The sequence below is a fragment of the Bos javanicus genome, chromosome 1 (genome assembly GCF_032452875.1).
Source record: "Bos javanicus breed banteng chromosome 1, ARS-OSU_banteng_1.0, whole genome shotgun sequence".
Taxonomy (NCBI): domain Eukaryota; kingdom Metazoa; phylum Chordata; class Mammalia; order Artiodactyla; family Bovidae; genus Bos; species Bos javanicus.
In genome coordinates, this window is record NC_083868.1 from 1,158,430 (window position 1) to 1,446,189 (window position 287,760).

The following is a 287,760-nucleotide window of genomic DNA, read 5'->3' on the forward strand; positions in this document are numbered from 1 at the left end:
GGCTTTTAAGAAATTCCAACAGTGCTTTAAAAAAATAAAGAAAATAAAATGTTAGGAAGCCCCTGTGCCAGGCTCTAAGTCCTGGGTTCAGTTTCCTAACTCCCTGGAGTAGGTCTGCATAGGGGTGGGGTCAGCCCGTGCAGACTGGGTGATCCTGCACCCACCAGGGAGCCTAGTCTGATATATGAGAGGCTGATCCCTGGATCCAGGATGAAATGAGCTGATTGTGTGCTGACCAATGATGGCTGGTCAGCTTCAGCCCTTCCCCACTTCCCTTGCTCCATGAGTCTGGGATGGGAGATGAAGGCATCTGAGACGGGGATCTCTCATCTAACTCCCTTTCTCCCTCCAGGACCAGTGGTCCGCAAGATGGTAGGGTGTCTACACCCCAGAGACAAAGGAATAAATAAAAGCACATATTCAGAGTTTTTTGGTATTAACACTCTTAATACCTGCTTTTTGTGTATGTTTTAGAGTGTAATATTTTATAACTAATATATAAAATTTATTAGTAAAGCAAATATGCAAATACGTGGCTTATATCCAGAGAAAAACCATAATCAAAAACATAATTGTATCCCATTGTTCTTGGGCTCCCCTGGTGCCTCAGCTGGTAAAGAATCTGTCTGCAGTGCTGGAGACCTGGGTTTGATCCCTGGGTTGGGAAGATCCCCTGGAGGAGGGCTTGGCAACCCACTCCAGTATTCTGGTCTGGAGAATCCCCGTGGACAGAAGAGTCTGATGGGTTACTGTCCATGGGGTCACAAAGAATCAGAAATGGCAGAAGGACAAATATCGTATGATATTGCTTATACGTGGAATCTAAAAAAATGGGTTCAAATGAACTTATTTACAAAACAGACTCACAGACTTGGAAAACAAACTATAGTTACCAGAGGGTAAGGGGGGAGAAGGGATAAATTTGGAGATTGGGATTGACATAGAGACCCTACTATATACAAAACAGATAACTGATAAGGACCTACAGTACAGCACAGGTAATTTTACTCAATACTCTGAAATCACCTATATGGAAAATAATCTTAAAAAAAGAGTAGATATGTGGTGAAGGACAGGGAAGTCTGGCCTGCTGCAGTTCATGGGGTCGCAGAGTCAGACACGACTGAGCGACTGATTAACAACAAAATGTGTATGTATAACTGATCCACTTTTCTGTACAGCAGAAACTAACTCAACGTGGCATATTAACTATACTCCAATAAAAAGGAATTTTTTTAATAAAATAAATATGCAAATGCATGGCTATTTTTAAGTTAATATGCTTACATGAATTAGGATATTGGGAGTACAAAAGCTCATAAAATGTTTGAGGTGCATCATCGAACACTTTTGCTTTGGCTATGGTCTCTTTGTTAGCATGGACTCTGAAATGGGGTGACTTGGGAAGTTGCTCTTTTTCTTTCAATGTTTTAAAAGTTTTTTAATTAATTAATTTATTTTTAATTTTTAGCCATGCCTTGTAGCACATGGGATCTTAGTTCCCCAAACAGGGATTGAAACCATGCTCCCTGCACTGGAAGGCAATTTTTTTTTTCTTAACCTAAACAGAACACAAAATTTCATTCACATGGTTTCAGACTCCACCTTTAGAAAAACTACTTTCTGTCAAATTTGGGTTTAGTGTCAAAGAAGAATATCCACAGTAAAAAGGGTATGAAATTATTCCTCCCTTCTCTAACTATATAACTGTGGTGAGGCATGATTTCCTTCATAAACCTAAACAAAAATAGTATAGGGAGGCAGATTCTGAACTACTGGTCTGCCTGGGAAATCTTTAACATTTTTTTTAGACCAAAGGTTTCTACTCTCCCCAGATTGAAGTTCTTCTCTTGGGAACTTTTTCAGTAAAGAGGGTTCGAAGCGGCTGTGCATAGAAGGTAGGTTTCCAACAATCAGCCTGGGTCCGCCTCCATCACGGCCTTAGGGACTCACTCTACTTTGGCTGGAGTCTGCTCGGCAGACAGTGAGGGGAACCCTGTGCCCCCACCAGTGGAAGGGAGCCTGAGTTAAAGATGCTGTCTCCTGGCCAGAGATGGAAAGGATCGTTAGTTCATCAAGTTCTTCTCTTCTTTGCTTTCCCACATTCCCAGGGCTGGCTGGTGTCTCAGTGCAGGAAAAATAGCAATAGACAGTTACTAGATGAGAGCGTCAGGGTGGAAGTGAGTTGTTTCTCTGAATACTTGCTTGGTATGGCTTTGCCTGGACTTCCCAGTGGCTCAGTAGTTAAAGAACTTGCCTGCAATGCAGGAGACCCCGGAAATATGAGTTCGATTCCTGGGTTAGGAAGATTCCCTGGAGGGGGCATGGCAACCTACTCCAGTATTCTTTCCTGGAGAATCCGCATGGACAGAGGAGCCTGGCAGGCTACAGTCCACAGGGTCAGCAAAGAGTCAGACATGACTGAGCATGCACGCGTGGTTTTGACTATTGACTCCTCTATGTTCAATTTATTATGTTTAAAATTGAAAATATTAAAAATTATTGTTGCCAATTCAGAGATTTTAAATTAGTTTTTTAAATAGAGATAAGCAATTCAGATTGCCAAATTTCTATCCCTCTGGACTTTATTTGTAAAAGCCAGGTTTCTCTGAAGACCGTTTTTCTTTTAATAAATCGGTGGCATCTTTCTCAAAATATCACGCGGGCTGATATTCCCTCTCTGTGAAATTTACACAGTGCATGTGCTCCAAATTTCCTGTAAAAGACTCAACCTTTGGCTCAATCTTTCCTTAAGCCAAATAGTCTGGTTTCAGTGAATCTTCTTTTGTTTCAGGACTAACCTGTGAAACACATTTATTCTACAGGGAAGCTTTTAAATGAACCAATCACCGGATCCCTCCTGGGAAGCTTCTGAATGAATCAATCACCTGATCCCTCCTGGTACCCACAGGCGGCTGAGAGCTCAAGGCTCCCTGTTTTCCTCCACTGTTGCCTCTGTCCCTTCCTACGCCTTTTTAGAGGCCGCTGGCTCATTAGGAAGGTGGATCATGTATCTGAGCTGTGTAAGCCCTCCTTTCAGGACACATTTACCTGTAAAGGGGATTTTGGCAGGTGATCAACTCCCCAAAGGAATTTGAAGCCTCTACTTGCTATCCGAAGTCCCAGATCAAGGGGCCCAATTCCCTGATGTGGAGGGGCAGCCCATGGAACTTATGACGCACCAGTCTGTATCAGACAGGCAGGCATGCCTCCACCACACCCAGATAAAAGGAATCAAAACCCTTCCCACAGTTTCAGCTGGCTGGACCTCAGCTGGCTGTCTTTGGAGGTGATGTGATCGAGGAGGATTCAGCGTGCTGGCTGGACCCATGGAAATAAGCACAGAGGGGACCTGATGCAGAAGGGAGTTCAGTGTCCAGAGCAGGAGAGCATCTCCTTTTTGTGTAGGACCTGAGGGACACATAAGGTGACTAGGGGACACTCTAGCACCAGTATCCTTTCCCCTGAAGACAGCATGAACTTTTTTTGTTGAAATAATTTCAGAGTGTGATAGTTTTTATGATGCTGAGACTATCAGCCACTAATACTGGAGATATGGCATTAGGGCACCTTTGTAAGTACCTAACCAGGGAGTAGCCAAATTGGCTTGTTTTCATGCCTAGTAAAGACAATTCAAAGGGCTTCCCTGGTGGCTCAGTGGTAGACAGTCTGCCTGCCAATGCAGAAGATGCGGGTTCAATCCCTGGGTCAGAAAGATCCCCTGGAGAAGGAAATGGTAACTCACTCCAGTCCTATTGCCTGGAGAGTCCCATGGACAGAAGAGTCAGGTGGGCTACAGTCCATGGGATCGCCAAGAGTCGGACACGACTAAACAACAACAAAGACGATTCAATGGACATGAGTTTGAGCAAACTCCAGGAGATAGTGGAAGACCCAGGAGTCTGGTGTGCTGCAGTCCATGAGGTCGCAAAGAATCAGACACAACTGAGCAACTCAACGATAACAACCACAACAATTTCACAGACATGCTGAAAAAAACCTGTAATGGAAACTGAAAGCTTACTTCCATCGCGTAATTTTTTTTTTCATTAAAGGGTGTGAAATAATACAAAAATACTGGTCGTTCACCCTGGTTCCTGCCTCGGAGCTCCTGAAACCCTTGTAATTTCCTGGGTGCTAAAAGTGTCTTTTGTTCTAATGAAGCAACTCTAAGTGGGCTCCTGGAGGCTCCTGGGTGACTGATGGTCATCACACACACACAAAAAAACAAGCCATGATGAGAAGCTTGGAATTTTCAGCACCACTTTCCATTCTCTTTGGAAGGGAGAACGGCTGAAAGTGAAATTAATGATTAATCATCCCCATATGATGCAGCTTCATGAAATCCCAATAGTAGGAGGTTTAGAGAGCACCTGAGCTGGTGAGCACGTGGAGGTACTGGGAGAGGGCAGGGACCCCGAGACCCCCTCCCCTCACACAGCTTTCTCTATGAACCTCTTCCATCCGAATGCTCATCTATATCCCTTATCATATCCTTTTTATAATGAACCAGTGCATGTAAGTAAGGGCTTCCCAGGTGGCTCAGTGGTAAAGAATCTGCCTGCCAAGCAGGAGACTCAGGTTTGATCCCTGGGTGGGGAAGATCCCCTGGAGGAGGACATGGCAACCCACTCCAGGATTCTTGCCTGGGAAATCCCATGGACGGAGGAGCCTGGCGGGCTACAGTCCATGGGGTCACCAAAGAGTCTGACACAACTTATCGACTAAACAACAACAAATGTAAGTAGACTTTTCCTGAGTTCTGTGAGCAACTCTAACAAATTAACTGATAGTTCAGAGGCGCTGGTAACAACCTAGACTTGTTATTAGCATCTGAGCTAGGGCAGGGGGAGGGGAGTCTTGCAACACTGAGTCCTTAACCTGTGGGATTTTAAACTGTCTTTAGTAGATGGTGTCAGGACTGAGTTCAATGGTGGGACGCTCACCTCGTTGGGGACCCTTGGCATCAGAAACAATATTCTGTGTCTTATAATCATGGTACGTGGAAAAGAATATACATGTGCAGATAGAACTGAGTCACTTGGCTCTGCATCTGAAACATTTTAAGTCAACTATACGTCAATAGGAAAGTTTCTTCTTAAGTGATGGAGAAATTTGAGTCCTTCTGATGGTTAATCTTATGTGTGGGTTGACTCCCCATGGGGTGACCAGCTCAAACATTATTTCAGGGTGTGTCTGTGAAGGGGTTCCTGGATGAGATTAGCATTTCAGTGGGTGGACCTCACCCAGTCCCAGCAAACAGTCCTCCCCAGTGTGGGTGGACATCACCGGGTCCACTGAGTGCCTGAATAGAACAGAAGGTGGAGGAAGGAGCCAACATGCCTGGTTGCCTCAGCTGGGAGTATTGTGGAATTCCACCTATGTGAGGTACCGTGCATGTGTGAGTGCTAAATTGTTCAATTGTGTCTGACTCTTCACGACCCCATGGACTGTAGCCTGCCAGGCTCCTCTGTCCATGGGATTGTCCAGACAAGAATACTGGCGTGGGTTGCCATGCCCTTCTCCAGGGGATCTTCCCCACCTGGGATGAAATTGCATCTCTTCTTTTCTCCTGCTTTGGCAGGCAGGTTCTTAACCACTAGCACTACCTGGAAGCCCATGTGAAATACGTAGAATAGTCAAATTCACAGAGACAGAAAGGACAAGAAGGGTTACCGGGGTCTGGGGGGAGAGAGAGAGAGTGATTTGCTGTTTAATGAATACAGAGTTTATGTTGGGGTGATGAAAACGTTTAGGTGTAGACGATGCTGCTGGTGATACAACACTGTGCAATCACGTACTGCCAATGGGTTGTATAGTTGTTGCTGTTCAGTCACTAAGTCATGTCCAACTCTTTCCCCATGGACTGTAGCTCACCAGGCTCCTCTGTCCTCCACTATCTCCTGGAGTTTGCTCAGATTCATGTCCATTGAGTCGGTGATGCCATCCAATCAACTCGACCTCTGTTGTCGTCTTCTCCTTTCGCCTTCAGTCTTTCCCAGCATCAGGGTCTTTTCCATTGCTTACCTATCCATTGTTAAAGTGATAAATGCTACGGATATTTGACTGTAGTTATAAACACACAGAAATAGATTCTTTCACAATTCTGGAGGCTAGAAATCCAAAATGAAGGTATTGAGGGGGAAAAATAAGGGAAAAAAGTAGGTGAGAAATTTTACTTTTTTAGTGAAGTTTATATAATCTACTTCCCTGATGGCTCAGACAGTAAAGAATCTGCCTGCAATGAGAGAGGCCCAGGTTCGATCCCTGGATCAAGAAGATTCCCTGGAGAAGGGAATGGCTACCTACTTCAGTATTCTTGCCTGGAGAACTCTATGGATAGAGGAGCCTGGTGGGCTACTGTTCCTGGGGTCGCAAAGAGTCAGACACGACAGAGTGACTTACACTTTCACTTTTTTTTGTATACAATCTACTGTGATAGAGCCAACATCTTAAATCCCATTGGAAGAAAGTGGGGTGTAAATACATGCATATCACTTCCTCTAAGATATGGGATAGATAAGACGTTCTCTTCCACATGCCGCTGTCTTCCCTTCACTGACTCATGCTCTCTGCCACTGAGTCTTCAGGGACCACAGCACTGTGTAAACACGCCCCTCTGCTCCATCCTCCTCTCCTTCACTGGGCCATGCCCAGGTTAAGACACCCGGGGAAGGCCTTTGGGACCTCTAGGTCTTGGGTAGCTGTTCATCTTCCCAGATGTCTTTTGGGCAAGTGGTGTGAGAGTCCCCATCTGTTTCAGGCAGCGTCCCCTTGCAGTGGTAGGAACCAGGCTAGCTATTTTATGCAGAGATAGATCTATTAGCCGATTCATGTGCTTGTAGAACTTTCAGAATGGCTACAGAAGAGGCAGCAGGTGAGGTTCCCAGGAATGACTCAGAGAACTAACCCACCAAGGGAGCGGCCTCTTTGGCATCCAGCAGAAGTCCCAGAATCAGGAGGCTTCTCAGTATGGGAACCTCCGCCTCCAAGGACAGAGCACCCAATAGATAAATAAACAGGTGCACCCGACTGCTGCCTCTCTGTGCCTTTAGTCCTCTTCAAAATTCAACTCTCTCCCAGCCCCATCTAATCTGCACCTCACGAATCATGTTCATAGGCCTGTTGGCAAGGCAGGCTGGCAAAGGCAGCTTTAGCCTCTGCAGCCTCTGCAGAAAAGAAAAGCCCAGTGGAAGCAGGGTGGGATGAAAGAATAAGATCACACCTGCCACACCACTTCATGGAGGTGTTGGGGGCAGTCTAGCCAGCATATCCTGACATCCTCATCATTTCATTCATTATTTATTGCCATTTATTGTACCAAGGGAGGGCTTCCTAGGTGGTGCTAGTGGTAAAGAACTTGCCTGCCAATGCAGGAGCCATGGTTTTGATCCCTCAGTTGGGAAGATCCCCTGGAGGAGGGCATGGCAACCCACTCCAGTATTCTTGCCTAGAGAATCCCATGGACAGAGGAGCCTGGTGGGCTACAGTCCATAGATTGCAGAGTTGGACACAACTGAAGCAACTTTCACTCCAATCCTAAAGAAAGGCAATGCCAAAGAATGCTCAAACTACCACACAATTGCACTCACTTCACACACTAGTAAAGTAATGCTCAAAATTCTCCAAGCCAGGCTTCAGCAATATGTGAACCGTGAACTTCCAGATGTTCAAGCTGGTTTTAGAAAAGGCAGAGGAACCAGAGATCAAATTGCCAACATCCACTGGATCATTGAAAAAGCAAGAGAGTTCCAGAAAAACATCTATTTCTGCTTTATTGACTATGCCAAAGCCTTTGACTGTGTGGATCACAATAAACTGTGGAAAATTCTGGAAGAGATGGGAATGCCAGACCACCTGACCTGCCTCTTGAGAAACCTATATGCAGGTCAGGAAGCAACAGTTAGGACTGGACATGGAACAACAGATTGGTTCCAAATAGGAAAAGGAGTATGTCAAGGCTGTATACTGTCACCCTGCTTATTTAACTTCTATGCAGAGTACATCATGAGAAATGCTGGGCTGGAAGAAGCACAAGCTGGAATTGCCGGGAGCACAAGATTGCCGGGAGAAATATCAATAACCTCAGATATGCATATGACACCACCCTTATGGCAGAAAGTGAAGAGGAACTCAAAAGCCGCTTGATGAAAGTGAAAGAGGAGAGTGAAAAAGTTGGCTTAAAGCTCTACATTCAAAAAACAAAGATCATGGCATCTGGTCCCATCACTTCATGGGAAATAGATGGGGAAACAGTGGAAACAGTGACAGACTTTATTTTTGGGGGCTCCAAAATTACTGCAGATGGTGATTGCAGCCATGAAATTAAAAGACACTTATCCTTGGAAGGCAAGTTATGACCAACCTAGATAGCACATTAAAAAGCAGAGATATTACTTTGCCAAAAAAGGTCCGTCTAGTCAAGGCTATGGTTTTTCCAGTGGTCATGTATGGATATGAGAGTTGGACTGTGAAAAAATCCGAGCGCCAAAGAATTGATGCTTTTGAACTGTGGTGCTGGAGAAGACTCTTGAGAGTCCCTTGGACTGCAAGGAGTCCCAATCAGTCCATCCTAAAGGAAATCAGTCCTGGGTGTTCATTGGAAGGACTGATGCTGAGGCTGAAACTCCAATACTTGGCCACCTCATGGGAAGAGTTGACTCATTGGAAAAGACTCTGATGCTGGGAGGGATTGGGGGCAGGGGGAGAAGGGGACGACAGAGGATGAGATGGCTGGATGGCATCACTGACTCGATGGATGTGAGTCTGAGTGAACTCTGGGAGTTGGTGATGGACAGGGAGGCCTGGCATGCTGCGATTCATGGGGTCACAAAGAATCGGACACGACTGAGTGACTGATCTGATCTGATTGTAGAATATGAGCTTCCCAGGTGGCTCAGTGGTAAAGAATCCACCTGCTGATGCAGAAGACATAAGAAATGTAAGTTCGATCCCTGGGTCAAAGGAAATGGCAATCTGCTTCAGTATCTTTGCCTGGAAAAAACCATGGACAGAGGAGCCTGGCGGGCTACAGTCCCTGGGGCCTCAAAGAGTCGGACACGACTGAGCGACTGAGCACAAAGTAAAATGAGGTCATGAGAACAGAGCCCTAACTTTCCAGAGTCAGATAGCATGATCCAGCCACCTCTTTTTCCCCAGACTGAGGGGGACAACCATTCTGGTTATCAGTGATGTAACGGGAAAACTGTACAACAGGCTGCAGACAAGCAGACTTTCAGCAGCTGGCCCTTGATTGGGGCAGAAACAACTGAGCAGAGACCCTCCCTAACTTAATGGAGCCCAAAGTCACAGACACACTGGACCAAATGCAGCTCTAGTGCACAGGGCAAGGATGTCATTCCTGATGGACTGTTCTATAAAGCAACTCAGGCAGAGTGCTGTGGACTGAAAGATGACCTGTTCCCAAAAAGCGCAGGTTGAAGTTCTAAGTCTCCTTCCCTGTGAATGTGATCTTATATTCGGAAGTAGGGTCACATTTTGCAAGTGTAATCGAGTTAAGGCAAGGTCATATGGGATTAGGGGCTCCAAACGCAATGACTAGTCAAGGCTATGGTTTTTCCACTAGTCATGTATGGATGTGAGAGTTGGACTATAAAGAAAGCTGAGCACTGAAGAATTGATGCTTTTGAACTGTGATGTTGGAGAAGACTCTTGAGAGTCCCTTGGACTGCAAGGAGATCCACCCAGTCCATCCTAAAGGAAATAAATCCTGAATGTTCATTGGAAAGACTGATATTGAAGCTGAAACTCCAATGCTTTGGCCACCTGATGCGAAGAACTGACTCATTTGAAAATGCTGGGAAGATTGAAGGTGGGATAAGGGGACGACAAAGGATGAGATGGTTGGATGGCATCACCGACTCAATGGACATGAGTTTGAGCAAACTCCAGGAGTTGGTTATGGACAGGGAGGCCTGGCATGGTGCAGTCCATGGAGTCACAAAGAGTCAGACACGACTGAGTGACTGAACTGAACTGAATGCAATGACTGATGCTGAACTGAAGCTCCAATACTTGGGCCACCTGATGTGAAGAGCTGACTTACTGGGAAAGACCCTGATGCCAGGAAAGACCCTGATGCCAGGAAAGACGGAAGGCAAAAGGAGAAGGGGCAGCAGAGGATGAGACTGTTAGATAGCATCACCAACTCAGTGGACGTGAATCTGAACAAACTCTGAGAGAGAGTCAAGGACAGGGGAGCCTGGCACACATGGGGTCGGACATGACTTAGCAACTGTTGAACAGCAACAACAATGCAATGACATTTTTTTACAGTATTGTGTTGGTTTCCATCATACAGAACATGAATCAGCCACAGGTGTACATACATCCCCTCCCTGTTGAACCACCCTCCCACCTCCCAGTCCATCCCCCACCTCTAGGTTATCCCAGAGCCCCGCTGTGAGCTCCCTGCATCATACAGCAAACGCCCACTGGCTACTCTACACATGGGGCTGTATATGTTTCCATGCTGCTCCAAAAGGGAGATGCAGAGACAGACACTCAGAAGAGAAGGCCAGGTGAAGACGGAGGCAGAGGCTGGAGAGACACGGGCAGTCACCAAGGAGCGTCTGGAGTCACCGGTAGCTGGAAGAGGCAGGGAAGACTGTGCCCTTAGAGCTTTCAAAACAAACACGGTCCTACGACAGCCTGATTTCTGGCCTCCAGAATGGTGAGAAAGCACATTGCTGGTGTCATAAGCCTTCGTGTCAGCAGCCCTTGGAAATGGATACACAGGGCAACCTGGAAAAGAGCAACAAAAGATGACACTCTTCCTGCAGTCCCTTCATAACAGGAGTTTTCCTCCACTAAAAGCCAGGTTGCCTAGAATCAGCCTCCCATTCACCAGCTAAAACGTTTCACTGGGGCTGCTGAACTCTGCTGCCTGGAAGCAAAGCCAGGGAGTGGCTGACTCGTATTCGCACTGTCTTCCTGCTTCTTACTGTGTGGGTCTCCCCTGCCCCTGGTAACTGGGGTCCCTCTACACTTCCTCTTGGCCAGAAGTCCTGGTTCCCCTTCATCTAGCTTCAGAGTCTGGTCCAGGGGGTGCTCAGTCGTGTCTGACTCTTGGCAACCCCCTGGACTGTAGCCCACCAGGCTCCTCTGTCCATGGGATTCTCTAGGCAAGAATACTGGAGTTGGGTGGCCATTTTTTCCTCCATGGGAATCGTCCCGACCCAGGGATGGAACCTGGGTCTCCTGAGTCTTCTGCATTGCAGATGGCTTCCCACTGAGCCATCGGGAAGCCCAGCTCCAGAACATCCCACCAAAGTCTCCATTCCTACACCCCCTTTGGTAGTCAAAGGGACACATCTCTTGGCACCAGAAAGGTACCTGCTCTCAGATGACACGGGACATCTGAGTTTAACATCTCCACCCCCAACAAGCCCACAAGAGTACCTGGCCCAGAATAGGTGCTCTAGAGATGCAGGTTTGATCCCTGGGTTGGGAAGATCTGCTGGAGGAGGGCATGGCAACCCACTCCAGTATTCTTGCCTGGAGAACTCCATGGACAGAGGAGCCTGGTGGGCTACAGTCCATGGGGTTGCAAAGAGTCAGACACAACTGAAGCGACTTAGCACGCACACAGAGACCTACTGAATGAAGGGTAGCCCTGCCTCTTGGACTTCTGCACCCTGTGGGCATCAACATCAAGAGGTGCAGACAGCCAGGACTAAGTGGCAGAGATGTTTTTAAGCAAGCAGATCCTGCAGTGCCTTTTAAATCACTCTTATCTGTGTAGGGCTTCCCTGGTGGTTCAGATGGTAAAGACTCCGCACACAATGCAGGAGACCTGGGTTCGATCCCTGGGTCGGGAAGATCCCCTGGAGGAGGGCATGGCAACCTACTCCAGTATTCTTACCTGGAGAATCCCATGGACTGAAGAGCCTGGCGGGCTACGGTCCATGGGGTCATAAAGAGTTGGACACGGCTGACTAACACTTTCGATATCTGTGCAGGAGCCTCTGGGTTCCCCAGAACTGATCCTTCTGCCAGGCTTGATCAGTCTGATGGAAAACGCTAGGTACCTGACCAGGTGGGCAGCCCTGGAGGGCCTCTTTGTCCTTTACATTTGCTTTCTCCCTCACATTTGCACTCTCCCTTCCCCCATTTCTTCTCTCTCCCAGTTTTTATAAAGGGGTGTGGGCCCTTGCCCAGTCAATGTTAGTAATATCATGGCAGAATCTGACCTGTGCAAAGCCCTTGGCCACGTTTTTGCAAGTCCATAACATAACACTAGGTGGCAGTGTTTCCACGGCTTGCTGTCCCTTACCCAGCCAGGCTCCTCTGTCCGTGGGATTCCCTAGGCAAGAAGACTGGAGTGGGTTGCCATTCCCTTCTCCAAGGGATCTTCTTGACCCAGGGACTGAACCTAGGCCTCCCGCACTGCAGGCAGATTCTTTACCGTTTGAGACACCAGGGAAGCCCCCTTCACCTTGAAACTTGCTAGAAACGCTCCCCCAGACACAGGAGGTTGTTTTCAGGTATTTAAGGAGGGAGAGGACCCCCCCTCACAATTAGCTACTCTAAAACCAGATGATTCCTTTGACCTATGTTTTCCAATATTATCCCAGAGAAGTACAATTTGCAACTTGTGTTTTGGCAAGTTTACTTGACATTCTTGCTTTAAATCAGGTGCTTTGTGTCCATATTATTAGGCAATTAAAAAAAAATGTTATTTTAAGATCAGTTTTACCTTTATAGAAAAGCTGATCAGAAAGGACAGAGAGTTCTCTCTTATCACTTAAAATCACCTCCACACAGCCCAGTCCCCCTATTGCTAACATCTTGCGCTGGTGAGGTACATTTGCTGCTATTGACAAGTCAATATTGACACATTATTATTAACTAAATTTAATATGATGATTAACATTATATGTTAATTAATCAACATTATAAATTAATCAACATTAATATGATGATTAATTTAACATGATGATTTCAACAGGAAAAGCAGACAGGATTTGGTGATTGGTCATCTGGAGTGAGGGATGGGTTAGGGATGTGTGTGTGTGTGTGTGTGTGTGTAACACAGAGCAGGCAGCCTGTGGGATTCCTGACTTCCTCCCTGGTCACCAGGAAGATTGCATGCAGGATGCAAATTAGAGCAGAGTAGGATGATCATGTTCGATGAGAAAGGGGAGGACTTAAGTTTTGGCCTTTTGAATTTGAAGTGTTTTGAAGACTAGCCTGTTTCTGACCCTCGGTGATGAGCTGGGAGGAGGGGTGAGGGTGAAGGGAGCAGAACTCAGCAGTAAAGCCCAGTAAGCCCCATGATCAGAAGTCACAGGTCCTGGGTCACAGAGACAGGGAGACAGTCCAGGTGGAAGGGGTCTTGTCCATTGTGCTGACTTGCCCTGCTGGTTCAAGACAACTCCCAGGGCTGAATGAAAAGTGTTAGAACTTTTGTTCTGTTGGTTTCTATCTTGAAAGAAAAAGAAGGAAGGAGGAGAGAGAGGGAGGAAAGAGCAAGGAAGAAAGGAGAGAAAAAGAAAAGTGTGCTCTGTCCATCTGCCATGTGGGTTGACCGAGGCACACATTCTCACTGCAGGGGCCAGACTGGCAGGTGTCATGGGGTGCGCCAGGCACCTGGATGGGAGCTCCAGGTGGTGTGCATTGATGCCACTTCTCAAACCTTCCTTGTTCCAGAATTTTGCTGTTATTGAAGATTCCAAATTCCCATGAAGAGAATGTGCAGATTGTATTATCTAGCTTTTAACTAAATGAATCCTCATGAAAGTGGACAAAGATGTCCACTGAACAAGGGCGTGAAGGCATTGCTAAGGCAGCACGCAGAGGTGGACAAGAAGGGGGAGGGCTGGCACTTTTCTACTCCAGGGATGAGCCACCGCCAGCCAACTTAGAAAGTCTGATCCTTGACAGGAGTTTTAAATAAATGAACAGGTTTAACCCATACATTCAAGCTCAAGGTGACACTTCACTGTGAGTGAGAAAGTAACCACTGCCAGAAACACGTGCTAGGATGAGAATATTCTGAAAAATAAATTGGGAAAGGTTTCTATCATTAAGTGATTTTATTGCAGACAAACGAAGTGTGAATCTATAAAAGCTCTCATATCTCACATTTTAAAACTTGGAAACACGACTTTCTAATATGTTAAAAAGCTTCTGAGGGATTCTCTGGGTTTTAAAACCCATTTGTGAAACATATAAAAACAGAGTTTCCTATTAATTTGCAAGAACCATTCTCTGATAGCAAAGAGCATGGAAATATACTAACTGCACCTCAACAACAATAATAATAATAAACTTTTGCATACTTGGGAGATGGGGTTGAAAACTGAATATTCTGAGTTAACAAGCAGAGCACACAATACCCACTATGGTTTTCCAAAAGGATGAAGCATGTTCAATCACACTGAAATGAAGCAGGGCCCTGTGGTCCTTGACCCCAACCGTGTCTCCTGCCTGCCTTTTGTCTGTGCAAAGCTTTAGTCACAGAGCAAGTTTGATCAGAGGAGTGAGAAATGCAGAAACGAAACAGTCAAAAGAGACTAAATGATAACAATGTAGTCATTAAGCGCAGTCAAGGACCTTTAGTTCCCTCTCAAGGGCTGTAGATAATATTCTGCGCCACATCCTGGGAGCTGTCTTATAGACACCAAAACACCGGGTGGGGAAGCTAACTACGTGACAACCAGACGGTACCCAGGAGACGAGCTGCCGCAATTCCGAGAACTGATCGCATCGTAAAGAAATGGGGACAAGTGCACCCTGGAACTGAAGATTAGCTGTACCTGAAACGGGCTGATGCTGGTGAGACCACTGATGACCGATTTAAAGATGACTGCTAGAGACGACTGTGTGTTTCTGCACGTAGCCCCCTGCCCCCTCTGTCTATAGGAGCTCTCGCCTCCTGCTTGTCAGGATGGAGGAGTGGGCCTTTGGACAGACATCCCCCTGCCTCAGTTGCCAGCGTCTGAAATAAAGCAAACCTTCCTTTCCACCAACCTGGCCTCTTTATGGGCTTTTGAGCAGCAAGCAGCCTGACCCACACAATCCTTTTGGTAACAGATTTTGGTGCCCATCTCTTAGACATTATTAAAGGTAACTGAAAGTAATAGAAGATTTTTGAAAAAACAAAATCATTTTGATTGTTGGTAAAGGCTTTGCCTTCGTTTATCTTCCAAACTAGAGGAGATGAAGATGAAAAAAATATAATAGACATTTAAACCTGTGTTTATCACTCCTTTTTTCATACTTTTAAAATTTCTATTTCTGTGTATATTTTATGATATGCATAACATGTATCATGGATAGAGTTGGGGAGACAGATAATTCACAAATAAATGTTTTTAAATGTATATAACATACAGCTTTGTTGTTGTTTAGTTGCTATATCATGTCTGACTCTTGCGACCCCATGGACTGCAGCCCGCCAGGCTCCTCTGTCCATGAGGATTCTCCAGGCAACAATCCTGGAGTGGGTTTGCCATGCCCTCCTCCAGGGGATCTTCCTGACCCAGGGGATCAAATCTGCATCTCCTGCATCTCCTCTGTTGGCAGGTGGGTTCTTTACCACCAGCGCCACCTGGGAAGTCCATACACAGCTCAGTAACACATTATTATGCACATTATCTGCATGTGTTTCTATATGCATAGATGAAGAAGGAACATATATTCACATACAGTATTTCATATAATATATACTAGATATTGATTGTGATAATTTTATATTACATGTTACATTATATATTAGATATAAATACTACATTTCTTTATATTAACACATATTATAATTGTCCATATGTATTTACATACTGTAATTTACACATACTACATCTGTGTGTATGTGCAATCCTCCTACATTTTCCCAGTCCATTCATTCTCCCACCTAGAAGAATTCTCCACCTTTTCTTAACATGCCTTAAACTCTCCATGCCTCATCCTCATCCTCACTCTCAGCTGATGGCATTGCTTCCTATTTCACAGAGATCAAAGCATCCACAGAGAACCCTCACCATCCCCATCATCCTCACCATATCACATCACCAGCCACCAGCCACCAGGCATCTGTGCTGAGCTTGCTGCCTTCTTTCCACAACAGTGAACAGAAGCAAGTCTTCCATCCAGGGCCTGCCTCTACACTCCTGTTCCAGGTGCCCTCCCCTCCTATCTGCACAGAGAAAGCTTCAGAAACCCTCCCATCCCATGCCACCCAGTCAGTGTACAAACCTGGGGTTTCTTCTCCCATGTGTAAACGTACAACCAAAACCTCTTCCCCTCCTCCCACTTCTTCCAGCTTCTGTCCCATTTCTCTGTGCCCCTCAACAGCACAACCTCTTGAGTCACTTAAAGTCATTGCCTCCAACTCTTCTTCTCTAGGGCATTTGTGCATGCATGCTCGGTCGCTTCAGTCATGTCCAACTGTTTGTGACCCCATGGACTGTAGCCCGCCAGGCTCCTCTGTCCATGGAACTCTCCAGGCATGAATACTGGAGTGAGTTGCCATTTCCTTCTCCAGAGGATCTTCTAGACCCAGGGATCGAACCCTCTTCTCCTGCATCTCCTGCCTTGCAGGCGGATTCTTTACTGACTGAGCAACCAGGGAAGCCCATTTACTTTCCACTCTTTAGGGCATTTACTTCCCACTATTTTGCCAAAATTTCTCTTGCTGAGGTCAGTAATGACTTCCAAACTGTGAAATCCAAAGCTCACTCACTTCCCAGGGGTTCTCAAGGTCAGCCAGCAAGCCAGCTTTGGACACGGAGGACCTTTCTCTGCTTGAAGCCCTCTCTGGCTTGGTTGCCAGGACACCCCACCTGTGGGTGGTTCCTGTATCTCTGACCAGCCTCCCTGGGCACCTGCTGACTGATGACTGAGCTCTCACTTCTAGCCTCAATCTGAGGCAGTCTCTCTGGACAGCCTCATCCTTTTACCTTCCACCTAGAGTTGCATTCCCCAGTGCAAGACCTCAGCCTTTCCTGCTGAACTCCAGACTCACTACCCAACTGCCTCCTTGACAACCTTCCCTTTCAGGTCTAAGTGGTCTCTCAAGGTTAAGTTGCCCCATTGTGAGCTCCTGATAAATGTTTCCCTCCCTAAGGTTGGCTGGTTCACTGGTGGCTCAGATGGTAAAGAATCTGCCTGCAATGCAGGAGATCTGGGTTCAATCCCTGTGTTGGGAAGATCCCCTGAAGAAGGAAATAGCAACCCACTCCAGTATTCTTGAGCTTCCCTTGTGGCTCAGCTGGTAAAGAATCCACCTGCAATGTGGGAGATCTGGGTTCGATCCCTGGGTTGGGAAGATTCCCTGGAGGAAGGCATGGCAACCCACTCCAATATTCTTGACTGGGAAATCCCATGGACAGAGCAGCTTGATGGGCTACAGTCCATAGGGTTGCAAAGAGTTGGACAGGACTGAGAAACTAACACACTCGAGGGCTAGAGCTAGTTCCTTCCTGATGGTTGGGCAATCCACACCACAAGTCTTATGGTTGAACTTGACTCCCTCCTTTCTCCTAGTGTGGTAGATATAATAACGGTCCCCCAAAAAGATTTCCAGATGCACAAACCCAGAACCTGTGACTATGTTATCTTTCAGACAACAAGGACTTTGCAAATGCAATTAAAATTGGGAGAGGATCTGTATAGATAATTCAGGTGGACACCACAATGTTATCACAAGGGTCCTTGTAAGAGAGAGACCAAAGGGTGAAGGTCAGAGTGGGAGATGTGATGGTAGATACAGAACTTGGAGTGACACAGGGTCAGAAGCCAAAAAGTGTGGTCGCCTTTAGAACTGGGAAAAGATAAGAAAATGGATTTCCTTCTAGAACCTACAGAAGAAGCACTCATTTTAGAGGTCTGACCTCCAGAATGGTAAAATAATTTGGGGGTGTTGTTTAGCCACCAAGTTTGTGGTGTTTTGTTACAGCATCAATAGGGAAGGAATAAACTAAGGAAATTCTGTTGTGGTGTTGGAGAAGACTCTTGAGAGTCCCTTGGACTGCAAGGAGATCCAACCAGTCCATCCTAAAGGAAATCAGTCCTGAATGTTCATTGGAAGGACTGATGCTGAAGCTGAAACTCCAATACTTTGGACACCTGATGCGAAGAGCTGACTTATTTGAAAAGACCATGACGCTGGGAAAGATTGAGGGCAGGAGGAGAAGGGGACAACAGAGGATGAGATGGTTGGATGGCATCACTGACTCAATGGACATGAGTTTGAGTAAACTCTGGGAGTTGCTGATGTGTAGGGAAGCCTGGCGTGCTGCAATCCATAGGGTCTCAAAGAATCGGACATGACTGAGTGACTGAACTGAACTGAAGTTTTAAAATAAAGCAAGAATCTTACTACTTTTTCACCACTTCAGGTCTCCTACCCTTATCCAAATCCCTATCACTTCTCACCTGGATTATTGCCGTAGCCTCCTGACTAGTCCCCAGCTTCCACCATTCTCCCCACACAGGGAACTGGGTATGTAACTCCTGAGCGAGCCATTCTGACAGTCAAAAGAAAGTCAGATCACATTAGTTGTTTTCTGTTCAAACTCTTCACCAGCTCTCTCTCTCAATGGGAGTGAAAGCCAGAATCTTCACTGTGCCCAACAAAGCCCTTTAGAATCAGACCCTTCCACCTCTCTGACCTCAGTGTTACTCATGCCCCGACCACTCACTCCAGCCACACTGGCCTTTGAATGATCCCTTCAACAGCCTAAGCAGCCACTGCCCCAGGGCCTTTGCACTTGCCTCTCTGCCTGGCATGCTTTCTTCTAGAAGTGGGCATGGCATCTGTCGCAGTGAAAAGTAAAAAAAAAAGAATGAGTTTTTCTCTCTCCCTTTCCTAAGAACAAAGAAGACAAAGTGAACAGTGAATTGGCCTGAATATTACTAGTTTTTTTTTTACTTTCAGTTCAGTTCAGTCATTCAGTCGTGTCTGACTCTTTGCGACTCCATGAATTGCAGCATGCCAGGCCTCCCTGTCCATCACCAATTCCCGGAGTTCACCCAAACTCATGTGCATCGAGTCGGTGATGCCATTCAGCCATCTCATCCTCTGTCATCCCCTTCTCCTCCTGCCCCCAATCCCTCCCAGCATCAGAGTCTTTTCCAATGAGTCAACTCTTCGCATGAGGTGGCCAATGTATTGGAGTTTCAGCTTCAGCATCAGTCCTTCCAAAGAACACCCAGGACTGGTCTCCTTTAGAATGGACTGGTTGGATCTCCTTGCAGTCCAAGGGACTCTCAAGAGTCTTCTCCAACACCACAGTTCAAAAGCATCAATTCTTTGGTGCTCAGATTTCTTCACAGTCCAACTCTCACATCCATACATGACCACTGGAAAAACCATAGCCTTGACTAGACGGACCTTTGTTGGCAAAGTAATGTCTCTGCTTTTGAATATGCTATCTAGGTTGGTCATAACTTTCCTTCCAAGGAGTAAGCGTCTTTTAATTTCATGGCTGCAATCATCACCTGCAGTGATTTTGGAGCCCAGAAAAATAAAGTCTGACACTGTTTCCCCATCTATTTCCCATGAAGTGATGGGACCAGATGCCATGATCTTTGTTTTCTGAATGTTGAGCTTTAAGCCAACTTTTTCACTCTCCACTTCCACTTTCATCGAGAGGCTTTTGAGTTCCTCTTCATTTTCTGCCATAAGGGTGGTGTCATCTGCATATCTGAGATTCCAGCTTATGTTTCTTCCAGCCCAGCATTTCTCATGATGTATGTAGACATAGAAGTTAAATAAGCAGGTTGACAATATACAGCCTTGATGTACTCCTTTCTCAATTTGGAACCAGTCTGTTGTTCCATGTCCAGTTCTAACTGTTGCTTTCTGACCTGCATATAGGTTTCTCAAGAGGCAGGTCAGGTGGTCTGGTATTCCCATCTCTTTCAGAAGTTTCCACAGTTTATTGTGATTCACACAGTCAAAGGCTCTGACATAGTCAATAAAGCAGAAATAGATGTTTTTCTGGAACTCTCTTGCTTTTTCAATGATCCAGCAGATGTTGGCAATTTGATCTCTGGTTCCTCTGCCTTTTCTAAAACCAGCTTGAACATCTGGAAGTTCACGGTTCACATATTGCTGAAGCCTGGCTTGGAGACTTTTGAACTAGTAAATTTACTTTACTAGCGTGTGAGATGAGTGCAATTGTGTGATAGTTTGAGCATTCTTTGGCATTGCCTTTCTTTGGGCTTGGAATGAAAACTGACCTTTTCCAGTCCTGTGGCCACTGCTGAGTTTTCCAAATTTGCTGGCATATTGAGTGTGTCACTTTCACAGCATCATCTTCCAGGATTTGAAATAGCTCAACTGGAATTCCATCACCTCCACTAGCTTTGTTTGTAGTGATGCTTTTAAGGCCCACTTGACTTCACATTCCATGATGTCTGGCTCTAGGTGAGTGATCACACCATTGTGATTATCTTGGTCGTGAAGATCTTTTTTGTACTTTTTTTTACTTTAACTGCTCCTAACTCAGCATGTCTGTAATGAAGTTTACTTTTCTGCCGCCTAACTCTGCAGGAGCTACACTTCACACCTATTTTCCTTTGACTCTATGCTAAATACATCCCCTATCTGGTGTTTACCCTTACATTACCCTTCTCCTTGTAGTTACAGATCAGAAAGAAGGCTGCAGAGCCACTGAACTGCCAGACTCCATGACCGGGTTGCTGATGCCAGTCTATGACTGTCTTTGAAACTATGCAACAGGAAGAAATCAAGATCCTATCACCTTTGTTCCTCATCACCGACTCCTGACTGTGAGCCCTCTTTTTAAATAAGCCCGTAGACTCCTAATGGGCGGTGTGTGTGTGGCAGGGGGGCACAGTTCTTGAGGCATGAGCCTACTGTATTCCCCTCTCTGCTGGCTGAGAATTAAAGTCACCTTTCTATTTCCTCCAAACTCTCTCTGAATTTTTTATTCCTCTTCAGTAGGCAGAGAAAGCCAAGATTTCGGCCATCAACACACCCTCTCCCTTTCTTTACTCATGGTTTTCCCTGGCTGACCTAGCTGAGGTCCTTTCCTCCGTCCCCCATCTCTACACACAGTTTCTGATCCCTCTTCCTGCTGCATTGTTTGCTTCTTAGTACTTATCATTGGATGGCTTACATGTTATATTTATAACCAACAACTACATGTTTTCTCTACATATCTTCTTTACTGCCCACCCCTCCCCCTAAAAAAAAAAAAAAAAGATCACCACTAGAAAGTACATTTCATGAGGGCAGAGGGGTTTTTTGTCTGTGCTGTGTGCACCCCAATGAGAATGGGAGCCCCCAGAGTCAAAGTAAGGGTGGGACTGGGCCTGAACAAAGATGGCTTGGTGCTGTCCCTCTAGCCCTCCTCCTGGTGAGCTCCTGAATCCTGAACACTCAGTTGCTTTATGCTACACTCCAGGCACTGTTAGATGTCACAGGCAAATATCATATGGCTCCTACAGTACAGGGAACCCATCACAGTGGTTAAAACTGTTGGGGAAGTTTGTAATTTCCTTGGTTTTGTCCCATCACAACAAAAATTTGAAGTGATGGACGGAGCAGTGTTACAGCCCCGTGTTACAGCTCAGTTTTATTTAGAAAGTTAAGGAAAAATACTGTTGGTAGCTTGATAGGGATTGCACTGAATCTATAAATTGCTTTGGGTAGTATACTCATTTTCACTATATTGATTCTTCCAATCCATGAACATGGTATATTTCTCCATCTATTAGTGTCCTCTTTGATTTCTTTCACCCATGTTTTATAGTTTTCTATATATAGGTCTTTAGTTTCTTTAGGTAGATATATTCCTAAGTATTTAATTCTTTCCGTTGCAATGGTGAATGGAATTGTTTCCTTAATTTCTCTTTCCGTTTTCTCATTATTAGTGTATAGGAATGCAAGGGATTTCTGTGTGTTGATTTTATATCCTGCAACTTTACTATAGTCATTGATTAGTTCTAGTAATTTTCTGGGGGAATCTTTAGGGTTTTCTATGTAGAGGATCAATGTCATCTGCAAATAGTGAGAGTTGTACTTTTTCTTTTCCAATTTGGATTCCTTTTATTTCTTTTTCTGCTCTGATTGCTGTGGCCAAAACTTCCAAAACTATGTTGAATAGTAATGATGAAAGTGGGCACCCTTGTCTTGTTCCTGACTTTAGAGGAAATGCTTTCAATTTTTCACCATTGAGGATAATGTTTGCTGTGGGTTTGTCATATATAGCTTTTATTATGTTGAGGTATGTTCCTTCTATTCCTGCTTTCTGGAGAGTTTTTATCATAAATGGGTGTTGAATTTTGTCAAAGGCTTTCTCTGCATCTATTGAGATAATCATATGGTTTTTATTTTTCAATTTGTTAATGTGGTGTATTACATTGATTGATTTGCGGATATTGAAGAATACTTGCACCCCTGGGATAAAGCCCACTTGGTCATGGTGTATGATCTTTTTAATGTGTTGTTGGATTCTGATTGCTAGAATTTTGTTAAGGATTTTTGCATCTATGTTCATCAGTTCGAATAGCCAAAGCGATCCTGAGAAAGAAGAATGGAACTGGAGGAATCAACCTACCTGACTTCAGGCTCTACTACAAAGCCACAGTTATCAAGACAGTATGGTACTGGCACAAAGACAGAAATATAAATCAATGGAACAAAATTGAAAGCCCAGAGATAAATCCATGCACATATGGACACCTTATCTTTGACAAAGGAGGCAAGAATATACAATGGATTAAAGACAACCTCTTTAACAAGTGGTGCTGGGAAATCTGGTCAACCACTTGTAAAAGAATGAAACTAGAACAGTTTCTAACACCATACACAAAAATAAACTCAAAATGGATTAAAGATCTAAACGTAAGACCAGAAACTATAAAACTCCTAGAGGAGAACATAGGCAAAACACTCTGACATACATCACAGCAGGATCCTCTATGACCCACCTCCCAAAATATTGGAAATAAAAGCAAAAATAAACAAATGGGACCTAATTAACCTTAAAAGCTTCTGCACATCAAAGGAAACTATTAGCAAGGTGAAAAGACAGCCTTCAGAATGGGAGAAAATAATAGCAAATGAAGCAACTGACAAACAACTAATCTCAAAAATATACAAGCAACTCCTACAGCTCAACTCCAGAAAAATAAATGACCCAATCAAAAAATGGGCCAAAGAACTAAATAGACATTTCTCCAAAGAAGACATACAGATGGCTAACAAACACATGAAAAGATGCTCAACATCACTCATTATCAGAGAAATGCAAATCAAAACCACTATGAGGTACCATTTCACACCAGTCAGAATGGCTGCGATCCAAAAGTCTACAAATAATAAATGCTGGAGAGGGTGTGGAGAAAAGGGAACCCTCTTACACTGTTGGTGGGAATGCAAACTAGTACAGCCACTATGGAGAACAGTGTGGAGATTCCTTAAAAAACTGGAAATAGAACTGCCTTATGATCCAGCAATCCCACTGCTAGGCATACACACTGAGGAAACCAGAAGGGAAAGAGATACGTGTACCCCAATGTTCATCGCAGCACTGTTTATAATAGCCAGGACATGGAAGCAGCCTAGATGCCCATCAGCAGATGAATGGATAAGAAAGCTGTAGTACATATACACAATGGAGTATTACTCAGCCATTAAAAAGAATACATTTGAATCAGTTCTAATGAGGTGGATGAAACTGGAGCCTATTATACAGAGTGAAGTAAGCCAGAAGGAAAAACACCAATACAGTATACTAACGCATATATATGGAATTTAGAAAGATGGTAACAATAACCCTGTGAACGAGACAGCAAAAGGGACACTGATGTATAGAACAGTCTTATGGACTCTGTGGGAGAGGGAGAGGGTGGGAAGATTTGGGAGAATGGCATTGAAACATGTAAAATATCATGTATGAAACGAGATGCCAGTCCAGGTTCGATGCACGATACTGGACGCTTGGGGCTAGTGCACTGGGACGACCCAGAGGGATGGTATGGGGAGGGAGGAGGGAGGAGGGTTCAGGATGGGGAACACATGTATACCTGTGGTGGATTCATTTTGATATTTGGCAAAACTAATACAATTATGTAAAGTTTAAAAATAAAATAAAATTAAAAAAAAAAAAAGAAAGTAAAGGAAAATACATTTTCGTGGTGAGGGGAGAGGGGCTGACCCAAGAGCTGGGAAGAGAAGAGAAGCCCCCCAGCCCAATTTTGGCTCCTCTTCTTATATGTTCTTTTCTTCTCTCCCTGGGCCTGCCCTATGTAAATTGGGCTAGCCAGGAGGCTGTATGTTTTACCTGAGGTCCTCACTCCAGTCCTCGGACCTTCCTTTGTTCTATTCTCCCAGGCTTTTCCCTTCTTTGTCTTTTAGCCACAGCCATTCTGAACTTCTTTTTCTTATTCTAACTACCTAACAGACCAGCCCAGAGAAAGGGCACTGGGGAGAGACACCAGTGATGTCCTACCCCCACCACTAATACAAAAAATGATGATGCCAGCTAGATCTCAGGACAGGCTTGCGCACACAGGTGGCTTCCCAGTAAGGCAGGGGGCAGATGGGCTCCAGGCGAGGCATTTATAATCAGCCTCCTGTTTACATTTCCTGAGGAAGGAGGCAGGTGGGCTCGAGGCTGGGTGTTTACAATCAGCTACCTGTTTTGAACTTCAAAATAGAAATAACAACAGGAACAGGGTGAATAGCCAGGCTTTGTCTCCTGAGGACACTTGACGATAACAGTCTTAGCGGAGACAGAGAGGCTAAACCCTGTCTGAGTAGAAGATAAAGTGGTTACATATTTCCCCTCCTTGGGGCAAGGGAGACACTGCACAGGTACAGGAAAGGCTCCTTGGGGGTCAAAAAGGAGGGGGCACCATCCCATAATATGTGATGCTAGGGCCATCCCATAGGCCTCTAGGCTGGCATTCATCTCAGGAAAAAGTTGTACACACATGTTGGGGAGGGTCCTAGGGCCAGCAGGTATGGAAAAAGAAACCACAGAATTGGCCAAAGGTAAACAAAGAGCCAGAAAAACTGCCCTATATAAACGACTTAATCGCCTCTCTACTGCTCTCCTCATTAGCGGGGAGGCCCATACCCTTTCTCTCTGGGTGTGCATCTCTGTCTTGTTTCTGTCTTAACTGTTTCTCTGTGTGCTCTCCCACTTGTGCTGTGTCTCTAATAATAAACTTTGTACCTGCTTTTACAGTTTTTGCCTCCTTAAGAAATGCATTTTTCAATGAGGACAAGGGTCAGGGGGAGTTTGCTTCTAGCCTCTAACCCCTGGTGGTCTAGTGGCTAGGATTCCTGGTTTTCATCCAGGCTACCCAGGTTCAATTTCTAAGCAGGGAATTAAGATCTCACTTCAAGCCACGGCTCATAGCTGCCTCTCCAAGATCACCAGGACAGGCTCTCGATAGACTGGGCATGAAGTGGAACAAATCGTTAATGTACCATCCGGTTCCATCCAGTTCACGGTCTAAAGAAGGACTCATAACAATCATAACAGGTAACTTGTCCCTAGACCCAGCACCTGCCTTGATTTCATACCCTAGAAGCTGGCCAGAGGGGAAGAGTGATTTACCTGTTAGCCCTTTGTTAAAAGATTTTAACCCAGAAGAGAAAGGGGTCTCCAAGTGGGAGATAAAGGGTAAAACGATGATCTTTCCATGTGTCAGAAAGAGGCTGCACAAGATATCTAACCCATGCAACACTTCTGAAAGGAAGCAATTTCCATTGCTTTTCTATACCAGAGAATTCAGAGACTCCAACAAGTCAGGTGACTTCCCCAGCACCATGGAGATAATAAATAAAGGACAGAACTGGAATTTAGACCAGATCTACCTGGTGTCTGGAGCTATAGAGGAGACTGTGTGATATTATTACAGGAGTGGTCATTTTACATCAACACAAAGGGAGACATTTTGAACCATGAGTGCTCACTGAAAATACACAACATGTGAACTTTCAAAAGTGGACACACATTTGCTTAAGTGTCCATCCCCCATCTCTGATGGCCTCAAGATGACCCCCAATGGCAGCCTGGTTACTGGATAACCACTGAGGTCTGGTTTCCAGGACCTTCCCAGGGCCTGGCTGCATTCTTGCCTTTGGCTACCCTGAGATGCCCAACATCCTGAATTTAAACCAGCTCCATGGGTTTTGGTTAGTTGCAACCACAAGAATCCTAATTCACATAAAAGGCATACGAGTGTCAGTACTTCTAAAAGAGAACTTAGACTCTTGAGAGTCCCTTGGACTGCAAGGAGATCCAACCAGTCCATTCTGAAGGAGATCAGCCCTGGGATTTCTTTGGAAGGAATGATGCTGAAGCTGAAACTCCAATACTTTGGCCACCTCATGCGAAGAGTTGACTCATTGGAAAAGACTCTGATGCTGGGAGGGATTGGGGGCAGGGGGAGAAGGGGACAACAGAGGATGAGATGGCTGGATGGCATCACTGACTCGATGAACGTGAGTCTGGGTGAACTCCAGGAGTTGGTGATGGACAGGGAGGCTTGGCGTGCTGCGATTCATGGGGTCACAAAGAGTCAGACATGACTGAGCGACTGAACTGAACTGAACTGAAAGTCCACTGAAATTTCTTTCTAAGCTTGGAAAGGCAAAGTAACCAAATTCCTTTCTCCAAAACATGATTTATAACTCTGGCTTTCTGATTTAAAAGGCACTTAGAAGACCATTAAAAAAATAAGGATTTTTAAGGGATTAAGAAGTACAAACTATCTTGTACAAAATAAGCTACAAGGATATATTGTACAAACCAGGTGCACATAACCAATAATTTAAAAAATAACATATTTTTAAGAGGGGATTTTAAGAATGAACCTTGAGTAGGAAAAACATTCATTTCTCTAAAATAAACAACAACAACATATGTATTTTCATTCATTTGACAAGACATAATAATAAAACAGACACTTTCAGTTGGGTTATTTAAAGTGTTTACTCGTTTGAGCAGTCTTTGGAAAATTGTATTTTTTGTAAAAGCAAACACTCAGAAAGTCAGCTATTTGCCTTCTATCTTAAGTTTTGAAGGGCTTTCCTGGTGGCTCACATGGTAAAGAATCTGCCTGCAATGTGGGAGACCTGAATTCAATCCCTGAGTTGAGAAGATCCCTGGAGAAGGGAACAGCTACCCACTCCAGTATTCTGGCCTAGAGAATTCCATGGACAGAGGAGCCTGGCAGGCTATAGCCCATGGGGTCGCCAAGAGTCAGACATTATGGAGCAACTTTCACCTTTACTCTTTTAAGTACCTGTATGTAATTTCCCAGAATGTGCAGAAATGCCTTTGGTTCATTTAATAAGCATTCAGCAGGTGCCTCCTGCACAGAGCCCCCTTCAATTTCCAGAACAGTATAGAAACCATCTCAAGCAAGTGTCCTACAGCTAAACTTTCCCACATGGCAAATGAATAGGCTGCTCTATCTGCCTATAAACACAGGCATCTTTGTGTAACCAGTCTGCAATCAGAGATAAGAGACAGGTACTAAGAACACAAAGAACCAAAGGTGGATTTCTCAGCACCTCTTCATCTTCTCTGTGTTTTGTAATTGTGAAGGCTGACATGAAGGAAGTGTGAGGGGAGAAACATGAGTGAGAGGTGGTGGGATACACTCATTGAAACGTGCACCCATTTCAAAAAGACAAAAATCACTAAAAACAACTCTTTACTCATGTTGGTTCTCCTTGAGAAATGGAATATTGCCTGCCAGATCAGTAAACAAAGGATGTCACAGTTAGCAGTGATTGCAGCCACCCCTGGACGAGCTGGTGAGCCCTGAGGGAACTCAGGAAGGAAGGAATACCTGCCATCTAGCAGCCATCAGACTGCAGCCACTCCCAACGGTGAGCTCTGATGAAACTCAGGATGTAAAAACACAGGATGTTGGGCCCTAGAGAGCTGAAGTGCTTATCAAAGGGGATTTCAGTGAGCCCACACATAGAAAACTGCTCAATTTCTTAACTTGGGATATCTGGTTTTCTTTAACTCACAATCATCTTTTTGATGCTCAGACTACCTGCCATTTGTTGCAAAAATTCTATATAACCTGGCTCCTTCTCTCACATCCTCGGAGCAGTTCTCTCAGGGTTACTTGAGATGCTGCCTCCCAGGCTTGAAGTCCTAAAAATTCCTGCCAAATGAAACAGAACTCAACTTTTCGGTTGTGAAAATACTTTTTAGTCGACACCTTCCTCTCTGGGTATCTGAAGATTTGGATCAAATCTGCTCCTTCTGTTGCAGGAAAGGGGAACCTCTTCCAGGGCCCAAAGGGGGCCTCCTGATTAACACTCGGAAATGAACTGCCTGAGGAGACACACATGCTGACAAAGCAAGAGACATTGGGAAGGGGCAGGAGGGAGAGCAGGAGGGTCAGGGCATCCAGGAGGACTGCTGTGCCACGTGGCTCACAGTCTTGGCTTTTACGGTGACAGGATTAGTTTCTAGGCTGCCTCTGGCCAATCATTCTGACTCAGGGTCCCTCCTGGTGGTGTGTGTATTGCTCAGCCAAAATGGATGTCAGTGAGGAGGATTCTGAGAGGTGGTAGGACACTTGGTGTCTCCATTTGACGTTTTTTGAACTATTCCAGTTGATGGTGGCTTATTCATTCTGTTTTCATTATCAGGACCTCCTGATGTATAATAACTCATGGGAATGGTTACCATGGTACATGGTCAGGGTGGGTGGTTTCAGTCAGTGTTTGCCCTAACACTTTGAACCAATGAGGAGAGAAGTCTCCCTAGTTACAGTCCAAAGCAGGAGGCAAGGATAGATCCTAGGTTCCACTGCCACTGCTCAAAAAAGAGACACAGCAGTGAATTCCCAAAGGATACATTAGGAATTTCATACTGGCTTTATGGTGAAATAGCTTTTAAAAGATCACTCTCAAATTTAATTGATTTCATCCTTATAAACATCCACACTCATATGTAAGCAGCCTGTTTTGCTTAGTTTCTCCCTGTGCTGTTGGCAGCTCACGTTTTCTGTTTTTTTCCCTCCTTGGGAGAGACCATTGATCACTGTTAATTTTTAGAGTTGGTGGTGAAGGGACAGGCAGTGTCTACCTTTCTTAAAGATGTAAGATACTATAAATTTTTATTTTCTAGACAGAAAGAAGTATTTGACCTTTTATTACTAAAGATGTCACCTGCAAGAACCTTGGGTACCCAGATGTGGAAGGCATGACAGTAATCCTATTTGTGGAGAGTGTCAATGAAAAAAAGTTGCCTGTCATATCAGTAAACAAAGGATGCTGCAACCACCAAGCCACCAGCTGACACCCACCCCAAAGGTGAGCCCTGAGGAGACTCAGGATGAGAAAGCACAGTACACTGGCCCCAGATAGCTAAAGTGCATATCAAAGGTATGATTTTAGGGAGCCCCAGAGTCACTTGCATCTTCTCATACACAGAAAAATGCTCAGCTCATTAACTTAAGAGGTCTGGTTTTCTTTCTTCAACAGCAGTAATCTTTTGATGTTTCAACTGAGGAAGGAGGTAGATGCCCCCCACCCCCAACCCAGGGTAAAGCAATTGGAGAGTCATTCCCTGTGGATCAAAACTCCAAGATGAGAATAGTAGGACAGTTAAGGCGAGAAGGCTGGGCCCTACTCGGACCACTTATTTCTTGTTCTCGAAGTCAGGAGACCTCCCTGACCACACATGGGCAGAAAAGGCTCCTTGCAGGTCAAAGGGAAGTTATGTCAAGGGGTGTTCTATTCAGATGCCTTTTCGGTAAAATCCATCTTGGCTAAGAGACATGTGTGCACACATGGAAGGACCCTGAGACATACCAAATATGGACTGTGAACCAGGTTAATTATAATGATTGACCAAAGGAAAACTCAGAGGAAATGCCCCAAGAGAGTAACCCAAACTTCCACAAAGGCAAGACTCAGCAACTCAGAAACTCGCCCTCTGAGTCTGCCCATGTGTCTATCCACATGTACTGTACTCTTTTCCTCTTAATGAATACTTTACCTGCTTCACTACTTTCTGTCTTTGTGGAAACTCTTCTCTGTGGAAACTAGAAAATAAAAATTTAAAGTATCTTACATCTTTAAGAAAGGTAGACACTGTGCCTGTCCCTTCACCACCAACTCTAAAAATTAACAGTGATCAATGGTCTCTCCCAAGGAGGGAAAAAAACAGAAAACGTGAGCTGCCAACAGCACGGCTTACATAAGAGTGTGGAAGTTGAAGGCCAGAACCTGAATCTGTGCTTTCCCCACTGTGACCCAGCTCAATCTCTGGTTGGGAACCCAAGCCCTGCTCCAAGTCATTGCAAGTGGAGGCCACTTGAGATCATATCTCTCTGATCTTTTTTTTCAAAGACTCCTTTATATTCTGGCTCCTCCCTTATCTCTCATCAAAACAGTCTCTCAGAGCAATCTGAGAGGCTGTCTCCCTGGCTGAAATCCTTAGTATGTTCACTGAATAAAACATAATTCTCAAGTTTTAGGCTGTGCTTCCCTCCCGCCAGCCCCCTCCCGCCCCCTGCCCCGCCCAGTAACACAGAGCTTCCATTATTTCACTCTGATATATTGACAGCTCTCTCAATGGACATGAGTTTGAGCAAACTCCAGGAGATAGTGAAGGTCAGGGAAGCCTGGTGTGCTGCAGTCCATGGGATCACAAAGAGGTCAGACATGACTTAGCGACTGAAAAACAATAAGAACAACTTCTTGCCTCAACCAGCTCTCCCAATGCTGGCCCTGCATCTGTGAGAATGGGCCCTGCCTGGCCAGCTCTCTCTGGCATCATTACTTTGAACTGACACCACCTCTTACTTTCTATTCTCAACCTCCTTTCCTCTCTCTTTCCCCTTCTTTTTCTCTGTCCTTCTCTTTATTTTCCATGTCCTCTACTTTTCTCTGCCATGTTTCTTTGGTTCCTTTCCTTTTTCTGTAGTCCCTACAGCACAAGCTGAAATCAAGATTGCCGGGAGAAATATCAATAACTTCAGACATGCAGATGACGCCACCCTTATGGCAGAAAGAGAAGAAGAACTAAAGAGCCTTTTGATGAAAGTGAAAGAGGAGAGTGAAAAAGTTGGCTTAAAACTCAACATTTAGATAATTAAGATCATGGCATCTGATCCCATCACTTCATGGCAAATACACGGGGAAACAATAGAAACAATGACAGACTTTATTTTGGGGGGCTCCAAAATCACTGTAGATAGTGACCGCAGCCATGAAATTAAAAGACATTTCTTCTTGGAAGAACAGTTATGACCAACCTAGAAAGCATATTAAAAAGCAGAGACACTACTTTGCCAACAAAGGTCCATTTAGACAAAGCTTTGGTTTTTCCAGTAGTCATGTATAGATGTGAGAGTTCAACTATAAAGAAAGCTGAGTGCTGAAGAACTGATGCTTTTGAACTGTGGTGTTGGAGAAGACTCTTGAGAGTCCCTTGGACTGCAAGGAGATCCATCCTAAAGGAAATCAGTCCTGAATATTCATTGGAAGGACTGATGCTGAAGCTGAAACTCCAGTACTTTGGCCGCCTGATGGGAAGAAGTGACTCATTGGAAAAGACCCTGATGCTGGGAAAGATTGAAGGTGGGAGGAGAAGGGGACGACAGAGGATCAGATGGTTGGATGGCATCACTGACTCAAAGGGCATGAGTTTGAGCAAGCTCCGGGAGTTGGTGATGGACAGGGAGGCCTGGTGTGCTGCAGTCCATGGGGTCACAAAGAGTCAGACACAACTGAGCAACTGAACTGAACTGATAGTCCCAAAAGGCAGAGGCAGTGCTGGGATGGGAGAAAAGAAACTCGTGTCTTGATTTGCCATTTGCTGTGTGTTTGCTTGTGGGAAGGTCATTCCATTTCTTTGAGCCCCAGTTCTACGAACCTGGAGTAATAAAAACTGTTTGTGAGAACCTGGTGAACTGGCTTAGGTTCATCTCATTAACTATTTAAGATCCACCCAAATAAAATTGATGTCATTACTGGAGTCATATAAACAACTCCACAGTGATACCCTCTTTACAAGGGAGAGGAGAGAGACAAAGACAGGAATCTAAAATCACTGAAGGATTGGGTGACATCGTATCTTAGTGATGATTCACCACATTCCATAGTCAACTACAGGTAACTTTGTCTTCACCACTTGCCTGAGGTGGAACTTGCTCTTTTTGTAACAGGGAAGAGTGAAATCTGACTCCAGGTTGGTTCTATTTCTCTTACTTTAAACCTTGCTTTTCCTTGCTTTTATTATAATCAATGGAAGGATGCTGTCTATAGCTGCAAACACTCACAATGGCCTGTGTGGGTGGGAGGGAACCTGCCCACCTGTGAATGGCTACAGAAAAGAAGGAATTAACAGATCCTCATCCCAATGCTGGCCAAGCCAGGAGATATTTTGCAAGACTAATGGTCTTTTTACTTTACTTCCTCACCTCCTCCTGCTCTCTGTTCTATAAAAGAAACTGGTATCCAGACCCCAATAAGATGGTACTCTAGAGTGCCATCTTCTCAGACACCTGGCTTTCTAAATAAAGTGGCTTTTCCTTGCCTCAATATCTCATCTCTCGATTATTGTGTGGTAAGCTGTCAGAGCTTGAATTCAGTAATGTTTCCTCTTTTAGTTTCTTTCCTTTGCACTTGTTGTCCAGAAGGTCCAGTTTGCTTGCCGTCAGTGGTGCAGGTAAGGCAGGATTGAAGGAGCTTGCTGTCCTAAGGGTAATGACCACACAGACCTAACCACAACTTAGCTGGGTGTAATTTTTCAAAACTGGTGTCTCAGCCACTTTGTTACCTTTTTCCTCATATCTGGCTGAGTTTTCAGTGGGTTTTTCACTGTGATGTCACCCACTCTGTGACACTCCATCTCTTCCCTCATGGCCTTTATCACAGTCTCATTTTGTAAATATCAGCTTTATTGAAATATAATTTATGTACCATAAAATTCTCCCTTTCAAGTATAATTCAGTGATGGGTGGTATATTCATGAAGTTGTACACATATCATCACAATCCAACTCTAGAGCATTTTCTTCACCCCACAAAGAAAACTTGTGCCCTTTAGCAGACTTCTGTCGACTTAAAAAATATTCACAACTGAAAGTTATCCAAAGCCTAAAAGTTGAGAATCTTTATACAGCAGGAATTTTTACAACTTCAAGCCTGGGAGGCAGCACCTCATGTATTTCTTGGAGAACTCATCCAAGGAGGTGAAGTCAGGAAGCCAGAGTTTTGCAACAAAGGGTAGGTAGTCTAAACATCAAAACATTACTGCTAATTAAAGAAAAACAGATATATCAAGTTAAGGAATTTAGCATTTTTTAATATATGAGAAGACCAAGAGTCTGGGCTCACTGAAATCATTCCTTTGACATGCACTTCAATTCTCCGAGGCCAGCCCCTTGTGTTTTCACACCCTGAGTTTCCTCAGGGCTCCGTGTAGGGAGTGGCTGCAGTCTGGTGGCTGTTAGATGGCAGGTATTCTTTCTTTTCTGAGTTCCCTCAGTTCAGTTCAGTCACTCAGTTGTGTTCCACTCTTGGCGATCCCATGGCCTGCAGCACACCAGGCCTACCTCCATCACCAACTCCTGGAGCTTACTCAAACTCATGTCCTTTGAGTCAGTGATGCCATCCAACCATCTCATCCTTGTCATCCCCTTCTCCCACCTTCAATCTTTCCCAGCATCAGGGTCTTTTCCAGTGAGTCACTTCTTCCCATCAGGTGGCCAAAGTACTGGAGTTTCAGCTTCAGCATCAGTCCTTCCAATGAATATTCAGGACTGATTTCCTTTAGGATGGACTGGTTGGATCTCCTTGCAGTCCAAGGGACTCTCAAGAGTCTTCTCCAACACTACAGTTCAAAAGCATCAATTCTTTGGTGCTCAGCTTTCTTTATAGTCAAACTCTCACATCCATATATGACTACTGGAAAAAACCATAGCTTTGACTGGATGGACCTTCACTGGCAAAGTAATGTCTCTGCTTTTTAATATGCTTTCTAGGTTGGTCATAACTTTTCTTCCAAGGAGAAGTGTCTTTTAATTTCATGGCTGCAGTCACTATCTGCAGTGATTTTGGAGCCCAAGAAAATAAAGTCTGTCACTGTTTCCATTGTTTCTCCATCTATTTGCCATGAAGTGATGGGACCAGATGACATGATCTTAGTTTTCTGAATGTTGAGTTTTAAGCCAACTTTTTGACTCTCCTCTTTCACTTTCATCGAGAGGCTGTTAGTTCTTCTCTTTCTGCCATAAGGGTGGTGTCATCTGCATATCTGAGGTTATTGATATCTCTCCCAGCAATCTTGATTCCAGCTTGTGCTTCATCCAGTCCAGCATTTCTCATGATGTACTCTGCATAGAAGTTAAATAAGCAGGGTGACAATATACAGCCTTGATGTACTCCTTTCTCAATTTGGAACCAGTCTGTTGTTCCATGTCCAGTTCTAACTGTTGCTTCCTGACCTGCATATAGGTTTCTCAAAAGGCAGGTCAGGTGGTCTGGTATTCCCATCTCTTTCAGAATTTTCCACAGTTTGTTGTGATCCACACAGTCAAAGGCTTTGGCATAGTGAATAAATCAGAATCAGATGGTTTTCTGGAAATCTCTTGCTTTTTTGATGATCCAATGGATGTTGGCAATTTGATTTCTGGTTGCTCTGCCTTTTCTAAAACCAGCTTGAACATCTGGAATTTCACAGTTCATGTATTCCTGAAGCCTGGTTTGGAGAATTTTGAGCATTCCTTTGTTAGTGTGTGAGATGAGTGCAATTGTGTGATAGTTTGAGCAATCTTTGGCATTGCCTTTCTTTGGGATTGGAATGAAAACTGACCTTTTCCAGTCCTTTGGCCACTGCTGAGTTTTCCAAATTTGCTGGCATATTGAGTGCAGCATTTTCACAGCATCATCTTTTAGGATTTGAAATAGCTCCACTGGAATTCCATCACCTCCACTAGCTTTGTTCATAGTGATGCTCCCTAAGGTCCACTTGACTTTGCATTCCAGGATGTCTAGCTCTAGGTGAGTGATCACACCATTGTGATTATCTGGGTCATGAAGATCTTTTTTGTATTCTGGTTCATGAAGATCTTCTGTGTATTCTTGCTACTGTTGTTAATATCTTCTGCTTGTTAGGCTCATACCATTTCTGTCCTTTATTGTGCCCATCTTTGCATGAAAAGTTCCCTTGATCTCTCTAATTTTCTTGAAGAAATCTTTAGTTTTTCCCATTCTGTTGTTTTCCTCTATTTTGCTCAGGACTCACCAATTCACTGTCAGGTGGTGGTTGCATTCCTGATGACTGTGACATTCTTTGATTACTAATCTGGCAGGTAATATTCTATTTATCACTTCCCCTTCTTTATTCTCCCATTCCCTGGCAACTGCTACCTACTTTCTGTCTCTGTCAGTTAGGCTATTTTGGACATTTTATGGGCTTCCCTGGTGGTGCTAGTGGTAAAGAATCTGCCTGCCAATGCAGGAAACATGAGTTCAGTCCCTGGGTTGGGAAAATCCCCTGGAGAAGGAAATGGCAACCCATTCCAGTATTCTTGCCTGGAGAATCCCATGGACAGAGCAGCCTGGCGAGCCACAGTCCACAGGGTCACAAAGAGCTGGACACCACTGAAGTGACTTAGTACGCATGCATGGACACTTCATATTAAGGGAAACATAGAGTAGCTGGACTTTTGTGACTGGCTTCTTTCATTATCATGTTTCAATGTTCATTCATGTTGTACATGAATGTACATGAATCAGTACATCTCTTTTTATGGTTGAATAATATTCCATTGCATGGATCTACATCTGGTTTACCCATTCATCATTTGATGAACATTCGGGTTATTTCTACTTTTTTTGCTATTGTGAATAATAGGGCTATGAACCTTCCTGTGTAAACTTCTGTGTGGACACATACTCCCATTTTTCATGGGTCTATACACAAGAGAGCAACTACTCGGTCAGGTGACAACTGTGTGTTTAAGTTTTTGAGTAACTGCCAATTTTTTTTCTAAAATGGCTACATCATTTTACATTCTCACCAGCAATATGTGATCGGTCCAATTTCTCGAGACCTTCAAATGACATTCTATTTTATAAGCTGTCTCTGCATGTGTATCACTGTTCCTCTTGGATTTAAACTCCTAGAGGGCATGAACTGCACTGAGGCTGTAAAAATAGCAATCACAGCACAGGCCAGGTTCTGAACAAATCTCACTTGTCAGTTGGATGAACTTTTTTTATTATAATCACTTACAGTTTCAAACTAGAGGGTAGGCTTGCTTTAGGAGAAAGTACAGGTCTAATTTCACATCTTCCAAAGACGTCTACACAGAAACCCCACTTATTGCGCCCTTACAGGATACTTGCCATATATGATCTTATTTTTCAGATGAGGAAACTGAAATCCAGGCTACTCTTCCAAGTAATTAAGGGCAAAGCTAGACTTTGCTGCTGCTGCTGCTGCTGCCAAGTCGCTTCAGTCGTGTCCAACTCTGTGCAACCCCACAGAAGGCAGCCCACCAGGCTCCGCCGTCCCTGGGATTCTCCAGGCAAGAATACTGGAGTGGGTTGCCATTTCCTTCTCCAATGCATGAAAGTGAAAAGTCAAAGTGAAGTCGCTCAGTCGTGTCCGACTTTTAGCGACCTCATGGACTGCAGCCTCCCAGGCTCCTCCGTCCATGGGATTTTCTTTAGACCCAAATTTTCACTGAACCACATTGCCCTTTACGGTGAAGAAATTCTACCTATTTTGTAATAAAGGGGGAGGGGGCAGGGGGGAGAGGGAGAAAAAGACTTATTTAAAGACCTTTTTTTCCCGCGTCCATAAACTCCCCAAAGGCAAGGACCAAGATTTTGTTGCTTTTGTTATCTCCTACTGTACACCTGGCTTCTCAGGTGGCGCTAAAAGTAAAGAACCTGCCTGCCAATTCTGGAGACGCAAAGAGATTTGGGTTCCATCCCTGGTTGGGGAAGGTCCCCTGGAGGAGGGCAGGGCAACTCACTCCGGTATTCCCGGTATTCTTGCCTGGCCAATCCCTTGGACAGAGGAGGCTGGCAGTCCATAGGGATGCAGTCAGACACCACTGAAGCGACTTAGCACGCACGCAGGAACTCGGTTCATAGCAGTAATTCAAAGACTACTTCTGTGAACAATGATATAATGACTAATAAGCTAAAAATCTAAAAGGAGGGTATTGTTAATCGGGGTCTGGTTCAATACCTTATTGCGCCTATATCTGACAATATACGGTAAGCATTTAACCACTTGCCAACGGCAGCAGCCAGGGCTATATCTCGCTTAAATCCCCCAAAGTTGGCCTCTGAGCCTCAAAAACGTCACCAGATGGGACCCACAGAAGCGCTGCCGCTCTAGCTGTCATCCCTGTGCGCAAGACACTGCCCGGCGCCTTGGGCTGGCGTCCGCTGTCAGAAAAGCGGAACTGGGGAAGGAGCTCTTGGCCCCTAACCAACATGGCCTCTCTGAGGCTTCAGACTGAGGGCGGCAGCCTGCGGATCACGTGAGGGAAATCGCGCTCTTCTATTGGCTTCCTCTGCTGGACGGCCACCGGGACAATAACCCACGTGGGCCGGCCTTAAAGGGCCCGCGGCTGTCTCCGCCGTAGCTCTGCCCTGGGTGGCCGGGGCCCCCGAAAGGAAAGGCGGCGGGCGGGGCAGGGCGCTCTCCCGGAGCTGCGGTGAGCGCCGCCGGCTGCGACGCGAGCCCCGAGGCGGCGGACCAGAGAGGCGCGCGAGGATCCCGCGTGGGGCCGCGCGGGCGCGGGGTCATGGAGGACAGCTCCACCGGGCCCCGGCTCGGGGCGGCGGCCGAGGCGGCCGAGGCGCGAGCGCAACCAGGGTACACGCTGCGGCCCTTCGCGGCGTTCTCGGGGGCGGCCGGGCCCGACGAGGGCGGCAGCGACTGGAGCTTCATTGACTGCGAGATGATGGAGGAGGTGGACCTGCAAGACCTGCCCAGCGCCACCATCGCCTGCCACCTGGACCCGCGCGTGTTCGTGGACGGCCTGTGCCGGGTGAGGGCCGGGCGCGGCGGCCCGTCGGGCGGAGGGCGGACACTTGTTGCCGGGACGAGGCGGCGCCGAGGTCCGGGGCCGGCCCGGGGCAGCCTCTTCCAAGCCGGGTCGCCGGCGGAAGAACGCAGCGATGTCCCCGGCCACCCTGCCTCGGTCCCTCTCTGTCCCGGCTGGGGTGGGAGCGCCCTCCCCGAGATCCCGGGTCCCCTAGCACCTGCCGGGCCGCGCGCTGCCCGCCCAAGGTGGGGATCTTCATAGGGGTTTGCCTTTCACCTAGGCTGGCTGGTAACCACCTCCCAGCGACGCCCCTGCCCTTCGCCCCCGGGTGTGAACTGGGGTGAGTTAGAGGGGCGACATAGCAGGAGACGATCGGAGCATGAATTAGCTGCCCAGATGGCCGCGGATGCGCGTACCCTCACCCTGAGGCTGGGGTCGTTCCGGGCACTTTACTTAACTCCTTTGAGGAGGGGTCGCTTCATTCATAGGGAGGAGGAAACAGAGACATTTATCCGCGCGTCGTTGACTCACTATACATAAATAGGAAGGTGTCTCCGCATTCTCAATCTGTACGCCTAGGAAGGAAAGCCAATGTTTGGGTGAGGAGCCGCGGTGCCTCTTTATCCAGCGCTTGGCCAGTTTTGGTCGAATGGTGTTGGGGGGAAGGGGCCATTTGCTAGGCCTTGAGGATAGTTAGTCTGGAATCCCGCTCCCTGAAAGGGGGTGGGGGGCGGGCAGGGGACAGTCAGTAAAGGGGGAATTGGATTTTGTTCTCTGTTTTTATTTTCCCCTCCAGATCCCCACATTTTAGACAGGTTGGAGAGTGAGGGGGCAGGTATGAGTAACAGATGGTGGTAGGGAGGAGGGATTTATTTCTGATCTGCAATCAATGTGCAGAATAAATGTGTACCTCGGCCAGCGTTGCAGGATAAAGTCTGCCTTTGAGAGAGATGCCCCATTAGGGGAGCAGCTATCAAAGAAAGTGCTGCTTTCGGATGCTTGGCTCTGAGTCCGCAGTTAACTGTCAGTGAACTGGAGTTGAAGGCGGCTGCCAAGAGGGACACCATTGAAACAGAGAATGGTGCCCTTAAGACCCATGTGTTTATCAGGTACAGGCCCATCTACTCTCAGAAAGGATGTCCAGTGTTATGTGCTTAGATAAGGGTCCATGCATGGTTTCTAAAGCTACAGTTGGCACAAATACAGGGTCTAACTCCTTTTACTCTAAAACCTTTTCTCTTGAGGCTGAGGTCTGTCAGCATATGGAGTCTCTTTCTTACCGGTTCTAGGCTGTCATGCCAAAGGAGCAAGATTAGATCATACAAAATGCCGCTTGTGTGCCTAGCAGTCTCATAGTTTTGCAGTCTTCCCTGTGTCAGAGACCATCCTCAAATTGCTGCATCTGAAATGTTGCCCACCTTGCAAGCTCTTCACTTTAACAAATGGGTAGAGATTCTGCTTTGAGCCAGGCACTTACTGTTCTAGGCTCTGAGGGCACAGCAGTGAAGAAAAGAGCCTTCCTGCCTTCAGGACTGGCATTTTTGTTGGGAAAACAAGACAATAAACAAATATATATGAAATAGGTCAGGAGGTGATGGTACTATAGGAAAAAAATTGGCCTTAGGAGATGGGGAGGGGAGATCGTTTACCAGAAAACGATTGGAGAAAGGCTCACTCACAAGGTACTGTTTTGAGCAGAGACACCATTCATTTATTCTTTTACTGTTTAGCGAATGCTTCCTGTGCTTCAGGTGCTGTTTTAGGCCTAGTGTACAGAGTGGCAAACACGATGAGCTTTCTGCTTATGTTCTAGCAGAGGCTGAGGAAGGGGGAGACAGTTTTAAAAAGGGGGTGCACAGGTGGGAATCAAGCTGATGTGATAGGGAGTGGCCGAGGAGAGGACAGGGAGGCCGTGCCAACCAGAGCCTAGCAGGGACACTGCGGTGGTTCTGGAGGTGTAATGAAGAACCGGTTGGTGGGGGCAGGACTGAGGCAATCAGCAGAGAGTGTTGGATGGAGGGAAATCCTGTTGCTGGGACCTTAGGGGAGGAACCTTCTGGCAGGAGCTACAGACATAGAGGGATGGAACTGAGGTGGTGAAGCAGCGAGCTGTAGGTTAAGAAGTACCTCAGCTTGCCCCAGCTTTCTGATCTCATCATTGGCAGAACCAAGCTGGCAGCCAGGAGGCTGGGGACTCCAAGCAATGCAGCTGGTAGGTGGGGTCAGGCTCAGAGAAGGTAGAGGGGGCAGAACACAGCTCTGGGATCAGTGCCGGTAAAGAGGACCTGCAGAGAGAGTCAGCCTGCAGCCCATTTTACACCGAGTGGCCCCAGAAGGCCACTCTGCACTGCTTGGATGTGGCTGGCAGGAAGAAGCTCCTCATGTAGATGTTGTGTGGTGGGCATCCAGGCAGCGGGCATAGCAGATGTGAAAGTTCCAGTGCAGGGATGGATGAAGGCCTTTCCAGGGCCCAGTGAGGGTGGTGGTGGTGGCCGAGGTTGGATGCAGCCAGGGAACGGTTCTTTGGGAGCCTGGGAAGCCCTGGGAGGGTTTCGGGTCCTGTTCTAATTAAAAGCTAGCTGGAGAATGGCTTTGGGGAAGAAGGTTGGGTGGGCAGGAGAGGCAGCAAGGAGGCCCCTTGTGAGGATCTTAGCTTGGGTTGTCAGGGGAGCTGGCCAGGTGTTTGCACTAGGTTGGTGGGGTTGGAAACCTTGCTCTCTTCTCCATTCGGGGCTCAGGAGCCTCCGAATGTGGGCTGGGGGAGCTCTGTGCCTTGGTTGCCCATCTACAGGGTCCTTCAGTCCACTGGAGAGCCTTCCAGTAGAAAGCTAGTCTCTCATTTAGCCAACACCACCCCTCCAGGTGGGAAGATGCGGCTTCTGAGATTTCAGTTGGACAACTTTATCATTTTGGAATGTCACCTTGGGGTGCTGTAGTGAAAATGTGATTCTACTTGAGGTCGGCGGTGTCTGACCCTTGAGTAGGCAGACTGTTAACTGTGTTGCCCACAGAGGTCCCCTTTGTGCAGGTAGTCTGGCCACATGGGTATCTTTACCTAGTCTGTTGGAGGGTCACCTGGGTGAGTGACAGTGTCTTAACCCGTTAAAGCTACTGTAACAAACTACCACAGACTGGTGGCTTCTAAACAACAGGAACTTATTTCACACAGTTGTGGAGGCCAGCATGGCTGGCTGAGGGCCCTCTTGTGGGTTGTAGGCGCCTCGGTGCCCTCATGCGGTGGAAGGGAGGAGAGAGCTCTGTGGGGTCTCTTACAAGGGCACTAATCCCATTATGAGGGCCCCACCCTCATGATTCTTAATGACCTCTCAATAGCTGATACCATCATCTTCGAGGAGGAGGACATCAATCTATGAATTTGGGGGAAACAGGCATCCAGAGGGTGGCAGGTGATGTGAAGGAAAAAGGCTGTGTCAGTGTTTTTCCCATGTGTTCATGTCATTCTCTGACCTTCATCTTAAAGGAAAGAAAGAAATTGACCTGAACTATCAGTTCATTTCCTGGTGGCACAGACAGTAAAGAAACCACCTGCGATGCAGGAGATCCAGGGTTCAATCCCTGGGTCGGGAAGGTCCCCTGAAGAAGGGAATGGCAACCCACTGCAGTATTCTTGCCTGGAGAATTCCCTGGACTGAGGAGACTGGCAGGCGACAGTCCATGGGGTTGCAAATTGTCAGACAGGACTGAGCAACTAACATCATTTCATTAGCGAGTTAATATTGGAAGCCCATTTTCTAGCTATCACAGTTGGATCTGATGTGTAAAATGTATTTTTGTTAGCTGGATCATCATCCAGTATTGTAAATTATTTATAATCAACATGTTCATTAATTGTTTATCTAAAAAATGAAGCCATATCATCATTAATTTCAAATAATATTAGTCACTTCAAGTAATATACTAGAGAGATTCACACCATTACAAATAAATGAAAACTTTTATTAAAATAAGATTATTTTTCTGTTGTACAAATGTTTGCTTAGCATATTCCACTGCCGTATTCTTTTTGTGAACCTTTTTGCTTTTTACTGAGAAAGCAGAGCTGTGCTTTGCACCAGTAATTACCTGTGCTTTGGATTGTTGGCAGCGGTTGGCTGGTTCCCTGGAATAAGAGTTCAGTTAGTTGTTACCAAGCTAACCAGAGGTTTAGAGTTCTCACATAATATTGTTAGTTTCCAGGCAGTAGAGATGGTTCCATAGAGTAATGGAAACGAACACCATGTTGTCTGAGCCATGAATGTATATTTGATCGAAAGGCTAATTTGGATAATGCTAATCATAGAAAAATTCACTCTCCTAGTGAATAAACTCACCTTTCTTAAAACAAATGCCCATGTAAGATTTGTGACACTGCCATGCTGCTGCTGCTGCTGCTAAGTCACCTCAGTCATGTCTGACTCTGTGCGACCCCATAGATGGAAGCCCACCAGGCTGCTCTGTCCCTGGGATTCTCAAGGCAAGAACACTGGAGTGGGTTGCCATTTCCTTCTCCAATGCATGAAAGTGAAAAGTCAAAGTGAAGTCGCTCAGTCATGTCCGACTCCCAGCGACCCCATGGACTGTAGCCCACCAGGCTCCTCTGTCCATGGGATCTTCCAGGAAAGAGGACTGGACTGGGTTGCCATTGCCTTCTCCGGATACTGCCATAACTTTCCTTTAAAAACATGAAATATCCTGATGGTCATGAAAGGAGTTGGAGTGGTGTCCTTAAATTCTTTTTATTAGTGAAAGCCCCTGAGCAGCTCGCGAAACGCCTGTGCCCAAGCCCCTCCAGACCAACTCCAGTCTCATCCTGGGAGTCTTGGCCTGGGAGACTCCCCAAGGTGGTTCTAATTGGGAGACAAGATTGAGGATCATTGTCTAGCCAAAAGGGGTCTAGCCTGACCAGAATCGTTGTCATATCATGAACATATCCTTGAGTCATTGATCACTGGTTCCACTCTCAGCCAGATCTGTGCTTGGTCTCCTCCAGTCCAAAATGAGAGTCAGGGCCATGCTCTGGGGCCTCCCTTCTCCTAAGCGCCATTTGACCTCGTGGCTGTAAAGCAGGGTGACTGGTCATCAGCCCGAGAGCCCAGCCTTTGGGGCAAGGAGCCCAGCCTTTGGGACAAGAACAAGAACACCTCCTTGAACATGGGCTTGCCTTGCCTGGCCGCCGTCCTCATCCACTTGTGCTGCTCCTCGCTCTCCTGCTGCTGCTAAGTCACTTCAGTCGTGTCCGACTCCGTGCGACCCCATAGAGGGCAGCCCACCAGGCTCCTCTGTCCACAGGATTCTCTCCACCAGACATCAGATCCCAGACTTGTCCTCCCAAAGCCTGTAGTTTGGTAGTAAACAAGTTGTCACTCAGCAGTGATCTGATGATTGAAACGTTGGGGAGATCCCAAGTGGCACAGCTGAAGTGCGTGGTTTCCACTTGTGCGGCTGTTATGTGCTTGGCCATGTAGCTGTCTGTGCCTGTCCCGAGTCAGTTTGTGGCAGCGTGCTGTCAAATGTGACACTCCGGAAGCAGAGTTGACAGTTGGGCTCCGTTGCAGTGTGGCACCCCCACCTGCACAGACCATTGGCACTTCTCAGCCTAGTGTCATCGGCTTTCTCAGACTTGAACCGACCTCACCTTTCCCCGTAAACCTCCTCAAGTGTGGAGAGATCTTAAGCCAATATGGTGTGCTTTAGTTTATTTGTGAAAGTTCAGAATGTTCTAAGTTTAAGAAAAGCCCGCCTATTACATACGTGCAAAGTTTACAGTTATCCACCGTTTCCCTAATTTCAGAATTTCTGGCTCATGTATAAACAAACAGAGAGTATATTAACATCCACAAGGTTCTTTTGATCTCTCCTCCCTGTTCCCCTCCCTCGCAAGCATTCGATCCCCTTTTCAGCTCAACCCGTCAGCACCCTTCATTCAGTGCTCAAAGCACGTCTTCTTCAGTGCAGTCGTTTTCAGGACTCTTGTCAGCAACTACAGACATTTCAAGCCCCAAGACAATTACGTAAGAGAACCGGGAAAAAAAAAAAGGCTTTGTGATAGAACAGCTAAAGCAGAGGCTGTTTGATTCCAGTGTTTATATTTCAGGCTCTACTCCTTTTAAAAAGGCCAGCAGATGACACGGTCCATTCTTTTTGCCTACAGGCCACCCCCTGTTCTGTGCTGGCCCCTCTCCTGTCACGGTGATGGTGCTTGTGCACGTCAGTGTGTGTTGGGGGTGGGCTGGGGAGTCGCCTCCTCGGTGTATGTTTTCTGTACACAATTGTTAGGACCCGTTTCAAGGGCTGAGGAGTGCTAGTCATTCAAAATACAATTCAGTTGCGACAGAGAATTTTGTCCTTTGTAAATACTAATCAGCACATGGAGACGCTGGCACTTAATGAAACTGTAAGTGACTCTGCTCTGTCCTCTGAGCTGCTGCTGCTGCTGCTAAGTTACTTCAGTCGTGTCCAACTCTGTGTGACCCCATAGACAGTAGCCCACCAGGCTCCCCTGTCCCTGGGATTCTCCAGGCAAGAACACTGGAGTGGGTTGCCATTTCCTTCTCCAGTGCATGAAAGTGAAAAGTGAAAGGGAAGTCGCTCTGAGCAGTGATGGGCTCTACCATGGCCATACCGGAGTGGGTTGCCATTCCCTTCTTCAGGGGAATCTTCCTGATCCAGGGATCGAACCTATAATACTATAAAAGAATGCGATTTTAGACTCCACTACTTAATGTAAGTAAAATACCTGATTGATAGGTTTACAGCAACAGCTGTCAGTCCATATACTTCTGAACTGAATGTTCAGGAAACTAAAGCTTTTTTTTTTTAAACATTGGGAAGGCTCAGTACTTTTCCTTTCATTACTGATTTCAGCAGGTGCAATATGTAGTTCCCATGTGTAATCATAATTAACACCAGAGAACAAGGTGTTTGAGGTTGGCCTGAATTCAGAATTAAAAGACAAAAATGTTATTGGATTCAGAAAGCTAATATTGGAGTTTTTTTTTTTTATTCAACAATAGCTTGTTTTACTTTGTCACCTTTATCATTTTTGTTAAATTTTCTGCTTTACCTTACTGATAATAAAATAGTTTCTGTTCATTTATGTGAATTGCTTTCTGTGTAATATATACCATTTCATCATTTTACAAGAACTCTGTGAAATTGGTACTATTATTCCCATTCTACAGATGTGAAAACTGAGGCCAGGAGAGGCCAAGTAACCTGTCCCAGGTCACATAGTAAGTGCTGGCCCTGTGATGCAAACCTGCTTTCGTGTTAATTGCTCAATCATTTCAGTCTCTTTGTGACCCCATGGACTGTAGCTCACCAAACTCCTGTCCATGGAATTCTCCAGGCAAGAATATTGGAATAGATCCCCTTTTTCAGGGGATCTTCCTGGCCCAGGGATCAAATCCCAGTCTCCTACATTGCACAAAACTGGTTTTAGCCAACTCCAAAGCCTGTTCTGGAATCATCTTACAGTATGCAGTAATGCACGTGAATTTTTCATATCTTTCACATCTTATTTCATCCCTAGGATAGCTCTATGAGTAAAGTTCTTTTATCCACAGGAAACTGAGGTTCCGATGAATTACAACTCTATTATTCTCTCAGCCATTTATGTTTAACAGATATATTTGAGTGCTTTTGGTACATCAGTTGCAGCCCTGATGACATTCATGGGTTCAAGCAGAAGGCAGTACCTGGGTGCTGGAGCCAGACAGACCTGGATTTAAATCCTGGCTCCATCACTTCACTCATTTATTCATTCATTCAACTCATTCACTCCTTCCTTCAGTCATTCATTCATTCACTCGTTCAACAAGTATTTTTTTAGGTAATATATTGTTTGAATTTTATTTTTATTATTGTCATTGAGTTTATACATTTTAATACATTAAAAAAATTTTTTTGAATGTAGTAATACATTCACATTGTTCAAAACCCAGAAAGTATTAAAAGGTATATAGTGAAAAGTCTTTCTCCAATCTTGATAGCCAGTCCTCTAAAAATTAACTATGATTTTTGGTAAATTTTCTGCTTCCAGAGTTTCTATATGCATATTTGAATATAACATAGGTATTTCACTAGACTTTCATCTCTTTCCCCTTGACACACTAAAGTTGCATATTTGCTTAGTGTTCTGTATCTTTATGTTTTCCCCACATAACGGTATAGCTCGGAGATGTTTCTATAATGGTACACAGAAAGGTCTCATTTTTTCCTGCTGCATAGTATTCCATTGCACACATACTATACTTTGTTTAACCAGCCCCTATTGGTAGATATTTGGTTTGTTTCCTTATTTTTCCTGTTACACATGACTTTTCCATGAGTCACTTCAGATGGGTGGCAGAGAATTCGTCTAGTCAAAGGGCATATTCATTTTAACACGTGTTTCTCAGGTCCTGCTGTGTTCTGAGCACTGTGCTGGTGGCAGGGCCCTGTATAGGACCCTAGATGAGTCAGTCAACCTCCCCAGGCCCCCAGTCTGCCCAGTTGCAGAAGGAGGACAGTAACCCCACCCCCATAGTCTCGGTGAGGTCAGTGTGAGAGGTCACAGCCCTCGGTGAATGACAGACAGCAGCCTTCCTCCTGGTGCTCACAGGCCAGCAAGGGAGGACACGTGATTGTTTTTTTTAATTGTATATGCTATGTAAGTCGGAGAAGGTGATGGCACCCCTCTCCAGTGCTCTTGCCTGGAAAACCCCATGGACGGAGGGGCCTGGTAGGCTGCAGTCCATGGGGTCGCTAAGAGTCAGACACGACTGAGCTACTTCACTTTCATTTTTTCACTTTCACGCATCGGAGAAGGAAATGGCAACCCACTCCAGTGTTCTTGCCTGGAGAATCCCAGGGGTAGGAGAGCCTTGTGGGCTGACGTCTATGGGGTCACACAGAGTCGGACATGACTGAAGTGACTTAGCAGCAGCAGCATGCTATGTAAATACAGCCTAAGGGCTTCATGGGCTTCCCAGATGACTCAGTAGTAAAGAACCTGCCTTCCAGTGCAGGAGATGTCGGTTCGATCCCTGGGTCAGGAAGATCCCCTGGAGAAGGAAATGGCAACCCACTCCATTTTCCTTGCCTGGAGAATCCCATGGAGAGACGAGCGTGGCGGGCTACCGCCCATGTGCTCGCAAAGAGCTGGGCACAACTGAGCACACATACACACACACACATGCAAGGGCTTAACAGATCCATAACAAACCACCTGCCCTTGGGCAAGATGTCCACCCAGACCTCCGCCGCTTCATCTATGAAGTGAGCAGGTTGAGCTGGATCAGCTCAGTGAGGTTGCTTCCAGCTCTTCCGTTGGTGGAGTGCGGCCCCTTTGCCCCTTGCTGCCCCATAGGATTTCCCCAGCAGGAACTGGCTCAGCAACAGAATGTTCCCTAGTGTGACTGTGACTCTACTTCTCTTCCATCTGGCTTTCCAGCCTCGCGCCTGTAGGGGAGACAGAACCCTGCCTCTGCCTGTCCTAGGTTTTCAGCTGTGACTCTTTAAGAAAAAGATGGATTTCAAGAGAAAAACAGTTATTAATGAGTGCAGCATGCATCACGGGGGAGAACCCTCAGCACGACAACGTAGAGACTTAGAACTCGGCTTGTACAGCCTCTTCAACAAAGAATAAATTGATAAGAGAAACGGTAGGAGGGAGGGAAGCCGTTTCAGGCTTCCAGCTCACTGCAGGGAAGTCAGTTCATGGGAGGAAGCTGATGGGCACGTTGGCACACTCCTCAATGAGAGTCTGGAACATCTCCATTAAGAGGGTCATTTATGTCCTACCTTCAGGCAGGAAAGAGAGGGAAGATGGAGGTTTCCGGCATATGTGTTTCGTAACTGCCTTCAGCTCCAAATAACTTTTATGTTGAAGAGGCATACTTAGGGGGTGACATTCTGGCTTCCCCATCCCCACACTCCTGCCTTACCCTGCAGTGGTCCCTGGGAAGCCTGTCTGCCGGTTTGTGGAAGAGAGAAGGTCAATTTCAGTCACTTAAGGCTTGTGTCTGTAATTGGTCTTGGAAATTTCATTGCTCCAAGAGGAACCTGTGTCAGAGACACTCTACTTGACCCCACAGCCAATTCTGTCCAGTTGCCATTTGAGAGTTTGCCAAAGGTTTATCCTTACAAAGCCAGAACACTTGAGTGGAACTTTTCTTTTTTTAAAAGTTTATCCATTACTAGGGGCTTTTCCAGATCCCCTGATAGTCATTTATTATTGACAGGGTGACCGTATGCTCCAGTTTGCCCATCTCATCCCAGGAAGGTTACTAGTAGTCCCTTCTTTCATCTGAAGTTTGAGTGATCTATTATATACGTACTTAGTAATTATACAGTTTGTGATAAACACCCTGTTAGTGCTTACTGTTGGCCAAATATTTTATGTACATCGTTAAATTTCATCCTTCTTGAGCCTAGTTGCTCAGTTGTGTCTGACTCTTTGCAGCCCTATGTCCTGTAGCCTTCCAGGCTTCTCTGTTTGTGGGATTCTCCAGGCAAGAATACTGGAGTGGATAGCCATCCCTTTCTCCAGGGGAATCTTCCCAACCCAACATTGCAGGTGGATTCTTTACTGTCTGAGCCACCAGGGAAGCCTACTCATCCTTCTTACAACCTTCTGTGATAGATACTGTATTTGCCCATTTTATAGATGACAACATCTTTCTGCTGCCTTTGTGAAGCTAATCAGCACATAGAATCCTGTGGCAACTGGGTATCAGATTCTGGGCACAGCTACAGAACCATGGCAGAAAGAACCTTGGGCTCAAGCTTTCTTCATTTCTGCAGGGAGGAATCAAGGCTCAGAGAGGTGCTGAGGTTTCCTAAGGGGGAACTCACTACATACTGGCAGAACTAGAATTTTCTCCCAGCCTGCCAGTTACAACGCTTGTCTGATTTCCTGTGCAGTGATGTCCTCCCCTGCTCCATCCCCCAGCTCTCACTGAGCACGCAGAGCTGTTGTTTAGTCGGCTGAGTCGTGTCAGAATCTTTTGTGACCCCCTGGACTGTAGCCCGCCAGGCTCCTCTGTTCCATGGGATTTTCCAGGCACAAATATGGGAGTGGGTTGCCATCTCCTGCTCCAGGGGGCACCCAGGGCATGTGGATAATGAGGTGGACATCCAGAGTCTCATCAGCAGGAACAAGAAGAACTGTCACCGCGCCACCGTTAGGGGCCCCCAAAGAGCAAGGTATCTGTGGCCGGTCCTGGTGGAGGGACAGAGGAGACGGTGTCCTGAGAACTAGTCCCTGGGCTGTTCGAACACCAGCGCCCACCACCAGGGGGAGGTCACCTCACATAAGTTCTGCCATAGAGACTGGTAGCCTTAGACTTAGCCTTAGACTTTATTTCTGGCATCAAAGATTGAAAGTGCATTTTCAGAGGGGGAACTCCCTCCTTGTGCTGCAGAAGAAGCTATCGTAATCATCGGTGTGTAATTGAAAGCTGGCCAGGGGAGGGGACCCTCCCTGCTGCTGGGCAATGGGACCCCCTTTGGTTCCAACAGGGAACAAGGATGCTGTGCCTCAAGGAGTGACCCTCCTCTTCCAGCTGCCCCGAGTACACGCTGTGACGTCCTCCGCCCCTTCCTCTGATCTGTGGTTACTTGTTCAGACGGTGACTCAAACTATCAGCGTAAAGAAATACAAAGAGAGCTCACTTAGATGAAGCAGGCACTTCACTGCAAAGATAAGGGCAATTTTCTGAGCTGGCTTCTGCCATTAGGTTGCTACAGAGATTCATTTTCAAAGCAAAGCTCGAGCTGCTGCATAGGTTGCCAGACCCCTGTGGTGACCCCTGTCCTCCGAGGAATTATCTGCTGCCCAGGCGACAGGGTGACAGTATTGTTCTGGGCTGAAGTCAGGATTTGGGACAGTTTGGGTAGATCTCAGCTCTGCTCACTCAACCACCTTTCCATCCTAAGGTGCAGATCTCAGATGGTGATGGAGAACCCTCAGGTCGGAGTCAGCTGTTGTTGTTCAGTCGCTAAGTCGTGTCCAACTCTTTGTGACCCCATGGACTGCAGCATGCCATGTTTCCCTGTCTTTCACTGTCTCCAAGAGTTTGCTCAGACTCACGGCCATTGCGTCTGTGATGCCATCCAACCATCTCATCCTCTATCACCCGGTTCTCCTGCCCTCAATCTTTCCCAGCATCAGGGTCTTTTCCAGTGCGTCGGCTCTTCCCATCAGGTGGCCAGAGTATTGGAGTTCAGTTTCAGCATCAATCCTTCCAGTGAGTATTCAGGGTTGATTTCCCTTTGGGTTGACTGGTTTGATCTCCTTGCTGTTCAAGGGACTCTCAAGAAGTGTTCTGTTACTTGTAATTTCCTTGATATAACTTGGGAAATACCATCATTGAATGGTCAGGAAGTCTGTAACCTCCACGTTCAGAGTAGTCCCGTTATTTGGAACACATTTAAGATAATGACCTAGTTCTCACTACTGTGAACATGCCTGAGACAGTGGCATAGATGAGTTGGCTGGGCGTAGAGAGGTTATATGTTTGGGGGGTGACTTCCTACATTTATTGGAGGGTAGCTAGCTATGCAGAGGACCAAATAGAGTCCAATGTGCGTATATCCGTGGCTTGGAATGAAGCAGTAACAGCCAGCCTGTGGCTGAGATTGTGAGCACATTCTTTATCTTATATCGTAAAACAAGGGCTGGGTGATCCTTTACCCTACTAGGATACGGTGAGAATGAAACACAGCAAGGCCATGTTTGTGATAATACTTGAAGGCAGAACATACCCTGAAATGATCTGTTTAGTCTTTATCAAGGACTTTATTACTTACTTTATGATAGAGGTTTTGTATTGAATCAGTTCAGTTCAGTTCAGTTGGTCAGTCGTGTGCGACTCTTTGCGACCCCATGGACTGCAGCACGCCAGGCCTCCCTGTCCATCACCAATTCCCGGAGCTTACTCAAACTCATGTCCATTGAGTCGGTGATGCCAATGTATTGAATAGCCATTTCATTTTTATTTCATTTTCCTTTCTTTTCCTCCTCTGTTTTCTCTCCTAGACAGCACAGGGACCACACTGGCAGGATCACCTACTTGCAGGCTTTCTTCTTGCCTGTTGTTCACTTTATTTTAATGGCTTAGCCCAGAGTGAAAGTGTGTAAAAGAGAATGCACGCATTACCCCGAGAATGCCCACCTTCTTTATGGACAAATGCCTATGTTCCTTTAGGGCTTCTCTGGTAGCTCAGTGGTAAAGAATCCTCCTGCCAATGCAGGAGACACAGGTTCAATCCCTGGGTCGGGAAGATCCCCTGGAGAAAGAAATGGCACCCCACTCCAATATTCTTGCCCGGGAAATCCCATGGACAGAAGAGCCTGCTGGGCTGCAGTCCACAGGGTCGCAAAAGAGTCGGGCATGACAACAACCTACTTTACTTTGGTGTTGTGTGTGTTAAAAAAAAACACGAAGAGTCAGACACAATTGAGCAACTGAGCACAGCACAGACATGTTACAGAAGCAGTAAGATTCAGTAGTTACAAGGGTGGACTCCAGAGTAAGTAGGTCTGAATTGTGAGAACTTGGTCAAGGAAGTTATCTTCCCCGTGCTTCAGTCCCTTTGTGAAATGGGATAATAAAAATATAAGATGAAAAGAGCATATAAATAAAGGGCTAAGAATAATACCTTCTAACTGTTAGCAGTTTTATTTCAATGATTACTAAAATGCAAAGACTATTGTATCTGAGATTGCTCACTGCTGTAACCCTGTGCCCAGGACAGTGTCTGCCACCAGGTCTCCTGCATTGCAGGCAGACGCTTTACCCTCTGAGCCACCAGGGAAGCCCCAATAAATATTTGTGCAGCAGTGAAAATAAGACATTAACATTATAAGGAAAGTATTGCTCTTTTAAGTTCATTAAATGTTAAGCCTTATTTTCCGAGGAGTAATTTTAGGCACCTCCAGATGCCGCCTACATTATCTTAGCCCAGTAGACTCTGCTGGGCTTCCCAGGTAGCTCAGTGGTAAAGAATCTGCCTTCCATGCAGGAGACTCAAGTTCGATCCCTGGGTCAGGAAGATCCCCTGGAGTAGGAAATAGCAACCCACTCCAGTATTCTTGCCCGGAAAATTCCATGGATCGAGGAGCCTGGCAGGCTACAGTCCACGGGGTCTCAGAGAGTCAGACATGACTGAGCAGACTGAGCACAGAGGCTCTGCAGCTTTAAAATTGTTGCACGCGCACGTGTGCATGTGCTTGTGTGTGTGCACACACACCCACGCCTGTATGAAATTGACAAGCTTAGATTTTCCTCAACATTTAGGCTACTGTTCTGAAATGTATTACACCAGAAGACTACCCTGGCTTGTTATCACTTGTAATGCTTAGGAAACTATGTTTTAACGTGAATGAGTGTCGCCACAATGTTGAAAACAAAGAAAACTATAAACACTTAAAAAAATAAGTCAGTAAGATACTGGACATAAAAACCATCAATTTTATCTGAAACAAAATCATTGATGATGAAAAGAAATCCTAGGCTTCTCCACACACACACATACAATCCTGTAATTGAAAAATATATTGTCATCTTTGCTGGTGAGGTTTTCCCCCCTCCCACCATCCCTCCCTTCTTCTTTCTCTCTTTCTCTCTGCTTCCCTCCCCTCCCTTCTCTCTCCTTGTTCATAGAATGCCTTTTTGAGGACACATAGATCTTTTCAGAAATTCATTGTCATCTGCTGAATCCCATGTGCTAGCCAGCCTCTGGCCTCCTTGATAGAAGGGAGCAGGTCATTCTTTGCCAAATCTCGTCCGAAGGGGGCAAAGTCAACTTGTGAGCTTCTTATCTCTGAACGCTGCTGCCCTGGTTTCCATCAGATTGTGCCAGGAAAGATGACCTTCCTTAATGAAATGCATGCTGTCTGCTTAGTACTCAGTAGCCTGCTGTGCTTTTAATTAAATGAACCAGTCTTTAAAAACTTGAGTCTTATCCCCGGAGCAGCATGGCACCCACAGTCTGTCCCCAGGTCAGCCGTTCCAGATGGTTACATCAGAGAGCGGCACCCGTGGGGACTGAAGATTGGATCGAAGGGCTGTAGCATGGTGTGATTTGGGCTCATAGTTCTTGGAGCGCTTTCTTTGTGCTTTCAGTCCAGGATAACTCAGCCTTCATCCAGCCTTCCAGTCAGACTTTAGCAAGAAGTTACTCACCATTGTATTTACGTCTACACCTGTGCCCGGGTGTTGTTGTTCAGTTGCTAAGGCGTGTCTCACTCTTTGCCCCTGCCCCCTGCCCCCGTGGACTGCAGAATGTCAGGCTTCCCTGTCCTTTACCATCTCCTGGAGTTTGCTTAGACTCATGTCCATCGAGTCAGTGATGCCATCCAACCATCTCATCCTCTGTCATCCCCTTCTCTTCCCACCTTCAATCTTTCCCAGCATCAGGGTCTTTTCCAATGAGTCAGTTCTTTGCATCAGTTCTTCTTTGTGCTTTGAAGACTGCTGCTGCTAAGTCACTTCAGTCGTGTCCGACTCTGTGTGACCCCATAGACGGCAGCCCACCAGGCTCCCCCGTCCCTAGGATTCTCAAGGCAAGAACACTGGACTGGGTTGCCATTTCCTTCTCCAATGCATGAAAGTGAAAAGTGAAAGTGAAGTCGCTCAGTCATGTCTGACCCTCAGCGACCCCATGGACTGCAGCCTTCCAGGCTCCTCCTTCCATGGGATTTTCCAGGCAATAGTACTGGAGTGGGGTGCCAGATTAATTCTTTATAAAATTTACATTTGGTCATTAAAAGCATTAATTGAAAATATCTCATCCTTTTCTCTCATTCTCTTTCTTAGAAATAACCTCTAGGTTTTATTGTACTCTTTCATATATAGTCTATATACACCATGTGCCTGTATTTATAAATATCATATTATATACACTCTTTTGCTACTTGCTTTCTTAAAATATTGGACATCTTTCAATAGACTCAATGCATTTCTTTTGATAACTGCCATTTCTTAGTAAGAATGCAATGTAATTTAACCAGCAATTCTTTTTTCTTTTTTTGTTAGACTTTTGGCCATGCCATGTGGCCTGACCAAGGATCAAACCCATGCCCCCTGCAGTGAGAGTTCAGAGTCTTAGCCGCTAGAGCCCTCAGGAAGTCCCAGCAGTTCCTACTGATAGACATTTAGTTTGTTTCTAGGTTGGATGTTTTGTTTTTGTTTTTTCTTATTATGAGGAGCATCCTTACACAGACCTCCCTGAGTGTCCAAGGGGGACCCATTCCAGGACGTATGGTTACCAAAATCTACAGAAGCTCGAGTCTCTTATGGTAAATGACATCATATTTGCACGTAACCTTCGCAGTTTACATGCTCTGTGCATGCGTGCATACTTAGTCGCTCAGTTGTGTCCAACTCTTTGCAACCCTTTGGACTGTAGCTCGCCAGGCTCCTCATTCCATGAGATTCTGATGACAATAAGGAGAGTACTGGGGTGGGTTGCTCTTTTCTTCTTCAGGGGATCTTCCAACCCAGGGGTCGAACCTGGGTCTCCTGCACTGGCAGGAGGATTCTTTACCCTCTGAGCCACCAGGAAAGCCCCTATAAAGAATGAAACCAAAACGCAACGACCAAACCTTGTTGGTATTTTGAGTGATTCCTTTGGGTTGATAGTTACTTTGGGATAATTGACATCTTTATATATTATGTTGTTATAATGTTGTACTGGGCTTCACGGATGGCTCAGATGGTAAAGAATCTGTCTGCAATGCGGGAGACCCAGGTTCGATCCCTGGGTTGGGAAGATCCCCTGGAGGACGAAATGGCACCCCACTCCACTATTCTTGCCTAAGAATTCCATGGACAGGAAGCCTGGCAGGCTACAGTCCACGGGGTTGACAGAGTGACTGACACACAGTGTGGTTCTACTTCCCGAAGCCGTCTTTTATGCCATACGTGCAGGTTTGGCATTTTCCATATGCATGTATATGTTCTTCACATAGAGCGCCTATATATTTCTTCAGTTTGTTTTTATGTTTTAGGTTTTTCAGTGTAAATATTTTCATGTAAGCTTAAGAAATATATTAAAATATGAGATCTCCTTTTCCATTATACTTCCTTTTCCTTTCATGTAAAGGGATTGTTGTTTCCTGCATATTGATTTTGTAACCATCTGCCATACTAAAGCCTCTTATGGTTTCTTCTGCATTTTGCAGGTGTTAAATCACATCATCTGCAAATAGTGACAGTCTTGCCATCCTCTTCATAATACTTGTGTTTTATTCTCTTATCCACACGGCACTTAGACACTAGATTACAGGAGCAGCAGGTGTCATCTTTGTCTTGTGGCCAGCCCTTGTGGGAAATGTGCTGGTGTTCCACCATTGACCTTAACCTTGGCCAGGCAGTGTGGTATTTTAACTCACCTCTGGAATCTCTGACAAATACTTGCCTGTCCTAGACCTGGTTACACGCAACAGACACACCCAGCTGTCTCATTGCTTTTCTCTTACCTAGCACTCAGTTCTCCTTCTAAAGAAGTGACTTCAGCCTTTTGGCCAAAGTCAACATCTTCCAGTAGTTCACCAGACTGACCAACAATGCAAAGGAGAGGAGGAAAGGCACCAGCTTTGTGTTCTCTAGGTCTCTTAGAAAACATGGATCCGTTCCTTTGGCCACACATGTGCCAGTTTACAAAAAAGGTAATATTGTAGACATCAGGGAACTTGATACTTGTGGGCACTGTTGACAATGGAGTGCCCCCAACTGTTCCCACGGCAAGACTGGAAGAGCCCACAGTGTGACCTGGCGCACTGTTGGGATCGTGGCAAACAAGCAAGCTATGGGTATGGTTCCTACCAGGACAATTTATGCCCACACTGAGCATATTAGGCTTCCTAAGAGTCTAGACAGCTTCCTGAAACATGGGAAGGGAAATGACTGGAAAAAGAAGAAAGCCAAAGGGGAAGGTACTTGGGTTCAACTGAAGCTCCAGCTGGTTCCACCCGGAGAAACACACTTTGTAGAAACCTGCAAAAAAGGAGCTTGAGCTGCAGGAACCTATTTGCTATGAATTCATGGCTTAATAGGTGTAAAAAAATAAAGGTCTCTGAAATATAAAAAACAAAGAAAAAGAAGTGACTTCAAGAACATTAAAAGCATTTTTATTGTAGTATTGTTGATGTACAATATTATGTAAGTGTACAATGTAGTGATTCACAATTTTTGATGATTATACTCCAGTTGTACTTACTATAAAATATTGTAATTTTTCATGTTGTATTCCTATATTTCTATATTCCTCATGTTGTCCAATATATCCTCATAGCTTGTTACTTTTATACACAATAGTTTGTACCTTTTAATCCCCTATACCTTTATTGCTTCTGCCTCTGTCCCTCTCCCCGCTGTAACCACTAGTTTGTTCTCTATCTGGGATCGGTTTCCGTTCTGTTACATTCACTAGTTTAACTTTCAGATTCCACATGTAAGTGATACACAAGTATTTCTGTCTGACTTAATTCACTTAGTGCTAAGTGACTTACCCTGCGAGTTCATCTGTGTTGTTGCAGATGGCAAAAATTTCCTTCCTTTTTATGGCTGAGTAGTATTCTGTTGTATACACACGCACCACATCTTTCAAGAACACTCTCTGAACCCTGTGTCTCTGTCTGCACAGTCTGGATGCTGCTGATGGAGCGCCCTGTGTTGATGGAAATCTTCCGTGTCTGCTCTGTCCCACGTGATAGCCGCTGAGCATTTGAGACGTGGGTGTGCCTGTGAAGCTAAATTTTATTTCATTTAAATTAATTTAATTAAAATTAATTTAAATCATGATCAACTATTGAGCACTTAAAATGCAGCTAGTGCTGCTAAGGAACTGAGTTCTTAATTTTGCATAAGTTTATTTTTTTATTTTTTTTATGTTAAGACTATGCTGCATGGCACATGGGTTCCTAGTTCCTCGACCGGAGATTGAACCTGTGCTCCTTGCAGTGGAAGCACAGGGTCTTAATGACGGGACCACCAGGGAAGTCCCTTAGTTGAGTTGAAATAGCCACATGTAGCTATTAGCTCCAGCACTGGGCAGCACTGGCTCTTCAGCCCTAAATAACATGAAAGCCTAGGACGTGAACACAGAAAGGACCTGGCGGCTCCCGCTGTGCCCAGAGAGGTGGAGGCTGGCCTCACATCCTCGCACGGCAAGTTCATGATTAAACAGAAGAAGCCAGGCTCCCTCTTCTTGTCTCTGGCTTTTCTCACTGTGCTTGACCCTCCTCTTAACTCCTCACTTCCCACGTCCCTTCTTCAAATGACAGCCGAAGTCCAGGTGTGTACCAACTTACGCACCTTTGATAAACACGTCTTAACCCACTGACTTCTCCACTAAGTCTGGAGAAGTCTGGCTTTGGGGCTGGTGCAGATGTAGAATTTTCAGCTGTGTGGTCTTGCCCTGCAGGGCCAAGGCTCTCTTGTGAGAAGGGCAGGTGCAGTGGGTCAAGGCGTTGTGTCTGGCCTCTCTGCCAGTGGGATCAGAACATCCTTAAACACCTGAGGATGTCTAAGATGCTCCAGCATCCTCAGGAACACTCGTTCTGTGCCCTTTCAGTTCACGTTGTCTTCTGGTCCCATCCTTAAACGACTGTAAACATGGGTGCTTCCAGCATGACAGCAGGGCATTGCTTCTTGCCCCTTGGCTAATATAAACCTTAAGAGAACTCAGGTCCTGCAAGTCAGGGAGGGGGATAAAGAAAGCAGAGCCTTAGAGAAGGCCCTCAACTGGGGACTCCAGGGTAGAGGGAGGACCCTGAGTCTTGAAGGACCCCACGGCCTTGCTCTTGAGGCCCTTGGAATTCTTCCCGCCTCTGCCAGCCTTTTCTTTTCCCTGGGGGTTCCTGGTCAGTCACTCAGGCTCACTTCTGGGGTCCTCCTTAGATGGCCCCTCTAGCCACTCTTCAACAGAGGCAGGAGGGACCCACCCAGGAAGGAACTCTTTAAAAAAAAAAAAATTGTTGACATAGTTGATTTACAGTGATGTGTTAGTTTCAGGTATATAGCAAAGCGAATCATATTATATTATATACAAAGCTATATATATTATATACATACATGGAAGTGGCAGTTTAGTCACTAAGTCATGTCTGACTCTTGCAACCCCATGGACTGTAGCCCACCACACTCCTCTGTCCATGGAATTTCCCAGGCAAGAATCTTGGAGTGGGTTGCCATTTCCTCCTCCAGGCGATCTTCCCGACCCAGAGATCAAACCCCATGTGTCCTATATTACAGGCAGATTCTTTTCTTTTTTTCAGAAAAGTTGGTTCACTCATTTATTCCTGTAGATCGTAAACTGCCAATATTTTAAAACTATCTGATTAGGTTTCCAAGAACAAATCTGAGACATCCCATGTATCACAACCTTTCCTAAATATAGCACAGAGACTTCAGTTTCTTGTAAAACAATGGTTCACCAAAAGGAGCCATCAAGTGTCCATTTAACTAAATTTTGCTTTGCTATATTAAAACATACCAGAATTTTTCTACTTTTTTCATTTGGTTGGGAAGGTTGTTGATAGTGATAAAAATTTCCCTTCCAGGGTTTCTGCATATAAAACTGCATTTATATGCAGATATGGATGCAGATTCTGATAGGGATGCTTTAAAAAATTACCCAATTTAAACTCCTTAATTTGTCTAATTAATTACAAAATTATTTAACTTGAAAGGTTAAGACTTAAATTTTCAATCTAAGTTGAAGTTATTTCTTATATTGCTCAAAATGATGTAATTCCAGAACATGGGCTTATCCATGGTTATGAAAGGCTGTTGTTTAAATATATTTACCAAAACAAAAACCACAACAAAAAATTAACTCCCAAACCATTTACATATGTCTTTTATGTATACACATATAAAAAACTTAGAATGGTCCTCAGGCATATGTGAGTTAAATGCAAATTCTAAATTCTGATTGAGTAATGACTATGGAGATTTCCTCCAACATTTGGAAAAACTGTTCTGTAATGCTGAGGAAATAATATACCATGGTATCAAATTCTTTCCTACTGAAGGAGGCAACTACAGAAAGCTTTTATTTGTTCAAAGTAACCAGTGCTACAGATGGAAAAAACAAAAAACCCAATGTAACTTCCCCAATATTACTTCAAAGCAAACATATCAAACCTGATTTTCATTCAGTTCAGTTCAGTTCAGTCGCTCAGCAGTGTCCGACTCTGCGACCCCATGAATCGCATTAGAATGTAGTTATTTCTTCACACTAATAAATAAAAAAACCAAGACCCACATTTTATACATATATATATATATATATATATATATATATATATATATAAAAGGCAATGCAGACAATTATTGAGCCTCATCTTCTGGACAAGAATGCCAAGTTAGTCTCTCTTCATAAAAAGCAATTACAATTTGAGGACACTTCACATTTGCCTCTTTTGCCAGTACCAAGTCTGCCTCATCAGAATCTTTCCATTTCATGAGGAACATTAATTCTCCATTGCCGTCTGTGGCACCAATTATTCGTTCTGGATCAAGACCTCTGACAAAACCTCTCGGTTTATCAGCAGCATTTCTTTTCTTTGATTTGCTATCATGAGATTCACTGTCAGACAAAGATTTTCTTTTTGTTCCATCTTTTTCTTTACCAGCTTTTTGAGGATTAAATGCTTCAGTTAACTCTGGACAATCTAAATTTTCTTCAGGTTCCCGAATACTGTCTGCATCTGTAAACCCTTCCACTTAAGGAAATACTCCGCCTTCCCGTTCACGACACGGTGGTCCAGTGCTTTTTCTACTACAAATTCTTCAGGTTCTGCCTCTTCAACTATTTTACTCTTTCCATTTTGCTTCTTTCCCATTTTTTGCAATGTAGTTTTGTTGGAGGCCATTTTTTAAATTGCAGACTTGAAGAGCTATTATTCACTGCCTCTGAGCTGCTCCAGGTCCCGGGTCTGCGGTGTCTCCGGCCCTGCGAGCCTCAAGCTCCAATCACACCCGAGGGGCTACAGGTGGATTCTTTACCGCTGAGCCCCCGGGGAAGCCCATACATACACATATATCTACTCTTTTTTTTTTTTTCTTAGATTCTTTTCTCATATAGGCCATTACAGAGTATTGAGTAGCGTTCCCTGTGCTCTACAGCAGGTCCTTATTAGGTACCTCCTTTATTTGTAGTAGTGTGTACGTGTTGATCCCAAATGTTCCAATTTATTTCTCCCTGCCCCTTTACTGGGCTTCCCCCTGGTGGCTCAGACAGTAAAGAGTCGCCTGCAATGTGGGAGACCTGGGTTCGATCTCTGGGTTGGGAAGATCCCCTGGAGAAGGGAAAGGCTACCCACTCCAGTATTCTGACCTGGAGAATTTCATGAACTGTGTATAGTCCATGGGGTCGCAAAGAGTCAGACACAACTGAGCGACTTTCCCTTCACATGTATATATATTATCATCTTAGAAAGGCTTCCCTGGTGGCTCAGCTGGTAAAGAATCCTCCTGCAAATGTGGGAGACCTGGGTTCGATCCCTGGGTTGGGAAGATCCCCCGGAGAAGGGAAAGGCCACCCACTCCAATATTCTGGCCTGGAGAGTTCCATGGACTGTATAGTCTTGGGGTCACTGGAAGGAATTCTCCCCTTTCTCTGGTCATGGTCAGCTTAGCTGTTAAGAGTGCAGGACTGCCTGGGGTCCAGCCCAGCTCTGCCCCTCCTTCCACGAGGCCGGGTCACGCTCCACCCGGTCTGTGCCTCGACTTGCCTGCCTGGAAAATGGGGGTGGTCACCCTCAGGGCCCCTCCCAGGGATCCCAATGAGGAGCGTGTGAGTCCCTAGATGGAGCGAACTCAGAGGGCCTGCCTTGCCAGGACACCCTCCACAGAAAGACATGACAGCTGTCCCCATCCTGAGGGCAGGTGACACCCCCCCAGGCCCGGTCCTCCTCTGCCCCTCAGGGAAGCTCTAGATGCCGACAGATTTGGGGAGCGCTGCCTGGATGTACATGGATGGCTGAACCCCGTGGCTCCTTTCCTGGTTGCATCACACATACAACCCGGCTTGGCAGAGGGGTTGGCTGGTGTATTTGACCGTGGGTCCCAGGCCCCTTGGCGTGGTTTGTCCTGCCCCCATGACCCCCGTTGGAGTTGTTGGGGTGTCAGCTCCTCAGGCGGGAGGAGGGCCTGCCTCCCGGAAGCCTGATCACACCCCCCCCACCATGTTTCTCTTTCTTGGCCCAGGCTTCCATGGTGGCTCCGATGACGGCACCGACCCGCAGAGCCTGGCCCCCACATGCTGGAATTTGTGATGAATACATGGCTTGTGTACACTCATCGCAGAGTCAGTAATTTGCTAAAAGGTCAAACTCAGCTTGATCAGAACACAGCGTATCTAGGATTCTAGTCCTTCTGTGGATGTTGCTACATTTTTTTCCCCCCATGATCAGGGAAAAATCTTGGAGAACTCTCTTAAAATCTGGGTAACTTTTCCTCCCTCTGGGATGATCTTTTCCCCTGCCTCTCAGCACCATCCAGAGAAGGGAAATGGAGCTCCAGTGACTTGAGCTCCACTGTCTATGCAGCACCTACTCTATGCCAATGCCCAGGGCAAGGGGCACACCTGGGGGCGCTGAAGCAAATGCTTGTGTGGTGTGTATTCCATGCCAGGCGCTGTCGTACATGCTTAGCAACATGGATGGATTTCATCCTCACACAGACCCAGGCGGGAGATGCTGTTCTTGTTCCCATTTGATGGATGCAGTTGCTGAGGCCAAGGAGCCTGCTCATCACTGCACAGCTAAGTTGGGGTGGGGGCAGGACTTGAACCCAGAGTCTGGGTTCTTAACCACTCCCCCTTACCCTGACTGCCTGTCCGCTCTGGTTCCTCACTTTGGCTGAAGCCAGCATCCCTGGGTAGTACTCACTTGCTGTGAGTACTTTTTTTGTGTGAAGATGCTGAGGCCTGGAGAGTCAGTGTACAGGCCAGTAGCCTGCCTGGGGTTCGGACACCACACCCAAGGCCCTGACTGCAAAGCCCACTCCTCCCTGGCGCCTAGAGGCTTTGCCAGTCCCAGCCCCTGGACCCTGCCCTCCTGCCCCTTCACATCACCCATCAAGCTGGGTGACTTCAAGGGGCTCCAGGCTCTCCTAAAGGGAGTGCCTCTCTGCTCCTCTATCCCACAGAACATTCTCATATTCTTTCTTTTTTTCTTTAGCCGCATCTCTGACTACAAAATTGTTCTGTCTCCCACACGTGTGTTGGCTGGTCATGTTTCCTCTAGCTTATTTCCTCTGGACAGCTCTTATCGTTTGCCTGTTCAGCTGCTGGACTGTTTGTTTTAGGCAGGCCCACTGTCCGACTCAAGGGTCAGGACCGAAATTCACCTGAGTCCATCAGTTGATACATAACATCTCTGCCCCTCTTCTGGCCTGCAGTGACTCTGAAAACAATCACGTGTCCTTGGCGCTGAGTAAGGGGATGAGAAGGTAGACCATGTCCATCCCCCAGCCATCCAGCCTCAATCAAAAACCAAGGGTAGGAACTTCCCTGGTGGTGCAGTGGTTAAGACTCCATGCTTCTACTGCAGGGAGTGCAGGTTCAATCGCTGGTTGGGGAGCTAAGATTCTGTATTCCACGTGGTGCAGCCAAAAAAAAGGCAACAACAAACAAAAAAACAAGAGTAGAGTGGCAGTGTTTTCCTTGCATGGAGGGCGAGGCTGCACCTGGTTCCTCCTGTCTGGGGCCTGGCATGCAGGAACCTTCCACAGGCATCCATCAAGGGGACAACTGGGCAGCTCCCATGTATTAGATGGGAAGACCCAGGAAAACAGAAACTTCCCAGAACTTCCACAAGAGAGAACACCCACAGCAGTTTTCTTCACGGTTTCCCAGACATTTCCCCATTTCTGTATTCACCGAACCCTATCTCCTGTTCTGAAAACCATGCACACCTGTTCTCTGGGTACATCTCACTGAGGCCCAGTTCCTCCAGTCTCTGGGAGGCTCTGTGTCCATGCCTACAAAACCCACACAGTTATTCCAGTTCAGGCCGCCTCTCCCCGCATCCCTTGTCTAAGAGAAAAGCCAAGTGGGTTCACACACAAGGACCTTCCCATCTATACAAGAGAGCAGTAACACCAGCTTGCTTAGCATCCCTTCAGAACTTCCCTGAAAGGAAGCTCGTGATTTGAGGTTGCTCCTCAGCCCATGTCACCAGCTGAATATTATTCGTAATAAGTGTTTTATAATCTGTGATGATGCATCCAGGGATCTGTCCAGCGAGGGTGAGCTTTGCATGTGGTAAACACAGGTTGTGCCTTGTCCAATAGCCATAGGCACTCTGCAAGCACACAGTTGACGGGTGGAGGGTTCATTCGCTTTCTGTCGAAACACACGAAATCGCCAGTATCTGAGCATTTTTTTTAAATCTAAAATTGTTGATGTCACACCTCCCTCTAGGATCAGGTTTCTCGTATGAAACCGTCTCAGTGACCTTCTCTGAAACTGGAGCAGGATCGAGGTCCTCATATGAAGACCCGGTCCATATAAACTCGAGTTACATTTTATTGAAATCTAGGTGAGGGAAAATTTAGCTCATTTTGGAGAGAAGGCCAGCGCATCCAGCCCTGTCACGTGACTGTGCTTGTGGGCCCCCTGTGTGCCGAAGGCCCCTCTGCTTAGAACCCAGGGCTCGATCCTGTCTTCATGCTCCTGTAAAGTGTGTGCTCAGTCCCTCAGTCTGTCTGACTCTTTCCAGCCCCATGGACGGTAGCCCACCAGGCTCCTCTGTCCACGGGATTCTCCAGGCAAGAATACTGGAGTGGGTTGTCATTTCCTCCTCCAGGGGATCTTACTGGCCCAGAGATCGAACCTGCATCTCCTGCGTTGGCAGGCGGGTTCTTTAACCACTAGGGCCACCAGGGAAGCCGCTCTTCATGCTCCCAGATGCCCTTAAAAGGAGCAGCACCACGGCCCCTTCCCAGGTCTTCCTGGCTCCCAGTCAAGTCAGGCTGGTGAAGTTTTCCTGCGATTAAGACTGACGTTGCCTAGTGATCGCTAAGTGCATAGAAGTCACATAGGAAAAATTGGTCAGGGACAAGACAGCCTCAGCCCAGAGAACGTTCCTACTTGGGATCAGGAAACACAAGGACGAGACGATTGGGTTGGGTTCTGTTCACTTTTTAAGGCTCTGGATGGCCCCAGAAAGACAGCTCAGATAGAAAAAGCTGGTTGGGGATCTGGTGGATGGGTGTGGGAACAAACTGTCCCACTGTGTTGAAAGTGAAGTCGCTCAGTCGTGTCTGACTCTTTGCGACCCCACAGACTGCATCCCATGGGATTCTCCAGACAAGAGTACTGGAGTAGGTTGCAATTTCCTTCTCCAGGGGATCTTCCTGACCCCGGTCTCCTGCACTGCAGGCAGATTCTTTACCATCTGTGCCACCCGCACCCCCCCCAGCATTGTGTTGACCTGCCAACTAATCCTGGAGCTGGGAAAATGGGACTTACCCCTCTCCTACCCCCCACCCCAAATGTTCATCACCTTCTAATGCGGTGTTGCATGCAGAAGAACAGCAGCCTAAAGACTGATCCTTGGGTTTTATCAAATCTTTTTTTAGCCCCTCAATTGGGGGACAGTGCCAGCTGGGTGTGGCCATGTGCTTGGGTATTATCAGTTCAGTTCAGTCACTCAGTTGCAACCCCATGGACTGCAGCACACCAGGCCTCCCTGTCCTTCACCAACTCCTGGAGCTTACTTAAACTCATGTCCATTGAGTCAGTGATGTCATCTAACCATCTCATCCTCTGTCATCCCCTTCTCCTCCCACCTTTAATCTTTCCCTGCATCAGGGTCTTTTCAAATGAGTCAGCTCTTCCTATCAGGTGGCCAAAGTACTGGAATTTCAGCTTCAGCATCAGTCCTTCCAATGAATATTTAGAACTGATCTCCTTTAGGATGGACTGGTTGGATCTCCTTGCTGTCCAAGGGACTCTCAAGAGTCTTTTCCAACACCACAGTTCAAAAGCATCAATTCTTCAGCGCTCAGCTTTCTCTATAGTCCAACTCTCGTATCCATACATGACTACTGGAAAAATCATAGCCTGACTAGATGGACCTTTGTTGGCAAAGCAATGTCTCTGCTTTTTAATATGCTGTCTAGGCTGGTCATAAATTTCCTGCCAAGGAGTAAGTGTCTTAATTTCATGGCTGCAATCAGTATCTGCAGTGATTTGGGAGCCCAAAAAAATAAAGTCAGCCACTGTTTCCCCATCTATTTGCCATGAAGTGATGGGACCGGATGCCATGATCTTAGTTTTCTGAATGTTGAGCTTTAAGCCATCACCCTGCACTAATGAAGGTGGGGCTTCTTGGGGAGGGAAGCCTGTGCTGAGTGGCTGAGCGGGAGAGAGCTACCTGCAGATGGGGCTGGCAGGGGTGGGGTCCTGGCTCCTCCTGACACCCAGGTGCCATGCCAGCCTGGCATTTCGTCCCACCTCCCTCCGTGCCCACCCCGCTCCCTGGCCCCGATAAGCAGCACTTCTCTTCTGGATGAAAGTTGAGACATTTGGGTGAACTGGGTTGTTTTTCTTGGGTTTCCCGACTCCCCATCATTTTTCTTTCATCTGTTGACACAGGAAGATTAGGTCAAGATGATGAGCTCTGAAAGCCTGGCAGAGGGAGCAAGGGGGTCAGAGAGAGGGTTCCCCACTCTTGATGGTATTTTTACATCTAGAATCCTGGTCTGCTGCAGCTTGCTGTGTAAACCACCTGTGTTGTAGTGGGGATGAAGGGGAGCAGGTGGGTTAGATGAGATGGTGGCTTTTTCTACCAACTTGTGTCCACTGAGGGCCATTTGGGTTTTCATTAAAGACCCTGATGCTGGGAAAGATTGAGGGCAGGAGGAGAAGGGGACAACAGAGGATAAGATGGTTGGACGGCATCACCGAGTCAACGGACATGAGTTTGAGTAACTGGGAGTTTGTGATGGACAGGGAGGCCTGGCATGCTGTGCTCCATGGGGTTGTGAAGAGTCGGACACGACTGAGCGAGTGAACTGAACTGACCTGACCTGACCATCGTTAAGATCCAAGTTGTGGGATCTTGAACCCTTTAAGTAGATTAATTAACTGAATTGGAATTCAGCAGCATTTAAATGACTTAAAACTCTGTTTGGTCTCCAAGTAGTTTGTGTTTGAAGCTCAACTTTGATTTCCATCCCTTTCTTCACACCCTCCAGGGTTCCCCTTGTCCCCAGCGTCCAGGGGTGTCCCTGCGTTGACCGGTCCATCTCTGCTGCTCCATGGGTCACCAGGTCTTTGCTCTCGCTCTTCCCTCCTCTTGGAGGAGTTTTCTTCCAGAAAGCACAGCTGGCTTCTCACGTCCTCTGGGTCTTGGCTTACCTGTCATCATCTCAGAGAGCAGGTCCCTGTCCATCCTATTTCAACTGCACAACCCCCGGCCCTGCACATCTTCTGTTCCCCTCACTTGGTTTTCTTTTGTCCTGCTTCTCACACGCCATGTGTCTTGCTTATTATTTATCATCTACTTCTTCCTACCTGCCTGTGAACTGCGCGTGGATGGAGGTTTGTTTCAGGTGGTTCACCACTATGTCTGTGTCCCTTGCTCCTAGAGAGCTGTGCAAGGTACACTGTAGGTGCCTACATCAGTCCATATCAAATGAGGAAAGGAATCCTCCAGACAGATTTCCTCTGCCTGGTGTCGGCTGGGCAGCGTCCAGGAGGTAAGCCCTGGGCTCGACTCACTATTGATACCCTGCGCATCGTAAGGAGCTTCCCTGGTGGCTCAGATGGTGAAAGGTCTTCCTGAAATGCAGGAGACCTGGGTTCAATCCCTTGGTTGGTAAGATCCCCTGGAGGAGGGAATGGCAGCCCACTCCAGTATTCTTGCCTGGAAAATCCCATGGACAGAGGAGCCTGATGGGCTACAGTCCATGGGGTCGCAAAGAGTCGGACACGACTGAGCAACTTCACTTTCACTTGTTCATAAGGAGATAGCTTCTGTGTGTCCTGGTTTCTTCTTCTGAGCCTGCACAGGTGTCACCTGGACACACATTGTAAGCATGTAGCTTGATGAGTTTTTTACTAAATAAGCAAATCTTTATCATCACCTCCCACCCAGATCATAAGAAAGAATATTATTGTGCCCAGAAATTTCTAGACCATCCAAATCCAATGGTCCTGATCACTGTATTACACAGCTGTAATTGGCTAGATAGGCTTTATGTCCTCATGAGGACTCAGTTTTTCTTATCCATGAGGTTCCTAGCTTCTCAAGTGTAGGAGATGAGGCCTCTGGTCCTTTTGTAACCCTCCTCGAGGACTTGCCCACAGGGACAGACCAGCCTTAGGCCCTGGCTCTGCCATTGGAGGAAGCGTTGGCTAAAATCCTGTGGTCCTGGCACACCAGAATGCTTTCGGGTACTAGGTACTGGTCAGATGCTGGGTAGGAGGAGGTTTGTTAACCTGATAAAGCATGTGTCAGGAAAATGTGGAGAAAAGACTCCGTTGAAGGGTACAGTTTAGAAAGGGAATTGAGAACATTTTTCCTGGGTTTGAGTTCTCAGCCTCTTTTAGATCAGAGTCCTCAGGTTGCTCTCCTGTGTGGCGTGCTCATCAGACATTCATTTATTCATTCGCCCAGCCAATATTTTCTCAACTCTTCTGGCCATGTCCTCAGACCCAAGGGAAAACTGAGCCATGCTTTGGCCATCAGGGGATGGACCTTTGCATGGCAGAGACAGCTCATCTTTTTTATTTATTAAGTATTCTAAAAGTCATTTATTTGGCTGTATCAGTTCTCAGTTGCATCATGCAGGATCGTTCATTGTAGCGCACGGGTTCTCTCACTGTGGCTGGAGGCTTCAGAGCACGCAGGCACAGTAGTTGTGGCGCATGGGCTTAGTTGCTCCACTGCATGTAGGATCTTAGTTCCCTGACCAGGGGTCGAACCTGCGTCCTCTGCATCTCAAGGCGGATTCTTAACCATTGGACTACCAGGGGAAGTCCTCAGATAATTTTAAAATGTCTTGGTTATAGATTATGAATTCTGCTACAAGTAAAGCAAATGGGGAGCTGTGAGGAGCAGGGACAGGAAGGATTTAATGGGGGCCCAGAAAGTTCTCTGAGGAGATGACGTCTAAACTGAGGTCTGAGGGTGCAAATAGTTCCAGGCAGGGGGGTGGCCGGTGTGGAGGCCTCAGCAGAAAGAACAGGGGACCTTCACACAGGAAGCGGGTGTGAACAGAAAGTGGTAAGCAAAGGAAAATGGTTAAGTATTGAAATCCTGAATACTCATTGGAAGGACTGATGCTGAAGCTGAATCTCCAATACTTTGGCCACTTGATGAAAAGAGCCAACTCATTAAAAAAGGCCCTGATGCTGGAGGATTGAAGGTGGGAGGAGAAGGGGACGACAGAGGATGAGATGGTTGGGTGGATCACCGACTCAATTTACATGAGTTTAAGCAAGCTCTGGGAGTTGGTGATGGACAGGGAAGCCTGGCTTGCTGCAATCCATGGGGTCGCAAATAGTCGGACACAACTGAGCCATTGAACAACAGAGTATTGAAAAGTGTTTGCTGGACTTCTGTATTATTTAGGGCTCTGCAGAGAAGCAGAACTCAGAGGAGAGATCAGTATCTATAGGAAGACCTCAGACAGTGTGGGTCCCATTCCAGACCCTTAGATGTAAAGTGAATTATTGCAGTAAAGCAAGTCACATGAATGTTTTGGTTTCCTGGAGCATGTAAAAGTAATGTTCACATTTCTTTGTAGTGGTAATAATGGTAATAACCGTGCAATACCATTATATCTAAAAAAAAATCATACCCTAATGAAAAAATACTTTTTTGCTAAAAAATGCTAACCATCATCTGAGCCTTTGGTAAATCATAGTTGTAACAATGCAGGTCACCCATCACAGATACTATAACAAACATAATAATAATGAAAAGTTGGCAATATTTCAAGAATTCCCAAAATGTGACACAGAGACACAAAGTGGGCAAATGCTGTTGGAAAAATGGCACCAGTAGCTTGCTGAAGGCAGGGCTGCCACAAACCTGCCATTTCTGAAAAAGTGCTGTGCTGTGCTGAGGAGCTCAGTCTTGTCCCGTTCTTTGTGACCCTGTGGACTGTAGCCCGCCAGGCTCCTCTGTCCACCGGATTCTCCAGGCAAGCATACTGGAGTGAATTGCCATGCCCTCCTCCAGGGGACCTTCGTGACCCAGGGATCAAACCCAGGTCTCCTGCATTGCAGGCGGATTCTTTACCATCTTAGCCACCAGAGAAGCCCTCCCCCCACAAAAAAAAAAGTGCAGTCGCTTCAACGTGAAGTAAAATGAGGTCTCCCTGCTCCTGTATGTAGCTTATGTCTGTATGTGAATAGAAGCAAACTAATTTGCATATTCATAGTTATAGCTACTGCTGCTGCAAAGTCGCTTCAGTCGTGTCCGACTCTGTGCGACCCCATAGACTGCAGCCCACCAGGCTCCCCCATCCCTGGGATTCTCCAGGCAAGAACACTGGAGTAGGTTGCCATTTCCTTCTCCAATGCATGAAACTGAAAAGTGAAAGTGAAGCCACTCAGTCATGTCCAACTCTTAGCAACCCCATGGACTGCAGCCTACTAGGCTCCTCTGTCCATGGGATTTTCAAGGCAAGAGTACTGTAGTGCATTGCCATTGCCTTCTCCATAGTTATAGCTAGCCATGCCCAGATGTCAACTCCACAGAGAGCTTCCTTGAATCTCTAGGTAAAGCAGCACACAGTCCCCCTGCCCCTTCCCATCTGTCCTCACAGTTGTCTTCAAACAACTGTATAAGAGTCTAAACCATTGCCCTTTCAGCTCACACCACTGGTATTCACTAAAGGCATATCAAAGCATGACCCTCAGATAAGACCTAATGTCACATATCTACACGAGGCTCTGGGGACTCATGCTTGGTGTGTGTTTGATTTTTGTCATTGGCATTCCGGATGCTCTTATGAAGTCTCTGGTGAAAGTTGGGCTTAGAAATCATAGAGGTTTCTTTTCAAAACAGACTATCCCCAGGCAGGCAGGTACTTGCTTCTGCAGTGGTTTGAGGAAGCTTGGCCTATGAGCATTTTTAAAAATTTCTAAGCACATGATCCAAAGCTAAAAACAACTTATGATCTTTTCAGTATTTACCTCCTCTGGGCTGATGTCCTCTGCATCCTTTGTAATTTTCCCCCTGCCTGTCCCTAATTACGCCAGCTCACCTAGCAATTTGATGAACATCTTAACGGGTGTTCATATCAACGGGATTATATTTCGTAGGGGAATGTAATTTTCCACTGCAGTCAGTGATGAAAGAAGAGGAGGTCAGTAAAAGAAAACCTTTTACAAGAAGGATGTATTTGAGGAGTTTTTCAGAAGAACACACTATAATTATGAAGTTTTATTTTTACTGAGTATAATTTTTTTAAAAAAACAATGTCTGTTTTCTTAGATTTGGTAGAAGCATCAGGAAAGAGAAATACTTTTGGTATTGAAAGGCTTGTTTTTCATCATTATTTTGCTGTGAGGTTTTTTTGGTGCATTCATCCTGAACAAGAGAGACATTTGGGATATTTCAGGCTAACTGAGTTTCTGATTTCTCTTTAGGTTCTTAATGTCCTCTGAGAGCCCAGCAGGGATATAAATTGAGATTTCTTGAAATAAGGTATGACTTTTCTATGTCTAGAATTTGTGCAAAGGTGATGTTGCTCAGTTGCTGAGTCATGTCTGACTCTTTTCGACCCCATGGACTGTAGCATGCCAGCCTTCCCTGTCCTTCACCCACTCCCAGAGTTTACTCAAACTCATGTCCATTCAGTCGGTGACACCATCCAACCATCTCATCCTGTCGTCCCCTTCTCCTCCTGCTCTCAATCTTTCCCAGCATCAGGGTCTTTTCCAATGAGTCGGCTCTTCACATCAGGTGGCCCAAGTGTTGGAGCTTCAGCTTCAGCATCAGTCCTTCCAATGAATATTCAGGACTGATTTCCTTTAGGATTCACTGGTTTGATCTCCTTGCAGTCCAAGGGACTCTCAAGGGTCTTCTCCAACACCACAATTGAATAACATCAATTCTTCGGTGCTCAGCCTCCTTTACAGTCCAACTCTCACATCCATAAGTGACTACTGGAAAAACCATAACTTTGACTAGACGGACCTTTGTCGGCAAAGTGATGTGCCTGCTTTCTAACATACTGTCTAGGTTTGTCATAGCTTTTCTTCCAAGGAGCATGTGTCTTTTTTCATGGCTGCAGTCACCATCTGCAGTGATTTTGGAGCCCAAATATAGTCTGTAACTGTTTCCATGTTTTCCCCATCTATTTGCCATGAAGTCATGGGACTGGATACCATGATCTTCGTTTTTTGAATGTTGAGTTTTAAGCCAGCTTTTTCACTTGGCAAAGGTGAAACTCAATAAACTGTTGCCTGGGGGTGGGCAGCAGGCTGGGCATTCCAGAGGATTCTTGCAAGCTGTCTCAGAGCAGCCCTGTCCTTGGGAATCCATACAGGAGCTGGGGCCACTGCCCCCCTCAGCAGGAAGTTCAAAGAAAAGTTGTCCTGAGGTAATTGGGAATAAACAGGTAGCTCTTGGTTAGACTTCTTAATCTATTTAGCTTTGTGTGTGTATGTGTACTTGTTTTGTTTGTTTGTTTGCACCAAGCCCCATGCAAGATCTTAGTTCCCCGACCAGGGATCGAACCTGTGACCCCCGCAGTAGAAGTTCAGAGTCTTAACTCCTAGTTAAGTCCCTGGGAAGTCCCTGTAGTTTGGTTTTTTAATAGTCAGCCTTCAGGTCTCCACAGTGGCTGACCCGGTCACTGTCTATAAAGTGTGGTTAAGTTTATCAACCTACAGAGATTCAAACAACACAGAGGCTCTGGGTATTTGCCAGGGCTGCTGTATCCAAGTGCCACAGACTAGGCAGCTTAAACAATAGGCGCTTACTGTCTCACAGCTCTGGAAGCCGGAAGTCCAAGCTCAAGGTGCCAGCAGCTTTGGTTTCTCCCGAGGACGCTCTCCGTGGCTTGTAGATGGCTGTACCTTCACATGGCTTGGCCTTGTGCATGGTCTGTGTCCTAATTTCCTCTTCTGATAAGGACACCAGTCAGATTGGGTTAGGGCCCACCCCAAAGGTCTCATTTTACCATAATTACCTCTTTAAAGGCCCTATCTCCAAAGATAGTTACATTCAGAGGTACTGGGAGTTAAGATTTCAACATATGAATCTGGGAGGTAAGTCACAGTTGAGCCAATAACGCTATTAGTGTGTGTGTGTGTGTGTGTGTGTATGTATATTTCCCCGATGACTAAGTGGTAAAGAATCAGCCGGCAACGCAGGAGACACAAGAGATGAGGGTTCGCTCCCTGGGTCAGGAAGATCCTCTGGAGAAGGAAATGGCAACCTGCTCCAGTATTCTTGCCTGGAAAATTCCATGGGCAGAGGAGCTTGGTGGGCTACTGTCCATGGGGTCGCAAAGACTTGGACACGACTGAGCAACTAAGCACCCACACACACTGTTATTGTAATCTTCAGTCTCCAGCTGAAACAGAGAGTAGGATGGTGGTTGGAGGCTGTGGAAGAAATGGGGAGATGTTGGTCAAATGTACACACTTTCAGTTATGAGATGAGTGAGTTCTGGGGACCTAACGCACAGGATGGTGACTGTGGTTGATACTCCTGTATTTTTTGAAATGTGCTAAGAAAGTAGACCTTAAGTGTTCTCATCAAACACATGAAAGGGGAGAGGGTAACTCTGTGACGTGATGGATGTGTTAACAGACTTCATTTTCAGTGATCTTTGTCACGTGTAACGGGATTGCCATCTGGGAACGACTGCTCATTTTCTTTGGGGCTCTTGGCTTCTAGGTTCAGAATTTAGCAACTGGCGAGAATCGGGGGAGAAGCAGGGACTGGCAGGGGAGGGAATTTCCTCTTTCCTCCTCTTCCTGATTGTTCCTCTTATTTTTCTTTTTCCTTTTGAGGAAACTTTTCAAGTAAGAGAGAAGAAGGGGGTATCCTTTCTCAGATTGACAAGATCTTTTAAGGGGTGATACCAATGCATCTTTTGACTTTCCGAGATATTCATTTTTATTTCGTTCTGTTTTTAAGAAGTCTTTATTCCCTGCCTCCCTTGCTCCACCCCAGTCCCGAGCTCTCCGAGCAGAGGCAGTTGGGATCCTAGAAACAGCACCCTGATTTGAGTGGGACGTTAAAACCACCGGCACCTTTCAGTTCTAAGATGCTCTGACGAAATGGTGAAAGTGTTAGTCGCTCAGTCGTGTCCGACTCTTTGCAACCCTGTGGACTGTAGCCCACCAGGCTTCTCTGTCCATGGAATTCTCCAGGCAAGAATACTGGAGTGGATTGCCATTTCCTCCTCCAGGGGACCTTCCAGGCCCAGGGATCGAACTTGGGTTCTCCTGCACTGCAGGCAGATTCTTTACCGTCTGAGCCACCAGGGCAGCCTGACAAAATGACATGGGAGGCACAAACACACTGGTTCCTTAGACTCTCCAGCCCGGGTGCATGTCTAGTTGCTGTTTCCCACAGAGACCGAGACAACTCTGGGAGAGCTCTAGGACAAGATGTCTCTAGAAGGGTCGAGAACTCCAGACTCACTGCTCAGCGTTTTTTTTTTTTTTTTCCTCTGTCCTTCTAGTACTGGCTTAAAAGCTGTATTTGAAGTTCTAGCCTAACACTCCCCTCCGTCCTCCTTCCCTGTCCTGTTCACAAATGTCCCCTGTGTCGCTGGCCTTTCTCTGCTCTTCCATGGCTCACAGTGATGTTTTAGACCCGGGTAAAGGTGATGCTAGCAGGGTGGTGGGAAGCTCCCAGGTCTCAGGCTTCAGACCCAAAAGGTCAAGGCTTGGGGGTCTCTGCTCTGTACAACCTCAGTCAAGACATTTAGTCTCTGTGCGGTTGGATTCTCTCATCTGTTGTTCAGTTGCTCAGTCGTGTCCGACTCTTTGCAGCACCATGGACTTGCAGCATGCCAGGTTTCCCTGTCCTTCACCATCTCCCAGAGTTTGCTCAAACTCATATCCATCGAGTTGGTGATGCCATCCAACCATCTCATCCTGTCATCTGCTTCTCCTCCCACCTTCAATCTTTCCCAGCATCAGGGTCTTTTCCAATGAGTCGGCTCTTCCCATCAGGTGGCCAGAGTGTTGGAGCTTCAGTTTCAGCACCAGTTCTTCCAATGAATATTCAGTGAAAGTGAAAGTCATTCAGTGGTGTCCGACTCTTTGCGACCCCATGGACTATATAGTCTATGGAATTCTCCAGGCCACAATACTGGAGTGGGTAGCCTTTCCCTTCTCCAGTAAATATTCAGGGAGTGGGGCAAATACATTACATCTCTTAGGATCACAGTGAGGCTCTCACAATGGTGAGCGGCCTTAGAGAAGACTCCAGAGCCTAGCTGGGTGCTTGGGACCATGAGGAGCACAGGCGGTCACCCTCATCCCCACCCTGCACCCCTCACCTCCCCGACCTCAGTTGTTGGGAGCTCGCCCCCTGCCCCCGCTGCCTGCCTTTGCAAGCGCTGTCCCTCCAGCTGCCTCGAGCCGCAGCCCATAATTCCTGCAGCCCAGGAGGACGTGTCTGGATGGGAGCCCGTCAAGTGAGCTGCAGTGATATTTGAACATGAGCCCCGATCTGATTATTCCTCAGTCATTCAACCCCAGGCAAGAATGGATTCATACTTTCCACTGCCGCCTGCGCCAGCCGGTTTCCATATCAGCTGGAGCCTCAAGAAGACGGAAGGACACGCTGTCATTCTTTCCATCCCCGCTGACCCGGCCTGCTGTCGGGGCGAATGCCAGCACGTTTGGCCAGAGGAAGTTGCATCTGCTGACCCGGGTCGGGCTGACCGGCCCCCACCGTGTCCAGCACACTTAAAGAGAGATAAGCTATCTCTGGTTGTTCTAAAGCTGGACTCTGCCTTACCTGGGAAATGATCAAGGCCTTCTCCTTGCTCCTTGGGAATTCTCAGTCAGGAGCTTTCATTTTGAGCCATCGACACTTTGGGTCTGACAATAATGCAATGTGACATTTCACCCTATGTCCTGTGGTGTTAGTTGTAAAGAATGAGCTTGATAGCAAATTCCATATGGATTCTTCCCAAGAGCCCTGGGAGATAGATGGATGACTGTTATTTCTATCTTACAGAGTAGAAAGGCAGTTTAAAAGGAAAAAAAAAAAGGGAAAAAACATTCTCCTGCTTGCTCGGGGTCATCACTGCAAACCAGTAGGCCCGAGTGGAATTAGAGTTTACAGCCCTGGACTTGCCAAACCCTCACCTTCCTGCTCCGAGCCCAGGGACATTCATTGCGGACATTCTATTTCAGTTTTAGAAAATTTCTTCAAGGGAAATGAGAGATGGGTCTATTTTAGGACCCCTGATTAAATTTCATTTCATTCCATTTTCTGAAAAGCAAAGAGTTATTCATCGGCAAGCATTAAGCGACATCTGAGTAATGCAAGACCACTGTTAGGCCTGGGGTCACGGTTGTTGAATTGGTCATGAGCATTTGTTAAATATATGCATTGAGTCATATGTTTTAAGAGCTGGGAGGGACTTGGTAATCATCTAATCCACTGGCTTCCAAATCAGGCTGCTTGCTAGAATCATCTAGAGGGCTTATCAAACATAGAGATGCCCCAGAACTACTCAGGGCCTGGGTCAGTAACTTGCCCTCTGTCTTTAGCACTGAATTTCTTATGCTTGTCTATTTTTTTCTTTTCTTTTTTTTTTTTACTTTTTTGCTGCACCTTGAGGCATACAGGATCTTAATTCCTCAACCAGGGATCCACCCTGAGCCCTCCTGGACCCCCAGCGAAGTCCCAGCACTGCGTTTCTAACAAACTCCCCAAGTGCTTCCTAAACAGCCAGCCTGAAAGTCACTAAAGAACCCACCTTTGAGAATCACTGAGTACAAATCTTTCTTTTTCGCATTTGCCTGTTTATTTTTCTGCTCATCTGTTTTTGCTGTCCTTCAGGTAAGGAATCCAGGGCCCAAAAGCTAAGCAACCTTGCTTGGGGTCACACGACTAGGCAACTGTCAGAGTTGGGACTGGAAACCCTGTTGTGTCATCCCCAGGGCATGAGCATAAACGTGGCCCGACAGCATGGCTTGCCCAGGGCAGGTGGCCAGGGTACTGTCTGCAGAGCCACCCGGACCTCTTCTGGTGACATGTGCCCAGGCTCCTGCAGAGTCACTCTGGCCAGGACAGGCCTCTCAGAGGACTCAGTGGGTTCAGGAGATTCCTCCCCATCCCTCTAGGAGCGTTGCTTGTGGGGCTGTCCAGAAAGCCTTCTCTGTCTCCTGGCAAGCCCACCTCCCTACGGCTCAGACGGGACCCACCAAGACCAGAGCAGGTGCCGGGGCTTCGCCTGGAAACAGAGCTGGTCTGCCCAGTTCACCTGCTGCCCTGTGATAGCAGCCTGCCTGGGAACCCTCCTGTTACACAGTCCGTTCACCTGTCATAGACCATGAGTATCACTTTTTGGTGGCTTCCATTATATGGCCCATTTTATTTTATTAAAAACTTTTTTTCTTCCAATTTTTTTAAAATAGATAGATCTACATTTTTATTTTCTCATGGTGTTTAATTCTACCAAAGCCCATTTCCATAAATAATTAAGACCTAGCTGTCTATGATGGTGAGATTATTAAAAATCATCAATATACATTATTAGGTTGTCTTTCCCACACTTTTTAAAAATAATTAAATGCATTTATTTTAAACTGAAGGATAATTGCTTTACAATATTGTGTTGGTGTCTGCCAAACATCAACATCAATCAGCCACAGGTATATACCTATGTCCCCTCCCTCCCACCTCCCTCACCATCCCACCCCTCTAGGTTGTTCCAGAGCCCTGGTTTGAGTTCCCTCTCTATTTTGTTGAGATGTAATTGGCACACAGCACTGTCTTAAGTTTCAGCTGTACAGCATCATGATTTGACTTAATACATCATGACATGATCACCAGAATGTTTAGTGACCATCCATCATCTCATACAGATACAAAATAAAAGAAAAAAAAATATTTTTTCCCCCTTGTGATGAGAACTCTTAGGATTTACTCTTCATATATAACACGAGACAGTATGGATTATATTAATCATGTTGTGCATTGCATTGTACTTGAAATGGCCCACGTGTAAATGATTGTCCAGGAGACTTCAGATAGGGCGCTGGCTATCTAATTGCTTTTTTGGCTCAGTGGAGAGGTGATAAGAATACATAGTGTGGTCTGTCTCAGATTTCTAGGGGGTCTGGCTAATTGTTACTCACAGCAGGAGACCTCCTAACCTATGATGTAATACATTTCTTAATTTCCTCCTGCAAGAGAATTCTGATGTCTTTCTCCCATCCCTCTTCCTTCCTGGAGTTTCTCAATCTAATATTCTAACTTATTTCCAGATCAAATCAGTGCAGTTCAGTTCAGTTGCTCAGTTGTGTCCGACTCTTTGAGACCCCATGGACTGCAGCACACCAGGCTTCCCTGTCCATCACCAACTCCTGAGGTTGACTCGAACTCATGTCCATTGAGTCGGTGATGCCATCCAACCATCTCATCCTCTGTCATCCCCTTCTCCCTCCTTCAATCTTTCCCAGCATCAGGGTCTTTTCAGATGAGTCAGTTCTTCGCATCAGGTGGCCAAAGTATTGGAGTTTCAGCTTCAGCATCAGTCCTTCCAATGAGTATTCAGGACTGATTTCCTTTAGGATGGACTGGTTGGGTCTCCTTATAGTCCAAGGGACTCTCAAGAGTCTTCTCCAACACCACAGTTCAAAAGCATCAATTCTTTGGTGCTCAGCTTTCTTTGTAGTCCAACTCTCACGTTCATATATGACTACTGGAAAAACCATAGCTCTGACTAGATGGACCTTTGTTGGTAAAGTAATGTCTCTGCTTTTGAATATGCTGTCTAGGTTGGTCATAACTTTTCTTCCAAGGAGCAAGTGTCTTAATTTCATGGCTGCAGTTACCATCTGCAGTGATTTTGGAGCCAAAAATATAAAGTCCGTCACTGTTTCCATTGCTTCCCCATCTATTTGCCATGAAGTGATGGGACCGCATGCCGTGATCTTAGTTTTCTGAATGTTGAGTGTTAAGCCAACTTTTTCACTCTCCTCTTTCACTTTCATCAAGAGGCTCTTTAGTTCTTGTTCACTTTCTGCCATAAGGGTGGTGTCATCTGCGTATCTGAGGTTATTGATATTTCTCCCGGCAAACTTGATTCCAGCTTGTGCTTCATCCAACCCAGTGTTTCTCATGATATAAGTTAAATAAGCAGGGTGACAATATACAGCCTTGACGTACTCCTTTCCCTATTAGGGGGAAATTTATTTTCCAGATGGTACTCATTTAACATGGATTCCAGTATGATGTCCATATTGAGCTTACCTAAATTATATATATATTGAGGAGGGAGGATCATGAGGTAAGTAGACAGAGAGATACAGGGTCAAGGGCAATGTGAAATTGTCTGTTTCCACCGCACACATCTTTTTTTTATTTTTGGTGTCTCTTTATTCCCATCCAGATATAAATGCATTTTTTCTGTTTAATTAAGAGGAAACATGTCAGTATATGTTCATAACAAAAGAGTCCAAGGTGTAGGAACCATGTGACCTGAACTCTATCCTTACCACTGTGTGAGCTTAGTGCCAACTCTCAGTTAGCCTTTGCCCCTGCCCTTCTCTGGATTTTAAATTCTCCATATGTGGCATGAATGGCTAACTAAGCAACTGCTAAGATTTCCTTCTACTCTAGCATTTGATAGTTGCATCTCTCTAATGATGCAGACAACACTGCAAAAAGAAAACCACACACACTTTCAATTCCCATTCAATTGTAAAAAGAAAATTGCCCATTCCAGTAATAAGACAATGAAATCAAATCCAGAGATATGTTTACAATTGTCTGTTGGAAATTGCCAACTCAAATGTCTACAGGTGACAAGCTTGCATATAAATAGGTGAAGCCAACCATGAACAAGCATTTTTAGGGACCAAGGAGCACATGCCCTGTCTAAAGAAGGCGACTTAGCTCTGGTCTCCTGCAGGAATGCAAGTCGCTTTGTCATCCAAGAGAAGTCAGAAATCCAGACTTTTCTGTTCAGTTTCCTGATATTTAAATCTCCACAGCATACATCTTACTCTTCTGCCTCTTTGAATCCTCAGCTCCATGTTGGTTGTCCTCAGCACTCTGACCTTAGCTGGCTCAGCTTCCTTACCCTACTTGCCACTCCTGGTGGTCTGCTCATTGGTATGTCTGGACCTGTCTGGAGGGCTGCAGACCAGGCTTGCCACCTTCCTAGGGGACCTTCCACTCCAACACTCCCAGACATTTCAAGCTCTATGGGTCCGAACCTTGTTCACGGTCTTTACTCCTGAACTTACCACCTCTCCTTGGTTCCCTCCCAACCACTCAGTTGTTTGAGCCAGCAACAGGAAAAATGCTTCCGCCTTTTCTTTCATCGTCGTTTATTCAGCCAGAAGGTTTGTAGATTTCACATCTCAACATGCTTTCCATCTGTTTCCACTTTCCCATTCTACCTGCAAACTGTCTTGGTTTTCAGAACACCTCTTGCCTTAGTTACTGCATCAGCCTCCTACCTGGGTTGGCACTACCAGGTGGCACTAGTGGTAAAGAACCCACCTGCCAATGCAGGAGACATAAGATATGTGGGTTTGATCCCTGGGTCAGGAAGATTTCCTGGAGAAGGGAATGGCTACCCACTCCAGCATTCTTGCCTGGAGAATCCCATGGACAGAGGAGCTTGGCAGACAACAGTCCATGGGCTCACACAGAGTTGGGTATGACAGAGTGACTTAGCATGCACACACAACCTCCTATCTAGCCTTCCTGTCCTGCTCCAGCAACCTCCAGTCTACCTCTGGTCTGTTTCCCAAGGGCTTGTTCTAAGACCCATTCCATCATCTCTTTTTTTTTTTTTTTCATCTGCTTTTACCAACTCTTCTACACTTACTGGGCTTCCCTGGTAGCTCAAATGGTAAAGAATCTGCTTGCAATGCGGGAGACCTGGGTTCGATCCCTGGGGTCGGAAAGATCCCCTGGAGAAGGAAAATGGCAGCCCACTCCAGTATTCTTGCCTGGAGAATCCCCATGGACAGAGGAGCCTGGTGGCTACAGACCATGGAGATCGCAAAGAGTCAGACACGACTGAGCAACTAAGCACAGCACAGCACATTTTGTTGTCGGTCAGTTGCTCAGTCATGTCCAACTCTTTGGGACCCCATGGATATATATATTGTTTATATATATATATTGTTTTTCAGATTCTTTTCCCATATATGATATTACAGATCATTGAGTAGCATTTCCTGTGCTATACAGTAGATTCTTGTTGATTATCTAATTTCTATATAGTAGTTAATGTTAATCTCAACCTCCTAATTTATCCCTCCTCCCCCCACCTTCCGCCGCCTTTCCCGTTTGGTAACCATAGGTTTGTTTTCTAAACCTGAGTTGTTTCTCTTTTGTAAATAAGATAATTTGTATCATTTTTTAAGATTACACATAAAAGTGATATCATGTGATATTTGTCTTTGTCTGTCTGACTGCAGGGTTCACTCTTGGTGTTGTACACTCTATTGTTCGGTTGCTAAGACATGTCCAGCTGTTTGCAACCCCATGGGACTGCAGCACTCCAGGATCCTCTGTCCTTCACCATCTCCTGGAGTTTGCTCAGATTCATGTCCATTGGGTCAGTGATGCTGTCTAACCATCTCATTCTCTATAGCCCCCTTCTCCTCCTGCCCTCAATCTTTCCCATCATCAGGATCTTTTCCAATGAGCTGACTCTTTGCATCAGGTGGCCAAAGTATTGGAGATTCAGCTTCAGCATCAGTCCTTCCAGTGAATATTCAGTGTTGATTTCCTTTATGATTGCCTGGTGTGATCTCCTTGCAGTCCAAGGGACTCTCAAGAGTCTTCTCCAGCACCACAATTCGAAAGCATCACTTCTTCAGCGTTTGGTGTTCTTTACAGTCCAACTCTCAGATCTGTACGAAACTACTGGAAAAACCATAGCTTTACTATGTGGACTTTTGTCGGCAAAGTGATGTCTGTGCTTTTTAATATGCTGTCTAGGTTTGCCATAGCTTTCCTTCCAAAGAGCAAACGTCTTTTAGTTTCATGGCTGCAGTCATTCTATGAATTTGGACAAATGGATAATGATGTGTATCCACCATGATGGTATCATATAGAGTAGTCTCACTCCCTAAAAATCCTCTGTGCTCTGCTTATTCCTCCCAAATAGGCTTTCTCCTCCCAAGTAACCTCTGATCTTCTTAACAAAGAAACTGCCTAGCATTGCCAGTGCCTAGCACAGTTTCCTGCCATGTTGTGTATTATTAACAAGTATTTGACAAATGAATGAGTGTTAACAAGTCACTTAAAAACTGAGTCATAGAAGTGACCCAAAAGGGAAAGCATGGTTCATTAAGTATCTCTGCATTGTCTTCTCCCACGATGCTCTTGAGTATGATAAAAAATCATCCAACTGCAGTAGATTTCCTGCCGAGCAGCAATTAGACTTCATGGAAATCTGCCCAGTTTAAATTTTAAAACATTCATGTGCATTTACCAAAACATGCAGATTTCTTTAGTGTTTCTGCATTATTCTCAAGCTGCCCTAATGTCTTTCTTCTAAAGATGATACTTGCTGGCTGGTTTGGGTTTTGTTTGTAATAAAATGTATTATTCTTCCTTTAAAAGGAAGGCTCAGTTTAAGAGCACAAAAGGCAGTCAGAGACAGAGTTAAAGTAAGAAGACTGAACCCCTAACAGCCGCCCACCCGCTGCCACTCTCTGATTTGGAACTGGATGGTGGCCCAGGGGCTCTTTTTCTCCTTGTCACGGGCTTGTCTGGAAGGTGGCCAGACCCCTGCCCTTGGAGAGGCCCTGTTGCTGGAAAGAACAGGTCAGGGAGAGGGCACGGTTGAGGCTAGGGGTGCACATGTGAGCCTGCGGAGCTTGTGGTCTTGGGCATCATCCTTCTCGGACAAAAGTGGTGCAGAAGGAGGAACACTGAGCAACAGAAGGAAGAACCTGGGGCCATGTACTCGAAATCATGTTTTTTATCTTTGGGTGATTCCTAGGGATGTCTGGGCTTCCCTTGTGGCTCAGCTGGTAAAGAATCCTCCTTCAACGCAGGACACCTGGGTTCGATCCCTGGGCTGGGAAGATCCCCTGGAGAAGGGAAAGGCTGCCCACTCCAGTATTCTGGCCTGGAGAATTCCATGTACTGTATAGTCCATGGAGTCGCAAAGAGCTGGACACGACTGAGCGACTTTCACTTTCCCTGTGGATGTCTACGCTGCTGAGTTCATGGACATGAATCAAAGTCTTCCTCAAGCTCTCCTACACATTCTGTTTTTTCTCCTCTAGTCATCCCATCTGGGATGCAGGATTGTGGAAATGTCTGGAGGGCCTTGGCTCACTCACTCACCCAAAATAACCAAGACTTAACCATCGCCAAGAGCGCCGTGGAGAAAACCGCAGCTCAGGTGCTATACAAGCCTTGTAGGGCCAATTCAAGTCCTCTGAGCTTGTTTCTTCACCAGTAAAGCAGACCTCAGAGAACTGTCCCAAGGATGAGTGAGCTGGCTCATTTGAGGGTCACATAGTGGCTGCTGTCTCATCTACTCTTCTGGGTCTCAGTTAGTGATTTTGGGGGGCATGTCCTGGGTTCATGGAGTTATGCTTTGTTGTTTTTCAGTCACTCAGCTGTGTCTGACTGTTTGCAACCCCATGGACTGCAGCACGCCGGGCTTCCCTGTCCTTCATTATCTCCTGGAGATTGCTCAAACTCCTGTCCATCAAGTCGGTGATGCATCCAACCATCTCATCCTTTGTTTCCCCCTTCTCCTGCCCTCAGTCTTTCCCATCATCAGGGTCTTTTCCAATGAGTTGACTCTTTGCATCAGATGGCCAAAGTATTGGAGCTTCAGCTTCAGCGTCAGTCCTTCCAATGAATATTCAGGACTGATTTCCTTTAGGATTGACTGGTTTGATCTCCTTGCAGTCCAAGGGACTCTCAAGAGTCTTCTCCAGCACCACATTCTGAAAGCATCAATTCTTTTGTGTTTAGCCTTCTTTATGGTCCAACTCTCATATCCATAAATGACTACTGGAAAGACCATAGTTCATATGTTTATCTGTGTGTGTGTGTGTGTGTGTGTGTGTGTGTGTTTGTCTTAGCACACACCAAGTCCATCCATGTTGTTGCAGATGGCAAATTTTCATTCTGTTTATGGATGATATCTTTATATGTTTTTATGACATAGGTAATTTTGGCAATTTTCTATTAGTTGGAGAATTATAATATACAATGTCTGTCATAACAGGAACAAAGAAAATTACAAGCAGCAGAAGTTATAAGATGTACTCAGGCCTCAGAGGAGACAGGAGGGGACAAAATTGAGGGAATGAATGAAGGCTTTCTGTTTGGGAAGAAGGAAGGATGCTTCTTATTGACATGATAGCAAAGGAGCCAAGTCAAGACACAGAAAAATGTTACAGTACAGAGGGGAGAAGTTGATCCAAGTGTCTTGGGCTTGATAAGCATATGAAGTGGAAGTGGAGGGTATCTACTTAGACGGAACACTCAAGAGTACAAAAAGGGATGAGACATCAGCGGAGGCAACATCCAGTGAAGTTTGACCTAGAGGCCTTGAAGATCCAGCTGAGGTACACAGGATGTATTTGTGGTGGGACCGGTTGGCCAGGTTTTGTAACATCCAGGGCTGTGAGCAGGAGGGAGACATGTTTGGTGGCAAGCATGGTAACAGGACTTTGATGAGAGAACTTGATTGAGGCAAAATATTTTCATCAGTGCTGTTAATCAAGAGATGAGCTCAGTAATCCTGACTTTATCTGAGTCCCAGTGTTCTCTGTGTCCCTCCCCCAATCCCCATCCCCATCACCATGCCAGAGTTCGTCCCAGGAAGAACAGAGACCCAGAGGAAGCTGGGAACTTTCAGTCCCCAAATCTGAGGGTCTCTGCTACCATCTTTCCATTTGTATCAAGTTCAAACATTATCCTTGGATCCCCATCATAAGACCAGCCATTTCTGTTTGCCCACAGAATTTTCAGCTTGGATATAGGGGTGGAGTCCAGATAAGCCAAATGCACCCACTTTCATGGACTTTATTTATTTTAAAAAAACTTTTTTTTTTTAAATTATGTTTTTGGCCGTGCTGGGTCTTCGTTTGACGCGTGGACTTTTCTCTGTTGCAGCAAGTGGGAGCTACTCTCCAGTTGCCGTGCACAAGCTTCTCATTGCAGTGGCTTCTCTTGATAGGGAGCACAGGCTCTGGGTGTTGGAGCATCAGCAGTTGCGGCCCCTGGGTTCTAGAGCACAGGCTCAGTATTGTGGTGCACAGACTTAGTTGCTCCCAGCATGTGGGATCCTCCCAGATCAGAGAGTGAAAACACCTTTGTCCTGCATTGGCAGGCAGATTCTTTACCACTGAGCCACCAAGAAAGCTCTTTCATGGCCTTTAGAATGTTGAAGCAGGGAAAAACCTTAGAGATCAAGTGTGTTAGTCACTCTGTCGTGTCTGACTCCTTGGGACCCTGGGGACTGTAGCCCACCAGACTCCTCTGTCCGTGGAATTTTCCAGGCAAGAATACTGTATCGGGTTGCCATTTCCTCCTCCAAGAAGAAAAATGACTCTTTGCGACTCCATGGACTATACAGTCCATGGAGTTCTCCGGGCCAGAATACTGGAGTGGGTAGCTTTGTCCCTTCTCCAGCAGATCTTCCCAACCTAGGAATTGAACTGGGATCACCCTCATTGCAGGCGGATTCTTTACCAACTGAGCTATCAGGGAAGCCCAAGAACACTGGTGTGGGTAGTCTATCCCTTCTCCAGGGGATCTTCCCCACCCAGGAATCGAACCAGGGTCTCCTGCCTTGCAGGCAGATTCAAGAGATCAAGCTCAGTGGTTTTATACTTGTCTCATTTTTGCGGGGGTGGTGTTGTTTTTAATGAAATGTTTTCTTAAGATGGACTCTTCCACTGAACACAGAGCGAAGTGCAGCTGCCCCCCTCGTGGGGCACTGTGGCCACAGACCCGCTGGATTTCCCCTTATATTATAATTGATGAAAGGGCAGGCAAGGTCAGAGCTTGCCCGCGGGCCCCCTGTGTTCTCTTCTCTGGGCTGTCTTCCTGCCACCGAGAAGCAGCAGGTTCTGGACCTGAAAGGGCCGTGGACAGATCCAGATCTTTGACATTCTAGCCTCACAGGGATGAAAGGAGATAGATATCTCAGGAGACTTTTAATCCGAGGTTCTTTTACTGCAGCCTCTTATGAAATCCCTTGGTTAGAGGGGTGTTAACTGCTCGTGTTCTGGCCCCACAGATGCCTATATGCCCTTCAGATAAAGGGCAAGCTCACCCTGAAGATTTTCCAGCCTCTCATCCACAGCAACATGGGGTGCCATATTCCCCTTATGATAACGAGAGCTCTTCTTGCAATAGGGTGATGGTTCTCTGCCTTTCCTTGGTCACCAATTGTGTTAATGATCATTAAATTAGGTCTTTGATAGGCCTGCCAGTAAAAGCAGTTTGTTGTAATTTACCAAATTAAATAAAGTGTCTTAATGATTAACCATAAAGTCATTTAAAAATTGTATCAGCCGGGACTTCCCTGGTGGTCCGGTGGGTCAGACTCCGGCTCGGACTCCACACCCCCAACGTGGAGGACCCAGTTTCCATCTGTGGTCAGGGAACTAGACCCCACATCCCTCAACTAAAGATCCTGTGTGCCGCAGCTAAGACCTGGTGCAGTCAAATAAATAAATTAAAATAATAAATGTTAAAAATTTTATCTGTATTCTCTGTTGCTCTCATTGTTCAGTCACTCAGTCATGTCCGACTCTTTGCAACCCCATGGACTGTAGCACACCAGCCTTCCCTGTCCTTCACTATCTCCCAGAGTCTGCTCAAACTCATGTCCATTGAGTTGGTGATGCTCTGTGTAGTTTTAACTTAAAATGAATTGGGTGGCAACATTTGATTTCATAAATTAAAAGTGCATTTGAGTTTGACATAATACTTATTGTTAAGTAGATGTATGCTTAATTTTTATAGAATACATTAATCACTTTTTAAGTGGTGATTTATTTTTATTTTTTGAGGAGAATTTTGTCAGAAAATCAAACTATGTTTTAGCATAGTTTTAATGAAATGTTTAAACACATTTCAGTCATTTATAAAGCAACTTCCCTCTGAGAACACTTCAAAATCATGGTTAATTTTTGTGGGTCTCTGTCAAAGTTTGCAACTTGCTTGAGTCTGTGATGGGGAAAAGGATTTTTGAAAATATACATAGTTTTATATAAACCCATGTAAATCTCTATAAACAGGCATTTTCTAGTGCTTTGCTAAAAGTAATTTGTAGGTCTTCTTTTCAAATTGTGTTTGGAGCAAGTGCACTGAGTACATGAGAAAATTAGAGAGGATTGTGATCACATTCTAAGGGTGTCCCTGGTTGCTCAGACAGTAAAGAATCTGCCTGCAATGCAGGAGATCTGGGTTCGATCTCTGGGTAGGAAAGATCCCCTGGAGAAGGAAATGGCCACCCACTCCTATATTCTTGCCTGGAGAATCCCATGGGCCGAGAAGCCTGGAGGGCTACAGTCCATGGGGTTGCAAAGGGTTGCACAGGACTGAGCGAGTAACATACACACCCGCAATCACATTCTATTTTGGGGTTATAATAGTGTTATTAGGTTGATAATGTACTTCACCATACCAAATTTCGGTTTCAAGTGTTCAAAAACAGAAAGAAAAGAAACCAAATCCACTACCCTTAAAGGGTAGAGATGTGTCATCAGAAAGATGTGTTACAGATGATGCAGAAAATGTGTTATGGATGATACAAGCAATATGGAAAGTGATTTCCAAAAGAGTTTTGAGCCATAAAGCACGAAGTACGTGGACAATGTGCTTTACATATTTCAGTAGCAGAGTGTTGATTCAAGATCCAAGCCAGCCAGGCTGCTCTGCAGTCTAAACTTATTGTTTGAGAAGTTGTCATTTGCATCCTTCTCATCCTGTTCTTAGAATATTTTTGTCTATTTTCACAAGGGCTCTTACACCACTGGTACTTAAATTAATGGAAATTATGTGTGGAATGGAATGTAGTTAATGGAAGAAGCAAATCACCTAGTCTTTTGGAGAATTCTTGAGCCCAAGAAGAGCTGGCTGGATTTCCCTCCCTCCCTCCCCCAACTTCCTCTCTCCCGAACCTCTTACTTTCTTTCCTTCTTCCTTTCTTTGTTCTTTGTTTATTCCTTCTTTTTCCTTCTTTAAATTATTATTTCTTTACTTGATTTATTGTCATTTATCTTCTCCAGAGCATAATTTACCTATACCACCTTTTTCTTTTTTTTTAACTCTTCATGTTTAGAAAGGAAGAGGTCTTTTTCATGGTCTGGGATCCTCTAGCTTGATGGGTTTTCTTTAAAATCTCCTCAGTCACCTGAGATGAAGAGCTGACTCCTTGGAAAAGACCCTGGGAAAGATGGAGGGCAAAAGGAGAAGGGGACGACAGAGGATGAGATGGTTGGATGGCATCACCGACTCCATGGACCTGAGTTTGAGAAAACTCCAGGAGACAGTGGAGGACAGGGGAGCCTGGCCTGCTGCGGTCCATGGGATCGCAAAGAGTCAGACACGACTCAGCGACGGAACAGCAAGAACAGGCAGCACACTTCCTGAAATTCCACTCAGATGGGGGCACGTGGTTCTCCTGGTGGGGCCTGGAGGACACAGGCCCTCCCTGCCCTGTGTCCTCTCCCCCAGGCTCGGTCTGTGGTTGGACCATGCTGTGCGGTCCCGGAGAAGCAGTGGGGACCTGCCTCCCATCTCCTCCACGCCCTCAAACTCCCTTAGAGAATGTGCCCTGAGCCCAGTGACCTTTGGCTCCAGAAAGGAACTAACTGATGAACCCAGACAAGGCTGTCACCTCTCTGAGATTGTTTCTTCCCATGTAAATGGAATTAACATGTACCCAGATAAGAAGTTTTAAAAGATAATATGTACGAGCACTGACATACCGTTGCCAGCACATAGGATGTGCTTACATTGTTGGTTGCTTTCCCTTCCTTTTCTTTCCTTTTCCCTCCAGCTAACCCCTCCACTCCCGTGCCTTCGTGTTCCATCCCGGAGGCTCGGCCTTGAGACGCCCCTGCTCCAAGCAGTGCCCAGAGGGCACACAGCAGGAGGCGCTCTGGGGTGGGGAGCAAAGGGGGGTCCCTGCCTTCTGTCTGCAGCCCAGGAAGTTCTTTCCCCCCAGATCATGGTCAGATTGGGTTTCTAATCCAAGATATATTAGTGTGCACAGAGTCACCACAAAATAAAGGCAACAGTCATTTTTTTTACCGAGTCAATGGATGTGAGTTTGAGTAAACTCTGGGAGATGGTGAAGGACAGGGAAGTCTGGTGTACTGCTGTCCATGGGGTCGCAAACAGACATGACTTAGTGACTGAACAACTACAACATTTAAAACGATGACTTCAGGGAAATGGGCTCTCTTTTTTGACTGGGCACTCAGTCTTTCAGGATTAAGGGAAATTCTTACACAGCAATTCTCCCAGCTTCAAAAATCAGTTTTATTCCAGAAGATTATAAGTCCCGTTTGGGATTTGGAAGGTATTTTCCCATGTGCCCCTGAAAAGGCAGGTGCAAACATGTTCTATTCTGTGGGTTCCATTCCAGCTGTCCATGAGCATAGTAACTTAGAGAAGGAAAGCTCCCTTCTGCCTAGACCCCCTCATCCTTAACAGGCCATCAGTATGGGATTCCTCCCATTAAGGTGAAAAGTGAAAGTCGCTCAGTCGTGTCCGACTCTTAATGACTCCATGGACTATGCAGCCCATGGAATTCCCCAGGCCAGAATACTGGAGTGGGTAGCCAGCCGTTCCCTTCTCCAGGGGATCTTCCCAATCCACAGAGCGAACCCAGATCTCCCACATTGCAGGCGGATTCTTTACCAGCTGAGCCACCAGGGAAGCCTAAGAATACTGGAGTGGGTAGCCTATCCCTTCTCCAAAGGATCTTCCCAACCCATGAATCGAATCAGGGTCTCCTGCATTGCAGGCGTATTCTTTACCAACTGAGCGATCAGGGAAGCCCACCTCCCACCCCTCACCCCATTAAGGTAAGGAGATCCATCTAAGGAGCTCCGTGTACCGTAAACATCAAGGAACTAAGATGGCACCAACACACCTTTGCTCCCTGGCATTCCTGCCATTTTCCACCATCAGATGCACATTTTAGACTCAATTGCAACTTCACATCATTGTAAAGATGGAAAACAGAATTCTCAAAATTAACCTTAAGGCTAAAACACACTCTACTCAAGGTCAACCTTTTAACAGCCAATCGGATTATGTTGGCAAGGTCTCTCCATGGATTTGGTGTCGGGGAGGAAGTGCATCCAGTCTAGAGTGCCTTTCTCCTGCCTAACAGAAGCACAGAAAAGTGTCTAGGTTTCAAGACAGAATTCGGACTTTGGGGGTGGGGGTAGGGGGACGATGAGGCATTAGATAAGGCGTCAGCAGCCAGCGGATGTGCTGAAGCAGGAGTCAGCTTTCAGTGTGCATCTCAGACTTCCAACAATAGGACCTCGGTGTGCTTGCAAAGCTGGGGCTCTGGTCCTGAGTGGAAAGCTCACGTCCGCGTGGACGCTGCATAAGAGCACGGCCACACAAATCGGCAACCCCTCTCCTGTTTTCAGAGCCAAGCCCCTTTTATCCATCATGAGAAATTTGGTCCTGACCGTGAGACCAACCGAATGCACGCGAGACAGGCCAGTATCTAGTTCACTCTGATTATCTTCTGCCCAGTAGCAGACGGAAGTCTGGAATCTAGACAAAAGAGAGAGCTGCTTTCCCTCCCCTCCCCCTTTTCCTGTTACGTTACTATTCCATTACACCAGCAAGAGCAGCAAGAAGTAGGAAATTCCAGTGGAGCCCATACTTGCTAGACATGTCTCTGGTTGTTAAGTTTATATCCTGCAATGATTTCCCTAAGCATTTTCTCTGTCAGTAACTGGGCTGAAGTTTTCCATTTCAAAGTTGATTTAAAATTAGTCCGAATGGCTGGTTACCTTTATCGAAGAGAGGGATACCTCCTAGAGCTTGTGTTCTCCATCTTTCAAGTATTCAGGGTTTCCTTTTGCTTTAAAGCCCTTGGTTTGTGCCCACACAGCCTCAAATTGCAGAAACAGGCAGAACCATAACGGGGCTTGGGGGTTGCACGGGAGTGGGAAGATGGCAAAGCTATACCGTTTATCAGATTTTTAGTTTAAAGCCTTCAAGTCAAAGAACACTGACGTGAGGGTGCCTGGTGTGACTCTGACCTCTCCTCAGCTCCCCTTCCAGGTGAGGACGAGGCTCAATGGTCCTGGATATCTCCTCGGGGCCTGATGCACTCTTGCCTCTTGGCCCAGATCTGTGTGCGTGCCCTCATGCACATGAGTGCCTGGCATGTGCACATGTGCAAGGTGTCTGTGTGTGCCTTGTACACATGTGTGCACACACTGGGAAGGGAAAAAGGAAAAGGAACAGGGAAGAAGAGGCAGGGAGGGTTTGGTTCCTTGTAACTGAGAAGCTAGAGGACAAAGGAACCGTGTTGGTTTGGGAGTGGGGTGCGGAGGCAACCTGGCACTGCTTGTCTCGTAATCAGGACCTCCGCAGACCCCGGCAGTGGGCACTGGCCCTGGGCCCAGGGCTTTCCCACAGTAGCTCTCCTTCATCCACATCCACACGCCTCGCAAGGGGACATGTCACCCAGACCCTCCACCCCTCCATTAATGCCACATTCTGGGTACTCGGTTCAGTTCAGTCGCTCAGTCGTGTCCAACTCTTTGCAACCCCATGGACTGCAGCATGCCAGGCTTCCCTGTCCATCACCAGCTCCCAGAGTTTACTCAAACTAATGTCCACTGAGTCGGTGATGCCATCTAACCATCTCATCCTCTCTCATTCCCTTCTCCTCCCATCTTCAATCTTTCCCAGCATCAGGGTCTTTTCCAATGAGTCAGCTGTTTGCATCAGGTGGCCAAAGTATTGGAGTTTCAGCTTCAGCATCAGTCCTTCCAGTGAATATTCAGGACTGATCTCCTTTAGGATGGACTGGTTGGATCTCCTTGCAGTCCAAGGGACTTTCAAGAGTCTTCTCCAACACCACAGTTCAAAAGGGAACTCAGGACCCTGCAGTTCCCTCCCCAAGTGACCCAAATCCACTTCCAAGCTCTGTGTGAGCCTCTTTCCCCAGACCGTGGACTGAGCCACAGGTGATGCCCTGCTGGGCCGGAGGGTGGCTGGGAGACCCAGTCTCCAGGGCTGTGGACAGAGCTTCACCACGTCATCTTCAATTCCCAACTGGCATGGGGAAGTCCCCTTGAGGTGTCACCCCAGGGTGTGGGGAGCAGGCAATGGTAGGAGAGGTCAATATTCTGTCAGACTCCAGTGAGGGACACCAAGGAGTCTGAGATCTTAAATTTGAGCCAAGTACTCCTGAACTCTGTGACTCTCTCTGTCGACTCAAGTTGCAATAACACAACCCCATAGGCTGGGTATCTTATAAACATCAGAGAGGTATTTCTCACAGCCCCAGAGGATAGACGTATGAGATCAGAGTGCCAGAAAGGTTAGGTTCTGGTGAGGGCCCTCTTGTGGGTTGCTGGCTGTTATCCTTACGTGGTAGAAAGACTGAGTGACCTCTTACCTCTTCTCATGAGTGCACTAACCCTATGATGAGGGTTCCACCCTCTTGACTTAATCACTTCCTTAAGGCCCCACCTCCAAATACCATCACACTGGGATTAGGGCTTCCACATCTGAATTTCAGGAAGAACATTCTGTGCATTGCAATTTTTTTTTTCAAGGCAGTGATAGCTTATTGTGAATGATGTCGGATTCCTAATCTCCAAAGAAGATTTAGCTTCAGGACCAGGGACCAGGTTTGATCCCTCAAGAGTGTTTGTGTAGCAGAGTTTTATTAAAGTATAAAAAGGGACAGAGCAAGCTTCTGACACAGACATCAGAAGGGGGATGGAGACTGCCCCCTCACTAGTCTTAGCAAGGGAGCTATATGCAGTTGGTTATTAAGTGAAAGTGAAGTTGCTGAGTCATGTCTGACTCTTTGTGACCCCATGGACTGTAGCCCACCAGGCTCCTCTGTCCATGGGATTTTCCAGACAACAGTACTGGAGTGTGCTGTTGTTTCCTTCTCCAGGGTTGGGTCCTTCTCAGTTGGTTATTACAGTAAATCAGAAGAATGTCTCAAGGTTGTAAATGAAACCTTAGCTCATTGAAACTAAGCCATGCCATGTAGGGCCACCCAAGACAGATGGGTCATGGTGGAGAGGTCTGACAGAATGTGGTCCACTGGAGAAGGGAATGGCAAACCACTTCAGTATTCTTGCCTTGAGAACCCCATGAACAGTATGAAAAGGCAAAATGATAGGATACTGAAAGAGGAGCTCCCCAGGTTGGTAAGTGCCCAATATGCTACTGGAGATCAGTGGAGAAATAACTCCAGAAAGAATGAAGGGAGGGAGCCAAAGCAAAAACAATATCCAGTTGTGGATGTGACTGGTGATAGAAGCAAGGTCCGATGCTGTAAAGAGCAATATTGCATAGGAACCTGGAATGTTAGGTCCATGAATCAAGGCAAATTGGAAGTGGTCAAACAGGAGATGGCAAGAGTGAACGTTGACATTCTAGGAATCAGCGAACTAAAATGGACTGGAATGGGTGAATTTAACTCAGATGACCATTATATCTACTGCTGTGGGCAGGAATCCCTTAGAAGAAATGGAGTAGCCATCATGGTCAACAAAAGAGTCTGAAATGCAGTACTTGGATGCAATCTCAAAAACAACAGAATGATCTCTGTTCATTTCCAAGGCAAACCATTCAATGTCATGGTAATCCAAGCCTATGCCCCAATCAGTAACATTGAATAAGCTGAAGTTGAACAGTTCTATGAAGACCTACAAGATCTTTTAGAACTAACGCCCCCAAAAGATGTCTTTTTCACTATAGGGGACTGGAATGCAAAAGTAGGAAGTCAAGAAACACCTGGAGTAACAGGCAAATTTGGCCTTGGAATACGGAATGAAGCAGGGCAAAGGCTAATAGAGTTTTGCCAGGAGAATGCACTGGTCATAGCAAACACCCTCTTCCAACAACACAAGAGAAGACTCTACATATGGACATCACCAGATGGTCAACACAGAAATCAGATTGATTATATTCTTTGCAGCCAAAGATGGAGAAGCTGTATACAGTCAGCAAAAACAAGACCAGGAGCTGACTGTGGCTCAGATCATGAACTCCTTATTGCCAAATTCAGACTTAAATTGAAGAAAGTAGGGAAAACCACTAGACCATTCAGGTATGACCTAAATCAAATCCCTTATGATTATACAGTGGAAGTGAGGAATAGATTTAAGGGACTAGATCTGATTGAGTGCCTGATGAACTATAGACAGGGGTTCGTGACAGTGTACAGGAGACAGGGATCAAGACCATCCCCATGTAAAAGAAATGCAAAAAAGCAAAATGGTGGTCTGGGGAAGCCTTACAGATAGCTGAGAAAAGAGAAGTGAAAAGCAAAGGAGAAAAGGAAAGATATAAGCTTCTGAATGCAGAGTTCCAAAGAATAGCAAGAAGAGATAAGAAAGCCTTCCTCAGTGATCAGTGCAAAGAAATAGAGGAAAACAATAGAATGGGAAAGACTAGAGATCTCTTCAAGAAAATTAGAGATACCAAGGGAATATTTCATGCAAAGATGGGCTCGATAAAGGACAGAAATGGTATGGACCTAACAGAAGCAGAAGATATTAAGAAGAGGTGGCAAGAATACACAGAAGAACTGTACTAAAAAGATCTTCACGACCCAGATAATCACGATGGTGTGATCACTCACCTAGAGCCAGACATCCTGGAGTGTGAAGTCAAGTGGGCCTTAGAAAGCATCACTACGAACAAAGCTAGTGGAGGTGATGGAATTCCAGTTGAGCTATTCCAAATCCTGAAAGATGATGCTGTGAAAGTGCTGCACTCAATATGCCAGCCAATTTGGAAAACTCAGCAGTGTCCACAGGACTGGAAAAGGACAGTTTTCATTCCAATCCCAAAGAAAAACAATGCCAAAGAATGCTCAAACTACCACACAATTGCACTTATCTCACACACTAGTAAAGTATTGCTCAAAATTCTCCAAGCCAGGCTTCAGCAATACGTGAACTGTGAACTTCCAGATGTTCAAGCTGGTTTTAGAAAAGGCAGAGCAACCAGAGATCAAATTGCCAACATCCGCTGGATCATGGAAAAAGCAAGAGAGTTCCAGAAAAACATCTATTTCTGTTTTATTGACTATGTCAAAGCCTTTGACTGTGTGGATCACAATAAACTGTGGAAAATTCTGAAAGAGATAGGAATATCAGACCACCTGACCTGCCTCTTGAGAAACCTATATAGAGGTTAGGAAGCAACAGTTAGAACTGGACATGGAACAACAGACCGGTTCCAAATAGGAAAAGGAGTACGTCAAGGCTGTATATTGTCACCCTGCTTATTTAACTTATATACAGAGTACATCATGAGAAACGCTGGGCTGGAAGAAGCACAAGCTGGAATCAAGATTGCCAGGAGAAATATCAGTAACCTCAGATATGCAGATGACACCACCCTTATGGCAGAAAGTGAAGAGGAACTCAAAAGCCTCTTGATGAAAGTGAAAGAGGAGAGTGAAAAAGTTGGCTTAAAGCTCAACATTCGGAAAACTAAGATCATGGCATCTGTTCCCATCACTTCTTGGCAAATAGATGGGGAAACAGTCTAAACAGTGAGAGACTTTATTTTGGGGGGCTCCAAAATCACTGCAGATGGTGATTGCAGCCATGAAATTAAAAGGCACTTACTCCTTGGAAGGAAAGCTATGACCAACCTATATAGCATATTAAAAAGCAGAGATATTACTTTGCCAACAAAGGTCTGTCTAGCCAAGGCTATGGTTTTTCCACTGGTCATGTATGGATGTGAGATGTAGACTGTGAAGAAAGCTGAATGCAGAAGAATTGATGCTTTTGAACTGTGGTGTTGGAGAAGACTCTTGAGAGTCCCTTGGACTGCAAGGAGATCCAACCAGTCCATTCTAAAGGAGACCAGTGCTGGGTGCTCATTGGAAGGACTGATGCTGAGGCTGAAACTCCAGTATTCTGGCCACCTCATACGAAGTGTTGACTCATCTGAAAAGACCCTGATGCTGGGAGGGATTGGGGGCAGGAGGAGAAGGGGACGACAGAGGATGAGATGGCTGGATGGCATCATCAACTCGATGGACATGAGTTTGAGTGAACTCCACGAGTTGGTGATGGACAGGGAGGCTTGATGTGCTGCAATTCATAGGTTTGCAAAGAGTCTGACATGTCTGAGCGACTGAACTGAACTGAACTACCAGACCCACTCCCACAACATACATTTTAAGATCATAGGATTAGAACTAGCAATAGCAAGATCTTACCGGACCCACTCCCACAAAATACACTTTAAGATGGCAGGATTAGTCTGAAGATTCTTAAGGTTCATGTCCTGGAGCAGGATACAGTGTTGTTACATAATCATTGGTTCAGAGTTTAAGGAAAATCATATCCTGGAGTAAGATGAGTTGTTTTGTTGTGTAATCATTAGCTCTGCTTAAAGAAAATGATGTTGCATATGACTGAGATGTGGGAATGTAGAAAAAAAAAGTTTGTCCCTTTCTCCTCTTTGAGAGCCCCAGACCCCTTTCTCCTCCTCCTCAGGGGCACTGGATTTCTCATCAACCTACCTAAGAATTAACTCTCTCAGTGAGAAGATGGAAAGTATTTAAAATTTATTATTGATGTATAATTTCTAGCCGTGTAGATACATGGTATGTGGGCCAGCATTTATTCATGGAAGCAGCCTGCTTCAAACCCCTGCACTGTTAATCTTGGGCTGCTCTGGAATTCACACAGGATTTGGAGGCTAGGGTCTGGGAAGGACTTTCCGTGTCCAGGAGCCATCTGTGCGTGCCACCTTGCTGTGCCCAGGCCCACCCATGTCTATGCCACATGGCTGCCCGGCCTCTGCACCTGGGAAAGGGCAGCTTCCTCTGTCCCCAGGCTTCTCGTTTCATCTTTACACAGCTCTGAAAGTTTCCCCATCTTTGAAGCCAGCTCTCCCCATTTACACTGTGGAATTATCTAGAACATTCCAGAAAGGTGGAAGGTTAGGCAAGAAACGGAAAGCTCCCCAATGAATGCAGTAATCAGCCTTCGCTGCCCAGGAGACAGGTTGCAGCTCCCCTGAGACAATAAGCTTGGAAAGCCTTAAAAATAAATTGCTAGGAGAATGAAGTGGAACATGAAGACATACAAAACATAAGCTTTAACGTTTTGTTGTTAGATGCAGCATGCAATTTTTCTGATAAATTGCTTTAAAAGTTTGTGAACGCTCTCAGTTTCTGTTGTGACCTCATTGCAGACGTGCGCTGTCCACAGACCACACATGCCAGTCAACATGAGGTTGTGTCACTCACTCTGTGGTCCTGATCAGTGCCATGCATGCATGTACAACAGTAAGCAAAAATCTAGACACGAGCCCGCCCTTACGGAGCATCAGTCGCATGCGAGTACACAGGCATTGTGGAGGGAGACACAGTGAAGCCCTTGGAGTAAAAAGTCCTGTCATCTCTCTGCGGCTAAGATTTATTAAACATAAGTGGCAAAACTTTCAGAGAGCACGTAGAGGAAAGACCATCGGATTCATCTAGCGGTGCCCTTTCTTCAAATGGCAAAAGTTAAGGTGTCAGCCAGGAAGAGGTCCTAGTGCTATGTGATGGGGTCCTTTCTAGTGCAGGCAGTGTTTTCTTTTTTTAAAATTAATTTATTTGGCTGCATCAGGTCCTAGTCGCAGTTGGTAGGCTTTGTTGCCCTGAGACATGTGGAATCTTAAGGACTAGGGAAGTCTTAGGCAGTGTTTTCTGATCTGTTGTAATATGTGACACACACACACACTCATGTAAGTGATCACTATCAGAGTGTCTTTCCCCAACTATGACTGTCTAACTGGATAATATGGCTGTTTCCCAGCTGCTAAGCCCCAGCATCCCAGTCACCATGTAAATGGCACATCCGTACAGATTTGGGGCGGGGGCTAGGCCGAGAGGCACTGCTAGCCGCCTCTGGGAGACCCCAGCTGTGCAGTGTTTTTCAATCAGCGTTTCTCAAACTGTCTCTGAGGATGACCTGCTTTGTTTCAACCTTTTGCCAACTAATAAATAGAATATAATAAAAATGAATTACTAGAAGTATGCATGGGAAGATAGACAAAACACAAGCCGTAATGTTTTATTGGTAGATGCAACAGATGGGCAGTTTTTCTGATAAGTTGCTTTAAAAGTTTCTAAACACTCTCAGTTTCTATTCTGACCTCATGGCAGACGGGTGCTGACCACACTTGGGTTGCACTATCCTAAATGGCAAGCAGGGGTCAAAGCTTGGACTCAAAATTGTAAACGTGTATTTATCATTACAAGGTTTTCATAAGCTTCTCAGAAAAAAGAAAATCAATGAGTATCATATTCAATTTGCATTACTCTATAAATTTCTTTGAAAATCTTTTCCGATGAAAAAAGGCAGCGTTTTACATAGTTGTGATCCTTAACTGGGTTTTTGTTCTGCTTTTATTCACTGGCCATTTTCTCACGTGTGTGTGCCCGGCACTGCTGCTTGGGTCCTGGCCCTCCTCGCCTCCCACCTGGTGGCTGTCCTAACCTCCACGCGGCTCTCCCCTCTGACCCCTGTTCCCTGTTCAGGTCAAGCTCTGCGAGGTGCCTGGAGTGGTCTTCCCAAGGCTCAGGCCTCATCTTGTTCCTTCTAGTGGCCTCCCAGGTCTTTTAGGATGGTGTCTATGTCCCTCCAAGGCCTGATCTGGCCCCCGCTTGCCTCTCCAGCTTCATTTCCTTAGACATTTCTCTATCATGAACAGCTCTGACCTAAACATCTTCATACCATTTGTCTTTTTTTTTTAAATACACTAATTGTGCGTAGTTGTGTCTGATGCTTTGAGAGCCCATGGGCTGTAGCCCACCAGGCTCCTCTGTCCATGGGATTCTCTAGGCAAGAATACCGGAGTGGGTTGCCATTCTCTTCTCCAGGGGATCTTCCCAACCCAGGGACTGAACCTGGGTCTCCCTCATTAAAGGCGAATTCTTAACCATCTGAGCCACCAGGGAAGCCCAATATACTAATTATTTCTCCCAAATGAAACCATAGAGTCCAAGATCATGGACCTTATAAACACAGTTGGTTTCATATTGCCAACTTGTTTTCCAGAAAGGCTGAGCCCCTTTTCAGCGAAAACACCATGCATCCTGAATTTCAACTCAAAAAGGTGGGGCCAATATTGGCACCAAATTAAGTTTCACACCAGAGCGTATAGTGTGTTCTTAGGTTTCTAGTGAAGTGTGAAGTGTTAGTCGCTCAGTTGTGTCCGACTGTTGGTGTGTGTGTTTGTCACTCAGTCGTGTCTGACTCTCTGTGACCCCATGGACTACAGTCTGCCAGGCTTCTCTGTCCATGGAATTCTCCAGGCAAGAACACTGGAGTGGGTTGTCACTCCCTTCTCCAGGGATTAGCCTGGGTCTCCTGCGTTGCAGGCAGATTCTTTACCATTTGAGCCACAGAGAAGTCTTAGGTTTCTAGTAGCTCATGTCAAATGAAGTGCCTTTCTGCTTTGGCTGTTAGTTCTGAAAAGGCAGGAGCCTGTACTCCAGCTTTCTTTTCCCCTGAAAACAGTGGACACCCAGTCAATACATGATGGCAGTGGTGATGACCGAGTCTGAGGCTGAAGTGAGTAGAAGTTAAGATAAAGGGTTTGTTGAAGAAAAATGCCCTTCCCTATGTGTCCAACAGAGGTGAAGCTGGAAAGTAACAAAGGTAGCCGGGCATGCTGGTGCCAGAAGGTTGACAAGGATGCGCCATCAACAGCATCTTTGATTGTTTGGGTTAAGAATATCAGATTAATGTGTATGCTCGTGATAATAGTTCCAGCACTGTGAGCACTTTACACATCTCCTATTGAATCCCCACAACAACTGTGTGAACTAGCATACCTTTTTATCAATGAGAAACTCAAGCCCATAGAGGTGAACCCGCTTGCCTGAGGTGGCAGGTGCACAGTCCCGAGAGTGAAGCTGGGGTTCAATCCTGGGTGGCCCCAACACTACCCTGAGACAACGCTGTGTTGAACTTCTCCATATGTCTGCCTTGTCATTCTTTTTTGTGTTTATTATTGTTGTTGCTGTTATTCTTATAGGAAAGTCACAAATTCAATACAGGCAGCTTTTTTTTCTGAGCCATTTGAAAATAGTTGCCAACCACGTCCACCATCCCTGCCTACAGTAGAATATCCCCTAAAACAAGGACATGCTGCCAAATTATCACAATGAAACTGTAGGGATCAGGACATAAACACTGATATATTGCTGCCGTGTAATCCTGAGACTCTGTTCAGAGTTCTGCACTGGTCCCCCGTGGCAGCCTTTGGATCCTGGTGGAGCTCACATGTGCCCAGTTGGTTGTCTGAAGTCTTGAGTCCACTTCGGTTTAGAACGGCTGTCCCATCTTTCCTGGACTCTCAGGACCTGGACACTTTTGATTTGTCATTTCATTGAATTGCCATCAGTGTCATGTTTCCTCATGATTAGATTTCAGGTCTCATATCTCTGTTTTGGGTTTTCTTTTAAGTACAGCTCAGCAGTGTTCAATATACTGACGTCGCTGTGCAGAGACACTGCTGTCCTAGACATTTCGGGTGTAAGAACCCTGCAGGAGGGTGCGGGCTGTGCTGGCACCGCTGTCCCCCCGGCCTGCTCTCCCAAAGATGCGCTCCCTCTGAGCTCCGTGGGCCTCCCCAGGGCCTACCCTGGGCCTTTCTTCCTGTGCCACCCGGTTGTCTAGCCTCCCCTAGAAAGTATGCTTTCCTAGGAATGCCTGGCCCATAGTAAGCATTCGTTCAGTGATGGCCAAATATTCAGAATGCTCGGGGGTAATTATGGCGTATAGAGCCATTGGATTGTTCAGAAGCACGAGCGTGTTCCCAGACTGCTGTCGCTGCGGACGTGGTCAGGGCTCCAGGAAGTCTTTATTGATTTACAGCTAACATGTGACCTTCAGAGGTTACCCCAGTGGGAAACAGAGCAAGACGGTTGTTTTATGTGACTTCATAATGGAATTCACAGAGCGCTCAAGATTTTCCTGAAGCGCTGGTTCTGCCTGACATCACAGAAAATATGAGGCCAATCTGGGAGTGGCCCGCTTTGGTTAATGCAGTCACATTTAAGAGGATGTAATGGAGTGTAACACTAGTGTACTGGAATGACACACGGTGTGGAATTTTCTGGGTAGATCCTTGAATTGAAGAAGATAGGATCTTGAGCCTGTGAAGGAACCAAACCCTGAGCCTGTGGAAAATTCAGTGGGCCAGGAGCCAGTCCGGTGTGCCCCAGCTAGTTTGAACAGTAAGACCATTGTACCCCTCCCCACCCACCACCAACGTGGGGCCAATGTTGACAGAATAGTTCCGAGTTAAAATTCAGCTTTTATTGGTGTCGACACTGTATGAATTCCTGTTTAGCTTCTTTTCATAAATAGATGACTCAAGTAACTAACTTTTATGTAACCTAATCCAGGAAGAGGTAAACATTTTCCAGAGAGAGCTCATTCTTGAAGTTCTGCTGTCAAATATTCAAACTAGCCACGAAGCACTAGCAACAGTATTTTATTATACTCCTAGAGGAAAGGAAAACTAGTCCAATGCATTTTTGTTTACATACAGAGCATCAGAATGGTACTCAAATAGGATACACAGGCAGATCACTGTTTTCTTTCTTTCTTCTTTTTGTAACTTTTTTAGTTTTTTTTTTTTTCTTACTGAGTGGCATGTGGGATCTTAGTTCCCTGATGAGGGATCAAATCCATGCCCCCTGCATTGGAAATATAAAGCCTTAACCGGAGTGCCAGGGTAGTCCCTAGATCATTATTGTTGACATCAAAAATAGTCCAGCCATGACTTACAAATACACTTTAGGGATTTTTTTTTTTTTTTGGTACTAAAAATAAAAGTTTTAAAGTAACCAAGAAGAGTTTCTTGGTGCTGGAGAAAATGGCATACGTTTTATCCCATATTTACACCGATCATGATTTCAGCACAGCATTCATTTAGAAGTATCCTCAGAGAGGCTTTGCTGGATATTACTCTTTTTTGTTTCATCATTTCACCATTCTTATTCTCCATGTAACTTCACCCAGGCTCTCCCTGTGCTCCCTAAACAGATGTATCCTTCTGATGTCTTTGGGAAGTGATGTCAGTTTTTCTGATTTTTCGGACATCTTGTTTTTGTTGTCACTTCAACCAGATTTTCTTCTGGTACATTTCAAATTATTACATTAAGTATTAAAATTATTAAGGAATTGCAAAATAGTTTCCATTATAGAACCTTGTTTTCATTATTTAAAACTATTCGACAACCTTCCTTATGGAAAGATGGTTTTTAGTAAGTGTATGTCCTGTGAAAATCAACAGCCTTGAGATGAATATCAATATGGACCTTGTCTGCCTGCAGCTGTTCTTGCTCATCAGTTTTTATTCTTATTCACTATTACGTGTCTCTTCTAAGTACAAAAGATGGAGAAATGGTAAGGACTTTTTGAATTCCTACATAATTCTAGGTTGTAATCCTTATATCAAGTAGTTCACAGAGGTTTTTTAAATTTTTATTTAAATTTTTATTTTTATAAAGGAATATATATATATTCCTTTTTAGATTCTTTTCCATTGTAGGTTATTACAAGATGTTGAGTATCATTTCCTATACTCTACAGTAGTTGGTTATCTATTTTCTGTGTAGTAGTATGTGTATTTTAATCACAAACTCCTAATTTATCCTCTTTCGTAATTGTAAATTTGTTTTCTATGTCTCTGAGTCTACTTCTCTTTTGTAAATAAGTTCATTTATGTAATTTTTTTTAGATTCCATATATAAGTGATACCATGTATTTGTCTTTCTCTCTGACTTAATTCACTTAGTATGGTCATCTCTAGGTCCATCCATGTGCTACAAATGGCATTATTTCATTCTTTTTTGTGGCCAAAGAACATTCCTTTGTGCATGTACACCACATCCTTATCCATACATCTACCAGTGGACGCTTAGGTTGCTCATGTGTCTTGGCTATTGTAATTAGTGCTGCTACGAACGTTGGGGTCATGTGTATCTTTTCGAATTAGAGTTTTCTCGGGCTTTATGCCCAGAAGTGGGATCACTGGATCACATGGTATCTCTATTTTCAGTTTTGAAGGAACCTCCACTGTTCTTCACAGTGGCTGCACCAAATTACATTCCCACCAACAGTGTAGGGAGGGTTCCCTTTTCTGCACACCCTCTCCAGCATGTATTGTTTGTAGCCTTTCTGATGATGCTGTGAGATCTCACTGTCTGGTGTGAGGTGATACCATGTTGTAGTTTTGATTTGCATTTCTCCATAGAGGAGTTGTTTTGTTTTTAATTAATTTATTTATTTTAATTGGAGGCTAATTACTTTACAATATTGTGGTGGTTTTTGCCATACATTGACATGAATCAGAGACACACATGTCCACAGAGGAGTTTTAAAACCAGCCTTCATCACAGAAACTTCCAGCCCCTTCCAGTGTGGGTGCTTCCTCACTAGCCCCTTCATGGGCAGCTTGCATCTGTGTTGACATGTGCCTTTGATGAGCCAACACCTTCAGACTAAAGCATGCTTGTCAGGATCACAAATCACGCACCTCTGTTAACAGTTTAGGCTGATTTGGGGTTTGTGCTAGAGTGCTCAGAATGCCTAGAACCTGACATCTTGGATTCTAAAATAAATTTAAGGAAAATGTTTTAACGGTCTTAACTCTTACCTCAGTTCAGAACCTGACATGAATGAGCTCACCAACCAACGTCACCTTTAAGACATGTTTACTGACTCACCACAGAAATCTGAGGACATGTGTATATACCTCAACTAGGCCTTTTTTGGTACTGTCTTAAGGATTTACAAGAACGTGTCTTTGGTTACAGCCATCCTGGGTAATAACAGTCAGAGGGCATGAACGTGCATGTTACACGTTGCCAGTAGGAGCTTCATGACCTTAGGCAACCGATCTGAGCTCACTGAGCCTCGTTTCTGCAAAAGCAAGAATAATAAAATCCTCCTCTGTATCACTGGAGGATTTCAGGCAACTCAGATGAGTTGGTACCTGTGGCGAGGCTTGTGAAACGCCAAGCGTGGGTTGAATGTAACTTAAAATTGTTATTATTCAGAGCTGGCATAATAAACCGGAAGTGGGGAACTGTGTTCTCAGAAGGTGGTCAGGCCCTTCTATGGGACCCGGTTCTGGATGTTTCAACTGGCTTAATCCGTGGAACAAGGGAATATTTGACAGAGTGGCATCTGAAGCATTAAGCTAACTAGACCATTACCAGCAGGACCTTTGTGCACCTTACAAACAAGTTCTTTATCTTCTCCCTGCCTACGGAAGTTATAGAACCACGTACATAATAGGATTCAGTGTGGAGCTTATTAGCTTGAACTTGTCTGAACTTATGTTCACAAGCCTACCCACCCCTATCTAGATCAAACAGGGTCAGATAAAGAGTTCTTACGAAAGAATCCTGTGCTGTGAATCAAACACAGATCACGTTAAACTTCCTGACACTACTTAATTTTTCAGGCAAGTTTTCTTTCTTCTTCCCCCACCCCCTTATCCTGACCTTGGATGAATTTTCCAATGGTTCCTGGAATAAGAAGGCTACATTCATCCATCTTTGCATCCTCACAATTTCCAGTGACTCTCAATAGAAATTTCATGCAGCTAGGCTGACAGTAACTTATGTTCTTTTTTTAAAAAAACAATGATGATTACTCGGAAGCCTATTTTTAGTATTCAGGTGAAATGGTTTTACAGTGCTCCATTAGCATAGCTATTAATACACTTGAGTGTTAATGTCTCTGCTTCACTTCCCCACAGTTTGTCCTGTTCTATAAGCTGAATTATGTTCCAGGTGATGGATGATCTTTCCTGTCCCTGCTATCATCCCCCTGGAGCTCCTTTACCATTGATTTTGCAACAGGTGGGCCAGATCCAAGGAGGTGAAATGTGCTCCCCAGCGTGGCATAGCTTGTTTTTGCCAAAGCTGGGGCCAGAGACTGAAAGTGACTCCTGGACCAGTGTCCTAAGATGCCATCAGTTCAGTTCAGTGTCCAACTCTTTGCAACCCCATGGACTGCAGCACACCAGGCCTCCCTGTCCATCACCAACTCCTGGAGCTTACTCAAACTCATGTCCGTACAGTCAGTGATGCCATACAACCATCTCATCCTCTGTCATCCCCTTCTCCTCCTGCCCTCAGTCTTTCCCAGCATCAGGGTCTTTTCAAATGAGTCAGTTCTTTGCATTAGGTGGCCAAAGTATTGGAGTTTCAGCTTCAACATCAGTCCTTCCAATGAATATTCAGGGCCGTTTTCCTTTAGGATGGACTGGTTTGATCTCCTTGTTGTCCAAGGGACTCTCAAGAGTCTTCACAGCTCCCTGGAAAACCAGAATAAGACCTCGGCTCTTCAAAATCCTTACAACAGCCAGGTTTTCTGTAGGAAAAGGATATAACATTCTGATTGTTAGAAGTTTGATGTTTAACTATTTGGAGATCCTAAAGGAAAGCAACCCTGAAGGATTGATGGCATCAGTGGCTATGAGTTTGAGCAAACTCCAGGTGAAGTTTGCTTCAATGTTTGCTTCAAGTTCACCTATTCATGGTGAAGGATAGGAAGCCTGGCTCGGCGCAGTCTATGGTGTTGCAAAGAGTTGGGTACGACTGAGTGACTAAGCGACAGCCATTTGAAGATTAGTGTCTAATGTTTCACAGTCCGTCCTGCCTTAATCTTAAATAGAGATGAAAGGATTTTTTTTGTTTGTTTGTTTTTGAGAATTTCCTTTCTTGGTAATTCTTCTTTTTAAAAAAAAAATATATTTGTTTTTTGGCTGAGCTGGTCTTCGTTGCTACCGTGCAGGCTTTCTTGAGTTGCGCAGAGTGGAGGCTGCTCCCTGGTTGCAGCATGCAGGCTTTCATCGTGGCTTCTCTTGCTATGGAGCTTGAGCTCTAGGGTGTGCAGGCTATAGCAGCTTCGGTTCCTAGGCTCTACAGTGCAGGCTTAGTCTGTGGCACGTGGGCTTAATTGCTCCGCGGCATGTGGGATCTTCCCAGACCAGGGATGGAACTCATGTCTCCTGTATTTGTAGGTGAATTATTTGCCACTGAGCCACCAGGGAAGCCCCTTTTCTCAACAATTCTTGATAATGCCTTTCCTAGCTGACTCCAGCTCATCAATCAGTCTGAGATTTATTTACTGTGTGTTGCCATAGGTGGAGGTGATAAGATATAAAATTTTATATAAGATATATAAATTTTATCTTTTATAAGATAAAAAATAGCAAGCCCGAGGCCTGCTTTCTTATAGAAGGTCACTGGCCTTGCAAACTTTTTGATGATTTTTTTTTTTTTTGAGCATGTTCCTTTGTTATTCTGTCAGGGCAGGGAGCCAGCATGGGATAACATCTGCCCTGGAGTGGCCAGGTGTCTTGGTGAACTGTCAGTGGCATTAAGAGAATTAGGCTTTTTCCGTCAGTAGTTAGTGGGGCCACAGGCATCTCCTTGATGGCTTGATCTTGTCAACATGGTCTGCCGCCGGGTATAATGGATCAGTCTCCACTATTTTAAGAATTCGTGTCAGGCCGGGTAAGATTTCATTGTCACTTTGCTTCGGATCCTGATTCCAAGTCAAATACCCAAGAGAATTACGCCTGACGTTGTAGCCTCGGTTCCTCATCTGTGAGAAAGCAATCTCGCTTTCTGTCCTGGAGAAGCCTGAGGAGAGCAGGGGCCAAGTACCTGCCCACTAAATCTGGTCGGTAGGAAGCTGCAACTTACAGGAGCTGCTGTTTTCCCGCCTCTTCATCATCACCACGGTCGCTGATGGGTGCCAAGGTGATCAGCATCATCTTCTCCTGTGAAAACCAGACACCGCCTTTCTCACCTTTTAAGTACATCCAAGTGTCAGTCGCTCAGTCATGTCCCACTCTCTTCGACCCCATGGACTGTAGCCCAACAGGCTCCTCTGTCCCTGGGATTCTCCAAGCAAGAATACTTTAGTACCCAGTATTCTTTGTCAACGTGGTTTGCCGTGTTGACAAGAAGTACCCAGTTCCCTTCTCCAGGGGATCGTCCCAACCCAGGGATTGAACCCAGGTCTCCTGCATTACAGGTAGATTCTTTACTGTCTGAGCCCCCAGGGAATCCAGTGTGAAAATACATCCAACGTGAAAGTTGTTTTAGTGTTTTTTCTTTTAAAAAATTATTCCGGAAATTAAAAAACTCACCACTTGATCCATTCTAATACGCATCTTAATATGTCGCTCAGTTCAGTATCTTCTCCAAGCTTGGAACAAAATTTATTGTGACTTTTAAAGCTGTGTGCCGGGCTTTCCAAGTGTTGGGTTGGGTTTGTTTGTTTTTTTTTTAATAGTTATTTGTTTATCTCTTTGGCTGTGCCAGTCTTAGTTGTGGCACTCGGGATCTTCAGTCTTTTTTGTAGCATGTGGCGAGTGCGGTCTTGTTCCCTGATCCGTCCCGGGGATCGAACCCAGGGCCCCTGCATTTGGGGTTCAGAATCCTAGCCAGTGGACCACCAGGGAAGTCCCTGGGTTGGGTTTTGTTTCCAGGTCTCTTCGTGAGTCTCTCTCTGACTTGGGCAATCACATGATCTGCATCAGTCTTTCCATAGGTGATATAAAAGCAGGTTGCCCCTGCTTACCTCAGTGGATTGTTGTGGAGGTTATGAGTTAATGTCTTTGAAGTGGGTGGCTGGAATGAGCCATGCAGGTATGAGGTGTCCACGTGGCTTGATGGTCAAAGGGATGTCGCCCTTACCCGTGGCTCTGGTTTGGTCCTCACAGCTTTGAAGTACCATAAAGCATCCAGTGTTTGACCAACTGTGCAGTAATAGCATCCTTCTCAGCATTGACCTGAGACCTTTTGGGTCACATGGCTGACCTGACCCAGTTCTGATTGAACCCAGTTCCTACACAGTAAGAAACAAAAACTTTGGTTCTGTTATGTCCTACTTCAAAAAATGGGCTGAGATATTCCCAGGTGCCTATTTTCCAGCATTTTGAAAATTGCTCTAAATCTTCACCCTATTGTCTGTTTGGGGCTGCTAGGTCAAGTTGTGTCCAAGAAAGTTCTGTTGTATACTTTGTGTCAGAGTCTGAAAGTTTTCACTGGAGACCTCACTATCTTGAAAAATTGCTAAAAATGTAAAATTATGTATTTTCAATTTGTATGAATTATACATTTTATTACGAAAGCCATCTTATACCATGTCAGTTTACAATGAGTGCATGCGTGCTTAATCGCTCAGTCCTGCCCGACTCTTTGCAACACCCTGGACTGTAGCCCACCAGGCCCCTCTGTCCTTGGCATTCTCCACACAAGAGTACTGAAATGGGTTGTCATGCCCTCCTCCAGGGGATCTTCCTGACCCAGGGATCGAATCTGCATTGACTGGCAGGTTCTTTACCATCTGAGCCACCAGGGAAGCCCCAGGTAATGTGTCCTTATCTTAAATCTCTTATCAATTCTTTGCTACTTTCTAAAAATAACTTTGTATTTATGAAGATTTTCAAACACGTGCAGAAACAGAGTAAATAGTCTAATGAACCCCAAGGACTCAACTCATCACCCAGTTTCAGCACTGATCAACACATGGAATCCCCCCTTCCCATCCTTACACCTCGGGGTAGTTTTAAACACACCCCCTAGTGTCTATCATTTCAAGGATATGCATCTCTAAGACATAAGAAGTCATAAAAGTTCTTTCTTAATATCAAATATCGATTCTGTATTTGAATTTCCCAAACTGCCTCAAGAATCTGTTTTTGTACTTATCGTGTTTGGATCACAATTCAGATAAGACAGACCCATTCACTTGGTTGATACTTCGTAACATCTGTTAATATCTGGGTTGTTTGTCTGGTAGAAAGTCCCTTTTTAGACACTTCTTGGCAATAGCACACTGTCAGCACATCCCTTTATACACCTATTTATCGTGAACTCATAGATCTGAAAAGTGGTCAAGTTAGAGTGTTTTGTTAGTTCCACTTTCATTTACGTGAGCTGTCCTGTTACTGCTGCCCGTCAAGAGGCGCGCACTGTCTTGCTGTCTCCCCTTTTGTGTGTCAGATCAGTCCATCCCTGAATCGCTGTGTGGTCAGTCTGATCCAGCTTCTAAAATTCCCCGTCAGCTTTTCACCTCCTGGTTTTAGCTGCCATTCTTGACCCTGGCCTCCTGAGTCATCGTTTCATTAGCGCTTCAGCACCCAGTACATAACTTTGAAAGATTTTTCCAAATGTGTCCTTCAGTGGGTATTAGACACATTGAATGATTGTCAACATGATTTTTTTAAAGAAAAAGTGATTGCCTGATTCAAAATGTTTTCACATCTTTATATAGAAACACACATATTTTTCGGGTTGTTAGCTAGAAAAATAAAAATAATTCTAAGTCTCAAAGATAGGAGATGAGTATGGGCTTCCCCAGTGGCTCAGTGGTAAAGATTCCCACCTGCATATGCAGGAAACGCAAGAGACTTGGGTTCAATCCCTGGGTCGGGAAGATCCCCTGGAGAAGGAAATGGTAACTCACTCGTGTATTCTTGCTGGGAAAATCCCATGGACAGAGGAGCCTGGTGGGCTACAGGGATCGCAAAGAGTCAAATGTGACTGAAGCAACTGAGCACAGCATGGGACCTGAGAAATAATTAGTAAAGAGTTGGCTTATGTAGTACAAGCCATAAACTCCAATTAAAGAGTTGAAATGTCCATTGTTTCTGAGGGTTTTGGTTTGTTTTTTTTTTTTTTAGAGAACGCAAATGATTTTAAAGCATTTATCTTCCTTAAAACACAAGGAAATCAATTTAAAGTACTCCACATTCATGTTGATGTATGGCAAACACCAACACAGTATTGTAATTATCCTTAAAAAAGTTCTAAGTGCCAAAAAAAATAAAATAAAAAATAAAGTTCTCCACACTAAAGGAATAAAAAATAAAGTACCCCATGTTCCTTCTGTTAATAATGTAAAAAAAAAAAATTAATGATTAAATAGTGAAGTTTTCTTTAAACAAAGCATAATGGTGATCCAATTTTACAAAACATAAGGGTCTATACTCCTTCTAAGAGCTGACTCATTGGAAAAGACCCTGTTACTGGGAAGGATTGAAGGCAGAAGAAGGGGCGACAGAGGATGAGATGGTTGGATGGCATCACTGACTCAATGGACATGAGTTTGAGCAAACTCTGGGAGATACTGAAGGACAGGGAAGCCTGGCATGCTGCAGTCCATGGGGTCACAAAGAGTCAGACACAACTTAGTGACTGAAAAACATGGGCTTCCCAGGTGGGTCAGATGGTAAAGGATCTACTTGCAGTGCAGGAGACCCGGCTTCAATCCTTGGGTCAGGACAATGCCCTGGAGGAGGGAATGGCTACCCACTCCAGTATTCTTGCCTGGAGAATTCCATGGACAGAGGGGCCTGGTGGGCTGCAGTCCATAAGGTTGCAGAGTCGGACACAACTGAGCAACTAACACTATACTCCTTCTCATTCTTTTACATCTTCATCTTGATTTCAGACCTCTTTTTGGTGTGAAAATATTTCTGCTTTATAGCTTACTTGTTTCATAGAAAGTAGATCCGATTCTAAATTGAATTCAGGAACTTTTGATCACGAGCCCAGGACTGTGTTACAGCCTCATCTCCTGGAGTGTGTGGTGTCCTTGTGAAGCCCAGAAACATGGGTCCATCTGATGAATTTATGACCAGAAGTTCATCTGGGTCTTAGACTTAAGATTATTAAGTTGTACCTAGGTCTCTGGATTTTATATATTATTCCACTTTTTATGTGGAATAACCTTCATCAGAATCATTTCAGGAAATGAGAAAAGTAGGATATGGTTATGAGTCAACCTTGGAAAACTACAGCATGGAATGAATTAGTCAGAAGAAGGGTTTCAGTGGCCAACATGAGCTGTGTGCTATCAGGAAGTGGCGTGACTTTCCATGATTTTATGTTCTGCAAATCACGTGGCATAATGCTCCAGACACCTGGAATCTTTTTTTTTTTTTTTAAGCCATAAGTTTTGAGATAAAATTGAAAAATACCCTGGAGTGAAAGCACAGCCCTTCAGTAATTGGGCCTCCCTACTGACAGCTCGAATGGGTTTCCACCCCAGTCCCACTCCGTGGGGGATACAGACATCCACCTGGAAGCCCTTTGGGTGAAGCCCTTTTGGGTCAAGTCAGAAAAGCAGTCAGTCTTGACAGAGTCACTGCTACTGAGGGGTGACCTCTGTCCTTTTGTCTCTGATACTTTTTTTCATACTTAGTGTAGCTGGTTATTAAGCAACGTCATTCATGGTCAGCAGGAGAGTTGCTCTCCCGGTGCTGTTCTGTGTTTTGGAAGGGTGCTCTGAGGTTCAGAACCAGGCGGTGTGATCTGGCCTTCGGTCATCCTATTTAAGGGCAAAGGGAACCTTGAGGAAATGGAGTGGATTAAAAGTTTGGATCTTGTAAGTTTCGTAAAACTACCTCGCTAGAGGAAACTGTTGAAAACGGAGTCAACCAGTAAAACTAAACACAGAGAGAAGTCAGTTTGTGGTTTTATTGGCAATCAGATCAGATCAGTCGCTCAGTCGTGTCCGACTAGAAGTCAGTTAAAGACAGTCGAGAGTAATCAAGTCACCTCTGTCCTCTCTGTTAGGCTTGGTAGGTACAAATAACATTCAGTAATTACAGCTTGGGAGATAGATATATGGAGAGATAGAGATTCAGAGAGAAATAGAGATATCTGTATCCTCCATTAGTTGCTCATTCATATTCGACTCTTGCGACCCCGTGGATTGTAGCCCGCCAGGCTCCTCTGTCCATGGGTTCTCCAGGCAAGAATACTGCAGTGAGCTGCCATTTCCTTCTCCAGATATATGTACATATATTTTAATCAGCTGATCTAGTGGAACAATTCACTAAGAATAGAGCCTACGCCTGACTGCTCAGCTCCCATTGAACATCAGTGAGAGTCCAGTTGACTCTGTCGCCCTTGGCAACCTGAATGATAAACATTCCTCTGGACAAACCCTGTTAACCAGGTTTGCCTTGTTTGCCATGCGTGGCCACCTGGCAAGATTCCTGTGGAGAATCACCTGATCCACGTTAACTCCAGGACGGCTCCATGTCCCTGTCATGTGGTATCGCTGGTAACAATCAAACCCTCTCCCTCCCCTTCCAGCCTGGACCTTGCTGTGTGCCACAGATGGATACTGAACAATCTCCCCTGAAATTCACACTTGAAAATCCTAGACCCCACCCCCATGTGACAGGATTAGGAAGGGGGGCCCTTGACGAGGTGGTCAGGTCAGAAGGCAGAGCCCCCATGAATGGGATTAAGTATTGTTGCTGCTCAGTCATGTCTGACTCTTTGGGACCCCATGGACTCTCACCCCTCAGGCTCCTCTGTCCATGGGGTTCTCCAGGCAAGAAAGCTGGAGTGGTTTGCCATTTCCTTCTCCAGGGGATCTTCCGGACCCCAAGGATCAAGCTCACATCTCCCTCCATTGGCAGGCATGGGCAAGCAGATTCTTTACCACCCTGAGCTACCAGGGCAGCACAAATGGGATTAGTGCCCTTATAAGAGAGACCCCAGAAGAGCTCCCTGCCCCGTCTACCACGAGGACACACTGACAAGATAGCCCTCTATGAACCAAGAATTGGGCTGCCACCAGACACCAAACCTGCCAGCACCTCGATCTTGGACTTCCCAGTCTCCAGAACTGTCAGAAAATAAATTTCTGCAATTTCCAAGCCATCTAGTCTATGGTATTCTGTTTTAGCAACGGAACAGACTAAGTCAGCAGGTGTGGGTGTCACCCGGGGACCTTGTGAACAGGCAGACTCTGCTTTGCTGGGTCTCAGGTGGGGCCTGGTGTTCTGCATGTCTCATGGGTCACAGCTGAGGCCAGTGCTGCCCACTCGGGGCCATCCCGTGAGTATCCAGGCCATCCAGGGCAGCATTGCATAAATGAACTCTGTCTGCAGAGTTAGCAAGAAGCCCAGCCCCGAAGGGTGTCATACCCTGATGCTAATACCTACAGAGCCCTGTGTGTCCACGACCTCAAGTCTCTTGACATGACATTCATACCTCCCCCTGCAGGACTGGGAAACACCCCAGGATGGAGGAACTTCACAGGCACGTGGCGGGCGTTTCCTGCTGGCCCTTCAGCCAGCATCACGTACTGCGCGCCATCCTCTGAGCCACACGCATGGTTGTCTGCCCCAGACTCTGCCTGTAAAGGCCTGATAATTCCTTCCCTTTCTCCAGTGACCATACTCTTTCTTAGTATGAAGAAGATTTCTAGAACAATTGGTCGTCTAAGTCTTCTCATGGGACCCATGAGCCCTACTCTTTTTTTTTTTTTTTTAATCTATTTTTAATTGGAGGATGCTTTACAGTGTTGTGTTGGTTTCTGGCGCACATCAGCATGAATGCTGCTGCTGCTAAGTCGCTTCAGTCGTGTCCGACTCTGTGCAACCCCATAGACGGCAGCCCACCAGGCTCCCCCGTCCCTGGGATTCTCCAGGCAAGAACACTGGAGTGGGCTGCCCTTTCCTTCTCCAATGCATGAAAGTGAAAAGCATGAATGAGCCATGTATATATGTATATGTATACATATGGTATACCTATGTCCCCTCCCTCTTGAGCCTGCCTCCCACCCACCCTGTCCCACACCTTTAGGTTGTCACAGAGCACCAGGTGGAACTCCTTGCGTCATATAGCAAATTCCCACTGGCTGTTTTACACATGGTAATATACATGTTTCAGTGCTCCTCTTTCGATTCATCTCACCCTCTCCTTCCCCCACTGTGCCCACGAGTCTGTTCCCTGTGTCTGTGTCTCCTTTGCTGCCCTGCAAAATAGGTTCATCAGTACCATTTTTCTAGATTCCATATATATGCGTTAATATACAGTATTTTTCTGACTTCTCTCTGTATAACACAAGCTCTACTCTTAATCTTCATTCTAAGATTTTTTTTTTTTTATTACACCCGCCTTGTCTTCATCCACCAATGTGCAGGGCTCAGAAAGTTCAGAAGGACGAGAAAGCATTTCAACTTTAGTGGCCAAGGGAGAAACGCTGGACATTCTACCAGTGACGATTTGAGAGGTGTAAGAATTCCTTAAGGCTGATTTAAGAAAGAAAGAAGAAAGAATGGTCTCCAGGGAGGCCCCCACCCTAGGCCCTGAAGCGCTTGCTGTATTTCAGAGCCACCCATTGTCAGAAGGTGGGTTTTGTGTTTTGGACTTGCTGAGGAATCGTTAAATCAAAGCATCAGAGCTGCTTTCAGCTGCCTCTTTCTCCCTTGATTGCTCCGATGGAAATAGATTGAATCTTTCATTGGTTATTTTATGACCATGGAATTTTCAAATAAACCAGCAAATCGACATCATTATTTTAAGATCCTGGGAAATATGATTCAGGGTTTGTTATTTTTTTCCAAGGAAGAAACTGTTATATTTTCTGCAAGGGTAAATTTCTGTGACTTTTCCAGTTAGAAGCCGGCCAGCAACCTTTCACACAGCCCGTTTGAAAAGAAACAGTGTTCAGAATGTAGGAGTAAAAATAGTTACTCTTGGCTTGCTCGCACCCTCATGGATGGCTTCCCTTGGTGTTGTGGGTGCCTTTGAAAGCCATGCCTCTGTTTTCCTTGGATCTTTGTTTAGGAAAGAAAAAAAAAAAAGCCCCATTCCAAATGATTGCCAAAAATGTGGCATTTGAAAAGGCAAGTGTAATCACTGTCATCAAGTTGCCTGTCTTACTTTATCAACATCACAGAGTTCTATGGTTTTGCATGTATGAATGTCTTGACTTAGGGCTTGGTCCTGGATGATGGCACGATGTGAGTCCATCAGATACACAGCAGAGCTTTGCACACACCACTGAGTGTGTCAGAAGAGAGCTGGCTGTACATTCCAGTGGTGACATTCCTGTCCAAATGGTTTTCTTCCAGTGCCTTTTCCTTGAAAACATTCAGGCAAACTGTAGATAGGAATTTGTGCTTCTAAAGAGACTTTATATGAGGATTTTTGGTAAGAGTGGTTATATGGTTGTGTGTGCACGCTCAGTCATGTCTGACTCTTTGCAATCCCCTGGAACTGGAGACCACCCGGCTCCTCTGTCCTTGGAACTTCCCAGGCAAGAATACTGAAGTGGGTTGCCATTTCCTCCTCCAGGGGATCGTCCTGTCCCAGGGATCGAACCACATTTCCTGAGTCTCCTGGGCGGATTCTTTACCACTGGCCTGGGTGACTCAGACAGTAAAGAATCTGCCTGCAATGTGGGAGACCAGGGATCAATCCCTGGGTCAGGAAGATCCCCTGGAGAAGGGAATGGCTACCCACTCCAGTATTCTTGCCTAGGAAATCTCATGGAGAGAGGAATATGGAGGTCCTACAGTCCATGGGGTCGCAGAGTCAGACATGACTGAGCATACATACAAACACACACACACATACACACACACACACTCACACCATATCCCTAGCTCCCTGAAGGCCCCATCTCCAAATACAGACACATTCTGTAGGTTCTGGGGGGTTAGGACATCAACACAGGGATTTGGGAGGGAATCCAACTCAGCCCATAACTAAGGTCTTTGAAACTGCAAAATTATTTCTTAAACTTGGATTCTTTTGTATTCTGTCCACTCCTTTTCAAGAATGGTCCTATCAGCATCTCAGCAGGGGGACGGCAGATCTGGGATTTTACCATGGAAGTAAGAATTGCAACAGCAACCTCGTTCTCCAAGTGGTACTTCTGGTCCCTGAGGAGGGCTCTACTCTGGAGAAATGGATCAGGAGAGACGTCCTGAATGCCCCTTGGGTAACAGCATGGGCCTCTGCCGTGTCGGAGTCCCAGCTGTGCTTCCTCCCTGCTCCCTGGCCCACCTCGCCATGGAGGCTGCAGGACTTCTGGGGGTCAGCCCTCAGATGAACCCCTGGCTTCTGTGCCCAGGAGCTCTTGGGGTCAGTGCGGGGGGTCAAGTCTACCCTGGGGGCCCTGCCAGCTCCTCCAAGAACCACAGGAGAGTCATATCTGGGCCCCCGGCAGTGCCTGGCCTGTGGCAGATATTCCCCAAATGGGTGAATTTGAGAAACATGTCAGCCATGGGGGCTACTGACCTCCTTGTCCTCCGTCACGCCCTCCACGCCGCCCAGTCTGTTTAGCGGCAGAGGATCCCACTCGTGGAGTTAACCATCACCCTTTGCTTTGGGTAAGTTGGGAGCAAGGCGGTATGGAGCAGTCCTGTTTCAACCTGGGCTAGAGGAGAGAGTATTCATTTTCCAAATCTACCTCCACAATTGGTCCTCTGGGGGTTTAGCTGCCCACCACTAACACTGATTTTTAGCAACCACAGCCCGTCCTGTAACAGTTACATCTTTAAACCACCTAAACCACCAGGTGCCAAAATGAACACTGTTTTGAAGAAATGAAGATAATAATTACACTGAGTTATAGGCTGTCCGAGAAAGTGCCCTAGGGGCAGATTTCGCCGTTTTGAACATAGGCTACCAAAACCATGACTGCTGGGCACCTGACTCTAGCCTTTTGCCCAGAACCTTCAACAGCCACTGACAGCCTGAGTCAGAAAACGCCAGGACCCAAACAGGGCAGGCATGAACACGGCGCATTAGTCACTGGCCAACACGGCTTCCTTTCATTACATAGGATGGTTACCGTAACGCGCATGCGTAACAGAAGAGATGCGTCAGACACACCTAGTGGGTCATATCACCGCATCCGGCAAACGAAATCTCACAGTCCCCCTCCCGGCTGTTGACAACAGGGCAGTTCATTTGGCAGTGCCTGTCAGCAAAATCACCGAACCTAGACGAAATAAGAAACAAGCTCACAGAATAAGCACAGGGAGGAAAAAACATGCATTTCTTTGCAATCGCTTTATCCTGTGATAGTCCTTTGCTTGAATTTACAATATAAAACTTGGAAGAAAGTTTTCTTTAGATGACACCTAGACAGAATTTGGGGCTTCCCAGGTGGCGCTAGTAAAGAACCCGCCCGCTAATGCAGGAGACCTAAGAGATGTGGGTTCGATCCCTGGGTCAGGAAGATCCCCTGGAAGAGGGCATGGCAACCCACTCCAGTATTCTTGTCTGGAAATCCCATGGACAGAGGAGCCTGTCTGGCCACAGTCTATAGGGCTGCAAAGAGTCGAATAGGACTGAGGCGACTTAGCACACACACGAGACAGAATTTAACTTTCTTCTGCCAGCCCACAGCATTAGTAGATTTACTAAAAGATACAGACGTTCATAACAGCTTTTTAAATTATTATGAGTAATATTTTTCAGTGAAAACTTTTATTTCTCATCATGTTTAGCAAAATATCAATTGTATCACACTGTAGTTAAAGACAAAGATTTTGATGCCGTAATAGTAATTAAATTATAAATACATAAGTGTTGTGTTCAAATGTACTGTGCTTGATTCGCTGATGTAGAGCGTGAGCTAGTGGTAACCGGGGGGAGCGGGAAGGGGAAGCGGAATATAAAGGTAGGGGAGTAAGAGGTACAAACTATTAGGTATAAAGTAAGCTACAAGGATATATTGTATAACACAGGAAACAGCCAATATCTTATAACAACTATAAATGGGATATAAGCTTTAGAATTGTGAATCACTATCTTATACACCTGTAACATATAATATTGTACAGCAACTATAATTCAGTTTAAAAAAAAATACTATGCTCCTATTTCAAACGTTTCAATAGTGCATAAAATGTAAATCCTGAGCACGTACTGACTTAACCTGTTTGACCACTTTTATCCTTTTGAAGTCTGCACTTTCCAAAGTTTACATTTGAAATCTCAGCTTTCCCAGTCTTAAGAGGTCATTTCAGAGCTTTTGCAGGAATCAGATGTCATTTTATTAAGAGAACTGACTTGACTATTGTATGTTTTTTCAGAAATCTGAATCATCCAGCTCACATCTAACCTTGCAAAACAAGTTTCCTATGTAGTTTTGAAAGCAAACAGTACCCTGTAATTAAAACACATTGAATGTCTTAATCCAGTGTTTCTCACAAAGTGGTAAAGTGTAGTTCTTAGGAACGTGAGCTTACAACTCATAGACTTCGGTTCACAATCCTGGTTCCAAAGCTGACAGATAGGGAGTCTTCTTAGCTCAGTTGATAAAGAATCTGCCTGCAATACAGGAGACCCAGGTTTGATCCCTGGGTTGGGAAGATCCCCTGGAGAAGGAAAAGGCTACCCACTCCAGTATTCTCGCCTCGAGAATTCCATGGACTGTATGGACCATGAGGTTGCAAAGAGTCAGACATGACTGAGCGACTTTCACACTTCACATAAATTAATCACCTGAAGTTTCTCACAAATATGACTGACTTAAACTAGACACCATGAAAATGCTACCGAGTCCACTCCAAATAATTAGCTCATCTCCCCAAGTAAAGAACTTCTACAGGAATATGGTAGTGAACTGTACGTACTAATTTGCTTCAGTCGTGTTCAAGTCTTTACAACCCTATGGACTGTGGCCCTCCAGGCTCCTCTGTCCATGGGATTCTCCAGGCAAGAATACTGGAGTAGGTTGCCATGCCCTCCTCCAGGGGATCATCCTGACGCAGGGATTGAACCTGTGTCTTTCATGTCTCCAGCACTGGCAGATCATACTGCTGAAATGAAATTCCACAGTCTGGATGCCTTAAATAACAGACATGTATTTCTCACAGTTCTGAATTCTGGGGAGTCTGGGGTCAGGTGCACACATGGTGCAGGTTCTGGTGAGAACTCCCGAAAGCCTGCTGGTGAGGCTTGAAGGTGATTATCTTCTTGCCATGTCCTCACGTGGCAAAGAGACAGCAAACTCTGGTCTTTGTTCCTCTTGATAGCTTTTTTTTTTTTTTCTTTTTTGGCTGCACCACATATATTGTCACTGTGCTTATTTAACTTACATGCAGAGTACATCATGCAAAATACAAGGCTGATGAATCCCAAGCTGGAATCAAGATTGCCAGGAGAAATATCAATAACCTCAGATATGCAGATGACACCACCCATATGGCAGAAAGCAAAGAGGAACTAAAGGGCCTCTTGATGAAGGTGGAAGAGGAGAGTGACAAAACTGGCTTAAAGCTCAACATTCAAAAAACTAAGATCATGACTTCCGGTCCCATCACTTCATGGCAAATAGATGGGGGAAAATTGGAAACAGTGGCAGATTTTATTTTCCTGGGCTCCACAATCACTGTGGATGGTGACTGCAGCCACAAAATTAAAATATGCTTACCCCTTGGAAGAAAAGTTATGACCAACCTAGACAGAGTATTAAAGAGCAGAGACATCACTTTACCAACAGAGGTCAGATCAGATCAGTCGCTTAGTCGTGTCCGACTCTTTGCAACCCCATGAATTGCAGCATGCCAGGCCTCCCTGTCCATCACCAATTCCCGGAGTTCACTCAGACTCACGTCCATCGAGTCAGTGATGCCATCCAGCCATCTCATCCTCTGTCGTCCCCTTCTCCTCCTGCCCCCAATCCCTCCCAGCATCAGAGTGTTTTCCAATGAGTCAACTCTTTGCATGAGGTGGCCAAAGTACTGGAGTTTCAGCTTTAGCATCATTCCTTCCAAAGAAATCCCAGGGCTGATGTCCTTCAGAATGGACTGGTTGGATCTCCTTGCAGTCCAAGGGACTCTCAAGAGTCTTCTCCAACACCACAGTTCAAAAGCATCAATTCTTCGGCGCTCAGCCTTCTTCACAGTCCAACTCTCACATCCATACATGACCACAGGAAAAACCATAGCCTTGACTAGACGAACCTTTGTTGGCAAAGTAATGTCTCTGCTTTTGAATATGCTATCTAGGTTGGTCATAACTTTCCTTCCAAGGAGTAAGCGTCTTTTAATTTCATGGCTGCAGTCACCATCTGTAGTAATTTTGGAGCCCAGAAAAATAAATTCTGACACTATTTCCATGGTTTCCCCATCTATTTCCCATGAAGTGGTGGGACCAGATGCCATGATCTTCGTTTCTGAATGTTGAGCTTTAAGCCAACTTTTTCACTCTCCACTTTCACTTTCATCAAGAGGCTTTTGAGTTCCTCTTCACTTTCTGCCATAAGGGTGGTGTCATCTGCATATCTGAGGTTATTGATATTTCTCCCGGCAATCTTGATTCCAGCTTGCGCTTCTTCCAGTCCAGCGTTTCTCATGATGTACTCTGCATAGAAGTTAAATAAGCAGGGTGACAATATACAGCCTTGACGTACTCCTTTTCCTATTTGGAACCGGTCTGTTGTTCCATGTCCAGTTCTAACTGTTGCTTCCTGACCTGCATACAAATTTCTCAAGAGGCAGATCAGGTGTTCTGGTATTCCCATCTCTTTCAGAAGTTTCCACAGTTTATTGTGATTCACACAGTCAAAGGCTTTGGCATAGTCAATAAAGCAGAAATAGATGTTTTTCTGGAACTCTCTTGCTTTTTCCATGATCCAGTGGATGTTGGCAATTTGATCTCTGGTTCCTCTGCCTTTTCTAAAACCAGCTTGAACATCAGGAAGTTCATGGTTCACATATTGCTGAAGCCTGGCTTGGAGAATTTTGAGCATTACTTTACTAGCGTGTGAGATGAGTGCAATTGTGCGGTAGTTTGAGCACTCTTTGGCATTGCCTTTCTTTGGGATTGGAATGAAAACTGACCTTTTACAGTCCTGTGGACACTGCTGAGTTTTCCAAATTTGCTGGCATATTGAGTGCAGCACTTTCACAGCATCATCTTTCAGGATTTGGAATAGCTCAACTGGAATTCCATCGCCTCCACTAGCTTTGTTCGTAGTGATGCTTTCTAAGGCCCACTTGAGTTCACATTCCAGAATGTCTGGCTCTAGGTCAGTGATCACACCATCGTGATTATCTGGGTCGTGAAGATCTTTTTTGTACAGTTCTTCTGTGTATTCTTGCCATCTCTTCTTAATATCTTCTGCTTCTGTTAGGTCCATACCATTTCTGTCCTTTATCGAGCTCATCTTTGCATGAAATGTTCCTTTGGTATCTCTGATTTTCTTGAAGAGATCCCGAGTCTTTCCCATTCTGTTGTTTTCCTCTATTTCGTACATCTAATCAAAGCCATGGTTTTTCCAATTGTCATGTATGGATGTGAGGGTTGGACCAAAAAGAAGGCTGAAGTCTTCAATATATGAAATTGGGGTGGGGGGCGGGGGAGATACAATTCAGTCCATAGCAGAGGGAGAGATACTTAGTTTTATCTCATTCTCCTGGCCCTTTCGTGACAAATTTTTACCTTTTCTGCTGGGACTTCTCCCAGATTTTCTGTATCTGCTGGGGTGTTTGCCTACATGGCAGGTCAGGGTCTAAGTGTGGAGATGATGGATCATCCAGGAAAGCTTTTCTTTTGGCTCCCCTGGAAACGTCCCAATCTCTCAGGGTCCCTCGTGCCTGGCTCAGGTCCTGAGATGCCAGCTGCTAGGGACCCTAGTCCTTCCCTGACACCATGGCCCCTTGGTTCTGGGAGTGGCCTGCCTGCAGCCTGGTGGCAGCCTTTCTGTGACCCTTTTGGTTCCAAACAAAACACACCACCCAAACCCACTGTGCTGCTCACTGTGTGGATGTTTTGAAGCAAGGATCCCAACAGAGAAGGCTGTGGGAGGCGTTCATTCATGCAGACATGTCCCTGTAATCCAGAAGGCCATTTTTACTAAGTCACACACTTGTGACTCATCATTTCTCCACCTTTTCAATTTTCCAGATAGGACATTGTAATGGGGCAAACGATTTATGCCCTTCCTGTTTCCCCTCTCAGTGGGAAAAAAAGACACTCTCTTTCCATATCTAAAATGGAATCGAACACTTATTGTAACATGTACATCTCAAGGGAAAACCCATTGCTATTTTGAACCTGCTTCCTCCTATTCTTCAGTTCCTGAAACAGTGGATGTTGCTTATGTCCCCTGACTTCTACTTACTGAAGTGGTGGGTTACAATAACTTAGTTGCTTATTAGTGTTTAAGGACCCTGTGTTTATCTTCAAACTTTAAAGACAGTTTTAAGCTACAGGTGGTTTTTATTTCATGTTCATGTGTGGGCCACCTGCAGACAATTTGTGAAGAACTGACTCATTGGAAAAGACCCTAATGCTGGGAAAGATTGAAGGCAGGAGGAGAAAGGACAACAGAGGATGAGATAGTTGGATGGCATCACAGACTCAATGGACATGAGTTTGAGCAAGCCTCGGGAGTTAGTGATGGACAGGGAAGCCTGGTGTGCTGCAGTCCATGGGGTCACAAAGAGTCAGACATGACTGGGCGACTGAACTGAACTGAACTGTAGACAATATATTGGCATTATTGGGATTCTTTTCAAATCTTTTAATGCTCAATTATTGCAGTAAGTGCTTTGTAAGTGAAAGCGCTTGTACTTAGTTTGAAGCAAATAAAATGGTTTTTATGTTTAAAGCAAAACCAAACCTAATGGAAAGGAAGAAACAGTGAACAAGTTACTGAGTCAGGATTTTTATGTCATGTCCTGTTAGAGCCAAAATTTAGTAAGTTCTCCGCCTGCTAGCAAATGTTTGGAGCTGGAGGTTGTTATTAGGCAGAGTTTTGGGGGATTTTTGAATGGAAAAAAGTAAACTTTTGCCTGATGTGATTTCTAGGCATTTTCTGAGTCACAGAAATGTTTGTTGTTATCCGTTTTATTTCTATAAGTCACTTTCTTTTACCACTCTTCCGATGATCCAAGAGCATGTTGTATCTCTGAGGGATGTCATCTTATTCAAGACGCACTGAAATCTCCCAAGTTTTCCGCGTGTTCAACCAAGCAGTTGAGACTTGGACAATATCTCCTTTGGACCCATTTGAAATGACATGTTCCAAAGGAACTCTCTGTTAAAAGAGGTCATTGTTTCCTGTTGGACAAGACATTAAATGAATGTGTTTGGCCTGCTGGGGCTGTTCTTAGAACGTTAGAACAAATCTGCTTGAGTTTAGATCCCAGAGTTATTATCCTTCCAGGAACGTTTGTAAATCGTGGGCGACATCGGGGTTGCAGAGGTGTCGGGGAGTGGGGCGGGGGCAGGGAGAGCTGCTGGCCTTCAAGGAGGAGTCCCTGAAACAGTCTAGAATGTAAAGAGCAGGACCACATGGGAAAATTCATTTCATCCAAAACACCCTGTTTCATGGGCATATACATTAGTCAAACTTGTCAAATTGTACATTTCAAAGATGGGAAGTTTATTATATGTCAATAAAGTTGTTTATTGTTGTTGGTCAGTTGGGTCTGACTCTGCTGCCCCACAGACTGCAGCATGCCAAGCTTCCCTGTCCTTCACTATCTCCCGAGGTTGCTCAAATTCCTGTCCATTGAGCAAGCGATGCCATCCAACCCTCTCATCCTCTGTTACCCTCTTCTCCTCCTGCCCTCAGTCTTTCCCAGCATCAGTCTTTTCCAAGAGGTGGCTCTTTGCATCAGGTGGCTGAAGTGTTGGAGCTTCAGCTTCAGCATCAGTCCTTCCAGTGAAAATTCAGGGTTGATTTCCTTTAGGATGGACTGGTTTGATCTTGCTGTCCAAGGGATTCTCAAGAGTCTTCTCAGCACAATACAATTCTTTGGCATCTGTTCTTCAGCCCTCAGCCTTCTTCATGGACCAACTGTCACATCTATACATGACTACTGGAAAAACCATAGCTTTGTACTAAAAAAAAAAAAATGAGTGTAAAAGTCCTGAGAAATGCTGAGACAAGCCATAGGCTCACTTGACTCTTAGGACATAAAGGATCTTCCCACTCAACACCCGCCCCCCCCAGTCCTTCACAGGGGGGCAGACTGAGTGACCTCATCTCTTTTCTCAGTGTTCTTTCACCCGTGTCCCACATTGCAGCAGCTTTCATCAGAAACCACAAGGAGCCCAAGATATACTTCCTCATTTGCAAAATGACCTTCTTAGTCAGGACTCAGATCGGTTCTCAGTGGGGACCCACACTCACATATGTCACCAGCCCAGCCTTTTGTTGGAAAATACGAAGTTGCAGTTCAGATAGTCTTCCGGCTGGGCTTCGGAAGGGTGGGTGACACATGCTGACCAGGCCTGCTGCCCACCGTGCAGTGCTGTGGTCTCCCCACCCCAGAGCAGGAAGCAAACTTGAGGAGACAGTGAAACAAAGCCAGGGTGTAGGGGAGGGGTGCTGGTCTTGTGACTTTGCTTAGCTCTTGCCTCCTGGTTTAGTTTGCGCTCCACTGAGAAGTCAGGGGGTGCTGCTGAACCAGATTGCAGGCACCCCGGTTGCAGGTGCAGGGCAGGGGAAAGGTGGTCCCAGCAGCTCTCACACCATTGACGGGGGGCCGGAGGAGAAGCTTCGTCCACATATCAAGTGCCTCCATCTTATCTCACTGCCCCCTGGCCTTCAGGGATGCGCCATGGTGTTCACATGGCCCAGCCTTATGAGGCTTCCCCACTCCCACCCAGTGGTACCCTGGGCTCGCCTTCTGCGCATGTCACTGGTGCTGCTGTTGGCTAAGACGTAAAGTATAGTTCCAGGGAGTGAGTGCTAAGTCGCCTCCGTCATGTCTGACCCTTTGTGACCCCATGGACTGTAGCCCTCCTGGCTCCTCTGTCCATGTGATTCTCCAGGCAAGAATACTGGAGTGGGTTGCTGTGCCCTCCTCCAGTGGGTCTTCCTGACCCAGGGATCTAATTGGCGTCCCTTACGTCTCCTGCATTGGCAGGCAGGTTCTGTACCACTAGAGTCACCTGGGAAGCCCCCCAGTTCTAAGTGAAAGTCAAAGTGTTAGTCGCTCAGTCATGTCCAACTCTCTGTGACCCCATGGCCTATAACCCACCAGACTCCTCTGTCCATGAGATTCTCCAAGGAAGAATACTGGAGTGGATTGCCCTTCCCTTCTCCAGGGGATCTTCCCAACCCAGGGGTTGAACTCAGGTCTCCCACCATTGCAGGCAGACTCTTTACTATCTGCGCCACCAGGGAAGCTCTGATGGAAAGTGGATGTTTCCAGAGAGCAGGGCAGTGTCTCCTTCACTTGCTCTCTCTCAGGGGCTAGCATGGCTCCTCCTCAGAAGATGCTCAGCGAAAAAGCTTGATGAATGACCAAGGAAACGAACCCCAAATCAGATTTTCCTCCACTAATTTACAAGTTTTAAAAGTGCCAGGTATCTTTTTCTTTCCTTTTTTTCCCCTGAATTCCTCTTTTCAGTTCAATATTTTGGAGTTTACAGAGAACACGATCATGAATTCATTCAGTCACTCAGTCCACAGAGAATCTGAGCAGTCTCCCGGGGTCCGGGACCTGGGCTGGATGTGGCAGGCAGCAGGAAGATCACTTTCCAGTCCTAAACTCCAGACCAGTTACCGCTGTCAACGTGTGCTAGGAATGAAAAGGAGTGCTTAACAGAGGACTCAGCCATGTCCAAGGGGCAGCAGCTCTGAGGAGTCGGGTTTCTGTTGTTTTTCACGTGGGACTCAGACTTGGAGCAGACATGGGAGGCGGCCCAGCAGAGAGCTGCCTGGATAAAGGTCCTGAGACGTGAAGACCTGGCCGGGGCAGCAACCATGAACCAGGGCAGTGGCCGGAACTGGCCTGCGTCGCGGGTGGGACTTGCCCCAAGGGATGGCAGGAACCACTTGTCACGAGGCTGGGTTTTTCTCCTGAGGGTGAATGGAGGCCATAGGAGGGCTCACAAGGAGAGGACAGGTGGGTTCTTAACACCTGGCTTGGGAACATCTCAAAGAAGAGTGAGCCGTGGTGCGTTCTCTGAGGCTCACCTTCCAGCATCCTTCCCCCATGCTTCCTTCTCCCTGTACTCCAGGTCCCATATGCAAAGCATCCTGCAGCGAACTGGGCGGAGCTTCCAGCCGTCCCTTCAGATAAGCAGGCTGCCCTTTTTATTGTTCAGTCACTCGGTTGCATCTGACTCTTTGCAACCCCCATGGACTGCAGCATGCTTGGCTCCACTGCCCTTCGCTATCTCCTGGAATTTCTTAAATTCACTTCCATTGAATAGTGATGCTATCTAACCATCTCATCCTCTGCCACCTCCTCCTTCTCCTCTTCCTTCTGCCTTCCATCCTTCCCAGCATCAGGATCTTTTCCAATGAGTCAGCTCTTTGCATCAGGTGGCCAAAGTATTGGAGCTTCAGCTTCAGCATCAGTCCTTCTTCCAGTAAATATTCAGTCAGTTTCCTTTAGGATGGACTGGTTTGATCTACAACATGGCCAAAATGAAATAAATAGGTTAGAGAAAGATAAACCATGTGAACACTAATCAAAAAAAGACAAATCAGAAAAGCTGGGAGAAGTGAGAAGGGTGCAGAAGGATGAACTGGGGGAAGATGGAACCAGGGACAGAGGCAGGACAGGTACCCCCACCTCCGTGTCCCTGTGCCAGGCCCTTTCCTGAGCCCTGGGGTGTGGCTTTAACAGCCTCACAGCCACGCTAGGAGGTAGGCCCTGCTTTTTCAGTTTTGGAAACTCAGGTCAACCTGGCACTGCTTGCAGCCCCTCGGAAGATGATGTGTGGTCCTGCCTTCCCTGGCCCCACTTCCCTTAGGACTTTCCTTCTGTGGCTGTTTTATGGGTAATAGCTCCAACTGCCCTGAACTGTTAGGTTGAAGGAGGAAAGGGAAGATTGCATGGCCCCCCTTGTCTGGTATTTGCAGAATGTCTAATGATCTGTCTGATGTTCCACCTGAAAAGGGCAAGTCTGGAACATTGTGTGTGTTTGTGTGTGTGTGCTTTTTAAAACTTTTTCAAATGCAGCAGAGGAGCAGAAAGACTCTTGGAATATATGCTAGGACAGCTGCAGCTGATGCTTACCACATCTGAAGTTGCCCAATCTCTGCTGGGTGGGCCCCTTGTGGACACCAGAGGTGCTCAAACTTGCGTGTGCATTCCAGTCACCTGGAGGGCTTGTTAAAACCCAGAGCTTCTGATTCAGTAAATATATTCTCCGCTGTGTAATGAAATACCACAAGTGGAATGGCTCAACTCAACACCCACTTATTAGCTGGGAGGTCTGGAGTCAGAAGTCAGGGTGTGTAGTCAAGAGTCAGGGTGTGGTGTGGCCAGCTTCTCTGCTCCAGGTCATGCAAGACTAGCATCAAGTCACGGGTGGGGCTGCCTTCCTCTTTGGAGGTCTGGGGAAGAATCTGCTTCTGCAGATGCTCAGATCCCCATTTCCTTCCAAGGCCACCCTCTCCTCTTGAGGCAACTTACATCCTGACCCCTTCCTCTGTCAAGCCAGTGACAAGGGATCTCTCTCACATGTCAAATCTCTGACTTCAGAAAGAGCCTGGTCTCTTCTAAGGCCTCAGCCTGGCTAATCGCCTTTTCACAAACTGTGTGGTGTGACACTGGAGAGGGAAATGGCAACCCACTCTGGTATTCTTGCCTGGAGAATCCCAAGGACAGAGGAGCCCAACAGGCTACAGTCCATGGGGTTGCAAAGAGTCATAAGCCAGTCATGGGTAAAACCCATCGTGGCCATGGTCCTGGAGACAATGTTATGCCTGGCATGTCCACCGGGGAAGGGGGACAGTGGGCCATTTTAGAATTCTATCTGGTACAGTAGGTGGGGCAAAACTGTGCACTTCTAACACATTCCCAGGCAAAGAGATGCTGCTCCTTTGAAAGTACATTGTGAGAGCTACTTACTTAGGCTAATTGTACCACCTTTGACTTTTGTAGTTGTTGTTCAGTCACTAAGTCATGTCTGACTCTGTGACCCCATGGGCTGTAGCACACCAGGCTCCCCTCTTCTTCACTGTCTCCCAGAGTTTGCTCAGACTCATGTCCATTGAGTCGGTGATGCCATCCAACCATCTTATCCTCTGCCACCTCCCTTCTCCTTCGGCCCTCAATCTTTCCCAGCATCAGGGTCTTTCCCAATGTGTGGGTTCTTTGCATCAGGTGGCCAAAGTAGTGGAGCTTCAGCTTCAGCATCAGTCCTTCCAGTGAATATTCAGGACCGATCTCCTTTAGGATGGACTGGTTGGATCTCCTTGCAGTCCAAAGGACTCTCAAGAGTCTTCTCCAGCACCACAATTCAAAAGCGTCAATTCTTCAGCACTCAGCTTTCTTTATAGTCCAACTCTCACATCCATACATGACCAATGGAGAAACCATTGCTTTGACTAGATGGACCTTTGTTGGCAAAGTAATGTCTCTGCTTTTTAATATGCTGTCTAGGTTTGTCATAGTTTTCCTTCCAAAGAGCAAGTGTCTTTTAATTTTATGGAAGCAGTCACCTTTGACTTAGATTGTGCCTAAGTTACAGAAGAGAAAATTCAGTTTTACATCTAGAGGTAATATTCAAAATTTATAGCAACTAGGACCTTGTGGGCACTGACCAGTCAGAAAAGATATCCACAGTCAGGGCAGATGCTGTCGGTGTATAACCACTGTGGTCTTCCTGGGTGGCACCCACTGATGGAAGAATCCCAGCAAACGAGGTCTGGAGTCTGTGCTTATATCAGAGCTGGGACTTTGGCTACTCCACAAGCTAAGATTAAAGAGGAAATGTCCCAACAATGCTAAGACAGGAAAAGAGGAATCAAGAGATGTCTTACTGATTCCAAAATTGATTCATCTTCAGTTGATTCATCTTCTTTTCATTCTATCTACTCCATGTTCTATAATCTCCCTCAAGGTTAAAATCTGGATTCGTTTCCTATTTCTGCTGTAACAAACTACTACAGTTTTAGTGCCTGCAACCACACAGGTTTATTATCTTACAGTGCTGGAAGTCAAAACGCCAAAATCACTCAGTGGGCTAAAATCAGGAGTTGGTTTCCCTGCCTTTTTTCAAGTTCTAGAGTCGAAAGCATTGGTTCACAGGCTCACATCACTTCGACCTTCTTCCATCATCATATCAGGGTCCAACTCCAACCTTCCTGCCTCCTTCTTACTGTCCCCGGACAATCTCAAGGTCATCTCCCATGTCCTCAGTTTAGTCACACCTGCAAGGTCTTCTATGCTCTGTAAGGTCCTGTGTTCAGAGTCCCAGGGATTAGGATGTGGATGTCTTTGAGAGGCCAGTCTTCAGCCTGCCTCACTATGCAAGGCCCAGAGTTATGTGGATCACAACAGCAGACACTTTCCTAGAACTTCCTCTGTGCCAAGCCCTTTTTAGACATTAGGTTATGACCGTCACAACTTATGAGGATGGTTCTGTTGTTATGATCCTTCTTTTACAGACAAAGAAACTGAAGCACATGGGAGTGAAGAACCTTGTCCAAGGTCACACAGCTGAGAAATGTCAATGCCAGGGCTCCAACCCAGACAGCCTGGCTCCAGAGTCCATGCTCTTTCCCACTCTGTTACATCCTTCCTGTCCATGGCCAGGTAAAAAGCGGCCACTTTATATAAATGACGAAAAACCAGAGTCACCTTCCCAACCTCAACCCCTAACCTAACCATCCATCCTCTGCCTTTCCCTCTGCCTGTGAAGGATCCTACTCTCAGTGGGAAAGCAGTCCATCGGTTCAGTCTTTCCTTCCCTGCCATCCAAGTCTAATCAATTACAGAGACCTGGCCATTTCCACACATCTCTGAAACATTCTTCCAGTTCCTATTTCTGGGAAACAAACCACCCCGCAGTCAGCGGCTGAAAACAGCAGCAGTCATTTATTTTGCTCAGGATTCTGCAGTTCCGCCGAGGTGACTCTTCTCGCCTCCACATGGCGTCTGCTGGGTTTGCCTGGCTGGATGCCGGGGAAGCCACTCCAGAGGCCACACTCACACGGTTGGCAAGTTGTGCCAGCTCTTGTTTGGTAGCTCAGCCAGGGCTTTGGGCCAGGGGCCTCAGTTCCTCTCCACGGGCTGCCTGGGCTTCCCGACAGCATGGTGACTGGTTTCCAAGAGAACAAGGCACGAGTGCATGGCCTTTTATGCTCTAGCCTCGGAAGTTATGTGATGCCATTTCCACCCTATCGTGTCTGTGGTTGGTGTTCATTCACTACGTTGTGTCCATCTCTTAGCGGACTGCAGCCTGCCAGGCTCCTCTGTCCATGGGATTCTCCAAGGCAGGAATACTGGAGCAGATTTCCATTCCCTTCTCCAGGGGATCTTCTTGACCCAGGGATCGAACCCAGATCTCCTTCTTTGCAGGCAGATTCTTTACCATCTGAGCCACTAGGGAAGCCCCTAGTGTCTGTTGAGACTCTCACAAAGGCTCACCCATGTTCAAGGCCAGAAGAGACGTAACTGTCCTCTTGGTGGGGGAATGACAAGGTTCTACAAGAGCATGTGGGAAGGAAGATTTGTGACAGCTCTCTTCAGAAAATTCCATCTGCCAAAAATGTCTTTATAGTAGCTCTCTGCATCCTCCCTACATTGATGGATGCTGTATTCAAAAACCCCAGATTGAGTCTGTGAACTAACAGAAGATCTTGTCTAATAAGTTCATTTATTTTGATATTTTTACCAAAATATTAAAAATGTAGCCACATGTACTGCATGGTTGTTTTGTATTTTAGAAATAAATCAAACTAACAAAAGTAGGATTTCCCGAGAAATCCAGGACATCAGACTAATAAATACCAACACTTAACCAATGCCATGCCAAAATACAGGCATTCAAGTTTCTTCAAAATCACACTGTGTATGTCTTTAATAAAAAGCAACTCCTTTTTTGAGTTGGCATGATTGTGGATGAAGAAAATGTTAACTTTCCTAATACCTTTGATGCTTTCAAACTGTGGTGCTGGAGAAGACTTGAGAGTCCCTTGGACAGCAAGGAGAGCAAACCAGTCCATCCTAAAGGAAATCAGCCCTGAATCTTCACAGGAGGGACTGATGCTGAAGGTGAAGCTCCAATACTTTGGCCACCTGATGCAAAGAGCTGACTCACTGGGAAAGACCCTGATGCTGGGAAAGATTGAGGGCTGGAGGAGAAGGGGACGACAGAGGATGAGATGGTTGGATGGCATCACCGACTCAACGGACATGAGTTTGAGCAAACTCCAGGAGACAGGGAAGGACAGGGAAGCCTGACGTTCTGTAGTCCATGGGGTCGCAGAGATTTGGACGCAACTGAGCCACTGAACAACAACAGTACCTTATATTCAGGTAGTAATGAGAAAATACAGGGCTATATCCTTTTCCTTCTCATTTAAAAATCTAACCCTATTTTTAAGGCCTTAACCCACAGGACTTTCCATAGCTGGGCTAATTGGGTATTGAGACAGGATCATCACTGATCCCTACCTCCACCTCCAATATCCTGAGCTTTCACTGCCCGCAACACAGATGGCTCATGTATATTATCTCATCACTAGAGTTGCAGTCTCATCTCACAGGCTATAATATTAAGCCCCTGTGATGGCAGGAACTGTGTCTTAGGCTTCTGAACCCCTCACAGAGTACTGTGTGTGTGTGTGCCTGTGTGTTGGTCACTTAGTTGTGTCCGACTCTTTGAGACCCCATGGACTGTAGCCCACTAGGCTCCCCCGTCCCTGGGATTCTCCAGGCAAGAACACTGGAGTGGGTTGCCATTTCCTTCTCCAGTGCGTGAAAGTGAAAAGGGAAAGTGAAGTCGCTCAGTCGTGTCCGACTTTTAGTGACTCCATGGACTGCAGCCTACCAGGCTCCTCTGACCATGGGATTTCCTGGGTAAGAGTACTAGAGTGGGTTGCCATTGCTTTCTCCATAGTTTAGTGGAGGAAACCAACTAAAATGTGATAAAGTGAATTCCCTGGCAATCCAGCGGTAGGACTCCGAGCTCTCACTGCCGAGGGCCTGGGGTTTGATCCCTGGTGAGGGAAATAAACTACCAGAAGCTGTGAGGTGCGGTCAAGAATATGTGATAAATACTAAACACTGGAGGTTCTCGGTGTTATGAGACTATGTGGTAGGTGTAATTTAACCCAGCCATGGAATCTGAGAAGGCTCAGAGCAGATCCTTAATAAATGGTGGTTGAATGATCAACAAATGAGGAGTTTTCTTCAAACAAGGAAATCTGTCCTTAACTCCAAACAGCCCACACAAGATGCTGCTCAGCGAAGATGCTTGAAAAATAATGTCTTATCTGCAGGTAGGGAAACACCTGCTGCTGCTAAGTCACTTCAGTCGTGTCCCACTCTGTGCGACCCCATAGACGGCAGCCCACCAGGCTCCCCCGTCCCTGGGATTCTCCAGACAAGAACACTGGAGTGGGTTGCCATTTCCTTCTCCAGTGCGTGAAAGTGAAAAGTGAAAGTGAAGTCACTCAGTCGTGTCCGACTCTTAGCGACCCCATGGATTGCAGCCTACCAGGCTCCTCCATCCATGGGATTTTCCAGGCAAGAGTACTGGAGTGGGTTGCCATTGTCTTCTCCAGGGAAACACCTAGCTCTGGGAGAACCCACCTGTCCAAGGAATTTTACGCTGTAACTGACTTGCTGCCTGGAATTTCCCTGTTAGTAATGCATTCACTTTTGACTGAGACTTTGATCTTCAGAAGTTGATGATTAAATCCAAATTCTCGGGCAGGTCTTATACATTAAACAGTTGTCATTGTGAACACAGTCACGGGGAAAGGTTTATTACGTAATTCCAGTCAAAGCTATGGTTTTTCCAGTAATCATGTATGGATGTGAGAGTTGGACTATAAAGAAAGCTGAGCACTGAAGAATTGATGCTTTTGAACTGTGGTGTTGGAGAAGACTCTTGAGGGTCCCTTAGACTGCAAGGAGATCCAACCAGTCATTCATAAAGGAAATCAGTCCTGAATATTCATTGGAAGGACTGATGTTGAAGCTGAAACTCCAGTACTTTGGCCACCTGATATGAAGAACTGACTCACTGGAAAATACCCTGATGCTGGGAGAGATTGAAGGTGGGAGGAAAAGGGGATGACAGAGCATGAGATGGTTGGATGGCATCACCGACTCAATGGACATGAGTCTGAGTAAGCTCCAGGAGTTGGTGATGGACAGGGAGACCTGGTGTGCTGTAGTCCATGGGGTCACAAACAGTCGGACATGACTGAGCAACTGAACTGAACTGAGTCTTGTTAGAAGGGAGATGCAGAAGGCAGGATTGTCTCAAGAAGAAAGGAAAAGATTGGATGTGATTCTGGAACAAAAGGACAGAGGGAAAAAAAAAACAAAAACGCAGCTGAGGAAGCAATAGGTGTGGAGACTTGGCAGGGACAGGAAAGAGCTCTGTAGTTTTGCTCTGAGAAGACATTGCCCTGGGGGACATTTGAATGACCTGGATGGGAGATCTTTGCCCCACAATCAGATATTCTGTGCTGACCATACTGTGGAGCCTACAGAACGTGTGAGGTCTGCTCAGCCCAGTGACTCACACTGTGGAGCCAAATAGAATCACAGGACCCTGTTCTGGCCAGTGCATGGCCTTGATTCCGGGGAGACAGGCTCAGTCCACACACTTGGACATTCACCAGCTAAAGAGGGCTGGCTGGAGACCTTACCAAAGGTAAACAAAATGAACGTTTTCTGGTGAAATCTGTTTGTTAAAGATATTTAGATTAGAAATGGGATTCTTCCCACAGTTGAAACTTCCAAATATTAATGAGGTAAAAACACAAGGCTTGGGAATAATGAAGTAAAGGTCATGACACCAGTGCATGCATGCATGCTCAGTCACTCAGTCGTGTCCAACTTTTTGTGACGCTGTGGACTGTAGCCCTCCAGGATCTTCTGTCCATGGGATTTTCCAGAAAATGGGTTGCCATATCCTCCTCCAGGGGATCTTTCCAACCCAGGGATTGAACCCGCATCTCCTGCATCTTTGGCATTGGCAGGTAGGTTCTTTACCACCAAGCCACCTAGGAAGTCCCAGGACACCAGACTGCTATGTTAAAAAAAATAAAAGTAGATTTCCTCTCTAACCTTCTGCCTTAGTTAGTGTATCTGTTAACCATGGTCCTTGATCCAATATTGATATAGAACAGATAGTGGGGAGTGGGGGAAAAGAAAAGCCTTTTTTTGTTACAAAAATAATAAATGTGCATTGTAGAAATTCTAATAAGTCCGAAGAAGCGAATAAAAGAAAGCACTGCAGTCTTTCTTTTCATCAAGATGAAGTCACAACAGTAAACACTGCTTTGAAAACTGGGTTTTTTTCCCCCTCTAAATAGCAAGTTGTGAACATCTTTTTTATGTCGTTAAATAGTTTTCACTTCCTTCCTGTGAGGTATGAGTGGCTCTGTAGTGTACTGCTGTGGCTGCTGCTAAGACACTTCAGTCGTGTCGACTCTGTGTGACCCCATAGACTGCAGCCCACCAGGCTCCCCCATCCCTGGGATTCTCCAGGCAAGAACACTGGAGTGGGCTGCCATTTCCTTCTCCAATGCATGAAAGTGAAAGTGAAGTTGCTCAGTCGTGTCCAACCCTTAGCGACCCCATGGACTGCAGCCCACCAGGCTCCCCGTCCCTGGGATTCTCCAGGCAAGAGTGCTGGAGTGGGCTGCCATTTCCTTCTCCAATGCATGAAAGTGAAAAGTGAAAGTGAAGTCGCTCAGTCATGTCCAACTCTTTGCCACCCCGTGGACTGTAGCCTTCCGGGCTCCTCCATCCATGGGATTCTCCAGGCAGGAGTACTGGAGTGGGGTGCCATTGCCTTCTCCGGTAGTGTACTGATACAGCATATTTATTAGCTGGTTTCTGATCAAATGATTAGTTTGCTCTAGTGTGTTATTTGCATAAAGAACAGTGCAGAGAATGTATTTTCATCGAAATTTTTTCCCACAGCCCTGAGGATTTCATTAGGACAAACTCCCGGGAGGGATTCAGGGTTTTGGTTGACCTGGTTTATACTCAAAGTTTAAACGGTTGGGTTTACTTGTGGCTTCCCAAGTGGCGCTAGGGGTAAAGAACCTGCCTGCTAATGCAGCAGAGATGCATACGAGATGAGGGTTCAATCCCCAGGTCCAGAAGATGCCCTAGAGGAGAGCAGGGCAGCCCACTCCAATATTCTTGCCTGACAGTCTGTAGAGTTGCAAAGCATTGGACATGACTGAAGCGACTTAGTTCATACAGTTCACTACCATATTCCTTCAGAAGTTCTTTACCTGGGGAGATGAGCTAATTATTTGGAGTGGACTCAGTAGTATTTTCATGGTGTCCAGTTTAAGTCAGTCATATTTATGAGAAATTTCTGGTGATTAACTTATGTGAAGTGTGAAAGTTGCTCAGTCATGTCCGACTCTTTATGACCCTGTGGACTATACAGTCCATGGAATTCTCCAGGCCAGTACACTGGAGTTGCTAGCTTTTCCTTTCTCCAGGGGACCTTCCCAACCCAGGGATTGAACCAGAGTCTCCCACATTGCAGGCGGATTCTTTACCAACTGAGCCACCAGGGAAGCCCAAGAATACTGGAGTGGGTAGCCTATCCCTTCTCCAGCGGATCTTCCCAACCCAGGAATCAAACCAGGGTCTCCGGATTCTTTACCAGCTGAGCTATCATACTCCCTAACAAACCTCCTGCACGACAACCTGTGTCTCAGAGTCCAGGAGCAGCCAGTGACTGTTGGGGTTTTGGTTGGTTGTCGGGGGGGTTGGTTACAGGAGCAGAAGTAGGGGCTCAGCCAACCCTGGCCACAGATCGCTGAGTGTTTCATGGAATTTCACCCCCACAAGGGGAGCGCTAGCAACACCACAGCCTCTGGGGCAGCTCACACTCAAGGATGAAGTCAGGCTCCCTCTTACTAAGAGTCCTTTTCACATAAGAAGATGGATCAAACTGTATCCGAGAATCTTACAAGACCACTTTAAAACACTGTCTTCTCAAAAGGATCTTTTGAAACGTATCTTTAAAAGCCTCACCTTGAGAATACCCGGATCTCAAGCTACCTCTAGATCATCTTTCTAACTCGTGTTGCCGAATATCGGTGGTAACCAAAACTTTCCGTCTCCATTCATCTATAAACCAGTTCTGCAGAAATCCATCAGTGCTGATTCTCAGCTGTGCCATGCACCTCCCTGGTATGTCCCAATCCTGTCTTCCCTAACAATTGCTAAAGAAACCAACTGTGGTTTGTAAACGTTTGCGCGGAATCTAGGTCATCTCCATACTAGCATCCCCACCATTCACTTGCATAAGAGTATAATTTCAGGAGTGAAGAGAACATACTGCAAATGCCCAGGGAGTCACCCCTAGAAATGCGATATGTGTCAGTAAAAAATAAAGAATTGCTGTATAAGGAGGAAGGGACGTGTTCTCTCTGTGTATTATTTGGAGTAATTATTTGACATAGAACATTTTGAGCCTGGGGATGTGGACGGGTAAGCTGCTTTGTGTGTCCCTACCTCTCAGTGTCTGGCTCAAAGCAGGTGACTAATCTATTTTGATGACTTACTAAATTAAGCCAGAAGCCAAAAACTCATGCCTCTGGGGTCTGGAGCATGGAGCCGTTGGTATTTGAAGAGCAGGGGCTTTGCCGCGGGTTCGGCCATTGCTGCATGAGCGTCTGGGCTCTGAATTGCCACATCTTCCTTTTTTTAAAAACAAAAATGTTGTTTTTTATTTTTTTAATACCAAAAACATTTTGTGTTGGGGTATAGCCAATTGACAATGTTGTAATCGTTTCAGGTGAACAGTGAAGGGAATCAGACATACATATACATGTATCCATCTTTCTTTTTTTTTAATCCCCCCCAAAAAAGAAATTATATATCTCTGTGAAAACTCCCAATTTTTTAATATTGGCAACTAATAGTTTTATTTGGGGGAAGGGCACTGCCAGTTCACAACCAGCAAACTAACCTGAAGGAGAAAAAGCAGCTCTTTTCAGATGCTCTGGTGTAGAGGGGTGTGCACATTTCAAGTCACTTGACAGAAACACCCCAGCCTTCCTAATGAACAAGGTTGGCATGACTGTCCTTGTTTTTTCATGGTGACTGGCAATAACCAAGATGCAATGTCTTGTTTGTCCTATGTTTATTGTTGTGAAGTCTGTTTCGAATCATTGTGATACCCACACGGAGGTGACAGGATAGACTTCCACAGGCGACTTATCGTCAGATTTTAAAATAATCCTCGATGATGAAAATGCGAAGTGTGAAAAGACAGCATGCTCTGTGGTCTCCTGGGTAACTTCCCAACAAAGTCGTGGAAATGGGGCCTGTGGGTGGTAATGGAAAGAGTAGATAAGAACACATAATGCTTTTCTCTTCTCCCTCACTTGGCAAAACACGATTTCTGAGCTGAGATCCTGAGATTTAAAACCAGGTGCGGATACAAGTTCTGCGAAGCCAAGTTATTGAAAACTGAGTTTTCTCTCTGTTGTTAAAGATTGACAGATTTCGGTCTGACCTCATTCCTTCCCCCTTAGTCTCTCTTGACCTTTGGTTCAGCCAGTCAATCACCCAGTACTGATGGGGTGTCTGTGGGCCCGCAGACCTATGCCAGGTACCCTGGGAGAACTTACCAGAACCAGAACAGGATCCGGGCCGGCCTTGAGGCAGCGTACTTACCAGCCAGAGTTTGAGCTGTGTCAGTTCTTCCAAGATGAGTGTGGAACATAGAATGAGACAAACAAGGCTTTTCCACCAGCATTCACACGACAGCATCAAACTCATCGTTTGAATGTAAAGGGATTTACTGGGTGGGAATGAAGTAGTCTAAGGTTGTAAAAGCCATTTGGAGCTGGAATGGAAAAAAAAAAAAAAACAGGTCCTGGGGACTGAAGAAGGCTTCCCGGGTGGCTCAGTGGTAAAGAATCCACCAGCAAATGCAGGAGATGCAGGTTTGATCCCTGAGTCAGGGAGATCCATCCGCTGGAGGAGGAAATAGCAACCCACTCCAGTATTCTTGCTGGGAAAACCCCTGGACAGAGGAGCCTGGCAGTCTGCATTCCAAGGGGTCACAAAAGGGTCGGACACAACTCAGCGACTGAGCACACACGCATGGTGACTGATAGACACAAGAGCAGCCTGTCGCCAGCCCACCCCTGCACAACTGTTCTGTCCAGGTTTCTGTCACCACGGGGTTGTGCCCTGGCTTGAGAACAGCCTCAAAGCAGAAGTGAAAATCAATCATTAAAGCAAGGTGTGTCTGGAAAGGAACAGACTAAAGAGAGCAAATAAGGAATGATTAGTTAGTGTGGCTTGGGCCCCAGTCATCTCCAAATAAATGCCACCTCCCTTAATCCAAGTCATCAAGTGTAGTTTAGATTGCCTATGGCTATTTCTCCATCTCAAGAATTGCAAACAGTAAGTTTCCAAGAAATAACAGAGGGGTGGTTAATCTTCACGTCTTAATACTAAGGAAAGATTGAGGTCATAAGGGAAAAAGTTAATGGGATTTCAAGTGCACATGGAATTTAACAAGCAAAATGAAATCTGGGATGAACTGTGACCTGTCTTTTAAGGTATAGGTTTGAACATGCTTCTGTCTACTTTTCCCCTCGGTTATTTTATTTTACTTTATGTCTTTCCTTTCTTTCTTTTTTTGGGGAAGGGGTGACTGCATGCTTTTCTTTATTTCCACATAAACTTTAACAGAGCATGATTGCTGTTTGGCTAAAACACACCTCTAGCATTTTCACCACTGCAGCCGTCACTTTTGGCTAAAAAGAATAAGAAGTTCTATGATATCCCAGAAATACAATTTATTTGTACACTATCTTATACTAATCTATGAAGAGCATCAAATGATATTTCAGGCTTTTCCAGTTTTTTCCCAAAGTATCAAAAATGACCAAAGCTGAAATTTAGTTTTAACACATTACTGACTGGGGGATTTTGGCAGAAACTAACACCTGTGGTGTGAACGCATCTCCAGTCAATAATGTGTTATTGTTTCTTCGTGTTGTCGTACAGATTCAGAAGATTAATGGTTATGAAACATGAAGATGATTTTCATTAAAGAGGGTTTTCTTGGCCCAGATTTAGAATTCATAGGTGTCATCCTCTGCAGAGGGAGGCGAGCACACCCTCTGGTCTAAGGGTTTCTGTCTGTGTGTGTGTGTGTCCTCGGTCACTCAGTCATGTCCGACTCTGTGTGACCCCATGGACTGTAGCCCTCAGGGCTCCTCTGTCCATGGGATTTCCCCAGCAAGACCACTGGAGCGGGGTGCCATTTCCTTCTCCAGGGGATCTTCCTGACTCAAGGATCAAACCCATGTTCCCATGTCTCCTGCATTGCAGGCTGATTCTTTACCCAGTGAGCCATAGAGTAAGTTCTCTTGCCTAAGGGGTTCTGGTTAGAGCCTTCCAAGTCCATCACAAAAAAGGCTATCAGTATCAGCTCTGTCTTACATTTCCTTTCACACAAAGGCCCCTCGCTGTGGCCAAGCAGATCTTACCAGTCACAAAGCAATTCCATGAGCAATAAATTTCTGAGCCGCATCTGGCTCCTCCCCCCTCCCCTACCCATCCCCCCCATTACCCCTCAGAGATAACAAAAATGGAAAGAAGAAAAGTTTTTGTTCTCTTTTTCACATGTGATCATCACAAAAAAAGCAGGTTGGGAATTTAACCACACTACGTGGAGACAATAGGTCTCCAAACATTTTTGATCATGAACCTTGTAGATAAAAGATTTTTTTTTTGATAAAAATTTTTGAGTGCAACTGCCAGTAAAAGCATTTAATTTGTAAATTCTAGACAAATTCTACTCTACACTGTATACCTTAACAAAACACACCCTAAAAACTGACATTTTAAAAAAGACAAGTGAACATCTATTAAATTGTTCACTTTCCACCCAAATGACAAAGGGTTGGTGAGACCCTGTCTGTAGACCCCTAAGGAGAGTCACATGCCTCTGGGAGTGTCTATGCAGGGCCCTCAGTCTAGAGCTGGTGGTGAGCTGGTGGTGCAGCCCCTAGCCCAGACACCCACGAGCCACTAAGCTGCAAGGAGGGAGGAAGAGCACCCCAGAATGTGAGCGACACCCACTGAGCAAATGTGTGCCTTTACCACCTCCTGCAGTGAAGAGGGATGGCATGGTCTTTGTTTAAACCAAAGACACGGGACACCCTCCAGTTAGGAACACAGATGGCTGTGGCTTTTTGATGGCTGCTGGATGCTGGCTCTTTGCTTGTCTCAGATGGACCATCCCTGGTGAAGTCTTGTAGGGCTGCCAGGTAAGAATATAACTAGGGTATCAGGCTGACTGCATGGGGTGCCTGTTGTGGGGCAGGGGCATCACCAGGATTAAAGGTGGGAGAGAACATGAGCCCTGGAGGGGCACCTCCTAGAGAAGGGGTGTTCAATGATGGGCTTTGAAGGATAAATAGGAATTGGTAGGCAGAGAAGAGACGAGGGAGGAGCTCACTGAGGGACCCGAGGAAAGCAGGCAAAGCTGAGGGCTGCCTAGAGGAGTCATGAGCTCCGCAATCAGAGAAGGCCTCGTGCCTTAGGGGCAACTTTGCCCCCCAGCCTACATTTTCTGAACCCAGACACTGGAGTGGTTTTGTGGCATGGAAGTCCCTTCATGCCTCTCCTCTGCTCAAATCCTTCTGATATCACCATGCAAGCCAGAGACCTTCCAGTGGCTAAATTCTCACGTGGCCTCACTCCCAACCACTTTGTCCACATTCCTCCTCTGTGGCCCACCCTGAGGCTCCTGCTGGGTCTGGAATGTGTCAGGGGACTTTGTGCCTTCTGTTCCCTCAGCCTGGAATACTGCTCCAAGCATTCCACCACTTCACTCCACTACTTCCTTTAAGTCTTGATGTACCCACCTGCCATCTTCTCAGGAATGCCTTTCCTGGGGAGTCTGTCTGTTTTCTCTTTCTTCCTTCCTTCCTTCCTTCCTTCCTTCCATCCTCCCCACTTCTTTCACACTCCTCACTTTCTTTCTCCCTTTCTCAACTTTAATTATTCCTCTTACCACTATCAAAACACACTATGTATTTTACCCCTTTATCTCATTTCTTTCTCTTTTTTTTCATCTAGAATATAAGCTTCATGAGGGGAGAGAGTTTTGTCTGTCTTCACCTTTGAACCCCCAGTACCTGGAACTGTGCTTGGATAAAATATTGGTAGATGGAACAGATGAATACCAAGCGAAAATCTTACCTTTAACCTACAGAGCAACAGGAAGTCACTGAAATCTCTATAGTCTTAGTAGGAGAGGAACGTGAACAAGCTCAGCTTCGGGAAGTTTTTTGTTGTGGGAATTACACACTATCTGGGAGTAGTAAGAAATTGGCCACAGCGAGGCCAGTTAGAAAGCTACCGAGGTTGAGGAGGGCTGCCTGAAGCGGGGTGCAGGAGGGCCAAATTGGGGCAGGGGGTGGTCCAGAAAACCTAGAGAAATCTCCCCTGGCCAGCAGGGCATCTAGGAGAGGAAGCCATGCAAGATGCCAGAGACTTAGAGAACGTAGATGGGGAAATACCAAGGGGCAAGGCTGCAGTGCAGGAGTGGTTCCATGGACAAGCAGAGACTCCGCTGTCAGAGGATCAGGGCGAGTCCTGACTCTCCCCGGCACAGTGAGCCCCTCTGAACCTCAGGATCATTGTGGATGAGACAGGAGCTAGAAGCTCAACACATCAGCCACTGATAGTGTTTTGGGCACTGTCCTGGGCTCTCTGCCTATGTCATACGGTTCAGTCTTCACAGCCACTTGGAGTTTGACATGAACCTGGTTGACAAGGTGAGCACAAGAACATCCCTTCGGTGAATAACACCTCTTAGACTGGGGAGTGATTAAGATGAGTCAGCGGCCGCTGTGCTTTTCTTTTGCCCAGTAACTTAAGTTGGGGGAACCATGCTTCACAGCATAGTCAGAAGGACTGTGAATATTAAACAGTGAACTAGTCCATTATCTCAGAAGCTGAAGGTGCCACTAAAATGTGAGTTTCCTTGCCATTCAAGATATACACTCTGATATCTTTGATCTCAGTTGGGTGTGTCATTTTGTCTCCCAGGAGATCTTTGGCAAATGTCTTCATCCTCTGCTCTGCTCTGCTTTGTGAAACACAGTCAGGACTCAGTTTCTCTCCCTGGTCATCCCGTGGAAGGCTTCGCAGGTGGTACATTCTTGGCGTGGTTGTGAACCCCTTGGGGTGTGTAACAGGTGTGATGAGGTCATTTTCACTCGGCTTTAGGCGTGCTGTAATGGGAATGATGAATTTCAACATAAACCTCATTTTTTTCCTCGCTGAAAATAGAAACTTCTTAATGAAAATATGTTCTGACTGCTTGGAGCCAGAAATGCAGGTTGAAGAGCTTCATTTCAAATTTTGAACGGTATGAATGGAAGAAATGCAAACCATCTAAAGCGTTCAGTAGACAAAAGCATTTCATTGTGCTTCTCTAACTTCTGGTTGCAGTTTTACTATTTTAAGTGCAATTTTTAGCATGCTTTTCGAGAGTTTTAATGAGACATTTCAGTGGGCACTGTTTACTTCAAATCACTTACATCCAACTTGAAAACAAGAATTAAGAAGGTAGTTGAGTTTCCAACCACAAGAAATATACAAATACCATGTGTATTAGTCACTCATGTCCAACGCTTTGCAACCCCATGGACTGTAGCCTCTGTCCATGGAATTGTCCAGGCAAGAATACTGGAGTCGGTTGCCATTCCCTTCTCCAGGGGATCTTCCCAACCCAAGGATCAAACCCAGGTCTCCTGTGTTGCAGGCAGATTCTTTATTATCTGAACCAACAGGGAGCTCATACAAATATCATAGGACATTTAGAAATGCAAGTTTGTGTGTAACAGACATACAGTCCAAGATGGGCATTCCTAACAAGAACTTTCAGGTGAGCAAATGAAGTGCCAGCCGGGGCTTCAGAACAGCACGCGGGTACATGCTCTGTACCTCTCATACCATGGGGCACTTGTGCTACTGGACTCTAGGTGGCTTCTCTCCTGGGTCAGGGCTCAGGGACACTTTGTGACCCCGTGATTTTTGCCAGCATCCAGTCTAGCCTTCGTACAGTCAGTGCCACTTTGAGCCCCTTTCCCTGATCTAGGAATGGAAGCACTCAAGTTCCCTAAATATGATTCAGATGGAAGTGAAAGTGTTGGTCGTTCAGTCATGCATGTCCAACTCTTTTCGACCTCATGGACTATATGCAGCCTGCCAGGCTCCTCTGTCCATGGAATTCTCCAGGCAAGAATCCTGGAGTGGGTCGTCACTCCTTTCTCCAGGGGATCTTCCCCACCCAGGGATCAAACCTGGGTCTCCTGCATTGCAGGCAGATTCTTTCTTTACTGTCTGAAATTCAGATGGAGCTCACTATCAATTCAAAGGCAGGTACAGAATGGCATGTGTTAAGAGGCTTTAGGGACGGCCTAATGATAAATCTATCACTTAGCACTGATTTCTTTGAGCAAAGACAGTTACCATCTTCAAATACCTCATGAGAACTTTTTTTTTCCGTCCATATAATGAAACCATGGACTTCCCCCACTCCCCACCCCCATAGCTCAGAGGGTAAGGAATTTTTCCCTGCAATGCAGGAGACACTGGAGATGTGGGTTCAATCCCAGGGTGGGGAAGATCCCTTGGAGGAGGGCATGGCCACCCACTCCAGTATTCTTGCCTGAAAAATCCCATTGACAAAGGAGCCTGGCGGGGCTACAATTCAAAAGGCTGCAAAGGGTCAGACACCCCTGAGCACGCATGCCGTGAAACCACAGTTATAAATTTGAGTGAGTTCAGTGCTGTTGTCTCAGATGAACAGAAACGTTCCAGGTTTGCCCACACAATTGAGCTGGAGCTTCATGTCATGACTTTTAATAGGACGGGGAGGCGAGTGAGAAGGAGATGGAGAAATGAACCTCTTCTTTCTCCTCTGATCCCCCTGTAGCTCTTGTTCACCAAGGCAGACTCCAGGAGAGAGAGGAGAGGAAGGACAGGCGCACTGGGAGAGTAGAGTGCACCTGTGTCTTCTACCTCCTTGTCCCTTTTCCCCGTTGCCTCCCTCCACCAACGCCTCCCATACCCACGCTGCCACCAAAGCCTTCATGTGCCCCCAGGCTCCCCTGCGGCCTCTGCGCTGAAAATGCAGCCAGTCCAAGTGCACAGCCCCTGGAACCAAGCGCCACCCAACGTGGCCCTGTCCTCTTGGTGTTTGATGCATCCCATAAAGAACCTGCCTGCTAATGCAGGAAACACAGGAGACACAGATTTGATCCCTGGGTTAGGAAGATCCCCTGGAGGAAGAGATGGCAATCCACTCCAGTATTCTTGCCTGGAAAATCCCATGGACAGAGAAGCCTGGTGGGCTATAGTCCATGGGGTGGCAAAGAGTTGGACACAACTGAGCAGACACACACACACACACACACACACACAATTTTACAGCATTCAAAACATTTCTAGATCTTTTGCATTTAAATCTCCTGGGTTGGGAGTTACAGGTAATTTGGCAAAGCAAACACCATAACTGGTCTCTTACATAACCCTACAACTGGCAGCAGGGAACCACGCATGGAGATTAAGCAACCCTCACTCATCCAGGAAGACTTTGCGTTTCCTTTTATGGAGGAATAAATACTCAGCTTGCTCTTTCCTGTTGCATATATTCTTTTCATTATTGGCTGACTTTAATGAATCTTTGAAGTTAATTTTTACATGTGAACAGCAGGATTCCACTTAACTTTTGGAAGCTTAAGAGGTGTCCACGTGTGCCTCTAGACTAGAGAATGTTTTTCATAAATAACGTGACTGCGTTTAGGCGATAATGAAATTGGAGAGAGTGGGAAGAACCTAGCACTCAGACCGCCATAGGGACCTAAACCGACAAAGTACTTGGAGTTCAAAGAGTTGCAGCATTTTAATGGGAGTAAGGGCTTCCCTGGTGGCTCAGCGGTAAAGAATTGGCCTGTCAATGTAGGAGACTCGGGTTTGGTCCCTGGGTCAGGAAGATTCCCCTGGAGAAACAACTGGCACCCCACTCCAGTATTCTTCCCTGGGAAATCCCATGGACAGAAGAGCCTGGTGGGCTACAGTTCATGAGGTTGCAAAGAGTTGGACACAACTTAGTGAGTAAACAACAATAACATTTAAGAGAGATAAGCAACAAGGACCTGCTGTATAGCACAGCGAACTATAGTCAATATCCTGTAATAACTGATATGAGAAAAGAACCTGAAGAAGAATAGATACACATACACGTATAACTGAGTCACTTTGCTATACACCTGAAACTTACACAACAGTGTAAATCAACTGTACTTCAATTAAAAAAATAATAGTAAAATGAAAACTTGGGGGAAGTTGCAGCCTTTTCAAAAAACTGGTACCCTGCTATTCCAGTGTGCTTCTAGACCAGACCTCTTACCTGCAAAAAGGCCAACTGAACTAGCTTTTCAATTGTGCTATCCATTCTTTCTATTTCTTCATCCTTTCCTATTTAAAACAAAACCAAAAACAGCCTCTGAGTCTCCAAGCAGACAGCCTCTTAATGTTTTCTTTCTCAGCTTCAGAGGTTCAGATTACTCTAAACTGTTTTCGTATCTTTTTTCCGAATTCAGTAGGCGTTAGGAAATGATCAAAGAGCTACCTATTCCTAGTTGTCCAATTACAAAGTTTTCCAACGAAAATCCTAGGACCGCTTCCCACATTCTCACTATGAAATACTAGTGAGAATTAGGACATTGATCCAATAAAGTTTCATCAGAAAAAAAAAGGGGGGGTGGGGACGGGGCACATTTCGTAACGAATTCTACTTTTTTTCTTAAAAAAACAGAGGTCATTGACCAAGACAGATTTCCAAATGTTTTCTCTAATATCCCAGTATATGAAACTTTGATTTAAGTGTTCAGGAAATTACAGGGATCAAACCATTCCCCAAGACTTCGGTTTCCAGGTTTCTCCAAGCCTTGAAAGTTCCCTGCAGGCTAATTACTATTTACTGCTGTACCCCTTCCTGCTTCTGTCTGTAACATTTTCCATCCTAAGAAGGGTCGTCCCATTCAGCAGCGGAGCCTGGTGACTGAGTGGCTGAATGGAATTACTACCAGTGGAAACTATGCTGCAAGAGGGAGAGATAAAACAGCTGCAAAGCAAACCTCGGCCGTTTTTTCCATCCTCCCCAAGCGAAGTTAATTAGCATAGGGAAAATGACTAAGGTGTTGACGTCACCTCTTTCCAGTAGAAACTTACACTCTGTCCCTGTCCGCCTGCAAGTCAAGCAGGGCTTGACTCAGGAATTTGGTGTCCAAACAGGATGCCCTGGAAGCAGTGCTTTTTTTTACCCCGGGGTTGGGGCAGGGGCGGGGGGAGCCAGACCTCATTGCTTTATAAGCGCCGGCTCGAGAAAGAACCTGACAGCTTCTGGTAAAGGAACTCCATCCACTTGGGGCTCGACTGCGGGAGTCGCTGTAGCTCTCACTGTAAGAAAGCAAGATGCACTTTAGAAATTTTAACTACAGTTTTAGCTCCCTGATTGCCTGTGTGGCAAACAGTGAGATCTTCAGCGAAAGTGAAACCAGGGTAAGGCTTCTGATATAATGTAATTTTTTTTTTTTAGAGAGAGTTTTCAAAGCATGATGTTATTTGGTACTATTAGCTGAGATAGTTGGTGGGGATGTGTGGTTCTCTGCGGGTTTGGGGGGTTTTTGAAATGCATCCAGAATGCTTTGAGCCTTCAGAATCAAAAGGTATTGCCTGAGGAATTACCTCTGAAAGAATTTTTTAAAGCTCAGTATTTAAAAATGTCTCTGTCTCTTGGCCAATTAGTAAGGCAGGGTTCAGCATGGTGTTTGTTTGTTTGTTTCATTCTGTGTAGATTGTAAGTAAACTTTTGGAGGGAGGACTTTTCTTACAGTGCACAGAATGTTTCACTTTGACATCTCGAGTTCAGGATACTTTGATTGTATCTTAGGAAATCACTATTGTAGAGATATTTGAATGTTTGAAGTAATTATAAGGGCCTATCTTCAACTTTGTAGGTTTTTCCAGGTGGAGAAAATGCACCCATAGCAAATAATAAATAGATAGATAAATTAAATATCCTACCTCCTGGAAAGCAGCTGTCATCAATGGTTATTAATATAACTAGTGATTTTAACTACCATGCTTTACTTCTTCATTTGATTAAAATGCCAAGATTTCCATCAGTAGCTATGAAGCTATCTAACTGATCTCTAAAACAAGACTGTATATGAATGAATTCTGTGTGTTCTCTTTAGGGGGCAGTGATCATGTTATATTCTTATGCCTAAAGCTATACTGAGTCTTGGGAAGTTTTCTTTCTTTCTTTTTTTTAAATCAAATTTAACTCCCTAATCATGTAGTCTGCTTACAAGCCAGAATCGTAGTTTTTTAACTAGATATTAGAGAATAGTCTATGTGTACGTGGGTGCTTGTTAAGTTGCTTCAGTCTTGTCCAACTCTTTGCAACCCTATGGACTGTATGTAGCCTGCCAGGCTCCTCTGTCCATGGGATTCTCCAGGCAACAATACTGGAGTGGGTTGCCATGCCCTCCTCCAGGGGAACTTCCCGACCCAGGGATCAAACCAACGTCTCTTAAGTCTCCTGCATTGGCAGATGGGTTCTTTATCACTAGCACACCTGGGAAGCCCAATCTATGTGTAAACGTTCTACAAAATCTATGTATTTAATATTAGCCTTATGTGAGTAAAATCACTTTTTACTCATTTCAGTAGAGATGCCACCCAACAACTGGAATAACAAATAAGATTATTTTATAAAAGAACGGTAGGAGAGCAATACGAAATTAACAAGGTAGTGTGGGTTCTCTTGCACTCTGGTCCTCAGCCCTGACTTGCCGTCTAAAAATATCCATCAAAGTCATATCTCTTAAGTTATGAATCATAACTCGAAACAGTTGGTCACAATGCCTACGGATGAGGTCGTGTGAAATTCCAAATCCGCAGACACCCTCACGCCCCGGACTTACCCGTGCTCCGCAGAGGGGCAGAGACCAACCAAGTCACTGCGCGGCCAGATAAACTCGAAGCTGGACCATCTGCTGCGCATTCGCTGTCCTTCTGTTTCTCTGCGACACCTCTCGTGGGAAAGTCACAGGCTTTTACATCAACTAAAGAAAAGCCAAGGAACTGGAAGAGAGAAACTCTGTGAGCTCTTCCCACTCACCTGGTAGAGATGCCAGCCAGGAGGGAAGGCAGGCCCTGACCAACCATGCATCCATCCGGAGGACCATCCCCTCCTCCACTCCCTAGCACCAAAAAGTCTCAGAGACGTTCTCCTCTTCTGCTGGAATCCTCTCTCCACTTTGCAGAAACAGCATGCTCTCTATAGATTTCCAGGGTCCTTCCAGGCCTCCTCATCTCGCCAGTCACCTGGGTAGAGGACACGCTGTCTGCCCCAGCCCCGCTCTCAGCCAACCCCATCGGCCTCTCACCATCCCCAGAGTTTAGTCTGCAAAAAAGATTCAGAAATCTGGTAACTGACAGCTCCTGCACAATCTTCCTACAGATTTCAAGACTGTCCATCAACACCTTCCCCTCTGGTTGGAAAAGATGGCAGTGGTCTCCCAGTTCCCCAAAACCACACCCCATTCAGGACCCAACCCTGTGGTGGTGGTGGTGGGGGTTGCTTCTGCAGAACTTTTCCCAGGATCTGATGAAACATTCTCCTGAATCTAGGCTTTTAATCATTGAACTCAGGCATTTCAGTTCTAAGATCTCATGCTGCTTCACAATGTTCACTAGTTCTTAAACACTCGAGCTAAATGCATACGTGTATTAAAGCCAGTGTATAGAAACAGGTTCTTTGACAGTACATTCATTTTTAAAAACCAGTATTATTTTAGAGAGTTAAAAAATGACAGACTGAGAAAATACCACTGGGAAATTTTTTTTTTTTAACTGCTTCCTTTATGGTAAGAAATGCAAGGCCTTTTTATACAGAGTGAAGTAAGTCAGAAAGAGAAAGACAAATATCATATATTAACGCATATGTATAAAATCTAGAAAAATAGTACTGAGGATCCGATTTGCAGGGCAGTAAAGGAGACACAGACATAAAGAACAGACTTGTGGACATAGTGGGGGAAGAAGAGGATGTGATGATTTGAGGGAACAGCATTGAAACCTATACATTACCATATGTAAACTAGATAGCCAGTGGGAGGTTGATGTAAGGCACAGGGAGCCCACAGTCAGTGCTCTGTGACAACCTAGAGGGGTGGGATGGGGAGGAAGGTGGGAGGAGCTTCAAGAAGGAAGGAACATATTTACGGCCAATTCATATTGATGTATGGCAAAAAACATCGCATATTGTTAAGTAATTATCCTCTAATTTAAAAAAAAAAAAAAACATAAAAAAAGGCAAACAACCATAGGTAAAATGTACCTTTACCACCCATAGGGCAGAAAAAAAAAATGAGAAATGCAAGCCTTTTAAAATTAACTTTATTGTTTCCCAATTCAATTAAAAAAAATTTTTTTTTCAAACTAGCTCCAGTGTTTGAAAGCCCTAAGTAATATTTGATGGACAGGGCATTGTCCTAAGCGGAGTGGTGGGACTGAAGTTCTCTGGATTGGGGAGGATCATGGAACAATAAGATCTGAAGTTGGAAGTTCTTGAAACAATGAATGATTCAGTTTCTCCATAAGAATAGTAATGAAGCCATCCAGTCAAAGGTCATGTGCAGGTAGATTCCAATTCCTTTCATTTTTTATTTTTCAGGCCAAATTTGAATCCCTCTTTAGGACTTATGACAAAGATATCACCTTTCAGTATTTTAAAAGCTTCAAACGGGTCAGAATAAACTTCAGCAACCCCTTATCTGCAGCAGATGCCAGACTCCAGCTACATAAGACTGAATTTCTTGGAAAGGAAATGAAATTATATTTTGCTCAGGTGAGTGGATTTCACTGATACCCACACTTCCCCCTTCTCCCTCTCACCCTTAAAGTGAAAGAAAGTGAAGTCGCTCAGTTGTGTCTGACTCTTTGCAGCCCCGTGGACTTTAGCCTACCAGGTTCCTCCATCCATGGGATTTTCCAGGGAAGAATACTGGAGTTGGTTGCCATTTCCTTCTCCAGGAGATCTTCCTGACCCAGGGATCAAACCCAAGTCTCCCGCATTGCAGGCAGACGCTTTACCATCTGAGCCACCAGCTTTCCCATAAAACAGAGTATATATCCATTGTTGTTGTTACCATCACTAAGTTGTGTCCGACTCTTTTGTGACCCCATGGACTGTAGCCCACCAGGCTCCTCTGTCCATGGGATTTCCCAGGCAAGAATCCTGGAGTGGGTTGCCATTTCTTTTTCCAGAGAATCTTCCCGACCCAGGGATCGAACTTGGGTGTGCTGCATCGTGGGTGGATTCTTTACCACTGAGCCACCAGGGAGGTTCCTAGACACCCATTACCTATATGTTGATTGAAAACGCCAAGAAATCGTCTTCAGAGGGGCAAAATTCATACTATAAATGTATCACATCCCCAATTTTGAGATAGCGGGGTATAGTTGATCCCTGACCTCATAGATGACCTTCTTGAGTTGAGTGATGATGGGAAAAAGAGTCTTTTCCTGACTCTGGAAGGTAGAGGACCACAGGGTGGTAGACGTGACTTTGCTAGAACCCCAGACTAGAGAGGTTCTGGCTTTATGCAGGTTCTGAGCAGGACTCAGTAGCCCACTTACTTCTGGAGAGCCTGTATCTGCAAACCCGCCCTGCACATCAACATGGGGGCTGCCAGGTCCAGTCTGAAACAGGGGAAAGAAATCGGTTCATTAGGCAGGTAGCAAAATGGTAAGAAATCCTTTTAGGAAGAAATCCTTCTGGTAAGCGGGGTTCTGCGTGCCAGGGCAGTCCCAGGTGGGGTGGGGGGCTCCAGAGCAGGTTTGCTTTTCCTCCTGCCCATCACCTCCTTCCTGCCCCCTCCCCTCCTTGATGGTAGACCACCCATCTTCCAGGCAGCTCATAAATTTCCACTTGACGATGTTATAGACGTCTTAACAGCTTGGCAAGAGGGCAAAAGCCCTTCAGCTCCTGCTCCCTGGTGAAAGAGACCCCCTTGGGGGCCCTGAGTTCTCGGGGCAGACCGTGTAGAGGGGCTTCCGGACCCTGCGGGGAAGGCGAACTTGCCAGCCCTGCCTGGGTAAATTGGAGCCGGATGCCCTGCCCCCTGGTGGATCCAAGCCTTAGACCTCGGATCCTTGGGAACAAATGCCCTTCTGCATTTGGTACCATTCCATATAAGTGATTGCTTAGACCCTCCCACGACCTTTTCTGGTTTATTAAAGACATGTTCATTGTGAAATTTTTAGGTGGGGGGTGGAGGAGGGGCGGGATACTAAAGAACAAAGAAAATACAAATTGGCCAGATTTGAATGTAAGATGACTCGAACAGCCCTCCATTCACTGGCATAACTTTTAAGCCCCCAGAACCAGGATCTTGGTTATTGTCCCTTATCATTATTTTTTTTCTTAAAATATGTATCCTGGAAGCTGGGCTTCCCAGGTGGTGCTAGTGGTAAAGAAACTGCCTACCAATGCAGGAGACAGAAGAGATATGATTTGATCCCTGGGTCGGGAAGATTCCCTGGGAGGTGGACATGGCAACCCACTCCAGTATTCTTGCCTGGAGAATCCCCATGGACACAGGAGTCAGGCTGGCTATAGTCCATGGGGTCGCAAAGAGTCATACACGGCTGATGCACCTTAGCAGGCATGCACACATCCTAGAAGGTACATTTATTTTTTCCTTCCTCCCTTTTGGCATCTGATTCAGAGCCCCAAAGGGGGAGGGAAGCCTGAGAGCATGGCAAGACCCCATCCCTGCTTTGTGCCCCTGAAAACTGATGTTGGTCCTGGAGGTGTTGCTTAGCCTTTGGAGCATCTGTGATATGATGCAATGCCTCCGTAACACGAGGAGCTTCAGGCAATTGGTTCTGAGATCCCTTCTGATCTCGGCCACAGCGCTTTATTTTTTTTCCATCTGTACTAAAATTACCTGTATATATTTTCTATCAGTCTCAGTTCAGTTCAGTCACTCAGTTGTGTGTCCAGCTCTTTGCAACCCCATGGACTGAAGCACGCCCGGTCTCCCTGTCCATCACCCACTCCCAGAGTTTACTCAGACTCATGTCCATTGAGTCGGTGATGCCATCCAACCATCTCATCTGTCGTTCCCTTCTCCCGCCTTCAGTCTTTCCCAGCATCAGGGTCTTCTCCCGTAAGTCCAGGTCAAGCATCCTTCCTCGTGGTCCACGGTGCCTATGAGTCCCTACCCCGGGAGGGCGCTCTACTCACGTTTGCACGGTGATCTAAGTTCCCTCTCTCCGCCGCTTGTGAGCCGTTTGGCGGTTCACCCCGGACTGAGCCTGTGGACGCGGTTGCGTCCCTGAGCGCTGTCTTCCGCAGGCGGTCGTGAGGTGCCCTCACGCTGCCTCAGTCCTTCCCCCTTCGAGAAACATCTCCTCCCTCTCTCTTCCAGACTTTACACATAGGCAGCTCGCACCTGGCCCCTCCGAATCCAGACAAACAGTTCCTCATCTCTCCTCCCGCCTCGCCGCCGGTCGGCTGGAAACAAGTGGAAGACGCTACTCCCGTCATAAACTATGACCTTTTATACGCTATCTCCAAGCTAGGGCCAGGTAAGCCGTGCCCTCGGGTAAGGACTGGGGGTGGGGGGAGGTGAGGACACATGCAGAGGTTTGCCCAGGGCGTCCATCAGAGCACCCCTCTCACCCCGTCACCAGATGGATGCCAGCGCATGCTGTGAATTGTCTCTGTTTGGCTTTCTGCCTCTGCATCAGGGTCACCCATTGCCGGGGAGCGTGCACACCCGCCCATCTCTGGCCTCTTCCCTTAGGAAGAGGGGCAAGCTGGCCCTGGGGACCCATCACCGTAATCTCTCTGCATCTCATCACGTGACTCCCTCCCCTCACCCACCGAGCACAGCCCATGACCCCCCCTCAGAGGTCCTGTCGCTCCAAGTGGGGATGAGCTGTTGGACTTTGGAAAGGGGAAAATGGGCCTTTCCCCACTTCCGTTAAGTTTTTTTTAGTCAAGGGAATTTTGTTCACCAACCTGGTCCTCACCTGCGCATTTGAAAGTGTGAGCAGTCAGAGACCCATAGGTCACAAGAGGAGAAGGAGCCCCAGACACACAGGCCCATAGGCAGGGGGTGCTCGCCCGCTGAGCTTGCCAGGGAGGGAGGGGGTCGGGGGGTGTGGAGAAGAGATTCTGTGCCTCTGAAGGGACAAAGGCGTGAGCATTTGGGAAGAAAGGTACTCTGGCCTCAGGCTTCTCATCCAGAAAATGGGTATTCCCTGGTAGAGTTGTGAGCAATATACAAGATCATCATGTAAAAAGCACTTCATACAATGCCTGGCTCATCGGCAGAGCTCAATACCTGTTTTCTGGAAACAGTAAAATGTTGGTGGTTCCCATCCTATCGATAGGGTTTGGGTGAGCTGGAAGGTGCAGGCAAGGGTCTTGGGGTGACCAGGTTTGAGCCCCACTTCTGCCCTATCCATGGGGCAAATGCAATAAACACTGAGGCCATCAGCTTTCTCCTTGACCAATAATCTGACTGGTGTTCCTCTGAGTGGAGAGTTTTGTTTTCCTGGACCATCAGCAGTTTCATATGAAAAAGGTGACACTGCTGTTAACACCTCTCAGACAGAAAACTCCCGCTATGGTAGAAGCAAAGATCACATTACCCACTGCTCACCGTGGCATTAAGTTCAAGTTGGAAGTGCCAGTGTTCCTCAGAGCAGCTCCAGGCTAAGGTGCATTAGCAGAGCCCAGGGTTGGAAACTTCTGGAATGTTAGAGAGGGGGAAAGGGAGACGTCCTCCTAGAGAAAGGACTCACACTGTCCCAGGGGCAGGAAGTGCTGTTAATAAACATTCTTTACACTCTAGAACCTACCACTTTTTTTTACAGACATCTTGTTTGAGAAGCCCTTTTAGAGAATAGACATCAATTTGCTTTCAGTTTACCCAACAATGAGCTTGAATAGTAATTCATATTTCAGCTGTGCTTTTCAGCCAACAAGACTGCAAAGATTTTGCAAATGTGATCCCGTCCCCTTGCTTTCTGGATTATGCCTCCTTGGCAGGAGATAAAGATTTGTAAAGAGGATCATGACCAAGATTTTGAGTGATATATCTGACCCTCTGCTTTAACTTTCTGCCCCCTGAGAATATTGAAGCTCGTTCACCCTTTCAGTACTCAGTCACTCAGTCACGTTCAACTCTTTGCAACCCCATGGACTGTATGTAGCCCACCAGGCTCCTCTGTCCATGGGATTCTCCAGGCAACAATACTAGAGTGGGTTGCCATTTCCTCCTCCAGGGGGTCTTCCTGACCCAGGGATCGAAGCCCTCTCTTAGGGGTCTTCCTGACCCAGGGATCGAAGCCCTCTCTTATGTCTTCTGCATTGGCAGGCAGATTCCTTACCACTGGGCCATCCGGGAAGCCCTCACCCATTCAGTGAAATGAAAGTTGCTCAGTCGTGTCTGACTCTTTGTGACCCCATGGACTAATACAGTCCATGGAATTCTCCAGGCCAGAATACTGGAGTGGGTAGCCATGCCCTTCTCCAGGGGATCTTCCTGACCCAGGGATTGAACCCAGGTCTCCTGCCTTGCAGGAGAATTCTTTACCAGCTGAGCCACAAGGAAAGCCCTTTCAGGGGCAGTTACAATAACATTCCAGTCTCCCGTGTGGGCTTGAGAAGAGGCAACACTTTGTTTATGAGTAAAAGCCCCTTGACTGAGCCTGATAAATTTCAGGCTGCCATACAACAGCAGGACACTCCTGGTTTAAGGGGGTTGATAATTGTGTGAAAAAGGATGCTGTGATCAAAAATGCTTTTGGAGCACCTGGCTCAGAACTCACATCTGTTTCTTTTGGGCAAAGAGGCTTCCCCATGCTTCCCGTCTCTAGCCTGGGCTGTGAACTTCAGTGAAAGCCTTCGGTGGGGAGAGATGCCCAAGAGGGCCTTACCTGATGCCTTTATTCATACAACATCTTTTCCTGAACAGGTGCCACTTTCACCGTACCAGGGAAGTCCCCTGGGTAGTTTAGAGACAGTCTAGTGTACACGCTAAAAAAAGTGAAAGTGTTAGTTGCTGGGTTGTGTCCGACTCTTTGCGACCCCGTGGACTGTGGCCTGCCAGGCTCCTCTATCCATGGAATTCTATCCATGGAATTCTCCAGGCAAGAATACTGGAGTGGGTTACCATTCCTTCTCTAGAGGATTTTCCCAACTCAGGGATCGAACCTGGGTTTCCAGCACTGCAGGGAGATTCTCTACCCTCTGAGCCACCAGGGAAGCCCATGCATGCAAAGAGTAATTAAATACACATTCCTTCCATGCCTTTCATATGCCTGGACTCAGAGTGTTTGAAAACAGAGTCATTTGCAGTGTTGAGATGTGTAAAGAAAGTGAAATTGAAGTCGCTCAGGCGTGTCCGACTCTTTGAGACCCCATGGACTGTAGCCTACCAGGTTCCTCAGTCCGTGGAATTTTCCAGACAAGAGTACTGGAGTGGTTTGCCATTTCCTTCTCCAGCGGATCTTCCTGACTCAGGGACTGAACCCGGGTCTCCTGCACTGCAGGCAGATGCTTTACCCCTGAGCCAAGGAGCCACCAAAGAAATACCAATCCAGAGTGTGTCTAGCTGTGTCCTTTGGTCCCCAGTGGATGCGCACAGAAGCTTGGTCGAGCTGACTCCTGCCTGCACATCCCTTTGCTCTTGCTTTTTTTGGCCCTTACCTCCTTGCCTGAGTTACCCTGCAATTATTCTCTTTCTCCAGGGGAAAAGTATGAACTGCACGCAGCCACCGACACCACCCCCAGCGTGGTGGTCCATGTCTGTGAGAGCGATCAGGAGAACGAGGAAGAAGACGAGATGGAAAGAATGAAGAGACCGAAGCCCAAAATTATCCAGACCAGGAGGCCAGAGTACACACCCATCCACTTAAGCTGAACCGGCGCCCGGACAAAGACGTGCTCCAAACCATGCTCGCAAGAAGGCATCTTTTACTGTGGAAGCAGCCGGTCACAGCTTTGGAGGCGGCAGCCGTGACCGCTGTGGCGGAAATTCCAGTTCACGTTGCTCAGAAGAGAATCGAGGCTTCGTCCCCTGGTTCTAACGCTGCGCCTCAGTCAGTGTTCGTGGCTCCTGGCCATGCCCCGAGCCAATCACTGAGTCTGGGGTGATCGCACAAGGACATCTGGGAGCATCGAGAGAAAACCAGTAACGATAGTGTTTTGTACTTGTTCTCTTCTGGTAGGTTCTGTCTTGGCCAGGGGCAGATTGATCCGTGGGCCCCGGGGAGAGTCTTTGTGTCTGATCAGTCTACAACGTAGACTCACTCTCTCTCCTGGTGGGAAAAGGCACCACGCGAAGCCACAAGGCATCTGGTGCAGAAAGGTTGTGAGAGCAACACTGCAACGTGGAAACTGTAGCGTTTCATTTTCCCCCTTCATGTTCTGATGTTTGTGCATGTATATTACTGATTTCTCAGAACTAACCTTCGTTCCTATGTAGAGTTGCGCCATTGCTGTTTTACATCTTTCGGGGAGATAAGAAGGCATCTGCGAAGTCTGTCACCTTTCCAGATTCATGACTGTCTTTGGAAGGGCACCCACGACAGGGTGGAGGGGATTCTACACGGAATACACACACCATTCCACATCCTGTCCGATGCAACCAACAACTTGTGCTTTTGCAAAAGAAGTCGATCTGAAATTCCTGTGTAGCATTTCGCTTATAAAATTCAGAAAATAGCACTTTCACTGCCAACTTATAGTGGGTGAGAAATTTTAGTTTAGATGTTTTAGATCAGACAATACGTGGGTTTCATTTCTTTCTTTGACGTGGTAGTTTATATAACATGAATCATAGCCAAAACCCTTTTCGGGGGGAATAGTCAGTTGAGATCATTAATTTTTTTACCCCCACTAAAAAATCAAGATAAACTTGTAAATAAAGCCGATAGTATATATTCACACCTGTTGTGCACTTGGGTGAGACATATATGGCCATGGAAGACTAGTGTCAGATGTGTTAACCTCCCCGTGAATTGTATGTTGTAGAAAACGCCTTTCAGATGTTTGGTGGGACTTGAATTCAAAGCACGTGAAGTGGATAGTGGGTATAAGAAGGGTGCAGTGCCTTTCCCATTAATTCCTGGTGGAGTCGTCACACTAGGTTAACGTTTGTAATTTTTTTCTAGTGTCCTGTGTATGTCTGGTCGATGGGTACTCCCTTTTGGCCTTACGATACTGTAACAGTGTTTGTCCTTTTGAAATACCTAATGCCAAGTGACAGTGCATGCTTTGGAAAAGGGGAAGAGGGCTTTCTTTAAGAAGCAAAGGCATTTGGCTGTTTCTGTCAAGAAACTGACTGAACGGTCTCCAAACCCTGTTTATAGGACCTGGTGAGGTGTGGGGGACAAATGAGCAAGAGACGCTTGCATAGCCGTTCAAGTGTTCCTAGTTCAGTGCTTTTAAACTGGAGAGGCTAACCTCAAGATATTTTTTTTAACTGCATTCTCTAATAAATCGACACAATATGCTCTTTATGGAAAAGCTTTCCGTTGTTTTATTTCTAAGGGTCAGCCTGTGAGCCCTTTGACTTCTGCAGTCTCAGAAGGATGCAGTCCTTTATCAGTCTGGGTTTGAAAACTCCCAGTTCCTTGCCATGGTTCACTGGCTGCCGGCCACACTAATGGGGCATCACGTAGCAGAGAGGAAAATGGATAAAACTGAAATCAGAAGTCTGGAGTGTTTCCTTTGTCCAGGGAGAGGATGCTGAGATGAACATCCCTTTTGCTATCAGCTCGGCTAAACAATGGCTTCCCGGGTGGGGGAGTGGTAAAGAACCCACCTGCCAATGCAAGAGGCACAGGAGACACAGGCGGGTTCCATCCCTGGGTCGGGAAGATTCCCCTGGAGTAGGAAATAGCAACTCATTCCAGTATTCTTGCCTGGAAGATTCCACGACCAGAGGAGTGTGGCAGTCTATAATCCACATGGTGGCAAAGAGTCGGACATGACTGAGTACATGCCCACACACACACATACACACACCCCTCTAAACAATGTTTCTGATTGTTAATTTGAGGAATTTTCTTTCCTGTAGAAAATATGCCTGTGGAACATACTAAGTTGCAAAGGCCAGTTATGTTCAGAAAGTCTATCTGTAAGCCTCCTATTTGAATTTCATCTGGAAGTCTGATCAAAAATGGTGGTGTGCTCCTGGCCAGCCCTCAAAGGTCTAAATAATGTCGTGTTTATTTGCAAATGATATATATATGTGTGTACACATTCATATATATATCTTTTGGGCTCAGACGGTAAAAGAATCCATCAACAATGCGAGAGACCTGGGTTTGATCCCTGGGTTGGGAAGATCCCCTGGAGAAGGAAGTGGCTACCCACTCCAGTATTCTGCCCTGGAGAATTCCATGGACAGAGGAGCCTGGCGGGCTACAGTCCATGGGGTCGCAAAGAGTCGGACACGACAGAGTGAATTCCACTTTCACACTCTTATTTGCGAATGATATCTGCTTCTTTTTCAAGATGAACATCAGGCATTTTTCCATAGAAATTCACGTGCTCCTCTGTTTTCCATTGAAGAGCAGCCTCATTCTGTCATTCCTCAAGAGCACGTGCATATTTTAAATTTATGTATGTTAGAGGTCTAAGCGTGTAGGAAAATCCTCATTTGCATCAAGTTGGTTGAATCTGACTGTTGAGAAGATTCACTAATTAACCACCAGGGAAGGAGGGTGAGGCTGTTTATTGTCATCTTGTTGAATAACTAGGAGCCACTGCAGAGCAGAACTGGATTGGGAAGTGTGCTGGTCCAGAGTCCTGTTTCATAAATAACCCTGGAATAAAGTCAAATTGTGTTGTCAGTTAACTCAGATTTCCAGTGGGTCCCCTTACATATAACTGGAGAAATATGGATGGCTGGTCCCATTGCCCGAGAAGCCTTCAGATCCTAGAGTAGAAATCCACACATCAACAAGAGCCTCACTTCTGATGGACGATGTCTGATGAATGGTTCTGAGTTCAGGTAACTGTGGTGGCCTCAGCTCAAATCCCAAAGCTAAGAGTGCTCACAGTCTAGTCTCCAGGCAGATGGCTATGTTGTTATTGTTCAGTCGCTAATTTGTGTCCAACTCTTTGCGACCCCATGAACTGCAGCACGCCAGGCTCCTCTGTCCTCCACTATCTCCCGGAGTTTGTTCACACTCATGTCCATTGAGTTGGTGATGCCATCCAACCGTCTCATCCTGTGCCACCCCGTTCTCCTCCTGCCCTCAATCTTTCCCAGCATCACGATCTTTTCCAATGAATGGACTCTTTGCATCAGGTAGCCAAAGTATTGGAGCTTCAGCTTCAGCATCAGTCCTTCCAAGGAATATTCAGGACTGATTTCCTTTAGGATGGATGGGTTTGATCTCCATGCAGTCCAAGGGACTCTCAAGAGTCTTCTCCAGCACCACAGTTCAAAAGCATCAGTTCTTCAGCAAAGGCCCCTAAATCATGAACGTGCCCAGGACTCAAGCATCTCTGTAGCCCTCCTAGTGAGTGGGCTCAGTAAAAGGCAAAAGGACAGACACCAAACAGGCAGAGTCGTGCAGAGCGCATCCTTTGCCATTGATTGGATGTGTTCCTTAAATAGATTTTGATAGAATATATTTCTCATCTGATGGTAAGTAGCTTAGAGCCATCCATCCCAGAAAAGAAAATCAGCATACTCAAAATGTGTGCTAAATCCAAACAAAGGGTGGTAAATGATGAGAGAAGTATAACATTTCATGCAGCTATTAATACTCAGGCTAAAAACATTGATTTGCAGTCAGCGAGCATTTTAGGATTTGTCATTTCCAGAATATTGTGAGATTTAGTGCCCAGAGGAGGTTTGCATTTTTGCAGAGCTTTAATTTTACGTGAAATTGTACAGACCTCATCACTAACTAAATACATCTTCTCAAATGTTGCAAAGGATCAAATACACTCTATGGCCATGTTATGACCAAAATTGAATCAGCAGCTGGGGTATGTCCTATTTTATAGCATTTAAAGAATCCTGTGGAATATTTGCTCCAAGTGCCTATCAAATAAAGTTCATCTAAAGGTCAATAATTCAGATGGAAACTACATAAATAATTTACATTAAAATGATTTGAGCAGTTAGAATACAAATAAGAAATACATTTTTTTTTTCTTTCCCAGTTCTCCTGTCTTCTGATTCTAAAGTAGGACACAGGGAATTTCAAATATGCCAGTGCTTTTGGCAATCTTAATTCACATCTGAAATTCTCACTTTTGTGACTCACCAAACGTTACATGGCAATCAGGTAGATGGATTTTATTCTCACATACCTCATTTTCTTCAGCACTCCCTCCCCACTGTTCGTGAAAGGTCATTTTAATCATGACTATGCTTGTGAAAGACAGAGAAGATTATTTGCAAGTGATTGAGATGAGGCTCCTACAGTCCTCGTCTCTGTTTAAAGATTCTGATTAGAGATTAGATACCGTTCTACACAGCAACTGAGAGCCCAGTGATTGCTATACCCCCTGCTCAAAGTTGTACTTCCTGATTGACTTTCATGCTCTGGTCATGTGGAATTTGCAGTGTTTCTAACTTGCTCTGTCCTTTCTCTCTTCCCTGTGCTCCACTGAGTGTGTCTCCTAAAACATCACTCCACGGCCCAGCCCCACCTGGGCTAACCCCACAGTGATGTGAATCCCATGAGACCGGTCCCATGTCTTCCCTACTCACCTGTGTCTGAGTCTCTCGCAGCTACCACCGGGCCCAGCCTGCAGGGCTCAATAAATAGGCCTGAAATAATTAACCAACTCAACCGTCCTTGCCCTCCTCTCCATTATTAATGTCTCCCTCTCTCCGAGAATCATTCCCAGCCACTCCTGCTATGTCACCCATTGTGCCCCATACTTCCAATGTATGGCCTTCTCAGCATAGTTGTTAAATTGTCTGGCTTCCCTGTTAGAACAGAAATTAAGTGGAGGTGGGATTCCTGGTGACCCATGGCTCATGGTAGACATTCAACAAAAAGTTGGATGGAGGGATAGCTGGGTGTGTAGGGGAGGGATCAATGGATAGGTGGCTGGTGGGGGGTGGGATGGATGGATGGATGGAGATTTCAGAGGATGTGTGAGAGGTCACTGAGAACAAAATAGAAAAATAATAAGGCATATTCCCCTCTGCCTAGTCAGTAGAGCCAATAAGCAGATCCCTGTTTGAATCCAACAAACTGGCAGACTGCTAGAGCAGCAATAATCAAAAGGAAAGAAAAGGAGACACAAGTGTGTTGGGGTAGATCCATAGATGAGAAAAGAAAAAAAATTGTTTTTAAAATTTCTTTTCAAAATAGGGTGAGTGACTCAATCATGAAAGAACTTTTCAGGACAATGAAAAGGATCTCTATCTGGATGGAGCAGTGCAGCAACAGAAGCAGTAACAACAGCCCAGTAGTTGTAAAGCAAGTACATGCATTTGTCCAAAACTCATCAAGAACTGCAGACTTAAAATGGGTGTGTTTTGTTTTATGTAAAGCATGTCTCAAAGTTAATTTACTTTTTTAAAATTTTTAAATCTTAAGACAAAATCTTAAGGAAAAAATTTTTAAATCTTAAGACAAAGAACAAAAGTTAGGGGAAGGCCTTAATGTTCACCATATCTTTGTCATTTTTCAAGTGTGTAATGCTTTGGTAACATACTCAGGGCTTCCCTGGTGGCTCAGTGGTAAAGAATCCGCCTGCCAATGCAAGAGACATGGGTTTGATCCCTGGGTCAGGAAGATCCCCTGGAGAAGGAAATGGCAACCCTCTCCAGTATTCTTGCCTAGGAAATCCCAAGGAGAGAGGATACTGGAGGATTACACTCCATGAGGTCACAAAGTTGGACACAACTTAGCAACTAAACAACAACAGCAACATTCTTAAACACAGAACAAGGCAAAGCAGCTTCCCAAATTAGAGTATGTGCATTCTGATTAAGCTTTCCTAGAAGAACTTGATATGTCCACGACAATCTGTTAACTTTAAAAATCAACTTGGGTCATATTTCTTAAAGTTTAATAAATGACTAATTTTTCACCTGTTCAGAACCAACCAATTGCTTCTTCAAGAATATAAGCATCCACAAGTAACCAGTGGTATACAAAATTCATTTTAGCAGGTCTCTAATTCATGTATGGATGTGAGAGTTGGACTGTGAAGAAAGCTGAGTGCCAAAGAATTGATGCTTTTGAACTGTGGTGTTGGAGAAAACTCTTGAGAGTCCCTTAGACTGCAAGGAGATCCAACCAGTCCATTCTAAAGGAGATCAGTCCTGGGTGTTCATTGGAAGGACTGATGCTAAAGCTGAAACTCCAATACTTTGGCCACTTCATGAGAAGAGTTGACTCACTGGAAAAGACCCTGATGCTGGGAGGGATTGGGGGCAGGAGGAGAAGGGGACGACAGAGGATGAGATGGCTGGATGGCATCATTGACTCAATGGACATGAGTTTGAATGAACTCTGGAGTTGGTGATGGACAGGGAGGCCTGGCGTCCTGCATTCATGGGGTCGCAAAGAGTTGGACACGACTGAGCGACTGAACTGAACTGAACTGAATGTCAGTGTACAGTCTCATCAGGCCTCAGGTAGGAGTGACATACTGGACCAGGAAAATACTTCCACAATGATGCATCTGAAAATAATGAGCTATTAGAAAAAGAAGCAAAGTAGCAACAACAAAAACGAAACCCAGTATGTTTCTCCAAGGTCAACTTTCTTTCTGAAGCTTCTAAAACATTTCTCCTGCAAATTATACAAAATGTGCGTCATTCTTCTTCTTATAAAAACAGTTAAGCACCACGAGACTTCCTTGCTGGTCCAGTGGCTAAGACTCTGCACTTCCTATGCCTGGGTTCGATCCCTGATCAGGGTATTAGACCCACAAGCTGCAACTAAGAGTTTGCATGCAGTTAAATACACAAAAATAAATACTACAAAACAAAGAAAAAAATACTTGGTGAACTTGAGAAGCCCATTTGTCATTAACAAAATTTTAAGCACTGTGAGTATTAGAGAAATAACTTTAAAAAGCTATAGAAGATCCTCAACAACCATTACAAGTAGTGGCTTTTGTCATATTATGCAGTTTTATTATAGGATAAGTTGCCAAACAACTCCTCTTAACTGTGTTAACTTGAAGGTGTGCTTCAACTAATGAGGCAAATTAGTCCAAATGCCAAAACACTTCTCCTAACTGTGTTAACTTGAAAGTGTGCTTCAACTAATGAGGCAAAATTAGTCCCAGCTTCAGTTTTTTGTCCTTCTAGCAGCTCTTTGGTGGCAGAGGTACTAACAAGTAGGTGCATACGTGCTGTCTGTAGCAGAAAGCCCACACGCCTACGTGCAGCTAACTTGCTTCAGTCGTGTTCAACTCTTTGTTACCCCATGGACTGTAGCCCACCAGGCTCCTTTGTCCATGGGGATTCTCCAGGCAAGAATACTGGAGTGGGTTGCCATGCCCTCCTCCAGGGGATCTTCCCAACCCAGGAATCTAACCAGTGTCTCTTATGTCTCCTGCATTGGCAGGCAGGTTCTTCAGCACTGGGGCCATTTGGGAAACCCAGCAGAATACATACAGTCCTGCCAAATCCAGGAGATAGATAGAGAGGAAGCAAAAGTCGCTCAGTCGTCTCCAACTCTTTGTGACCCCACGGACTATACAGTCCATGGAATTCTCCAGGCCAAAATACTGGAGTGGGTAGCCATTCCCTTCTCCAGGGGATCTTCCCAACCCAGGAATCAAACCCAGATATCCAGCATTTCAGGCAGATTCTTTACCATCTGAGCCACCAGGGAAACCAAAGAATACTGGAGTGGGTAGCCCATCCCTTCTCCAGAGGATCTTTCTGACCCAGGAATCAAACCGGGGTCTCCTGCATTGCAGGCGGATTCCTTGCCAGCTGAGCCACCAGGGACAGACAGGAAAGGGGTCTTAAAAGCCACCCCAAGATGTGGTGTATTTTCATTTGGATCTGACTGCCCATCTACTGTCTCCCTAACTCTAACTGGGCAGCATCTAGACCCTAAGTGGCTTCAGCTTCCAGTCAGTTACTTCAAGTTCTCTCTGCTGAATTTCATAAATGATTTGCCTTTCAGTTTTGTTGAGACCTGATTCCAGATTCTTGATGGATTTAACCCTCATACTGTTTGTGGCCTCACCAAAGCGGATGTCACATGTTCCCCGAAGTTATGCAATATAACTTCACTGAGTCTAGTGTCATAACCTATTGAGAAGTTATCCTTTGCATGGATGTTTTTTCCTTGTTTTTTTAAACCCCTGTAGGCTTATTAGGAAAACTATGGGAAGAATTTCCCCTTCCAAAGTGTTGAACCAGGATAATGTGCTCCTAACCCTGGGCTCCATGAGCCCCTAGATGATGTCAACAGGATCTCCTGGGGTCCTGGGGTCTGGAGATCCCGTCTCTGAAAGATCAAGGGCTTCCTGGTGGTCAAGCTTCCAGTGTCTGAGAAAAGAGCCAGAGTGAAGAGTCTGTGCTCAGAGCTGGGAGGGGGCACAACTGGTTGGAGTTGGGGTGGGAGAAACAGAAGGGGCTACAAAAGGAGAGAGCTGACACTGGAAGAGCTTGGCTCATCCTGGTGAGGGTTTTAGCTCCAAGTGTGAAGCTAAACTTGGCAAGACTGGGAGTCAATGACGGCTCCCACTTTAGGAGCCTCTTCTTTACCTGGGCTGTGCACGCCCAGGAGCAAGGGCAGGGGTCGCCCCTGCAGAGAAAGGACTAGACTCTCCCATGGCACAGCGGGCAGGGGTAGGGATGGGGTAGGTGTAGGCAGAGCCTCAGGTTTCCTGTGTTCACCCAAAGAGCCCCCAGCACTGACCTCCACTGATGTGCCAGCCAACCTCTGAAGGCAACGTCCTGAGTGAGTTTCCTTTTACCCTGTTCTTGGGGTGTCTGGGGTTTTTTCCATTATTTTCAGTCATTCAGTTGTGTCTGACTCTTTGCAACCCCATGGACTGCAGCATGCCAGGTTTCCCTGTCCATCACCAACTCCCGGAGTTTACTCAAACTCATGTCCATTGAGTTGGTGATGCCATCCAAAAATGTGCCCCAATCCAGAGTTTCACTTTATTTTTTTCTCTTAATTTCCACACAGAACCCTTAGACCTGTCCCTCCTCCCGTGTTCCTTATCTCCCGGGCCCAGAGCACAACCCGCCTCTCTGCGCAGAGAGCCGGGAGGTGGCACTCAGCGAGATGCGGTGGGGCTTGGGTGGCTGACACCCCCGACTTCTGGAGCTGCCCTCCAGCCAAGGCCAGCAGCGCCCCCTGCTGCCCGTGTTGAGCTGTACACACTCCGGGAGTAGGGAGCAGAGAGACCACAACCAGTGCGGACAGGAAATGATGAGGTCTGACGAGGAGAGGAGCGGAGGCAGAGAAGGAACCCAGGCAGGCAGGGTGCCCAGCGAGAGGCCACCCCTGCTCTGATGAGACATCTGCATTGTCCCCAGTCGTGAAGAGAATTCCCAGAGCTTAGCAGAAGTTGGCTTAAAACGCAGCATTCAGAAAACTAAGATCATGGCATCTGGTCCCATCACTTCATGGCAAATAGATGGGGAAACAGTGGAAACAGCGAGAGACTTTATTCTGGGGCTCCAAAATCACTGCAGATGGTGACTGCAGCCATGAAATTAAAAGACACTTGCTCCTTGGAAGAAAAGTTATGACCAACCTAGACAGCATATTAAAAAGCAGAGACATTACTTTGCCAACAAAGGTCCGTCTAGGACCTTCAAGGATGTGGCTTTTCCAGTGGTCATGTATGGATATGAGAGTTGGACTATAAGGAAAGCTGAGCGCCGAAGAATTGATGCTTTTGAACTGTGGTGTTGGTGAAGACTCTTGAGAGTCCCTTGGACTGCAAGGAGATCCAACCAGTCCGTCCTAAAGGAAATAAGTCCTGAATATTCATTGGAAGGACTGATGCTCAAGCTGAAACTCCAATACTTTGGCCACATGATGCAAAGAACCTACTCATATGAAAAGACCCTGATGCTGGGAAAGACTGAAGGCGGGAGGAGAAGGGAACGACAGAAGATGAGATGGTTGGATGGCATCACCGACTCAATGGACATGGGTTTGGGTGGACTCTGGGGAGTTGGTGATGGACAGGGAGGCCTGGCGTGCTGCAGTCCATGGAGTCGCAAAGAGTCGGACACAACTAAGCGACTGAACTGAACTGACAAGGAGGAGAGGAGGGGAGGAGAGAAGGAACCCGGGCAGGCAGGTGGCCTCATCAGAGAGGCCACCCCTGCTCTGATGAGACATTGCATTGTCCCAGTCATGAAGAGAGTTCCTGGAGCTTAGCAGAAGTCCGGCAGAGACTGTGCCTCCTGGGTTTAGAAAGAATGGAATCGGTGAGAATGCAGCTATGAATCTGGGTGGAGGGGTTGTGGTTGGCAGACTGGCCAAACCGGCCCGCAAGAGTCCAAGCCCATCCCCCACCCCCACCCCAGGGGAACAGCCCTCTCCCCATGAGTCTGGGCAAGACCTGTGACATTATAAATGTCCTCCAATTGGTGAATATCCACAATTAAAATTATGTGCCCATGAATTAGTATCAGTACTTGACAATATCTATCTATGTGAAAGGGCATTTTTAAAGATGAAATTGGTAAAATCTCAGTACAAATCAGCATTAACAGATGAACATTTGCAACTGATTTTTATTGTAGGGTATACTAACTTTGAATTCCACTTAAGTGAAATGTTATCCCTCCTTCAAAAGGAGAGAATTCCATTGGCAGACCTCTATTACAAAAAATATACTCAGTAGTTTCTGAATTTTGTAAAAAGTGTGTAAATTTGTTTTTTCCTTTTGTTATATTACTGCTTCCACAACGTTCTTATTTTTGCCTGTGCATTTACAGGGCCCAAAATATTTACTATGATGGCCATCACCCCCATGATGATAATCACTTGTTATGGCAAAAGGGATTTCGCAGCTAGAACTCAGTACCCAACTCAGTTGACTTTGAGTTAATCCAAAGGAAGATTCTCCTCCCAGGTGGGCCTGGCCTAATCGGGCGAGTCCTGAAAGGCATCGAGAGCCTCAGCTGGGCTCTTCTACTGGCCAGGAAGATGCAAGGTGTGAGAGGAGGGCCATGTGCCAGGCACCTGGGGACAGCTTCTAGAAGCTGAGAGCAGTCCCTGACCAACAACAGCCAGCTGGAAAGGGGATGTCAGTTCTACAGCTGCGAGGAGATGACTTCTGCCAACAACTGCATGAGTTTGGAGGAGGACTCTTGAGCCTCAGGTGAGACGGCAGCCGTGGCTAACACCTTCACGCCAAGGGGGTCTCACCTGGGGAGAGGCCCTGAGCAGAGGTCCCAGCTGTCACAGGCCTGGATCCTGATCCACTGAAACCATAAGGTGATGAATGTGTTGTCTAAAACGTCCATGCTGGTAGCAATGCATTGTGCAGTGATAGAAGGCTAATACAGACGTGTAGGATGTAACCTCAGAGATGAGGTGTGATGTCTCCATTTGGCTAGATGCACAGCGCCACACGGCATGTTCAAGGCCGGCATCTCTGGGGGAGACCTGTGAGCTGGAAGCCTCTATGGACCTGAACTCTCCCCAGACCATCCCCTCACTGAATGCAGCAGCCCATGTTGACTTCAGCACTGACTTCTTGTCTCCTTTATAATGATGCATTTGTAAATATATTGTAATAGTTACATTAAGCACTTTTCTAAGCAATTTTGCAAAAAAAAATTTTTCCCCAAGAATACAATATTCTCAGTACAAAGCATTGTTATAAACTGTGCCAAATAATGCTACTATGATCTTAAGAATCAAGCTTCCCATGATTATCAGAACCAGTGGAAGGGTAAAAGCCCAGAGAAGGCCACACACAGGCTGTTGCACTATTATCATGTTTCACTCAAGGCTCATTCAGCAGGGATTTATCCAGCACCCAGATATTCCAGGCGCTGGAGATGAGGTGATAGAGACCAAACACAGAGCCCACTCTCACAGAACTTGGTAAGAGGAACTAGACAATAAATGTATAAATAAATTAATTAAATAACTTCAGATAGGAGAGATGCCTGGAAGATAAACATGATATTTTTGTTCTCTATGGCAGCTGGTAACAAATTACCACGAATGCAGTCTGGTGGCTCATTGGTAAAGAATCCACCTGCAATGCAGGAGATGCAGGCTTGATCCCTGGTTTGGGAATATCTCCTGGAGAAGGAAATGACAACCCACTCCAGTATTCTTGCCTGAAAAATCCCATGGATAGAGGAGCTTGGAGGTGTTCAGTCCAAAGGATTGCAAAGAGTAGGACATGACTGAGTAACTGAGCATGTAGTCCCTTGACACCACACCAACTTATTATCTTACAGCTCTAGAGATCAGATTTCTAAAATCAAGGTGTCCCAGGACTACATTGTTTCTGGAAGTTCAAGAGGAGAATCCTCGCCTTCTTCAGCTTCCAGAGGCCAACAGCATTCATTGGCTCATGACCCCTTCTTTGTGTCACTCTCAGTTCAGTTCAGGCACTCAGTCGTGTCCGACTCCTTGCAACCCCAAGGACTGCAGCACGCCAGGCTTCCCTGTCCATCACCAACTCCTGGAGCTTACTCAAACTCATGTCCATAGAGTTGGTGGTGCCATCCAACCATGTCACCCTCTGTCATCCCCTTCTCCTCCCGCCTTCAATCTTTTCCAGCATCAGGGTCTTTTCAAATGAGTCAGTTCTTCGCATCAGGTGGCCAAAGGATTGGCCAAAGGCTTTAGCATCAGCTTTAGCATCAGCCCTTCCAAAGAATATAAAGGACTGATTTCCTTTAGGATAGACTGGTTGGATCTCCTTGAAGTCCAAGGGACTCTCAAGAGTCTTCACCAACACCACAGTTCAAAAGCATCAATTCTTTAGCACTCAGCTTTCTTTATTGTCCAACTCTCACATCCATACATGACTCCTGGAAAAACCATAGCTTTAACTAGACAGACCTTTGTCAGCAAAGTAATGTCTCTGCTTTTTAACATGCTATCTAGGTTGGTCATAACTTTTCTTCCAAGGAGCAAGCATCTTTTAATTTCAAGGCTATAGTCACTATCTGTAGTTATTTTGGAGCCCAAGAAAATAAATCTGTCACTGTTTCCATTGTTTCTTTTTCTATTTGCCATGAAGTGATGGGACCAGATGCCATGATCTTCGTTTTCTGAATGTTGAGTTTTAAGCCAACTTTTTCACTCTCCTCTTTCACTTTCATCAAGAGGCTCTTTAGTTCTTTGCTTTCTGCCATAAGGTTGGTGTCATCTACGTATCTGAGGTTATCGATATTTCTCCCATAAATCATGATTCCAGCTTGTGCTCATTCAGTGCTTCATTTCCCATGATGTACTCTGCATATAAGTTAAATAAGCAGTGTGACAATATATAGTGACAATAATATGTGTTACTCTAGCCCTTTGCTTTTATCATCTGTTTTAACCACCTCCCCGTCACACCATTCACGAACGAGAGATTCCTGCCCCAGGGTTATGGCGATGGATAAACACACCACACCCAACATAGGACAGATGAGATGAAAAGAGGTTTATCAATCACAAAAATTCACAGCCCAGGCTTCCCTGGTGGCTCAGATGGTCAAGAATCTGCCTGCAATGCAGGAGACCCAGGTTCAGTCCCTGGGTTGGGAAGATCTCCGGGCAGAGGGCATGGCAACCCACTCCAGTATTCTTGCCTGGAGAATCCCTAGGACAGAAGAGCCGGGAGGCTATAGTCCATAGGGTCGAAAAGAGTTGGACATGACTGAGTGACTGACACACACTACACTCACGGCCCAGGAGAGGGGATCACTGCTTACTAGGCAAGAGCACGTGGGGATCACACAGAACAGGGTGAAAAAGCTGGGCTGTGGGATGCAGGCTCTGTAGTGACACGAGAGTGCAGTGGCCCCTGGTTCCCATGGGAAGATGTAATGGCCTTGTTTGGTACTTCTACCAGCCAGGAGGGCAATGAAGCCCACTGCTCAGGGGGTAAGCAGAAACTGAGCCCTGTCTGTTTGATGAGGGACTGGTGTTTAGTTGGGGGACTTTAGCCACAGGAGCAGAGTGGGGAGGGGAATTTGCATTTGGGTCATAAGAGGGCTTCTAGTTTCATCAGATGGCAAGATCACATAATCGCGAGTCTCATTTTATGTCTTACACCACATGGTCACATCTGGTACTCTCAGCAAGAAGTGGTCAAGTCAAGATTTCAACCCATATTAACCTGCCTCCAGAGCTGCAGTTCTAACCATCTCACTGCACTTCCCTCCTCCACAGTGAGCCACGGCAGCCGGTGTGCAAAGCCGGCCCCCAAGGAGCCACAGCTGCCAGCATCCGTGTCCTGGCGATGTCCTCTCCCACACTGAGTCTGCACTGGCCCCCAAGACTTGGTTTAACCAACAGAACATGGGGGGAGTGACCCTCTGCCCATTCTGACCCTCAGAAGGCCTGGCAGCCTCTGTTTCTGCCCTCTTGGCAGCCAGCTGTTGGGTAAGAGACAGCAAGTACCAAGAGAGGAGCTGGCAGGCACAGAGCCTCGGGGCAGGGGAGACCCCTAGGACAAATGCGAGCCACCTGGCTACACTCTGGCACAATGGGGCTCCACACAGTGGAACGCTACATGCAATGCAGGCTGAAGGTGGTGCAGAGGCAGGAGTGCCAGCTGTGGGCAGGGAGGGAGGTGAGGATGGGCGTGTTATGTACTGTGCTCTAAGATTCTTTGGAAGTCTTTGAAAGATCACTGCAGGTCCTTATGAAAACAAGTTTCGTATTCCATCATTCTTGTTTTTTTTTTTTTTCTTTTTAATTTTTACCCATTTTAAACATTTATTTATTTGGCCACGCTGGGTCTTAGTTGCAGCATGCGAGATCTCCAGTCTTCATTGAGGCATGTGGGATCTAGTTTCCTGATAAGGGATTGAACCTGGGCCCCCTGCACTGGGAGTGCAGAGTCTTAGCCACTGGACCACCAGGGAAGTCCCTTATTCCATCAGTCTTGAAAGACCCTTTACACCGTTTCATAAGGGTTGGCTGTGATGAACTGGAACAGACAGCAGGCCAGCAGCATGCCAATCCGCTGAAGGAATGTGATTCCAAAAGTCACTTCAGTGATGATTCCCATCTTGGTCTACAGGAAACTGGTCACCCAATCATAACAACCGTCTGGTTCACGTTAGTGGCAGCCATGGTGAGGTTGTGTAGATGCTGGGGATTATAATCAATTTTGTTCATACAGCAGTTCATAGGGCTCCTCTGGTGGCTCAGACAGTAAAGAATCTGCCTGCAGTGTGGAAGAACCGGGTTCGAGCTCTGGGTCAGGAAGATGCCCTGGAGAAGGAAATGGAAACCCACTCCAGTGTTCTTACCTGGAGAATCTCATGGATAGAGAAGCCTGGCAGGCCACAGCCCTTGGGTTCACAAAGAGTCAGACACGACTGAGCAACTAACAGTTACTTTTTACTTGTTCATGCAGCAACTCAAGGCGATGCCATGGTCCAGGAAGTGGAGGCTGGAGCTTCGGTTGGTGTAGTTCTGCACGGCCACAGCATCTCAGCTGTTAACAGGGAAAGGAAAAGAATTAAGTGCAGCAGATCAAAGGCTTTGTGGTCCTGCATTCCTTTTTCTTGGACTCTAAATGGAGGCAGGTCCCGCAAACACAATTGAGAAAGCCATGTTGGGGGGTAGAACCTAATGAATATGAACATTTCACACAGGTGTTTTCTCAATGCAGCCTGTGTGCCAACATGGAAACACAGGCCTGGCTTTCCCCAGCTGTATCCAAGAGAGGCCAGTTCCCATCTCCTCACCCCGTGGCTGTGTTCATATTATTATCTGCCCGATCGATCCAACCAGCAGAGTTAAGCTAAAGCAAGAAATCACTGAGTGATGAGAAAACATGATTAGTCTAGACGCTCAGCAGTTTTCTGAAAGGTTTTCCCCTTGGGATCTATAGAGCCAACCATGAAGAGTTGGGACAGAAGGGATGTCCCTGCATCTTTGATCCTGACCTGCAATATGGAACCACTGTTCAGTTGATTGGTCACATCCAATTCTGTGACCCTATGGACTGCAGCATGCCAGGCTCCCCTGTCCTTCACCGTCTCCCAGAGTTTGCCCAAATTCATGTCCATTGAGTTGGTGAACCATTGCAACCATATAATTCTGAACCTAAAATAGTGATTCATTCCTGAGGAATTCTCTGTAGCACCTGAAAACAAAATAATCTCCAAGCATAAGGCATCTTACATACAATCATTCTACAATTCAACTGACAAATAGTATATGTTGAAATGACTTCTAAACAATGTTCCATTAAAAAATTACTCCCATTAAAAACTTTTTTTCTTTCCCCTAGAAACTTCTGTCTTGTCTCATGAAGCTCAAGAAACGGGAATTTCTACCAACTTGGAGGTGGAAACTGGGTGTGGAAATGACTAGGAGACACCCCAAGCCGGGGCCTTTGCAGGGGTGTAGTCTGGCCTCTTTTAAGCTGGAGTAACCAGTGCGAGTGTTTGCATGCACTGGACTTTTTATCAGAACAGAGGGGAGATGAAGAATCTGTATGGTGATGCTGAGTAGTACTCAGGACACATCAGCAAAATGAGTACAAGGAAACCAGTCCACTCCCAGCTCCTAGGAGTTGCGGTGTAGATTAGAGGACAGGTTTGCATCCTCACATGTCAACTGGTCCTGCTTGAATCTCTAAGACCCCGGAGAGGTCAACCCCCAGCTCCATAACTTAGGAAACCCTGAGCCTTACATGATGCCTGCGGCTTCCAGTCTTACTCTCTCCCCATCCACCTCTGCCTCTCTTTGGATCCACACCTCCTAGGTCACAAAGTGTGCCTCAGTCATCAGCTGCCCAAAGAAACCAAAAGGGCGGAAAGAAGGTCTTTGATTTTGTTTTGCTTGTTTGTTTTAAATGTGTTTGCTATCAGTCACTCAGTCGCATCTGACTTTTGTGACGTCATGGACGGTCGCCCACCAAGCTCCTCTGTCCATGGGATTTCCCAGGCAAGAATCCTGGAGTGGGTTGACATTTCCTCCTCCAGATCTTCGTGGCTCAGGAATCGAACCCACATCTCCTGCATTGGCAGGCGGATTCTTTACCACCTGAGACATTTTTCTACCACCTGAGACACAGGGAAGCCCTTTTATGAGATATACAGATGTACAATTCACCCATTTAATGGGTACAGTTCGGTGGCTCTTGGCATATCACCACAGTCAATTTTAGAGCATTTTCATCACTTCAAAAAGAAATCCCAAGCCCTTTAATATCACCTCCCTTATCTCATCCTTCCCCTGCCCTGCCCCCTGCCCAGCCCAAGCAAGCAGGGATCTACTTTCTGTTTGTACAGATTTCCCTATGCAGGAGCTTCACAGGGACAGAATCATATATGTGGTTCTTTCTGACCAGCTTCTTTCACACAGTGTAATATTTATGAGTCTCCCACGTTGTAATACGTATCAGCACTCTGTTCCTTTTTATGGCCAACGAATATTTCATTGTGTGCATATATAGCATTCTGTGCATCCGTTCATTGGCTAATGGACATTTGGGCTATTTTCCTGCTCTTATGAATAGTGTTGCTGCTACTGAAAGAGTCTGTGTGTGGGGGTCCTGCTGCTCGCTACTCAAAAGCCCATAAACAGGCCAGGTTGGTGAAAGGAAAAGTTTGCTTTATTTCCAGTGCCAGCAACTGGGGTCAGGAGACAGTGGCGGACATCTGTTCAAAGGCCCACTCCCCCATCCTGAGAAGCAGGAAGCGAGAACTCTTATAGACAGAGGGGGCAGGGGGGTACGTGCAGAAACACACAGTCGTCTCTAGCAGTCATCTTTAAATCGGTCACCAGTGGTCTCACCAGCATCAGCTCGTTTCAGGTGCAGTTAATCTTCAGTTCCAGGGTGCACTTGTCCCCATTTCTTTACGATGCAATCAGTTCCTAGAATCGCGGCAGCTCGTCTCCTGGGTACCGTCTGGTCATGTAGTTAGCTTCCCCACCTGGTGTTTTGGTGTCTATAATACAGCTCCCAGGATGTAGCACAGAATATTATCTACAGCCCTTGAGAGGGAACTAAAGGTCCTTGACTGCGCTTAATGACTACATTGTTATCATTTAGTTTCCTTTGACTGCTTCCGTTGTTTCCATGTTTCTCACTTCTCTGATTAAACTTACTCCTTGACTAAGGTTTTCCACAGGCAAAAGGCAGGCAAAGGATGTGGTTGGGGGAGAGGGGCAAGGACCATATGGTCCTGCTCTGTTTCATTGCTGTGAACATGGTAGCAGTTTTACACAGACAAAGTGAAAACGTGCAGTAAAACGTTCAGTTTTACGTGGACAAAGTTTTTATTTTTCTTGGAAAGATACCAAGCCTAGAATGGCCAGGTCATATGGTCACTCCATGTTTAATCATTGAAGAGCTGCCTTTCTGTGTTCCAGAGCAGCTGAACCATTCTACACACCCACCAAAGTCCTTGCCAAAACGCATTGTTTATTGTTACCTAACTCTTTCCTTCTGGTCATCCTGGCAGGTACGAAGTGGCATCTCATTGTGGCATGTTTCCCTGTCCCTGATGGCCAGTGGTGCTGAGCATCTTCTCCTGTACTTAATTGGCCATACATTTTGATTCGAGAGGAGGTGGGAGGGCCTCATCTTCCACCTCACTCTCCCTGCCCCCTTCCTCACCCTGTATCCTCCTGAATCCCACTCACCCTAAATGCTCACCTAGGTCCAGACTACATGGAGTGACATCCTCTTCCTCTGAAAGCCCCTTTCCAGTCAACACAAGGGCCAGGACTCAGAGCCTGCCACAGTGGGCTCTCCTGACAAAGGCAGGACTCCTGACATCTGTGGCTTAGATGAACATCCCTCCATTTTCTTGTATCTGTGTAACTAGACTATGGGAGGGAGATCACTAGGAGATAACTCTTAGTATTGACATGGGCTCAAATGTGTACATGTATAAAGTTGGAATGTGACTAGTTCACAAGGAGAGGAGCTATTCCAATGTCAGAAGGAAGAAAAGAGTTTGGTGGCATATGTTGAAATGTTAGACCCTCAAAGAACTTGCTTTTCCTAAGTATGTACTTCCCTTAGAGTAAAGCAGGTGGTTTTTCTAAAGAAGGAGATTTTGGAAGACAGGAACTCACCCCTGCCTGATGGTGGCCATGGTGAGATTTGTGTGGAAAGCTCAGAAATTCTAGAGCCGCGCCTCTTAAGAGAAACAGCCGTGGCTTAATAAGGAGTATTGTGGCCTCTGATCACGTGCTCATCTGACGAGCTTTGGCTCCGTCCCAGCCTCGGACCTGTGCCCTGAACGACTCTCAGCATTTCACCTGTCTTGGTAGCAAAAAGTTGACAGCATGTCCTCAATGCACTCTTGTTGACTGAAGGAGAGACAGAGTTGTCGGGTGGGGTCAGGTGACTTGAGTGCAGGGGGTGGGATGGGGTGGGGCATGGGCTTTCCTTCTCTTCGAATAATATGAGCTCCATCCAGGGAGCACTAGGGTTTATTCAATAATAAACTCCTATTTAACAATAGGAGTAACCACCAACAAAAACTCCATGGTATGTTTATACCAGTGTGAAGGATAGGGCATGAAATGAAATGGAATAATGAAATGAAATGATATTTCACCCTGAAATGAAAAAGTCAATCTGAGTTTTGGTGTTTATTCCTGGTTGGTGCAAAGAGATGAGAAACTAACAAGCTGGGTGACTTGCTCAAATGGGCAAACCACCCTTAGGCCAGTTTCTTCACCTGTTGAATTCATTCAGTCATTCATCTCTGAAGCTATTGACACCTGCTTGGTGCCTGATACGGGGCAAAATGATGGAGCTACAGCGATGAATCTAAATCCTTACTATCTAGCCAGGAGGAAACCAACCAGGACACTGTGGGGCTCTTCTGAGTGCAAAAGCTTTTCTGTGTCCCCCATTTCTTCTCTGTAGGAAAATGGTTTCAGCCTCCTAGACCTTCCCTGAGTCCCAAAGGCCAGACTGAAACAGTTACTGGTTAGAGGAATGACGTAAGGCAGAAACAAAAGATAGGCAATCAAGAAACAACAGGGCAGGGTCCTGATGCTGAGCAGGGCTCCACAAACCTTTCCATGCCCCCCATCTCTTTGATCATAGGAAACAGCCTTCACTGAGCCTCTGTGACCTGCCCTGAGTTCCAGTGGGCAGACTCAAGCAGTTGTTAATTAGGGAAGGGAGGGGATGAGAGACCAGGAAGAAACAGCTAAGAGCAGCCTTGGGGCAAGGTTCTGTTTCCATCAGTGGATACACACAACAATGTCTTTGAGCTGTTTTGTGGTATGCTGCCCACGAGGATGTAGACCATAGACCAGTTGGACCTGAAGGTTGCCTACTTACCTCACTGCCAACTCCCAGAAGAACGTCCACGAGCTGATCACACCCTCTTTTAACAATTACTATAAAACTTCTCACTCTCTTCCCCAAGTTGAGACACATGGTTTTAAGGTCAATAGCTCACTGTGACCCCCTTTGCCTAGCAAAGTAACAAGGTTGTCCTTTTCCACTTCACCCACAATCTGTCTTTGAGATTCACTTTGGCACCGGTGTACAGAGAAGCTGAGTTTTCAGTATCAGCCCTAGTTCCTCCTGAAAGATATACTTCATGATATATCTCTGAGTTCTTCTACAGGAACCAAGGCCCCCACATAGGAAGAGGACTTCAAACTGGTTGGGATCAGAACGCTGAACATCACCCTATTACTTCACCACCCACCAATCAGAGGAAGGTCACATACCCTGCAGCTCACCACCCCCACCCAAATTTTGCCTATTAAAACTCTTCCCCCAGGACTTCCCCAGCAGTCCAGTGGTCAAGACTCTATGCTTCCAGTGTAGGGGGCATGGTTTCCATTCCTGATCAGAGGACAAGGATCCACATGCTGCGTGGCATGGCCAAGAAAAAGGAAAAAAAAAAAAGTCTTTTCCTCCAAAATTGTTGGGGACTTTGGGCTTTTCAAGCATGATCTGTCTATTCTTGCTCGACCTAGCAATAAGCCTTTCTCTGCCTCAAACTCCTACGTTTTGGTTTGTTTGGCCTCCTTGTCCATCAGACACACAAACTTGGGTTCATCAGCAAGGACTGAATGCAAGAGGAAGGGTTGGTTCATTTGACCTGAGAGGACCCAGGAAAGATTCCTGCAGCGGCTTGATGCTAATGGTGACACTTGGCACATAGGAAGGACTGCCATATGGATCAAAAAAAGGAAAGGTATTTTAGATGGTTGGCACAACAGCGAACTCATAGCAGTGGAGTGTTTAATCCTGTCTGTTCCCAGTTCCCAGGACATCAACATTCACACCCTTACTGAGGTATGCGACTTCCAGGTCTACACCCATGATTGGTGATAACCCCAAGTCAAAGCCCACCTTGGGATCCAGTGCACCCCAAGGCTTACAGAGGTTCTGGGTTACTGTTGAGCTCACTGTCTCTGGAGTTCAGAGTGCAGCTGAAATGTACCTTGACCAGAGAGTAACGGGTGCTGGCCGTCATTAGCTTGTACAAATCACGGACACTCCAAGTGCTGGGAATGAGCTCATCATTCAGGGGTGGGTCCTCCTATCTGGGCTTGTTCCTGGGGCACTGGCATGGGGCCTATGAACCCATAGCTTTCTTCTGTGTACCTACCTTTACATTTCAGGCTCTAATGACTCTTTAATACTCCCATGTTCTCACCGACCACACCTCTTGGACCCAAAGACTGTCTAACCCTTCTCATTCACCTCCACCCAGCCCTCTGGGTCCTGAAACCTATTTTGTAGGGCCTGAAACCTGCAAGGTCTCATGACCTCATCTCTCTCAAACGGTTGAGTATCTACCTCCAGGACAATAACAAGAGTGGAGTCCTGGGCACGTCCTTCCAGACCAACAAATGCTTGTCCCCACTTCCATCCTAGGAACCCTGTCTCCATTCCCAGAAGAGCCATGAGCAGCAGTCATCAAGGTCTACCTTGATGGTAGTCACTCATATCTTCTGTTTGGAGCAGGCAACTTCTGTGTTTCAGGATATGGGGACCCTTTTTTGATCACTTTTTCTTTGGGCAGCAACTTACTATATCAGATAACTTTGATGTGCCTAGTCCCACTCTCCACTGTGATATGTATATGAGTTCCCAATCCCCCTTCTGTATTTGGGGTGGCCTCCATCGGTCAGCTCCTGTGTGCTTCCTGGGCCATCCACTTTCCATGGTGGTGCAGCTCCTTACCTGGCATTCACACATGCGTATTCCTCCTTGTCTACAGTCCGTGTCTCCAAAACTCAGCAGTGACCAACCAAGGTGAGTCCTGTAGCTTTAGGCCATGGTCAGCTGACCCTGGAGCCATGTCCCATAGCATCTCACCTTCCTCATCTGCTCCAAAGGGCAATTTGGCAGGTGACACCTCATTTTAAGGAAACTTATAATTCTCATATCTTAGTGAAAGCAAGAAGTTACAACTTGGGAGTCAGGCACCCAGGCTCACTTCCAAAAGAGACCCAGACTCTGGGTACCATTACTTCACTGTTCACATTTCCAAGTCCCCAAGAAAGATGCTTGCAGGATGCCAAATTGGTAAAGAGCTTGTTTAGTTTTTTTAAAAAGATTACATACATCTCAAAGAGACAGATAAAAGATTATTATTTTTTTAAATCTATGTATTTTATTTTATTTTTAAATTTTATTTTATAAAATAAAATTTGTATTGTATTGTAGTTTTTTATTTTATTTTATATCTATGTATTTTATTTGTCTGCACTGGGTCTTAGCTGTGGCATAGCACAATCTTGTTCCCTGACCAGGGATGAAACCTGGGCCTCCTGCACTGGGAGCCCAGAGTCTTAGCCACTGGACCACTTGGGAAGTCCCCAGAGAAAGGATTCTAAAGGAAATACCCTAAGAAAGGGAGGGAGGGAGAGAGTTCTCTTTCTCTTCTGGCATCAGGGAAAATCTTTTCCTTTCATTTGTAGTCACGATTATGCTGCCCAGGGATGTCAGGAGCAGAGAGGATCCACTGAGGGGGCACAGCTGCCTGGGAGGATGATTCCCCAGCTGGAAGTGCCCCTTAGACATGGGGGCTCCAGTGGGCTGGCCCTCCTTTTCCTGTTGGCTGGCTGCCTTCATTCTCAGGCCACTGGCCAGTCCTGGGACCTCTTGTCTCACAAGCTGCCTCACCGATCCACGTTCCCACATTTTCCTTTCCTCATCTCCACTCTCTTCTCTTCATGTGAAACATACCGTAGACCACATGGAGTGACCTTGGAAACACAAAAGTCTTTCTTATTTTTGAGCCACTGGCATCTGCAAATTCCAGAAAGTGTCACCAGGTCCTGGGGAAATGAACTAAAATCCAGATACCTGGGACCCTGCCCAGGCTGATTAAACCAATCACTGGGTGGTTTTTAAAGCTCTCCAGGATTCTAAAGTGTAGCCAAAGTGTCAGTTGAAAACCACTGATGGAGAAACAACGTGGAAGGATGTTTGTATATTAGTAGGGAGTGCAGACTGGACCCTTTGAGAAGGGAGAAGGATAGTAGATTGGAGACTTGAAAAGACGCTCGGCAGTATCTGTCTCTCTGGGCATCCTGGGGAGGGTACCCAGGAGAAGAATAGGTCAGGGACCAGGTAGGAGACTGGTGTATGATCCTGCTGAGAGTTGTCTGAGCCTGGGCTTGGGTTGGAGCAGCAGGACCAGGAGGAAGAGTCAGAGAAGGATTGAAGAGGGCTTTGACCTTGCTCAAGCTCGTCCTTTCCCTGTCTTTCTACTCTTAGATTTCTGCAGCCTCTAAGTCAGTTTCCAGAATAGGAGTTAGCGTGCACATCAAGAGGTGAGGCAAATGTCCCCTCAAGAAAGGGCAGAAATATCTGCTTTGGTCATCCATCAAATTCAAGTACAAGGTGATTCTAACAGCACAACGGTAGGAGTGAGAGATTCTGGGTAATTTTATCTGTACCCATTTTTGTAACATGGTTACATCACGTGGCTAAAGGAAAACCAGATTTATGACAGTAAAGAGCATCATTAAACTATTTCAGCTTGTGGTTAACATTATTGTGGCAGATTTGAAGTTCCTGGGATGGGATGCTTGGAATCAAATCCAGGATTGCTGTCTTCAGTTTTCTTCACCTTGTTTCCAACAGTCTGTGAAGGAAAAGGACCAGTTTCCCAACCTACTTGTCAGTGAAATTTTCTAAAATGGAATAATAGAGGCTTTGTGCTCAGTCCCTCAGTCGTGGCCGACTCTTTGTAACCCCTGAGACTGTAGTTCGCCAGGCTCTTCTGTCCGTGGAATTCTCCAGGCAAGAATCCTGGAGTAAGTTGTCATTTAGTGTGGTGTTTAAGTCTTGGGTGCCTGTTGAGGTTCATGGAAATCGCAAGTATAATCTAATCAATCACTATTTCTGGCTAATTCAGTTCAGTCCAGTCACTCAGTCATGTCCAACTCTTTGCGACCCCATGGACGGCAGCACGCCAGGCCTCCCTGTCCATCACCAATTCCCGGAGCTTACTCAAACTCATATCCATTGAATCGGTGATGCCATCCAACCATCTCATCCTCTGTCGTCACCTTCTCCTCCTGCCTTCAGTCTTTCCCAGCATTGAGGTCTTTTCCAAGGAGTCAGTTCTCCGCATCAGGTGGCCAAAGGATTGAAGTTTCAGCTTCAGCATCAGTCCTTTCAATGAACACTCAGGACTGATTTCCTTTAGGATGTACTGGTTGGATCTCCTTGCAGTCCAAGGGACTCTCAAGTCTTCTCCAATACCAGTTTTTTTCTGGCCAGTAGGGGGAAGTGTTTGCTGCTCAGTCCTCCTTGCATCCTTACATCCACTAGGATGTGAGATGCCCCCCTGCAGGGATGGACAGTATCTTCTCTTTCTAATTCATCCTCCTACTTTCTGTTTCCAACCACCGCCATAAAAAATGTTTCTCGTGTGTGAGAATTCAGCAAGAATGATGGTTGCATTTCTTTTTAACCTGGAAAACCTTGATTTACTCTTGAATCTTTGTCTTATCGGACATTTTAGCAACACTTGCCAGTTTACCACCTGCTCCGTCTTGAGATGTTTTATTTTCATGACTCTGAGGATGGTACTCTTTCTCGCTCTTCCTCCTACCTCTTGCGGTTCCCTCTCAGTCTCCTCTCTTGCTTTCCTCTCTCTCCTCCAGAGAGACTGAATATACAATGAACAATAGTCAGATCACGTATAAAAAGAGAACCCTGATTCACAGCCTGAGCAACCTGTCCAGAAAGCCAACCCCTTGTCTACAGTAACCAGCCCAGGAAGCCAGCCCACTGTCGGTCAGACATGTAGGCAGTCAGACGGCCATCTCCACTAACGATACAGTAAGCTCATTGATAACTTCAGCAACAATGGGCCCCAAATAGCTGGGACTTAATAACTGACAGCTTTCCAATTTTTGTCCCCACTTCCAACTTAAGGTCAACCAGAGAAAGCCAAGTATACACCCTAAGCATTCACATAGGAGGCCCTGCTGTAATTACCACCATTCCCCGCCCAGGTACTTCTGGCTTCCTTAGGGGCTCAGTTTAGTTCAGTCGCTCAGTTGTGTCCGACTCTTTGCGACCCCATGGACTGCAGCACATCAGGCCTCCCTGTCCATCACCAACTCCTGGAGTCTGCTCAAACTCCTGTCCATCAAGTCCTTAGTGGCTCAGAGGTAAACAATCCACTTGCCAATGTACGAGACTTGGGTTTGATAGATCCCTGGGCTGGGAAGATCCCCAGGAGAAGGAAATGGCAATCCGCTCCAGTATTCTTGCCTGAAGAATCCCATGGACAGAGCCTGGGAGGCTACAGTCCGTGGGGCCGCAAAGGAGTCAGACACAACTTAGTGACTAAAGAGCAATGATAACCAGGTACTTCCTTGGTGGCCCAGGGGCTAAGACTCCGTGCTCCCAATGCAGGGGTCCCAGGTTCAATCCCTGGTCAGGGAATTAGATCTCACATGCTGTAACTAAAAGATCACACGTACCCCAACTAAGACCCAGCACAGTCAAATAAATGAATAAAATATTTTAAAAATAATAATTAGCCCCCCACACACATGCCCCCATAGCTCTCCTAAGCCCACAGCCCCAAATTAGGGCACACTGAAGCCTTCATTTTTACCACTCTGAGGTTTTTGCAGTCTTTGGCCTGCCTTTGAATCTCTGCCAAAGTGCAAGTGATGGTGGCCAACTCTCTTGCTGCAGAAAGCTCTGAGTAAATAACCTTTGCTTTTCTCATCTGGTTGGTCCTCATTCATTTCCACACTCCTCTGAGTAGCTCAGATGGTTAAGAATCTGCCTACAATGCAGGATACCCAGGTTCAACCCCTGGGTTGGGAAGAGCCCCTGGAGTAGGAAATGACAACCCATTCCAATATTCTTGTCTGAAGAATTCCATGGACAGAGGAACCCGGAGGGCTATAGTCCATGGGGGTCCCAACGAGTCAGATATGACTGACTAACACACTGTGAAACTCGAATCCCTGGAGTGTCTCCAGACTTGAACAGCAGACCTCTCTTCTCTAGCTACCCTTCCTCCGGGGGCGGCGGGGGCGGGGACGGTCTCAGCAAGTCCCCTGACATGAAGCATTGTTGGAATACTAATGACATCCCAGAGTGTATATCTCTGAGCTCCACACTCAATACACAAGTGCCCGCTTCTAGACTTGGACTTTGAAAGGCATCCCTAACTCTCATGTTCAAAAGACAAATTCTTTCCCATCTTCCTCATCTCAGTTAATGAGACACAGCCACTCAGGCTTTGCTGCTACCCCAACTATCTTAAGTTCCTTTTCTCACTTCTTGGACTCTTGGGCTCCGCCACTTTATTTAGAACCATTCAGTGACTTCTGGCAGGTCAGCCTCGGAATGTTTCTATTTATTTAGTGTCCCCACCCTTCTCTGTCTCCTCTGCTACAAGCCCAGTTCAGACCTCGCCGTATCTCACATGGCCCATGGTGTTGAGTGAAGGAACAAGTAACCGGGTTGGTCTCTCACTGACCTCCAGTATCTGACTGTCCCCAGGGGTTCTAAAGAGCCTTGTCAGCAGATGTAATTTATCTTCCAGGAAAATTTGTGATTACATTTCATGAAAGATGTGATATTAACAAGGGGTTGGTGAAATGTCAAGGTAACTAATCTTTGAGTTGGAACTCTCGATAAAAAAGAAGCCAAAAATTTCCATATTGCAAAGGTTCTATGCATCCATTCCTCCTTAGAAACACCAAGGCCAAGGACTGATCATAAAACACTTATTAATTCTCCTAGGTTATTATTGTTCTATATGGTATGGGTTGCTTGTTCTTATAGAACTTTCTCTCTGTATACATATGTACATATATGTGTGTGTTACTAGGAAAAAGAATAAAGTTATGATTAACCACATAACTGAACCCAACTATATGACAACTTTACATCTTGCAACATGTATTCCTGACGTTTCATATTTATAAAATATTATAAAAACCCTCTACACCCCCAACTTGATTCTATTTCCTTGCCTCTCTCTGTAGAGGCAACTGCTATCGTGAGTTTGCTACTTATAATTTCATGTGTGTTTGTATACTCAGATTACATTTTATGTCTGCAAGATATAATTTGTTTTACTGTTGGTATATTTCTAAAATTGGTATATTTTAGGTATTATTTGGCAGATTACTTTTCAAATTCAAATTGTTTCTTATGTTTACCCATGTGGAAATATATTCCAAGTCATTCTTTATGCATCCCTGTTTTCTTTCCATCATTGAGGTTTATTGACTTGTACAGAAAAGTAGATGAATAATGAACACCAGCTCAATCAATTTACGTAAAGGGAACATATCCATGTAACCACAAACTGGATGAAGAAATAAAATGTTAATTGCACCCCAGAAGCCCACACATGATCTCATGTAGCCATCATCTGCTGAACTTCCCCAATGGAAACATATTTTTAAGTTCTCATGCCATCAGATCAGATCAGTTGCTCAGTCATGTCCGACTCTTTGCGACCCCATGAATCACAGCACGCCAGGCCTCCCTGTCCATCACCAACTCCCGGAGTTTGCCCAGACTCACGTCCATCGAGTCAGTGATGCCATCCAGCCATCTCATCCTCTGTCGTCCCCTTCTCCTCCTGCCCCCAATCCCTCCCAGCATCAGAGTCTTTTCCAATGAATCAACTCTTCAAAAACTCTATCTGGGGACTTCCCTGGTGGTCCAGTGGCTATGACTCCTTGCTCCCAGTATAGAGGACCTAGGTCTGATCCCTGGTTATGGAACAAGATCCTGCATTGCTGCAACTAAAAGATCCCAAGTGATGCAACTAAGACCCAGTGCAACCAAATAAAATATTTTTTGAAAAGAACTTTATATAGAAGGAATCAGAGTCTATATAGCCTTGTGTGTGACTTCTTTGGCTCAACTTTGTATTTAAAAAATTCATCTATGTTTTTGCATAGCAGTAGTTTGTCCATTTAAAATTTTCCCTTTAGTAGAGTTTGTTTTTAGAACCATGTTAGACTGTCAGAAAAATTGGAGAGATAGTATAGAGAGTCCCTATATACCTGGTTCAGTTTCCCTTGTTACTAACCTCTGAGATTAGTATGTACATTAAATGAACCCATATCGATACCTTATTTTAAAAGTTTGTGATTTATTTAGATATTGTTAGTCTCTGCCTAATGTCCTTTTTTTCCCTGTTCCAGGGTCCTGCGTGACGTTCAGTTGTCAGGTCTCTTTAGGCTCCTGGTTGGTGTGGCAGTTTCTCAGACATTTCCTTTTTTGATGCTCTTGAGCGTTTCTGTGAGAACTGCTCAGGTATTTTGTGGAGTGCCTCACTATTGGGATTTGTCTTGTGTTTTTCTCCTGATAAGACTGGGGTCTAGGTTGCTGGGAGGCAGACTAGGAGGTGAAGTGCTCTTCTCGTGACACCATACCCAGCACACGTACTGCCAATACGACTGATGACTGCGGATGGTGGCTTTAGTCTCCTGCCTGAAGTAGCATTTGTCAGGTTTCTCGCTTGTAAAGTAACTCCTTTTCTCTCCCTGTGTGTTGTACGGTTTGGAAGAAGGTCATTCTGCACAGCCCTCACCTACAGAGTGAGGAGTTCATTCCCTCTCCTTGGAAACAGAATATCTACATAAATTCCTTGGAATTCTTCTGTATGGAAGAGCTGTCTCCTTCCTCATTTATTAATTTGTTCAATCACTTATCCACGTCAATATGGACTTGTAGACATTTACTTTATATATTCTGGGTTACAATCCAATACTATTTTATTTTGTTGCCCAGAAGTTCCAGCTTTGACCCCTGGGAACTCTTTCGATCGTCTCTGGTGGTCCTTTGGCCTTTGACATACCCATCAATGCTTTGTTCTGAGCTCTTCCTTACTTTCAGGGACTACGAGGTTATCCAGGCTCATCTTGTATATTTCCTGCCCCAGTCTTAGAATCATCCATTTTTCCAAGGAGCCTTGATTCATTCGTCTTAATAGAAAATGGTGTTACAAACAAAAATCTGGCTACTAGACTAAGCTTGTTGATACTGGGGTGTCATTTTTTATAAAACTTCTCAGATGACAGAGCAAAAAATATATGTGTTTGTACTAAGCAGTGTACATATACTTAGCTATAAACATGTGTATATGTAAACCATCTGTATCTATTTTAAGCCAAACATGAGTTCATATGAATATCTCAAATCCATTACTACATAGATCCTACCCTTGTTATAAACTCCCACTCCAATAGTGAGACACCGGCCATCCATTGGCGTGAATGTTCCAATCCAGGGTATATATGTAACAGTATCAGAATTGTTAACCAATACCCCAAAGGAAACAACTTTATCAACTAGGGTACAGAGTTCCTTTCACCTGTCGTCTTAGAGATCTCACCCATTTCCACAGACACTTAGGGTTACACCTCCCCCTGCCTCACCTATCCATCCAACCCTTTCAGTGAGGTTGTTTTATATGTTTTGAATACAGTTAATTTCTCTTGTCACAGTCTGCATTCCTTTTAGATTTCCCCCAACTTCTAAAATGATTTTTTAAAAACTTGCAGTCATTAAATTTCTCTTTGTTCCATAGCTTTTGACAAATGCATACTATCTTGTATCCACCATTACAGTCATTTTATTGCCCTAAAAGCTTGCTGCTGCTGCTGCTAAGTCACTTCAGTCGTGTCCGACTCTGTGCGACCCCAGAGACGGCAGCCCACCAGGCCCCGCCGTCCCTGGGATTCTCCAGGCAAGAACACTGGAGTGGGTTGCCATTTCCTCCTCCAATGCATGAAAGTGAAAAGTGAAAGTGAAGGCGCGCAGTCGTGTCCAACTCTTAGCAACCCCATGGACTGCAGCCTACCAGGCTCCTCCGTCCATGGGATTTTCCAGGCAAGAGTACTGGAGTGGGGTGCCATTGCCCTAAAAGCTTACATTACAACAATTTTATTGCCCTAAACCGCCCCCCATGGTATTCACCCTTCCCCTCTTGCTCCTGAACCCTGGTACCCACTGATCACTTACTGTGTCTACAGTTTTACATTTTCCAGAATGCCATATAACTGGAAGCATACTCTGTGCACTCTTCTTATACAGACTTCCTTTACTTAGCAATATGCATTTAAGAGGCAAAAAATTAACCACCACATCATAATGTTAATATATACTAATATGTTAATTATACCCACTGATTTTCTCATATTATACTGTGTTAAACCAACCTGGCATTCCTGGAATAAACCTACCTCTACTATGATACAGTGCTTGTTTTAGAATTGCTGGATTCCATTTGCTAATATTTCACCTAGCATTTCTACATCTATTTTCAGAAGTAATATTGGTTGTGATTTTCTTTTTTCCTTTAGTCCCTTTTTCCATGTGGTTTGGCATTAGAATATTCGAGGTTCATAAAATGAGTTGAGTTGAGGATTTTTGACTGTTCTTCATTTGAGATTTCTTTACATGTTTCAGAGTTTTGATTTTTAGGTTTGTTTTTATTCTTTTCATTTTTCTGCCCACCTGCCTCCACCCCATCCAACGAGGCTCTCCCTGATGATCATTCTGTGATAGCTTTTCCCTGGACTCTGGGACTTCATCCTGGATTTTATCAAGGTAGTTTGGGGTTTCTGACCCAAGAGATTGTAGACATTTGCACCATCGTGAGACCAGTATATGACTATGCTTAGTTTTTAGCTAGGGTTCGAGTCTTCAGCCTCATTGCCCCAGACCCTCATTCTTCTAAAATCTTGGGCTCCAGAGAGTGTAATCCATGATTTCTTTTTTCAGGGCTCCCCGGAGTTCCTGACTTAAGCCATGTGCCTGGTTCCTGTCTGCCCTCTTGGGTGTGTTTGTCTTGTGTTTGTCCCCCAGGGTTTGCCCCATCAGTTTGTCTCGTTGATTTTAGACAAAGAGCCCAGTGAGTCAGAGGCTTCTGGCAGTTTTCTTCTGCCTCTGTTGAGCCAGACATCTCTTTTTAGCTTTCTATTTTTACACCTTATCTGTCATGGCTCTGTGTTCAGAGCAAAAGGATGGATCAAAGCAAGAGCTCATTGAGCTGTCCTGTTCAAAACACTCTTTCCTATCTTTCTTATTTTCAATTTACTGTCTTGTGGCCTAGGAATTTAAAGAAGCTATTTGATTTCATGACACCAATGCAATGAGTCAGGTATTATTATCACCTTGAATGACAAATGAGCAAAGCAAGAAACAGAGTTCAAGTGCTTCACTTCAGGTTGAGTGAACGGATGGTTACCTGTGAGCCTGTGCATCACATTTTATCAATACTTTCTATCACTCTTGCTATCAAGAGAAGGAGAACACTGAACAATCACGGCATTCATTAAAGACAACTCCCCTGACCGATTTCTCAAAGCTTTGATACCTTGAGCATTTTGTGATTTCAAGAGTAGTATCAGAGGGGAAAACATCCCAGCTGCTGTCACAGCACTGGATTTTAATTTAGATACTGTCATTTCCACTTACTCCACCCATTTATCTGTCTTGTCTGAATTTCCACGCTCCAAAATTCTCTTCTATTCCATTCAATTCAGCAAATGTTCACTGAAGCTCTGTCATGCTCAAATACTACCAGGTGATATGGTCTGGTCTGTGACTGGCCCAGAAAGAGACATCCCCCAAATCATGGATAGATGTTGATGTTCAGTCACTAAGTGGTGTCCGACTCTTTGTGGCCCCATGGACTGCAGCACGCCCGGCTTCCCTGTCCTTCACCATCTCCCAGAATTTGCTCACATTCATGTCCACTGAGCCCGTGAATAGATGAATATCGAGTCCACAAATAGATGAGCAACCAGTTATCCATTCAAGAATTATCTAGGCATCCCTCTTCCACATGCCAAGCTCCTTGCTGGTTGCAGTAGAGAACAGAAAGGCAAGTCCATCGGGAGAGCCCATCCTTCTGGAGCTTGTTGCTGGAAGAGAACTGGTAAGGTCATTGATTACTGATGCCAAGCTCCTTGCTGGTTGCAGTAGAGAACAGAAAGGCAAGTCCATCGGGAGAGCCCATCCTTCTGGAGCTTGTTGCTGGAAGAGAACTGGTAAGGTCATTGATTACTGATGAGGGAGGCAGAAAATGACAAGTGGCAAAGTGGACCTTGCAAGGACAAAGGAAGAGGGGTCAGATTCGACCAGGAGATCAGCCCAGAAACTCTTGCGAGACTCCCGGTAAAAGTTGATACAGGCTGGCCTTTGGTAGAGGCTTCAGAAATGAAAGGAGAAAAAAACAGTCCCGAGATCACTAAGAGGGTGGAGGACCATGGTCAGAGGTGATGCTCTGTTGCTGCTGGAACCTTCAAAGCCATCCTCAGCAAGGAGAGAAGACTGTTTCTGCTGGGAAGTCTTTCTGTGTGTTTGGGGGGGATGTGGGGAAGGTTAGCAAGAGAAAGGATATTTTCACTCTAATCTGCAAGGTGAGTGGATCTGAACATACCATTGACTGAATGCCCTTCAACCTACCCATAGAGGAACTCAGTAAATACTGAATTGAACTGACTAGTCATCCAAGGAGAAGATTTGGTTATTGATAAAAATTGTAAGGAAAGGAGTCTGAGTTCAGACTAGGACATAACTTAGAATAATGATTCAGTTTCAAGATCAAGATTGTTATCAACCAACAAGGACCTACTATACACCACAGGGAGCCATACTCAATATTTTGTAATAACCTATAAAGAGAAAAGAATCTGAAAAATAATATATAAATACAACTGAATCACTGTGCTGTATACTTGAAACTAGCATAATATAAATTGACTTTACTTCAATAAAAAATATTTTAAATAAAATGAACAAAAAGTTTAAAAGTTAATAAATGAAAGATTGCTATCCAAATCTTTTCACTGTTTACAAAGCTTGCGCTTAAAGGTATGTTGGAATTTGCCTTTCTAAAGATTTCCTTTGAATATTTTCCCTCTCATTCCCCTTTGAGTCATGCCAGATACCACTCTTGACTTCTTCACTTATTCCTTCAATTCCCATGGAGGACCCACAGAAACCCACATGAATCTAGACTTCCAGGCTGAGGTCCCGGTTGAAATAACACAGAAACCATGACAATGGCTGTGTTAGAAAGGACAGATCACTTCTAAAACAGTGACCTTCACACACATCCCCAGAAAGGCTGCCTATGCTGATTTTAAATTCAGGCTTGCCAATGCCCTTCCATTTCAGGCACTTTGGCCACAAGAGTGCTTCTGTGTTATCAGGAATTGGAGGTACACCAAAATAATCTCTGACAGGCAAAGAACTGAAGAGATGCTAATCTCTCTCCTGCATCTCCTTGTTCTTTGGCTGAGTAAAGCAGCCAGCACATTGCTACCTTTGTGATCTTAAATCCACAACATTTAAAAGGATTAGACATATGTCAGTGTAAACTGGATGGACGGAGTCTTAAAAAAAAATAAACACGAGGGAAATGTTTGTATTCAAATGTCAAACACTTTATGTGTCGATTTAGTGCTCTTTCTTAGCCATAAATAACATTCCAGGCTGTAATTAATTTATCCATGTTCCTATCAGCCCAGCATTATTCCAGGGCATAAAGGGGTGGAGAAAGGCGGGGTGGGGGTGGGGGGTAAACCAATACTGTTATTTCTTTTGGAAAAGCTTTCTTAATTGGACTTGTGTTCTTGTCATAATGAGGTGAAGGTCATTATTTGTCAAATGCAAGGGCAGCTGTGCTGCCTGGATTCGTGGGTCTGTAGCCAAACATGTCGTCCTGTTTGGATGACTCAAGGGTGACAAAAATTACTGCAGGTGCCCCAAGACCTGGACAGCTGCAGCTTAGTGAGTGTTTTAGTGGATGATCTTGCCATCCACCCATCAGGCAACATTCAGTGGAACCAGTCACAGTACCACCCCATAGAATTAATGCTATAGAATTGAATTTGTTTTATGGGAGAGGCAGTCCCTGCTCTAAATCCTAATGTAACAGCCACGAATCACCCAGCATATCAGGGTCTGCAGAGGTATAGGGAAAATATTGCCCATGTGTGCCTTTGGGGTGAGGGTTGGGGAGAGTCATAGCTTTTCTCAGATTCCCAAAAGAATCATGAAAATTCAAGAACCATTGCTCTGAAAGGATAAACAGAACATACTCATCAGTTCAGTTCAGTTCAGTCACTCAGTTGTGTCCAACTCTGCAACCCCATGGACTGCAGCACACCAGGCCTCATGTCCATCACCAACTCCTGGAGTTTACTCAAACTCATGTTCATCACATCGATGAGGCCATCCAACCAGCTCATCCTCTGTCGTCCCCTTCTCCTCCGGCCTTCAGTCTTTCCCAGTATCAGGGTCTTTTCCAAGGAACAGCCAGAGAAAAGGCTTTTGCAGAAACTTTGCTCTGGAAGGACCTAGAACAGAAGAGACAAACTGAATACCCACAGAACTAGGCAGGACATTCCATAATGTCCTGGAAGCAGGCAGGCCTGCTAAGTGTCCTTGTTAGTAAAAGTGTTAGTCAGTTCATGTCTGACTCCTTGAGACCCCATGGACTGTAGCCCTCTCCAGGCACCTCTGTCCATGGAATTCTCCAGGCAAGAATACTGGAGTGGGTAGCCATTCTCTTCTCCAGTGGATCTTCCTGACTCAGGGATCGAACCCGGGTCTCCTGCATTACAGGCAGATTCTTTACTGTCTGAGCCACCAAGGAAGCCTCAGGGAGAACACAGAGTTTGCATTTTTCTGGAAAGGGGCTGTGCCATTAACTCCTGTCACTTGAGGTTCTGATAAATACGGGCATGAAGTTTCTAGATCCATTGGGTTTGATGAGAGAAGCCAAACGTCTAGATCTTTAGTATAAGAGCTCTCAATTTTTTTAATTTGAAAAACCAATTCAAAGTTAAAGCAAACAAACAGACCCTCTGCCTGGAGGCTTGAACTGGCCCGCATTCCCTCCTCTAAGGCCTTTGCAGAAGATCTGGGATTTGACCAAGTCCTGAACCCCAGTTGGAGGATGATCATCGACCTGTGGTTTGGGAAGCTGGAAGCAGAGGGCTGAACCCGAGGAAGGGTGTGAGGCAGGGGAAAAGATGGGCCATGCACAGAGGGGCCCACGTCTGCTGCTCCAGGAGCTCAGAGGAGCAGAGATGTGGGAAATGAGGTTGGGGAGCTGCAATGGCCTGTAGGCCCCAAGCAGGCTGGGGATGGTTTCTTTTTGGACCAGGAGCATCCCTTGAGAGGGTGTTAGGAAAATGCTGCCATTGGGAAAGATGCATCTTATGGGCAGGACTCCCAAAGAGGAACCCCAGGGGAAAACTGAAGCTGGCCTCCTGTGACCAGATGAATCAGATGGGAGATGTCGGCTACAGGAAGAGGGACAGATAAGATGTGAGCGTCTAGTGGCCCGCAGAGGAGACACGAACAGGTTCACTCATCTGTGAGGGATGCTGACATGGCTGGAGCAGCTCTGGGTGGGTGGGGGGGAGTGGTGTCAGGTCCCAGACGGCATCACCAGGCTCTCTTCCACCATTCTGCATCTCCCCACCTGTCACCAGAGGCAGGAGAGGGACTTCAATGTCCTCCTCCTCCTCCTTGTCCTTCTTGGGGGGAGGAAGTATTACAATTTCAGCACAATGCAGCACCCAGGTTGTGCCCTGCAGCTGCTCAAGAAAAGTTGCTGGCTTTCCAGGCGTTCTTATTGAGAGGTGAGAGCTGCACCTGGGGATAGTAGCAGCCCTGGGGGAAGGGTCAAAAAGCAAGAAGGAAGGGGGCCTCAGGGGAGGGAATGTCCCCAGGTTAATGCCGGGGCATCTGGATGCCCATGGGACTGCAGCCAGGGGGAACAGAGCTGTCTGCATGATGCCAGGCTCCATATGTGTATCCAGGGTGAGTTCCAACGAAGACGGTCCTCTCTGGTGAGGGTGGCAGTGTGTGGAAAGTGTTGGGAATGTGACCAGGCTCTCCAAGCTGTGATCTTGCTCAGAAAGAATGAGAAGTGGCCGGAGCTCTGGCCTCGGATGTCCTCTGCATTGAGGTGGAATGCAGGAAGAAGAGGAATAAACCCACTGAAAGGAGAAGGCTCAAGTCTGTAGACCTTCTTCCTGAGACCAAGAAGAAGGGAGGAGGTGAAGAGCCAGAGGAAAAAAAATAACGAAATGACTCAAGGACTCTGCAGCTCTGTTGTTAAGATTGTTTAAGGCCAGTCACACCTGTTAAATGGGAAGAGGCAAAAATGAGAGCGTAAAAGAAGAAGGAAAGAAAAGAAGCCACTTCAAGTTCGCCAAAGGCGACAAAAGACACTCTTTCTCATCCGTAATCATGTTTTATCATTACAAGCAGGAAATGACAGCAACAGCATCACCAGCAAGAAAATGACTCATCACAGGTGGGATGGAGAGAATCGGAGTGAGAAATAAGGACGTCAGCATTCATTAGAACTCTGCGCTTGCCTCCACACACAGCGGAGGCTACTGTGCAGCAGAGAGAACTCACCCATCACCCAGCTACTGTGCAGACTCTATATTTGTATGTTTGGAAGTGTCTTCAAAAAGGTATTCTGTGAATGGCAATATTTTTTTTCCCACGACTCTCAGCATGCAGGATCTTAGATCCTCCACCAGGAATTGAACTTGGGCTCCCTGCAGTGGAAGCAAGCACAGGGTCCTGAGTGGGGATGTTCTTATTTCTCTCTCTTATTCCATCCCATGTGTGAGGAATTACTTTATTGCTGATAATACTGTCAAAGGTTGAGACATCGCCCCAATCCCTGACAAGGAGGGGTCTCTGTAGATGTTCTGGGGTGCTCCATCCATGCATGCTTACCTGGTCCCCAGGTTATTACTGAAAAGGGGAGCATGTAAGTTCAAGAGGACAAAGAGTTTTGCTTCAATGATCCATTTTTTTCCTTCTTGGTATGGAGTTCTTTGTGAAAAGGTAAGCAAAAAAAAAAAATACTACATACATACAGCATGACCTTGAGGGAGTAGAATCTAGGGAATTTTCAGATATAGTTTATGTTTTTTTCCTAAATATTAAAGAGTATAGTTGCTACAAAAAAAAAGGAAAGGAAAATACAGAATGGTATAAATATGAAAATGAATCCAATGGAAGCCATCAGTAGCAGATAATTGTGGTATGCTATCTTACAGTCTTTTGAAATAATGCAAAGAAAGTAGGGAAAACGACTAGACCATTCAGGTATGACCTAAACCAAATCCTTTATGGTTATACCATGGAGGTGATGAATAGATTCAAGGGACTATATCTGGTAGACTGAGCACCTGAAGGACTATGGACGGAGGTTTGTAACACTATACAGGAGGTGGTGACCAAAGCATTCATAGAAAAAGAAATTCAAGAAGGCAAAATGGATTTGTGATGAGACCTCACAAACAGCTACGAAGACAAGTGAAAGGCAAAGAAAAAATAGAGAGATATGGCCAGCTGAAATATCAAGGAGAAATAAGAAAACCTTCTTGAATGAACAATGCAAAGAAACAAAGGAAAACAATAGAATGGGAAAGACTAGAGATTTCTTTAAGAAAACTGGAGATACCAAAGGAACATTTCATGCAAAGATGGGCTCAATGTACCATTTAGGGTTTGCATTTTTCACTTAACAGTACAAACTATTTGTAAACATTGTCCCCCACGTTGTTACCAGCTATTTGTAAGTATTATGCTAATGACCACATACAATATTCCAGTGTGTAGGATAACATTCTAAAATACCTACCATAATGCAACCACTTTTCTATTTTGAGACACTTAGATTTTAGTTATTTAAAGTAAAGCTGCAAAGAACTTTTCTAAGCATAAAGCTATTCTACAATTCAGATTCCCACCATAGAATAGATTTCACACAATATAAGTGCACATCAAGGCCATGGACCCTTGAGGACTTTCCAGAGTGGCTGTATGGGTTTAGACTAGCAACCATGGTGCAGGGTAGTGCCAGCTTCACTTGTACCCACTGGGCTGCATCCTAAGGTGCCACACCCATTGGACCACTTACCAGAGCCTTCAATGGGGTCCTCCCCAAGAGAATTCCCAGGTGGAGGCACAAGAAGTGACTGGCATCCCTGAAGGCTTTAGGCGCAGGAGAAAATGTCTTGTATCTCTAGGTCAAGAATCAAATTTCTCTGCTTCCTGCCTGCAGACTGCAAGCCTGGACCTTGTTCCCTAGCACTTTCAAGGGACTGTTATTTAGGAACTGCCCCTCTCAAGCTGGTCTCCCCCACCACCTCCAGGCTAGTGGGCAGCTGCTGGAAGATTTGCCTGGAGGTTACTGGGGCCATGGCTTAGTTTTTGCCCCTGATGGCCCTAAAGTCTGTTGCCCACCACCTCAGGAACTTTGGGTCTGGGCTGCCAAGGCATGGATGGCTCCAGTCACACCTGTGCACCCTCCTACACTGCCCTCCTCCCATCTGTCTGATCCACAGATGCACCCCGAACTCAGGCCAGGACATCTGGTCAGTGGGTGCTCAATAAAAGCTTGCTGAATAGGTGCATGGCCACTAGTGGGTTTCAACTGATGCTTTTGAACTGTGGTGTTGGAGAAGACTCTTGAGAGTCCCTTGGACTGCAAGGAGATCCAACCAGTCCATTCTGAAGGAGATCAGCCCTGGGATTTCTTTGGAAGGAGATCAGCCCTGGGATTTCTTTGGAAGGAATGATGCTAAAGCTGAAACTCCAGTACTTTGGCCACCTCATGTGAAGAGCTGACTCCTTGGAAAAGACCCTGATGCTGGGAAAGATTGAAGGCAGGAGGAGAAGGGGATGACAGTGGATGAGATGGTTGGATGGCATCACCGACTCGATGGACATGAGTTTGAGTAGGCTCTGGGGAGTTTGTGATGGACAGGGAGGCTTAGCGTGCTGTAGTCCATGGGGTCGCAAAGAGTCAGACACGACTGAGTGAACTGACTGGGTACAGTTAACAAGGGTCAGCTGGAGTTTTGAAAAGCGTCCTTGAAGTGATTGTTTGGAGCTGTTTGCAAAGGAGTTTAGTGAGTGCCTGGCCGAGAGTAGGGGGGGTCTCTGGGACTGACTTCTCTTGGCCACTGCGGTTTCTTGTTTGCCAACTCCACCCCCAACCTCCCACCCCCAGGAAGGTCTAGCCGTCTGGTGTCCTGCTGGCTGGCAGTTCTAATACAAACTCTCGGCGGACTCTGCGCCTACTCCGAGTGCCAGAGCATTTGCTGGGGCTAAACGCAGGGTGAGGAGAATCGGGGTGACCCCGGGGCTGGACCGAGGTGTCCTGGGGGCCGCGGGCTTGGCCGGGACGCTCGGGGGATGGGGCGGGGCGCCCTGTGACTCCGAAGGCCCCGCCCGCCCCGCCACGCGCTCCCTGGCCGAGCGCGCTGCCTGCCGCGCGGTTTTCTGTGCCCTGCGCTCGTCCTGCGCGGACCCCGCTGCGCACCCGGCTCTCTCCGCGCCCCAGACCCGGTAAGTCAAGGGCTCGTGCCTCCCGGTTTCTCGCCTGGCGGCGCGCGATGCCCTAAATCGGGCGACCCTGAGGGGAGAGTCCAGGCACAGGGTCTCAGCCCCTCTGGGCTGCTGCGGGTGCCCCAGGCAGGGGGCACAGCGACCCCCTTGGAAGGCAGAGTAGATGACCCTGGCTCATGCCTTCTTCCCCTCTGTCCTCTTCACTTCTAGAACGCATGCAGAGAAAAATCATCTCAGGGTCAAATAACAACTTTCCCCCGTTGTTATTAAATGACAGTCGTTCCTGTAGAAAGTTGGGGAAATACTTAAAGACATCCAAAGAAAACTAAAACCGCCCACGATCTTAGCCCCCGCTTGGGTTCAGAGACCTCCAGATCAGGCAAGACGCATACACACCGGCCTCAAAGGGGACTTTTTCCTTTTGGGGGACCAGAAAAGTTCTTGGGCCTTGGCATGTCCCCAGGGAAAAGGCATGGGACACGGAGAACATTACTGATATCTGATCTTGATTTTAAGTGGGGGAAGCCTGGAACTTTTAGAAGAAAGTTGACCTGGTACCAGTCACCTGTTATGTGCCCAGGCTATCAGGTGCTAACCCACCCACCCAATCCCCATCACTCCCAAGCTCCATCCTCGATTTTTTTAGACTGCTGTACCTGAACTGACCGTTTGAGTCCCCTTTCAGGTTAATAAAGAGCTTCCAGCTCCATAAAGGAAGGGCTTGTCAATAACCACAGCTGTTACTTATGGTCAGGATGATGGGGAACTTTGCTGTGGTCGGCCACTGCTTTAAATCATGTGATCAATAAATTGCCAGCAGGTGCAGTGGACTCTGATCTATGGGCTTCTAACCGGGGTGCAAAACCCTTCGGCTTGCTCTGGTCTGTTTCATGCTGCCCATCAGAGATGAGCTGAGGTTGGGTCTGATGAAGTCAACCTTGGTTTCCAGAATATTCAGGTTATCTCTGGCTTTTGATAGGTTCTTAGGAAGTGGATTGTTTTGAAAATAAAGTACACCGTGAAGACCTCTAAGGGACTCGCTTTTGTCATCTCAAGTCTCTGAAGGCAGAGCTGGTGAGACAGTTTCTGTGTGTTTGGGGCTTTCTGGGAGTTGAATGTGACATTTACTTACGCAGGTATTCACACATGCATGCCTGCATCTGTGAATATTTACTCTGTTCCTGCCGTATGCCAGACATTGTTCTAGTCTTTGGGGTACATGGGAACAAGACAGGCAAAGATCCTGGCCCTCCAAAGCCCTCCAAAGATAGGGAAGACAAATGATAAACAATGAACACAAGAAACCAGAAAACTATACTGAGTGCAGTTGATAAGTGCTATGGAAAAAGGCAGAGTAAGTTACGGGAAATGGAAGGGAGGAGTAAAAATTTTGCTGTATTGACAATTACTGATGGTCTTAAACCTTTTTAGGAAAAGAAGAGTTGCATATATATATATATATAAAGCTATATTAATATTATATATAATGCATGCTATATATAATATAAGATACAACTATATTAACATCAAGTTTAATATATAAAATAAATAATGCTAACTAACTATACATAAAAATAATTTAAATTTTATTACATAAGAACAGACTACATTGAAAGAGGTTTTCATTGGGTTACCCACTAAGCTCCTTCCAGTGTGAATTCTACTTTATTGATTATTTGCTCTTCACATTCATGTCGTAGTTGATTGCACTTTCCTATTTAATTCAGCAAACCCTTACTGAGTCATTCTGGAGATGTGAGTGAGGTCAAGGTGAACAAGACAGTCTCTGACCTTACTGAGCCCCCTGGAAATGCACAGAAATGTCTACAAAGGATTGCAACACAACTTAGAATCTGGGCAGTAGAGACAGAGCACTGTAAGGGCCCAGAGTAGAGGAGGGGACTTCTTAAAGGGGCTTCACCAGTTGGCTCAGACATGCGCTTATGGTGGACTCATGGAATTTTGACAATCAAACACGGGGGTCTCACCTTTTTTGCAGAGAAACCAGCGAAAGTAAAAGACAGGAAAGCTGTGGGCTCATTCCATGCCTCCTTTAAACCCTGTAGTACAGTCAGGGAGAATCCCATTAACCTCAGTTTTTAGATGAGGAAACTGGGGCTCCCCGAGTTCATTTAATTTGCTGCAGGTGAGATTCTTCCTTCTCTGTGACTTCATGTGTCCTCCCAGAGAATGCCCTTCCATTCTCCATGCCAAAAGGCTCGTCTTTTTCACACACAGAGTTTGACCCCGTCCCTCTCATCAGCTCCCTGGTTCCCATCTCCACCCTTCACACCTCAGAGTTCCTCTCTGTAACCCGCAGAGAGGTCTGAGAAGCTCTTGGTCCTACGACCAGACTCAAGAGCCAGCAGGGAGTCCTTTTCCAATCTTTGAGGGCAGTCGGATGTCATGCCTCTGTACAGGTTTCATCCTGATTTTTTGAGACTATGCGAGGGAAGGAGGTAAAAAGCCCAAAACAAAGCCAGCTGACTGCCTGGAAGGGTCTGAGCCCCTGTTGGCTTCTTTGCTGCCGAGAGGCAATTTGGACATTCCGTGTTCAGCCACCCAGTCATGTCTGACTCTTTGTGACCCCTATAGACTCCAGAATGCCAGGCTTCTCTGTCCTTCACTATCTCCTGGAATTTGCTCAAATTCATGTTCATTGAGTTGGTGATGCCATCTAACCATCTCATCCTTTGCCACCCTCTTCTCCTCCCGGCCTCAATCTTTCCCAGCATCAGGGTCTTTTCCAATGAGTCAGCTCTTCGCATCAAGTGGCGAGAGTATTGGAGCCTCAGTTTCAGCATCAGTCCTTCCAATGAATATGCAGGGTTGATTTCCTTTAGGATGGACTGGTTTGATCTCCTTGAACATAGTGTTGTGATAAAGATGAAAACAGTTGACAGTTACTTCCAAGGAAAATTGGAAATTTCTCACCGAATTCTTGACTCAGTAAGATCCTGTTCACCCAAATGAAGCTTATCCATAATTGTTTGTCCCTAGTTCTGCTTCCTGAAGCAAATAATATTGATTTCAAAACTGGTTGCTCTTTCTAGGAAAGGCTTAGGGAATGCTGTCAAGCGTGACGGGAATGTCACCCCCATCCCACCGCTATGGTCCCCGGGAGCCTCCTGGTTTCACTAGAACTGAGCCAGGGCTGGAATTTGTATCCCTGACCTTCCTCCTTCCTGGACTCCACCCCAGAATCTGGCCCTTTCAGCAGAGAGCTTGGAGTCAGCCACAAAAGCCCTTTCAGTAAACGCGTAGGAAAGGGTGAGAGGTGCAGTGCTGGGAAAACTGCTCTAAAAGCCTGTTATCAGTGCTGATATGTGACAGAGCCGGAACTCCAGGGAAAAATGCAGAAGGTGAGGCCTGTGCTGGGAATACAGTGACATCACTTGCTGCCCCCGCTTCCCCCTGCTACAGGGGGGCAGTGCCGGAGGCCTGCTTGGTCTCCATTTGCAACTGTTCAGCTCATCCCAGCAGCCCACAGTCATGAATCCTGAGTGAGTCAGTGGACCAGAAGCCCTGGGACTAAGCTTTGAAAAAAAAAAAATTGCACTAACCTTAACTGGACAGCAAGGAGATCCAGCCAGTCCATCCTAAAGGAAATCAACCCTAAATATTCATTGGAAGGACTGATGCTGAAACTGAAGCTCCAATACTTTGGCCACCTAATGAGAAGAGCTGACTCATTGGAAAAGACCCTGATGCTGGGAAAGATTGAAGGCAGGAGGAGAAGGGGGTGACAAGATCGGATGTTGGATGGCATCACCGACACGATGGACATGACTTTGGGCAAACTTCAGGAGATGGTGATGGGCAGGGAAGGCTGACATGCTGTAGTCCATGGGGTCTCAAAGAGTTGGACATGACTTAGCAACTGAACAACAAACCTTGATTAGGGGTAGTGAGACCCTATGAAAGGTCTCAAACCCAAGCAGAAGCAGAAACTTCTGGAACCAACCCTCCCCTCTTTCTGGGCCCAATAAGGCCAGTTTGAAAATGTTCAGCACAAGCTGAGCATCAAGCTGGTTGTGTTTGGAGTTGGTTCCTGCTTCCTGCTTCCTGGTTCCTGCTGCTTCTGCCTCCTCCAGCCCCATATTCCCTGAGCGAGATACAAAAAGCTGTGGTTCTCCCTGGTCCAGGAGAGGGTTCATCTGTTGCCTATTTAGATCAGAAGCCAGTCCCCACTTGGGTAGACCCAGTTTTATCTGATACAAGTGTCTGGCTTCTCAGTTTCTTTGAGCCTAAATACAGATCCACCGTCTCTCTGCAAGATCCGGATAACTCCCTTTTCTGTGCTAATAAAATGTGAGTCCATGGCTAAAAGATTAAAGTTTATGGGTGCATTTTTAATAGGAGACATGACTTCAAGCAAGTCAGCTCACCTCTATCCAGCCCAGTTTTCTATAAAGTTAAGGTCGTTGAATCAGCTGGTCTCCAAATCCACTGGAGTCCAGCAGTCTTAACTGTGGCCACCAGGCAGTGCTTTGGCATTATAATGGATGTGAACTTAGGGAATGGGCCACAGCCCCCAGCAGTCGTGCAGATTAGGTTCTGTGTCATTTGTACCGTGCTGATTATTAGAGGATGTTGCCAAGCTCATCGTGTGACTCATTATGCAAACACACCATGAGACTCAGCAGGCAAGCCTTGGGGGCACAGAATGCATTTAGCAAAAGTGATACAATAAGTGTAAAGTCAGAAGAGACTTTTCGTTAAAAATAACAGCATTGTTATTTGAAAGGCAGTTAATTCACTTGGCTTTTCTGGTTTGCCACCAAGTTCTGACAGGCTCAGCAGAGATGCCAGCGTGAGTTCAGATGGGGGCAGCTAGGTCACGGTGATGACTTAGGAATTTTTCTCCAAAACTCCTGTTCAGGTTGTATGATGGATGCACAAGACTGAAAAAGAAAATCTGAAAAGCAAACAAGATTAGAAAATTATGCTATGAAATTTCTATTTCTCTTCTTAGAAAGTTCTTCCAGGTATTCAGGGAGCACAATACACTGATTGGTCAGTTTCCTAAGGGTTAGGGTTCTCAATCACGGCTACCAAGTAGGATCACCTGGGAAGTTTGGAAAAGTCGCAGTGCCAGACAGGAACCCAGGCCAAGGGTCTCTCTTTCTCTTCTTTACAAGGCCACTGCCTTGTCAGATTAGGGCCTTACCTTCAGGACCATACCTAGGTGCTTCAGTGGTAAAGATTCCACCTGCCAATGCAAGAAACCCAGGAGACGCAAGTTTGACCCCTGGGTTGGGACAATCCCCTGGAGTGGGAAATGGCAACCCGCTCCAGTATTCTTGCTTGGAAAATTTCATGGACAGAGGTGCCTGGCCAGCTGTAGTCCATGGGGTTGCAAAGAGTTGGACACAACTGAGCGACTGAGCATACATGCACAACCTTAATTAGCTCCTAAAGACCCTACCTCCAGCCACATTAGGGGTTGCAGCTTGAACATATGAATTGAGGGGGACACAGTTTGGTCCATAGCACATAAACTAAAAGATACACCTATCACAAAATATGTGCATTCAAGGAGCTCTTCCTGCTGATCACCTGCAGTGACAGGGGCTGGAAATGGTGAATAGAAATAAACGTGAATCAATTAATCATTTGACCCATCAAGAGAGGGCACTGTGCAGATCCCAGGTGGCACATCCCATAACAGATGAGTGTGGTTAGGGTACGCCGTCACTGGGATTTTTAAAAAATCTGTGTGGTGTGTGTGTGGTGGTGGTGGCTGGGGTGGTGGGTTTGGGGCCAGTCCATATTTTGTGATTTCAGGTTGCACTTTTCTTTAAGACAGTTTTCCTGGGAAGTTTACCCTCCCGGAGTGAAACCTGACTCTCAGGATGATCCTGTCTAACGCCACAGCCGTGACACCTGTGCTGACCAAGTTATGGCAGGGGACGGTTCAACAGGGCAGCAACACGACTGGGCTGGCCCGCAGGTTCCCGGGCCATGAGGACGGCAAGCTGGCAGCCCTCTACATCCTCATGGTCCTCGGCTTTTTCGGCTTCTTCACCCTGGGCATCATGCTGAGTTACATCCGCTCCAAGAAACTGGAGCACTCCCATGACCCATACAACGTGTACATTGAGTCCGACACTTGGCAGGAGCAGGACAAGGCGTACTTTCAGGCCCGGATTCTGGAGAGCTGCAGGGCATGTTACGTCATTGAGAACCAGCTGGCTGTGGAGCGACCCAGTGCATACCTTCCCGAGATGAAGCGGTCGTCCTGACCCCAGGACCAGTCAAAACTGGACAGAGCCTCCCTGATGAGCTGATTTTTCTAATCACATGTTCCTTTTTTCTTTATTGTATGAGTATAATTGGGGTTTTTGTCTATCATAAGGGGTGAAAGGGTGATTTAATGTCACTATATTTCTAAAATCACATTCCTTCTATAATAGATTGTCAGTCATTCCCCAGTATCCGTGACTGCCTTGTTAATTGCAGCAAAATCCCTGCAATCATGGCCTCTGAGAATAAAAGCCATATTTCCCTGACTCCCTTGCAGCTAGCAAGGTCATGTGTATGAAATTCTGGCCAGCAGAAGGGGGAGTGATGAGTGCAGTTTCCCGGTGAGCCTTGAAAAGGAAAGGATATGTCTCCCAGCCCCCTTTCTCCTTTACCACTGGCTGGGACATGGATGAGGTGGTGAGCCAGCTTTGAGTCTGGAAAAGGACTGTGTTTTCACAGATGGCAGAGCAACAGGAGTCTGGGTCCCTGGGCAATGGCATGGGCCAGGGTCTGGTCAATCACCAGCTCAAACTTCACAAGAATGGGAAACCAACTCTGATCTTCCTTAGCCACTGTCATTTTGGTTTCTGTTAAAGTAACAGAATGAGCTTCCCTAGTGGTTCAGTGGTAAAGAATCTGCCTGCAGTGCAGGAGCCTCAGGAGATGCAGGTTTAGTCCCTGGGTTGGGAAGATCCCCTGAAGAAGGGCATGGAAATCCACTACAGTATTCTTACCTGGAAAATTCCATGGACAGAGCAACCTGGTGGGCTACAGTCCATGGCAAAGAGTGGGATATGACTGAAGCAACTTAGCATGCACACACAAGTAACAGAATCAACATCCTGATGAACACACCTTTCTTATGGAACTGAGACCAAAGGCATAACATTTCCATATTTGTCACAAGCATGCTTTCCCCCTTGTTACAGGACATCCTTTTCCCTTTTTACTTGTACCCTCACTACAGAGGCTCCATCCTCTCTATGCTTTCCTGCTTCCCACTCCTCCCTTATGACCATCCTACACACACACAACCCCCTTCCAAAACACACAGACACAGGCTCACACCCACAGGCACACACATGCACACAGAAACACACACAGATACATAAGGACACACACACACACACACATTTCCTACTCACGTAACTCAATCTCAGTGCTGCAGGATTGAGATGCAGTAAAAAAAAATAATCCCACTTCAGAATGTGTACCAAGGTGGAAGGTTCTCAGGTATCATGGTAGGAGGGATGGTGGCACCCACCACCTCAAGATCCCTGGGAGGGACTTCCCTGGTCATCCAGTGGCTAAGACTCTGCATTCCCAAGGTAGGGGGCTGGAGTTCACTCCCTGGTCAGGCAACTAGATCCCACATGCCACAGCTAAGACCCAGAGAAGCCAAATAAAGAAATAAAAAAAAAAAGACCGGGGGGAAGGTGTGGGTGTGGGCAGGGGGCAACCCAGGGGACTGGGGTGGCAGGGCCTTTTGAGATGATGTGCCCACCACAGTTGAATTGTGTCCCCCTCCCCCCTCCAAAGACACCTTCAAGTCATAACCCCTGCACCTGTGAATGAGACCGTACCTAGAAATAAGGCCTTTGCAGATGTGATCAAGGAAGGTACGGTCATTGTTGTTTCATCACTAAGTCATGTATGGCTTTGCAACCCTCACAGACTATAGCCTTCCAGGCTCCTCTGTCCATGAGCTTTGCCAGGCAAGAATACTTGAGTGGGTTGCTATTTTCTCTATAGAATCTTCCTCAACCCAGGGATTGCACCCTTCTCTCTGCATTGGGAGGCGGATTCTTTACTGCAGAGCCACCAGGTGGACCCTAATCCAATATGGCTGATGCCTTATAAAGTGAAATGAAATGAAGTCACTCAGTCATGTCTGACTCTTTGCAACACCATGGACTGTAGCCTACCAGGCTCCTCCGTCCATGGGATTTTCCAGGCAAGAGAACTGGAGTGGGTTGCCATTTCCTTCTCCAGGAGATCTTCCCAACCCAGAGATTGAACCTGGGTCTCCTGCATCGTAAGCAGATGCTTTCCCCTCTGAGCCACCAGGGAAGTTTTTGATGTCCTTATAAGAAGAGGGAAATTCAAGCAGAGACTGGGTGATGCAGCAGCAAACCAAGGACAGCCAAGGACTGAGGGTCATGCCCAGAACCTGGGCATGGAAGGACTCTCCCAGACAGCTTTTAGGGTAAACGTGGCCCCTAGACACTGTGCTTTCACACTTCAGGCTTCCAGAACTGCAAAAACAAGGGGTTTGTACTGATTGAAGCCCCTTAGGTGGGGTTAGTTTGTTCCAGCAGCCACCCCAGCTCGGGATAGCGTGTTCCTCTTGGCTCTTCACAAGACAGAGATTCCCTTGGACACTTCCCTCCCAACTGGAGGATAGGGAAGGAATTCAGGGGTAGGGGCAGATGGTACCAGGGACTTGCTCATGGCAGCAGAAAGATACTCATGAGCCTAGCTGAGAAATTCACAGGACATACACCCTTGGTCTCAGCCTTCTTCCCCAGAGGTCCTGGGTCACCTGCCCCGTCCTGAATACTTGCCTGCCTGGGCATAAAGAGGATGGAATCCTTACAGAAAACATACTTGTTAGAAACCTGCATATAAAATAATAAAAATAATATAAATATTTATGTTATAATAAAAATAAATAAATGCACATAGTATAAATTCGAAGCAATACCCAAGGATTGCAGGTCATCCTCAGATAGACCATTGGTACCCAGTCCTTGCTTCATGTAATAGACAGTGATTTCTTCGTGAGCTTGAAGGTGGGGTTCCTGACGGAGCATCTCTGAGGCGGAAGCCTGGCAAGGTTACTAGTCTCCAAGAGGAGTGGTTATTTGCATCAGAGTACTTTGAAAATCTAATGAAAACCATGATCACCCCCCTCCCCACCCCCCCGCCAAGTTGCACACAGACACATTTTTACCCACCATCTTGGGGTTCTTGGGCTGCTGGAAGCCCACCTGTGATGGCTGGTATCTCCAGCCCCATGTGACCGCCCTGCTGTGACAGACACAGATGACCCCTAGTGCAGGAAAGCAGGCTGAGTGTGCAGGTTTGGAGAGGGACCCAGAGCGCACGTGGTCCACAATGTGACCCTCAGCGGCAGGCAGACTCGGGGATTCCAGGCACACAGAATAGTTGTTTATCACCGGTTCACGTTCCCCAACTGAGATTCCTGCCCCATTTAAGGCAGGATTCCTACCCCATGAGCTATAGTCCTCCCCGTCCTTGAAGGACCAGGCGTTTAACTCACTTCCCCATGTCCATCAAACCTCTTATAAGCCACACCGTGTTCAAATGCTTGTTACCAAATTTAAAATTTTGCTTTAACATGCATGGAGTGCTAACTATGAGCCAGGCACTGTTCTGAGCTCTTTAAAACCAGAATCTCAGTGTTTCATATGCAATAGTTGATGTGTCCATTGGATAGGACAACAGGTGTTTTGTGATAACAACATCTTTTAAAAAAATTAGAGTCTTTTAGCATGATCTGTGGTGTGTGTTCTGTTAATAGCATTCTGATACTTTTTAAAAAGTCAATGTGGGTTCTTGGGGGTCTCTGCCCAGGCAGCTCAGGGGCTCTGGAATAAGGAAGTGTGATTGCCTATGGATAAATTCCCATCGACACCCCTGATCCTACAGCGAGAAAGCAAAGGAGTAAAGTCCCAGGTGGAAGACTCCTTTGAAGGGAGGGTTGAGGCTGTCACTGGGTCCCAGGTATTCTCAGCCAGCCAGAAATTCAGGCAGAGTCTCTCTCTCTTTCTTTTCTTATTGTAGTTGATTTATAATGTTGTGTTAATTTTGTTGTACAGCAAAGTGATTCAGTGTTTATATATATATATATATATACATACATACATACATACATACATATAGACATTCTTTTGGACTTCCCTGGTAGCTCAGCTGGTAAAGAATCCGCCTGCAATGCAGGAGACCTGGGTTCAATCCCTGGGTTGGGAAGATCCCCTGGAGAAGGGCATGGCAACCCACTCCAGTTTCTGGCCTGGAGAATCCCATGGACAGGGAAGCCTGGTGGGCTGTAGTCCATGCGGTTGCAAAGAATTGGACACGACTGAGCGACTAAACGCAGCACAGCACAGACATTCGTTCACATGTTGTTTTCCATTATGGTTTATCCCAGGATGTTGAATATAGCTCCCTGCATCTATAGTAGGGCCTTGTTGCTTATCCATTCTATATATAAGAGTTTGCCTCTGCTAACCCCAAACTCCCAGTCCATCCCTCTCCCACCCTCCTTGCCCCTTGAAAACCACAACTCTGATGTCTACATCTGTGAGTCTGCTTCCGTTTTGTAAAAAACTTCATTAGTTTCATTTTTAGATTTCATATAATAAGTGATATCACAGAGTATTTGTCTTTCTCTTCCTGACTTCATTTAGTATGATAATCTTTGGGTACCTCCGTGTTGCTACATGGAATGAAAGAATGCCGCTTAATTTCTTTTTAGTGATTGAGTAGTGTTCCATTGTATATATGTACCAAATCTTTATCTGTTCATTTGTTGGTAGACATTTAGCTTGTTTCCATGTCTTGGCTCTTGTGAATAGAGCTGTTATGAACACAGGGGTGAATGGGTCTTTTTGAATTATAGCTTTGTGTATGAGTTTTGGGCAGAGTCTTGGTGGACTAGCTGGTTTTTAAGAGAAGTTGGAAATCTGGATACTATTTGAAATCTCCTGATTTTTAAAGGTTGGCAACTAATTCAATTTTTTTAAAAAAATGTGTAGGCCGAACAAAATGTGCCCTTGAACTGATTCTGCTCAAAGACCCGCTGACGTACAACCTCTGCTTTGAGGAGCAAGAATAGCCCCAGGCCAGCCTCACAGCACACTTGATAGAAAGCTGAGTCAAGGAGACTATCCTGCCTCTGCAGGGCTGCCCGCCTGGGTGGCAGAGGCAGGCAGGATCACTGGCGGCAGCTGACGAGGCGTGGTCCTGGCCATGGACCCTCAGAGCCCGGTCCCCATGATGAGGGACACTGCATCGAGCTGTCTTCACTGACACCTCCCATTCGGATGCCAGGACCCTCACTCTCTTTGGTATATGGTGGTGGTTTAGTCACTAAGTCATGTCCGACTCTTGTGACCCCATGGACTGTAACCTGCCAGGTTCCTCTGTCCGTGGGATTCTCCAGGAAAGCATACTGGAGTGGGTGGCCATTTCCTCTCCACTCTTCTGTATAGAAGAGGGCATGATCTCCAGCTTTGCTCTGTAGACTCGGAACCAGTTGTGGAATTCGCCCTGAAGAAGTGGACCCACTCTATGAGCAGACAATTCAGGCTTGTGAGCCTCCTACAGGACTGAGGACTGACCGTGAGCTGGGCTGCACTAGCCAATTCAAAGAATGGCAGGGCATCTCACCTCTGCAGGGGGCACCCAGTCTGGCTGGGCAAATGGCCCCACATTAGGTATGACGTGTGGTTCACTGGACAGTCGGCTTCGGAGAACAAGCTCCCTGGGGCTTAACTGGACCACAGCTCTCACTTCCATGCTGGGGAAACCGAGCCTCAGCGAGGTTCAAGGACACACCAAGGCCAGCAGGAGGTGTGTGCTTTCTTAACTTCTGCCCTCGCTGACCAGTCAAGGGCTCCTAGGAGCCTGTGAGGTGGGGAAGGAAAGAGGGGCCTCTGACTTTATTCTTTTATATACACTAACTCTACTCTATCATTTCTTTATGAGATATCATTTGGTAATATGAGACAATTTACTCTCAAAAATAACCCCAATACCATCTGTACAGTATACCTAAAGGTCTGCTTAGACAAGACAGAATATAGTCCAGCATGTGGGTTGGGACATTAAAAAAAAAAAAAAAAAAAAAGCAGACTGAGCCCCAAAGAAGGCAATTGCAAATTCTGATAATATGACTTGAAATATTATCTTTGCACTGGCTTTGAACTTCAGCCTCCCCTGAGGATACTATAGTAATTCGATAGCAGCCATCACAAGAATTAGAAGCTGACAGGCAGAGAAAATTGTTATGGATTCCACAGTCTTTGAATCTCCAGGCAAGGCTGTGTGGAGAACAGGTTAATGGCTGTGACTCTCTCCCGGGGGACGCCAGGTCTTAAATCCACATCAGTAGATGGGTTCGCTCTGGGCGCACAAATGCTGGAAAAAAAAAAAATGAGACGTAAATACTAAGTCAGATTAAGGGAGGTAACCAAAGGCTATGAGGATTTGAGAAGAGAAGAAACGTACCGAAAGTGAAGGATGGATTAATAATGGGTAAACTGGTAAATTCTTTAACTGATTCCTTGGATATACAAATCTAAATGCAAATACCAAAAGGAGTCAGGGAGTTAGAGTCACTGGGCCCTCTGTTTCCTTGGTTGTGTCTACTTAAGGCCACAGGTATCCCAGTTATTTCCAGAAATGCTGGGTTTTGTCTGCGGGCCGTGGAGGAGGGCGCTCTGGGTGTGTCTGCCCCCTGGTGGACGCCTTGAGAATTTCTCAACGCACCGGGATCCCGGGAGCCAGGTTGGGGGCCAGGTTGGGGGCCAGCTTGGGGCCCGCTGAGGTCCTCCAGGTGGGCTTTTAGACATCTGCAGGAAGCTAGATGTCCACTCACTTGTCAAGTCCAGCGGGACGGGCCCACCGTGGTCATTATTATGAAACAAGAGGGAGAGAGACAGAAGCCAGCCTCTGGAAGGGCTTTCCGAGCAGGGGCCTGGGGACCCAGAATCCTGAGAAGCCGCTAAGACCCACTTCTCCCTTCCTTGGTGCTAGAACTTCACCCACTCCTCCTCTCCCACAATCACATCACGTCTTTTCCAGCCCTTTGGAACCACCTCTCATCCAGACCTAAGGCCTTTTAATGGTCCAGGCCTGTGGCCGCTGGTCTTCGATAAAGATGCAGAGCAAATGTGGGTGCCAGTCACCCAGGTGACTGGTTCAGAAACTCTCACGGTGAGGGAGGGGGACGGGGAAAGTGGCTGCTTGTCTAGGACCCCGCACTGCTCGCCCACCCCGCTACCCTCACTGGGCATTATCCTCTCACTCCCGACAGTCCCCAGAAGCAGCTCCTCTCAGAGTACAAACTGGGAGGGAGTGCGAGGAGGCCGGGTCTGGGGGCTGGGCTCACCCCGGGGCGGGGCAGGGGGCTTCCCCCAGGATGAGAAGAGCTCTGGGGTAACCTGGCGATGAAAGACCTTAAGGAAGCATGAAGAATGGAGAATGTGGCTTCTTTGGGGACAAGCCAGGAGATCCATAGGAAGGAACCCAGGTCTCCTGACTGATTTTTAAAACTTTGTTGTTGTTCAGTCGCTCCGCCATGTCCAACTCTTTGCGACCCCATGGACGGCAGCATGCCAGGCTTCCCTGTCCTTCACTAGCTCCCGGAGTTCACTCAAACTCATGTCCAAACGGTCAAACTTGTGTCAATGATGCCATCCAACCTTCTCATCCTCTGTCGTCCCCTTCTCCTCCTGCCCTCAATCTTTCCCCACATCAGGGCCTTTTCCAATTAGACAGTTGTTTGCAAATTAATTAATTTTTTATGTTTTTGTCTGCACTGCAAAGCATGCAGGACCTTAGTCCCCTGACCAGGGACTGAACCCACAGCCCCTGCAGTAGAAGCACAGAGTCTTAGCCACTGGACAGCCAGGGGAGTCCCCCTCACTGCTTTTTAAAGATAGCTTTTCTGGGAGAATTCAGGGAACCGTCATGTAACTTCCTGTGGCTGCCATGAACAATGGCCACAGAATTGCATCTTGAAACAACATAAATGTATCCCCTCATGGTTCTAGAGTCCAGAATCCAAAATCTGGTGTTGGCAGGGCCCTGCTCCCTCTGGGGCTCTCGGGGAGGACCGTTCCTGCCTCCTGCAGTTCTGGTGCGTCCTTGGCTTGTGGTCACACCACTCCAGCCTCTGTCTCTCTCTCACTTGGCCTTCTGCTCTGTGTGTACCCACCCCTCCTCCTATAAGGGCACCACCTTCTTCCAAGATGATCTCATTTAGTTCCTTACCTTAATTACACCTGTAATGACCCGATTGCAAAATAAGGGCATATTTTGAGATTCTGGGTAGACATGCATTTTACTCAATCCACTGTAGTGATTCTGGGCTTCCCTGGTGGCTCAGATGGTAAAGAATCTGCCTGCAATGCAGGAGATTCAGGTTTGACCCCTAGGTCGGGTAGATCCCCTGGAGAAGGGAATGGCTACCCATTCTTGCCTGGAGAATCCCATGGACAGAAGAGCCTGGTGAGCTACAGTCCATGGGGTCGAAAACAGTCAGACACGACTGAGCAACTAACACTTTCACTTTGCACTTTCACAGTGATTCGAGGCCATGGGTGTAGACAGTGCCTGCTGCTGCTGCTGCTGCTGCTAAGTCACTTCAGTTGTGTCCGACTCTGTGCAACCCCGTAGACGGCAGCCCTAGGACATAAAAAACTCTCAGCATGTGTCAGTATCACCTGTTTTCACCAGCTGAAAGGTGCTACTATAAACCCAGGTGTGATTTTTGTCCAGTGATGTTATCACTGCATATTTTCCTTCCTCCACCATGGGCCTTATCACTTATTTGTGTCTGATCAGTCAGGGTCCAATCAGGAAAAGAGAAACCCTACTGTTTGTTTTGGCAGAGAAATTAATGGGAAGAAGTGGTTAAGCAGGTGTGGAAGAACTGAAAAAGGTGAAAATGGGAAAAGAGACTGAGAAAACAAGAAGGTATTAACAGCACGCAGCAGCCAGCAACCAGAAAGAGTACCCTGTCTCTTCTTGGAAGGCGATTGCCCTGTCAATCCTCACACAGGCTGCCTGACACAGGGAATTGGAGGGAAGATTGATTATTTGGGGCTAAAATGTAAACTGACCCATGGGGACTGCTGCTGCTGCTGCTGCTAAGTGGCTTCAGTCACGTCCAACTCTGTGCGACCCCATAGACGGCAGCCCACCAGGCTCCCCCGTCTCCGGGATTCTCCAGGCAAGAACACTGGAATGGGTTGCCATTTCCTTCTCCAATGCATGAAAGTGAAAAGTGGAAGTGAAGTCGCTCAGTTGTGTCTGACTCTTCGCGACCCCATGGACTGCAGCCTAGCAGGCTCCTCCATCCATGGGATTTTCCAGACAAGAGTACTGGAGTGGGGTGCCATTGCTTTCTCCACATGGGGACTATTCCTTGGATGTCAGAGGCTCCATGCTGGATATATACTAGGTGAAACTTCTTGCCTGCTTTACTAAAGTAAATGGTGGCCCTTCTGATATTTGTGGACAAAAGGAAAAAAAGAAAAGAAAACTCCAAAGTTTCAGCTGTTAAACAACCCCTTCAGAGCTGGCAGGACTGACCCCCTCCCTGTTAGGGATGTGTGAATTCAAGGAGCAGCTAAGGACACACACACAGTGACTGTTGAATTATGCACTTCACAATTTTTTTGAGTGCTTTTGTACACGTCATGTGTAAAATTCACATATCTAACCATTGTTCTAGAAAGCATGGAGCAGGCCCCACAGTGAACAGGGCTGTCTCATCAGTGGCCTCTGTTGAAAACCCTCGGGCCTGCCACCCAGAGAATCCTTTTTGGACGGTGGGCTTCCCTGGTGGCTCAGAGGTTAAAGCGTCTGCCAGCAATGCAGGAGACCTAGGTTCAATCCCTGGGTTGAGAAGATCCCCTGGAGAAGGAAATGGTAACCCACTCCAGTATTCTTGCCTGGAGAATCCCGTGGATGGAGGGGCCTGGTGGGTTACAGTCCACGGGGTCACAAAGAGTCGGACATGACTGAGCGACTTCACTTTCACTTTGTGGGGATGGTCTGGTTGCTATAGCAGCCTCTCAGCACAAGGTGGCAGAGCATCCATGGGTACCCTGGAGCCCTGGCCCGCAAGAACCCCTGAGTCCAGAGTCCTCAGGGGCCTCCTGGAGTGCCCTTGGAGAGAGCTGGCGGTGGTCAGGTCAGGAGAGCTGACACTGAACTGCTGAATCAGCAGTTACTGACGGTGCCGAGTCAGAGGGAGAATGAATTACTGCATTTCAAAGGGCCTTTGCAATAAAGTCAGGGCAACCTGACTTTTCATCCCTCTTCTGAGTCTCCCTCCCGTGAGGCAAGCTGTTTCTCTTACACAGTGGGATGTTTCTACAAGAAGATGGAAATCAAGGGCATAGATGGACGTCTAGGGCATTCGATTTTAAAATGTTTGAAGGCTAGTATTTCAAACATCTTTAGCACAGAAATGGCTGCTTCCCTGTAACGAGTTAATATGTTCACTGAAAATTCTCCACTCTTAAAAAATGGATTTGCCTTTTTAATCGGTAATAGAAACATAGTGAAAAAAAAAAAAGTATTTTAAAAAGAAACTGCCTAGAGGACAATACCAGGATTCTTAGGTCTTTTCAGAAATATTCTTTGCATATACAAGAATATCCAGCTTTTATATACAAATGGTGAACAGCATGCCAATCAGCCTCTTGCTTATTTTCTTCCTACATATCAAGATGTTTCATGTATAAACATCTGCCTCATTCCTTGACTAGGATCCCCCATTGTGTGGATTTCCATACCATCTTTTTTTTAAGTTTATTTTTAATTGGGGGAAAATTGCTTTACAGTATTGCATTGGTTTCTGCTGTACGACAACGCAGGCCATACCATTTTTACCCCTCCTCTCTTGATGGACATTTAGATGGGTCCCAGTCTCTTGCTTGCAATGACCAGACCTGCACATATGTCCTGGAAATACTCTCAAATCACACCTAAGTCCCCCGAACTTTCTGGAAGATAACTGAGTGGTCAGAAGTTTATAAAATTTTGTATTTATATTTTATAAAATTTATGTCATAAAATGTGAATAGCACCCTTTATCCTCAATAATGATAGTAATAATAACTGACTTCTATGATCTGTCACTGGGAGTCAGACACCATTCAGACGGTTTTGTATACTGTAGTGAACACACTGTGGCTAGACCCACTTTACAAGTGGTTTTTACTCTCCTGTGTGCTAAGTTGCTTCAGTTATGTCCAACTCTTTGCAACACTATGAGCTGCCAGGCTCCCTTGTCCATGGGATTCTCAAGGCAAGAATACTGGAGTGGGTTACCATGCCCTCCTCCAAGGGATCTTCCTGATCCAGAGGTTGAACCTGCATCTCTTACATCTCCTGGCATTGGCAGCCAGGTTCTTTACCACCAGCAACCCCTGGGAAGCCCTTTCCTCTTCTACTAGAGGTAAATGAGATCACTTTATAATTTGAATTTGCATCGATATTATTATAAGTAAGAACGAGTATATTTTTTCTACTAAGTCATTTGCATTTGTTTTTCTTTGTATATTTTTAAATCTTTTTTTTTTGTATTTCTTTTTCTGTGAATAGCTGTCTGTGTCCTTTGACCATCTTTCTGTTGAACTATTGACCTCTGTTTTTAATGTTAGAAACCTTTTAAATGTTAAGAAGTTTGATGTATTACCTTGTATGTTGCTAATGCTTCCCCCAAGTTTATCATTTACTTTTTTGTCTTGACTTGGTTGATAGTATTTTTTTTTAGCCACAAAGAAATTTTCAGTTCTTATGTAGTTGGATTTATCAGTCTTTTCTTTTGTGAATTTTGATTTTTGTGTCATGTTTGGAAAGATTGTCACAATCTGGGATTACAAAAATAAATCTCCCATGTTTGTTCCAGCTCTTTTATAGCTTTATTTTTAAAAATCATAATTTAACTCCATCTGGAATTTATTTTGATATACTAAAGATCCAATTTTACTCTTTCCCAGATGTTTACCCAGTTATCCCAAGCATTTATGAGATAACTGATCTCTTCTCCACTGGTCTGAAACTTCCTCTCTATTTTATACTCTTTTCCTGAAAGTTTTTGAGTCTGTTTCTGGAATTTCTTCTATTCCTCTTGTCTGTCTGCCTGTTTATGTGCTAGAATCAAGCACTTTTAATTTCTGTGGTTTTACAATTTGTTTTGTTTTCCCAGGTAGCAGACGTGGTAAAGAACACGCCTGCAATGCAGGAGACATATGACGTGTGGGTTTGATCCCTGGGTCAGGAAGATTCCCTGGAGAAGGGCCTGGCAACCCACTCCAGTGTTCTTGCCTGGAGAATCCCATGGACGGAGGAGCCTGGCGGGCTATAGTCCATGGGGTCACAAAGAGTTGGACATGACTGAAGGGACTTAGCTTGCAAGCCCACAATATGCTTTAACATATTGCAGGGATGTTTCATTACTTTTTTTCCACTAGAAAATTCTTGGCTATGCTAGCATGCTCAATTTTCTGTATAAAATTTAGCCTTAACTTATCTGCGTGAATTTGAATGTAGCAAGCCTCTCAAAGTCTTTGTTTACATAAGAAATTTAGTGGATTTGTTTATCTTATGCTTCAGGTGGAAGAAGAGGAAATCCAAACAAAGAAAGATAACAATGCTTATAGTGACACTTTTGAGGAAACAGTTATCCATTTTTATCTTTGCCAGTGTCGACATAAGTTAAGTAAAATGACCAGCTTGAATTATAGCCTTTGGGAAATCGAGTTTACTTTTCTCAGGGCACAGAGGCAGCTTTGGGAATACAGGTGATTCGTCTGTTCCTTTGTTGCAATGATCCCTGCAAGGATGTGTGTTGAGGATGAGGGATGCTCTCTGCTGTTCTCTCCAGCTGCAGGGGAAGAAGGACCGTTTGCTCCTTTAGATTTTGCTGAGATTTTGCTGTGATTTTTTTCAGGCCAAAAAGCTGAAATTCCATTCATTGACGCTGAAAAAAATGATGGGCCTGAAAACATGAAATATATCATTGGAAAAGAAAAGAGAAGAAAAAGATCATTAACAAAGGAAGTAGGGCTCTGAAAACTTGGCATTCAGTTTAGTTCTGGAAAACAAAACAAGAACAACAAAAACCCAGAAATGTCCATTGATATTTTGCTGGAATTATACTAAATCTACAGAAGAGTCGACTCATTAGAAAAGACCCTGATGATGGGAAAGATTGAAGGCATGAAGAGAAGGGGATGACAGAGGATGAGATGGTTGGCTGGCATCACCGACTCGATGGACATGAGTTTGAGCAAACTCCAGGAGGTAGTGAACGACAGGGAAGTCTGACATGCTGCAGTTCATGGAGTCGCCAAGAGTCAGACACCACTTAGTGACTGAACAACAAAAACAACAGACGAATTAGAAAAGAATTGTCATCTTTGCACGTCAGTCTTTCTAAGGATAAGCAGTATTTGCATTTAGTCAAATCTTCCTTTTTGTCTTTCTTTTCAAAGATTTTGTCTGTATGAATCTTCCACATTCATTCTATTTATGGGTGTTTTATCTTTTTTGATTCCAATTGTAAGTAGAACCTTTTCTTCTGTTATATTTACAAAGTTACTGCTGTTAGCATAAACTCTCAGATATTGACTATTTTAGAATTTATCTCATGCCCACTCAACTTATTGAATTATCCTCCTGTTTCTAACAGCTTTGCAATTGATTCTTTTTATTTTTCCAATCATACAATCAATGATAATTTTTTGTCTTTTCCACTTTTAGTACCTCTTATCTAATTGAATTGAATAATTCTTCCAGCATAATATTAAATGACAGTGGTGATAATGGGTGATTGGAAAGGAGTACATCAAGGCTGTATATTGTCACCTTGCTTATTTAACTTACATGCAGAGTGTGTGTGTTAGTATCTCAGTCGTGTCCGACTGTTTGTCCACAACTGTTTGTGGGCCATAGACTGTGGCCCACAGTGCTCTTCTGTCCATGGGATTCTCCAGCCAAGAATATTGGAGTGGGTTGCCATTCCCTTCTCCAAGGGATCTTCCAGACCCAGGGATTGAACCCAGGTCTCCCGCATTGCAGGCAGACTATATATGCTGAGTACATCATTTGAAGTGCCAAGCTGGATGAAGCACAAGCTGGAATCAAAATTGTCAGGAGAAATATCAATAACCCCAGATATGCAGATGACACCACCCTTATGGCAGAAAGCGAAGAGGAACTAAAGAGCCTCTTGATGAAAATGAAAGATGAGAGTGAGAAAGCTGGCTTAAAACTCAACATTCAAAAAACAAAGACCATGGCGTCTGGTCCCATCACTTCACGACAAATAGATGGGGAAACAATGGAAACAGTGACAGACGTTATCTTTTGGGCTCCAAAATCACTGCCGATGGTGACTGCAGCCATGAAATCAAAAGACACTTGCTCCTTGGAAGAAAAGCTATGACCAACCTCAACAGCATGTTAAAAAACCATGAGCAAGCTGTCGGCAAGCAGCCTGCTTCACCCGGACTCTGGTGAAGAAGTAACCTGGAAAGTGAAATTGCTCCTTTCAGTGCTTGGGGTGAAGCAGTGTATTCACGCTCCGTAACTTCAGTCGTGTTGCACTCTTTGCAGCCCTACGGACTGTAGCCTGCCAGGCTCCTCTGTCCATGGGGATTCTCCAGCTGAGTCAGTGTGTTATGATGCCGTCTCACACCAACCTGGCTACTGGAATTCCCAGTAGCAAAGTGAAATACTCAAGACTCTCTTGTACAGATGATGGCTACATTGACCTTCAGTTTAAGAAAAGCCCGCCAAAGATCCCATATAAGGCCATTGCGCTTGCTACAGTGCTGTTTTTCATTGGTGCCTTTCTCATTATTATAGGCTCCCTCCTGCTGGCAGGGTGTATCGGCAAAGAGGGAGCAGACCGGGCCTTTCCTGTCCTGATCATTGGCATCCTGGTGTTCCTGCCAGGATTTTACCCCTGCTACTGGGGATATTCATACAATGATGTTCCAGACTTTGATGACTAGCATTCACCCCAGCCCTGAAGAAAAGAGTCACAGATGGAACTGAGCCCAGCTTTAAGACATTGAGCAGAAACTATGACTAAGGGCTAAGGAGTTCTCCAGTTTGCAGATGTTTAATGAAACAGTGGCCAGATTTTATGGGTCCATCCTAAAAGATGTTAACTAAGCTCACAAGTAACTGTCACTAGGGCATTCTCTATTTTTAATTTCTTGGCCCTGGAAAAATCTCCTGACAAGTTTTTCCATATGAATATGCCAGATTTCTTATTACTAAGTAATTTATTTTGAAAATATCTAAGTGTCTTATCTCCATATTCTAACTTTGTGTTCTAGTGGAAGACCTTGGCACAATCAAATATAGTGTGGTGCATCTATAATACTTCCTACTTGCTTTCTTATAACAACAACCAGGAATTTTTTAAACCTCAGAGCAAATTTTCAAAATGTAAACACTTTTCTCTGTTCACCAATCCTTGGCCAGCTCTGATGTGGCTCACTGGTAGGTTGGCCAGCATATAATTTGGATCATTTTGTCCTGTGCAGATCAAGAAGTTCTATATATCATACCTTTACGGACTAGACTTTTAGCTGTTTCCTAAGGAAAAAATAAGCAGAGACATTACTTTGCCAACAAAGGTTCGTCTAGTCAAGGCTAGGTTTTTCCTGTGGTCATGTATGGATGTGAGAGTTGGACTGTGAAGAAGGCTGAGCGCCGAAGAATTGATGCTTTTGAACTGTGGTGTTGGAGAAGACTCTTGAGAGTCCCTTGGACTGCAAGGAGATCCAACCAGTCCATTCTGAAGGAGATCAGCCCTGGGATTTCTTTGGAAGGAATGATGCTAAAGCTGAAACTCCAGTACTTTGGCCACCTCATGCGAGGAGTTGACTCATTGGAAAAGACTCTGATGCTGGGAGGGATTGGGGGCAAGAGGAGAAGGGGACGACAGAGGATGAGATGGCTGGATGGCATCACTGACTAGATGGATGTGAGTCTGAGTGAACTCCGGGAGTTGGTGATGGACAGGGAGGCCTGGCGTGCTGCAATTCATGGGGTTGCAAAGAGTCGGACATGACTGAGCGACTGATCTGATCTGAAGGGAAAAATGTAGATGAATGGTTATTATTTAGAGTTTATAACCCTATTTTAGCACCTTGTTTTATGATGTAATTCTGCTGAAGATTTTAAGAATTGACCTGGATCTCTGGAGGACTGGACTGCCTTAGCTTGATCTGCCTTCTAGCTTGCAAAAAGTGACTTGTATTCAAAAGAAGTTAAAATGTCAAAATCTAAAAAAAAAAAGCAGAGATTACTTTACTGACAAAGGTCTCTATAGTCAAAGCTATGTTTTTTCCAGTAGTCATGAATAGATGTAAGAATTGGACCATAAAGAAAGCTGAGCACTGAAGAATTGATGCTTTTGAATTGTGGTGGTGGAGAAGATTCTTGAGAGTCCCTTGGTCTGCAAGGAGATACAACTAGTCCATCCTAAAGGAAATCAGTCCTGAATATTCATTGGAAGGAATGATGCTGAAGCTGATGCTACAATACTTTAGCCATCTGATGTGAAGAACTGACTCATTGGAAAAGACCCTACTGCTAGGAAAGACTGAAGGCAGGAGGAGGGGACAACAGAGGTTGAGATGGTTGGATGGCATCACTGACTCAATGGACATGCATTTGAGCAAGCTCCTGGAGTTTGTGATGGACAGGGAGGCCTGGCATCCTGCAGCCCACAGAGTCACAAAGACTTGGACATGACTGAGTGACTGAACTGATGTCTTTTTCTCCTTTCAGTTTTATTCAGGTATAATTGATGTATTATGTAAGTTTCAGGTGTACAGTGTAATAATTAGACTGACATCATAAAATCATCATGGGCTTCCCGATAGCTCAGTTGGTAAAGAATCCGCCTGCAATGCAGGAGACCCTGGTTCAATTCCTGTGTTGGGAAAATCCCCTGGAGAAGGGATAGGCTACCCACTCCAGTATTCTTGGGCTTCCCTTGTGGCTCAGCTGGTAAAGAATCCACCTACAATGCAGGAGACCTGGGTTTGATCCCTGGGTTGGGAAGATCCCCTGGAGAAGGGAAAGGCTACCCACTCCAGTATTCTGCCTGGAGAATTCCATGGACTGCATAGTCCATGGGGTTGCAAAGAGTTGGACACGAATGAGCAAATTTCACTCACATCATGACATGATTACCACAGTAAGTTTAGGGAACATCCATCATGTTATATAAATTCAAAATAAAAGAAAAAATTTTTCCTTGTGATGAAAACTCTTAGGATTTACTCTAAACTTTCATATACAACATATTAAAGTATCGGTGTTTATTATATTTATCACATTGTACATTGCATTCATAGTACTTACTTACCTTAGAACTGTAATTTTGTACCTTTTGACTGTCTTCATCCATTTTGCCTTCCCCCCCACCTCTGGTAATCACAAATCTGGTCTCTTTTTCTGAATTTGTTCTTGAAGCATAATTGGCCTGTGACTAGTTTAGTTCCTGATCCAGAAAATAGTGATTTAATTTCTCTATATTTCAAAATGATCACCATGGTAAGTTTAGCTGCAATCTATCACCATACAAAGCTGCTATGTATTATTGCCTCTATTCCCCACACTGTGGTTTTCATACCCATGACTTGCTTATTTTGTAATTGGAAGTTTGTACCTCTTAATCTTCTGTCCACAATTCCCTCATCTCCGTATCCCCCTCCCCTCTGGAAAACACTTGTCTGTCCTCTGTATCTATGACTCTGGTTCTGTTTTATTATGTTTGTTCATTTGTTTTGTTTCCTAGATTCTGTATCTAATCAAATCATACAGTTTTTTCTTTCTCTGACTTCTTTTACTTAGAATAATACCCTCCAAGTCTGTCTATTCTGTCACAAAAATAGAAAGATTTCATCCCTTTTATGGCACAAATATACTCCTCTGTGTGTGTATGTGATCACATCTTCTTTATCCACTCATCAGTTAGTGTGCACTTAGGTTGCCTCCATATCTTGGCAGTTGTAAACAGTGCTACAGTGAACACAGAAGTGCATATATCTTTCAAATTAGTGTTTTCATTTTCTTTGGATAAATATCCAGTGGAATTGCTGGATTGTTCAGTTCAGTCACTCAGTCGTGTCCGACTCTTCGTGACCCCATGGACTGCAGCACGCCAGGCCTCCCTGTCCATCACCAACTCCCAGAGCTTACTCAAATTCATGTCCATTGAGTCGGTGATGCCATCCAACCATCTCATCCTCTGTCGTCCCCTTCTCCTCCTGCCTTCAGTCTTTCCCAGCATCAGGGTCTTTTCCAAGGAGTCAGCTCTTAGCATCAGGTGGCCAAGTATCCTGTGGCCAAATCCAGTGGAATTGCTGGATTGTATGGTAATTTTTTGAGGAACCTCCATACTGTTTTCCACAGCGGCTGCACCAAATTAATTCCCATCAACAGTTCACAAAGGTTTCCTTTTCTCCACATCCTCACCAACACTTATTGGTAAATTTATACAATTCTGTGCATTGCATTCAATACAAATGATATGAAAGGGATATTTCTGCCTTTACATTTGCATTTTCTTTGTGTGTCTATGCCCATTCTTTGTCTTTTGATATAATTAAGTGATTTAGATTAGTTAATAACTGGAAGCTGGCTGCGAACATGCCTAGCATGTAGCAAGTGCCAACTGTTTGCCAAAAATAAAAAATAAAAACAAAGCCCTTTTGTATCTCTGAATAGGAATATAATTGGCTATTGTTTGTGTTGATTCTTTTTTTCCTATGTGCAATATATAGATAGGACAAGAATATTTAGTCTTGGTTTATTATCTGGTTTTAGATCATGCTTTTTTGTTGTTAATGTTTTTTCTCTTTTTTTTTCTTTTCTTTTATTTTTAAACTTTACATAATTGTATTAGTTTTGCCAAATATCAAAATGAATCCGCCATAGGTATACATATGTTCCCCATCCTGAACCCTCCTCCCTCCTCCCTCCCCATACCATCCCTCTGGGTCGTTTTTTCATTTTTTTAAAAATTTGTCCTATTTTCTTCTTTAATTCTTCTCTGTGAGCTCTAATGCAGGGTGGGGCTTGATTTCCCCGCCCTGTATTCAGGTTGGGGAAACAGTCTTGACTCAGTAATTACGATGTGCAGTCTCATGTCATAATCAAAATTCTGAGCTCGCTCTCAGGTTGGGGCTCCCCCGGCTCCAGCTCGGGCTGCAGGCGCAGGAGAACTGCGGTGGGAAAGTGGGGCGGCCTTCTTCCCCCATCACTGCTCTTCCGCTTCTCTTCTCGGCTTGTGACGGTGGCGTCTGACCTCAGCAGGCCTGAAGCTAAGGAACAAGAGTGGGAACAGAGGAGAGCAGTCTTAAGTGTCAGTTTTCCGGTGTGGGATTTGGAGCATGACAGATCATTTTTTTGCTGCAGCGTGTGAACTCTTCCCTGGAGAAGAAAATGGAAACCCACTCCAGTATTCTTGCCTGGAGAATCCCATGGACAGAGGAGCCTGGTGGGCTCCTGGGGTCATAAAGAGTGGGACACGACTGAAGTGACTTAGCACATGTGAACTCTTAGTTGGGGCATGTAGATTCTATCACAGTTTCCCTGACCAGGGATCAAACCCAGGCCCCCTTGCATTCTGAGCCCAAGGTCTTAGCCATTGGAGCACCAGGAAATCCCTTGGGTTCATTTTTTTTTTTAAGTCTTTGAAGATTTGCTCATGGTCTTCTATAACTATGCCAGGACTGTGTTCAACAGCGGCGCCATGTGGCAGCTGGAGGCAACAGCAGCAGAGGTTGTTTCCGGGTCCTCTGGGCTTGGTGGAGGAAGTCAGGCTGCCCTCTCCCTACTCTGGACAAAGTTCCTGGGACTCCTGGTCAACCTGGGAGGCCTTAAGCGGGAAAGAAATATGGGAGTTGCTGTGAACCAAGCAGCTGAGGACTGAAGGAATTAACTGGGAGAAGATGAGATGGGACTGTATTTGCCCCTTGGAGTCCCTCATGGCATCACAATTTATCATCCTTTGTTTACAACCGAGGTTCAGGGCAATGAAGTAACTTGCCCGGAGTCCCTCAGTTAGTAAGTGACAAAGCCCCAGCTAGAACCTGGGTCCTCCAATTCCGAAGGCTTTGAGCTCGTCTCTGCATCTCCCTGGACACAGCAGTGACCTCCATGCTAGAAGACACCAGTGAAGGTGAGAGGAAATGCAGGAGTGACCTATACATTCAAGATTTTTTAGAAACACGCAAAACATCTTTTTAAAATTCTCCGGGAGGCTGTACCCCCTGAAAAGGCAGACACGTCTGGAATCTGTGTTCTTGGCCATTGAACTCAGGCATCAGTTTTAATGTTCTCTGGTGGTGCTGGATGTCAGAACTGGTTGGTGGGCTCTTCTTTACACCCTCAGAAAATACTCCTCAGAAAGAAGGTCAAGTGTGGATATGGGTGTTTATTTAATGACACTTTTAAATTCTCCTTCTGGTCCCCTGAAATGCAAAAGCATTGGTTTGTTTTCTTTTTATTTTGGAGAGTCAAATACATGTCACCGCCACCTTGGCTCCCAATTTAGCCATCCTCTGATCTGACCGGTTCTGTGAGGGACAAAAATAAAAAGTCATGGCCCACTGAGAGTTCAGATTCTAATGTCAAAAGAGCTAGAGGTACCGGGGTCCTTCTCCCCAGATCTGTAGCTCAGATAAACATTTACTGGGTGAGTGGTTTCACTTGATTGCCTTGAGGTCAGTATTCAGCTAGACTGAACCAGAAGGCCAGAGGAGACAGACCCAAGAGGGAAGGAAATTCTTGGCCCACGTTGGGGTACGTTTTGCTGTTATGTAAGCATTTGGGAATGACAAACACTGCCCAGACCCTGTGACCGTGATCTTGACCACCCCCTGCCCCCAGGCACAGGGCACTTTTTCCTTAGATGGTATCATGTGCCCATAGCCATAATGGAATATAGAACCCTTTTTAAAAAACAGCATTTGCATTTTTTCTAGGTAAACCTTCAAAACTTTCAACTTTATTTTCCCATCGCCTATAAAGGCTTTCCATGTTAAACAGCAAGGTGAGGTTTGCAATGAAGTATAACAAACATGGACATGAATTTGAGCAAACTCCGGGAGATGATGACGGACAGGGAAGCCTGGCGTGCTGCAGTCCATGGGGTTGCAAAGAGGTGGACACGACTGAGTGACTGAACAACAACAATATAACATACATACTGAAAAGTGAACTCAGTTCTAGGAAGTGTCCCAAATCGAATAAACCCCTGAAACCAGGACATGGCCAGCACTTTAGAGCTCCCTTTCTGCCCTCTCTAGTCACCTTTACTGAAGGATATACATTACCTTGACTTTTAACATCATAGTTTAATTTCAGCTAACTATGAGAGGGCTTCAAGGTCATGGTTATATCTCAGCAGGGACCATCTACAATTCAACCTATACGGCAAGCAATCAGGAGAATTCTTGGGACTCTGGGTCCAGCTTGAAGGTGGGATTCAGGGTGTGGAAGGAGATTCCTTTGGTGCCAGACTACCCACCTCTGGCACTCAGGAGCTGTGTAACATCAGGCAGGTCTCTTCTCTGAGCCCCTTTAAATGAGGATGGTACTCCTGCCTCTCATGGGTTCTAAGAGGGGGACTCAGGAGGAAAGTGCATGTTGTTCAGTTGCTCAATCCTGTCCAGTTCTTTGCAACCCCATGGACCGCAGCATGCCAGGCCTCCCTGTCCTTCACTATCTCCCAGAGTTTGTTCAAACTCATGTCCGTCGAGTTGGTGATGCCATCCAACCATCTCATCCTCTGCTGTCCCCTTCTCCTCTTGCCTTCAATCTTTCCTAGCATCAGGGTCTTTTCCAATGAGTTGCCTGGCACAGAGCTGTTTCCTAATGTAAGTGCCCCTTGATGGCATGGATGAGACCAAAGCCCCCCTTTCCTTGCACCTCCCCTATTTTTCCGGAGTTCATTTCTTCCCACATCCCATGCCGACATCCTGCCAAAACTTCTGACTTCCCAGCTGATGCACGCTCCCAAGCCTCCACCTCTTGGGCTCCAGGGGCCTGGATGTGTCCTCCCTGTCCTGGGGCAGCCGGTGCTGGCAGCCTTCCTGTTCAGACACCTCCAGGAGGAGTAGCTCTTCCCTACGCCCTGGGCTTCCTCCCTGTCTCCCTGGGATCAGAGGTTATTGATCCTGCTGATTCTCCACCTTGCAGGTGAGTAATCTACAGGGTGGGTGGAGACTTGCCCAGGGTTACACAAGGGTGCATCGGGGACCAGAGCACTGACTTACATCCCTCGTCACTGCCATTAGCCCTTGATCATGAAGGATCTCCAGCCCCTTCTCACCTCTCATGGTCGGTGTTAAAAACCCCGAACTCTGGGGCAAAGTTGGAGGTGCCAGGGTCCAGGCATCCCACAGCCAGGACAGCAAGAGCAGAACTTTGACCAAGATTTACATGAACTGAAATGAAAGTCGCTCAGTCGTGTCCGACTCTTTGTGACCCCATGGACTGTATAGTCCATGGGATTCTCCAGGCCAGAATGACTGGAGTGGGTAGCCGTTCCCTTCTCCAGGTGATCTTCCCAACCCAGGGATCGAACCCAGGGTCTCCCGCATCGCAGGTGGATTCTTTACCAGCTGAGCCACCAGGGAAGCCCAAGAATACTGGACTGGGTAGCCCATCCGTTCTCCAGCGGATCTTCCTGGCCCAGGAATTGAACTGGAGTCTCCCTCATTGCAGGTGGGTTCTTTTACCAACTGAGCTATGAGGGAAGCCTCAGATTTACATGAATGGGTGTGTTTAACACAGTTGGAAAGTGCGTGTGTGTGCTTAGTCATTCAGTTGTGTCCAACTCTTTGTGACCCCATGGACTACAGCCTGCCAGGCTCCTCTGTTCATGGAATTCTCCAGGCAAGAAACACTGAAGTAGATTGCCAGGGGCTCTTCCTGGCCCAGGGATCAAACCCGAGTCTCCTTCATTGGCAGGATTCTTTACCACTTGTGCCCCCTGAACTTCTTTATATTCATAAGGAATATATAGTAAGAATTCTTCTTCCCAACCTGCCCTCCCTCTAGCCAGTTCTCAGCTCCGCAATTTCCTCCTGCTCTTACTTTCTCAGGCATCCTTAAAGGGGCTCTTCAATGCCCATATGAACAACAACAAAAAAACTGCATGATTTTTCCTCCTACTTTGTTACATAGGTGGTAACATACTCCCTTCTTGGCTGTTTTCATTCAGCAAAGCATCTTGGAGTGCTTCAGCTTCCCAGGGACTCAGTGGTTTAAAAAAAAAAAAAAAAAAATCTGCCTGCAAATGCAGGAGATGCAGAGATGCAGGTTTGATTCCTGGGCCAGGAAGATCCCCTGGAGGAGGAAATGGCAACCCACTCCAGTATTCTTGCCTGGAGAATCCCTTGGACAGAGGAGCCTGGTGGGCTACAGTCCGTGGGCATCTCAAAGAGTCAGATATGACTTAGTGACTCAACAACAACAACACAAATAGCTTCCTCATTCTGTTTCACAGATGCATAGTATTCCATTGTTTACCTATATTATAGTATTAAAATGCAATTCATATCCCACAAAATTCACTCACTTAAAGTCCAGGGTTCAGTGGATTTTAGTATGTTTACAGATTTTCACAAATATCACTACAATCAACTATAAAACACTTTTATCACCCCCAAATAAGCTATCCCTTAATTATCATGCCCCAGGCAGAGCCTGGTGGGCTGCAGTCCATGGGGTCGCAGTCGGTTTCACTTTTCACTTTCATGCATTGGAGAAGGAAATGGCAACCCACTCCATTGTTCTTGCCTGGAGAATCCCAGGACGGGGAGCCTGGTGGGCTGCTGTCTATGGGGTCTCACAGAGTCGGACACGACTGAAGCGACTTAGCAGCAGCAGCAGCAGTCCCCTACATCAACCCAAGGCAACCACTAATCTACTTTCTTCCTTTGTAGATTTGCCTGTTCTTGACATTTCAGATGCACAGAGTTCATGTGTCAGTACTTCGTTCCTTTTTATTGCCAAATAATATTTCATGGCACAGATAGATCACATTTTATTTTTCTGTTCACCAGTTGGACATTTGGACAGTTTCCACTTTTTAGCTATTTTGAGTCATGTTGCTTTGTGCATCCATATGCAAGTTTTTTTTTTGTCTGGATGTACATTTATGTTTATCCTGAATATACACCTAGAAGTGGAATTGCTGGGTTCTATGGCTTATTTCTGGGGAAGGAAATGGCAACCCACTCCAGCATTCTTGCCTGGAGGACCCATGGACGGAGGAGCCTGGTGGGCTACAGTCCGCAGGGTCGCAAAGAGTCGGACATGACTGAGCGACTTCATTTCATGGCTTATTTCTAAACTGACTTATCTAGTCCCCTATTGATGAAAATATGATAAAATTACATCTTAAAAGCCAGCGAGCCTCACGAATTAGGCAGGTCAGGGCCACGTTAGTGAGGATTCAGGAACAGTGGCAGCATCAGAGAACCTGCCCAAGTCTTTTAACCTTTCCTCCTGGTGTTCCTATTTCTCCTAGACACTTCTCTTCTTTTCCAGTTAACTTTAATTTCAAAGTGGTCCATGACTCAGGGGTGTGGGAAAGAGCAGCCCCATTCCTCATGGCCTGGCTCATGAGTCCATCACCCACTGATCCTGAGGGAACCCCGGCTCTCAGCTGTGTCCTCCTGCACAGACTCATTCCTGTCTGGGTTTCTGCATCCAGGACAGTCCAAGAGGAAGCTGGTGACTTCCTCTGGCCCTTGACAGTGGGTCTCTGCCACACCTGGCCATGAGCATACTGGCTACAGGTGCAGAACAGGGAATTTCAGGAACCATCCAGGCTCTAAGCCAGCCTCGAAGAGCTTCCTGCCCCCGCAGCCCCAGATGGGACCTGCAGGAGCCGCCGTGTCCTTGGTACTAGCGTGTGTCTAAACAGATCTTCTCAACAGGCCAACAGCAGGAGGTGCTTTTTATTCTGTGCCGATAGAAGACAGATCAACTTTTGATTCTCTGATTCATCGAATGAGACAAAATGAGTCCAGTTTCTCTCTGCTAAACTTCTATTAGATGCTGCCCTAAGAGTCTTCGGATATCAAGTTACTCTCTGCTCTTGAAACCTCAGTGTTGACTTCAGAAAGACTGTGATCATTTGCAAAAAGAAGTTGCCCTCTTTCCATGGCAGATGTTTAAACTTGCCTCCCTAAGGGTCAAGAAAAACACCACCTCATGGAATGTGAGTATTCTGCTCCGACACAAGGATGAGCAGTTCTAGGATTTCTTACATGTTTCACATTATTGATGAAAAGCTTGGTCTCTTCTACAGGATATAGAAGATACCATCTAATTTATTCTTCCCTGTTTTTTTAAAAGGTAAAGAACAATGTACTGCCTTAATTAATATAGTGAAAATCTTTCATGTGACAAATGGACTGGTTTTCAAATAATTTTATGCTCTGTTGTTCTTGGCTTTGTTTTATATATATTTGAACATAGCACGTCATTCTGCAACAATTCACAGAAAGGTCTATGAGTTTATCCATGTATTCCAAGTTTAAGCAAGTTCTCTTACTCTAATTAAAGTTTATGATGTTCTTGTTGAGTTGATTTGTTTTTAATAATTATGGGAACATTTTTCTCTTCCTTATTTAAGTTCTCAAACCATGTTATCAACAGCAGTAGGAAAATTCCTGATCACTGTACTGTTTCTTATGAGTGACCAATTTTATATAATGAAATTTGTTAATTGGGACTTTGTCACATGTGGTTTGCACAGTTATTTTTAAATGTTCTCCCTAATCTCAAAGTAATAAGATCATTCATTCATTCAACAGTTAATTATAATAAAAAAAAAATACTGGTCTCCCTGAGCTTTGCATTAGCAAAATGAATTAACAAGCAGATATGAAATAGAAAACACTTAATGCAGCGCCTTTGGGGTCCTCAGCAGATGATGGGATTTATCCTATGACATGTCTGGACACATCTATATGCACATAGAGCAAGAAATGAGAATGTGAACCTATAAAGCTCAGCTGGAAAATGTCTCACAGGATTAGGTACTACTTCTCTGACTTTATCATTGCATTTTCACCAGCTCTCCTAGTAGAGAAAACAGTTTTGAGGTAAACAGCAATTAAGATCTTAATCTTCTGGCCTTAGAAGGGCACACAGTGTCCTCACCCAGGGGCACTTCACCAAGGAGACCAGAAAAGTGCCCACTTGCACGCTTCCATTTTTAAATTAATTTCTTTTTGAAAATAAATACCCATGGTACAAAATGTACGAAAGGGCTTCGGTGAAATGTACACCTCCTTCCCCCAGTTCTCCTCCCCATGGGCAACCCTAGACACCAATTCCTTCTGTATTCTCCCAGTGGTATTTTAAATATGCTCAAGTTTCAAGCAAATAGCACAGCCCACTTTATATATAGGATTTTTTTTCATTTGTTACGATTTAGCACAAGAAAGCTCTTTGTTACTTTTTTTTTGGCTGCATTGTATCCCACTGCATGGAATTTCCAAAATGGATTAAACCATCTCCAAGTTGACTCTATTCAGGCTGTTCTTAAAACGTTAGTCATCACAAGAGTGCTACAAGGACTAATCGTAAATATACATCGTTTTGGACTTGTTCTGGCATATTTTTAGGATAAATTTCTACAGGTAGAATCACCGGGTCAAAGGTAAACGTGTTACTAATGTCAATGCTAAGTCGCTTCAGTCGTGTCCGACTCTGCGACCCCATAGACGGCAGCCCACCAGGCTCCCCCGTCCCTGGGATTCTCCAGGCAAGAACACTGGAGTGGGTTGCTATTTCCTTCCCCAGTGCATAAAAGTGAAAAATGAAAGTGAAGTCGCTCAGTTGTGTCCAACTCTTAGCGACCCCATGGACTGCAGCCCACCAGGGTCCTCCATCTATGGGATGTTCCAGGCAAGAGTGCTGGAGTGGGGTGCCATCGCCTTCTCCGACTAATGTCAACAGATCTTGTCAATGTGCCCTCCATATTGGTTGTGTAAATTTACACTCTCACCAGTCATTAAGCAAAAGCCTGACAGACCCATGGACATATCTAGACTGTCTTCTGAGACATCATGAATTTGCAAACCTGATAAATAACAAAATATTACCTTGCTGTAGTTTTAATTTGCATTTCTCCTATTATGAGTATTACTGAGAAGCTTTTCTTATGTTCAAGGTCCATTTCTTTTCCTGAACTAATTGTCCATATCCTTTGCATAGTTTTGTACTGAGGTTTTGTACTTTTTCTTACAGAACTGAAGCTTATGAAGAAGTTCACTGGCGTAAGTATCTATTTTTTCTAGTTTGTCATTTGTCTTTTGTATGCCATCATTTAAATTTTTTTGTGTAATTGGAGTTAACATTTTCTTTCTCCTTTTTTTCCACCTCTGAATTTTTGTGTTATGCTTAGAAAGGGATGTCCCACTCTGAGATGATAAGCTTAGTGCTCAGTCGTGTCCGACTCTTGCGACCCTATGAGCTGTCATGTGAACAGGCTCCTCTGTCCATGGGATTCTCCACGCAAGAGTACTGGAGTGGGCTGCCATCTCCTTCTCCAGGGGGACTTCCCTAACTAGGAATTGAACCCAGGTCTCCCACGCTCTGGGCATATGCTTTACCAACTGAGCTACATAGGAAGCCCTCAAGAGATGATAAGGGGGAAAAATCTACCATGTTATTTTCTAGTATTAAAATTGTTTTTATTATTAAAACTTTTAAACTATTTTTAATATTAAATTTTTAAAATATTAAAATCTTTCATTTATCTGGACTGTTTTGGGTGAGAGAGATGAGGTGAGAGATGTAGATTCATTATTATCTTGTTTTAATGCTATTTATTGAAAACTCCATCTTTTCTCTCCTGATCACAAATGCCCCTTTATCTACCAAATTCCGATTCCTACTCTACTGATGTTTTACTCTGTTTGGTCTGCCAGTCTATGTATCTTGTCGCACTGTTTGAGTTATTGTAGTTTTACAGGGGAGACTTTTCAAGGAAAAGTTGCAAAGTTGCACCTGGTTTGGAAGAGCCCCTCATGCCCTTTGCAAAGCCCAGTAAGCCCCAGCTGGACTGTGGGCAAATAAAGCACTCGTTCGTTCAAAAAAACAGTAAACTTATTTTTCTGGCTAGCTAGTTTTAGATTTCTTGCTAGACTAATTTCCACTCATTTCAACTCTTCCTTTCAGAGGTCTCCTAATTAGTCTTGACAGTTGCTTTTTCAGTATGCATAGCTTGTTTATTTCACAAAGAAATCCTATTGATGTTTTTATTGCAATCATGTTAATTTGTATAGATTATCTTAGGGAAAATGGATATCGTTATGATGTTGTGTCTCCTCTTCAAGAACTTGATGTTCTGAACTCTAAACAATGATACAGATCAGCCTATTTGCAGGGCAGGAATAGAGATGCAGACACAGAGAACAGACATGCAGACACAGTGGGCAAAGGAGAGGGTGGGGAGAACTGGGAGATTCGGATTGACATACATACACACTGCTGCTGCTGCTGCTGCTAAGTCACTTCAGTCGTGTCCGACTCTGTGCAACCCCATAGACAGAAGCCCACCAGGCTCCCCCGTCCCTGGGATTCTCCAGGCAAGAACACTGGAGTGGATTGCCATTTTCTTCTCCAATGCATGAAAGTGAAAAGTGAAAGTGAAGTCGCTCAGTTGTGCCCGACTCGTAGCAACCCCATGGACTACAGCCTACCAGGCTCCTCCGTCCCTGGGATTTTCCAGGCAAGAGTACTGGAGTGGGGTGCCATTGCCTTCTCCATACATACACACTATTATGTGTAAAATAGTGAATATAGTAAAATAGTGCTGCGGTCCGTGGGGTCGCAGAGTCAGACACGACTGAGCAACTGAACTGAACTGAGTGAGAAGATGCTGTATAGCACAGGGAGCTCAGCTCAGTCTCTGTGATGACCTAGAGACATGGATGGCAGGGGTGGGAGGCAGGTTCAAGAGGAAGGGGATGTAGGTATGCATACAGCTGATTCGCTTCATTGTACAGCAGAAATGAACACAGTGTTGTAAAGCAATGATGCTCCAATTAAAAAAAAATTTAAAAATATATTGACATGTGTGTTGTGAGGCTTCTACCTATTGAGCAGAAAAAGCCTCTTTCAGCAGTCCCATTTCCCCACTGACATGAACACACTGCCACTGGCTTGGCCAGGCAGCCTTCAGCCCAGAATGTGGGTCTCACACAGACATCTCTGTTTCTCAGGGCATTGGGCCAACCAGACCCAAGCCAGCCGCATCCTGGGGCACCTGCTGGGGGACCACATGGAGGGAAGAAACAGCAGCAATTCCACCAGGGCCCTGAAGCTTTCAGATGGGACCAGAGCCGCTTGGTATATCCTCACCATCTTTGGCATCTATGGGCTGATTTTCCTCTTCCGATTGGCCAGCAACATCCTCAGAAAGAATGAAAAGTCCTTGGAAGACATTTATTACTCCAATCTGACATTTGAACTTGAAAAGAAAGGGCTCCAGAGCAAGGCAGCCAGATGCTCTTCACTGACCATTAGCCACAGAGCTGTCCTGTGGCCCAACCAGGCCAGCCCAGAGACAAAGGGTGGGAACAGCTGCCCCCACGCTGAAATCCAAGAGATCCCTTGAAAGTCGAGGCAAGGAGGCCTCTACAGCTGAGGTTCAAACTTCTTGCTTGAGGGAGCAGCTTTGGGCTTACCTGGAACCTTGGGAGGCGAGTCGAGCCCTTGAGCGGGGCCGCAGGTGCATGGGGGTGGGCCCAAAAGCCAGCATCCTGTTTCCTTCTCAGGCTTCCTGATGCTCTGAGATGAGCAGGAGTAGCAGATTTCAGCCCTACTCACCCTTCACTGGAAAACTTTATGCTCCAGACAAGGACATGGGACATCCACTGTTCTCAAAGGAATCTGGTAGGCTCCTGGGGCATGTGTGAAGGTAGCCTCTTGTCATGGAAAGAAGGCTGAATTTGGAGTCAAATGCCTTGGATGAAATTCAACTTCTAGAGGGTCATATGAACCTGACTGGCTGGTGGCTCACGTGGAACATGTGAGGGTTGGGATATATGGTCTCAAAGGGCCATTCATTCTAAAACTCTGTCTAAAATATCGAACCAAAATAGTCAATATCAACATCCTAATTTTCAGAAGTTCTTCATTTTCATTGAGAGTGCAGGATCCATTTAAAAAAAATGTATTAGTTTTGGAGTCAGAAGAATCAGACCCTACTCTGAGTTAGACTCTTGACCACTTTGATGTCCTTGCACACACCACTCACCTCTCCCAACCTTAGTTTCCTTACAGATAATGAGGATAACGATGCCAGTTTTCTGCCAACCTTGCAAAGCAGATGAGAGCTCATGAAATCATGTATATGAACGTATTTTGAAAAGTAAAATAAATATGCAAATATAAACCTCATTGTGGTGGTGGTGATGATGGTGGCTGATGTTAAATTATGGTGATGGTAGTATTGGAGGTGTTAATGATTGTGGGGTTGGTGGTGGTTGATGGTCAGGGTTGATGGTGGTCTTGGTGGTTGACAGTTGAGTTGATGATGGTGATGGTGGTGGTGACTGGTGTTGTTATTGATGGCATCGGTGGTGGTTGATGGTCAGTGTTGACGGTGGTCTTGGTTGTTTATGTTGATGATGGTGGTCGTGGGGGTTGTTGATGGTGCTGGTGTTGGTAGTTGGTGTTGTTGGTGGTTGATAGTGTTGATGGTGGTCTTGGTGGTTGATGTTGATGATGGTGGTGGTGGTGGTGGTTGTTGATGGTGTTGTTGGTAGGGGTTGGTGCTGTTGTTGGTGGTGGTGGTAGTGGTGATGCTACTGTGGTCCAGGAAATGACTAGCCTACTGGTAATAGCTGTAAGTAATGGCTGCATTACTTGATTCTAAAGGAGAACCCATCTGCATCAAAGTTGATGATGTGTGCTCTAAATCAAGTCCATGAGATTCAAGTTGTACACGTAGACAAAATAGTCACTTTTAGTTTTCATTACTGTAGATATCATATGATTCATTCAAATGTTTCACAAACATCTGTAACTTATATTCTTGTCTCTGCTTCAAAAAGAAATAAGATCTTGCCTACATGACTGATTCATTTAGAGAGATTGTGATTAGCTGAATTTCTACAAGTGGCTTTCAGTAGGCAGAGAGAAAAAGTATGTTTTGTACCAACCTCTGTGAAGTTTATCTGGCTGGGCTTTTGGAGGGGTCCCCTGAACAACAAATAAAAAAATTTTCCCCTGTCTATGCGCAGTGGTCTATAATCAACTGCATGATTTCACAAAGGTTAAATTAAATGCCATGCTTTTTTTTTTTTAAAGGATGAGATAGACTTCCAACTATTTTTCTTTTTTTCATATTTTCCACATGATCATCTTACAGGCTCTCCAGCAAAAGTGTTTGTTGGTTTGTTTATATAGTTAGGGCTGGGCATCACCCACGTTTGAGACTCTTACGGGGCAGGATAAAACAGTAGACACAAAGACAGACAAAAATGTAATCCACAGTGAATAGGAATGTGTGTGTGTACAGTCGTTTCCATCATGTCTGACTCTGTGTGACCCCATGGACTGTAGCCTGCCAGGCTCCTCTGTCCATGGGATTCTCCAAATCAAGAATACTGGAGTGGGTTGCCCTGTCCTCCTCCAGGGGATCTTCCCAACCCAGGGGTCAGATCCATGGCATCTCCTGTGTCTTCTACATCACAGGTAGATTCTTTACCACTGAGCTACCCGGGAAGCTCGAATAGGAATGCAGAATGCACTAAAATGGGAGCACAAGGTCAGAACTGAAGTGAATTTGAAGATAAAATACATACTCTGTCTTGTTGGTTGCTTCCTTCTAATGGATCTTCCTCTTCCTCAATCCAACATCTCCTTAATTTGCATTTGGGAATGCATATGGCTCTAATCTAATCTAAATATCAATAACCTCAGATATGCAGATGACACCACCCTTATGGCAGAAAGTGAAGAGGAACTCAGAAGCCTCTTGATGAAAGTGAAAGTGGAGAGTGAAAAAGTTGGCTTAAAGCTCAACATTCAGAAAACGAAGATCATGGCATCCGGTCCCACCACTTCATGGGAAATAGATAGGGAAACAGTGGAAACAGTGTCAGACTATTTTTCTGGGCTCCAAAATCACTACAGATGGTGACTGAAGCCATGAAATTAAAAGACGCTTACTCCTTGGAAGGAAAGTTATGACCAACCTAGATAGCATATTCAAAAGCAGAGACATTACCTTGCCAACAAAGGTTCGTCTAGTCAAGGCTATGGTTTTTCCTGTGGTCATGTATGGATGTGAGAGTTGGACTGTGAAGAAGGCTGAGGGCCGAAGAATTGATGCTTTTGAACTGTGGTGTTGGAGAAGACTCTTGAGAGTCCCTTGGACTGCAAGGAGATCCAACCAGTCCATTCTGAAGGAGATCAGCCCTGGGATTTCTTTGAAGGAATGATGCTAAAGCTGAAACTCCAGTACTTTGGCCACCTCATGCGAAGAGTTGACTAATTGGAAAAGACTCTGATGCTGGGAGGGATGGGGGGCAGGAGGAGAAGGGGACGACAGAGGATGAGATGGCTGGATGGCATCACTGACTCGATAGACATGAGTCTGAGTGAACTCTGGGAGTTGGTGATGGACAGGGAGGCCTGGCGTGCTGCAATTCATGGGGTCACAAAGAGTCAGACACGACTGAGTGACTGATCTGATCTGATGGATCTAAGAAAGATGAAACTACTCCCAGCTCACGACCTGATCCCATTAGTGCATCTTATCTCCAGCCTCACGAATGTGGACCAAGCTGGACCCATGACCCAAGTAAGCCCACCCCATTAGAATGATGGGAAGGACTTCCATGGGGAATTATGGAATACAGAAGCCCTCTCTTGTGCTGGATGGTGTTAAATCCAGAGCTGAGTTTGAAATTGCTGGAGCCATTCTGTCATCATGGGCAAAGCCAATGTGAGGGCAAAAGCCAACATAAAGTGGAGACATGAGGAAATTACAGAGGCTAGACTTCTAATCAGACTGTGCCCAAAGGCTTCATTTCCCCCTGGACTGTTTTAGTTAATGAGCCAATAAATTTCCTTTATTAAGTCCTTTAGAGATAAGCTTCCTGTCCCCCTCAACCAAAAATATCCTTAATGATACCACTGGGGAAATCATCTCCTGAGGGAAGTGGACCTTGGAGTGGAATTAGATAAAAGCAATGTGATGTGGTAAAGTGGGATCACGTCTTTCACCAAGATTTTTTATATTTATATGATTTTGTGTTTACGGGGAAAACACACTATGCTTATGTCAGCTCACTAGTTACTTGCAAGTTCTTATAATTTGACCTCTCAAAGGGCATTCAGTGAGATTTCATTCCATTTAATCCCCATCCCTGACTCTTGTCATGGAAGCTCCTAAGAGGGCCTGTCGTGTTAGACGTGAGGTCAGGACTGGCTCTAAGGGTATTTCCTAAGAACCAAAACCACTGTCTTCCCGTTGACACCCAGACACAGGTACATGGGATCCAAGCACATCTTCCCTGGCCACTTAACTCCTGCCTGATCCAACTTCATCACTCTCTGGGGAGCTGGTCTGAGTGTTTGCCAGGGAGACGTGTTCTTGGATGGGAATTGTGTATGCTCCATTTTAAGCTAGTCTGGTGGGAAAGAACCTCAGGTATTAAGGATATTTTGTGCCCAGTCCCTTAAATCTAAACTGTTCAGGCTTATAGCAATTAATCACTTTCTGTGCAAAGCCTATGTAGTTGAACCAGTAGGGAAGGGACCCGCACCATAGCCTGTGTTCAAGTCAGCGAGTGGGGAAGAGATATGCATGTTTCATCAACCCTGGTGGAGATGAAAGAACAACAAACTGAGTCCCAATATTCTAGACACTTTTGCTTTCATTGTGCTGTGGTAAATTTCCCCCAAGATCAGCAAATCAGGTCAGATGAATGTCTTCCTCTGAAATGGAAATTATTTAAAACTGATGTAGAATGAATCTGGTTCACTGTCTCCAGGAATGGCTTCCTCTTGGATTTGTGGCTTATGGTCCTAGTGAAGTGAAAGACTCCTGTCTGACTCTTTGTGACCCCATGGACTGTAGCCCTCTAGGCTCCTCTGTCCATGGAATTCTCCAGCCAAGAATACTGGGATGAGTAGCCATGCTCTTCTCCAGGGGATCTTCCCAACCCAGAGATTGAACCTGGGCCTCCAGCATTGCACACAGATTCTTTATAGTCTGAGCCAGGGAAGCCCTGATTTGTACCAAATCAAAAATCGAGGTTACCAGAGCTTCCCTGGTTGATTGGAACACATTGATTCATTTTTTTCCCCCACTGTGTCTGTGGGATGTGGGATCTAGTTCCCCAATCAGGGGTTGAACCTCTGCCCCCTGCATTGGAAGTGCAGAATCTTAACCACTGGACCACCAGGGAAGTCCAGAACACACCTATTCTCAATAAAAGTCTAATAAGCTCTGCTGCATTATGACTTACCTGGTGTGACATAATTATCACAAGACAACTATTAAAAAAAAATAATGTAGAGGGGAAACGTTTGTTAATGGTTACCTGACTCTTCATATAATGGCAGGTGGCTCTGATTCTCAGAAATGATTCTGATTGTCTAGACCTCAATCAGAGCAGAAATGTCAATTCGCCCTTCAATTAAAGTTAGAGATCTTCTCTTGGCGAAATTGAAACCAATTTTAGCTCACTCATGAAAAAAAAAAAGGTGGTGGGGGGGTAGGGGTGGCGGATCTGTGAGAAGGCAGCTGAGCGAGCTCACAGAATCGAGGGCAGCAGCTTTCCCAGGCCTAGGGAAGAAGAGAGGTCAGTCCACCCAAGGCCCTCACTGAGTGGCCCCAGCTGAAGGGCCTTCTCTCCAAGGCCCTCCCAGAAGATGGCAAGCTCCCATGCCGTCTCTTTGTGCCTCTGCTCATGTTTCAAATGTTAGAGGAGAGCATTGCATGGGATCAGGTATACCAGGTGTCTGCCCCTTAGACCAAGGAGGACCCAGGGAGTGCAGAGCTCTGATTGGCTGAGGTTGGGTCACGTGCTCACTCACAGGACCTGCAGGGGCACTATGTCTATGAAGAAAATGCCAACAAACAGAGCCATTGCTCAAGTATCACCCTCTGAAACTTTCTTGACCCCAAAGGCAGATTTGTTTGCTCCTCCAGGGCTTCCATAGCACTTGGTAAACACTTGGATGGGTCAAAGAGAAAATTTTACGCAACAGAATTTCTCCAAGGAGGGAACTGCATTTGTTTACCAAGTATTTGGTACAGGAAGTGAGACCTCAGAGCCTCCTGAGTATGGGTGGGACTATTCTACAGGAGACAAGGAGTAGAATTTGCTTCTCAAGAGAGATGGGAGGAGGAAAAGACGGCGGAGAGATTTAGGGATCTCGCTGGATGGCAGGACAGCTGAGAAAATGTCTCCAGCGACTGGCCCACCATCATGCCCACCAGTCCTGATCTGCAATGGTAGGAAACTCATGAGACAAATGCTTGAAGTGAGTGGTCTGGGAGACCGTGAAGGGACTTGGTGATGGGTTGAGTCTGGGGCAAGCAAAGTTGAGGCAGCAGGCGGACATGGATGCTGGGGACAGAAGCACTCTAATTCCAGTTTAGCTTTAGCTGAAACATCAAGAAGTAGCAAATGGACTTGTGGACACACAGGGGTAAGGGGAGGGTGGCACAAACTGAGAGAGTAGCATTGCCGTATATTGTATATATGCTACCATGCGCGAGCTAGATCGTCAGCCTGAAGCAGCTCTATAGCACACGGAGCCCAGCTCGGTGCTCTGTGATGAAGTAGAGGGGTGGAATAGGCGACGCGGGAGGGAGGCTTATGAGGGAGAGGATATGTGCATGTATATATAGCTGATTCACATTGTTATACAGCAGAAATCAACACAACATCATAAAGCAATTATCCTCCAATTAAAAATAATAAGTTTTTTTTTTTAATAAAAAAAAAAAGAAGAAACAAAAGTCATGGGGAAGCTGGTGTCAAATTTAACCAAATCCCTGTAGAGTGGGTGCAGGGAAGCAAGAGGGTGGAGTGAGTGCCTTCAGGGGGGACCCGAAAACTCAGTCCATTTTTAGAACACGAATCGTGTAAGACTGCAAATATCAGTCCCCAGTCTGTATCCCTTAGTGGCCCATGAAAACATGACTTTAAGAACAAGGACAACATCTTATGAATTTTGACATCACCCACTCCTTCCAGAACACACAAGAAATATTTGCTGAATGAGTGAATGATTCATACATGAGTGTGTCAGCTTAGTTATTTACAATGAGTGCTATTCCCTTTGGGACAGTAGGTACAATTTTTTCTAGGTACTTTCTTCTGGTGGAAATGTCCAGTCCTCAAAATATAATGAGCCTGGAATTTCTACAAGGAGGCTGGTTGTTGTTTAAGGCCTGCTTTCAATAAGCAAAAGGAGTTGGGTTATTATTGTTTATAATTTCTATGTTGACAAAGTACACTTATCTTTCCAATCTCATTTTAGTCCTTAGAACAAAAATGGGAGGTGGGTTATCCTCCTGGTCTTGGCCCTGATGGCGCCCTTTCCACCCATACTCCAAACTCATACGTCCAAACTCTTCAAACAAGCTCAGACATCCTCTCCTTCAGAAAGCCTTTTCCCTTTACCCAGTATCATACTAATCTGCTAAAAAAAAAAAAATAGCAATACTTATTTAAAAATAGCATCTAAAATGAAAGGACCTGGTGTATACCAGGCATTCGTGTTCTATGTGTATTATTTCATTTGCCTTGTTATCCATCCTCTGCATCCCAGGTCCTATACCGCCTCTATGTTAACACCCACAAATGAAGCTGGAGATAAACCACACAGTCATTTGATCAGAGGCAGTTTCTATAAAGAATGATTAAATGATGATAAGGAAGAAACTATAAAAATGCAGAGAGACTACTGAAGTATACCTTAGAGGTGAGGGAGAGTGCCCAGGGAACAGCCAACTTGGAAGGGGGGGGGTCACTTCCCCAAGGCTGGGGTGCAGATCTTGTTATAGCAGATGTAGCTGCAGCCACTGGGCGGTGGACAGGCTCACAGGGTTGACTGGTCCACAGTCTCTAAGTAGCAGTTAACAGTTTCTCTGGCCCGGGAGAGTCAAGGCTGAAGGATGGGTGGGTATGGAGAATCAGAGTGTAGGGAGCCCACTCACAGGCAGGTTCGCACACAGTCTGGTGTGCACTGCACCCATGACGGGAAGACTACAGAAAACAGCTGTCTAGGACAGAGGCCAGCAGAGGCTAGTGGATGGCTGGTGGGGAAGTGGGTCATTGGTACTGTGCATGGACTGAAAATTTGTGCCACCTCCCACCAAATTCCTGTGTTGAAGTCCTAATCCCCAATGTGACGATATTAGAATGCAGGGCTCTGGGGATAAGGGCTTTTGGATGTAGGGCTTTGGGGTGATAAGCCTTCCCAGCTGACACAGTGGTGAAGAACCCACCTGTCAATGCAGGAGATACTGGTTCAATCCCTGAGTTGGGAAGATCCCCTGAGGAAGGAAGTGGCAACCCAGTCTAATGTTCTTGCCTGGATAATCCCAAGGACAAAGGGTCCTGGAAGGCTACAGTCCTTGAGATAGCAAAGATTTGGACTCGACTGAGCACGAACACACACAAGGTTTAGACGAGGTCATGAGGGTGGGACCCGCTACCATGGGATTGTGTCTTCATAGAAAGAAAGACACAGGCTATGCACTCTTTGTAAGAGAAGCATGTAGAAAGTGTCAGTGATTTGGGACAATGTGCTGCAACAGAACTGAAAAGCGGCTAAATGAACCTCAGGTCAGAGCAGAAAAGGGAATTTATGTCATTCACCATCAGCATTAGCAGTATAATTCGACACACTGGCAAATTTAATGAAATGAAACCAACCAGCAGGCTGATGTTGATGAGCCTCCAATAAAAGTCGCAAATGTCAAATTAAGCCACATCATTTCCATGACATGGATTTTCCGCTCTCATGTGTGCACAAATCCTGAAGTTCTTCAGAGAGTATTGTAATTATTATTTGCCAGGGAGATGCTGAGCTATCTGCCCCCGAGTCGTGTTCCTCCTGGGTTGTTTGAAACCCTGACTGCCTTGTGCCTTCTGCACTCAGCTAACCCAGAGCCCAGGCAAGCACTTTCATGCATGCGTGTCTTCATTAGCAGGAAGTGCAGAGGAGAGCCCCTCTAGGCCAGGCAGGGTCCTTTATCACACACCCCCTGCTGTGTAAACCCACTTAGCATGAGTTGTATTAGAAATTTTAATTAGCAGAAAACAAGTAAGTGTGTGTGGGGGGGGGGGGGTGGGCAGGTCCCAGCTAGATCCCAGGCTGTGTCCCCTGCTGGGTTGGATGTGTCTGAGCAAGTGTTGGTGAGGATCTTTGCGCAAAGGACAGAGAACAGATCTCCTCCTGGGGAAAGAGAGATGCAAGGAAGTAAGTGTAGGACTCTCTTGGGTCCTGAGGGCCCAGAAGCCCTAGCAAGAACCCTGAGATTTACTGGGGGCTACTAACATCACACCTGGAGAATAAAATGGCAACCCACTCCAGTATTCTTGCCTGGAGAATCCCACGGATAGAGGAGCCTGGCGGGCTACAGTCCATGGGGTCGCAAGAGTTGGACATGACTTAGCGACTAAACCACCACCACCAGCCCCACCACTAACATCACAAGCACTCCCTGAACCATACGGTGGCCGGAGGCATGTGGTGCGCTGACTGGCTTCTGTCTGGAGCGGGAGTTGACACAGCCTCTTCGGAAAGAGCCTGCACTTCATGGGAGACAGGTGAACACTTCAACTGAACTCAGGGCACTCAGTAGAGGGGGTTTGGAAAGATGGAAAGTGGGCGGCGACCACGTGTCCTTTAAAGGTGCCAGAGGAAGAGAAGAAAACGAACATGTAATGATCACTACCAAACACTGGGCACTTTGATGTACACTAGTCCAGGTGGTCCTTTCACAAACATCATGAGGCGGGTGCTATTAGGGAGCTGAGGCGCAAAACGGGTAAGAAACCTTGTATCTTGTCAAACAGCAGGCAAGAGACTCAAAGCTAAGTTCATGCAATGTTTTCCCAAATTTTTTGTCCAAAACATGCCTTAATTTTCATCCAAGGTGAGGAATGGGAAGACTACTGCTTCAGGCTAGGATCATTTCTCTCTCAGGTCCTGTGCACACAGTGGGCTGGCTGGGGCTCTGCTCTGCATCCTGCTGGCCTCGCTCTGAGACGTGGGTTTCTGAAGCAATCACTGTCTCTCTTGATGACTAAATGCTCCAGCCCAGGAGAGACACACATCACATGAGCCCACCACTCACAAGCTAAAGAAGCTCTTGGTCCTCCCAACCGCAAGGGGGAGGGCAAGTGCCCCCTGGGAGTTTGTGATGGACAGGGAAGGCTGGCATGCTGCAGTCCGTGGGGTCGCAAAGAGTCAGACATGACCAAGCAACTGAACTGAATTGAACTGATCATTAATCTTAAGCCCATACAGCTGGTCCATGGTAAAATGGTCAGAGGGCATGAAAAGATTAAAGGCAGGAGGAGAAGGGGACGACAGAGGATGAGATGGTTGGATAGCATCACCAACTCAATGGACATGAGTTTGAGTAAACTCTGGGAGATGGTGATGGACAGGGAAGCCTGGCGTGCTGCAGTCCACAGGGTCACAAAGGGTCAAACATGACTTAGCAACTGAATAACAATTCCCAGTGCTGAGTGTTCAGAAACATTACCATCATCCCCAGTGGCCAACAGACCAGGGGTTTCGTGACCTCATATGAGAGATGTGTCTCACTGGGGGTAACACCTCAACAGTGGGTTGGGGGTGACCCCCAACAGCAGGCTGGAGGAGGGTGAAAACTGAGACACGTTCATGTGTGTGCATGCACGCACACACACACACACACACACACAGAGTGGTGGATCATCTGCTGGGCAGTGAAGTTAGGTTTCTTCCTAACAGCGCTTCCTTCCTGCCATTTGTAGGGGGTGCTGGACTCATTGCCCTGGAGGAGAATAAAGATGCCAGGCCATAAACCTGAGGGCAGGCCCTGTTCCTGTGAAGCCCAGGCTGAGCTACTTTCCTGCAGAGGGAGGCAGAGGACAGGGCCGACTAGAGGAGAGCATGCGGGCAGAGGTGTTCCCACGCCCGGGCCCAGAAAGACCTTCTTTCGTTGGGGGAACAGAGGGTCCTCGGCCGATTCACTCTTGGACCCCTCAAGGTGGCTGGGGCCTCCTGGGCCAGTGGCCTTGGGGCACACACTTCTGTGGGCCAGATCCTGGCCTTGAGGTTGCTAGCCCCAGCAGGACTCCCTGCAGGACTCCAGTGCCCAGGAGCTGGGGCCACAGGGTCAGATGTGGGCACACCCATAGTTCTGCACAGTTAGCATAGGAGAGTGGTGGCCTCAGCGTCTCACCAACACTCTGGCCTTGGAGGTGGGGTAAGGAGCCCCAAACAATGCTGGAGTCCAGTGTGATTGATTTAAAGCAATAAGCCTAATGTTTCCTGCACAACCAACTTTGTGGAATAAGACTCAAGATAGCGCACATAAGCACACATCTATTTATATATATATACATATATAGATATATGGTGACTGTTTTAGTTTAGGGGATCTTTCTGGAGGCGGGGTGTTGTGGTTGGTAAAACCAGTTACCAAAGTTTCCTCCTTTTTTTGATGACAAGCACGATTTGTGCCAGGTCTTAACCACACTAATACTTACAAACTGAATTCAGATTTCTGCTACTATCAATCTTTAAACTGACAAGCTTGATCTCCCAATTATACAAAATTCGTTTCAGTGAGTTAAATGTGACAGCCAAAAATAAAAGTACAGAAGTATTTTCTAGAAAAGCACATAGTGGTAACTCTTAGGGCCCAGGGAGCAGGCTGAGATTGGGTAGGACTGTGAGGCTCCTGAGAAACCAAGGTTCTATCTCCAGTTCTGGGAGATAGTGACAGGGTGTGGCCTAGTAAGTCATCATGGAGACATACACATACTGCCCCCTGGTGGTCCTTCTGCCACCCTGCAAAAATCTTCAAAGGGTCACTAACTCGAGCAAAGCCTTGTTCTTTCTCCCAAGCCCTTAGTATCCTCCAGTGGAACTTGAAGTAAAGAAGAGGATATCCACAAGGCTCCCATCAGGAGAAGGAACGAAGGGAAGAGTTCTATGAGTTTCTCTAGCCATCCATGATGCAATACTTTGCTTCAGTCCAAGCTTGGACTGCAAGGAGATCCAACCAGTCCATCCTAAAGGAAATCAGCCCTGAATATTCATCAGAAGGACTGATGCTGAACCTGAAACTCCAATACTTTGGCCACCTGATGTAAAGAATTGACTCACTTGAAAAGACCTTGATGCTGGGAATTAATGACGGCGGGAGGAGAAGGGGACGACAGGGGATGAGATGGTTGGATGGCATCACTGACTCAATGGACATGAGTTTGAGTAAACTCCAGGAGTTGGTGATAGACAGGGAAGCCTGGCGTGCTGCAGTCCATGGGGTCGCAAAGAGTCAGACACGACTGAGCGACTGAACTGAACTGAACTGAAGCCCCACATTGCTGCCTGGCAGGCTACTTCTTGGTCCTGCCTGGATGCAGGCTTGACCCCTCCCTGGGCCAGTGAGGGTGGATCCTGGTGGTCTTTGTTGGCTTCCTTGTTGTCAGGCTGAAACAAGATGTCCCAAGCTCATCTTGTACATTTCCTTCCCCAGACCTAGAATCAAAGGGTCCCTGATTCTTCCAGTAGGAAATACAATGTGAAAGCCACTCAGGCGAGTCTGACTCTTTGCGACCCCATGGACTGTACAGTCCATGGGATTCTGCAGGCCAGAACACTGGAGTGGGTAGCTGTTCCCTTCTCCAGGGGATCTTCCCAACCCAGGGATCGAACCCAGGTCTCCCGCATTGCAGGCAGATTCTTTACCAGCTGAGCCACCGGGGAAGCCCAGGAAATACTATAAATAGACTGTAATCTGGAGGGTAGGAGTATACTTTGCTACTGGATTTGTTTCTTTTGTTTACTGACATGATAAGCAATTAGGTTCATTAGCTTCATTTTTCTAGCATATTGTAGAGATCACTGTTTTAGTTGGTTTTTTTTTTTAATGTAAAATGTTTACATTTTCTAGTCAAAGCTATAAAACAAGGTACATTCAGAAAAGACTTCTTACTTTTTTCCTCCCTCCTGTTATGTCCCTTACCCTATAGGTAAGCATTTTTACTTAGTGTTAGGTTTATTCTTCTGTTGTTTATGTTTGAAGATGCAAGCAAATATGCATATCATTTATCATTTACACACATGTATTTACACAAAGGTCACATTATACAGTCTCTTCTATATTTCTGAGCATGTTTCTCATATCCATACATAACTGAAGATTGGATGAGAGAGAAGAAAATAATTATTGTCTTAGAATTGACTTCATTGTATTAAACAATGTTTTCACATCACTCCAGGCCACAGGGCCCTGTGGGGTAGAGGGGAGAAAGGGGTGGTTGAATAGAGGGGAGGCTCTAGGATTACCATGACCGCTTCACCCAAGCAAACAGACTTCTCTTCTCCATGTTAAGCAACCATATCAATTTTGATCTGAAAATGGTTCCTGTTACTAAAATTCTAAGAGAAAATGGCCACAATTGTCAACCCAAATCTGCTGATTCTATCCTCTGAGAAAGGTGCTTGGAGAGCACAGGATTCAATCCTATTGTCTGGTGTTGCCTAAACTTGAGTCCCAAGAAAACCTTCTTGGGAAGAAAATCCCCATCCATTCAACCATCAAGTAAAGGACCTGCTAAATCATTTTGTCCATATCTTCATTTGACGGAATCCATTATGCACATTTATGAAACATCTTTAGCTCTAAGGAGATAAGAAAATACAAAGGAAATGCAAGAGGCTGCTGGAGTTTGAAGTGAACTGTCATTTTGCCTCGAGTGTACAAAATTTAAGTCTTTGCAGGCAGGGTATTGAATTAGCTCAAGAACTGCAGCCCCATTGAAAGACAGGCACACAGGCTGACTTTCTTTTGCTATTCACCATACCCTCATTATGCCACCTGGAAAAAACACTCTTGATTGTTAAAGTGGGCAGGCAGTGGGCACAAAGTCCATATGTTCAGTTCAGTTCAGTCATTCAGTCATGTCCGACTCTTTGCGACCCCATGGACTGCAGCACGCCAGGCCTCCCTGTCCATCACCAGCTCCCAGAGCTTGCTCAAACTCATGTCCATTGAATCAGTGATGCCATCCAACCATCTCATCCTCTGTCGTCCCCTTCTCCTCCCACCTTCAATCTTTCCCAGCATCAGGGTCTTTTCCAATGAGTCAGTTCTTCTCCAGGGTTCTTGCTATGAATATTCAGGACTGATTTCCTTTAGGATTGACTGATTTGATCTCCTTGCAGTCCAAGGACTTTAAAGAGTCTTCTCCAATGCCACAATTCAAAAGCACAAATTCTTCAGCGCTCAGCCTTCTTCACAATCCAACTTTCATACCCATATATGACTACTGGAAAAACCATAGATTTGACTATTATACAGACCTTTGTCAGCAAAGTGATGTCTTTGCTTTTTAATATGCTGTCTAGGTTTGTCATAGCTTTCCTTCCAAGGAGCAAGTGTCTTTTAATTTCGTGGCTGCAGTCACTGTCCATAGTGATTTTGGAGCCGAAGAAAATAAAATCTGTCACTGCTTCCATTTTTTTCCCTATTTGCCATGAAATGATGGGATCAGATGCCATGACCTTCATTTTTTGAATGTTGAGTTATAAGCCAGCCTTTTCACTCTCCTCTTTCACCCTTATCAAGAAGCTCTTTAGTTCCTCTTCACTTTCTGCCATTAGAGTAGTATCATCTGCATATCTGGGGTGGTTCATATTTCTCCCGGCAATCTTGATTCCAGCTTGTGGTTCATCCAGCCCAGCATTTTGCATGATATACTCTGCATAGAAATTAAATAAGCTGGATGACAATATACAGCCTTTTTGTACTCCTTTCCCAATTTTGAACCAGTCAGTTGTTCCATGCAAGGTTCTAACTGTTGCTTATTGACCCACATACAGGTTTCTCAGGAGACAGGTAAGGCGGTCTAGTATTCCCATCTCTTGAAGAATTTTCCAGTTTGTTGTGATCCACACAGTCAAAGGCTTTAGTGTAGTCAATGAAGCAGAAGTAGATGTTTTTCTGAAATTCCCTCGCTTTCTCTATGATCCAACAAATGTTGGCAATTTGATCTCTGGTTCCTCTGCCAACATGTTCATCTGGAAGCTTTCAGTTCACGTACTGCTGAAGTCCAGCTTGAAGGATTTTGAGCATAACCTTATAAGCATGCGAAATGAGTGCAATTGTATGGTAGTTTGTACAATTAATCACTTGTTGGAGTTACTGATACTATTCCAATCTGTATACATGAAGTCAGTAGATTTTTAGTTTGACTTTAAATAATTGGTTAGACATGAATGCACAGAGATGTCAGTGGATGGAGTGACTGGTGAAGCCCATACTCAGGATCCCATCTGATTGCATTTATCCAGCCCTTCTCTGGACCATAATGGAGAATGAATCTGTAAGAAGAACACCATCCCTGGGCAGCTGGAAGGTGTTTCAAAGAGCATCAACTGAAATCTGTGTCCTCCACATACAGGAGAGTGTAGGATCCTATGTAATCTTATTAGACGAGCTCCTAACACATTTGGAAGGGGGGGTTGGGTTTCAAGCTTAGGTCATACTAGACCTAAGAAATGAAGAAAGGCTGTTAGCAGCAGACATACCTTAGAGCAAGAGAGACAGTCTGTGAGCAGCAGACCAGGCTTGAGACCTCGTCTGTACAATCACCGAGCCCACATCGTGAACACCACTTATTGTTAACCTGCTCGGGATGAATCTAGTGGTTAAGAAAAGGTGAAAGTTTGCTTAACGAGGCAGAGACATCCATAATGTATTTCGGCAGCTAAATATTTCAAACAAAAAGTCTGGGGTGCTTATTAAAAGGTCACCTCTCGCCAGTCTATCTCCGAAATTCTCATCTCAGGGAAGCGCACCTGCCTGAGGACATCTTCCCAACCACCTGCTGGGGCCCAGGATGTGCTGAGATCCTGCAGGTCTCCTCCACCCCGGAGGGAAGTCAGGGGTGATGGAGCATCTGCAGGGAAAAGAGGATTGAGGCTGGGTTCTCACACACAAGAGGCTGTTTAAAATGCAGGTTCCTGGGTTGGGCTCCATATCCAACGCGTCAGAACCCTTGTGGGGGAGACTGGTAATCCGTGTACAAATTTGAACCCCCCCCTCAGGGGATTCCGAGGAGATGGTCCTTGAACTTCCTTTGGGGCTTTAAATATGGGGAGTGGGAGGTGAAGCAGAAGCCAGGCTGGGAAAGAGCATCTGGAGAGGTAGAATGAGGAGTGAGTGACAGAAGGGAGCCGCGATTCCTCATTCAGCCCTTCACTCGAACACCCGCTTGACATCGATGACCCCCAACAGTTGTCATCTTCCCATCTCACAAATAAGGAAGCAAAAGCACAGAAAGGCTGACCTCTCTGTAAAAGGCAGAGAGGATACGGTCCTCTAGATCAGCTCTGGGGCTGCACTTATCACCCCCGAGCAAGGACCGGGCAGGCAGTTCTTGGTCTTTGAAATCGTGGGTCATCAGGTCTTCAAGAGGACACGCTGAGAACAGAGGCCAGGCTGTGAAGAGTGGGGAGGGCGTGAGGAAACAGAAATCGCCCATTTGGGGAACTTCCCTGGTAGTCCATCAGTTAAGAACCCACCTTTCAAGGCAGGGGACGTGGGTCCCATCTCCAAGCAGGGAGCCTAGATCCCACATGTTGTGGGACAACTAAGCCCAGGGCAGAAGACAAGATCCTGACACAGACAAAAATAAAATGAACAATTAAAAAAAAAAAAGAAACAGTGCTATTTGCATTCTTATTTCAAGTGTGTGTGTGTGTGTGTGTGTGTGTGTGTGTATGTGAAGGGCAGTGTGTGTGTGTGTGTGTGTGTCTGTGTGTGTGTATGTGAAGGGCAGTGTGTGTGTGTGTGTGTGTGTGTGAAGGTGTGTGTGTATGTGTATGTGAAGGTGTGTGTGTGTGTGTGAAGGTGTGTGTGTGTGTGGTCTGCAAAGTCAGGAAACCAATTATGCCTGAGCAATAGGTTCGTTGTTGTTCAGTGGCTAAGTCGTGTCCAACTCTTTAGTGACTCCATGGATTGTAGTTAGCCAGGCTCCTCTATCCACTGAGCCATGTTAGTTACAAATAACTAGTTAGTTTTCAAATATTGGCCCAGTATTTTCCTTGGCCCTGCTAGCTCAGTTGGTTAAGAATCTGCTTGCAGTGCAGGAGACCTGGGTTCGATCCCTGGGCTGGGAAGATCCCCTGGAGAAAGGAAAGGCTACCCCACTCCAGTATTCTGGCCTGGAGAATCCCAAAGAGTCAGACACGACTGAGTGACTTTCTCTTTCACTTTTCACTTTTCTTGGCCCAATCCTTTCTAGATGTGTTGAACACTAATATATTGATTTTTTTTGTACTGTACTTCTTTTTTTTTTTTTCCAAATTCGCAATTAGCCCCACTGAATTAAGTTTGGAGGGACTTCACCTGAAAACACAGCAAGCTGGTTATTTGAAAATTGTAAAGAAGTTCTCCCAGCTTTGCTGCCTGCTGCACACCTCACAGGAGGGGACAGAGCCAATGGGAGCCGGAGGGGAAGGCAGGGGGCAGGGAAAGGATTTTCCAGAAGGAGTAAGCTTGCATTGGGTCACAGGGTGAGGGAGACGCAAAAGGAATGGTGGGGGAGGGAAGCTGGCTGGGTGGGGGTGGGTGGCATCCAGGTGCCTGGGCACTAAAGGCCTTGCTAAATGTGGGCCAAGGGGGTGCCCAGGGGAGCTGTGCTGGCGGCCTCAGTTTCCACTTTGCTTGAGGCAACATCTTCGGCTCCAAGCATAAGAGGGGTGCCCACGGCCCCAGTGGGCAGAGGCTGGGGGCCTGAGGTCTGCAGTCCCCTCTCCCTGCAGGCCAGGGGGACGCTGAGTTCTCGACTACAGCTCCCTGCAGAGACTGCAGGGTGCGGCTGGTCTCCAAGTCTGCTGGGGGACGGCAGCCTTTGTCCCCATGAGCCCTGCCGGGTGACGCCTCTGTAACTGCCGCCGTTGGGCCTGGAAAACCACACAAGGGTGTTTAACCAGGAGCTGGACTCCTCACTGGGCAAAGTTATGCTTCCCCACCATAACCTGGAAACCATAGCCCACCGCCCTGCTCCGTACCCTGCGGTGTCTTCCTTTCCTTCTAGAAGAGCCCAGACTTCTCACGCAACGCGTTGTTTCCTGTTTCCACCCTGTCCTTTCCACACTTGCATTCTTAATTCATTCCATTCACACTGCTCCCCACTCTAAATATGCCCCCTTACACACACACACACACACACACACACACACACACACACAGCTTCATGCTCACAGAACCCACGACTAAGGAAGCTGGTAGCCTGGGCACACTTGACTTTCTGCCTGGGCAGGCAGTCCCTTCCCTCTCTCCGTGATAAGCCACACCTCTTCCTCTGCGCTCGGCTCCAGCTTCATTTCTTCCTGCCACTCTGCCCACACCAGCCCTGGACTCTGACCCCTCACTTCCCTCACCTCCAGTGTCTCACTGACCAAGAGGTGCTCCTTACCACCAGCCTGACTGCCCCCAGGACCCGAGCTTCCTCTCTTTGGACCCTTATCCAGGGCACAGACTGTAGGCACATAGAAGTTGCTCTCATTTTTGCTGAGTGGACGACTGGTCACATCCAAAGGAAGGAAAGCAGGGATGCTCAGCTAGCCGCCTCACCACCCAAAGTAAAGACTACCTTTCCCGGCTTCCCTTGAGCCTAAGTCTGGTTGGTGAGACTTCCTGGAAAGTCCCTTAAAAGAAAAAGGATAGGTCCTTCTTTCCACTTTTTCTCCTTCTCTTCTGCTGGAAATGCTAATGCAATGACTTGGTCAGCAGCCATTTTGGACTAGGAGTTCAAGGACGAAACCAAGTCTAGGACAGTGGAAGAAAAAGATAGGACGCTGAGTTCTTTATGACGATGGATCCATCCTATTAACCGTGAACTGCCACCTTAGCACCTTAGGACTTCTTGTGTTGGTTGCGGGGTTAGGGGGTTATCTCCTACTTTGTTTAAACCTCTGTGGTTAGGGCTCCACTACTCGTAGCCTGGCCTGATCCTGGCTGACCCATACAGCCAGCTAGAGAGGGATGTGAGGACTTCCTAACAGGAAGACGTGGATTCTAGCTTTGACCCTCCTGTCCCTACAGGGGTGTGTGCATGCCCCTAGGTGAGTCAGTTACCACCTGGCCTCGTCTTCATTTGTAAAATAAGCTTCAAGATCACTGTCCTGCCTATATACAGGGTGGTTGTCTAAACTGAATGAGATCAAGTATGTAAAAATGTTCTGTAAAACAGTCACAGATGGAAGGAGTTTGTATTGCCTGGGGTGGGGGTGCAGCTTGGTCCGTTGATTGGCCAGGTGTGGGCTCCATCAACCCAGCTGAGCCTGGACCTTCCTTGAGTGGTCAAAGCCAGAGCCAGGAGGCATCTGGCTCCGTGTTCCTATTTACTTCTGGGCTCATCCCAGGGCACAGCCATTTTCCAACATCCCACCTCCTAGAGTTGGGGCCGTGTGGGGGGAAGCACTCTGGCCTGTGGAAAGGGAGTGGCAACATGGTTGTTAGTGCTGGTGAGGACCAAACAGGACAAGAGGGTCCATCAGCCAAGCTCTCGGAAGGAATCAGTGCCACCAACATCACAGAGTCCCCTCCAGGGGACGTGTCCATGAGCCCAGGGCTGCTGTGTCTTGACACCCACTGTTTACTTCATACAAGCGCTGCCCCCCCAAAAGACTCCAGGCTATCCTCACCATCCCTTCTGGTCCACCCCACCAGGAGAAACTTTATTATCCTTATTTCCCTAACCTATCACAGATGGTCTGAAAAGAAATGCCAGTGAACATCATTTCCTTTGATTAAAGTATCTTAAGATGGCTGTGTCTACCCTTATTACAACCAAATGATAAAAAGCAGTGAGAGTTTTCCTAAAAGAGTGGAAAGGAAATGAGGTCAGTGACAGTAGGGCTAACTGTGGATGTGTTTCTGGAACCCCAGCCTGTACTGTAATAACGGGAATTCTTGAGGTAGTGGCATGGCTTGTGCTAAGCATTTAAAGCCCATAACTCTAGTTTACAAATGAGTTAACTGAGCCTCAGGGAAGTAAAGTAACTTGTCCAAAGTCTCCTAGTTAACAAGCTGGAAACTTGAGCTTCTACTGAGGTCCATCTGATTCCTGAAGCCCAGTGCGTTTCCCATTCTCTTCTGCTGGGAGTTCCCACGCTGGGCATAAAGCAGCATTTCTTAATGACGAGTCTGATGTTACATACCCCAACAGCGCATTGACAGTGGCCCTTTGATCTCCAGTTACACCAATGTTCTCTTTCCCCTTCTTGTTTTCCTAATGATTGAACAAATCCTCAAAGGAATACAATCCTAATCTCACTTTATTTGATCATTTTGGCTTTCAAAGAAAAATAACTCCCGTTGGTCTATCTTGTTCATTTGATAACCTAAAACCTCCTTTTTTTCTGTTTTTTTTTTTCTCACTGCAAAATCATGTGTCTTGAAAAGGCATCTCCTCTGGCTCGATTGTGTGCTGAAATACATTTTACTGGGTGTCCAGTTGGAGGCAGTTCTTTTGTTGGTTGATGCCTGTCTGATGTCAGAGAGCCTTACGCCTTGTGAATTGTGCGGTGAGAAAGAAAAGGTGGGCTTCATTAACCAAGCCAAGCATGCAGCTGGACACGTAGGCTTTAGAATCTGACTGATCCAAGTGTCTGCTCAAGGTATCAGTTTCCCCATCTGTAAAATAGAGGGACTGTTATGAGAATGAATGAATGCTCTGTGTGAATAACGACTCTTAACTAGGAACTCTGGATTTGAAACTCAGCTCCTCCACATTGGAGCGAGTTATGTATGTTTCTGTGCTTCAGTTTACCCTTCTGAGAAAGGGAGACAGTGGCAATTCCTACATTGCCAGCTGTTGTGAGGATGAAATGAGATAAGTTTGTGTAGCTCTTATTGCTTGTCAATACAGAACTCTGGACAGGGTGAGAGAAATGTGAGGTGGGGGCATTCAACATCCCCACACTCAGGCCCCTGACACTGAAGTCACCAAGCAGGTCTGAGTCCTATTACTTGTCCTCAAGGGAAAAAAAAAAAAAGGGAAACAAAGGAAGATTTGACACAGAAGAGAAGAAAGTCATGTGACCACCGAAGCTGAGTTTGGAGTGATGTGGCCACAAGTCAAGGAATGCTGGCAGCCATCAGCAGCTGAAAGAGGCAAGAAATGTATTCTCTCCTAGAACCCATGGAGGGATGGTGGCCTTGCTGACAACTTGATGTTGACTCAGTGGAACTGATTTCAGACATCAGGCCTCCAGAATGGGGAGAGAATAAGTTTTTGTTTGTTTAATCTAACAAGTGTGTAGTCATTTGTTACAGCTGTCACAAGAAACTCATACAGCACAGTAGGCTGTAAAGTTGGGGGTGCAGCTGAGACTGCCTGGTTCCAAGTGACTGGCAGTGCTGGGTGAAATTCATCCCAGATAAAATGCATGAAAACAAAATGCTGTGGGAGTCCACCACTTAGTTGCTGAAAATCACTGAACATCTCTTTTCTGACAGAATGTTTCTGCATAATCCAAAGACTTTTAGGAAGTGAGTAGGGCAGGGCAACAAGCAAATATTCAGGTTTGGAGCTGCTGTTGATGGTAGTTGTAAGGATTAGTGGTGGCATTTTTCACTTTTATATTGGCTAGCAGAAACCTAGTCTCACCATGTGACGTATAGGCAAGTCTGTTGGGAGTTGGGTAGCAATTTTCAGATGTTGTTTTCAACATACCCTAGCATAATCACTTCAATTGTAAAATTAATGCTTGAACATACATAAACAAGAGTGAGTTTTTTGATATGTTTAATAGGAGGCAGGTGTTTTTCTATAAAAGTGAAAAATGCCACTACTAATCCTTACAACTACCATCAACAGCAGCTCCAAACTTGAATAGGATGCTGTTGTATCAACCACAGGTGGCTCAGCAACCAGGGTCCGAAGATGCAAATGCATGATGCTCTAATGACCTCCTGTTGGGATTCTGCAGATGGTGAGTGCAGCCATGAAATTAAAAGACGCTTACTCCTTGGAAGGAAAGTTATGACCAACTTAGACAGCATATTAAAAAGCAGAGACATTACTTTGCCAACAAAGGTCTGTCTAGTCAAGGCTATGGTTTTTCTAGTAGTCATGTACAGATGTGAGAGTTGGACTATAAAGAAAGCTGAGTGCCAAAGAATTGATGCTTTTGAACTGTGGTGTTGGAGAAGACTCTTGAGAGACCCTTGGAATGCAAGGAGATCCAACCAGTCCATCCTAGAGGAAATCAGTGCTGAATATTCATTGGAAGGACTGATCTGAAGCTGAAATTCCAATCCTTTGGCCACCTGATGCAAAGAACTGATTCATTGGAAAAGACCCTGATGCTGGGAAAGATTGAAGGCAGGAGGAGAAGGGGATGACAGAGGATGAGATGATCACCAACTCAATGGACATGAGTTTGAGTAAATTCATGAAGTCCATGGGGTGGCAAAGAGTTGGACATGACTGGGTGACTGAACTGAACTGAACTGTTTGGACTCTTGCAGTTGGAATAGGAGATGAATTGGATAAGTAGGTGCTGTAGACACTCTTGTTTATGTCACCCAGTTGCCCACTAAGTCCTACTTGAACCAACTACTGTCATAGCTTCCCAGGTTCCTCATGGGGACCACCAAGTTGCCTTGGGGGATCTGCATGGGATTTAATTTCCTTGGGTGTCTCTTGCTCACCCCTCTGCCTCCTTGCTTTCAAGCAATGGGAGGAAAAAGCCAGTTCAGCCACCACTTAGACCACAACTGTCAATGGCAAACTGCCTCCCCATGGATTACTCTGGTGGACTGAAACTGGTAGGCACACTAGTTAATTTCAACTTTTTGTGACCACACACTCGGTTCTCTTTTTCTCCCAGACCTAAATTTTGACCATACAACCTTTAGCTCTGTTCACCTCAACTCACCACCAGGCTCCTTTGGACTGGGTTAACCTGAATCCTCCCACGGACATAATAGCCCTCAAAGTGGCCTTGATGAGAATGAGAGTCAAGATTACTAATTTACCAACAAGATTTAATGAAACCCCTCAGCAACCCATCAGCACTTTACCAAAGCCCTTAGGAACCTCAGTTCTCCCAGGATCCCTGTGAGGTCATTATTAGAGTGTCTTTGGCCACAGGGGTCCAGAATCAAGACCAACAGAATCAGGAAAGATCATGCCCACAGCACCGTCCTACCACTGGTCGGAGGGATCACCACCCCTAAGAAAGTTTACCAAGATAGTAATTTTCCCATCTTCGTACTTTGGTAGTTATTGTCCTCCACTTGCTGAGGTTTATCCTTTCAATTCCTTTGCTGATTAAATCACTGAAGAGTATATACTGGTAAGAATAGACACCATCCACAGACTGCAGACAAAACTCCTTCCTATTATTGATGATGAACCATTTCAGAGAAGACCAGGCTGAGTCTAAAGGGTTCAGGTAATTGTAAGGAGAAGGCAGAGTGAGTAGTTTATGGCCATAGGACTTGGCTACCTCAGGACAACATGTGACGCTTGTTAAGTTAACCACCGAGGGGACATGGGCCTGGGCCTCAGTCTCTTTGCCCTCCTTCGGCCTCGTCTCGTCCTGCCGCCTTCTCTCTTTGACCACAATGGCGCACTTGCCATAGGCCTTCTTCACCACATCACAGAACTCGAAGAAGAGGTTGTCTTCCTGTTTGATGCATAACTCATCCCTTAGGAACATTCGATATTTCCACGGCACCCATCCTTGACTACCACCAGCATGCACAACACACCAGGTTGGAGTCGGCATGTAATAACCATCACTAAAATCTTCCCCAGTTACAAGACTCTCAGGGATATCAGTTTCCCCAAAATATACTGTTGTAAACCCATCGTATTGCAGTGTTCTCAGTGTTTGCAAATACTGGAGACATTGCTTCTTCTTGATGCTATTGAATAGATTTCTGGTAATGATGTTTCTCAAAAGAGGTTTTGCAAAGTGAGGCATGGGAGGTCTTCAAGAGTTTTTCAAAACTTGCCTGCCTCCCTCTGGCCAGAGTAGGATGATGACCTCATAAAGGGCTTTCTTACAGCTGAGCTGGTCCCATGGATACACTTTGGATTTTAAAGCATCATGGAACACACTGAGAACAATTCCTGTCTGGCTTATGATATGCGAATGGGAACTGCTGGCTATCCATGATGGTACATCACATCTGCAATAGGTCTGGAGAGAGACTCACAGTTGTGTTAGTTTGCTAAGGTTGCATAACAAAATAGCTGAAATTAATTTTTTTGCAGTTCTGAAGGCTGGAAGTTCAAGATCAAGGTATCACAGGTCTGGTTTCACCTGAGACCTTTCTACTTGGCTTGCACATGGTCACCCTCTTGTTGTGTTCTTATTTGGACTTTCCACCTGTCTCTGTTCTAATCTCCTCTCCTTATAAGGTCACCAGTTCTTTGGGATTAGGGTCCATCCCTTGAACCTCATTTTACCTTAATCAGCTCTTTAAAGACCCTATCTCCAAATATCGTCACATTCTGAAGTGCTGGGAGTCAGGGCTTCAGCATGAGATTTGGGGGAGACACAGTTCAGTCCCTGACAGCAACCTGTTAACAGTGATGAGCCAAGTTCCTGACTCATTTCCACGTGGGTCATGAGAGTCATATTTATATTTATTCGTTCATCCATTCTGAGCACCAGTGGCACAGTCATGACACATCTAGTGAGGCCTGAACATGCATATGGTTTCTGTCCATGTAAATAGCAGAGACATTGCTTTGCCCACAAAGGTCCCTATAGTCAAAGCTATGGTTTTTCCAGTAGTCACACATGGACGTGAGAGTTGAACCAAAAAGAAAGCTGAGCGCCGAAGCATTGATGCTTTTGAACTGTGGTGTTGGAGAAGACTCTTGAGAGTCCCTTGGATTGCAAGGTGATCAACCAGTCCATCCTAAAGGAAATCAACCCTGAATGTTCATTGGAAGGACTGACGCTGAAGCTGAAACTCTAATACTCTGGCCCCCTGATACAAAGAGCCAACTCATTGGAAAAGACCCTGATGCTGTGAAATATTGAGGACAGGAGGAGGAGACGATAGAGGATGAGATGGTTGGATGGCATCACCGACTCAATGGACATGAATCTGAGCAATCTCCAGGAAATAGTGAAGGACAGGGAGGCTTGGAGGGCTGCAATCCATGGGGTTGCAGAGTCAGACACGACTTAGCGACATTACAGTGATTAATTATCTTCTCCTAGTGGGCTGCTGTCTATGGGGTCGCACAGAGTCGGACACGACTGAAGTGACTTAGCAGCTGTAGTGGCAGAAGAGAGTATCAGAAAGAAGGAGTTAAACCCCCAACAGTTTACAGAAAACCCATGGGCATGGTCAGTGGTTTATTCCCATGCTCAGGTTATCTGCTACCCAATTTTTCAAGAAGATGGCAAGATGTTCCACAATTTCCAAAACTGAGGTTTAAACCCCAAAGTCTAGGCAATCACCTGTGTTTAAAATAAACCTGAACTAGATTCATTTCGATATTTGGCAAAACTAATACAATATTGTAAAGTTTAAAACTTAAAAAAAAAATAGCTGAAGGATATTTTCCTAAAATAAATCTGAACTAGGTAGGCATAGATTCTCCATGAAATGTCAGGGGAAAGTCCCCCTCTGATTATTTTGGGATTTGTAGCTTATAGAGTCAAAATCTCCTATATTTAAAACTCTGTGTGTGTGTTGTGTGTTCAGTTGCTCAGTCGTGTCTGACTCTTTGCAACCCCACGGACTGTTGCCCGCTGGGCTCCGCTGTCCATGGCAAGAATACTGGAGTGGGTTCCCATTTCCTTCTCCCGACCCAGGGATTGAACTCATGTCTCCTGCATAGATAGATGGATTCTTTACCACTGAGCAACATGGGAAGCCATTTACAACTTTGATTCTCTATAAATTCTGTTTTCTAAGTTGTGACAAGGAGCATCCAGCACTCATAGCAAAATGGAAGAAAAATATAATTCCTTTTATCCCTCATGCTTAAAAATCCAAGTTCTACCAATTTGGGCCAGGGTGGCATGGGGGTCAGGGTGGAGATCTACTAATATTGCAAATTGCAAATTGCCCATGTGGCTGCAAGCAATGAGACCAAATATTTCACCATATCTATGATTTTGGTTACTGTGTCCTCATTCCCCATCCTCTCCGGTATCTTGAGAGAAGTGAAAAAACAGGAACTTTTTAGTAGAGACCTCAGTCTGTTAGATGCAGAGAAAAATACTTACGGGTCCCGCTATCTCAAATCTGAAAGTCTTCTTGGCATCCTGTCCTTCATCTCATGCCAGCAAATCCCAACAAGCAAACTGGTGGGAAAAGGACAAAGCACACGTGGGCCCCTCTTTCTTCTTCGCAAAGGGATTCGATAGCCTGACCTAGACTTGGTACCCACCCTTGCAGGCAGGTCTCACCCCAGCTCCTCCCTGCAAGGACCTCACAGGCTCAGCAGAGGTGCCAACGCTGCTGGAGGGGTGAACAGCCTCCCTCCACCCCAAGGATGCAAACATGAGAAAGGGCCACAGTACTTGCAGGAGGAGCTAAAGAGGAGACAAGGAGTGGATGTGCCAGGGAGCAGATAAGAAGGATGGAGGGCTGGGTGATGGGGACCATCTACAGCCCAGTCCTCTACAGAGGGGCACCTCTGATCTGGCGCCAACGGCAAGGAAATGCTGGAAACGCAAAACTCCCTCCTCCTCTGACTACACGGAGGAGAGCGAGGGGGAGGGAGAAGACAGGCACACATGTACTCTGGCTTATTCTACAAAGGTTATTTTATTTTAGCAAACAAAATACTGGTTCTTCTAAAAGCATATAAAAATTCACATCATTTTCAGTTAGACTAGAGGCTGCGAGTTTGTCTTCTGACATATTGTTCAATAATTAAGACTTTCTTCTCAGCTGGAGTCCACTTGAGCTGACAGTTACACCACAAAATCTAGAAAGGAAGACCAGAGGGATGACGATGAACTGTCTGGCAGAATAACTGTGAATGTTTTACTTGCTCAGCATCTACGTTTATGCTCAGCTATTTAAACTGAAACAGAAACCGCGGAGGCTTGTCTATCGATCATGTATTTTTAGCATCACAATTTCCTTTCATCTAAAAATCCCTTCGGTGTAAAACAAGGCTCCAGGCTAAACGCTGATAAGCCCCCTACCTGGGAGGGTAACCGGAGCCCCCTGGTCAGTTCTGGGCTGGGTGGGCAAGCCAGGCATCTCTCCTTCACATTGGGCTGCCATGGACATTTGGGGAAGGGAAGAAGTATCTGTGATCTCACATCTAATCTCTGCTTCCTCTCTGCAGTTAACGCACAAAATGATAACTCTGTCTGGATTAGAAGTCCAGGCAACACTTCAATGGAAACTGCCTTCCCTCACCTTTTCTAATTTCCAAGTACTCCCCGTTTCCCTGCTCTAGTGTGTGCTAGGTTGCTTCAGTGGTGCCTGGCTCTTTGTGACCCCATGGACTGTAGCCCGCCAGGCTCCTCTGTTCAGGGGGATTCTCTAGGCAAGAATACTGGAGTGAGTTGCCATGCTCTCCTCCAGGGGATCTTCCTGACCCAGGGATCGAACCCATGACTCTGCTGTCTCCTGCGCTGGCAGGTGGGTTCTTTATCACTTGCACCACCTGGGAAGCACCCCCCCACCCCACTCTAGTGCCTGCTCCTAAATTTCAGTCAATAAAAATGTTGTTTTTTTCCAGAAGGCAAGGTTTAATAACAGTAACTTCCTTTGCCTGTAACATGTACAGTTCGCCAAGGCCCAGGGAGCAGTGGGCGATGAGAGGACTGCCCCATCCTAGAGGGAGGACCAGGAGCCCAGTGTTTCCCACGGCTCCATCCTGAGGATGGACACAGTGCAGCCAGGGGTGAGGCCCTGCGGTTGGATGTCCGACCTGGGTTCAGTTCTGCTTGTCTGTCCTTGACCGTGTACAGGGTGGGCCATGTTCTCAGTCTGAATGGACCACACAGGGCTGCCAGGAGTGGTCAGTAACATGGCTGTCTGTGAAATGCTTAGGAAAATGCTAGCACAGATCACTCAAGACATATTGCAATTATTATTAATGAAAAATCTATGAGTCCTGTAAAGGAAATCATCTCTACAGAAGCCTATCTCAGGGTTAACAGGGCTTTTGGAGGTCACCAAACCCAGCTGCTGAGAAGACAGTGGAAGAATCACCTGAGAGGTTTTCGAAAGAACAGGTGCCCAGATCCAGCCACAGATGTAACGGAGTCACTCTGAGGCTGGACCCTGGGAATCTGCATTGTAACAAAGAACCCAGGCAACCTGATCATTAATCAACTTTGGAAACCACTGATCTAGGATTCCCTGCTACCATATGTGAGTCCTCTCATTTTTTAGAGAAAAGCACAGACCTCAACCTGAAAAGTGATGAAACTGGGCGAGCACAGGAGAATGAAGGAACCTGCTGACCGTCATTAGTCCAGCCTGTAAGCTGGGGGTTGAATAACTTCCTCCTGGTGCCTTAAAAACAAACAGGTTCTGGGCAGCCCCTGTGCTATGGGGCAGCTCCCAGATGGCTCAGTGGTAAAGAATCTGCCTGCCAACGCAGGAGACCTGGGTTTCATCCTTGGGTTGGGAAGATCCCCTGGAGTAGGAAATAGCAACCCCCTCCAGAATTCTTGCCTAGAGAATCCCAGAGTCAGAGAAGCCTGGTGGGGGTCACAAAGAGTTGGACACGACTGAGTGTGCACGCGCATACACACACAGATGAGCTCTGAGACAGGCACCAGGCTATAGCAATGAGGAAGATTTTGTGCTGGTGGAGTGGTCATAAGGAAGGTGTTCTGGGCCAGGGGACTAACAAGCAAAGGCCAAGAGAGTCTACTGTGGTGAAGGTGGTCTGCAGGAGCATGGGGAGAGGCAGCAGCGGGGGACACGTGACCTGGGTGAGGACGAGTGGAGAAGGACTTACATGCCGAATCTAGGAGTCAGACTTCATTTTGAGGTCAGCAGGATTTCTTAATCTTAGGTACAGGTAGGGGTCTTATGTGACCTGCGATCCCACATCCTCCCCATCCCTGTCTGCAATGTTAGGTCCAATTTAGGTGTTTCTAGTATGTGAGCTTCTCCAGGGAGAAGGTCCACAACTTTCCTGAAAGTATCAAGAGTCCTGTGACCCAAATTCTGTCAAACACCCCTGCTCCTGTGAAAGAAGAACCATTGCAGGCTTGGAGCAGAGGTGAGGACTTGTCCATCCCCTGTGGCCCCAGAGTAAACGGGGCTCAAAGGTCAGGACCTGCACTTGGACCTGACACAGAGCTGCCCGACCTCCGGGGGCAGGTGGGGCCCTGCGCCGTCCCAGAGCCTCAGGCCGGAGGGAGGCAGAGTTCTCATCACATCCAGGGGCAGGCCCGCCCTAACCTGCCGTGTAGTTCAGTCTGCAAAGCCCATACCTTTCACTCCCCTTTAGCTCTCCTTCTTCTCCGCCTGCTTCCTCTTCTCAGCTTCCACCTTTTGCTGCTTTGCTTCCAATCGTTTCCTCTGGTAGACTTTGACTCCGGCAAATGCCAGGCAGAGGATTAGTGTTTTCGCTGCCAAGATATACAGCAGCAGGGGGAAGTGTTCAAGCACCTTAAGGAAGAAAGAAAACTCGTGGAGCTGTTTGATCATGGATAAGGAATGTTCTTTCACGTCCCTTTACTCGGCACACGTCTCCTGTGCACCGTGTTAAGCACTGGGCACCAGGCTGGGTGGGGGCTCCCGGGTGCAGAGATGAGGGCCCAGTTCCAGGTTTCGGGCAGCCTGGTTTCAGGTGCCCTTCACCACCCCCTGGCTGTCGGCTTCACAGATGCCATGGCTGTGCTCTCTCACAACCTGACCATGCACTTTGCCCCTCACCCCCTGAGCCTGAGGCAGCGGCATGGTCTGCAGTGAGCAGCTGGAGCCGGGGGACTGGGCACAGCCCCGCTCGGGCCACTCACTGACCCGTGCACGGCACGTGCGGCCCGCATCGGTCACTTGACTTTCCCCAGCTTCTGCCTCTTCACCTGCAAAGGGAGGCTGGACCAAATCTTCCTTCTGAATCCCCACCCTTATGGGATACCATGATTGGCTCTTGGTTCCAGCTACGCGTTAGCACTGGTATTTGAAGGTAAAATAAATATACAAGTAAAATACAGTAAAACTTTACTGTAAAATAAAGTAAAACTTAAAATGTTAAAGCTTAGCCACTTAATTCACTGTTGCTGTAATTCTTTTGTTGGAGGGAAGTTTTAACCCACTGGCTAAGATGAGATCTGGGGAATAACCAGGGGATTGGAATCACTCTCTCTGTGCATGAGCAGGCTTTATTATGAAATTCTATATATCACAAGTATCTCAAGGCAAACAGTATACTAGTCTGGGAAACACGATTAGTAGAACCTGAATAATAAGTATGAGCTTTTTGTGTGTGATTAAAAATTCCTTCCCAGATAAAGTGAAAAGCTATGCCTTCATTGAGAGATCATTATTCCGGAGGACCAAGTAGGATTTAGTCCAGTGAACTCCTTAGGTGAAATGCCAAGCATCACTTAACTATACGCAGCACTGGGACAAGGAGACTCTTCCATGGAGACTGCATTTGTCCCTCCCTCTGATGGTTTAACTAAAGCTGATCTGAAATGGGTAAATGAAAACTTCAGCTGAGAACAGTCTGCTCCCAGACGTGGAGGGCTGTGAAAGGATCTGAACAAGGACTTGGTCTACACCTTGTTCTACAAAGGAGGACAGTAAAGCTCAGGGCGGTGGTGAGCCCCCCGCGTCACAGAGCTAATTCAGGAGGAGCGAGAGTTGGAACCGAACACTCTGACTCCTACGTCAGCCGTCTTCCCACTGACTTTTGATTTCAATGAAGTGGAATTAACTGACATCAACAAATTATGTCCCAAGAACACTCTGAGTAACTAGATAATAGTTTTCAACCACAGAATCGGGTTAAACAGTAAAGAATAAGCATAACCTATATACTTCATGGGAAATAGATGGGGAAACAGTGGAAGTAGTGTCAGACTTTATTTTTTTGGGCTCCAAAATCACTGCAGATGGTGACTGCAGCCATGAAAGTAAAGGACGCTTACTCCTTGGAAGGAAAGTTATGACCAACCTAGATAGCATATTCAAAAGCAGAGACATTACTTTGCCAACAAAGGTCCATCTAGTCAAGGCTATGGTTTTTCCAGTGGTCGTGTATGGATGAGAGAGTTGGACTGTGAAGAAAGCTGAGCGCCGAAGAATTGATGCTTTTGAACTGTGGTGTTGGAGAAAACTCTCGAGAGTCCCTTGGACTGCAAGGAGATCCAATCAGTCCATTCTGAAGGAGATCAGCCCTGGGATTTCTTTGGAAGGAATAATGTTAACGCTGAAACTCCAGTACTTTGGCCACCTCATGCGAAGAGTTGACTCATTGGAAAAGACTCTGATGCTGGGAGGGATTGGGGGCAGGAGGAGAAGGGGACAACAGAGGATGAGATGGCTGGATGGCATCACTGACTCGATGGATGTTGAGTCTGAGTGAACTCCGGGAGTTGGTGATGGACAGGGAGGCCTGGCGTGCTGCGATTCATGGGGTCGCAAAGAGTCAGACACAACTGAGCGACTGAACTGAACTGATACACTTCAGAAAGCTCACTTTGGCAAACAAGTATAAAAGACTAAAAAGGTTACAAAAGCAAAAACCTTCTACCCTGATGAATACAAGCTGTTTAGAACACTGACTTGGTGTCCGGGCCCTTCCTGCCTCAGACCTATGGCTAATCTCCCTGACTTCCCCCAACAACCCTCCAACCATCTAATTCATCTACTTTCTTGAAGGGTCACAGCTTAGAGGAGAGGCTTGGCTCTACATTCATAAGCCAGCTAAGAAAGAAAAGATGCTAACTTTTACCTCCTTGGAGACAAAAGTCACCAGTGTGGAGATATAAACTTCATTTTACGTTCACTGGGACTTTCCCTGGCTGAGCCCTAGTTAGCCCTGCTGCTGCTGCTGCTGAGTCGCTTCAGTCATGTCCGACTCTGTGTGACCCCATAGACGGCAGCCCACCAGGCTCCGCCATCTCTGGGATTCTCCAGGCAAGAACACTGGAGTGGGTTGCCATTTCCTTCTCCAATGCATACAAGTGAAAAGTGAAAGGGAAGTCGCTGACGCTGGCAAGTCACTCCCTCCCAATTCTCTCCATCCCTATGGATGAGCCCCTGGAGTCCTGTCATAATCAGACCCCTATTGCAGCCCACAGTTCATGCCTGAGTGCTGAGTCGCTTCAGTCGTGTCCAACTCTTTTCGACCCCATGGACTGTAGCCCGCCAGGCTCCTCTGGTCATGGGATTCTCCAGGCAAGAATTCTGGAGTGGGCTGCCATGCCCTCCTCCAGGAGAATTTTCCAGACCCAGGGATCGAACCTGCATCTCTTGGGTCTCCTGCACAGGCAGGCAGGTTCTTGACCACTAGCACCACCCGGGAAAGCCCAGCCCACTGTTCTCCAAGATCTACACCCAAAACTAAGCTCTAGCAGTGACAGGATGTACATGGAAATCAGAAGCTAGAAACCCACTGAAATGGAAGCATGTCAACAAACAAACCCAGGGAAGTGGTTTTGGCATTTACTTTCTTTTTAAAGGCTGTGGGGAGGAGGTGGCAAGAGGCGGAAGTTTGGGACTGAGAGCGGGCAGTGCAGTGGGAGTCAAGGACACTACACGGTGAAGCGAAACTTTCAGGGCCACTGTTCCTGCAACTCTCAGGCAGGTGTGCTAGACCTTTCAGTTCGGTTCAGTTGCTCAGCCGTGTCTGACTCTTTGCGACCCCATGAACCGCAGCACGCCAGGCCTCCCTGTCCATCATCAACTCCCGGAGTTCACCCAAACTCCTGTCCATCGTTGGTGATGCCATCCAACCATCTCATCCTCTGTTGTCCCCTTCTCCCCCTGCCCTCAATCTTTCCCAGCATCAGGGTCTTTTCCAATGAGTCAACTCTTCACATCAGGTGGCCAAAGTATTGGGGTTTCAGCTTCAGCATCCGTCCTTCCAATGAATATTCAGGACTGACTCCCTTTAGGATGGACTGGTTGGATCTGCTTGCAGTCCAAGGGACTCTCAAGAGTCTTCTCCAACACTACAGTTCAAAAGCATCAATTCTTTGGCTCTCAGCTTTCTTTATAGTCCAACTCTCACATCCATACATGACCACTGGAAAAACCATAGCCTTGACTAGACGGAACTCTGTTGACAAAGTAATGTCTCTGCTTTTGAATATGCTGTCTAGGTTGGTCATAACTTTCCTTCCAAGGAGTAAGCGTCTTTTAATTTCATGGCTGCAAGTACCATCTGCAGTGATTTTGGAGCCCAGAAAAATAAAGTCAGCCACTGTTTCCCCATCTATTTGCCATAAAGTGATGGGACCAGATGCCATGATCTTAGTTTTTAGTTGTGCGAAATCTCTTCTTTTGATTTCCCTTCTAACAAAACCCTCAGATTAACTCCCAAACCTTCAGGGAAGTGAATCAAGAAAACACAGTTGGGCGGTCTAGCTCTATATCAGTTTTTTAAATAAACGCCAATACGCGTGTAATGAGAATGACTGCCTTTTAAAATTTATTCTTGGCCACGCCCTGCAGCATATGGAATCTTAGTTCCCTGACCAGTGATCAAACTCCTGCCCGTGGTGGGAGCTCAGAGTCTTAACTACCGGACCACCAGGGAAGTCCCGCAAATGACTGACATTTTCAAAACCCCCAGTTGCTGAGGTACTAAGGCACTGGGTGCTTGCTGTCGCTGACTGCTGCTCATGGCCACAGGCTGATGGAGGTAGACAGGGAAGCACAGGATGTCTTGGGCGTCCCACAGTCCTTTATCTCCTGCAGGGGGCAGGGGGTGTCACTGCAGTTTGGGCAGAAGGCCATTCCTTTCAGACACTACCTGGCAGGGCTCCCTGGTAGCCCTGGAGCTGTGTGTCTGCCCGAATGTCACGAAGGTACAGGCGGTTTTTGTACAGTTTTCTATACAAAACTGTGTTCCTAACACAGGAAAGGACTCCTTCTGTGACAAGTCGGGTTGGCCTGGGCGGTCAAGTGCGTTGCTGTCACTCCACAACTAAAAAGAAAGCTTTCTCTGTGCAGTGGCTCACCAGAATACATCAGCGCCACCGAGGAACTCGTTCACCCACAGGCCAACGCGCTCAAACTCCAGTAGGTGGGACCACAATTCATATTTTAACTTGCCGAGGTGGTTTTGAGACGTGTTCTGGCCTCGGAGCACCAAGCACACACGCTGGCCCTTGCTGACGCGGCCTCTGGTACCAGCTGCCGCCCCGTCACCAACTACTCGCTTCAGCCTCTGCCCATGCTACAAACCCTTCACTACGTCTCAGCACACGCTGAGCCCGGCCCCCATCGCCCCACATGCTTTAATCCCCGTCTTTCCTTCCTGGCCTTTCTATGGGCAGCTCTGGAACACCCTACACGTGCGACATGCGCGTTCCTACATCTCTAAGCCCTCAGAGAGTCTTCACTCCACCTCCTGAACCTTGGCCAGGCTCCTCCTGGAGAAGAGTCCCCAGAGCCCCACTGTGCGGCCCCCAGGCCCCACGGGGCTGGGGAAGGAGGGGGTCCGAAGCTGAGTGCCGAAGAACTGATGCTTTTGAACTGTGGTATTGGAGAAGACTCTTGAGAGTCCCTTGGACTGCAAGCAGATCCAACCAGTCCATCCTAAAGGAAATCAGTCCTGAATATTCATTGGAAGGACTGATGCTAAAGCTGAAACTCCAATATTTTGGCCACCTGATGTGAAGAAGTGACTCACTGGAAAAGACCCTGATGCTGGGAAAGATTGAAGGCAGGAGAAGGGGATGACAGAGGGTGAGAGGTTGGATGGCATCACCAACTCAGTGGACATGAGTTTGAGTAACTCCGGGAGTTGGTGATGGACAGGGAGGCCTGGCGTGCTGCAGTTCATGGGGTCACAAAGAGTTGGACACGACTGAGCAACTGAACTGAACTGTAGTCTCCTGACTCCCTGATCCTACTTCCAGATCTTTCCATTTCCTGTGATGAAAGCCAGTGGCTGTTCTGAATCAGAAAATGCTTATGATAACTGAAAAAATACATATAATGAGATCCTAAGTTTGGAGATATACACATTACACATATATATATATGAAAAACATGGGTAGAAAATGCACCAAAATTGTTAATATTAATAGCAGCCATCTCTGGATAGTGAAAAGACATACGATTTTGACTTGATCTGATCCTTTTCAAAGCATCTATTTTCATGACTACCCTAGTAGCCACCCTGCACCTACCCCACGCCACTTCCTTAAAGGACATAATGTGACCCCCCCCCCCCCCGGCCCCTATAAGACCCACTGACTGTGGCCCACAGCCTTCTGCAGGCTTGCAGCTCACAGGACATTCTTTGGTTGCCCTCGAACTTCTACTTCCACCAGCTGTATTGAAGGTTTTACAGGGGTCAGCTGTGTTTATGCCAGTCAGTATACTTAAGTAGCACTTGATGTCATAATGGATAATCTATTTAAACATGGCACTCATGAAATATGACCACAGAAAAGAAAGGCTATTTCCATGAAAACTAAGGTGTCTGTTTTGAAAGACTCAATTTGAATTAGGAAAAAAAATGCTGTTGGCAACACAAATGGGAAAGATTAAGGAAGAAGAGTGTAAAAATCAGGAAGGATTTTGCATGTCGATTGCTTCTTAAGATCTTTTTCATCCATTTTGAAGAAACCAAAATGTGAGATTATAGGTGAAACTTCAAAGGGGTGGTTTTTGCAAGCAAGGTGAGGCACGTCTGAGGGAAGTCATTGTCCTCCCAAAGAAAAGGCCTTCCTCCAAAAGTCTGGTGAAAAAAATGTACATTTATGTGTTCACTTAAAGTATTATATAATTCCTGCATTTTCTTCTTTTGTTTTTTTCTTAGTCCACTTATCTCTACAGAACTATTCTGAACTTTTACAATTAGGAGAAAGAAAACCCGCAAGCCATAAATGTTTGATGATATTCTTACCTTCCAGTTCATGCTGGACCAACTGGGGCTCCACTCCTGGTTGTGTGGGCCACGCAGACAAGGAGGGGTGGGAACCTGCTTGGGACAGGTCCCACTGTTCTGATGGGGAAGAGAAGAAACAGGTCAATTTGAGTTTTCTAGACAGACCGCCTTAGGAAGACTTTTCTCTGATGGGGAGAGAGGGCCCTTGAGCCAAGACAGCAAGCTCTGCAGAGAGAAGGGTTAGGCCACCCCAACTAGCGAGACAGCCTCGGCTCTTGCTGAGCAGAACGATCTCCTTGGCTGCTCTTGACCGGGGAAGGGAGCACAGCCAAGCAGAGGTGTTGGCCCCGCTCCTAAGGGAAAGCGTGCTCCCACTCCATTCATCTGTGGACAAAGGTGCCCAGGCGCTAATCTGACCCTCTCCCCACCTCCTGCCCTGAACAGGAGCTGGTCCGTGGATGGGGGTATCATTTTATGTCTCTGGTCCTGTGAGTATTAATTAAAGGAATACTGTTTTGCTTTAGTATTCATTTAATTTATTGATTTATTTATAAATTTGGCTGCATCAGGTTTTAGATGCGGCATATGGGATCTTTTATTGTGGCTCTCAGGCTCAGCAGTATGTGGGCTTGGCTGCCACATAGCACGTGCAATCTTAGTTCTCTGACGGGGACTGAACCCTGCATTGGAAGATGAATTCTTAACTGCTGGAACACCAGGGAAGCCTCAAGGTAATATTGGTTTTCAAAAATATCTGGTGGGAAGGGACTCAAGGATGGGGGGAAATGGTATTAAGAAAGTCATTCCGATCTTAAAATTCCCTCTAAAATGTCAGGGAGACGGAGGGGAAGGTGAAGCGGAAGAGACAAGGCAGGGACCCGGCCGGGACACAGGATTTGCTCTGCGGCCTCCCACGTCACTATTTTAGACCAGGACACATAGCCCACAAGTCAGAAGACCTGAGCTCTGGATGAAGGGCCTACACACTCTGGTAAGTGACTCCCCTCTGGGGGCCTCCATCCCATCTGTAAATGAAGACAGGGAGTGTCAACTACACGGGCTCTGGGGGCCTCTACTTCTACAATTCGGAGACTTTCAGCGTTAGGAATCACAGCTTCACTTTACTGTACCCGGCCATGCTAAAGTGCACTGAGTGCCAGTAACTCAGCTAGTCTTCACACCTGTCCCAAGAGGTGTAGTTTATCGTCTATACTCTGGAGTATCTGTGTGTGCGCATGCGCATGTGCACAAAGTCCTGTCCAGCTCTTTGCAGCCCCACGGACTCCTCTGTCCATGCGATTCTCCAGGCAAGAACACGAGTGGGTCGCCATGTCCTCCTCCAGGGGACCTTCCCGACCCAGGGACTGAAGCTGCATCTCTTAGGTCTCCTGAACTGGAAGGCGGGTTCTTCACACTAGAGCCACTTCACGTGACAGTGACACGTCCACAGTCACAGTAAGGACTGGGATTGTAACTCATCCAGTCCGGCCCCAGGCTCTGATCCTAACGCAGAGAGCTCTGCACTAAAAAATCATGGGGACGCCTTTCTTTACATGGACTAACAACTAGGATTAAGAAAAATTCACAGGCCTTTAGAATGGGGAAAATGAGATAAACCTCCGACATGTGTTTTTGAAACCTTTCACTTACAAAAGCATCTAAACTTCATAGCCAAGGTCATAGTATCTTGAACACAAGCGAGCAGCTGGCACAAGATAGCCAAGCTTTCCCCAGGACTTTTCAAAGTCAGATAAGCTCATGACAGGAATTTACACCATAAGTCTGTTTAAATGAGATGACCATGATTGAAAGCACTCATGTGCTAAGTCGCTCAGTCGTGTCTGACTCTTTGCGACCCCATGGACTGTAGCCCACCAGTCTCCTCTGTCCATGGGATTCTCCAGGCAAGAACAGTAGAGTGGGTTGTCATGCCCTCCTCCAGGAGATTTTCCCAACCCAAGGTTCAAACCCAGGTCTCCCACATTGCAGGTGGATTCTTTACCGTCTAAGCCACCAGGGGAGCCCGAAGGTGCTCATTACCTTCGTGTATCAAAGACTTATTTGTCTAGAAGGAACAGTAGATTTTGACCCGCCCTGGAAAAATATGTTCCCAACAGGTTACAACCTGTTGCTGGAATTTTCACTTTGAATAATCTCTGATAATCTCAGGAATGATCCATGTTGTAAATTAAAATGTCTATGCTGGAAAAGATTGAAGGTGGGAGGAGAAGGGGAGGACAGAGGATGAGATGGTTGGATGGCATCACCGACTCAATGGACATGAATTTGAGTAAACTCCAGGAGTTGGTGATAGACAGGGAGGCCTGGCGTGCTGCAGTCCACGGGGTTGCAAAGAGTCGGACATGACTGAGTGACTGAACTGAAGGTTGTATCAATTTTATTTTTCTCACCTCTATTTTTATTGAGTTGTCTACACATATAAGTAGACAGGTTTGGCTGTTTCCCACACATTTTCTGAGACCAAATGACTCCCTTAGTGAAGTCGGTTAGATATTAATTCCCAAGGTCAAGGACCACAAAAAGGTCCAAAAAACACTTATAGGAGGAAGTAAAAAGAATGCCTGGAGGTCTGGCCCTCTGGGAATCATGTGCTAAGTTTACCAGGAGTATGACCTTGGATGAGTCGCTGGGCCTCTCTAAACCTCAGCTCCCTACTCTGTAAATTCTCCTTCAAAGACTAGATTATAAAAACATTAAGCACCAGGCTCAGCACATGAAAAGCACTTAACAAATACCAACCATAATTGTTATGATAAATGTCTTTCCAGTAACGGACATGGTAAACTGATGAACATAAGCAAGTGGAGGTCAGGGCAAATGAGACAGCAGGGCATGGGATAAAGAACCACCACCAGATGACCAGAAGAACTGGAGATCTGTACTCTATGCTTGCGGGAGCCAATGACAAGGAATCTGACCTGGGGGCAATCCATTAGCCTCTCCAAGCCAAAGTGTTACCATTTTAAAAATTCAAAGAACAACGCTGCAACTCTGAAATTCCTAAGTCACATTCTCTCTGATACAGAGCATCTAACTGTAAAAACATTACTGGCAGCTGCCTCATCGTCATATCTAGAGTGACAAAATTCCATCTCTTCAGGAAAGAAAAACGTTTAAAAGTCCATATGCAAAGCAGTGCAAGGAGTATGTTGAGGGTGGGGGAAAGGGCAAATTAATCAAACTCATTCCCACCCACTGTCTCCAAATGACAACTCTTCCCCAGTCAGTTCAGTTCAGTCGCTCAGTCGTGTCCGACTCTTTGTGACCCCATGAATTGCAGCATGCCAGGCCTCCCTGTCCATCACCAACTCCCGGAGTTCACTCAAACTCACGTCCACTGAGCCGGTGATGCCATCCAGCCATCTCATCCTCTGTTGTCCCCTTCTCCTCCTGCCCCCAATCCCTCCCAGCATCAGAGTCTTTTCCAATATGTCAACTCTTCGCATGAGGTGTCCAAAGTACTGGAGTTTCAGCTTTAGCATCATTCCTTCCAAAGAAGTCCCAGGGCTGATCTCCTTCAGAATAGACTGGTTGGATCTCCTTGCAGTCCAAGGGACTCTCCAGAGTCTTCTCCAACACCACAGTTCAAAAGCATCAACTCTTCAGCGCTCAGCTTTCTTCACAGTCCAACTCTCACATCCATACATGACTACTGGAAAAACCATAGCCTTGACTAGACGGACCTTTGTTGACAAAGTAATCTCTCTGTTTTTGAATATGCTATCTAGGTTGGTCATAACTTTCCTTCCAAGAAGTAAGCCTCTTTAAATTTCATGGCTGCAGTGATTTTGGAGCCCCAAAAATAAAGTCTGACACTGTCTCCACTGTTTCCCCATCTATTTCCCATGAAGTGATGGGACCGGATGCCATGATCTTCGTTTTCTGAATGTTGAGCTTTAAGTCAACTTTTTCACTCTTCTCTTTCACTTTCATCAAGAGACTTTTTAGTTCCTGTTCACTTTCTGCCATAAGGGTGGTGTCATCTGCATATCTGAGGTTATTGATATTTTTCCCGGCAATCTTGATTCCAGCTTGTGCTTCTTCCAGCCCAGCGTTTCCCATGATGTACTCTGCATATAAGTTAAATAAGCAGGGTGACAATATACAGCCTTGACATACTCCTTTTCCTATTTGGAACCAGTCTGTTGTTCCATGCCCAGTTCTAACTGTTGCTTCCTGACCTGCATATAGGTTTCTCAAGAGGCAGGTCAGGTGGTCTGGTATTCCCATCTCTTTCAGAAGTTTCCACAGTTTATTGTAATCCACACAGTCAAAGGCTTTAGCATAGTCAATAAAGCAGAAATAGATGTTTTTCTGGAACTCTCTTGCTTTTTCCATGTTCCAACAGAAGTTGGCAATTTGATCTCTGGTTCCTCTGCCTTTTCTAAAACCAGCTTGAACATCTGGAAGTTCATGGTTCACATATTGCTGAAGCCTGGCTTGGAGAATTTTGAGCATTACTTTAGTAGTGTGTGAGATGGGTGCAATTGTGCAGTAGTTTGAGCATTCTTTGGCATTGCCTTTCTTTGGGATTGGAATGAAAACTGACCTTTTACAGTCCTGTGGCCACTGCTGAGTTTTCCAAATTTGCTAGCATATTGAGTTCAGCGCTTTCACAGCATCATATTTCAGGATCTGAAATAGCTCAACTGGAATTCCATCACCTCCACTAGCTAAATTACAGGTTGCAACTCAGCCATTTTTGAGTTGCAATGGCACCCCACTCCAGTACCCTTGCCTGGAAAATCCCATGGACGGAGGAGCCTGGTGGGCTGCAGTCCATGGGGTTGCTAAGAGTCCCACACGACTGAGCGACTTCACTTTCACTTTTCACTTTCATGCATTACAGGAGGAAATGGCAACCCACTCCAGTGTTCTTGCCTGGAGAATACCAGGGACAGGGGAGACTAGTGGGCTGCGGTCTGTGGGGTCGCACAGAGTCGGTCGGACATGACTGAAGCGACTTAGCAGCAGCAGCAGGACTTCAGCAAGTGAGAACTGAGAAAGCTAAAAATATCAGCAGGCTAGTGCTCTGCTGCCATATGTACACCTGATGCAATCTTAGAACCAGGAGGCAGCTGGTGTCTGAGGGCTGAACTACAAAAGCCAACCAGATGGGGACAGTTTTGAGAGACATAAAATCTACGAAGTGCAAGAAGTTTTAAACTTCCTCTGGAACTATCCAGTCTTAGCTTTAAATTCAAAGATAACAATGACTTCGAAAGAGATGGCTCTATTTCCTTTCCTGCAAAAATATCCTGATTTTTCCTCCTAAAGAAAACAGAAAAGCTACTGGCTTATCTTGATTAGGCTAATTATAGCAATATGAACAAGGTATAGTCCACAATTTTATTCTTGCTCCACCTAACAGACCCAAGGGTCGGTCCGTCTCTTGGTATCTCACTCCAGCCATTCATTAGGCTGTGTCCTTAGTCTGAACTTCCCTAAATTGCTCTCATTCCCAGCCTCCTTCCACCCCAACCCTTCACCCCATCATTTGAAGTAGCGATGGGTGCGTGGAGGAGGTGGGGTGGTGGGGAGTTCCATATGAAGCGGGTTTTATCAGTTGGGCTGACTTCTGAGCCCCACGCCGGGGTCGGCTGGGGTTCCCAGGACAAGGGGCTGGGCCTCTGCCCCTCCGTGACTTGGAGGGCCAGGTAAAGGTCCTCTCCAGCCTCCACACTGGGGTTGGGGGCAAAACCTGCCCCGCTCAGACCTGAGGATGAGGGCCAAGGGCGACGGCCGCTTACCCCACCTACACAACAGGGCTTCTGGGACATTCGCTCGCCCCCAAACCTCTCTCTCTTGGAACCACATCTGGGTCCCCCTCTTCGGCCTGCGTGCCAGCCTCCACACGCCGCCCCCCTCCCACCCCCAGCCACTGGATCCGTGCATTTTGGGGTGCCGGGACAAGCCAGCCAGGCCGGACGCTCCGCGGGGGTGGGCCGTGGTGGCTGGCACCCCCGCGGTCCCGCTGGAGAGCGTCAAAGAGAGAAAGCGCGAACGCGACGCCTGGGCGTCCCCCAAAGAGCAGCCGGCTGCTTTTGTGTCCGGATCCCGCGGACACCGACGCCGCCCACTTACAGCTCAAGGCCGCGGAGGATCCAGCTCCGGAGCCGCGCGCAAACCACCACTCCCACAATGCCGCGGGGAAACTACACGTCCCGAAATGCACCGCTCCGCGCACCGGCGCAATAAGCCTGCGCAGGGAGCCTGAGCCACCATAGTGGGTAGGCGACTCCACGTTACGGTGGGTAGGCGGGGCCGCACACAAACCACGACTCCCACCATGCCGCGGGGAAACTACACGTCCCGAAATGCACCGCTCCGCGCGCCGGCGCAGCTGCGCCGCTATGGCGGGTAGGCGGCTCCTCCGGCGCAGTGGGCCCGGGCCGCGGAGACGGTTTCCAGGTTCTCGAATCCGCGCTATGGGCCGGGGCGGCCTTAGTGCGGCCGCCAACATGGGTCACCAGACAGACTTGGCTGGGCCAGGGGCGAACTTCCGGGGCGTGGGCCAGGCATTTTCGTCCACGCCGGGGGGCGGGAGGGGGGGCACGTTCTTGTTCTCCACTGACTGGAGCTGGAGGAGGAGGACGGCGGCGGGAGAGCGGGGCGTTGCGGGGCCCCTCCCCCTCAGCTGTCTCTCATCCCTGGGTGGTCCTCGCTGTGTGCCGCCGAGGGCAAGAGGGTTCCCAGTTCAGTCGGTCAGTCGTGTCCGACTCTTTGTGACCCCATGGACTGCAGCATGCCAGGCTTCCCTGTCCATCACCAACTCCCGGAGTACACTCAAACTCATGTCCATTGAGTCGGTGATGCCATCCAACCAGCTCATCCTCTGTCGTCCCCTTCTCCTCTTGCCCTCAATCTTGCCCAGCATCAGGGTCTTTTCCAGTGAGTCCTGTTTGCATCAGGTGGCCAAAGTATTGGAGTTTCATTCAGCTTCAGCATCAGTCCTTCCAATGAATATTCAGCACTGATTTCCTCTAGGATGGACTGGTTGGATCTCCTTGCAGTCCAAGTGATTCTCAAGATGTCTTCAACACCAGTTCAAGATGTCTTCAACACCAATTCAAAAGCATCAATTCTTTGGTGCTCAGTTTTCTTTATAGTCCAACTCTCACATCCATACATGACTACTGGAAAAACCATAGCCTTGACTAGACCTTTGTTGGCCAAGTAAATATGCTGCCTAGGTTTGTCATAGCTTTTCTTCCAAGGAGCAAACATCTTTTAATTTCATGGCTGCAGTCACCATCTGCAGTGATTTTGGAGCCCCACCCCCCCCTCCCCAATAAAGTCTGTTACTGTTTCCACTGCTTCCCCATCTATTTGCCATGAAGTGATGGGACTGGATGCCATTATCTTAGTTTTGTGAAAGTGAAGTCTCTCAGTTGTGTCTAACTCTTTGCAACCCCATGGACTGTAGCCTGCCAGGATCCTCTGTCCATGGGATTTTCCAGGTAAGAATACTGGAGTGGGTTGCCATTTCCTTCTCCAGGAGATCTTTCCAACCCGGGATTGAACCCAGGTCTCCCTCACTGTAGGCAGACACTTTACTATCTGAGCCACCAGGGAATGTTGAGCTTTAAGCCAACTTTTTCACTCTCCTCTTTCACTTTTATAAAAGGCTCTTTAGTTCTTCTTCACTTTCTGCCTTAAGTGTGGTGTCATCTGCATATCTGAGGTTATTGATATTTCTCCTGGCAATCTTGATTCCAGCTTTTGCTTCATCCAGTCCAGCATTTCTCATGATGTACTCTGCATGTAAGTTAAATAAGCAGGGTGACAATATACAGCCTTGACATACTTTTCTGATTTGGAACCAGTTTGTTGTTGGAACCAGTCTGATGTAGGTCCTCAGAAGTTTCCAAATTTAGCCTTTATCTTCTCTGCCAAAAATGCATTCCTTTCCCTTTGGGATGGTTGTAGGGTGACAGTTACTAGGTTCCCAGATTCCTTCATTCAACAAGCGCTTAGTAAACCCGAGTGGAATTTGAGCCCACTCCCAAGCAAGGGTGCAAAGTGGACACCCAAAATTCCAGGGTAACAAGAGGGAAGTTCACCCTTTTTTGGTTGAGGAAACTGAGGCAGGGGGAGATTAAGCGGTTGATTCAAGGAAACGTGTGGATTGGAGTGGCAAAATTGATATCTGAACCCAGGCAGTCTCGTGGAATCCCGTTGGGAGTGCAGAGGAAAGGACAAACTGAGGGACTGGGGAGTAGGGGGTTAATTCTGTCAACAAGTTCTGCCAAGTTTTCCTGGAGAGAGTAACAAAAATAGCTTTGCTCTAAGCACTTTGCCTATTGTCTAATAAAAGTCTTACAAGCCTATAAAAGACATGATGTGACCATAACAATTTCACAGATGAAGAAACGGAGACATGAACTGATTAAACTGTCCAAGGTTTTAAAGCCAGCAAGTGCCAGAGCTGAGACCTGAATCTGGGTAATCTGAACCTCGACTATCAGGGCAGCCACTGCCATGGGTTCCTTTTCAAATGACTTCTGAGCTCTGCTGCAAAAAGTGAGTGGGACTCAGTTTATATGGATCAACTGGAAAGAACTCTAAAAGCAGACGGGTGGGAAAGAAAACCAGCAATTTGTTGGAACTGGCGTTTTTTTAGTTGCCAGGTTGAATGTGGCAAGGCTGGGTTCGGTGGGAATTGATGCTGGAGTGACAAAGTGGAGCAGGTACCAGCAGCTGTAGACCTGAAATGCTGGTAAATATTGGGCTTTTCTCCTATTCCCCCAAAGTAAAGTTGGCTGCTAACCATCTGGGTTGGCCCCAATATACTTTAAGTGATGATAATAAAACGTACTTAATTAGGGGAACCTGGGTATTTTCCCCTTTGTTTTTCTGTGTCAAAGATAAAAAAAGCTTGACACCATTGAAGTGTAAAGGATGGACTTTATTCAGTAACTATCACAATAGGGAAGAGAACCCAGCATGAACCAAGCTCGCTTTGTACAGAGGTACCTGAGCATTTTAAAAGGAGAAGGAGGGGGACTTCCCTGATTTGATCCCTGGACCAGAAACTAGGATCCCACCTGCCTTGGGGGAACTGAGCCCATGTGCTGCAGTAAGAGGAGTCTATGTGCCTCAACAAAGACCCAGCACAGCCAAAATTTAAAAAAAAAAATAAATGATAAGAAGGGGTTGGACAGCAGGTACTTGAGCAGAGTCAGTGGAAATTTATAAAAAGTGAAGGGGACTGGGTCAACTGCATCTGAGTCTGTCAATAGATGCTTACCTGGAGGAGAAACAAAGTTCAGCCTTTATGACTGGAGGCAGTGGTGCAAGTTAAAGCCGTTACCTCCTTGAATGCTAGCATATCAAAGAGACAAGGCGGTTCTGGGTGGTAAATGATTTATACCTCAAAGGAGGAGAAAAAGGATTTATAATTGAAAGGTTTCTAAAGTAAATGCTGTAGCAGGGATTCAGGGGCTGATTTGCCTACCACCAGGTTTTGGCCTGAACAAATAGTACGTTCTCCTGGCCCCTTAAGTTTTCCTAGGCAGGCACCTTAAAGCATGCCAGGATCTCCTTAGGGATGTAGGTAGTGTTTGTTCAAGTCTCTCAGTGTGGGGAGGTGGATGGTATCTTTTGTGCCAAGAGTCTTCAGGGTTTTTAGGCCAAGGTTGAGGTCAATTCAAGAAGAGGGTTCAAAGGAGCCTGACCAGGGTTTGGTCAAGGAGATAAATTTGGTTTCTACCAAATTTAGTAGAAACCAGAAGTTTCTACCAGTTAGTAGAAACCTTGGATTCCTGTCTGGATCCAGACCCAAAGCCGAGATTTTGTTGCCCGAGTTGCTGCTCTGGTTGTTGTTCAGTCACTCAGTCATGTCCAGCTCTCTGTGACGCCATGGACTGCAGCACACCAGTCTTCTCTGTCCTGCACTGTTTCCTAGAGTTTGCGCAAACTCATGTCCATTCAATCAGTGATGCTATCCATCTGCTGCTCTGGGCACGTTGATTAAAATGTTCTGGAGACTTCCTGGTAGTCCAGTGGTTAAGAATATGCCTTCCAAACTACTCTCTTCTTTTGTAAATGTTTAACACAATTTTTCATAATAAAATTAAAAAAGAAAAAGAATCTACCTTCCAATGAGGGGACACTGATTTGATACCTGTTCGGGGAACTATGATCCCACATGCCACAGGGCAACTAAGCTTGCATGCCACAACTAAGACTGAATGCAACCAAAATAAATAAATTAATTTTAAAAAAAAATTGTGTGGTTCAGCATTTCTGGGTTTCTCATCTAAGGAGAGAAACTACCCTTGCCATATATGCTCTTGGAATATGGGTGGCTTTCCTCAACAGTGCATTGAATGCTTCTGTTAGCACAGTCACATGCTTGTTATTAGGAAACAGACCTAATGTCTTTCACTCTAAAGAGACAAATCTTGTAATCCATATAAGATGCTGAAGAAGGACTCCTCTTTTCAATTTTGTCTCAGTGCTCTGAGACTTGAGGCTTTGTTCACAATGCCCTGTCTCGGCTGAGTAGACGGGGAGCTGGGGAAGGAACAGAGTATAAGCAAGGGGGCATGAAGCTTCATGAGGTTACACCCCATATATCAGTCTTGCTGTTGACTTTCCCCTCTCAGCGGCTCTCTGGACCTTAACCCGAGGTGGGCAGGCCCTCTGTTCTGGCTCCTCCCACTTTGTGTTGGTCTCCGTTATAACCCTGTCACTTTATATCATCAGGATGTTCTGACTCCTTCTCTGTGCCTGCCTCCCTCTCTGCTGAGTGAGTTCCTCCAGCTCAGAGAATCACGTTCATCTGTATACTCCTGGTCTAGGCCATTGACCCAGAAAGTGAAAGTGAAAGTCACTCAGTCATGTCCAACTCTTTGTGACCCCATGTACTATACAACCCATGGAATTCTCCAGGCAAGAATACTGGAGTGGGCAGCCTTTCCCTTCTCCAGGGGATCTTCCCAACCCAGGGACTGAACTCAGTTCTCCCGCATGGCAGGCAGATTCTTTGCCAGCTGAGCCACAAGGGAAGCCATTGACCCAAGTAGACAGATAATAAATGGTACTTGATTGAATTAAGGAATGAAGTCACCTAATCTGTGAACTGGGGTTGCCTATCCATAAGTGAAATGGTCTGACAAGGATTCTGTGATCTTCAAGGTGCCCTTTGGCCCTGACATTCTATAATATCATGACCCCCAGGGTCAAAATATTAAGCAGTTACCATCTAGTTCTTCAATAGACCTCAGCAATTCAGCCACTTTCCATACATTCATGAAAATAAATTTCTTGAAACACAAATAAGTAATTGTAAACCAAGAAAATAAATTGAGTGAAAAGAATGAGTGGTTTATTAGGCAGCATTTTCACATATTATTATTATTTTCTATAATAACAAGAACTTTTAAGTTAGTCTTCTGTAAAATTTAAAATGTTAATTAAAAATATGTTTCTGTTATACCAGGTAGTTCCTAAAGATTCTATCTATTTGGTGTGGACTCTGCCCTTATGAAATGTTGGTTCTGTCTTCCGACTTCCAAATAAGCTCAATGCCAAGGAAACAATACACATAAAGGAAACCTGTGGTTCTGTTCATTTGTCACTTCAGACTCTATATTCATGAATTAATAAATAAATGCTCCTACTTCAATCTAGTGAGCAAGTGATAGATTTTTGAACCTCCATTTCAGAATAATACACCTTGGTTACTTATAAACTGAGTCAGTCAAACATACAGAATAATGTTTCACAAGGGAGACTATTCAATGATTTGTTAATTTCTCCTTTCTATCCCCACTGCCACTGCCCAGGCACATTACTTCAAATTTGGTTTTATTTTCACTATTGACATTGATTAAAATGACACTGACATTGCACAGAAAGGAAAAGAGGTCTTCAACATAAATTATTGCTCCACAGAGCAAACGTGAAGCATGAGATTGAAATGTCCTCTTAGCTGATCAGCTACGGGATCTCAATGAAAATTCTCAACACAGAGTGAGGAACTTAGTGTCTTCGAAGCATGACAACTTGGATTGACTCCATGGAACCAGCATCTCTTCCTATTTGCATATCAGATGTTGACTCCATGCCTCCACCTCTGATTAAGGAGACATCGTGAGCGCTGCTGCACCTGTGTTCTCATGGATGGTGGCCCTTGGTTCTTCTAGGTTCACAATTTGACTTCTGTACTTCCCTTGCCAGTCCTCCACGATGTACTGGTGGTATGGGTCATTGGAGTGCTCTCGTCTCTTGGATTTCACCGTGCTCACCAGGATGGCTACAATGATGAAAGAGAACATTCCGATCATCACCATAAGGTACAAGATGACATAGTAGAAGTTCTCAGCATCAACCTTGGCTTGCAGGGCCTCTTGCTCAACCGTTGTGTTCCTGCGCCAGTTTTCCATGTAAGTGATAAAAATCTTTTTGAAGACATATTCCAGTGTCTGTGTCAGATTGGATAGAGTTGGCATATTTCCGTCCTGCTGCAATTTAAATAAAATAGGTGAACAAGTTTAAGAAAATGAATTCTTTCTCTATTTGGCTGCCTTAAGGAATGGAGGGAGGGCCAGACAAGGTTAGGTGGGGGGAGTAATATTATTTCTTCTTTACCTGGCTGGTGATTAAGTGCATATTTTATTATTCTTTAAATTTTGCATGTTTTATGCAACAGTTTTTCATGCACAGTATCTTATAATAAAAGTAACATAAGCACATAATAGTTACAGAGCATATAAAACTATATGTATTATGATCCCAATTTGCATATATAAATAAATAATATATGTAGAAGAAAATGAAAAAAGCCTGGAAATAAATAAGCTTAAAGTGTTAACATGGCTGGTATACTCAGATTTTTTCTTCCTTATATTTTTCTTATCTTCAAAATTTTCATTGATTACCCTTCATCCATTACTTTGTTTCTAAATAGACGGGTCACCTCACAATAGCTAGCACAATGCCTTATTCATAATAGATATTCCACAGACATCAGCTGAAGGGAGCAATGATGATGTATGTTCTGTGTTCTTAGGGAATTATGGGGCAGAAGTCTGCAAGGGCCGTGGACAGACATTGTGATGCTCTCCGTTTCCTATGTGTAGGCTGTGATTTATTCCAGGTATCCCTAAGGTATGAGTATGTCCTTCTGTATTTGAACGAAGCACTTTCAGTAAGTGATACAAAGGAACGTGAGAGATTACTCATATTTCACAACTCCATCCTTGTTCCCACTGCCTGGCCACCAGCGTCTCTCACCTGGCGGACACAGTGCAGTACAATACAACCCTCCCTAAAACCGCCTCCCCGGGGTCACATCTGCCTATCTCTGCCCAGTCAATGTGCTCTTTTTAAGAGGGAAATGGGAGCATATCGTTCCCTTGTTTTGAAAACATGCAATACCTTCCTGTTGTTCTCAAAGTAAAATCCTCCTTCCTGGCCTGGCCAGGCCAGCCCCTAACCACATCCCCAATTATTCTTCCCTTATGGCAACTGGTCTTACTGGCCTGGCCTGCCTTCCTCCATGTCAGTAAACATTCTTCTGCATCAGGACATTTGCACATTCTATTCCCTCAGCCTGGAATACTTTCCCCCTTCTCTTCCCTCTGCTACCTCCTCGACCTCTGGGGCCCAGCTTAGCTGCTGCTTCTGAGAAAATATCCCTGGTCCTGCTCTCAGCCATTCTCCCCTCCCCAGTTCTCTCCAATAGTGTCTTTGTTTGTGTTGTTTGGTTGTTGTTTTAGTTGCTAAGTCATGTCCAACTCTTTTGCGACTCTATGGAAACTGTCCGGCTCCTCTGTCCTTGGGATTCTCCAGGGAAGAATACTGGAGTGGGTTACCACTTCCTTCTCCAGGGGATCTTCCCAACCCAGGTATCGAAGCCCCATCTCCTGCATTAGCAGATGAGTTCTTTACCACTGAGCCACCAGGTAAGCCCAGTGTCTTTTTACTTTTCTTCAAAGCACTCTCTCCAATATGTGGTAATTATGTGTATATGTCATTTTGTATGTGTGTAATTATTGGCTTGTGGTCTCATGTTTCCCATCAGTCACCACGCCTCTGTCTACCCTCGTTTAGCAAACATTGGCACAGAGTCTGGCACACACTGGATGTTTGATGAGTAAATGAATGTGCCAGGTATGTGCCGGCATTGGAAATGCAGCAACAGCGAATATGAGAATTCTACCTGTGGAACCTCAGTGTTGTGGGAGAGATGGAAACAAAGGAGCATGCGAGGTGCAAAACATTGTAACAGGTGTGAACAGAGAGGGTCAAAAAGAAATTTAACAAAGATGTAAGATTGCCCTGAAGTACTCGCCATGCACAGTCTGTGGGGTCCCAAAGAGTTGGACTCAACTGAGTGACTGAACAACAACTTGCCAAGCACGTTTTCCAAGCAATGTGACAGAGGTATGCTTGTCCTCCTTAAAATAGCAGTTCACTGTTTAAGAGTGTAGCTGAACTGACTTTAACCAGACTCAAGACATCATCACCACTGGCTTCTTCCACCTTTAAGAGTCCAGGTCTACTCATCGGGGGGGACCTCACATGTGTCTCATGCATCAACAGACAACCAGCCCTTCCCGTATTCTCTGGGGCTCACCTCACAAATGTGATGGAGCCTGACTGCTTCACCCACCAGTGTTCTCACCCTCTGGTCCTTCCAGCCCTTTCCCACAGCTTCAGCCAATAAAGAAAACTGATTTCCCAGTGTATACATCCCCCTGCCACACCCGCTAGAGAGAATTCGGTTTCCTCTGGTTAAGTCAAGTAGAAAAATGGTTGGAACATAGAGACAATGGAGGGAAAAAAACCAGCAAAACAAACAAAAATCCCAGAAGAGCTAAGTTTACGAAATAAAAAGGCTGGTTCGTGGGTGATGCGGGAAGTTTAGTCTGGGAGAAGACCCTGAGCGACTGTGGAGTAGGAGGCAACTGAGAAGGGGAAGAAGGGACCTCTTCTGGGCAGAGAACTGGATCCCCTTCATGTTTTGTTGTGTTTTTTGTGGTTTTGTTGTTGTTGTTGTTGTTGTTGTTGAGATGAGAACTATTCAAGTTGTCTCTGTTCATTGAAGTGCTGTTCTGTGAAGTGGCTCCAGCATGCCCTGGGCCACCTGAGGCCCACCTTGGAGGCCCACGTAGGATCGGGGTTCCCCCAGAGAGGTGGTCACATTACAAGCTCCTCCAAGCACTGAGCTCCTTGGCCTACCCACCTTCCATGAGTCTCCTTTGTGGGCTGTGTCTCTGTGCCTGTAATTCCTGTATCCTCCAGGCAGAGGCAGTAGAGTCCCAGTGTCACATGGAAGGGATGGTAATGTCAGTCACGCTCACTGCCAACACTGTTCTGTGAATGTTTTCATCAAAGCAACTCCTAAGTTCTTCACCACCTATGAACACTCTGGGCCAGAGCCTGACTCATAAGAAGAGTTCAGTCATTAGCCCCCTGTTCCTTCAGGGCTCCGAGGGAACATAGTGGTCACAGGAGAGGCGTGCTTTGATGTTTAGCAAGGCCATCCAGGATGGGGTGCCTCAAGGGAATGAGGATGGGGCACTTTGAATCTTGAGGGGAGGATCACTGCAGAGGAAGGAAGAAATACAGCTCCACTACAGGAGGGAGCTGGGACACATTTTATTCACACATTTTATTTTATTTTATTTTTCTAAGATGTATTTAGTTTGGGGCTGTGGTGGGTCTTTTGGCTACATGCAGACTTTCTCTAGTTGTGGTGAGTGGGGGCTACTTTTCGGTGCAATGCTCAAGCTTCTACTGCGGTGGCTTCTCTTGTTGCAGAGCATGGGCTCGAAGTGAATGGGCTTCAATCGTTGCAGCATATGGGCTCAGTGGTTTCACCTTGTGGGCTCTAGAGTGCTGGCTCAGTAAGTTGTGGTTTAGTTGCTCCACAGCATGTGGGATCTTCCCAGACCAGGGATTGAACCGGTGTCCCTTGCATTGCAAGATGGATTCTTAACCACTGGACCACCAGGAAAGCCCAAGATTCACACATGGTGAAAAGGTGGTTTGCTCTTGTAGTTTCAGGAACCTAGGTCAGTGGTCACCCCAACACAAGCATTTCCCTAAGCTCCTGGTCATGTTTGCTTGCTTGCTTAGTTTCAATTTCCTGTTCATTGTGTGCTATTCACAGGATGATCAAAACCTCTCTTAAATGTAGACAATTACCTCCTTCTCCAGGAGGCAGTGATCAAGACCATCCCCAAGAAAAGAAATGCAAAAAAGCAAAATGGTTGTCTGAGGAGGCCTTACAAATAGCTATAAAAAGAAGAGAAGTGAAAGGCAAAGGAGAAAAGGAAAGATATACCCATTTAAATGCAGAGATCCAAAGAATAGCAAGGAGAGATAAGAAAGCCTTCCTCAGTGATCAATGCAAAGAAACAGAGGAAAACAATAGAATGGGAGAGACTAGAGATCTCATCAAGACAATTAGAGATATCAAGGGAACATTTCATGCAAAGATGGGCTCAATAAAGGACAAAAATGGTATGGACCTAACAGAAGCATAAGACATTAAGAAGAAGTGGCAAGAATACACAGAACTAGAAAAAAAAAAAATATCCTCACAACCCAGATAATCATGATGGTGTGATCACTCACTTAGAGCCAGACATCCTGAAATTCGAAGTCAAGTGGGCCTTAGGAAGCATCACTACAAACAAAGCTAGTGGAGGTGATGAAATTCCAGTTGAGCTATTTCAAATCCTAAAAGATGATGCTGTGAAAGTGCTGCACTCAATATGTCAGCAAATTTGGAAAACTCAGCAATGGCCACAGGACTGGAAAAGTCAGTTTTCATTCCAATCCCAAAGAAAGGCAATGACAAAGAATGCTCAAACTACCACACAATTGCACTCATCTCACACACTAGCAAAGTAATGCTCAGAATTCTCCAAGCCAGGCTTTCACAGTACAAGAACCAAAAACTTCCAGATGTTCAAGCTGTATTTAGAAAAGGCAGAAGAACCAGAGATCAAATTGCCAACATCTGTTGGAACACAGAAAAAGCAAGAGAGTTCCAGAAAAATGTCTACTTCTGCTTTATTGACTATGCCAAAGCCTTTGACTGTGTGGATCACAACAAACTGTGGAAAATTCTTCAAGAGGTGGGAATACTAGACCACCTGAACTGCCTCCTGAAAAATCTGTATGCAGGTCAAGAAGCAACAGTTAGAACTGGACATGGAACAACAGACTGGTTCCAAATCAGGAAAGGAGTACATCAAGGCTGTATATTGTCACCCTGCTTATTTAACTTATATGCAGAGTACATCATGAGAAATGCTGGACTGGATGAAGCACAGCTGGAATCAAGATTTCTGGGAGAATATCAATAACCTCAGATACACATATGACACCACCCTTATGGCAGAAAGTGAAGAAGAACTAAAGAGCATCTTGATGAAAGTGAAAGAAGAGAGTGAAAAAGTTGGCTTAAAGCTCAACATTCAGAAAACTAAGATTATGGCATCCAGTCCCATCACTTCATGGCAAACAGATGGGGAAACAGTGACAGACTTTATTTTTGGGGGCTCCAGAATCACTGCAGATGGTGACTGCAGCCATGAAATTAAAAGATGCTTATTCCTCAGAAGAAAAGTTATAACCAACCTAGACAGCATATTATAAAGCAGAGAAATTACTTTGCCAACAAAGGTCCATCTAGTCAAGGCTATGGTTTTTCCAGTAGTCATGTATGGATGTAAGAGTTGGACTATAAAGAAAGCTGAGTGCTGAAGAACTGATGCTTTTGAACTGTGGTGTTGGAGAAGACTCTTGAGAGTCCCTTGGACTGCAAAGAGATCCAACCAGTCCATCCTAAAGGAAATCAGTCCTGGGTGTTCATCGGAAGGACTGATGTTGAAGCTGAAACTCCAATACTTTAGCCACCTGATGTGAAGGGCTGACTCATTGGAAAAGACCCTGATGCTGGGAAAGATTGAGGGCAGAAGGAGAAGGGGTCAACAGAGGATGAGATGGTTGGATGGCATCACCGACTTGATGGAGATGAGTTTGGGTAAACTCCGGGAGTTGGTGATGGACAGGGAAGCCTGGCATGCTGCAGTCCATGGGGTTGCAAAGTGTCAGACATGGCTAAGCAACTGAACTGAATTGAATCTGTTTTACAAATGAGGAAACTGATGTTTAGAGAATAAATCCTTTGGTTTCAAAAGACAAGAGAATGGAGCTGCTGGAGGGCAGGGATCATTTTATGCATCTTTGAATCCCTGGGCCTGCACAGGGGTTGTTGGGTGAAGTGAAAGTCAATCATGTCCAACTCTTTGTGACTCCATGGACTGTAGCCCGCCAGGCTCCACTGCCTGTGGGATTCTCCAGACAAGAATACTGCAGGGGGTTGCTATGCCCTTCTCCAGGGAATCTTCCCAACCAGGGATTGAATCCAGGTCTCCTGCATTGGAGGCAGATTCTTTATCATGTGAGCCCCTAGGAAAGCCCGGGGTTGGTGAGGAGCAGACTTTTATTACTCATTCATTCACCTGTGTTCTGCAGATTTCAACATGAAACTACAATAGTGATTCTTAAATTATTTGTGGGAGGGGAGGGGTAGGGAGGGTCCCCAGATTCCTTGAAAAACAAAATTGAAAAATATGACTATTTTTCCCCAGAAAAGTATATGTATGCAGACACAAAGCTCTACATTCACTTTTGGGGGACTCCTGGGCCCCTGAAACCCAACCAAGAATCTTTGCTACAAAGTAGCTTTGAGATGAAGGAGTTCGAGTTCAGAGTTCCCCTGGAGTTGGCTTTGTTTCTGGGTGTGGACAAAGCTGCACTGACCGGCCTCTTAGAGCTAATACTGCTGATTATTTGTTCAGCTCTTTTATATGGACAGAGGCCATTGATAAGCAGATCAGGAGGTGCTTTTTAAGCACAGAGCTGAAAAGGGCCTCTGGGGATGAAATGCCTCAGTGCTGACCCCTGGCCAGACTGAAAAAGTCAAGGCCAAGGAGGATTCACTATTTAGACGCTGTTTCATGAGACATGGCTGGGCAACTCATCCCATACCCACAGGCAAAAACCAAATCATGGTGTGTGAAAGCTGTTTCATTGATGGACATTCTGCTGAAACAAACAGATTAACATTTCTGATATCCAGAATAACTATTTAACTGATAGACGTTGACCACATTTAGTATAAACAGTTTTTCCTCCTCTAAGTTGAATATCATAATAGGCATTCACCTTAGGAAGGAATGGAGAGGCCACTATTATTTACATCCTGTTGAACCATTTGAAGTTGCCATTTATAGAGGTTAAAAATTGTCGGATATTGGCAAGGTCATACAGTTTAATACAAATTGGTCTACATTTTCAGGCATTCTTAATAGATGGTTCTTGCTCAGTCAAAAAAAAGGATGGGTCCCTAGAGATTCTTGGAGCTTGTCTGCTGCTTTGGGGAGAGAGTAACTATAGCCCGAGACAAGCCCTTGGAATCCCCTGTCCAAGGTCACAGTGCTGAGTCTCGAAACCCAACTCACCCAGGCTGGCACCCAGCCCCTACTTTGTCCTAGAAGAGGTCACGAAGTCCAGAAACTCCCTGTTTCCATCGCCTGCAACCAGTCAGCTCACTGGGCAAAAAGAAATGAGACCAAGATCCAAGCTGGACTCCACACACATCAGTGGGTTGAGCCCTATCTTCAGGACACATAATAACCCCTAAACTGTCACACAATGAAAGTGTCAATGGCTCAGTCGTGTCTGACTCTTTGTGACCCCATAGGCTGTAGCCCACTAGGCTCCTCTGTCCATTGGATTTTCCAGGCAAGAATACTGGAGTGGGTTGCCATTCCCTTCTCCAGGGGATCTTCCTGACCCAGGGATTGAACCCAGGTCTCCTACAACTCAGGCAGATTCTGTACTGTCTGAGTTGCCAGGGGAGCCCCAGTCATAAATGTGCATAATTCATGACAAGGACAAAAGGACACTATGAGGAAAGCCACATGCCCTTGATTCTCAAACCCAAACTCTCTTTCCCACAAAGACTGTGGCTCACCAGTATCATCCGGACCTAAAGGCAGTGGTCTTTCCCTTTTATAACAGGAATAGAAAAAGAAGAGTATCTGCATTTACCATGAAACTTCCATTTAGAAAATTAAATATTCAGGGACTTCCCTGGTGGTCCAGTGGCTAAGACTTCACCCTCTCAGTGCAGAGGGCCCACATTCGTTTCCTGGTCAGGGAACTAGATCCCACATATGGCAACTAGGGCCTGGTGCAATTAATTAAATAAAATATTAAAAAAAAAAATAAAGAAACACACATTCAAAGTGCCTGGGCAAAGGCAACTACTGAAGAAACAAGTACAGAAAGCCCTACAGAAAGAAGAAGGAGGAAAAAGAGGGAAAGGAGAAGAAGAAAATACAGGAGGAAGGGGAGGAAGAGAGAGAGAAGAGAGAGAGAGAGCAAAAGGGTGCAGAAAAGGGAGGAAGGAAGAAAGCGAGGAAGGAAAGCAGAAAGGAAAGAAAGGCCAGGCCTTGTACTGGGAAAATCATTCCTTTCATCATTTTCTGGTGAAAAAAATAGCTTTGTTACTTAATTCCTCAAACAATAAAGAATTTGTGATGGAAACTTGCCTGTGTGGTGTGTGAGTGGTAGGGAAATCTTCGCTGCACCTTCCTGCTGGCTTGGGGAACTTCCAGAGTGCTGCATAAATCTGGCCTGTGTGCAGCTTCAGCCTGTAGTCAGCCGAGCCCTCGCTGACTGCTGTCTGCAGTCCTAGATGTTTATGAACCCAAATATTTAATCTAATCTTATGTGGAAAGTCAAATACCGACCAGCAGTTGGGAATTCACCTTGGTGTCTGGAAGGGGTGTGCCTGGGTGGAGTCTGGCCTTGGGCACAAGTTCCCCTCCTCCAGTCCCATGATGCCAGCTCCAGTCGGGGTACCGGGAGCCTCCCTTCCCGGGGCAAATCTCAGTGGACAGCACCCTTCCCTGCAGACCTCATGAGGAGGGAATGTGTCCCAGAGAGCTGACGTGAATATGGCCATGGGTGGTTGGTGTGGGTTGAGTCCTGAATATTCATCGGAAGGACTGATGCTGAAGCCAAAACTCCACTACACTGGCCACCTAATGTGAAGACCTGACTCCTTGGAAAAGACCCTGATGCTGGGAAAGATTGAAGGCGGGAGGAGAAGGGGACGACAGAGGATGA

General features: G+C 45.9%; 7 protein-coding genes, 1 long non-coding RNA gene and 1 pseudogene across 13 annotated transcripts; 5 read left to right on the plus strand and 4 right to left on the minus strand.

Annotated features, from left to right (window-relative positions):
• Window positions 1–37,567: 37,567 nt before the first annotated feature.
• Window positions 37,568–156,784, plus strand: RCAN1 (regulator of calcineurin 1). Of its 2 annotated transcripts, none has more exons than XM_061391144.1 (4): window positions 37,568–38,009; window positions 148,910–149,083; window positions 151,671–151,830; window positions 155,005–156,784. In XM_061391144.1, the coding sequence occupies exons 1-4, from the start codon at window positions 37,764–37,766 to the stop codon at window positions 155,175–155,177; spliced, it is 753 nt and encodes a 250-aa protein (XP_061247128.1). In that variant the 5' UTR covers window positions 37,568–37,763; the 3' UTR covers window positions 155,178–156,784. The 2 variants fall into 2 exon arrangements, with proteins under 2 accessions (XP_061247128.1, XP_061247972.1); XM_061391988.1 differs by lacking the exon at window positions 37,568–38,009 and adding an exon at window positions 145,422–145,725.
• Window positions 59,295–59,977, minus strand: LOC133232880 (chromobox protein homolog 3-like; annotated as a pseudogene).
• On the plus strand, window positions 93,154–112,107 carry LOC133233689 (uncharacterized). Its single transcript, XR_009731927.1, has 2 exons — window positions 93,154–111,503; window positions 111,818–112,107. It is a non-coding gene; the product is annotated as an uncharacterized LOC133233689 (long non-coding RNA).
• Window positions 156,785–194,951: 38,167 nt separating the features above from the next.
• KCNE1 (potassium voltage-gated channel subfamily E regulatory subunit 1) lies at window positions 194,952–201,750 on the plus strand. 4 transcript variants are annotated; one of them, XM_061394800.1, is made up of 3 exons: window positions 194,953–195,238; window positions 196,218–196,312; window positions 201,044–201,750. In XM_061394800.1, exon 3 carries the CDS (start codon window positions 201,094–201,096, stop codon window positions 201,481–201,483), a length of 390 nt encoding a protein of 129 aa, XP_061250784.1. In that variant the 5' UTR covers window positions 194,953–195,238; window positions 196,218–196,312; window positions 201,044–201,093; the 3' UTR covers window positions 201,484–201,750. The 4 variants fall into 4 exon arrangements, with proteins under 4 accessions (XP_061252307.1, XP_061253121.1, XP_061250784.1 ...); XM_061395612.1 differs by having other exon boundaries at window positions 201,048–201,750; XM_061396323.1 differs by lacking the exon at window positions 196,218–196,312 and having other exon boundaries at window positions 194,952–195,238.
• A 14,187-nt stretch (window positions 201,751–215,937) lies between these two features.
• Window positions 215,938–216,270, plus strand: LOC133254971 (transmembrane protein 230-like). Its single transcript, XM_061429464.1, has one exon. The coding sequence runs from the start codon at window positions 215,938–215,940 to the stop codon at window positions 216,268–216,270; it is 333 nt and encodes a 110-aa protein (XP_061285448.1).
• Window positions 216,271–230,257: 13,987 nt separating this feature from the next.
• Window positions 230,258–232,492, plus strand: SMIM34 (small integral membrane protein 34). Its single transcript, XM_061398173.1, has one exon. It carries the CDS (start codon window positions 230,460–230,462, stop codon window positions 230,931–230,933), a length of 474 nt encoding a protein of 157 aa, XP_061254157.1. The 5' UTR covers window positions 230,258–230,459; the 3' UTR covers window positions 230,934–232,492.
• An 18,357-nt stretch (window positions 232,493–250,849) lies between these two features.
• Window positions 250,850–256,119, minus strand: C1H21orf140 (chromosome 1 C21orf140 homolog). Its single transcript, XM_061399259.1, has 2 exons — window positions 253,814–256,119; window positions 250,850–251,225 (listed from the first exon to the last, which is right to left on the minus strand). Exons 1-2 carry the CDS (start codon window positions 254,525–254,527, stop codon window positions 251,205–251,207), a joined length of 735 nt encoding a protein of 244 aa, XP_061255243.1. The 5' UTR covers window positions 254,528–256,119; the 3' UTR covers window positions 250,850–251,204.
• Window positions 256,120–257,323: 1,204 nt separating this feature from the next.
• On the minus strand, window positions 257,324–273,148 carry SMIM11 (small integral membrane protein 11). 2 transcript variants are annotated; one of them, XM_061400998.1, is made up of 4 exons: window positions 272,677–272,784; window positions 266,590–266,688; window positions 259,988–260,165; window positions 257,324–257,505 (listed from the first exon to the last, which is right to left on the minus strand). In XM_061400998.1, the coding sequence occupies exons 2-3, from the start codon at window positions 266,599–266,601 to the stop codon at window positions 260,001–260,003; spliced, it is 177 nt and encodes a 58-aa protein (XP_061256982.1). In that variant the 5' UTR covers window positions 266,602–266,688; window positions 272,677–272,784; the 3' UTR covers window positions 257,324–257,505; window positions 259,988–260,000. The 2 variants fall into 2 exon arrangements, with proteins under 2 accessions (XP_061256982.1, XP_061256206.1); XM_061400222.1 differs by lacking the exons at window positions 257,324–257,505; window positions 259,988–260,165 and having other exon boundaries at window positions 266,598–266,688; window positions 272,677–273,148.
• A 5,241-nt stretch (window positions 273,149–278,389) lies between these two features.
• KCNE2 (potassium voltage-gated channel subfamily E regulatory subunit 2) lies at window positions 278,390–286,448 on the minus strand. The gene is made up of 2 exons (XM_061402252.1): window positions 286,086–286,448; window positions 278,390–279,062 (listed from the first exon to the last, which is right to left on the minus strand). Exon 2 carries the CDS (start codon window positions 279,048–279,050, stop codon window positions 278,679–278,681), a length of 372 nt encoding a protein of 123 aa, XP_061258236.1. The 5' UTR covers window positions 279,051–279,062; window positions 286,086–286,448; the 3' UTR covers window positions 278,390–278,678.
• Between the last annotated feature and the right edge of the window lie 1,312 nt (window positions 286,449–287,760).

What these genes read in the sequence shown, in the direction of transcription:
- RCAN1 (XM_061391144.1), top strand. Translation starts at nt 37,764, where the DNA reads ATGGAGGACAGCTCCACCGGGCCCCGGCTCGGGGCGGCGGCCGAGGCG. An exon ending in TGAAATTATATTTTGCTCAG is followed by an intron (nt 149,084 to 151,670) that starts GTGAGTGGATTT and finishes TCTCTCTTCCAG; the next exon opens with ACTTTACACATAGGCAGCTC. An exon ending in TATCTCCAAGCTAGGGCCAG is followed by an intron (nt 151,831 to 155,004) that starts GTAAGCCGTGCC and finishes CTCTTTCTCCAG; the next exon opens with GGGAAAAGTATGAACTGCAC.
- KCNE1 (XM_061396323.1), top strand. Translation starts at nt 201,094, where the DNA reads ATGATCCTGTCTAACGCCACAGCCGTGACACCTGTGCTGACCAAGTTA.
- LOC133254971 (XM_061429464.1), top strand. Translation starts at nt 215,938, where the DNA reads ATGCCGTCTCACACCAACCTGGCTACTGGAATTCCCAGTAGCAAAGTG.
- SMIM34 (XM_061398173.1), top strand. Translation starts at nt 230,460, where the DNA reads ATGAACACACTGCCACTGGCTTGGCCAGGCAGCCTTCAGCCCAGAATG.
- C1H21orf140 (XM_061399259.1), bottom strand. Translation starts at nt 254,527, where the DNA reads ATGCCTCACTTTGCAAAACCTCTTTTGAGAAACATCATTACCAGAAAT. An exon ending in GGAGGACAATAACTACCAAA is followed by an intron (nt 251,226 to 253,813) that starts GTACGAAGATGG and finishes TCTATTTTACAG; the next exon opens with ATGGGGAAACTGATACCTTG.
- SMIM11 (XM_061400222.1), bottom strand. Translation starts at nt 273,055, where the DNA reads ATGTTGGCGGCCGCACTAAGGCCGCCCCGGCCCATAGCGCGGATTCGA.
- KCNE2 (XM_061402252.1), bottom strand. Translation starts at nt 279,050, where the DNA reads ATGCCAACTCTATCCAATCTGACACAGACACTGGAATATGTCTTCAAA.